The following is a 288358-nucleotide window of genomic DNA, read 5'->3' on the forward strand; positions in this document are numbered from 1 at the left end:
TGGGACTGGTTGGGGCTGAGGGAGAGAACCAGGAAAAAGACATGCTGTGGAGGGGAGCAGAGATCGATCACTAATGATTAAATGCAGAGTGTGCATACAGAGCAAAAAGAGAAAGAAACAGTGCATCATGGGAACCCCCAGCAGTCTACGTCTATAGCAGCATAACTAAGGGATGGTTCAGGGTCACCTGATCCAGCCCTAACTATAAGCTTTAGCAAAAAGGAAAGTTTTAAGCCTAATCTTAAAAGTAGAGAGGGTGTCTGTCTCCCTGATCTGAATTGGGCGCTGGTTCCACAGGAGAGGAGCCTGAAAGCTGAAGGCTCTGCCTCCCATTCTACTCTTACAAACCCTAGGAACTACAAGTAAGCCTGCAGTCTGAGAGCGAAGCGCTCTATTGGGGTGATATGGTACTACGAGGTCCCTAAGAGAAGATGGGACGTGATTATTCAAAACCTTATAAGTAAGAAGAAGAATTTTAAATTCTATTCTAGAATTAACAGGAAGCCAATGAAGAGAGGCCAATATGGGTGAGATAGCTCTCTCCTTCTAGTCCCCGTCAGTACTCTAGCTGCAGCATTTTGAATTAACTGAAGGCTTTTTAGGGAACTTTTAGGACAACCTGATAATAATGAATTACAATAGTCCAGCCTAGAGGAAATAAATGCATGAATTAGTTTTTCAGCATCACTCTGAGACAAGACCTTTCTGATTTTAGAGATATTGCGTAAATGCAAAAAAGCAGTCCTACATATTTGTTTAATATGCGCTTTGAATGACATATCCTGATCAAAAATGACTCCAAGATTTCTCACAGTATTACTAGAGGTCAGGGTAATGCCATCCACAGTAAGGATCTGGTTAGACACCATGTTTCTAAGATTGTGGGGCCAAGTACAATAACTTCAGTTTTATCTGAGTTTAAAAGCAGGAAATTAGAGGTCATCCATGTCTTTATGTCTGTAAGACAATCCTGCAGTTTAGCTAATTGGTGTGTAAAATGTGTGAAATACTAAGTGTTCCAATGCTTTTGGAGGGCACAGTATCCTAACCTTGTGATGAGTGTAAAATGAGTCTACCAGAGCAGAGAACAAAACATGCATGATAAAATAAAACAGTGTATCTACAGAATAACTCCAACATATTATTACTGTTTTGTTTTGGAATGTTGAATTTTCACTGTTGCTACAATTGTGTGAAATCATAGTCATATCATATATCATATTGATATGACAATATTGAGATATTTTGAGATAATTTGACCATATTGTACAGCCCTACTGTCAACTAACTGAAAACTTTGAATATTAATTTACATCTACATTAAAAAAAAATGCTTAAAATGACAGGGGGTTAAAAGGGCTGTAATTAGAGGAGTCTGGGGGGTTGAGCACCCCCAGAAGCCTAAAGGCAAAAAAGAAAAATGCTTAAAAAGGCAGAGGGTCTGGGGGCCGGAGCTCCCCCAGAAGCGGAAAGGTTTTAGCCATGCTAATGCTCCCCTGAAGCATTTACTCAAATAAAGTCTGAAGGACCTACAGTGAGGAAAATATTTCAACACCCTGTGGTTTTGCAAGTTCTCCCACTTAGAAATCATGGAGAGGTCTGAAATTTTCATCTTAGGTGCATGTCCACTGTGAGAGACATAATCTAAAAAACAAATAAAATAAAAAAATCCAGAAATCACAGTGTATGATTTTTTTTAATAATTTATTTGTATGTTACTGCTGCAAATAAGTATTTGAACACCTACCAACCAGCAAGAATTCTGGCTCACACATACTTGTTAATTTTTCTTTAAGAAACCCTCTTATTCTGCACTCTTTACCTGTATTAATTGCACCTGTTTGAACTTCTTACCTGTATAAAAGACACCTGTTCACACACTCAATCAATCACACTCCAACCTGTCCACCATAGCCAAGACCAAAGAGCTGTCGAAGGACACCAGGGACAAAACTGTAGACCTGCACAAGGCTGGGATGGACTACAGGACAACAGGCAAGCAGCTTGGTAGAAGACAACAACTGTTATGATTATTTATTAGAAAGTGGAAGAAACACAAGATGACTGTCAATCTCCTTCGGTCTGGGATTCCATGCAAGATCTCACTTTGTGGGGTAAGGATGATTCTTAGAAAGCTCAGAACTACACAGGAGGACCTGGTCAATGACCTGAAGAGAGCTGGGACCACAGTCAAAAAGATTACATTAGTAACACATGATGCTGTCATGGTTTAAAATCCTGCAGGGCAGCAAGGTCCCCCTGCTCAAGCCAGCACATGTCCAGGCCCGATAGAAGTTCACCAGTGACCATCTGGATGATCCAGAGGAGGCATGGGAGAAGGTCATGTGATCAGATGAGACCAAAATAGAGCTTTTTGAAATCAACTCCACGTACCATGTTTAGAGGATGAGAACAACCCCAAGAAACCATCCCAACCGTGAAGCATGGGGGTGGAAACATCATACTCTGGGGGTGCTCTTCTGCAAAGGGGACAGGACGACTGCACCGTGTTGAAGGGAGGATGGATGGGATCATGTATTGCGAGATTTTGGCAAACAACCTCCTTCCCTCAGTAAGAGCATTGAAGATGGGTCATGGCTGGGTCTTCCAGCATGACAATGACCCCAAACACACAGGCAGGGCAACTAAGGAGGGGCTCAATAAGAATCATTTCAAGTGCCTGGAGTGTCCTGGCCAGTCTCCAGACCTGAACTCAATGGAAAATCTTTGGAGGGAGCTGAAACTCCAAACCTGAAAGATCTAGAGAAGATCTGTATGGAGGAGTGGACCAAAATCCCTGCTGCAGTGTGTGAAAACCTGGTGAAAAACTACAGGAAACATTTGACCTCTGAAATTGCAAACAAAGGCTACTGTACCAAATATTAACATTGATTTTCACAGGTGTTCAAATACTTATTTGCAGCAGTAACATACAAATAAATTATTAAAAAATCATACATTGTGATTTCCGGATTTTTTTTTTTTTTTTTTTTTTATGTCTCTCACAGTGGACATGCACCTAAGATGAAAATTTCAGACCCCTCCATGATTTCTAAGTGGGAGAACTTGCAAAATCGCAGGGTGTTAAAATACTTATTTTCCTCACTGTAAATGACATGGTGAGATGCTGAAGAGCTTCACTTGTTCATGTCTGCGACGTATACATATTATCTTCTGTGTCACTGTTATTCTGAATATGAATTGAATATTGAAATTACTTTAACATATGTAAATGTGTCTGTTCAAATTACAACTTTATTCTTGCAGCAGTATGACTTTTTTATGTGTGTAAACCTTTTTCCAGACAGTGGCCCTGATATTGTGTCATACCAAAGCCAACATCAAGCAGTTTGCAGCAATAATAATAATAATAATAATAATAACTAGAAGCACTCAGAGAGTGCAAACCTCCGCCAAGGCCATGGGGTCACTGACGCCATAACATCTACACGCCGTGGAATCATTGAACCTAAAAAAGTCTAACAATGATGTTTGCTCAGTAGTAAAAAAAGTTTCATCTGCTGTGACTGGATAGCATGTATCCTTAGCGCTTGGCATCACAGTTTATTGCAACTTGCACCTTTCCCAGAAGCTACTGTCATCTGAGCACTGATATGTGCTTATAGACAAAAACAAATGAGACAAAATTCAATTTATTATTCAACTAAACTGCAAATATATGAATGTTTTAACATTTATGAAACACTTCTCTAAACAAGGCATAGGGTCACTGACCCTAAAGAGATTCCCTCCTTGGCACAGTGATCTATTTCTTTTTGTCTCTTTCTCTAAAATTGTATATAATAATTAGATTATTAATATATAAACAAAAATAAATTTAAGAAATATTACAGTTTGAAAACAAATGCACCAGAACGTGATGACAGCTGCAACTGCTTAATGCTAACTTTTAACATTGAAAATGCCATAGACATGCTAACGCGTTAGCATCGGGATCTGGATCGTGATCTGGATCACCATTAAAATTTAATCACTTGTTCCTCTTGTCATTTCCAACCACTCCACAAAATTTCAACAAAAAAAAATTTAAGAAATATTACAATTTGAAAACAAATGCACCCAAACGTGATGACACAGAGTGTTTCTTTCTTTTTTTGCTCTGTATGCACCACTCTGCATTTAATCATTAGTGATTGATCTCTTCTCTCTTCCACAGCATGTCTTTTTCCTGATTTTCTCCCCTCAACCCAATCAGTCCCAGCAGAAGACTCCCCCTCCCTGAGCCTGGTTCTGCTGGAGGTTTCTTCCTGTTAAAAGGGAGTTTTTCCTTCCCACGTGCTTGCTCACAGGGGGTCGTTTTGACCATTAGGGTTTTTCTGTAATTATTGTATGGCTTTTGCCTTACAATATAAAGCGCCTTGGGGCAACTGTTTGTTGTGATTTGGCGCTATATAAATAAAATTGATTTGATTTGACAGCTGCAACTGCTTAATGCTAACTTTTAACATTGAAAATGCCATAGACATGCTAACGCGTTAGCATCGGGATGCGGATCGTCATCCAGATCGCCACTAAAATTTAATCACTTGTTCCTCTTGCATTTCCAACCACTCCACAAAATTTCATCAAAATCCGTTCAAAACGTTTTGAGTTATCCTGCTGACAGACAAACAAACAAACGCGACCGAAAACATAACCTCCTTGGCGGAGGTAATAATAATAATAATATTAAATGTTTGCACAAAGAACAGACTGAAGATGTTCAGTCACTTACAGTGAGTTTGTGTTGCTCAAATTTGGTGTAAAGAGGCCTGGAACTGAAAAGCAAACAGTCCCTACGTGTCAAAAATTATATAAAACTAACAGGATTACTTAAAAAAAAAAAGGAAATTAAAACATTTTATTTTTCCCATTTAATAAGCACATCGGTAGGTATAAAATAAACTCTGTAGGTTCACATATGAAGATCCACAAAGAAACATCTGGACACAACAAATAAACAAATCTACATTTTGATCGAAACTTTTTTCAGAAATTACCTTAATATTCACATCCTCCCACAACTATGATTTAAAAAAAAAAAAAAAACCCTTTGGGGGAATTATTACAAGGTGACTATTTGACTTATTTCCCGTCTTATCCTGACACCTAGTGGCCATTTAGAGTAGTCGCGTGAAGACATTTATTTATTCAGTAACAAATACAACGGAGACGTAAAGAAAATAAAATTCAAAGGAAGAAAGAAAGCACATGCTGGTTTATGTATTTTAATGACTTTAAAAGGTGTTCAAAGGATGTTTAATCCATTCAAAGAGATTAATAAAAAAGTTTCTCATACCAAAAAAAAAAAAAGTTTCTGGTGAGAAATCTTCCTTGAATGAATGTGATTTAAAAAAAATTCACAAGTAGTTTTCTTTTTGGCTCAAATGTTTCAAAAATACCAGATGAAAAATTCTGCAGCGGTTCTGCTGTTGAAAGTTTTGATCAAAGCCACCTGTGCAAATGTTAATGTGTCCTGAAGGGTATCCGGTGTAAAAGATGTGCCAAATCAGCATGCAGATAAATGTCAAATTGGCTGGAGTGATAAAAAAAAAAACAAAAAAAAAACAAGCACCAAATAATCAGCTTCTAGTTTTTGGGGGTTTGTCACAGGAGATCCAGTACAGATCTGCATAACAAACTTTTATGAAGGCTGTCAGTTTCTGGAGTGTACCAGATTGCTTTTTTTTTTTTTTTTTTTGTCAAACCTATTTTTAGACGAGGGCTCCACCTCCCCTCGAAAATTATTCATTCATTTTCTATACCCGCTTAACCTTATGTGGGTTTAGAAAATGAATGAATTATTTTAGATGTTTCCTGGATGGAGGCAAAAAGCAAAGAAAACCACTTCAGAGAAAAGTGTGACAGAAAATTTTTATGCTGCTATAATACTCAGATTAAATATTTCACTGAGGCTCCTATAACATTATTAAATTGGAGAGTTAATTTTAATTTCACACAGAAAACAAACAAACAAACAAAAAAACAAGAGCAATCCGTGATTTCTGACGTCTCCAATCCAGATCTGGATCACTTCCAAAATGTAATGGAGTCTTCCTTGGCCTAATATCTATCTGTGGTGAAAATTTGGTGAGAATCCGTAGAGTAGTTTTGATGTAATCCTTCAAAAGCCGATATAAGTGAAATCTTGATCCAGAATCCAGATCTGGATCACCTCCAAAATGTAATGGAGTCTTCCATGGCCTAATATCTATCTGTGGTGAAAATTTGGTGAGAATCCGTAGAGTAGTTTTGATGTAATCCTTCAAAAGCCGATATAAAGTGAAATCTTGATCCAGAATCCAGATCTGGATCACCTCCAAAATGAAATGGAGTCTTCCATGGCCTAAAATCTATCTGTGGTGAAAATCTGGTGAGAATCCGTAGAGTAGTTTTGATGTAATCCTTCAAAAGCCGATATAAAGTGAAATCTTGATCCAGAATCCAGATCTGGATCACCTCCAAAATGAAATGGAGTCTTCCATGGCCTAATATCTATCTGTGGTGAAAATTTGGTGAGAATCCGTAGAGTAGTTTGATGTATCCTTCAAAAGCCGATATAAAGTGAAATCTTGATCCAGAATCCAGATCTGGATCACCTCCAAAATGTAATGGAGTCTTCCATGGCCTAAAATCTATCTGTGGTGAAAATTTGGTGAGAATCCGTAGAGTAGTTTTGATGTAATCCTTCAAAAGCCGATATAAAGTGAAATCTTGGTCCAGAATCCAGATCTGGATCACCTCCAAAATGTAATGGAGTCTTCCATGGCCTAATATCTATCTGTGGTGAAAATTTGGTGAGAATCCGTAGAGTAGTTTTGATGTAATCCTTCAAAAGCCGATATAAAGTGAAATCTTGATCCAGAATCCAGATCTGGATCACCTCCAAAATGTAATGGAGTTTTCCATGGCCTAATATCTATCTGTGGTGAAAATTTGGTGAGAATCCGTAGAGTAGTTTTGATGTAATCCCTCAAAAGCCGATATAAAGTGAAATCTTGATCCAGAATCCAGATTTGGATCACCTCCAAAATGAAATGGAGTCTTCCATGGCCTAATATCTATCTGTGGTGAAAATGTGGTGAGAATCCGTAGAGTAGTTTTGATGTAATCCTTCAAAAGCCGATATAAAGTGAAATCTTGATCCAGAATCCAGATCTGGATCACCTCCAAAATGAAATGGAGTCTTCCATGGCCTAATATCTATCTGTGGTGAAAATTTGGTGAGAATCCGTAGAGTAGTTTTGATGTAATCCTTCAAAAGCCGATATAAAGTGAAATCTTGATCCAGAATCCAGATCTGGATCACCTCCAAAATGTAATGGAGTCTTCCATGGCCTAATATCTATCTGTGGTGAAAATTTGGTGAGAATCCGTAGAGTAGTTTTGATGTAATCCTTCAAAAGCCGATATAAAGTGAAATCTTGATCCAGAATCCAGATCTGGATCACCTCCAAAATGTAATGGAGTCTTCCATGGCCTAATATCTATCTGTGGTGAAATTGGGTGAGAATCCGTAGAGTAGTTTTGATGTAATCCTTCAAAAGCCGATATAAAGTGAAATCTTGATCCAGAATCCAGATCTGGATCACCTCCAAAATGTAATGGAGTCTTCCATGGCCTAATATCTATCTGTGGTGAAAATTTGGTGAGAATCCGTAGAGTAGTTTTGATGTAATCCTTCAAAAGCCGATATAAAGTGAAATCTTGATCCAGAATCCAGATCTGGATCACCTCCAAAATGTAATGGAGTCTTCCATGGCCTAATATCTATCTGTGGTGAAAATTTGGTGAGAATCCGTAGAGTAGTTTTGATGTAATCCTTCAAAAGCCGATATAAAGTGAAATCTTGATCCAGAATCCAGATCTGGATCACCTCCAAAATGTAATGGAGTCTTCCATGGCCTAATATCTATCTGTGGTGAAAACTTTGTTGAAATCTGTGCAATAGTACTGAGGTAATCCTGCTAACAGACAGACAGACAAATAAATAAACACTGATTATTTTTATTATGTTCTTGGTGGATGCAATTAAGGGTCATTGAAGGTGTCATATTCTGGAACTGATTCTGAAGCTGAAATGGTTTTCTGGATGAAAACATAAAAAAAAAAAAAAAAAAAAACATAACTGAATGCATTCATTCAGCTTTTTGTTTTAAAGTAGAAATTCAGCACGTGAGATGATGAGTGTTGCACTTTTTGGTGCTCTCAGCACGGGCATCCATAACTGTTTGCACAATTTGTATTTACTTTTTGTTTTTCCCACAACAAGACATGCAGGAATAAATAAGATGGTGCAGGAAGCAGCCTGGCAGCAGCAGGTGTTTGGGTTCGAGCAGCAGTGACGACGACACTCATACTTATTCTAGTGGATAAAGAAGAAACACTGGCAGCTTCCAGTCGTTTGTGTTCGGCTTTTGTCTCTAAATTCATCAAAAACAGAGACGGAAAAAAGAGGGTTGGCAAAGCGAGGGACAGTCGAGCGTTAGAGGACACAGCAAAAGAAGAAACGGCAACATTTCTGCAAAACATCACTAATAAGTTTTCTTACAACATCTTGGTAACATCTTACCTTTCTTTGAAACATGATGGAAAGAAGTTAAAACTGAATGGAGCAGAACAAAGTGACACAGTGAAAAAAGAGAATGTTTGAACCAACTTAAAAAAGTGTTGCGATTTGTAAAAACCTGAATGAATTAAGTTGTTTGAACTTACAGTAGTGTTCAGAATAATAGTAGTGCTATGTGACTAAAAAGATTAATCCAGGTTTTGAGTATATTCTTATTGTTACATGGGAAACAAAGTACCAGTAGATTCAGTAGATTTTCACAAATCCAACAAGACCAAGCATTCATGATATGCACACTCTTAAGGCTATGAAATTGGGCTATTAGTAAAAAAAAAAAAAAAAAAGTAGAAAAGGGGGTGTTCACGATAACAGTAGCATCTGCTGTTGACGCTACAAACTCAAAACTATTATGTTCAACCTGCTTTTTTAGCAATCCTGTGAATCACTAAACTAGTATTTAGTTGTATAACCACAGTTTTTCATGATTTCTTCACATCTGCGAGGCATTAATTTTGTTGGTTTGGAACCAAGATTTTGCTCATTTACTAGTGTGCCTGGGGTCATTGTCTTGTTGAAACACCCATTTCAAGGGCATGTCCTCTTCAGCATAAGGCAACATGACCTCTTCAAGTATTTTGACATATCCAAACTGATCCATGATACCTGGTATGTGATATATAGGCCCAACACCATAGTAGGAGAAACATGCCCATATCATGATGCTTGCACCACCATGCTTCACTATCTTCACTGTGAACTGTGGCTTGAATTTAGAGTTTGGGGGTCGTCTCACAAACCCAAAAAGAAAAATTTTACTCTCATCAGTCCACAAAATATTCCTCCATTTCTCTTTAGGCCAGTTTAATGTGTTCTTTTCCCAAATTGTAACCTCTTCTGCACATGTCTTATTTAACAGAGGGACTTCGTGGGGGATTTGTGCAAATAATTAGCTTCACACAGGCGTCTTCTAACTGTCACAGCACTTACAGGTAACTCCAGACTGTCTTTCATCCTGGAGCTGATCAGTGGGTGAGCCTTTGCCATTCTGGTTATTTTTCTATCCATTTTGATGGTTGTTTTCCGTTTTCTTCCATGCGTCTCTGGTTTTTTGTCCATTTTAAAGCATTGGAGATCATTGTAGATGAACAGCCTATAATTTTTGCACTTGCGGTAAGTTTTCCCATCTCCAATCAACTTTTTAATCAAACTACACTGTTCTTCTGAACAATGTCTTGAACGTCCCATTTTCCTCAGGCTTTCAAAGAGAAAAGCATGTTCAACAGGTGCTGGTTTCATCCTTAAATAGGGGACACCTGATTCACACCTGTTTCAAACTGTGGTTATACAACTAAATACTAGTTTAGTGATTCACAGGATTGCTAAAAAAGCAGTTGAACATAATAGTTTTGAGTTTGTAGCGTCAACAGCAGATGCTACTATTATTGTGACACCCCCTTTTCTACTTTTTTTTTTTACTAATAGCCCAGTTTCATAGCCTTAAGAGTGTGCATATCATCAATGCTTGGTCTTGTTGGATTTGTGAGAATCTACTGATCTACTGGTACCTTGTTTCCCATGTAACAATAAGAAATATACTCAAAACCTGGATTAATCTTTTTAGTCACATAGCACTACTATTATTCTGAACACTACTGTACATTTGTAAGTTAGAGTTGATTTAACTTTCAAACTTAAGTTCAAACAACTTAAAATCATTCAGGTTTTTACAAACTGTAACACTTTTTAAGTTGGTTCAAACATTCTCTTTTTTCAGGTCACCTGCTGTGAGAAAATCGTAGAAGCACAAGACCTGCCTCAGAACAAGACCAAGAGGGACCACTTCAGATTTAAGAAGCTGCTTCAGAAGAAGCGGACACAGAACCAAGCCGGGGGGGATCACGGACTGAGCAGCAGGACGGGTTTAGTAAAGACAGGGACAAACTGGAGACGAGTGTGTTTTATTTAAAACCAGCAGATGTACAACTATTTGATCAAACAGTTTTCTAACTGAACTCATCCATCGAGCAAATGTAAAACAGAAACACGAAGGCTGAATGAGGTTTTCCTCTTCCTGCCCCGAAACTGATCCACAGTCTGCATCAAGGTGCGCCTCTGCGTCTTGGTGCCACGTCAGTTCTGCACTGACATTATTATTGTTTTTTTTTTATTATTATATTTAATGTAGAATGGGATTATGAGCACCACAATAACTGTATGTAGCTTTGAAAGTGAACTGGTTTTTTTCATGCATAAATGAGAATTAAGGGGGAATTTTAATTTGTATTCTTTTTTCTTAAGGTGTTATTTATCATTTTTGCCAGTTACATTAACATTTTTGTTCCTAATTTCATTGCTGAGATCTGGGAAAACAATGAGTTTTGTGGAACTAATCTGAAATTGTCATTTTAGGACCCAGTGGAATCTGGCTGCTATAAAACAAGTTTCAACCCCAGTTATTTTGATTTGTTTTTTTGTTTGTTTGTTTGTTTGTTTTTTAAATATCCAACATTCAAGTTTGCAGGTTTTATGGCTGGTGTTCCGTTTGTATGAAGAGAAGTTCTGAAAATCCGCAAGATCTAAAGTGACTAGAAATAAGTTAAGTTAGTTGTGTTTTTCTTAGATTTTTTTTTTTTTAACAGATGTCAAAGTTTCAGCCCGAAATGATGCCAAAGTGGCCAAACCGTAGGGTCAAAATCTACACACAATATTGGTAACCCTAAGTTGTGTTACACGCTCTGAACTTAAAGGTCACTGAGTATGTCATGACAAGACCAAAAAAACAAAAATGTTGAGACAACATTACAACTAGAGTGCCAAGGGCCCTGTGAGTGGCTCAATTAAAGACCAAGGCAAAATGGCCACTTTCAGAATAAAAATGGCCACCATTTCCAAACAAACAACTCTACAAGTATATTTTTTGATGTGAAATATGTCAACGACCAATTTTAACACCCTTGAGAAATTAGAAAAAAAAGTTAGACAGTTTTGAGAACATTACCTTGAAGTGCTCAAATGGCTATTTGCAGCATAAAAATGGCTGCCATTTCCAAAAAAACAAATCTATGACTATATTTTTTTGATGCAAAATGGTCACGACCCATTTTACACACTTGAGAAACTAGGAAAAAAGTTAGACACCTTTCGGGAAATTACGTTGAAGTGCTTCAAATAGCTATTTTCAACATATGGCCGCCATTTCCAATGAAGGAATCTACAAATATGATTTTTAGACTGGGAACAATGTCAATGACCCCATATTATATCCCTTGCCAAATTAGAAAAAAAGTTATCAGACAGTCTTTGAGATATCGCAATAAATGGACGACTACAACGGATGCCGCGCCACAACATAGGGTTAATCGCCTATTGTCGGGTAACCCAAAAAGATGATTTGGGCATCAGCTCAGTATGTTCTCTGAGTGCTGTTCTGGTTATTTTATTTCAACATGGTGATTGTCTCCTCACGATCTCAGCAATAAAAAAGTGAAGAAAGAAATGCAAATCACTTTAACCTCCTGAGACCTGCGTCCACATATCAGGTCATTGTTACAAACAAACCAACAAACAAACAAAATGTGTCTTCTTCAAAGACAACACAGAGAGAGGAGAAATTAAAAATGTTTTAAACCAAAGTTGGGCTTTTAGGAGGTTAATGTGAGAAGGTTGCAGGATTTAGTTGACCCCAATCAGCCTTTTCATGACCCTCAAACACGATAGCGTCCTTAATTTAAAGGCTGATATGGAAAGGTTTACAGTACGTTTGTTTACAGAAACACGGACGTTTTTACGCTGATAAGGTGCATCTGTTATAAAGTGAATCAGGTTAATCTACAATAAACATTCCCGGTATAATTTCAAACATTTACATTAGCGGCTCACTATCGTGATACGTGACCTCTAAACCTCAGAGGAATTATCAAAACCTCACAGCATGAAAAGATAAAGTTACACTGAAAGAACCAGTAGAAGTGTCATCTGTTTCTTTGTTTTTACAATACTAAAATCCTCCGTGGGATCAACATTTACAGCCTGGTTCAAATCAGGTCCACCTGCAGGAAATAAGATCCTGGTCGAAAAGAAATGAACATGCATCAAAGACAAGCAGAAAGAGACATTTTCTTCAGAGGAACTTCTGAGTCCGTCGTGTTCTGGTTCTGGTTAAAGGGGTGAGGGGGGGGGGGATGGGATGGGGCGGGGGGTAGAGGTGAGGCTCCTGACGGCATCATCGGCTCGAGGAGACGTTATGGCCAAAAGTAGGAGTGGGAGGGGGAGGGTTAAAGGGGGAGGAGCTTGCTTGTCTTATCGCATCGTCTGGCTGCATCTGTTTTTTTCTGTTCTCACACGGTTGAAATCAATTTGACGTCTGTGGAGCTGCGGACAAAGAGAAGGAGAAGCTTCCAGGTAAATTATACAGAGCTCCACCTCCTGACCTTTAAACCCGAAACCTGCAACGACTCCACAAGGTTCTACCATTTTAATAGTTACAAAGTTCCCACACCATTAGAAATTCATTGTGCAACATGTTTAGCTTTGACCCTGAAGTCAATGTGAGATGGAAGAAACGCTCGCCTTCACTTCCCTAGGCTTTGGAAAATGGAGCAGGCAGACAGACGAATGAGTCGAGCTCCATGTGATTGTTAAGACAGTAACTCAAAATGAATAAACGCTCTCATTCTGTACGTCTCCAAATCAAAAGGGTATATCATGAGGATAAACTGGTTACAATTTGGTTAACATTGAGTCACCAGATTATGACAAAAGTGCCTTTGTTTTGGTTATGTACTATCCTGTCTGCCACCTGGTGCATGGATAATGGAACTTCCGAGTGGGTGCGGTTAAAGTTACATGGAGATTGAAATTCGTTTGTCAGATTCTTTCATTTCCAAAGCGCTGGTCTTGGGGATCAACGCTGCTTGTTCTATTAGACTTGTGTAAATTAGGGAGTGACTTGAACACCATATCAGGTGTATATTCCCATGATGCTTCATGACTAGGATGGCCACTGAACCTTGAGCACACCGTATGCTAATAATCTCCTATGAGCCGAGCCACGCCCTCTTTAGGAGTCGTGACAAAGTTGAAAATATTTTCAATTTTGAGAAAGTGGTTAATTTAAAAAATGACGGCGATTCAGTCGGAATTCTCTTGTAGGACATTGAATCAACTTTTTGTTCGGCTGATTCACAGGAGTGGAGGGTGTAAAGTGGGAGGAGCTTATCAAGGAATGAGCAAGCGCACTGAAGCAGGCGGAAGCCATATTGGATGTGCATGTGTTGGGGCGGGGCTATGAGTATTTTCTTAAATAAATTTAAGAAAAAAACAAATCAAAGCAGTAATATGCACGTCCCATTTCTGATGTGTGATGCAACTTTAAGATTTCAGATGATATTTTTACAGAACTTCACTATATTCAAATGAAACCAAATAGATAAAAAAAAATCATGTCACTGTGAGCGCCCTCGCCCTCCTTACGATCACGTGAACGGCACTGTGATTGGCACCAGCGACGGCCATCGCATGCTTTTCTGTCATGTCAATCTAACATACCGTAAAATATGATCAGTTTGCTCATTTTACAAAATCTTGGAACAAAATCTATCAGAAGAAAGCATGTGGGGAAGCGAGGCGTACTCTTCAACTCCTTGCTGTAGAAAAAACAAAAAACAAAAACAGACTGAAATATTTCAAGACAGCTGGAAAACAGGAACATAAACAAAAATCCACATTCACGCCGACATTAATAGCACATTTTGTTTGTAGAAATATTGAGCTTTTACACTTGTGATTCTTTCAGTGTGGCCATGATGGAACTGCAGATGGGCCATGAGAAGTTATTAAAAATGAATTATAAAAAGTTTTGATTTTCAATTTTGACATACGTAAATAACAGTCAAGACCTTGCCACACATTTTCCCTTCTGGAAACCCAAAACCCCCCCCCCCCAAAAAAGCACTAATAAATGTCAGAAATTCAGAATTCTTTGGCACGCAGAGCTTTGACCTCCCCGTATTAATGTATACAATTTTCAATTTTTTTTTTACAGTTTTAAGATACGGAGTTTGCTGGAAGGATAACTTACAGTTGTGAATTAAGACTGTTAATACTGAATTGTTTGTATCATCCTCCACATGGACGTACACTCACAGAAATATTTAACCCTAACTTTTAAGATTTATGTAATTTTATGACATGACAAATTCCCATGTACTTTTTTAGATAATTTAAACAAACCTACCAAATAAACCTTACATGATCCATATTCATGACTGTAATAAATCTATTTATTTGAAATGCATAATCCTGAGCTTTATGTATTTAGTATTAATAAAATATAATTACTCTAAATCAATAATAATGACAGTATTTAAAATACATAAAGTTTATTGTTTGAATTGCATAATTATGTTACCTATACAAGATAAATGGCATAGGTAACATAATTATTATGCAATTCAAACAATAAACTTTATGTATTTTAAATAAATACTGTCATTATTATTGATTTAGAGTAATTATATTTTATTAATACTAAACATATAAAGCTGAGGATTATGCATTTCAAATGAATAGGATTTATTACAGTAATGAATATGCATCATGTAAGGTTTATTTGGTAGGTTTGTATTAAAATTATCTAAAAAAGTAAATGGGAATTTGTCATGTCTAAAATTACATAAATCTTAAAAGTTAGGTTTAAATATTTCTGTGAGTGTACACTGTTGTCTTACAGATGAACGCAACTTTCTCCGTTTAACTCTTAGATGCCGGTGAACCGTGAACGGGAAGCATTTACTCAGCGAGTCAATCAGGCAAACAAATGGAGCAACAGCTGCACGTAATTCTGCATTTTACTCTGTAACTGCAAACATTTTGGGATTTGACTGCACTCTTGGTTTATTATTTATAAAGTCCCAACAGACTTACTGAGCCTCTGCATAAAAAAAAATAATATAAAACTTCTCTTCGATGACGGAGGCATCAATGTAGATGACTACAATCTGTGCAATGCCGCCTCTCAAAACTCAATCGTGACTCAGAGGAGACATGATTGGAGCGTTTATATAATCTAATGAAGCATAAAGTTCTCGACAAGCCGGTGCACGAGAGATCTCCGTGTACTGTCACAAGACAAGCTGTCAAAGCAAAGCTATTTCTGTGTAGCATCTCAGGTCAGCAGCAACTCGGAGATCGCCAGCGAGCCGTGTTGGGAAAATCAGAGCGCTCGCTTCTGCCAGATTCTCTCCTCTGGGAAATTTCTATATGCAAACTGCAGGATTTATGCAGGCTGTCAATATTAGCAATGACACTGAGGGCTGGAGTAAGAAAATGTACTCACACTGAAACCAATGATTCAAAAGATGGAAAGAATGGACAACCCCATAGTGTTAAATCAATTCTCGTATAGTGTTAAATAGCTCTTACACAGTTTTATACCAACCCTGTCATAGGGTTAAATCAACTCTCATAGTGTTAAATTTCTCTCTCATAGTGTTAAAATAACCCTATCACAGTCTTATACCAGCTCTGCTAGTGGGATAAAACAACGCTCATAGTGTTAAATCAGTTCTCCTATAGTGCTAAATTAGCTCTATCACAGTCTTATACCAACCCTATCATAGAGTTAAATCAACTCATAGTGTTAAATCAATTCTCCTATTGTGCTAAATTAACTCTATCACAGTTTTATACCAACCCTATCATAGGGTTAAAGCAACTCTCAAAGTGTTAAATCTCTCTCTCTCATAGTGTTAAATTAGCTCTATCACAGTCTTATACCAACTCTGCTATTGGGATAAAACAACCCCCATAGTGTTAAATCAATTCTCGTATAGTGTTAAATTAGCTCTACCACAGTTTTATACCAACCCTGTCATAGGGTTAAATCAACTTCATAGTGTTACATTTTCTCTCTCATAGTGTTAAATCAGCTCTATCACAGTCTTATACCAACTCTGCTACTGGGATAAAACAACTCTCATAGTAAATCAATTTTCCATAGTGTTAAATGAGCTCTATCACAGTCTTATACCAACCTTGTCATCGGGTTAAATCAGCTCTCAAAGTGTTTAATCTACTCTCTCTCACAGTGTTAAAATAGCCCTATCACAGTCTTATACCAACTCTGCTAGTGGGACAAAACAACACTCATAGTGTTAAATCAATTCTCCTATAGTGCTAAATTAGCTCTATGACAGTTTTATCCCAATCCTATCATAGCGTTAAAGCAACTCATAGTGTTAAATCAGCTCTCACATCTTATACTAAGTCTGCTATTGGGATAAAACAACTCTCATAGTGTTAAATAAGCTCTATCGCAGTCTTATACCAACTCTGCTATTGGGATAAAACAACCCCATAGTGTTAAATCAATTCTCATATAGTGTTAAATTAGCTCTATCACAGTTTTATACCAACCCTGTCATAGGGTTAAATCAACTCATAGTGTTAAATTTTCTCTCCATAGTGTTAAATCAGCTCTATCACAGTCTTATACCAGCTCTGCTAGTGGGATAAAACAACCCCATAGTGTTAAATCAATTCTCGTATAGTGTTAAATTAGCTACCACAGTTTTATACCAACCCTGTCATAGGGTTAAATCAACTCTCATAGTGTTACATTTCTCTCTCATAGTGTTAAATCAGCTCTATCACAGTCATACCAACTCTGCTACTGGGATAAAACAACTCTCATAGTAAATCAATTCTTCCATAGTGTTAAATGAGCTCTATCACAGTCTTATACCAACCTTGTCATCGGGTTAAATCAGCTCTCAAAGTGTTTAATCTACTCTCTCTCACAGTGTTAAAATAGCCCTATCACAGTCTTATACCAACTCTGCTAGTGGGACAAAACAACACTCATAGTGTTAAATCAATTCTCCTATATTGCTAAATTAGCTCTATCACAGGCTTATACCAACCCTGTCATTGGGTTAAATCAACTCTCAAAGTGTTAAATCTACTCTCTCTCACAGTGTTAAAATAGCCCTATCACAGTCTTATACCAACCCTGTCATTGGGTTAAATCAACTCTCAAAGTTTTAAATCTACTCTCTCTCATAGTGTTAAAATAGCCCTATCACAGTCTTATACCAACTCTGTTAGTGGGATAAAACAACACTCATAGTGTTAAATCAGTCTCCTATAGTGCTAAATTAGCTCTATCACAGTCTTATACCAACCCTATCATAGGGTTAAAGCAACTCTCATAGTGTTAAATCAATTCTCCTATATTGCTAATTAGCTCTATCACAGGCTTATACCAATCCTATCATAGCGTTAAAGCAACTGTCATTGTGTTAAATCAGCTCTATCACATCTTATACTAAGTCTGCTATTGGGATAAAACAACTCTCATAGTGTTAAATCAGCTCTATCGCAGTCTTATACCAACTCTGCTATTGGGATAAAACAACCCCCATAGTGTTAAATCAATTCTCCTATAGTGTTAAATTAGCTCTATCACAGTTTTATACCAACCCTGTCATAGGGTTAAATCGACTCTCATAGTGTTAAATTTTCTCTCTCATAGTGTTAAATCAGCTCTATCACAGTCTTATACCAGCTCTGCTACTGGGATAAAACAACTCTCATAGTAAATCAATTCTTCCATAGTGTTAAATGAGCTCTATCACAGTCTTATACCAACCCTGTCATTGGGTTAAATCAACTCTCAAAGTGTTAAATCTACTCTCTCTCACAGTGTTAAAACAGCCCTATCAATCTTATACCAACTCTGCTATTGGGATAAAACAACCCCCATAGTGTTAAATCAATTCTCGTATAGTGTTAAATTAGCTCTATCACAGTTTTATACCAACCCTGTCATAGGGTTAAATCAACTCTCATAGTGTTAAATTTTCTCTTATAGTGTTAAAATAACCCTATCACAGTCTTATACCAACTCTGCTAGTGGGATAAAACAATTCTCATAGTGTTAAATCAATTCTCCTATAGTGTTAAATTAGCTCTATCACAATCTTATACTAACCCTGTCATAGGGTTAAATCAACTCTCATAGTGTTAAATCAATTCTCCTATAGTGTTAAATTAGCTCTATCACAGTCTTATAACAACCTTGTCATAGGGTTAAATAGTGTTAAATTTACTCTCTCTCATAGTGTTAAATCAGCTCTATCACAGTCTTATACTAACCCTGTCATAGGGTTAAATCAACTCTCATAGTGTTAAATCAATTCTCCTATAGTGTTAAATTAGCTCTATCACAGTCTTATACTAACCCTGTCACAGGGTTAAATCAACTCTCATAGTGTTAAATCAATTCTCCTATAGTGTTAAATTAGCTCTATCACAGTCTTATAACAACCTTGTCATAGGGTTAAATAGTGTTAAATTTACTCTCTCTCATAGTGTTAAATCAGCTCTATCACAGTCTTATACCAACCCTGTCATCGGGTTAAATCAACTCTCAAAGTGTTAAATCTACTCTCTCTCATATTGTTAAATTAGCTCTATCACAGTCTTATACTAACCCTGTCATAGGGTTAAATCAACTCTCATAGTGTTAAATCAATTCTCCTATAGTGTTAAATTAGCTCTATCACAGTCTTATACCAACTCTGTCATCGGGTTAAATCAACTGTCAAAGTGTTAAATCTACTCTCTCACATAGTGTTAAATGAGCTCTATCACAGTCTTATACCAACCCTGTCATTGGGTTAAATCAACTCTCAAAGTGTTAATTCTTCTCTCTCTCATAGTGTTAAATGAGCTCTATCACAGTCTTATACCAACCCTGTCATTGGGTTAAATCAGCTCTCAAAGTGTTAAATCTACTCTCTCTCACAGTGTTAAAATAGCCCTATCACAGTCTTATACTAACTCTGCTAGTGGGATAAAACAACTCTCATAGTGTTAAATCAATTCTCCTATAGTGTTAAATTAGCTCTATCACAGTCTTATACTAACCCTGTCATAGGGTTAAATCAACTCTCATAGTGTTAAATCAATTCTCCTATAGTGTTAAATTAGCTCTATCACAGTCTTATAACAACCTTGTCATAGGGTTAAATCAACTCTCATAGTGTTAAATTGACTCTCTTCATAGTATTACATCAGCTCTATCACAGTCTTATACTAACCCTGTCATTGGGATAAAACAGCTCTCCTTGTGTTAAATCAGCTCAATCGCAGTTTTCTAACAACTCTGTCATAGGGTCAAATCAATTCTCCTATAGTGTTAAATTAGCTCTATCACAGTCTTATACCAATCCTGTCATAGGGTTAAATCAACTCTCATAGTGTTAAATTGACTCTCTCATAGTATTACATCAGCTCTATCACAGTCTTATACCAGCTCTGTCACTGGGATAAAACAACTCTCCTTGTGTTAAATCAGATCTATCGCAGTTTTCTAACAACTCTGTCATAGGGTCAAATCAACTCTCATAGTGTTAAATCAGCTCTGTCATAGCTGATTAAACATTAAACAATGTTGATTTAACAGTGGGTGAGTCACAGACCTCATACTCTCACTGCACAGTATTTTATTCTACTCTGTGGAAAGTCTCAAATTTAAAAACATCCGTGAGGGAAACTCGCGCACAAAGCTGAAACGTCAGCAGGTGACCAATAACATCAGCAGAAAGCAAGTCACATGATAAAAGTGGAGCAAATTAAGTCCATGACAGAATATCAAGGCCACACAGCAAACAAAAACAAGAGTAAGTCCAATTTTGTGAAAAAAACTACTGCCTAAAAAGTGAAGAAAATTCAATATTACAATTATAAAGAATAAAGTAATTTGACAAGATGCCAGTTCTGAAAACTAAAAATCACCAATGACACTGATAACATATTGAGAAAAGTATTAGTGACAAAACTGTCAGTTATTTTTACAACTAGTCAGTTAATTGATCCAACTGTTTTTTGTTTTGTTTTGGGTTTTTTTTTTTTTTTACATTTATTTGATTAAGAAATTCTCTGTCAATCACATTAGCTCCTTTTCAAGAGTCCAGGTCAAAATGTCAGAAAATAATAATAATTTTGAAAAAATGTTCATGAGATATTTTCAGTTTCAACTGAATATTTCATATGATTTATTTTTGAAAACCTGTCAAAACTACTTTTTCTGAAAATTAGCTCATTTAAAACCTTTTTGTCCCCCACTTTCTACTGATTAAATCTTATTTTGTTTTTAAATTTACATCCATCTTAAACCAGCTGTTGCACAGTTATTTTAATGCTGTTGTAAAACCAAATTAAAACAACTAATATCTGGTGGAAAAAAGCTTAAGCTGTTGTTCTTTTTAAGATTCAGCATTATTTTAAGATTTGTTATTTTTGTTTCCTGTGAAGCAACTTCTATTAATAAACTTTATTATAAAACAGTTTTTCTGTTTAGAAATTGTAATATAATTCTTGTAAATATATTTAAACATAGTTACAGCAGGTTGTAAAAGTACTTTAATACAACTTTGTTGTTCTTTTGTATATAACTGTTAAAAATAATCTTTTTATTAAGAATGAATTTCTCAATTTATTCTCAAAAAATAAAAAAGAGCAAAATTAGCATTTGCAAAGCTGAACAAGTGATAATTGGACCCCCTCCAAAGTATATTTTCTATCCATTCATCCATCCATCCATTTTCTCCGCTTATCCGGAGTCGGGTCTCGGGGGCAGCAGCTCAAGCAAAGCCGCCCAGACCTCCCGATCCACACACACCTCCCCCAGCTCCTCCAGGGGAACCCCAAGGCGTTCCCAAGTCAGCCGAGAGATGTAATCCTTCCAGCGTGTCCTGGGTCTTCCCGGGGCCTCCTCCCAATGGGACCGTGCCCGGAACACCTCTCCAGCGAGGCGTCCAGGGGGCATCCGGAAAAGATGCCCGAGCCACCTCAACTGACTCCTTTCGACATGGAGGGGCAGCGGCTCGACTCCGAGCTCCTCCAGAGTGACCGAGCTCCTCACCCTATCTCTAAGGGAGCGCCCAGCCACCCTGCGGAGGAAACTCATCTCGGCCGTTTGTACTCGCGATCTCGTTCTTTCGGTCATGAGCCAAATCTCATGACCATAGGTGAGGATCGGAACGTTAGATCGATCGGTAAATCGAGAGCTTTGCCCCCTACTCAGCTCTCTCTTCACCACGACGGTCCGATACAGCGACCGCATCACTACAGATGCTGCACCGATCCATCTATCGATCTTACGCTCCATCCGTCCCTCACTCGTGAACAAGACCCCAAGATACTTAAACTCCTCCACTTGAGGCAAGGACACCTCACCGACCCGAAGAGGGCAAAGCACCTTTTTTCCGGTCGGGAACCATGGCCTCGGATTTGGAAGTGCTGATTTTCATCCCGGACGCTTCACACTCGGCTGCAAACCACCCCAGTGCACGCTGAAGGTCCTGATTTGATGAAGCCAACAGAACCACATCGTCCGCAAACAGCAGAGACGAGATTCTGTGGTTCCCAAACCAGACCCCCTCTACACCCTGGCTGCGCCTAGAAATTCTGTCCATAAAAATAATGAACAGAACCGGTGACAAAGGGCAGCCCTGGCGGAGGCCAACGTGCACTGGAAACAGGTTTGACTTACTACCGGCAATGCGAACCAAGCTCCTGCTGCGGTCGTACAGGGACCGGATAGCCCTTAGCAAAGGACCCCAGACCCCGTACTCCTGGAGCACTCCGCACAGGGTGCGCCGAGGGACCACGGTCGAATGCCTTCTCCAGATCCACAAAAACCATGTGGACTGGTTGGGCAAACTCCCATGAACCATCGAGCACCCGATGGAGCGTGTAGAGCTGGTCCAGTGTGCCGCGACCAGGACGAAAACCACACTGCTCCTCCTGAATCCAAGGTTCAACCATCGGTCGAATTCTCCTCTCCAGTACTCTGGAATAGACCTTACCGGGGAGGCTGAGGAGTGTGATCCCCCTATAGTTGGAACACACCCTCCGGTCCCCCTTCTTAAAGAGAGGGACCACTACCCGGTCTGCCAATCCAGAGGCACTGTCCCCCGATCGCCACGCGATGTTGCAGAGGCATGTCAGCCAAGACAGCCCCACAACATCAGAGACTTAAGGTACTCAGGATGGATTTCATCCACCCCAGGAGCCTTGCCACCGAGGAGCTTTCTAACTGCCTCGGTGACTTCGGCCTGGGTAATGGATGAGTCCCCCTCCGAGTCCCCAGTCTCTGCTTCCTCTTCGGAAGACGTGATGATGGGATGAGGAGATCCTCGAAGTACTCCTTTCCACCGCCCGACAACATCCCCAGTCAGGGTCAACAGCTCCCCACCCGCACCGTAAACAGTGCTGGTGGAGAGCTGCTTCCGCCTCCTGAGGCGTCGGACGGCTTGCCAGAATCTCTTCGAGGCCGACCGATAGTCCTCCTCCATAGCCTCCCCGAACTCCTCCCAGACCCAAGTTTTGCCTCTGCGACTGCACGGGCTGCGGCACACTTGGCCTGCGGTACCTGTCAGCTGCCTCTGGGGTCCCATCTACCAACAAAGATAAGTAGGACTCCTTCTTCAGCTTGATGGCATACTTACTTCCGGTGTCCACCACCGGGTTCGGGGAATTCTGCCACGACAGGCACCAGAGACCTTGCGACCACAGCTACGAGCAGCCACATCGACAATGGAGGTGGAGAATATGGTCCACTCGGGACTCCATGTCTCCAACCTCCCCCGGGATCTGGGAGAAGCTCTCCCGGAGGTGGGAGTTATAGACCTTGCTGACAGAGGGTTCCGCCAGTCGTTCCCAGCAGACCCTCACGACACGTTTGGGCCTGCCAGGTCTTACCGGCTTCCTACCCTCCCAGTGGATCCAACCCACCACCAGGTGGTGATCAGTCGACAGCTCTGCCCCTCTCTTCACTCGAGTGTCCAAGACACGTGGCCGAAGGTCAGATGATACGACTACAAAGTCGATCATGGACCTCCGGCTCAGGGTGTCCTGGTGCCACGTGCACTATGGACACCCTTGTGCTCGAACATGGTGTTCGTGATGGACAAACTGTGACTAGCACAGAAGTCCAACAACTAAACACCACTCGGGTTCAGATCATGCTGCCCGATCACCCCCTCCAGGTCTCACTGTTGCCGCCCACGTGGGCGTTGAAATCCCCCAGGAGAACAATGGAGTCCCCAGTCGGAGCGCTATCTAGTACCCCTCCAGGGACTCCAGGAAGGTCGGGTACTCTGCACTGCTGCTCGGCCCGTAGGCCGAGACAACGGTGAGAGACCTGTCCCCGACCCGAAGGCGTAGGGACGCGACCCTCTCGTTCACCAGAGTGAACTCCAACACTTGCCGACTGAGCTGGGGAGCAATAAGCAATGCGACCCCAGCTCTCCGCCTCTCCCTGTGGGTGACGCTAGAAAAATTAAGCGTCCAGCCCTCTCCAGGAGTTGGGTACCAGAGCCCAAGCTGTGCGTGGAGGTGAGCCCGACTATCTCTAGTCGGTATCTCTCAACCTCCCACACAAGCTCAGGCTCCTTCCCCCCTAGCAAGGTGACATTCCACGTCCCAACAGCCAGGGGCTGTGAGCATGGACCGGGCCGCCGGGCCACCCGCCCTCGACCGCCACCCAATCCTCTCTGCACCCGACCCCCATGCAGGTGGTGAACCCACAGGAGGGTGGGCCCACGTCACTCTTTTGGGCTGAGCTCGGCCGGGCCCCATGGGCTGAGGCCCAAGCACCAGGCGCGCTCGCGCGCGAGCCCCAACCCCAGGCCTGGCTCCAGGGTGGGACCCCGGCTTCACCATACTGGGCGACGTCACAGTCCTTGATCTTTTACTGGTCATGGAGGTTTCTGAACTGCCCTTAGTCTGACCCGTCACCTAGGACCTGTTTGCCTTGGGAGACCCCTACAGGGAGCACAAAGCCCCCGACAACATAGCTCCTAGGATCATCCGGGTACGCTAACTCCCCCACACGATAAGGTGGCAGCTAGAGGGGAGTATATTTTCTATTGATTTCTTAATCGCTAAATTGGAAAATGTCCCACCAATGTAAAGTTATTAAATCAAAATCAGCTGATGTCACAGTGATATAGGAGTATAACATCACATAAGAAATTTATTGATGCTCTCATTTGATGACATACAATTTTCAAAAGAGTTGGTCTTTTGGGGTTTTTTTTTAATTTTTTTATTTTTTTTAAATTGATGCTCTCATTTGATGACGTACAATTTTCAAAAGAGTTGGTCTTTTGGGTTTTTTTTTTTTTTTTTTTTAAATATCACTCAGAAAATTTATAAAAGCGAAGCGTCGCGCAGTGACGCTCATGGTACAGGGAGCCCCAAAGAGGAAGTGCCAAATTTTGAGTCCACAGTGAAACAGGAAATGTCAAATGTTGAACATTGCCCTGGCTCGACACTTCATGGATTGACAGAATAGATCTCATGGAATCTCACGGGAACCTGTAATATCCCACGAGATCTCGTCTCGTGGGATATTACAGGATATTACAACCCAACCTGTCTTATACTAACCCTATGACAGGGTTAGTATAAGACAGGTTGGGTTGCCTTATATATGTGTGTTTCTCTAGTGATTTGAAATGAGCAGGCAGCTGTTGATTCATTAGATATAACGTGAAGATGCTCAGGCTGATAAAAATACAGGTAATCTACTCCTCCTCTGTTCTGTATAAAACCTGTGTAACCTCTTAATTTTGATCTCTCCAAAGAACTCATTTTTAAATAACCTCTTAATTTTGCTGTCTGAGTGACACACCAGTGACAAAACTTTAGATAAATGCATCTAAAGTTATCTTCCTTAAGCTCAAACTGAAAGCAAATCTCTACAACTTGATATAAATTAATTAAATATATATAATCCAGCTTCCTGATGAAGTGGTGTAGAGGAGGATTTTCTTAGAAAGAAGACCCGATAGTTCAGCTACAATTTGCCAGAAAGTATATCTGAGATGAAAGCCTAGATTTGATGTTTTGTGAAAGAAGAATTTGTATTTCTTCACAACTGATGTAACTAAAGTCCAAGACATATTCAGTGACTTGGAAATGTTCATGTTTCCATCCCCTGACTTGTCTGAAGAAAACTGACAATAAAATTGATTATTATTTACAGGTTTTATCAAGTTTAAGAGATTTGCTTTCAGTTTGAGTTTGAGGAAGATCATTTTAGAAATTTTTATTCTTCATATTTTTTGTATTTCTTGTATATTGAAATGGCATAAACAAATTAAAATCAATCAATCAATTTTCAATCAATTTTTTTATATAGCGCCAAATCACAACAAACAGTTGCCCCAAGGCGCTTTATATTGTAAGGCAAGGCCATACAATAATTATGTAAAACCCCAACGGTCAAAACGACCCCCCTGTGAGCAAGCACTTGGCTACAGTGGGAAGGAAAAACTCCCTTTTAACAGGAAGAAACCTCCAGCAGAACCAGGCTCAGGGAGGGGCAGTCTTCTGCTGGGACTGGTTGGGGCTGAGGGAGAGAACCAGGAAAAAGACATGCTGTGGAGGGGAGCAGAGATCGATCACTAATGATTAAATGCAGAGTGGTGCATACAGAGCAAAAGAGAAAGAAACAGTGCATCATGGGAACCCCCCAGCAGTCTACGTCTATAGCAGCATAACTAAGGGATGGTTCAGGGTCACCTGATCCAGCCCTAACTATAAGCTTTAGCAAAAAGGAAAGTTTTAAGCCTAATCTTAAAAGTAGAGAGGGTGTCTGTCTCCCTGATCTGAATTGGGCGCTGGTTCCACAGGAGAGGAGCCTGAAAGCTGAAGGCTCTGCCTCCCATTCTACTCTTACAAACCCTAGGAACTACAAGTAAGCCTGCAGTCTGAGAGCGAAGCGCTCTATTGGGGTGATATGGTACTACGAGGTCCCTAAGAGAAGATGGGACGTGATTATTCAAAACCTTATAAGTAAGAAGAAGAATTTTAAATTCTATTCTAGAATTAACAGGAAGCCAATGAAGAGAGGCCAATATGGGTGAGATATGCTCTCTCCTTCTAGTCCCCGTCAGTACTCTAGCTGCAGCATTTTGAATTAACTGAAGGCTTTTTAGGGAACTTTTAGGACAACCTGATAATAATGAATTACAATAGTCCAGCCTAGAGGAAATAAATGCATGAATTAGTTTTTCAGCATCACTCTGAGACAAGACCTTTCTGATTTTAGAGATATTGCGTAAATGCAAAAAAGCAGTCCTACATATTTGTTTAATATGCGCTTTGAATGACATATCCTGATCAAAAATGACTCCAAGATTTCTCACAGTATTACTAGAGGTCAGGGTAATGCCATCCACAGTAAGGATCTGGTTAGACACCATGTTTCTAAGATTTGTGGGGCCAAGTACAATAACTTCAGTTTTATCTGAGTTTAAAAGCAGGAAATTAGAGGTCATCCATGTCTTTATGTCTGTAAGACAATCCTGCAGTTTAGCTAATTGGTGTGTAAAATGTGTGAAATACTAAGTGTTCCAATGCTTTTGGAGGGCACAGTATCCTAACCTTGTGATGAGTGTAAAATGAGTCTACCAGAGCAGAGAACAAAACATGCATGATAAAATAAAACAGTGTATCTACAGAATAACTCCAACATATTATTACTGTTTTGTTTTGGAATGTTGAATTTTCACTGTTGCTACAATTGTGTGAAATCATAGTCATATCATATATCATATTGATATGACAATATTGAGATATTTTGAGATAATTTGACCATATTGTACAGCCCTACTGTCAACTAACTGAAACTTTGAATATTAATTTACATCTACATTAAAAAAAAATGCTTAAAATGACAGGGGGTTAAAAGGGCTGTAATTAGAGGAGTCTGGGGGGTTGAGCACCCCCAGAAGCCTAAAGGCAAAAAAGAAAAATGCTTAAAAAGGCAGAGGGTCTGGGGGCCGGAGCTCCCCCAGAAGCGGAAAGGTTTTAGCCATGCTAATGCTCCCCTGAAGCATTTACTCAAATAAAGTCTGAAGGACCTACAGTGAGGAAAATATTTCAACACCCTGTGGTTTTGCAAGTTCTCCCACTTAGAAATCATGGAGAGGTCTGAAATTTTCATCTTAGGTGCATGTCCACTGTGAGAGACATAATCTAAAAAACAAATAAAATAAAAAAATCCAGAAATCACAGTGTATGATTTTTTTTTAATAATTTATTTGTATGTTACTGCTGCAAATAAGTATTTGAACACCTACCAACCAGCAAGAATTCTGGCTCACACATACTTGTTAATTTTTCTTTAAGAAACCCTCTTATTCTGCACTCTTTACCTGTATTAATTGCACCTGTTTGAACTTCTTACCTGTATAAAAGACACCTGTTCACACACTCAATCAATCACACTCCAACCTGTCCACCATAGCCAAGACCAAAGAGCTGTCGAAGGACACCAGGGACAAAACTGTAGACCTGCACAAGGCTGGGATGGACTACAGGACAACAGGCAAGCAGCTTGGTAGAAGACAACAACTGTTATGATTATTTATTAGAAAGTGGAAGAAACACAAGATGACTGTCAATCTCCTTCGGTCTGGGATTCCATGCAAGATCTCACTTTGTGGGGTAAGGATGATTCTTAGAAAGCTCAGAACTACACAGGAGGACCTGGTCAATGACCTGAAGAGAGCTGGGACCACAGTCAAAAAGATTACATTAGTAACACATGATGCTGTCATGGTTTAAAATCCTGCAGGGCAGCAAGGTCCCCCTGCTCAAGCCAGCACATGTCCAGGCCCGATAGAAGTTCACCAGTGACCATCTGGATGATCCAGAGGAGGCATGGGAGAAGGTCATGTGATCAGATGAGACCAAAATAGAGCTTTTTGAAATCAACTCCACGTACCATGTTTAGAGGATGAGAACAACCCCAAGAAAACCATCCCAACCGTGAAGCATGGGGGTGGAAACATCATACTCTGGGGGTGCTCTTCTGCAAAGGGGACAGGACGACTGCACCGTGTTGAAGGGAGGATGGATGGGATCATGTATTGCGAGATTTTGGCAAACAACCTCCTTCCCTCAGTAAGAGCATTGAAGATGGGTCATGGCTGGGTCTTCCAGCATGACAATGACCCCAAACACACAGGCAGGGCAACTAAGGAGGGGCTCAATAAGAATCATTTCAAGTGCCTGGAGTGTCCTGGCCAGTCTCCAGACCTGAACTCAATGGAAAATCTTTGGAGGGAGCTGAAACTCCAAACCTGAAAGATCTAGAGAAGATCTGTATGGAGGAGTGGACCAAAATCCCTGCTGCAGTGTGTGAAAACCTGGTGAAAAACTACAGGAAACATTTGACCTCTGAAATTGCAAACAAAGGCTACTGTACCAAATATTAACATTGATTTTCACAGGTGTTCAAATACTTATTTGCAGCAGTAACATACAAATAAATTATTAAAAAATCATACATTGTGATTTCCGGATTTTTTTTTTTTTTTTTTTTTTTATGTCTCTCACAGTGGACATGCACCTAAGATGAAAATTTCAGACCCCTCCATGATTTCTAAGTGGGAGAACTTGCAAAATCGCAGGGTGTTAAATACTTATTTTCCTCACTGTAAATGACATGGTGAGATGCTGAAGAGCTTCACTTGTTCATGTCTGCGACGTATACATATTATCTTCTGTGTCACTGTTATTCTGAATATGAATTGAATATTGAAATTACTTTAACATATGTAAATGTGTCTGTTCAAATTACAACTTTATTCTTGCAGCAGTATGACTTTTTTATGTGTGTAAACCTTTTTCCAGACAGTGGCCCTGATATTGTGTCATACCAAAGCCAACATCAAGCAGTTTGCAGCAATAATAATAATAATAATAATAATAACTAGAAGCACTCAGAGAGTGCAAACCTCCGCCAAGGCCATGGGGTCACTGACGCCATAACATCTACACGCCGTGGAATCATTGAACCTAAAAAAGTCTAACAATGATGTTTGCTCAGTAGTAAAAAAAGTTCATCTGCTGTGACTGGATAGCATGTATCCTTAGCGCTTGGCATCACAGTTTATTGCAACTTGCACCTTTCCCAGAAGCTACTGTCATCTGAGCACTGATATGTGCTTATAGACAAAAACAAATGAGACAAAATTCAATTTATTATTCAACTAAACTGCAAATATATGAATGTTTTAACATTTATGAAACACTTCTCTAAACAAGGCATAGGGTCACTGACCCTAAAGAGATTCCCTCCTTGGCACAGTGATCTATTTCTTTTTGTCTCTTTCTCTAAAATTGTATATAATAATTAGATTATTAATATATAAACAAAAATAAATTTAAGAAATATTACAGTTTGAAAACAAATGCACCAGAACGTGATGACAGCTGCAACTGCTTAATGCTAACTTTTAACATTGAAAATGCCATAGACATGCTAACGCGTTAGCATCGGGATCTGGATCGTGATCTGGATCACCATTAAAATTTAATCACTTGTTCCTCTTGTCATTTCCAACCACTCCACAAAATTTCAACAAAAAAAAATTTAAGAAATATTACAATTTGAAACAAATGCACCCAAACGTGATGACACAGAGTGTTTCTTTCTTTTTTGCTCTGTATGCACCACTCTGCATTTAATCATTAGTGATTGATCTCTTCTCTCTTCCACAGCATGTCTTTTTCCTGATTTTCTCCCCTCAACCCAATCAGTCCCAGCAGAAGACTCCCCCTCCCTGAGCCTGGTTCTGCTGGAGGTTTCTTCCTGTTAAAAGGGAGTTTTTCCTTCCCACGTGCTTGCTCACAGGGGGTCGTTTTGACCATTAGGGTTTTTCTGTAATTATTGTATGGCTTTTGCCTTACAATATAAAGCGCCTTGGGGCAACTGTTTGTTGTGATTTGGCGCTATATAAATAAAATTGATTTGATTTGACAGCTGCAACTGCTTAATGCTAACTTTTAACATTGAAAATGCCATAGACATGCTAACGCGTTAGCATCGGGATGCGGATCGTCATCCAGATCGCCACTAAAATTTAATCACTTGTTCCTCTTGCATTTCCAACCACTCCACAAAATTTCATCAAAATCCGTTCAAAACGTTTTGAGTTATCCTGCTGACAGACAAACAAACAAACGCGACCGAAAACATAACCTCCTTGGCGGAGGTAATAATAATAATAATATTAAATGTTTGCACAAAGAACAGACTGAAGATGTTCAGTCACTTACAGTGAGTTTGTGTTGCTCAAATTTGGTGTAAAGAGGCCTGGAACTGAAAAGCAAACAGTCCCTACGTGTCAAAAATTATATAAAACTAACAGGATTACTTAAAAAAAAAAGGAAATTAAAACATTTTATTTTTCCCATTTAATAAGCACATCGGTAGGTATAAAATAAACTCTGTAGGTTCACATATGAAGATCCACAAAGAAACATCTGGACACAACAAATAAACAAATCTACATTTTGATCGAAACTTTTTTCAGAAATTACCTTAATATTCACATCCTCCCACAACTATGATTTAAAAAAAAAAAAAAACCCTTTGGGGGAATTATTACAAGGTGACTATTGACTTATTTCCCGTCTTATCCTGACACCTAGTGGCCATTTAGAGTAGTCGCGTGAAGACATTTATTTATTCAGTAACAAATACAACGGAGACGTAAAGAAAATAAAATTCAAAGGAAGAAAGAAAGCACATGCTGGTTTATGTATTTTAATGACTTTAAAAGGTGTTCAAAGGATGTTTAATCCATTCAAAGAGATTAATAAAAAAGTTTCTCATACCAAAAAAAAAAAAAAGTTTCTGGTGAGAAATCTTCCTTGAATGAATGTGATTTAAAAAAATTCACAAGTAGTTTTCTTTTTGGCTCAAATGTTTCAAAAATACCAGATGAAAAATTCTGCAGCGGTTCTGCTGTTGAAAGTTTTGATCAAAGCCACCTGTGCAAATGTTAATGTGTCCTGAAGGGTATCCGGTGTAAAAGATGTGCCAAATCAGCATGCAGATAAATGTCAAATTGGCTGGAGTGATAAAAAAAAAACAAAAAAAAAACAAGCACCAAATAAATCAGCTTCTAGTTTTTGGGGGTTTGTCACAGGAGATCCAGTACAGATCTGCATAACAAACTTTTATGAAGGCTGTCAGTTTCTGGAGTGTACCAGATTGCTTTTTTTTTTTTTTTTTTTTGTCAAACCTATTTTTAGACGAGGGCTCCACCTCCCCTCGAAAATTATTCATTCATTTTCTATACCCGCTTAACCTTATGTGGGTTTAGAAAATGAATGAATTATTTTAGATGTTTCCTGGATGGAGGCAAAAAGCAAAGAAAACCACTTCAGAGAAAAGTGTGACAGAAAATTTTTATGCTGCTATAATACTCAGATTTAAATATTTCACTGAGGCTCCTATAACATTATTAAATTGGAGAGTTAATTTTAATTTCACACAGAAAACAAACAAACAAACAAAAAAACAAGAGCAATCCGTGATTTCTGACGTCTCCAATCCAGATCTGGATCACTTCCAAAATGTAATGGAGTCTTCCTTGGCCTAATATCTATCTGTGGTGAAAATTTGGTGAGAATCCGTAGAGTAGTTTTGATGTAATCCTTCAAAAGCCGATATAAAGTGAAATCTTGATCCAGAATCCAGATCTGGATCACCTCCAAAATGTAATGGAGTCTTCCATGGCCTAATATCTATCTGTGGTGAAAATTTGGTGAGAATCCGTAGAGTAGTTTTGATGTAATCCTTCAAAAGCCGATATAAAGTGAAATCTTGATCCAGAATCCAGATCTGGATCACCTCCAAAATGAAATGGAGTCTTCCATGGCCTAAAATCTATCTGTGGTGAAAATCTGGTGAGAATCCGTAGAGTAGTTTTGATGTAATCCTTCAAAAGCCGATATAAAGTGAAATCTTGATCCAGAATCCAGATCTGGATCACCTCCAAAATGAAATGGAGTCTTCCATGGCCTAATATCTATCTGTGGTGAAAATTTGGTGAGAATCCGTAGAGTAGTTTTGATGTAATCCTTCAAAAGCCGATATAAAGTGAAATCTTGATCCAGAATCCAGATCTGGATCACCTCCAAAATGTAATGGAGTCTTCCATGGCCTAAAATCTATCTGTGGTGAAATTTGGTGAGAATCCGTAGAGTAGTTTTGATGTAATCCTTCAAAAGCCGATATAAAGTGAAATCTTGGTCCAGAATCCAGATCTGGATCACCTCCAAAATGTAATGGAGTCTTCCATGGCCTAATATCTATCTGTGGTGAAAATTTGGTGAGAATCCGTAGAGTAGTTTTGATGTAATCCTTCAAAAGCCGATATAAAGTGAAATCTTGATCCAGAATCCAGATCTGGATCACCTCCAAAATGTAATGGAGTTTTCCATGGCCTAATATCTATCTGTGGTGAAAATTTGGTGAGAATCCGTAGAGTAGTTTTGATGTAATCCCTCAAAAGCCGATATAAAGTGAAATCTTGATCCAGAATCCAGATTTGGATCACCTCCAAAATGAAATGGAGTCTTCCATGGCCTAATATCTATCTGTGGTGAAAATGTGGTGAGAATCCGTAGAGTAGTTTTGATGTAATCCTTCAAAAGCCGATATAAAGTGAAATCTTGATCCAGAATCCAGATCTGGATCACCTCCAAAATGAAATGGAGTCTTCCATGGCCTAATATCTATCTGTGGTGAAAATTTGGTGAGAATCCGTAGAGTAGTTTTGATGTAATCCTTCAAAAGCCGATATAAAGTGAAATCTTGATCCAGAATCCAGATCTGGATCACCTCCAAAATGTAATGGAGTCTTCCATGGCCTAATATCTATCTGTGGTGAAAATTTGGTGAGAATCCGTAGAGTAGTTTTGATGTAATCCTTCAAAAGCCGATATAAAGTGAAATCTTGATCCAGAATCCAGATCTGGATCACCTCCAAAATGTAATGGAGTCTTCCATGGCCTAATATCTATCTGTGGTGAAAATTTGGTGAGAATCCGTAGAGTAGTTTTGATGTAATCCTTCAAAAGCCGATATAAAGTGAAATCTTGATCCAGAATCCAGATCTGGATCACCTCCAAAATGTAATGGAGTCTTCCATGGCCTAATATCTATCTGTGGTGAAAATTTGGTGAGAATCCGTAGAGTAGTTTTGATGTAATCCTTCAAAAGCCGATATAAAGTGAAATCTTGATCCAGAATCCAGATCTGGATCACCTCCAAAATGTAATGGAGTCTTCCATGGCCTAATATCTATCTGTGGTGAAAATTTGGTGAGAATCCGTAGAGTAGTTTTGATGTAATCCTTCAAAAGCCGATATAAAGTGAAATCTTGATCCAGAATCCAGATCTGGATCACCTCCAAAATGTAATGGAGTCTTCCATGGCCTAATATCTATCTGTGGTGAAAACTTTGTTGAAATCTGTGCAATAGTACTGAGGTAATCCTGCTAACAGACAGACAGACAAATAAATAAACACTGATTATTTTTATTATGTTCTTGGTGGATGCAATTAAGGGTCATTGAAGGTGTCATATTCTGGAACTGATTCTGAAGCTGAAATGGTTTTCTGGATGAAAACATAAAAAAAAAAAAAAAAAAACATAACTGAATGCATTCATTCAGCTTTTTGTTTTAAAGTAGAAATTCAGCACGTGAGATGATGAGTGTTGCACTTTTTGGTGCTCTCAGCACGGGCATCCATAAACTGTTTGCACAATTTGTATTTACTTTTTGTTTTTCCACAACAAGACATGCAGGAATAAATAAGATGGTGCAGGAAGCAGCCTGGCAGCAGCAGGTGTTTGGGTTCGAGCAGCAGTGACGACGACACTCATACTTATTCTAGTGGATAAAGAAGAAACACTGGCAGCTTCCAGTCGTTTGTGTTCGGCTTTTGTCTCTAAATTCATCAAAAACAGAGACGGAAAAAAGAGGGTTGGCAAAGCTGAGGGACAGTCGAGCGTTAGAGGACACAGCAAAGAAGAAACGGCAACATTTCTGCAAAACATCACTAATATAAGTTTTCTTACAACATCTTGGTAACATCTTACCTTTCTTTGAAACATGATGGAAAGAAGTTAAAACTGAATGGAGCAGAACAAAGTGACACAGTGAAAAAAGAGAATGTTTGAACCAACTTAAAAAAGTGTTGCGATTTGTAAAAACCTGAATGAATTAAGTTGTTTGAACTTACAGTAGTGTTCAGAATAATAGTAGTGCTATGTGACTAAAAAGATTAATCCAGGTTTTGAGTATATTTCTTATTGTTACATGGGAAACAAAGTACCAGTAGATTCAGTAGATTTTCACAAATCCAACAAGACCAAGCATTCATGATATGCACACTCTTAAGGCTATGAAATTGGGCTATTAGTAAAAAAAAAAAAAAAAAGTAGAAAAGGGGGTGTTCACGATAACAGTAGCATCTGCTGTTGACGCTACAAACTCAAAACTATTATGTTCAACCTGCTTTTTTAGCAATCCTGTGAATCACTAAACTAGTATTTAGTTGTATAACCACAGTTTTTCATGATTTCTTCACATCTGCGAGGCATTAATTTTGTTGGTTTGGAACCAAGATTTTGCTCATTTACTAGTGTGCCTGGGGTCATTGTCTTGTTGAAACACCCATTTCAAGGGCATGTCCTCTTCAGCATAAGGCAACATGACCTCTTCAAGTATTTTGACATATCCAAACTGATCCATGATACCTGGTATGTGATATATAGGCCCAACACCATAGTAGGAGAAACATGCCCATATCATGATGCTTGCACCACCATGCTTCACTATCTTCACTGTGAACTGTGGCTTGAATTTAGAGTTTGGGGGTCGTCTCACAAACCCAAAAAGAAAAATTTTACTCTCATCAGTCCACAAAATATTCCTCCATTTCTCTTTAGGCCAGTTAATGTGTTCTTTTCCCAAATTGTAACCTCTTCTGCACATGTCTTATTTAACAGAGGGACTTCGTGGGGGATTTGTGCAAATAAATTAGCTTCACACAGGCGTCTTCTAACTGTCACAGCACTTACAGGTAACTCCAGACTGTCTTTCATCCTGGAGCTGATCAGTGGGTGAGCCTTTGCCATTCTGGTTATTTTTCTATCCATTTTGATGGTTGTTTTCCGTTTTCTTCCATGCGTCTCTGGTTTTTTGTCCATTTTAAAGCATTGGAGATCATTGTAGATGAACAGCCTATAATTTTTTGCACTTGCGTAAGTTTTCCCATCTCCAATCAACTTTTTAATCAAACTACACTGTTCTTCTGAACAATGTCTTGAACGTCCCATTTTCCTCAGGCTTTCAAAGAGAAAAGCATGTTCAACAGGTGCTGGTTTCATCCTTAAATAGGGGACACCTGATTCACACCTGTTTCAAACTGTGGTTATACAACTAAATACTAGTTTAGTGATTCACAGGATTGCTAAAAAAGCAGTTTGAACATAATAGTTTTGAGTTTGTAGCGTCAACAGCAGATGCTACTATTATTGTGAACACCCCCTTTTCTACTTTTTTTTTTTACTAATAGCCCAGTTTCATAGCCTTAAGAGTGTGCATATCATCAATGCTTGGTCTTGTTGGATTTGTGAGAATCTACTGAATCTACTGGTACCTTGTTTCCCATGTAACAATAAGAAATATACTCAAAACCTGGATTAATCTTTTTAGTCACATAGCACTACTATTATTCTGAACACTACTGTACATTTGTAAGTTAGAGTTGATTTAACTTTCAAACTTAAGTTCAAACAACTTAAATCATTCAGGTTTTTACAAACTGTAACACTTTTTTAAGTTGGTTCAAACATTCTCTTTTTTCAGTTCACCTGCTGTGAGAAAATCGTAGAAGCACAAGACCTGCCTCAGAACAAAGACCAAAGAGGACCACTTCAGATTTTAAGAAGCTGCTTCAGAAGAAGCGGACACAGAACCAAGCCGGGGGGGATCACGGACTGAGCAGCAGGACGGGTTTAGTAAAGACAGGGACAAACTGGAGACGAGTGTGTTTATTTAAACCAGCAGATGTACAACTATTTGATCAAACAGTTTTCTAACTGAACTCATCCATCGAGCAAATGTAAAACAGAACACGAAGGCTGAATGAGGTTTTCCTCTTCCTGCCCCGAAACTGATCCACAGTCTGCATCAAGGTGCGCCTCTGCGTCTTGGTGCCACGTCAGTTCTGCACTGACATTATTATTGTTTTTTTTTATTATTATTATTTTAATGTAGAATGGGATTATGAGCACCACAATAACTGTATGTAGCTTTGAAAGTGAACTGGTTTTTTTCATGCATAAATGAGAATTAAGGGGGAATTTTAATTTGTATTCTTTTTTCTTAAGGTGTTATTTATCATTTTTGCCAGTTACATTAACATTTTTGTTCCTAATTTCATTGCTGAGATCTGGGAAAACAATGAGTTTGTGGAAATAATCTGAAATTTGTCATTTTAGGACCCAGTGGAATCTGGCTGCTATAAAACAAGTTTCAACCCCAGTTATTTTGATTTGTTTTTTTGTTTGTTTGTTTGTTTGTTTTTTAAATATCCAACATTCAAGTTTGCAGGTTTATGGCTGTGTTCCGTTTGTATGAAGAGAAGTTTCTGAAAATCCGCAAGATCTAAAGTGACTAAGAAATAAGTTAAGTTTAGTTGTGTTTTCTTAGATTTTTTTTTTTTTTAACAGATGTCAAAGTTTCAGCCCGAAATGATGCCAAAGTGGCCAAACCGTAGGGTCAAAATCTACACACAATATTGGTAACCCTAAGTTGTGTTACACGCTCTGACTTAAATGTCACTGAGATGTCATGACAAGACCAAAAAAACAAAAATGTTGAGACAACATTACAAACTAGAGTGCCAAGGGCCCTGTGAGTGGCTCAATTAAAGACCAAGGCAAAATGGCCACTTTCAGAATAAAAATGGCCACCATTTCCAAACAAACAACTCTACAAGTATAATTTTTTGATGTGAAATATGTCAACGACCAATTTTACACCCTTGAGAAATTAGAAAAAAAAGTTAGACAGTTTTTGAGAACATTACCTTGAAGTGCTCAAAATGGCTATTTGCAGCATAAAAATGGCTGCCATTTCCAAACAAACAAATCTATGACTATATTTTTTTGATGCAAAATGTCAACGACCCATTTTACACACTTGAGAAACTAGGAAAAAAGTTAGACACCTTTCGGGAAAATTACGTTGAAGTGCTCAAAATAGCTATTTTCAACATATGGCCGCCATTTCCAAATGAAGGAATCTACAAATATGATTTTTAGACGGGAACAATGTCAATGACCCCATATTATGCCCTTGCCAAATTAGAAAAAAAGTTATCAGACAGTCTTTGAGATATCGCAATAAATGGACGACTACAACGGATGCCGCGCCACAACATAGGGTTATCGACCTATTGGCGGGTAACCCAAAAAGATGATTTTGGGCATCAGCTCAGGTATGTTCTCTGAGTGCTGTTCTGGTTATTTTATTTCAAACATTGTGATTGTCTCCTCACGATCTCAGCAATAAAAAAGTGAATAAAAGAAATGCAAATCACTTTAACCTCCTGAGACCCTGCGTCCACATATCAGGTCATTGTTACAAACAAACCAACAAACAAACAAAATGTGTCTTCTTCAAAGACAACACAGAGAGAGGAGAAATTAAAAATGTTTTAAACCAAAGTTGGGCTTTTAGGAGGTTAATGTGAGAAGGTTGCAGGATTTAGTTGACCCCAATCAGCCTTTTCATGACCCTCAAACACGATAGCGTCCTTAATTTAAAGGCTGATATGGAAAGGTTTACAGTACGTTTGTTTACAGAAACACGGACGTTTTTACGCTGATAAGGTGCATCTGTTATAAAGTGAATCAGGTTAATCTACAATAAACATTCCCGGTATAATTTCAAACATTTACATTAGCGGCTCACTATCGTGATACGTGACCTCTAAACCTCAGAGGAATTATCAAAACCTCACAGCATGAAAAGATAAAGTTACACTGAAAGAACCAGTAGAAGTGTCATCTGTTTCTTTGTTTTTACAATACTAAAATCCTCCGTGGGATCAACATTTACAGCCTGGTTCAAATCAGGTCCACCTGCAGGAAATAAGATCCTGGTCGAAAAGAAATGAACATGCATCAAAGACAAGCAGAAAGAGACATTTTCTTCAGAGGAACTTCTGAGTCCGTCGTGTTCTGGTTCTGGTTAAAGGGGTGAGGGGGTGGGGGGATGGGATGGGGCGGGGGGTAGAGGTGAGGCTCCTGACGGCATCATCGGCTCGAGGAGACGTTATGGCCAAAAGTAGGAGTGGGAGGGGGAGGGTTAAAGGGGGAGGAGCTTGCTTGTCTTATCGCATCGTCTGGCTGCATCTGTTTTTTTCTGTTCTCACACGGTTGAAATCAATTTGACGTCTGTGGAGCTGCGGACAAAGAGAAGGAGAAGCTTCCAGGTAAATTATACAGAGCTCCACCTCCTGACCTTTAAACCCGAAACCTGCAACGACTCCACAAGGTTCTACCATTTTAATAGTTACAAAGTTCCCAAACCATTAGAAATTCATTGTGCAACATGTTTAGCTTTGACCCTGAAGTCAATGTGAGATGAAGAAACGCTCGCCTTCACTTCCCTAGGCTTTGGAAAATGGAGCAGGCAGACAGACGAATGAGTCGAGCTCCATGTGATTGTTAAGACAGTAACTCAAAATGAATAAACGCTCTCATTCTGTACGTCTCCAAATCAAAAGGGTATATCATGAGGATAAACTGGTTACAATTTGGTTAACATTGAGTCACCAGATTATGACAAAAGTGCCTTTGTTTTGGTTATGTACTATCCTGTCTGCCACCTGGTGCATGGATAATGGAACTTCCGAGTGGGTGCGGTTAAAGTTACATGGAGATTGAAATTCGTTTGTCAGATTCTTTCATTTCCAAAGCGCTGGTCTTGGGGATCAACGCTGCTTGTTCTATTAGACTTGTGTAAATTAGGGAGTGACTTGAACACCATATCAGGTGTATATTCCCATGATGCTTCATGACTAGGATGGCCACTGAACCTTGAGCACACCGTATGCTAATAATCTCCTATGAGCCGAGCCACGCCCTCTTTAGGAGTCGTGACAAAGTTGAAAATATTTTCAATTTTGAGAAAGTGGTTAATTTAAAAAAATGACGGCGATTCAGTCGGAATTCTCTTGTAGGACATTGAATCAACTTTTTGTTCGGCTGATTCACAGAGTGGAGGGGTGTAAAGTGGGAGGAGCTTATCAAGGAATGAGCAAGCGCACTGAAGCAGGCGGAAGCCATATTGGATGTGCATGTGTTGGGGCGGGGCTATGAGTATTTTCTTAAATAAATTTAAGAAAAAAACAAATCAAAGCAGTAATATGCACGTCCCATTTCTGATGTGTGATGCAACTTTAAGATTTCAGATGATATTTTTACAGAACTTCACTATATTCAAATGAAACCAAATAGATAAAAAAAAATCATGTCACTGTGAGCGCCTTCGCCCTCCTTACGATCACGTGAACGGCACTGTGATTGGCACCAGCGACGGCCATCGCATGCTTTTCTGTCATGTCAATCTAACATACCGTAAAATATGATCAGTTTGCTCATTTTACAAAATCTTGGAACAAAATCTATCAGAAGAAATGTCACCTAAAATAGTTCTTACCTTGTGGGGAAGCGAGGCTCGTACTCTTCAACTCCTTGCTGTAGAAAAAACAAAAAACAAAAACAGACTGAAATATTTCAAGACAGCTGGAAAACAGGAACATAAACAAAAATCCACATTCACGCCGACATTAATAGCACATTTTGTTTGTAGAAATATTGAGCTTTTACACTTGTGATTCTTTCAGTGTGGCCATGATGGAACTGCAGATGGGCCATGAGAAGTTATTAAAAATGAATTATAAAAAGTTTTGATTTTCAATTTTGACATACGTAAATAACAGTCAAGACCTTGCCACACATTTTCCCTTCTGGAAACCCAAAATCCCCCCCCCCAAAAAAGCACTAATAAATGTCAGAAATTCAGAATTCTTTGGCACGCAGAGCTTTGACCTCCCCGTATTAATGTATACAATTTTCAATTTTTTTTTTACAGTTTTAAGATACGGAGTTTGCTGGAAGGATAACTTACAGTTGTGAATTAAGACTAATACTGAATTGTTTGTATCATCCTCCACATGGACGTACACTCACAGAAATATTTAACCCTAACTTTTAAGATTTATGTAATTTTATGACATGACAAATTCCCATGTACTTTTTTAGATAATTTTAAAACAAACCTACCAAATAAACCTTACATGATCCATATTCATGACTGTAATAAATCTATTTATTTGAAATGCATAATCCTGAGCTTTATGTATTTAGTATTAATAAAATATAATTACTCTAAATCAATAATAATGACAGTATTTAAAATACATAAAGTTTATTGTTTGAATTGCATAATTATGTTACCTATACAAGATAAATGGCATAGGTAACATAATTATTATGCAATTCAAACAATAAACTTTATGTATTTTAAATAAATACTGTCATTATTATTGATTTAGAGTAATTATATTTTATTAATACTAAACATATAAAGCTGAGGATTATGCATTTCAAATGAATAGGATTTATTACAGTAATGAATATGCATCATGTAAGGTTTATTTGGTAGGTTTGTATTAAAATTATCTAAAAAAGTAAATGGGAATTTGTCATGTCATAAAATTACATAAATCTTAAAAGTTAGGTTTAAATATTTCTGTGAGTGTACACTGTTGTCTTACAGATGAACGCAACTTTCTCCGTTTAACTCTTAGATGCCGGTGAACCGTGAACGGGAAGCATTTACTCAGCGAGTCAATCAGGCAAACAAATGGAGCAACAGCTGCACGTAATTCTGCATTTTACTCTGTAACTGCAAACATTTTGGGATTTGACTGCACTCTTGGTTTATTATTTATAAAGTCCCAACAGACTTACTGAGCCTCTGCATAAAAAAATAAATAATATAAAACTTCTCTTCGATGACGGAGGCATCAATGTAGATGACTACAATCTGTGCAATGCCGCCTCTCAAAACTCAATCGTGACTCAGAGGAGACATGATTGGAGCGTTTATATAATCTAATGAAGCATAAAGTTCTCGACAAGCCGGTGCACGAGAGATCTCCGTGTACTGTCACAAGACAAGCTGTCAAAGCAAAGCTATTTCTGTGTAGCATCTCAGGTCAGCAGCAACTCGGAGATCGCCAGCGAGCCGTGTTGGGAAAATCAGAGCGCTCGCTTCTGCCAGATTCTCTCCTCTGGGAAATTTCTAATATGCAAACTGCAGGATTTATGCAGGCTGTCAAATATTAGCAATGACACTGAGGGCTGGAGTAAGAAAATGTACTCACACTGAAACCAATGATTCAAAAGATGGAAGAATGGTGATTCAGGAGAATTTTGCAGGGAGACTTGGAAAAGTACTTGCAGAAGAGCACAGATATTTCTTTTTGCATGTATGCATAAAAATACCTCCTGCAGGCTGAGCTTCTCAGAGAGGCATCTTCTCCAGCATCTTTGGCAGTATGTACAAATGAACATTCATTCATTCATTTTCTGTCACTTATCCGGGTCTGGGTCATATCTCTAAACAGCTCAGCCTATGCTATGTTTGCTCTGAGTGTCTTTTGGTGAGGTTATTTGTTTTATTTGAGCTTTTAAACCACAAAACCCATTGGCGGGTTTTAACCCTCAAGCAACCAAGCTATTTTAGCGACTAATACGACAGAGTGAGGTTATTTATGACTCTGTTGACTTTATATTGGAATACCTCCTATATAAATCATTGTTTTATGGTTCTTCATATTTATTTTACTCTCTAATATATTTGTCCTTCATCCTCATTCTGCACTGTTAAACCGAACACTCCATTTTAATACAATAATTAAGTTAATGTTGCTCAAACTTTGAAAAAAGTTAAAGTCACTCATTTCCATGAATTAAACTAACTCAAAAATTAATTGTTGTCATAACAACTCAGTTCCTTTAAGTGCATTTAAAGTTTTGTGGCATTTAAGTGTTGGTGATGTATTTCCAGTGCATTCATTCACTCATTTTAATTGAGTTTATATAACAGAGGCCAGCAGGTGTTGCTGTGCATATGTCCCAACAGCTCAAAAGAATTCTCTGGTCACAAGGCCAGAGCCCTGGGTTGTAGCCCTCTGGTTAGAGAGTCTGACTTCCATGCCGGAGATTGTGAGTTTGCGTCCCGAGGGGAGTGAATGCGCGGAGTCAATACAACACAACGCAAAGTCAACAAGTAACCCAAAGAATGCATCAAAAAAAATCTAATCCAAAATGTAATGCAATTTTTTTTAGGCAGAAATTTGTCACTTTTTTATTGAAAAACATAAACTAGATTTACATAAGTTTAATTAACTTAAATTTTAAATTTTAAGTTTAATTGTTAAGTTACTAAAACTTTAACAATTAAATTTTTGAAAATTATTTTATTTAAGTTGGCAAACTCAAGTGGTTTAAGGCAATCGGTTTCCTCAAATGGTTTGAATTCAACTAACTCATTGAGTTTTACAGTGTTGGCATCAATGCTTGTGTAAATCTTGCTGTTCTCGGTCTGTTGGCCATGCGTCCTTGCAAAACAGTAAAATATAATGATTAGAGTTGGCAAATTACAATATCATCAGAAGCTATAATGTTGAAAATCTCATGAATCTTTCTGGGGTCATAAGTGACCTCGCACAAGTTTGGATTATCTTTGCCACATGGATCAGCCAATCCTATTCTATGAACAAATGCAGGACAAATAGATTGACAAGTTTGTGGTAGGAAACTTTTTTCTGATTAAAATTAGAAAAATGGTGCGTAAAAATATACACTAGGTCGCTTGAGGGTTAAAAGCAGGTTTTCTTAAAAATCAAAAAAGCCTAAATGTCACCATTTGTTATTGTCACAAAGTGTAAAAACATTAATGAACAAAAAACTTTAGAGTCAGGTCCTCCTGAACAGGCACACCACTCGGTAAAAGTCTCGCCTGGAACTCGGTCAGACTCCTTGTGCATAAAGGCCCGAGCCAACTCAGAATAACTCCTAGCAAACCCTCGGCTCTTGAGAGTTTGGCTTAACTTTTTCCATGTTTGAAAACTGGATGCCGAGTTGCACTAAGCTTACACGGGTCTGCCTCCACCCAAGCGAGAGTTGACGAGCAGCGGCAGGGAATCAGTTTTGAAAATGCTTGAAACCAACATGAGTTTTACTGATATTTCCAAACAGTACAGCAAGCAGAATACTGCTCCCTCCTGAACCACTACGGACCATGCAGAGTCACCACTTAGAAGAATTAAATGCTGGAATTATTAGGGTTCCTCCAAATTCAGGTGGATCCAGGTGTAGTTCCATTTGCCGTCATTGTTTATCATTGATAGATTCTTAAGATTTGACATGACATAATAGTTGGCATGAAAATAGTGTGTTTGTGTGTCATTTTTCCACTAAGGTCATCCAGCTCCAACTCCAGAACCGGATTATGGAAATATTTTAAATTATGAGTAATACGAACTAAACTTAGACCATCTTTGGAATCCAGTCATAGGTCTGTGTCGTGAGTGTGAGTGTTGGTCTGCAGCCACCCACCTGTGAGAAGCCTGGCACCGCCACACTGTAGGGGTGTTGTTGCCGGCTTTGCAAAGTGGCAAAGCTCTGTGCAGGCATGTGGGAGTGGACGCCGTAATCAGGAGTGGGGAGCGGCAGGTCTTCTCTTTCTAAAAGGTTCCCTGTGCTGCTACTCTTCCCATGATGGAGGCTGGAAACACACCAATGCCACAAGAAGAAAATCAGGAAATGGTAAACATGTTGGTGCCTGTGCCAGCACGTTTCTGTGTCAATCACAAAGAAATGTGAGAAATGTTTGCAGGGGGCACCTGGAAGGGGTCTCAATCCATTTGAAGGTACTTTTGTAATCAGCTATTTTTAGATTTAACAAAACTTGAACTTCCAGGTCAAAGTGCAATTATACACCTACTTTAAAAAAAGCACTGAATCTAAACAAAACCATTTTTCTAATTAATATAAATTTATCTGTCAGATATTTTTTTCATTTTGAACAGAAGAACCAACTGACTTTATAAAATGTAACAAAAAAGTTGTACTATTAGTCTGTCTACCTAAGAAATTTAGCACAAGTGCTAATTTTAGCATTAACATGCTAACAGTGTGCTTTGTAAAGTGTTAGCAAGTTAGCATGTTATGGTGAGCCTAATATATATATATATATATATATATATATATATATATATATATATATATATATATATATATATATATATATACACTGCACAAAGCATGAAACAGGAAAATGACTACAAAAAGAGTAAAAAAAAAGAAGCACTATTCTGAAATTATTACTGTCAATCATCAAACATCTTGCACATTAGCATGCTAAAAAAGGGTGCTTTGCTTTGTTTAAACTGTTTGAAGGTTAGTATGCTATTGTTAGAAATTAAATATAAAATATATTATGCAAAGCATATAAAAGAAACACAAAAATATGTTTAAACGGAAAAGTTAACATTATTCTGTTTTTTTACTCAATCATCAACCTGATAAATCGCTATTTTGTAAATGCAAAATGTTAGCATGCTAACTGTAGTGTACTTCATAAAATGCTATTATATTAGCACATTAGCATCCTAATATGCAAAAAGTTAGCATTTTAATGATTAACTGGGAAATAATTTCAGAATTACTTTTTAAAACTATTTTTATGTCATGCTTCCTTTTATATGCTGTAAACATTATGTGTTTGTGGCTCATGTACAAGGCACTACATAGAAAACAAAAAGCTAAATGCTGGTGGATGCATTAGTGTTACAGAACTGCAAATTTGTCTGCAGATTCTTAATGTTGTTTAAAACACTGAACATTTAAACGGTTCTACACAGAAACCAAACGTACTTGTGTACTCGAAGGTGCCTCATGGAGTCATCACTGTCGACGATGACACGAGTGTACGAGAAGGGAAACCAGCCGCGCCTGGAAAATGTATCGGAAAAAATACGTGAGCAACAAGAACAACAACAAAAATCCTCCAATTTGGTTCATATATAGAACAGAACCTGTTCTTGGCTCATTCCTGAACTTCTCATACATTTAACTGACATTATTTTGTTGAAAATTATAAGTCATCCAGGTGTCAAAATCAACTGAACCTTGTGTTTTGGTCTTAAAGATATTTTCATTGAGGACAAAGCCAGACTTTCTTTATCAAACCCAAGTTGCACTCACATCCTGGTCTTCTCGCTTTCGCCGTAGTGCCACCCGTCACGGGCCTCAGGCACAAGCAGGGTGATCACATCACCCTCAGAGAAGCTAAGCAGGGTGCTGTTATCGCCAGCAGCATGGGAGAAGATCGCCTGGACCCGGGTTCGACCATTTCTCTCTAGACCTGCAGCCATGGAACTGGACCGTGGCAACGTGCGAGTCTCCGCTGGCAGAAGCAATGAAGAGAGAAAACGGATGGAAAATTAGAGCCAGAACCATGGAAGATCCAGTGAAGGCAAAAATCAAACATTTTCGTCCAATAACAGACTGCCCGACATCACGTCTGCTAACGTTTTGAAGGAGCGAATAAACAACTGAAGTACTGTGATGATACTGAACATGTAAAATATAATTACTACAATTTGTGGTTATTCAGTGTACAGATAGTTAAACTGTCCCAGTTTCTCGCTCTGTGTTTCTCTCATGAACAAATGCTAAATGGACTGCATTTATATAGCACTTTTCCATCTGAATCAGAAGCTCAAAGTGCTTTACAATGATGCCTCACATTCACACTGATGTCAGGGTGTTCCCATGCAAGGTACTCAGTACACATCGGGAGCAACTTGGGGATTAAGGACCTTGCCCAAGGGCCGCTTAGTGGTGGTCAAGCTGGGTTTGGATCCAAGGATCCTCTGGTTTCAACCCCCATGCTTAACCACTAGACCATCACCTCCCCAAGACCTCAGGATCAATCAATCAATCAATCAATTTTTTTATATAGCGCCAAATCACAACAAACAGTTGCCCCAAGGCGCTTTATATTGTAAGGCAAGGCCATACAATAATTATGTAAAACCCCAACGGTCAAAACGACCCCCTGTGAGCAAGCACTTGGCTACAGTGGGAAGGAAAAACTCCCTTTTAACAGGAAGAAACCTCCAGCAGAACCAGGCTCAGGGAGGGGCAGTCTTCTGCTGGGACAGGTTGGGGCTGAGGGAGAGAACCAGGAAAAAGACATGCTGTGGAGGGGAGCAGAGATCGATCACTAATGATTAAATGCAGAGTGGTGCATACAGAGCAAAAAGAGAAAGAAACAGTGCATCATGGGAACCCCCCAGCAGTCTACGTCTATAGCAGCATAACTAAGGGATGGTTCAGGGTCACCTGATCCAGCCCTAACTATAAGCTTTAGCAAAAAGGAAAGTTTTAAGCCTAATCTTAAAAGTAGAGAGGGTGTCTGTCTCCCTGATCTGAATTGGGAGCTGGTTCCACAGGAGAGGAGCCTGAAAGCTGAAGGCTCTGCCTCCCATTCTACTCTTACAAACCCTAGGAACTACAAGTAAGCCTGCAGTCTGAGAGCGAAGCGCTCTATTGGGGTGATATGGTACTACAAGGTCCCTAAGATAAGATGGGACCTGATTATTCAAAACCTTATAAGTAAGAAGAAGAATTTTAAATTCTATTCTAGAATTAACAGGAAGCCAATGAAGAGAGGCCAATATGGGTGAGATATGCTCTCTCCTTCCAGTCCCCGTCAGTACTCTAGCTGCAGCATTTTGAATTAACTGAAGGCTTTTTAGGGAACTTTTAGGACAACCTGATAATAATGAATTACAATAGTCCAGCCTAGAGGAAATAAATGCATGAATTAGTTTTTCAGCATCACTCTGAGACAAGACCTTTCTAATTTTAGAGATATTGCGTAAATGCAAAAAAGCAGTCCTACATATTTGTTTAATATGCGCTTTGAATGACATATCCTGATCAAAAATGACTCCAAGATTTCTCACAGTATTACTAGAGGTCAGGGTAATGCCATCCAGAGTAAGGATCTGGTTAGACACCATGTTTCTAAGATTTGTGGGGCCAAGTACAATAACTTCAGTTTTATCTGAGTTTAAAACCAGGAAATTAGAGGTCATCCATGTCTTTATGTCTGTAAGACAATCCTGCAGTTTAGCTAATTGGTGTGTGTCCTCTGGCTTCATGGATAGATAAAGCTGGGTATCATCTGCGTAACAATGAAAATTTAAGCAATACCGTCTAATAATACTGCCTAAGGGAAGCATATATAAAGTGAATAAAATTGGTCCTAGCACAGAACCTTGTGGAACTCCATAATTAACTTTAGTCTGTGAAGAAGATTCCCCATTTACATGAACAAATTGTAATCTATTAGACAAATATGATTCAAACCACCGCAGCGCAGTGCCTTTAATACCTATGGCATGCTCTAATCTCTGTAATAAAATTTTATGGTCAACAGTATCAAAAGCAGCACTGAGGTCTAACAGAACAAGCACAGAGATGAGTCCACTGTCCGAGGCCATAAGAAGATCATTTGTAACCTTCACTAATGCTGTTTCTGTACTATGATGAATTCTAAAACCTGACTGAAACTCTTCAAATAGACCATTCCTCTGCAGATGATCAGTTAGCTGTTTTACAACTACCCTTTCAAGAATTTTTGAGAGAAAAGGAAGGTTGGAGATTGGCCTATAATTAGCTAAGATAGCTGGGTCAAGTGATGGCTTTTTAAGTAATGGTTTAATTACTTCCACCTTAAAAGCCTGTGGTACATAGCCAACTAACAAAGATAGATTGATCATATTTAAGATCGAAGCATTAAATAATGGTAGGGCTTCCTTGAGCAGCCTGGTAGGAATGGGGTCTAATAAACATGTTGATGGTTTGGATGAAGTAACTAATGAAAATAACTCAGACAGAACAATCGGAGAGAAAGAGTCTAACCAAATACCGGCATCACTGAAAGCAGCCAAAGATAACGATATGTCTTTGGGATGGTTATGAGTAATTTTTTCTCTAATAGTTAAAATTTTGTTAGCAAAGAAAGTCATGAAGTCATTACTAGTTAAAGTTAATGGAATACTCAGCTCAATAGAGCTCTGACTCTTTGTCAGCCTGGCTACAGTGCTGAAAAGAAACCTGGGGTTGTTCTTATTTTCTTCAATTAGTGATGAGTAGAAAGATGTCCTAGCTTTACGGAGGGCTTTTTTATAGAGCAACAGACTCTTTTTCCAGGCTAAGTGAAAATCTTCTAAATTAGTGAGACGCCATTTCCCCTCCAACTTACGGGTTATCTGCTTTAAGCTACGAGTTTGTGAGTTATACCACGGAGTCAGACACTTCTGATTTAAAGCTCTCTTTTTCAGAGGAGCTACAGCATCCAAAGTTGTCTTCAATGAGGATGTAAAACTATTGACGAGGTACTCTATCTCCCTTACAGAGCTTAGGTAGCTACTCTGCACTGTGTTGGTATATGGCATTAGAGAACATAAAGAAGGAATCATATCCTTAAACCTAGTTACAGCGCTTTCTGAAAGACTTCTAGTGTAATGAAACTTATTCCCCACTGCTGGGTAGTCCATCAGAGTAAATGTAAATGTTATTAAGAAATGATCAGACAGAAGGGAGTTTTCAGGGAATACTGTTAAGTCTTCTATTTCCATACCATAAGTCAGAACAAGATCTAAGATATGATTAAAGTGGTGGGTGGACTCATTTACTTTTTGAGCAAAGCCAATAGAGTCTAATAATAGATTAAATGCAGTGTTGAGGCTGTCATTCTCAGCATCTGTGTGGATGTTAAAATCGCCCACTATAATTATCTTATCTGAGCTAAGCACTAACTCAGACAAAAGGTCTGAAAATTCACAGAGAAACTCACAGTAACGACCAGGTGGACGATAGATAATAACAAATAAAACTGGTTTTTGGGACTTCCAATTTGGATGGACAAGACTAAGAGTCAAGCTTTCAAATGAATTAAAGCTCTGTCTGGGTTTTTGATTAATTAATAAGCTGGAATGGAAGATTGCTGCTAATCCTCCGCCTCGGCCCGTGCTACGAGCATTCTGACAGTTAGTGTGACTCAGGGGTGTTGACTCATTTAAACTAACATATTCATCCTGCTGTAACCAGGTTTCTGTTAGGCAGAATAAATCAATATGTTGATCAATTATTATATCATTTACCAACAGGGACTTAGAAGAGAGAGACCTAATGTTTAATAGACCACATTTAACTGTTTTAGTCTGTGGTGCAGTTGAAGGTGCTATATTATTTTTTCTTTTTGAATTTTTATGCTTAAATAGATTTTTGCTGGTTATTGGTGGTCTGGGAGCAGGCACCGTCTCTACGGGGATGGGGTAATGAGGGGATGGCAGGGGGAGAGAAGCTGCAGAGAGGTGTGTAAGACTACAACTCTGCTTCCTGGTCCCAACCCTGGATAGTCACGGTTTGGAGGATTTAAGAAAATTGGCCAGATTTCTAGAAATGAGAGCTGCTCCATCCAAAGTGGGATGGATGCCGTCTCTCCTAACAAGACCAGGTTTTCCCCAGAAGCTTTGCCAATTATCTATGAAGCCCACCTCATTTTTTGGACACCACTCAGACAGCCAGCAATTCAAGGAGAACATGCGGCTAAACATGTCACTCCCGGTCCGATTGGGGAGGGGCCCAGAGAAAACTACAGAGTCCGACATTGTTTTTGCAAAGTTACACACCGATTTAATGTTAATTTTAGTGACCTCCGATTGGCGTAACCGGGTGTCATTACTGCCGACGTGAATTACAATCTTACCAAATTTACGCTTAGCCTTAGCCAGCAGTTTCAAATTTCCTTCAATGTTGCCTGCTCTGGCCCCCCGGAAGACAATTGACTATGGTTGCTGGTGTCGCTAACTTCACATTTCTCAAAACAGAGTCGCCAATAACCAGAGTTTGATCCTCGGCGGGTGTGTCGTCGAGTGGGGAAAAACGGTTAGAAATGTGAACGGGTTGGTGGTGTACACGGGGCTTCTGTTTAGGGCTACGCTTCCTCCTCACAGTCACCCAGTCATGCTTAAACACCTTCCAAACTTTTTCTAAGATAGATAACTTCAGACTAAAACACACTCGTGCTTACTCAGGGGGGTCTTGCTCTTGGCAGGTGCAATCTTGCGTACAGGCAGTGTGTTGGAGTAAACCTCGCCCGCATGCCGCTGGATCTGCGGCGATGTTTTCCCCTGTGCCATCCTGCTCTCCATCCACTGCTGATAGTCGTCTCCTCCGTGGGCGCCGTCTGTGCCGTTCATCACTGGCATCCCTCCGTCTACACCTCCCATCACCCTCTGCCAAAATTACAGAAAGACATTTGAAAAAGCGACTCTTCTTTTTAGTGCAGCAGATAACTGAAACAATCATGCAAATGGTGATACAAGCACCAAAGTTGGCACAAATACTCCTTAGACATTACTCTTTTGAAAAAAAAAAAAACACGACTGGCCGCTTGAATTTTCAATAGGCAATAGGTAGGGGTCAATTGAAGAATTACACAGGGGTCAAAATTACAAATGCTCAAATCATTTTGAAAACTACACCACATTATTTGTCTGATCGTAAAGATTCCAAAAAGGTATAGTTTGGACTGTCTATGACTGAATGATCAGGAGTTGAGGTAAAATCAGCAAAAATGGTGACAAAGGTCAGTTTCAGTTTGTACAGGGGTCAAAAGTTAAAGTTCCTTCAATTTTGGTAAAACGTGATGCAAATTATTGGTTGAGCTAAATAGGATTAATAAATGGAATAGTTTTGATTGTGTTGAATGTTTGGTCTCCAAAATAAAGGTCAAACAAGGTCAACGTCCATTGGATTCTATGACATGTGACATATGTTACCCTGTAACGTGATAACTAAGCATGATACATGGTCCAAACTATTCATTTTTAAAACCCTGTTAACCAGTAATTTGCATCACATTTTACAATATTTAGAGCAACTTTAACATCTGAACCCTGTACAAACTGAAACTGACCTTTGTCACCCTTTTTGCTGTTTTTACCCCATAACTCCTGATCATTCAGTCATAGATAGTCCAAACTATACCTTTTTGGAATATTTACAATCAGACAAATAATGTGGTGTAGTTTTCAAAATGATTTGAGCATTTTTTTAAAATTACATTTTATAAAGTCAGTTTTTTTCAAAAGAGTAATGTCTAAGGAGTATTTGTGCCAACTGTGGTGCTTGTATCACGATTTGCATGATTTTGCTCTAAATATTCTCTTAGCTGCTGCACTATTTCTCCAGTTACGCAACAAGCTGCAGCTCATCAATAATAAGGAACACGGCGGAGGAGCAGACGTGGGTCAGGAAGCGTTAATTTATTAAAAGCTATGCTTGAGGTCTATGTTCAAGATAAACACAGAGAGACTGTGAGGACGGAGTTTCACAGTGCGCCGCCAAATCCAGACGTTTTCACCAACAGATAACAACAAACTAAAAGTGCTTGTTTGTTTGTTTGCATTCAGATGCGGTGTGTCGAGATAAACAGTTGAGCTCTCAGTAACGATGAGTTCTCTGAGAAGGGGAACCAACCTGCTGCCCGATTCCCCCGCTGGCCCTGAGGGCTGCAAGCTCTGGAGGCACTGTCATTGGTTTAGCACCGGCGCTGGGTTCTGAGATACCAGGGTGATGAGCACCAGGAGCCATGCTGCCCGCTGCACCGCTCATCTGCTGCACCAAGAACATGGCACGATCTGGCAGTTTGTTGGGTTCGGCGCACGCCTGCTGCCACACTGGGACCTTCTGAGACAGAAGCTCCTTCCCCTGAAACAGAAACAGGACCAAAATGATGGATGCACAAACAAAAGCACGATGAAGGTATATTTAAAACGAGGAGAGCTGCTGGTGCACGGGATCCAGTCGTGACCACAGTTACAACTGGAAGGGCACTCAGTAGAGCGCATACCTCCACCACGCCACATATCAATATCGAAGGATGTGGATTCAGAAAAGGGCAAACTAATACATTATGATATACACCTGAATTTATTTACAACACCTGCTCTTGTCAGCATTTCAGAAAATGAGGTTAGTATGCTGACGTCAGCATTTAATACAATACCAACATGATCTGGATCACCTTAGACACCTTCAATAAATCTCTAAATGTATATAGTGAAATTAATATAAATGTGGTCTCAATCCACTCGATTTTTTAAATTTACTTTTCCTTCTGTATGAGCATGTTTAGTACATTTAAATTTCTTGTGGATCAAATTTTTGTTTGAATTATTTAATTCTAATGATATTAGCTGCTGTTCCATTTTAATTTTGATGTTAATATAGACCTATATAGGCAAATACCACATCACTGGTATTTAAACGCATATATTTAACAGTCTTCCAGATCTAGATTCCAGAGTTTAATCCGGATCATCATCAAATTTTAATCAATTGATCCTGGACATAGTTCCCATCATTCCACCAAATTTGGTTCAAATGCGTTCAAAACGTTTTGAGTTATCATGTTAAAAGTTAAACAGACAAACAGACAGACAAACGCTGGTGAAAACATAACCTCCTTGGCGGATGTAATAAAACACTTTTAAAAACCTGAACAACTGATTTCTAGATTTAAGAAAGGAATTAGAAAGCAAACAGAGACCACAAACCTCCACCAACAATGCAATCAATCAGTTAACACATATGAGCCATGTATCTAAAAACTACAGCACATACTAATCAGCAGAACCGGAATGATAATACAGTTGATGGAATGATTGACAGAACAGCACCTTACTATGTCCCCTACCCCCCCAAACTCAGTGTATTGATAACTAATCTAAAGATATTGATAACAATCTCAAAATGTTGTCATACAAAGCAGAACGTCCCCCAGTCATGTTCAAAGCACAAACATATCTGTTTTCAAATTGCTGGAATAGCACATCACCATATTGGAAAATTTACCATCACTAAACACTGGCAGCACACAAGCTCTGTTCTGCTGTTCCGTCGCTGTTCTGTCAAGAGTTTGGGGCTTCTAATGCCAACCTAAAGCTTTATATAGTGGCTAAATAACTTGATTATTTTAATGGTGAGACCTGATCATCTCATCAATACTTGTTTTGGGTGTAATATAAGCAAAAACGCCAATTGTCATCCATTCCGCCAATTACCAGTTGTTCTGGTTCCATTCCGGTTATAGTACTGACAATTAGTAGCTCGCAAAAACTACTGTATTTTCCGGAGTATAAGTCATAATATAACTATTTATTCTTTTATTATTGCAGTCTATTTTGTTTAGTGCTTTGATTCCCATGAAAATCCTATATAAATAGTAACTATAACTACTATTATGAAAAACAAACGCATATTGGTTGCAGGGCCTCCGAAACTCACAAAAAAACAAAAAACAAAACACAACTCTTATACTCCGGAACCAATAATTAGATCTAGAAGAGCAGTAGACTGGAATGGGACAGGACAGATTAATACAGTTTTGTGCAGAAAGAGGAATTTCTTTTTTTGTTGTTGTTGTTTTACTATATTATTTTTTAAAAAGTTAAAAAAATCTAACAACATACTAATGTAGCTCAAAATTGGTTATCAGACCAAGGTGAATAGTATGCAAATTTAATAACAAGGATCTATTTAGGTGTCATACAAAAAGTAATAAATATTATCCTTGCACTGAGTGGGCTTTGGCTAGTTTGTTTCTAGATGAGTTTGGTCAATACAATGATAATTATTATAATTTACACTGGTCCTATCCTACAACCAACAATGACCTCCATTAATATGTTTGTAGTTTTCTTTAGAATTTTGAAAAATAAATTAGTAAAAATTTCTAATGTCATATTTCTAGTTTGTCAGTCTGATGTGTACAAAAGCGTATTAATCTGTCCTGTTCTATTCTGTTATATTATTGATCTACTGCCGGCTTCACATCAACAAACACTGGCAGCTTTTAATAAAAGGTTGTTCCGATTGTACCTTCAAGTATTTCTTCATGACATATTCATAAAAATAAAATTACCTGTCACGCCTCGTCTCTCCTGTTGAAGACTATCTGTAATCTCTGAGCCTTTGTGGCCCCTTCATGTTAGCACCCCCTGCAGTTTGTGGTGCAGGACTGTCCTCATGGAATCCACAGAAACACATCAGCCGTGTGCTTTCTGTACTTCCTGCGTCAGTCCATCAATCACTCACTCCTTCAGACACCCACACAGCGAGTCTGAACTCAGTGTTCCTGCAGAAGTAGGTCATTCACTCTCCCGCTGCCTCCCCACTCCTCACCCTCTCAATCTTCTCCCACCACTTCAGATTTCCCCAGTGTGGCTGCTGTACTAAATGAAAGAAATTATTTCCACAGAAACTTTTTCTGGCTAATGTAACACTTCCTTAACATGACAAGCCACAGACTGAACCAAAAAAAAAAAAAAAAAGATAAGAAATCCATTTATGTGATCACGTAAGAACGTATGGCAGCAATGATATTTTTTTAAATTCAAGCAGAAAAATGCAGAAAATGACCAATGTGACAAACATAAAAATTGTTGGACTATTATGATTTATTTTCACTTTGTATATAATATAAAAACAGACCACAAGCTTCTGAGGAAATGCCTTCAGCGTTCTTATTTTAATATTCATCTTATTTCAGAGTCACAACTAACAAAAGTAAATACATAAATAAAAAATAGACAAAACTGAGTTATTTTTAAACAGCTAATAAATATGAGAAGAAATTAGTGAAAAAAATTAGAAGATGGACATTTCTTTTCATTATGGTGACTGGACTTGCATCTCTCTCTCTCTATATATATATATATTATATATATATATATATGTATATATATATATATATGAAAATTCTATTATATATACCAATTCTAAGGTAGAGCTCTACTAGTGCATACTAAAGTATATCTATATATATATATATATATATATATATATATATATATATATATATGTATATATATATATATATGAAAATTCTATTATATATACCAATTCTAAGGTAGAGCTCTACTAGTGCATACTAAAGTATATCTATATATATATATATATATATATATATATATATATATGTATATATATATATATATGAAAATTCTATTATATATACCAATTCTAAGGTAGAGCTCTACTAGTGCATACTAAAGTATATCTATATATATATATATATATATATATATATATATATATATATATATATATATATATATATATAATACACACACACACAGTGGTTAGCACTGTTGCCTCACAGCAAGAAGGGCATGGGATCGATTCCCACCTGTGGCCTAAAGATATGCAGGTTAGGTGGATTGGAAACTTTAGAATTGTCCAGGTAATAATAAAATAATTGTCCAGGTCTCCTTTGTAAAAGAGATCTGGATCTCAATGAGACTAACCTGATTAAATAAAGGTTAAATAAAGAAATATATATTTATTTTTCTCTAGGATTACTGGTGATGACGTTCTGGAGTTAACCTGCGTTGACAGCCTAAGCTTTTCTGGAAGGTTAAATGCTGCATTTCTCTTTAACTTTGAATTTAGTTACCAGGTTAAGTTGCTTGAGCACATTTCTGGAACAACCCTCTGATATATTTTATATTTTGTTTATTGATCAGCTGCACAAAATTCCAACTACATCCACCGAACATCTATTATCACTCAAGTGCAAAAGACATAAAGAGCGAAAGATATACGAGTGGTTGTTTTGATGTTGTAGAAGTGGGCGGGACTTGGTAAGGACAGAGGAAACCACTGTGGGTGGAGTTATTACCTGTATATGTGACAAAGAGTGCAGTGCAAAGTAAGAAGAGGGAGAATAAAAGTTTCATTTCAGTGGAAAGCTTTCTAAACTTTTCATAATCTTGCACCCTCTCATGGACTCGATGGCGTTCCGGCACCACAGGCGGCTCATTTTTGGATGTTAAAGCAGGAGATGAATTCCAGGCGTCTATTATTTGTAAATGTCACTTTGCAGGTGTTGGCTCTCACCTTGCTGTGGTAGATGCTGCTGTTCTTGGCCATGGTGCACTGACGGTCCACCAGGAAGCAGTACCGCCGTCGTTCCTCAGACAGGGCGTTCTTGTAGCCCTCGGCGATGTAGTTGTCCAGCTCGCCCTGCTTGCTGCTGATGGCCTCCACAAACTATGGGAGAAGAAGAAGAAGATGGTGGCATCAGGAAACATGGTGGCATCAGGTGGGATGCAACATCCTGACGGAGTCAATGTGACATGAAACATCTAACCTCAACGTCACGGAGCTGGAATCTTATTTATATCATGTTCAGATCATGACAACATTTTAATGACTTCAACTCAAAATTTTAACAAGTTAATAATTCTTTATGAAAAAACATTCAAAGATTCTCTTTAATCTCAACATGAACACAAACACAAAACTTAAAAGCTTCAGAATTATCTTCAGAATTCTTTTAAAAACATTTTTTCAGTTTCAACATGAATTCAGTTTTCAAAGGCTCAGGGTACTTTATACAATTTTTTATTATCATTCTCTGAGATCAAATCAAGCTTTTTACATTCAGGATTTTTTACACAAAAATTCTCTTTAATCCTAATGTGTGATAAAATAAAATAAAATAACTCAGCATTCTTTATGCAAAAAATTATTTTTTTTCTATAATCACAGCATAAACTTAAATGTCTTTTTTTAAATGATAGGTCTTACAAGTAACGGCGTCATCACTTTTACAGCCATGGTTGTGTGTAGTTGTGTAGTTTTACACAAACCATGCAAATACAAAAACACTTCTAAGCATTTGAATACTCTTTGATATTTATTTAATCACTAAAATAATGGAAAAGGTTTTGCACAGTATATTTTTTTATTCATTTAGATAATGCCATAGAGGTTTAGTTTCAGTTTAAAACAAAAACATTTGGTTGATGTTAAGTTATTTGAAACTTTAACAACTGAAGTTGTGAATGATGCTGACTTCAAACCAGCTGTCCAAAAAAACAAAAACAAAAACAAAACAAAAAAGACATAAATGCAGAACAGATTTTATAAGAGGTGCTTATTTAAAAGTCAAATTGCTGAACATTTTGGAAAATGTCACAGTAGCTCAGAACATGAACCTGCAAATTACAGTTAAAAGCAGAAGCCGGTGGGTCGTTATGTGATAATGATAAAATGCCTTTCTGGATTTCAGGTGCATTAAATGAGCTTATTTCATTTGTTTTCCGCGTGGAACTCGTTCACCTTCCTCCTGTCTCTGGTTTGAAACTCTTTCACCTTCTCTTCTTTTGCACCGATGGCTTCAGCTGGCTCACTATGACATCAAATTTACGTTTTATGCTTTAAATTAGCCTTGATATAATCATAAGGTTCCACGAGGCATCACTATGTGCTACCTGAGTCATCTTATTATTATTATTATTATTATTATTATTATTATATATAATAGTGAAGTGGTGTGTGTGTGTGTGTGTGTGTGTGTGTGTGTGTGTGTGTGTGTGTGTGTGCGTGTGTGTGTGTGTGTGTGTGTGCACTTGTGTTTGAGTCCTCAAATTTCCCTTTCATGGCAATATTTTTAACTTCGACCATGGATGAAACTGGGGAGAGCTGGCATTTGCCGTTTGGTATGTTTATGTATTTTGGGTCAAGGATGAACGCCGCCAAAACGGAAAAATGATAGGACTAACACGTTTGGCGAAATGAGGGATATTAGGTAACAAAAGTGAACAATGGATGTTGATTAAATTCTGACTCACACTCCATTCCAGCAGGAGGCGGTAAATCATTTATATAGTGAAAGCGAAGTGGACTGTGTGTGTGTGTGTGTGTGTGTGTGTGTGTGTGTGTGTGTGTGTGTGTGTGTGTGTGTGTGTGTGTGTGTGTGTGTGTGTGTGTGTGTGTGTGTGTGTGTGTGTGTGTGTGTGTGTGTGTGTGTGTGTGTGTGTGTGTGTGTGTGTGTGTGCACTTGTGTTTGAGTCCTCAAATTTCCCTTTCATGGCAATATTTTTAACTTCGACCATGGATGAAACTGGGGAGAGCTGGCATTTGCCGTTTGGTATGTTTATGTATTTTGGGTCAAGGATGAACGCCGCCAAAACGGAAAAATGATAGGACTAACACGTTTGGCGAAATGAGGGATATTAGGTAACAAAAGTGAACAATGGATGTTGATTAAATTCTGACTCACACTCCATTCCAGCAGGAGGCGGTAAATCATTTATATAGTGAAAGCGAAGTGGACTGTGTGTGTGTGTGTGTGTGTGTGTGTGTGTGTGTGTGTGTGTGTGTGTGTGTGTGTGTGTGTGTGTGTGTGTGTGTGTGTGTGTGTGTGTGTGTGTGTGTGTGTGTGTGTGTGTGTGTGCACTTGTGTTTGAGTCCTCAAATTTCCCTTTCATGGCAATATTTTTAACTTCGACCATGGATGAAACTGGGGAGAGCTGGCATTTGCCGTTTGGTATGTTTATGTATTTTGGGTCAAGGATGAACGCCGCCAAAACGGAAAAATGATAGGACTAACACGTTTGGCGAAATGAGGGATATTAGGTAACAAAAGTGAACAATGGATGTTGATTAAATTCTGACTCACACTCCATTCCAGCAGGAGGCGGTAAATCATTTATATAGTGAAAGCGAAGTGGACTGTGTGTGTGTGTGTGTGTGTGTGTGTGTGTGTGTGTGTGTGTGTGTGTGTGTGTGTGTGTGTGTGTGTGTGTGTGTGTGTGTGTGTGTGTGTGTGTGTGTGTGTGTGTGTGTGTGTGTGTGTAACTTCGATCACAGAGAAACTAGGGATAATTTGACCCATTTTCATAAAAAAAGATCTTCAAGGTTACAGTGACTGATTCAGTTTGGCATCGGGACTAAGTACAGTATTAAGTTTGTAAAACCCAGGTCATCATGGTGACGATGACAGATGGGGTTGTCACGGCAATGTGTGTGGTTTATTTTTCTGTTTTTTTCCTCTGAAAACATTTTTTTGTGTGTGCGTACAGAATTATGACTTTCATCTGTGGTCATTAGTGAGGGAAGCCACCAAGAAATAACTCTGGTGGAGTTACAAGCTGTGTTATTGTTGCTGATATGGAAAATTTTACAATGCAGAAAAACACTTTTACTGTTGGAAATGGTGTCATTATGTAGTTTGTCCAGCAGAGGGAGATCTGATGGCATTGATGCCATCTGATTGAAAAATTACCAGGGACTGATTGTTTACAATGGCTGGGACCCAGTCCTTCCTTTGGTCACATTAGCCACAAGAGACAGAGGCAAAGCGACCAGCTGCCATCCATATAACAAAAGGCAAGTGGCCTCTGTGTGTTTGTGTATCCGGAGCATCCACTGAAATCCAGAAAGAGCCGACTTTTGTACTTTGGCAAATGTATTTTTTCATGAAGTTTCAAGTCGTGAAAACAGCAAGGTTGATCAGACCAATATTTTTTGAGAAATCGGTCATTTTTGAAAACAACAATCCTGTATATGTCACACTTCCACAATAACAGCCAGGATTTCAACATAAAAGCCAGTGAGGTTGCTGCAGACCTGACAGAATTCATCCATCCTGTAAAATCCCAGACAGCAGATTCAAATCTGGACATTTTCTGTTTGCATGTGACCTCAAGACCAGAATTAACATGTTCACACTCTGGAGAGAACATCAGAATTGTGTCTCAATGGGGTCTCACACAAGCCAAAAAAAATAAAAAAAAAGAAGAAGAAGAAATTTGATCTAATGTGAACACTGTCACTGTGCAAATATAAAACTTCAGTTATTCCTAATTTCTTTACATGGAATATTGTTTTGGTTAAGCAGCTTGAGAAAAGCTTATCGACGACAAAAATTCATTTTAGAAAATTGAACAAAACTGAACTTCAATTAAGACTTTCATAAAAGCCAAGAAATTTTTCTATGTCAATACTTTAAAAAATGAAGCATAACTGCAAACAGATTTCCCCAAAAGTCAGCTGACCTCCATATGTAGTACAAATGACCACATCTAGAACCCGTGGTTCCTCATGGGTCAACGCCCTAGTTCATTTTCAATCAGAGTGGGTGTTCAACAGAGACAAGAGACAAGTGGTCACTATGTCGCCAGTTAGGTTGTGACAAAATATATGAGAAGTGTATTTTATGCAAATGCTGAGCGAAGTGACATGGCGAGTGCCAATCCATGTGACGGTAGTGTGATGTACACTGGTTGCTTGTTGATTATATTTATAATTATTTATAATACCGTTCGTGTTTAAGGGTTTGATAAAATGTTCGAAATATAGACATTTTTATGTATAGATCAGCAGATATAATCAATATCATCAATTTTGTATTCCCTAATATTGGTAGAGTAGGTTGCACTGATGCCTCACAGCAAGAAGGTTGTGGGGTCGCTTCCCACCCTTTCTGTGTGGAGTTTGCATGTCCTCCCCGTGTTTGGGTGCTCCGGCTTCCTCCCACACCCACAGACATGCAGGTTAGGGGAATTGGAAACTTTGAATTGTCTGTTTGTGTGCATGCAGGTGTCAATGCACACTCCCCCCCGTGACCCATAACTAGAGTAAGCGGGTATAGAAAATGGATGGATAACTTAAAATGTTTTGTGAGGCTTTACAATCCAAATGCCAGCCGAGGACAGAGGGAATGAAACTAAAACTAAAAATCATCAGCACCAACATAAACATGCATCACATCAACTATTTCCTCACAAAACGTATCGACATACCCCCTCGCCCCCACCCCACACCCACTGACAAAGGACATGTGGCGATGTCCTTGATATCTTTCCAGTGTATAATCATCAGGAAAAGAGCAGTTACTGAGAACTGAACGAGGCACTACATGTGGGCGCACAGAGGCAGGGAAAATGCACCAGTCACAGCCAGCGTTAATGCTAAGTGGTGACAAGCAGAGGTGGCAACAGCACAGGAAGAAGAAGGTCAGATATGAATCACAGAAACAGTGGAGGCGGAATAATGCGCCGCACCACCATGTGATCAGACCCAGACCGGCTGTCAGTCTGCACAGTGATTGACAGGCACACAGACCACACACACACACACACACACACACACACACACCAAACAGGAACTCACACATAAGCTACAGGCAGTCAGGTGTTAATTCCCAAGCTGCAAGTTCCTACAGCAAAAGAAAAAAATACCGGGAGCAGCCAAACTTGTTGCTTCCTGAAGTCTTCTTAAAAACGGAGGCATCAAGTTATGGAGCTTCATGCATTTGCGCACGAGCAGAGTTTCTCTCATTACGGAGCTGGAAAAAGCTGCTGTGTGCACAGTCTCTCCAGTCACAGCTACTGTTGTGATTGAAGTTTTGGTGGCTTCCCTCACTAGTCTTATTCATGCACACTCACTCAGTTTTTGAAGGCAACATGCTGTAGAGAGATTTAACATTTAACTGTGTCAAATCTTTCTTTTTACTATGCTTGATATAAAAAAACAGAATTAACTTTTTTTCACTATTCTGTTTCTTCATCTTCATGCAACAAAGAAAATCTGGAGGCAGAAATGCCCCCAACTCTGAACATTGAACACATGAAGGTCTAATGTGATGTAATTTTGGGTTTGCACCTCCCGTTTGTGACATTGATGAGGATCTAGATTTTGACTGACATTCATGAAAACCTCTTCATTATCTTGCAAAGTTAAACTAGAAAGAATACATCTTTATAAATGTCCTTCCATCAAATGCAAGATTCAGTCGTATAAAGTGTATCATCTCTGAATTAAAAGAAGTGTGACACCAACTGGCTGCACCCCCATTTTTTTTTCTTCTTCAAATTTGCAATCAAATGTCAGAGTTACAATCAAACTAACAACAATAATAAAGAAACGATGGCTAACACATGAACGTCCTCTGTGGAGCTAAAACCTCAAAACTACGAGGATGGACGAGCAATCTGTGTCCAAGCGAACAGATGCACTTCAGACACTGCTCGTTATTTACGGCAGCGGCTCGGTGTTGTTTACAGACGGTCTTCTCTGTCAACATGTGATTGAGTTAACGTCAATCTTGAGGAGCGAGTGCTGATTACTGCCCTGTGTTTGTGTGTCATTCTCAGAGAAACCAGTCAGCTGCTACATGACTTCATTAACAGCTGGACAGAATGGTGGACTGAATGCCTCATTATGAGGAGACAAACAAAAATCAAATACATTTTTGTCTATCTTACTTATTTTTGGAATTTGAAACCCCTTATTTTAAGTAACAGTATACGCTGTGGTGTGCACGTGCTACACTGTAATTCTATTCATTGTTAATCTAGGGAGGGGTGTTATTTCAAAAATATTTGAAATCTATAAAACCATAACAGTATAATTTTTGGGTCATTTGGTTCCAAAAACGCATATGGACGAAGCGTTTGAAAATTTCAAGTAACGCATGTGTTGTATATGTGCTGTTGACGTAGAAAACCACTCTGTTGCTTATAATTAGTTCATTGTGGCCATGTCATTCTTTACACATGATGATTATACTCAACTGATGTTCCCGAAATAAACACCAGATAGGCTTCTTGTTACTACAGAAGCTGTATTTAAACTTGGGGTCAAGCAACATTTGGAGCCAAATTTCAAGTCTCTAGGTGCAGCAGTTCTCAAGATATGACATTTTCGTCGATATTTTTGGCTATTTTTGAACCCGATATCTTCACTGGCTCCGTCCATATGGGTTTTTTCGAACCAAATGACCCAAAATTTATCCTGCTATGGTTTATTCCATGTATAATTACATATTCCATGCAAACATTTATAGATTTCCAAACTTTTTGAAATAACACCCCTCCCTAGTTAAACTCCCCACCAGGGAGCCATTATGTTAAAAAGTGACTTTCGCATAGAGGAAAAAAGCCGTAGACAAACAAAAAGCAAACTGTTTTGTTTGTCTACAACAGAACAACAAATCTTTTTAAAAGTGCACAAATAATTTCTCAAATTACAACTGGTATGAATAAACTAAAGTGAGGAAGAACATTGAGAGGGTTAAATTTCCTGAACTATAATATCGCAGACGATGAATTCCGCAACCTCTTTTTCCAAAAGGTTCAATCAGAACCGATCAGGTGCCATCCTGCTAATTGCAGAGCAAGTTATCTGGATCCATAACCTGACTCTGATAGTCTGATCAGGACTTTTCACTCCAGCTCAGCCATTAAAACCCTGTAGAATTGTAGGACTTTGGTGCAGAATATAATCCAGTGCTGCTGTTCCTCACACAAACACCCTCATATTGATTTCTGTGGCCTCTCACGCTACAGCAGCCGTCCACTGCTGCAACACCAACATTTACACATTACTTATGTCTCCTGGTGCAGGCACAGTACCTCAATTATGCTCCTCAATTAACCTTTAACCTCTGACACCATGTTTTCTGTGAGCGGCTCTGATGGATTAATACAATGTCTGTGACACGATCAATTACACTCTGGAATTTAATCACCAGCTTATCAATCACTGTACATGCAGCCTGGATGGGTTTTGGGTCATTCTCACCCAGAATCCAGAAAACCCCTCATTTCATGTGATGGATGTTATTTTCTGCATTTATTTATTTATTTTACTTTGTCCCTCAGACATAAATTTTATAGTTTTGTGATTCTTGGCATGTGTATTCTAATCCTCCTTAACTGTTTGTTTGTTTGTTTGTTTTTTAACTGGATTGGACTAAAATTTGTAGTAAACAACCAAACATGAAGAGCAAAACCTCAGGGTCATATGTAACATTTATTTATGTATTTTTTATATTTATTTATTAAGTGAGTTTTACTTGAATCTTCAGTTTCCAAACCTTAATATATTATCCTGTAGACACCTGATTAGATCGCTGTCCAGACATAAAGTAGACCAGGTCCTGATTAAGACTTGTCTGGGAGACCACTTGAAAAAATATTTGAAAAATGTAAAAATATATATTAATATTACACATATTAAAATTTTAATATTACACAAGACCAAAACACATTTACAGAACTTATTTGGACATGCAAAAAATTTAGTAGCCCAATTGATAATTTCAGATATGAAAACCCAATTTTTACAATTTGAGAGTATGTACCCCCCCCCCCCCCCCCCCCCAAAAAAGGACTTACATCATTCCACTGGGGAAGGGTATTAATATAAATTGTACACATATTTAAAAAAAAGAAAAAGAAAAAATGTAAGATGTTGTATTACTCCATTATTCGATTTTTTTCATACCTTTCTTTCGTTGAAAATTACACTTTACATGGTGTTATTTCATACAGAGACATTAAATAAAAAGGCTTAGATTACGATTATATTTAGTTGTAAGGGCCAAACTTCAAACATTCCTGCCTAAAAAAATACTTGGAATAGTGTTTTATGATTTTTCTAAATGACATGAATTTAAAATATGTTTTTACATGAATTGTTTTCATGAAAATCTATGACATGAAGTGGGAGACCCTTCGGGGAATAGAACAACCCTTTTAATTCTATAAAATGTGAAAAAATAAATTCAATAATTTACCATTTCAGAGCTCAAAGTCACATTAAATGTGTGGGGATTTTTTTGTTGTTGTTTTTGTTTGTTTGTTTTTTGGTTCACTGACATCTCAAAACTCAAGAAACAAAATGAAATAAATTAGAAAAAAGAAAACCTTGTGTTTCAGAAGGTAATGTTCCCTTAAAAATGAATTTAAAAACAAAGTCTTATTGATCTCTCATTTACATACTGCAGATGACCACGAGCCTTCAGATCAACCAATCAACTGATGAATCTTTTCAGCACTTCACTATTTCACACCACCTGAGCCACAGACAAGGTTGGACGAGCAGCCAAAACAGTGTGGATTTGTAGATAGGGCCCCTGTGGTTCTATATAATGAACCGCAGGCCCCTATAGAATCCGTGGCTCCTGATCTCAGGAGACCAAATCTCAGCCAAGATGAGCCTGAAATTCTGCACAAAGTGAATTATGGGAGACTTGTGTGTTCATGGTTTGCTGGGCTGAATCCAGCGGGGAGCTGGATTTCTTGGCTCTGGCTCCTGCAGCCATGTTGTCACGTGGTCCATGCAGCACTCCTCCAGCTGGCCACGAGCACTGATCCACATCGACTGAAGCAAAGAAGCTGCCAGGATCTATATTCAGCCACTTTCACCGCACGTGATCACGCATGAGCGTGCGCACACACGCCGACTGACCTGCATCTCCTTGTCCCCGTACTTGGAGGGATGCTTGCTGCCCTGGCTCTTTCGCCGCAGTTTCTTCAGCTCGGCCTGGCACTTCTCCAAACTCTCCCCTTTGCTCTTATGCTCCATCTGGTACTTCTTCAGTGCAGCCTGAGGGGGGCAGCACACAGTCAGCGGGGGCACAGCACTGTTTGCCATGTGCCAGCAACCACACAAGTCAAGTCCCTTCAAACTGAACCCAAGTCAGTTTTTCAAGCTCAGACCACAAACAATTACAAATAAATAAATAAATAAATAAATAAAGCAAAAAAACAAAAACTTAAGATCAACATTTTAATCTGAATGACCTCGTTTTTGCTCAGCTCCTTAAAATACAGAGCTTTCCATATTTATTTAGACTAGGTTAAAAAAAATACAGATTTCTTTAAAATGGTTATTTCTTGTAGCCCAAAAACTGCACACATTTTTACCAGCAATGTTTTGGTTTCTTTTTCTTTTGTCATCCTTGATCATTTTTAAATTGATCGTTGACTCATATCCTTATTTCACCCATGTTTAGACACCTTATTCTGAAAATTTATTTTTGTTTTGACTTTATTTGTCGCTAAAACTCTTTAAATGACTTTGGTCTCCATATAAAACCGACCCTGTGCAGCATTGCTTCTATATTAGAACATGACACCCGAGAAACTCTCCTCCTGAGTGTGTCTTGTGGATAAATTGGGGGGTTTTGCTGTTTTTGGACTTTGGGGATTTTCTTGCAACAGCTACAGACACTGACTCAGTAACGCAGCCTGTTTCATTGGGCTTCTTGTTGTTGTAGATTAAATATCACACATTTACAAATAATGACTCGTGTGTTTTTTTTTCTGCTGTTGTGCTTTTTGTTGTATTTGTCCCAAACCAGATGGTCGTCCCACTGAGTCTGTTCTGCTGGGGGTTTCATCCAGAAATCCTCCAGCATGAAGGCTGTTATACAAATAAAGCTTTATGACCATAATTATTATTAAGAATAAGAATAAGATCAACTTTATGTATCCCAAAGGAAATTATTTTGGCAGAGTACCGAAACAGTGTCAGTAAACAGTGAACAATGTTTTTTAAGACATTTGCACATAACTCTGAGCAAATGAAAACTCTGAATAGCTCTGTTCATTATGTAGTCATCCTGCAGAGGGGGAGGAATTATATAGTGCTGTCCCGGATGCTGAGCAGTTTCCTCAACATCCTCCTCTCTGACACCTCCACCACAGACTGTTTAATAGTAACTTTAATAGTAACTAGTAATAGATTAATAGTTCCTTTATTAATTACTAAACTGTTGTTTCACATTTAGCATTTTGCTTAATTGCCAAATATAATTAAATTGATCAAAATCTTAAAGTTAGAAGGCAAATTTCTCTAATTTTATGAAAAAAAATTAACTCACTCAAATTCCCAAATCTTCTAGAATGCCCCCAAAAAATATCTTGATGAAAAGCACAGACTGCACACAGTGGTCCAAGTCAAATACAGAATTCCCCAAATCAGATAACACAATATATTTCTATCAGTACACTGTTATAGTTCTCAAAAATCTAAAGTTTAATGTATCATCCAACAACTTAGGAGACTCTCTGTTTCATTTTTGTCAGCATTCCAGGGTACCCTGGATATTATGCTTAGATTTTTATTGCTTGTTTTAGACATTTCACCTAAAACGTGCTACTTTGTCACGTGTGCGAATTCAACCAAAATCAAAATTAAAAAGTTTAGTTGCACACAAAATGCATTTGATAAAAATCACAATTAAAGTAGGAACAGCACTCCCACAGGTACATTTCACATCCCTAAAATTAAAATAAAAAATATCCACCAAATTCAAGTATTTGTTACTCCAGCTTGTAACCACTTCAACATTTAATGATTTGTTTTTGTTTTAAATTTACTTTACTTTACTTTACTTCTGGAACTGGTTGATCTACATTCCTGTGGGTTTTATGAGAAGTCTGAAATGACTGCATACTAATGTTTATACGTTTGCATATCTATACATTACCACTTTAATTCCACACTATGACAATCAGAATCCACATTCCAAATATTCCAATAGAGCCAGAGAATGCTCTCAAATGCTAACAAATAAAAACTGCAAAATTTTCAAAAAATAAAATAGTAAGTTCTTTGGATTTCTCTCTTTTAGTTTTGCTCCTGGTCACCACAGCAAACCACAATCATAATCATAATAAGATGTTTTTTGATAGACTGCACCATGAATTCATAAATATTTTTTCCCTTTAGCAATACTCCCCATTTACATTGAATGAGTCAGACTTAAAAGGTTAACATGGGAAGTAATTTATGTAAGTTGCTGCAGTGGTTTGGAACAAAGCCAGCTGGGAAAAGTGAGGAACGCGCGTGAGATCTGTTCTATAAAATGATCATCTTTCTGTTCCCTCTGAATTAATCCCTAAAAATGTCAAACTGACAGGAAGTGGAAGTAAAAGCAGTGCTGCATTCAGGGACATATAGGGTCACGTGTGCAGTTTCATAACGAAGCAGAATGTGTGACTATCATGGGTGATAATTATTATTATTATTATTATTACACTGAATCATGGCGCTCATTTGGTTATGTTAACATGAAAGTGGAGATTTTATGAAAGACGAAGTCATCATGTCAACATAAGGAGGTGGAACTGCTGTGTGGTCAAACGTTTGCATACACTAACCGTGGACATGAATATCTTGAAAATATCAGGCTTTCAGTCATTTCTCTGAACTGTTCTTTTTCTGGGACAGAATGATTGTAAAATCATACATATTTAATAGTTTAAAGAAAGAATTTGAGATTCATTATTCTGAGTGAAAGCAGTTTCTGCTTCTTTATTAGACACACGATTAAAACAGTGTCAATAATGCCTTGTGCTAGCTTTCATTAAGGATTAAATACAGTTATTTTTACATATGAAGAGTTCAGATGCAAAACCTGTATCTCCAAAACCATAAATTTTTAGTTGACGCCACCATGTACTTGGCTGTCAAGGGGACCATCAGTGTGCAAAATATGAAAGAATTTGAACAAACTGTTTTCATGTTATTGATGAAAGTCTGCGCATTTCTGCATGGGGTTTCCTTTAAATCTCCATTTTCAACTGCATTTTTCTCCATTTGAAAAAAGAACTTTACTGGGTTTTGTATTTGAACTCTTCATTTATTCATTCATTAATTTTCAGTTGCTTATCTGGGTCTGAATAAAAAAGTGCTGAATAAATGAATGTTTGTCTCTAACTGAGCAAAAAGAAGAGAATCTCACATTCAGATAGCGCGCGTCCAGCTCCACCTTCTTCTCCAGTTCTGTGAGCAGCTCGTTATGGAAAGATTTCAGCTGAAAGACGCGAGAAAAACGAAACAGTTTGAAGACACACTCAATACAAATCGCACAGAGGGTTCACACATGCAACACAGCATCAGCGTCGTGGTGCAGAGTGACTTTGAGTGATGCATTTGTGTGTCCAGTGGAATTTCCACACTTTAATTAACCATTATCTGACAAAGTTCATTTGCTGTGGGTATTAACATTTAACATCTTTATGTGAAAGCATAAAGCAGAGAGTAACACAAATGATAAGTGAGTTCATCAACCGCCGGGGTAACACATTAATTACTGTATGTTCCAGAGTACAGTACATCAAAAAATGGCTCTTGAAGAGGTTATATATAACAGTCTGTGCTGTTACTTAATATAAACACTTTTTCATTCCAAAAATAATCAAGATGAACAAATAAATGTGCGATAACGAACATACTGGATGTTATTTAATCCACTTTGGACAAAACAAATCATCGGATAAAACAGATAGCGAAGTGACCAGTGGATTCATGCAAGAAGCTTTCAGCCGGTGGTGTGTACCATAAGGACTGTAAATTCCAAAAATAAGCAAGATGGAGAAACAATAAAACAGTAATGAGTTACTTGTGGCTTCATGTCCTTCATGAGTGAACTCCAGTTGTACAAGGAGAGTAGAACATAAGGGTCTTAAACCTGGAACCTTCTGCTTTGGAAGCAAGCACACTAACTGTGCTGCTCAGTATTGCCATTTTTGCGATTTGTTTCCAGTCAGCTGAATATTAAACATGAAATTCTTCTTGTGACTGTAAAGTAACAGGCCTGCAGTCTGTTTGGTCGGACTGAAAGCTTCAGGAGTGCTGAGTTTAGTGCCACATGCTCACCATCTCCTCAAGCTGGATCTGGATCTGTCTGTGCACCTCGGCCATCTGAAAGAGCACCTCCCCTGGAGAGAAACGAAAAAAAATAGACCACAGACAATGAAGAAAGAGAGAGAGAAGGTGATAATTACGGCTTCTTTGAAAGCTGTGCATGTCTGTGCAAAAAAGAGAGACCATGCAGCTGCACAGATAACAGTGAGATGGACAGATGAGGACGACAGAACATCTGTGAGGATGAAGCAGACCCAAACTCAATAAAACAGGACAGAAATATACAGCACAGAAAGAAAGAATGAAGGAAGCGAAGATTTGAGTCAAAAAGGCACTGGGGGTTTTCTAGAATGTTCTATGTTACAACACTGCTACTACTGCTTATAAACATACAGGGCGATCAAAGAAAATCTTTTCTAGGTTACATTAAGACACGTTGCACTGCAACATAATGGGAAAGAAAATAAAATAAATAAATAAAAAAAACTCCAAAAAAGCAGAACCCAAAAAGAATTCAAAGGGCATAAAAGAAAAGTCCAAATTAAAGGATGATTCATGCAGCCAGGGAGGAGCGTGTCGTTTAAAGATACCTACATGCTGCCTCTTCTGAATATGCAATGCATTGTAAAAAAAAAAGGAACAAAAGATCTAGTTTGAGCAAAGAACAGAGGGATAGAGACTTTGGAAAGACAGTGAAAGATCAAAGTACCGCAGAAGAATGAGACACATGACAGCTTTACACAGAAACACACAGGCAGGCAGACTCTAGAAATACTGCACTCTATCTACTCAGAGTACTACACTGTACTGCGATGTAATGGTAAGAACATACGTTGTTAATACACAACCAACATAACGCGTATCCTGCTTTGTGCATATCCTCCAAAATGAAAAGGATGCCATCACTAACCACAGGGGGCAGTGTAATCCTTGAGAGCAGTACAAAGAAGAAGAAAGTCACGCAAACAACCACAAAATAAATAAATAAGGAAGGAAAGCCTGGTGAGAAACTGTCTACTTTTGTCCACGTCTGTCACCGTGTGGTTGTTCTTTGAGAAGCGCTACAGTGACATTACCAAAATAAATAAAAATAATTAAAAAAATAATACAATTTTTTAAAAGCTGATAGCCAGAGATAAATCAGCACTTTTTAATCCACACAACAAGTACATGAAGAATAACGCGTTTTACATAATGATGCGACTGATAGTCATTAAAAGTCGACATGTGAAAATACAAAACAACAAATATTTTTAGCAGGAGTGGTGGCCAAGTGGTTAATGCGCTTGGTTTCAGTTTAGAAGGTTCCGGGTTCAAATCCCACCCCTGCCACATTTACACATGTAATGTGGAGTTGCGTCAGGAAGGGCATCCGGCGTAAAACTTGTGCCAATTCAACATGCAGATCCACCTTGGATTTGCTGTGGCGACCCCAAGTACAAACAAGGGAGCAGCCGAAGGGACTTACTTTCAACAAATATTTTTGATTAATTTTACTTTGTCAATGCTTTGATAAAACAACTCATTTCTGCAGAACAATAAATTGCCACTGTTCATAATATACTTTATAAACCTGAAACTATTTGAAGTATTTGTTCAAATTTGTGCAATTAACACTAATTTTTAAGATCAGTTATTCAATTAAAATTTGTCTGATTAATCAACTGTTCAGTCACTAAAATGTCAGGAGAAATACATGAAAATTCTGCCACTTTGTTAAATTACAAATAAAGCTAAAACTAAAAATCTTCAGTTTGTTTTTGATCAAATATTCTCTCAAATTTATACAACTCGGACCAGTTCAGTATTGGTTCTTAGTTCTTTAAAAAAAACATTTAAAATTGAAAAAACACAAAACTATTCTGTTAATAATATATTAGTATCATTAAATAATATCATGAAGAAATTGGAAAAACAGCTTCATATAATATCAGTTAAAAAATTTTACTGGTATTCTGGGTGGGTAATAAGAAAAAGAAACCTTATCTTCCTTCCTTCTTGTGTTCTTTTTTCTTCTCATATCCCTTCTTCTGTTATTCCTTATATTTCCTCTTTCCTTCCTTCCACTTTCACCTTTTCTGTCTCCTTCATCCCTTGTGTTATTTCTTCCTTCTGTCCATCCTTACTCATTTCTTTCTTTTATTATGATAAATCTTTCCTGATTTCTTCTGCTTGGTTTCTTCTGTCCTACATTCCCTTCATTGTGTTTTCATTTTTCATCTCCTTGTTATTTTTCCTACATCATTTCCCCTTTTTTCCATCCACTTCCCCCCTTCATTCCTACTGTCCTTATATATTTCCTTCATTTCCCCTTTTCCTTATTTTTTTCCTTTTATCCCCCCTAATGGTTCCTTTAGTCTTTTCTTCCTTCCTCCCTTAGGTGTTCCCTTCTTCCTTCTCATTCCTTGTTGGTTTATGTCTCTTCCTTCTGTCCTTTTCATTTTTCATTCCTACTTTCTCACCTTCTTTTTCCTCTTGTGTGCTTCTTCCCTTCCTTCTTACCTAATGTATGAACCTCTTGTGTTCTCGTCTTCATCACACAGTGGCTCCACTCGTCCACCGTCGGCACTTTTACTTTGACCACCCTGATCACACTTCACAGTCGGTAGATTCTGATTATTTCCTGCGTGTGCGCCGGGTGTCACACTCACACACACACACACACACACACACATATCCGGGTGGTTGCGGCCTCCAGCCTCCCTGTGACAGCTATAATTTGGTGTTCGACTTCTGTAGGAGTGAACATTAGGATCAAGGAGGCACATAAATGAGCCACTGTGTACTTTCAAATGCACTTTTCAGTCTTGGAGGTCGTCCAACACACACACGCCATCCCGTCCATTAAAAAACAGCTGCAGGACATCGACAGGCTGCAGCCAAACTCTGACTGCACACTTTAGTCTTCAAAGACCAAAAAAAAAAAGCAATCCAAAGATTGAAGCCCAAATAAAATAAAAAGAGATAAAATCACAAAATTTTAGTATAGACATGGCTTAGTTTTGAGCAGCGTTGAGCAGTTACACCTCACGTAAAATTTAAAATGAGAATCAGAAGCAATGAGACAGTGGCCTCCTCCAAAGGAGGAAATTTGTGAATTGGAGGATGGCTGATTGTTTAACACAAGAGAAGGTAAGATGAATTACTGGTGCCAAAGATGCAAAAACATGAGAGGAAATTAAATTGTGAGAACTAATAATATAATGCAATCTGCAACCTCACCACTAGATGGCACTAAATCTTGAACACGGTAGCTTTCAGCAAAATTTTCCAGTGTATTGAAATTTAATCAACAGTGACCTAGATAGATAGATAGATAGAAATAATTATTTAATTGCTATGAATCTGTTGAGTATGTTAACATTAAATTGTTTAATTGTGTTGAATTAAAAACCCGAAACAATCTGGTAGATTCACCAGACCCACAAACACTAACTGAATAAAAAAAAATATGAACACCGCACAAAGGTTAAGTCTGAGTCTGACCCTTTAATTGGATAAAGCCCTTAGATGTGTTATTGTAAAGGGGTGGGTCCAGAAATTTGCCAATCAATGTAGCCGATGGTGAAAAATGATGCTGTGGTATTAATGATCCGTAAACGATCGGCACCAGTTGAGGATAGTGTGACACTGAGGTAAAAAAAAATTTTTTTAATTTCTTCCAAGATGCACAAGCAGTATTAACGCTGTCTGAGTATATTATAAATTAACCTAAAAGAAAAAAGCCCTTAGTACACTTTTACACAGTGCAGATCAGTGTTCCTTCATCCTGATAAAATGAGATTCCCAAAGGAACTTCCCACTAGTCCTAGGCTGCACTAGTCCTACTCCTAGTATTAAGGAGAGCATGTTGAACTTGTTTTTAGATTTATGGTCGGCTTTATGTGGCACTAAAGTAGGTTAAATAATGTTACAAAAGTGTGACAGTTTAAAAAAAACATTTAATTACGATGAATTACCATTATTTGTTGATTTTCAATTCAACTGATTTATAGACAACAGTACAATTAAAGGTGATTAATGGTGTATGTCAACAGAATCCTAAGTTTTTATTTTTGTACTTTGAACAAAACTGGATTTGTTACATTTATTTATTTGTGAACTTTAAAATCAGTTTGGGGTTGTTACACTGTAAAAAATGTTTAGTTGCCTCAACTTAAAAAAATGAGTGAACGAACTAGTTGCACTAATTATTTTGAGTTCTACCTACTCTTCCATTAGTGGTGTCAACATAAAAACAGGTTTTTTTATGTTAGTTACACCAGTAATGGAAGAGTAGGTAGAACTCAAAATAATTAGTACAACTAGTTCACTGATTTTTTTTTTTAAGTTGAGGCAACTGAACATTTTTTACAGTGTATATACACCAACAAATAATATAAAGAGGTTAGGACCCGTGGACCAGTGGATCCTCCCCAGTTCCCAACACGTACAAAAGTCCCAGAATCCTGGAAATTCTTGTTTCACTGCACCCTTCTAATCCTGCTGCATTGTGAAGTCATGGACGTGAACCCGGCAGAACTAAGCTGCTTACTGATAATCAGAGCCGATCACAACATCCCGGGCTCAGCAAGCAGCAGAGCACATTGTTGTCCCTGAGTGAAACAGCCTGGATCAATTAAAACACACAATCAAGGCTTTTGTCCCACAACGGTCTTTGCTAATCGATGATGAGGTATCACCACAAGTGGCCCGTTTGTCAGAAGATCGTTTCTTTCCTGCTGCTGGCCAAAGCCCATCAGTCGTGAGGCTGCTGCTGCTTTAGAAGTAAAATCCAGAGTTTTAACTGAATGGACTTTTTTTTTTTTTTTTTTTTTTGTAATTCAGCAAAACGCCCCACCCACTGAGGTAAAACATGGATGCTATTGTTTGATTAACGCTCACGCGGCCCATTGTCCTGTGTGTGACTCAGAGGTTTACAGCCCATGTGGGCACAGATTAGTGCCCGAAAACAACGGCTCCCTGAACACAGCTCGTGGAATTCAGTTAGAGAATAACCACTTATTATCCAGAAGGCACAGAGGGAACGTTTCCGAAAGAAATATCAACTGGCTGCCTGAAGTGCAAAACATAAAGATAATTCCTTTTGTATGTGGAGAATAAAAGTTAAAAAAAAATAATAATAATAATAATTCAGAAAAGCTTAATATGCTATTTTGGGTTAATGTACTTTATGATATTTTAATACAAATATATATATATATATATATATATATATATATATATATATATATATAACCACCTAGGCAGACAACCAGTCCATCCATAACATGTCCATCTGTGGCAACCAGGTGAAAAGTGGGCATGTCCTTAGCCTTCTCCAGCCACTGGAGTCCTCCACAATGACGCACCTGCGTGCTGAGTGACCCACAGAAAAATGAGCCACGTGGCCAAAACGTCCGAGCTGATGCTCCTGTAAGTGATGATACTCCTCGCCTGGTTGTCCCCCGAACGAACTGCTCATTTGACAATGTTGGAAGCTGAACACGTGTTTTTCTGACCACAACTGAAAATTTATTCTGGTTCCATTTAATCTTACAGGTGATCGTCTTCATAATATTTATATGAGAATCGAACGTATGTGGCGCCGGCTGCAGGAGGCGGGTTCAGGCTCACCGCACAGTGACCTTGACCTCAAGGGCAGCGCTCACATCAGCGTTTATTACCCGAACACCGAGCGTTCAACAGTTAATGGCAGCGAGGACGGAGGTGTTTTCTGACTGCATTATGAAAGCGGCTCTAATCCTCACAAAGCTGCAGTGGGCTGTGTGTGTGTGTGTGTGTGTGTGGGGGGGGGGGGGGGGGGGCCTACAAGGTGTCGCAGGGAGATTTTTCTGCTTCACGCACAAATGATTGGCACCTTTGTTGTTGCATTTGCTCCCTTTTTTAATCTCTCGAAGTACCAGCTCTAACTGTATCCTTTTAATTCACCACACAGAGGCGAGATTTGGTACAAAAGTACTTCCTGGGGTGTGTAAAAGTTGAGGCATGTACCTTATAAAACGCAGCGGGTGAATGAATGAGTCCACTTTCATATAACTGATAAGGATTTGCTGAATCCTGATGCAGCAGATCAATATAAAGAGCACTTTTGTTGTGCTTGTGTCATGTCTCATAGATCCCTCTATCGCCTGCTAGATGGTGGGATGATGGAAATTAGGAGCAGGTGTGATTGAAGTTACTTGCGGTGTGAAATGTGTTTGTCGGTTTGTTTCACTTTCAAAGCATAAGTCTGCTCATAGTGTTCAATCAACTCTGTCATAGTGTTCAATCAACTCTGTCATAGTGTTCAATCGACTACCCCATGGTTTTAAATCAACTACCTCATAGTGTTACATCAACTAACTCACTCACTCACTCACTCACTCACTCACTCACTCACTCACTCACTCACTCACTCACTCCTCTTCAACCGCTTACTCCAATTAAGGGTCGCAGGGGGGCGGAGCCTATCCCAGCAGTCATAGAGCATGAGGCGGGATACATCAACTCTATTGTGTTAAATCAATTTTGTCATAGTGTTAAATCAGCTCTATTGTTCTATTAATTCAACTCTATCATAGTGTTAAATCAACTCCAGTACCTCATTGTGTTAAATCAGCTCTATTGTAGAGCGTTAAATCAATCGTAGTGTTAAATGAACTAGCTTGTATCTATCCTATGGTGTTAAATAAATATCTCAGTGTTAAATCAACACCTTCATCATATAAATGACTTATTAGAGTTTAGCCACTTGATTTAACAGGACGGCACGGTGGATTAGTGGTTAGCATTGTTGCCTCACAGCAAGAAGGTCTTGGGATTGATTCCCACCTGTGGCCTTTCTGTGTGGAGTTTGCATGTTCTCCCCGTGTTTGAGTGGGTTCCTTCCAGGTGCTCCGGCTTCCTCCCACCTCCAAAGACATGAGGGTTAGGTGAACTTGACCCCAGGTATGTGTGAATGTGTTTGTCTATATGTGGCCCTGTGACAGACTGGTGTCCTATCCAGGGTGTACCCCGCCCTCACGACCTATGACTGCTGGGATAGGCTCCAGCCCCCTATGACCCTTGACTGGAGTAAGAGGGTACAGAGAATGAATCAATGAATGAACTTGATTTAACACTATGACCGAGTCTCTTTAACTCTGGCCAAGACATTGCTATGCCTCCAAACAAGAACGTTCCCAGTCAGACATCATCCATGCCCCATATATCTGGAGATGCATCAGGAAAGTCACCCAGCACAAAAACCTGTGCCAAGTCAACAGACAGATCTAAACCGGATCCTCTAAGGTGACTTCAAGTAAATAAAGGAGGCATCAAAAGACATCCTGGAGTATTAGCGTGACCACGGCCAAAACCGTGCTAGTGCTATTTTTATTTATTTATTGTGTTTGTGTGCACAAACACGTTCGTGTGCACAGTGTGAGCGGTTTGTGTTTGGCTGCCATTTTAATCGTACTGTGCGTCGCTATTATCAGCATCATTAATTCATCATGTGGCTCAACACCCAATCAAGGACAATACAAACACATCAAGGACATTGATGGAGACTAACAAGCTGCTTAAAGTGCATTCTAACTACTTCCTGTTAACAAACAATAAACTATTTGACGCCTCCCTGATCTCATTTTTCATTTTTGACTCATTACTTCTACGCCAGAAACAAAAGCTTGATGAGACTGTTTGTTTGCTGATGATTATTTGTGATACATTATGAACGAAATATGAAAATACGACACAATAAAAGCAGACACTGAAGGTTGATGTAATAAACGTTGGGTGGCTGTGATCAAAGCACAGGGTCGGCTCTGCCTGCTCTGTTAGCAGGCCGGCTTTGATTTGACCGGCGTCTGTGTGACAGCTGCTAACGAGCTGGAAAACCCCACGACCCATCTGTCTTCTGTGTCTTTCTCTTCATTCTGCGCCTCTGATTCATGTTTTCCTCCCTCGTCTCCGGGGGGCAAGTCAAGGATGATGACTTTGCAAAAGGGCAAAGGCGGTTAAAGTGACCGCTGCTCTGATGACTGTTATGCCAACGCCGGATGGCACCGGCTCCAATTTGAGGTCGATCTCATAGGGCTTTGGTAATGAACCGGCAGCTGGTCGCAAACAGAAATTAAAATGCATGGCAGGTCAGAAGAGAAAAGGCCAAAAACTCATTCCAACCAGCCCACGTCATCGTCACACTATTTCTTGCACCTGTATCATGACTGACCTGGAGCCGATCTAATCACACACTTGGTAGAGGAAAGAAAAATTAACTTGCTCTAGTCCATCAGAGTGTTATGACACATGCCTCGTTTTTATCAAAGTGTCACTTATGAAATATTCATAGTCACAGCCCTTAATTATATATGTGTTTGGGATCAACAGTACTAACCCTTTACGTAGAAGGTCCAGGTACTTGTTTGATAAGGTCAATGACCATTTTCTTTATCTTATACCCCTTTGTTTGAATATAGAGCAATTTCTCTTCCTCTGGTTGGTCCACCTACTCTTCTATTTAGTCTAAATATCGTTTTGAGTGGCCCAAATTCTCAGCAGCTCAAGTAACCCTTTGGTTGCCTCTACCGAACCACTGGGTGGCCCAGTACCGCTTTGGATTGGTCACTGGTGACCTAAGTGTCTCTCAGATTAAACCTACTGCTCCCTCTGATTACCCAACTGTGCATTTCAGCGGCTTATCTGTGCACTTGTTGGGTCCAAATGACCCTCTGATAAGCCCAAGTGCCACTATGACGACCTTGTGCCCATTTCTTTGGTTCAGGTGCCCCTGGGATGGTCTTAAACGCTCTTCTAGTCGGTCCAAGTACATTGACAAATGGCCTTGCTTCCTCTGGCCCAAAATGTCTCTTTGGCTGGACCATCAGCTGTAGCAGATCTGGTATGGATCCATAGGTTAATTTATCATATATTTTATGCCAGATGTCATTCTAGATTGGTCCATGGACGGGTACTGAACTCTGGCGTGAGCTGATGTACACGACTACATGGATACATCATCTGCTTTCTTGCTCAGTGTCTAGAGATGAAAATACTCTAATATCTTGTATTATAACTACAGTTCACTGGCCTGTTCAACAACTCTGCAACCACAGCAACTTTCTACATCTACTGATGTTGTAAAACAGCGTATTTATTCTTTTTATCAGAATGTGCCCCCCATAGAATACAGCGACAGCCACGAGGGAGACATGTGCAATGGAGGTTTTGCTGCAGGGTGAACATGAGATGAATTCAGATTGGGGTTTGAAGTTGGAGAGAAACTTGGAGAGACGAGGGTCACGACAAGGTCGCCGGCGTTTCCCTCATACTGAACAATGTGAGACTTCGGGGTGAAACAGCGTCGGAGGGAAAACAGTATTGTGGAAATGTAATTTCCCAAAGATGCTGCTTCAACACCTTTGGTTATGAGTCTTTATTATTACTTTCATTTGGTTTTCTTTACTTCTGCCTCCCTGTGTAAAAGCAGTCGTATTTCTGCTTTTGCCATCCAGCTGAAGTGATTCACATCACTTCTCTCCTAGATGAAATCTAATTATTTAATATGAAGTGAAAATTATTCTAAAAAATTCACTAATGAACATCGAACAACAGGAAGGAAATTTTCTCTCTGTGACCCGCTAAAATTACATTCCCACCTGCTGGGGTCTAATCGACTCTGTAATATCGCCGGCTGTATCTGAGCTTTGTTCGTGGTCGTCTCATCTTGCTATCTCTTACCACACGTCTAATGAACATGCCTTCAGGTTAGCAGCACTATTCTACTCTGTGTTCAGAAGAATTAATTATCCAAAGGGTAATCGTTTTGTGGACCACCACAATTGGCCGTTTGCATTAACCTTAAACTGTTTTAATGATGTCGCGCTAAAGCGAGCTGAGTCGTTTGTGAATGTAAGAGGAGTGACGTCACTCAGAGGCAAAGCAAGAGAACAGCTGCTGAACAGTGCATGGAGCCTACGTTGATTGAGTGCCCACCCGTAAGGGAGTTGGTCTTAAAATGAGGCGCGTTCAGACGTAGTGTTGGTGTGTAGCCATCATGAGGCAACGGAAAGCGACTGTGGCATAAACTAAGCTGCTACACTCAACAAAAATATAAACGCAACACTTTTGGTTTTGCTCCCATTTTGTATGAGATGAACTCAAAGATCTAAAACTTTTTCCACATACACAATATCACCATTTCCCTCAAATATTGTTCACAAACTAGTTGAAATCTGTGATAGTGAGCACTTCTCCTTTACTGAGATAATCCATCCCACCTCACAGATGTGCCATTGTGCAGTTGGCATGCTGACAGCAGGAATGTCAACCAGAGCTGTTGCTTGTGTATTGAATGTTCATTTCTCTACCATAAGCCGTCTCCAAAGGCGTTTCAGGGAATTTGGCAGTACATCCAACCAGCCTCACAACCGCAGACCACGTGTAACCACACCAGCCCAGGACCTCCACATCCAGCATGTTCACCTCCAAGATCGTCTGAGACCAGCCACTCAGACAGCTGCTGGAACAATCGGTTTGCATAACCAAAGAATTTCTGTACAAACTGTCAGAAACCGTCTAAGGGAAGCTCATCTGCATGCTCGTAGTCCTCACCGGGGTCTCGACCTGACTCCAGTTCGTCGTCATAACCGACTTGAGTAAATGCTCACATTCGCTGGCGTTTGGCACGTTGGAGAGGTGTTCTCTTCACGGATGATGCAAAGGAGATGTGTTGCACTGCATGAGGCAAATGGTGGTCACACCAGATACTGACTGGTATCCCCCCCCAATAAAACAAAACTGCACCTTTCAGAGTGGCCTTTTATTGTGGGCAGTCTAAGGCACACCTGTGCACTAATCATGGTGTCTAATCAGCATCTTGGTATGGCACACCTGTGAGGTGGGATGGATTATCTCAGTAAAGGAGAAGTGCTCACTATCACAGATTTCAACTAGTTTGTGAACAATATTTGAGGGAAATGGTGATATTGTGTATGTGGAAAAAGTTTTAGATCTTTGAGTTCATCTCATACAAAATGGGAGCAAAACCAAAAGTGTTGCATTTATATTTTTGTTGAGTATATTTCTATGGTGCAGTACTCAGATACACTTTACAAAGGCGGATTCATGACACCCTACTTGTAGGAATGCACATAAATGTAAAATCACCTTAGTATTTCTATTGTTTTTCTTGTTGCTTAATGCTGACAAATTACACTGTATTTGTTGTCTTTCTGATGCGATTCTGTTTTTTCTTTTCTCTCTGTTTGAGGTGCAGCTCCATCCAGAGATGGGTGTGGTGTCTGTTTCTGTCCTGTGCACCGGCAGCATTTCCTGTATATTTGTTTTGTGAATTGTTTTGGAATTTCTGTATGTAGCATGGCCCAAGCAGAGGGTCACCCCTTTGAGTCTGGTCTGCTTGAGGTTTCTTCCTCAGAGGGAGTTTTTTTCTTACCGCTGTCGCCTGTGTGCTTGCTCTGGGGCTTGCTAAGGTTAGACCTTGCTTGTGTGAAGTGCCTTGAGGCAACTTTGTTGTGATTTGGCGCTATATAAATGAAAATAAATTGAAATTAAAATGGAAAAAATTTAAATGAAAATAAATAATGGAAAAATATACATTTGTATTATATCTGGTTTGTGCAATAGTTTTACCCTTTTTTTTAATGTTGTTGCCTTTTGTTCTCTCTGGGTTCACTGGTGGGGAGTACACAGGTGGTCCAAGGGGTGTGTGTGTGTGTGTGTTGGGGGGGGGTCTGTGTGGCATGATGGGATATGGCAGACATAAGGGGGATGGAGAAGAAGATGGAAGAAGTATTAAAGCAATGAGGTGAAAGACTCATGTATCTGTGGTCGCGACAGCACATAAACCATTTGCACACGTATCTGTTTTCTCACCAGAATGCCTCTCTTGAATTCCCTGTCTAAATAGCAACACACCAGGTTCCAGGGCACCCAGCACGTAAAGGTAATAGCAGATGACAAACTGATCTTTGTTTCACCAAAAATAGAGCCACACTTAATTAAGTGAGAAAACATTAGGTCTGTCACAATAATTACTATATCAGTTTATTGTCCAATATATGAACATAACATTGATAATTTCATTTCATAAGAATGTTGCCAAGATGATGTCAGAATAAACAACGTGGGGGGGGGTTCTTTTTTTGTTTATTACCGCATCAAAACCTAAGGAACAGAAAAAAAAATACTAAAACTTGTTTTGCCATCAATTTTTGGTCATTCTTCTGCTGTTTTGTATGTGAGATTTACCAGGAATGAGACCCAGATAGTTCAGCCACACACACACACACACACACACACACACACACACACACACACACACACACACACACACACACACACACACACACACACACACACACACACACACACACACACACACAGAGTGACAGTGAAGCAGGTGAAGTGAATGTAATGTGTTACTCTGTAGTAATAGATGGTTTTCTTGACGAATGCATCATCCAACCAGAAAGTTTGGAAGAAAAAGTTTGGAACAAAAAAAAACCTTTATTTTGAAACCACGTTCCACAGCTGTGCCACTGTGGGAACATTTTGGGAATGCATTAACGTGAATGAGCTGCTGTACTGACAGCTTAAAAAGTGCAATATTTTGTTAAAAGAGGCACTTATTTGTATTTATTTGTATTGGATTTGTTGAAAATTTCACATCATTTCTTATTTCTTTTCACATTCCAATTCCAGTGTTTTCACATTCTTAAGCATTAAATGTTTCTTATTCTTTGACAGGGTGTACTTGTATTATCAGTTGGATAAAATGGTTTTAAAATGATGACAATATATTAGAATTATTTTTCAGACAATACATCATCCAAGAAAAATAGTCATTGTGAGAGGCCTACTAAAGACAAGCCCTTTGCACCTTTGGTAGTGAAGGCAGACACGCCCCAAATGCTCCTGCACTTTGTACTTCAGATCTTCAAGACATGAGACATGCCATATTTTGGCTGTTTAATAACAAACCTCATGCAAAAACTTCATTCAGTTTTTGCTGGATTTCGGAGCCAGCATGTCTGAGCAGACATTTTTTGATCCACATTTTTAAATGATGATCATGTGACCTGTCAGTCACCCTGGACAAACAGGACAGAATGAATGGTCGTGTAAGATTAGCTCTGCAAATCTCAATATTTTGATTTTAATTTAACCAATTTTATTTCATAAACTGATCAATTTCATGAGCAGGATCTTCATATGATTTATGTTCAAAAACTGGAACAATAATATCTGCATTCTGCAAGCTACGGGTGAGGAAATGTGAATCTTTTGAGAAATTTTTCACAGCTTTTCTGATATACAGATGAGAACGTGCAGTCGAAGCCGATGGCATCTTCACCAGTCTGATGCTGCTTCAGCGGGAGCTGAAATTTGCATGTGAATGGCGAAGCCCTTATACAGTCAGAGAGGGGAACCGGAACTGCAGGAGCTCCCGATGCGTTTTTTCCTCCCAGGCATGTCCATATTTAGTAAGCGGAAGAAAACTGATGTCATTTTCAGCAGTGCTGACATCACTGACGAGCCATTTTTGGGCTGCGCATCGAGTATCATACTCCATCTCTCCTCCTCCTTCGGCCAATGCGTTTCTCTTCATCTATTTTTAGAAGCGTGTGTGGAATCGGCGTGTTCTCCCAGGGCTGCCTGTGCTCCCACATCAGTGCAGGGGCGTCTGCAGACAACGAGAGCGAGCGAGCACTCAGCATTCACCGAGCATCGTCTCTCTCTACACGGAGAGACAAACATTCCTTCAAAGTCTGATGGCATCCTGGAAATTTTACAAAACGACATAAACCAAGCGCAGCCAGACGTCCTGACAAACAGCACCGCTCTCTAAAAACAAAATCAGAGCCAATTTTTAATTATGCGTACTAATTACTGTGCTTCAGGCCCGAATCCTTAACGTCTGCTTCAGATGTGACCTTTGTCTACTTTTTTAATACTTGGCAGCCACAATTAAACTTCTGCCACTATTTCAAAAGTCATACATGTACTCAAAGTGCCAAAGTGAAGACATTGCAGTACAATTACTCAACGGAAGTATTTGCATAAATAGTACAATGCCAAGGCTGTCCGTATGCACGTACACATCTTTAGCTACCACACTGAGGATATGCACAAGGTTCTTGCAAAAAACAAGTGAGCCTCAACTAATTACCTAAAATAGACAAGAGAGGCTACAACACTCTGAACAAGACAGACATCAATACCTCGAAAACTAACCAGACATCCTCTGATCATCAAAGATCTTAATATCATGGACCGGGTATCAATATCAGAGGCGGTTCGAGAGTGTGTCCACGCCGGGTAGACCGAACCTAGACCTTCCCCTGATCATCAAAGATGACCTGAATCTGATGTAATCCTAACCCTGAACACTAACCCAACGCTAACTCCAACCTTAAAAACACCCTTCTTATGTGGAAAAAGTTATTTTCCATGAAGCTGCAAAAAGTTTTCACCTACACCCAAACACAGCTTTTCCAACACCAAGCCTCGTAATTTACCCACCACACTGCAGAGCCGCTGAGTCAACAGAAGCAAATGTAACCAAAGACATGATCACCGAGGTCAATGTTAGCCAGAATTTTTGATGCATCATGTGGCTTTCTGCAGTGTGGCGGACAAGTGGTTAGTGTACTTGGTTTCAGTGCAGAAGGTTCCCAGTTCAAACCCCACTCCTGCCACTTTTCTCCATGTAATGTGGAGTTGCATCAGGAAGGTGCAGATCCACCTCAGATCTGCTGTGGCGGCCGCGACCCCGAGTACAAAACAAGAGAGCAGCCAAAGGGTCTTACTATGTGACTTTCTCCATTCAGTCCAGATTTATGATAATTTTTATTGTCGGCCCTGGGTGAAGTTCCTCAGTTTCACGACTTGGCTGTGACTTTAGTGATGAAAAACGTAGAGGAGCATAAACATGTAGCATTAACAAAACCTCTGCTGGTGGTTTAACCTTGGTGGAGTTTGTTCCGTGTGAAGTACCATATTTTCTGGAATATGTTTCTACTAGTTTGGGCAGTGCTCAGTCCTGTGACTTATACTCTGAAGCGACCTATATGTCAATAAAACAGGGATGTGACGGTACACAAAAATCACAGTTTGGTACATTTTTAGTACAGTGTAAACAAGAAACACAAGATATTAGTTAAAATCCACCCCACGGGCAAGGCGTGTGTTTGGGTTTGCTGGATACATATAGACCTATGCTACAATCAATATATCAAGATTTAGCCAATGTTTTTTAGGTGTGTGACTGAATAGTCATTCAAAATTCTTATATATTGTTTTTTTTTCTTGATTTGTTTATGAAAAATGCTTCAAAAATAAATGTGATACAGGGTTATTTTTTTCCGTTCATGATCCATAATTTGCCTGGTATGACTTATAGTCCCAAAAACACGGTACTATGGCATTACGATAAATGGAAAATATGATTTGTCAACTGATTTCCAAACACAAAGTCCTAACAGACAAATGTCATCCTTATTTGGTGAACCAGTAAAGGCGAGTGATGGCGTCAGTGTGACACATCCACCTTTCTTCAAATTATTTTTGTTAAACCTCAGGGGTCCAGACACATAAAAGACGGCTGATTTGGACTCGACGGCGAGACCGTGGTCCGCTGAAGGTGAATCTATGAGTGTTGAAAAAAATTCAAAACTCCTCTAGTAGACCGAAAATAAAGAGTAAAATATATAGAAGCAACAAAACTGGAATAAAGCGGTTTTGTTCCCCAACAAATTTGGAGTAACTGAGATCACGGTGATTCCAGGCTAAACCACACTTCTTCTTCTTCTTCTTCTTCTTCTTTTAACACCATTTTGTGTAAATCACTTGTACTTTTTGGAATAATCTTTCAAACAATCCAACAACAGCTAGATGAAAACATAACTTACTCAGAGATGTTAATGGGTGTATTTCCTAAAATGTTGGCCCCCTTCCTTTAAGTTGAGGAACTGCACGTTCATAAAGCTGCAGTTCTGTTACAGCTTCAATACAGAAGATGAATGTTTGCATTTTAAATATTGAGAGTGATGGTTGATGCTCAACAGTGAACATACAAGACAAAAATAGGGTTTTTTTTTCTCCCATAACTGGTCCATGCACACAAAATCTATTTGAGGAACAGAGCCTAAAGCTCTAGAAGTGCAGAGATGCTCTAAAAAGGTTTCCCCTTAAATAATGAATGGAACGTTGACATCTGCTCACTCATCACTGGTATCTCGTACCTTCCTCCACAGTTTCACTCCACGTCTGCCACCATACGGGGTAACCCAGGCCCGTCACACTCCCCGAAACGAGACCGGTTCTGCAGCCATAACACAATTCCACAAAGACTTCCAACACTGGAGACACCGAGGTCTAGCTGAGCTTCTTACAGATGCTCCTGCCTGTGCACATGACCTGCTAGAAGCGGGACTAGGAGAGCAGAACCAGAGCTGATCCAACCTGAACCAGACAGAACGCTGTGTGAGAGATTATTTCCTTTCATCCCGCTTGGAAAGAGCACTCAGAAGACTTTTCTTTAGCACAGCATACAGAGCCAATCTGCTTCACCATGTTTCCTGCTGATTATGAAGTGGTGCACAAATTTGTGAATTAATTATTTGCTCATAGTGCAACAGAAAAACAACTGGAGGGACTTTATCTCTCCTTAATGTCAGGGGGGAAATGAGATTAACCAAATGGGCCAAGCAGTGACACAAACCAAGAATTAATTCTTTTCCAATCAGAATGCGTCTACAAACATGAGGTGTCACGCTGTTTAAATTAAGCTCTGAGGTGCCGCTAAAAACTAATGTGCTCTGAATGTAACAGTTTTAAGCAGATTAGTGGAAAAATCGACTGTCTGTGTGCATGTCCAGTTTCAGGTTGGTCATCAGCTGATTCTTCTCACACCCAGAACAATCCCTTCCACCACCTGCTTGTGCAATACCCCTCCAACCCTCAAGGGGAGCTACAGTCACTACAAGAACTCACCAAGATCCTTAGAGCCTTGACTTTCGCTGGCCATCTCGCCCATCCGCACCAGAGCGTCGAAGTAGCCCTTTGCAGCATGTGTGACACCTGGAAACACGGAAGCATTGGGCGTCAGATCAAGGGTGCAGAGTTGAAATGATGTCTTCTTCAGCTCTGCAACCCTCCCCTTACTGCTCCCCCAAGAGGTCAGATTGGGCATAGGAAGTAAAGAGCGACAAGCGAAAATGGAGCCAAGGCGGGGAAGGACAACAGCACTATAGAGAACTGCAAAAGGGAAGGTGGAGAGAGAAAGCTGAAGATGTTCAACTGCGAGAAGAACATAAAGTCTGTCCTCAAATCCTGCAACTAAAACTAGATCATTCACCATGTTACAAAACAGCTTTTTTCATTTATCTGTCAAGGGAATTTTATGGATGTAATGAGAACTATCGTATACATCATGAGGGAGCGTCAGCTGCAACACAATGGCAACACGTTTTTCCCAAGCATGGCCCAAGAGACCAGTCACTGGACCAGGCCGAGGGGTACCCACTTAAAGTCCTACTGCAGACAGTAGGCAGACAGGCTATTACTTTGCAATAGCAGACAGGCTATTACTTTGGGGCTAAACCCAAGGTACTACTCAAGGGAACTCCATGAAGTGTGCACACAATCCCAAACCTGAGCTAATGCTATCGAGACATGCACTCCATTTTGGTTTTATGTGCACCAGTATTTCTACAGAGAAAGACTGGTGCTTTAAAGATGGTAGCTGGTCTATTACCGATTGCCACTTTACAATTGGTATGTGGTGTATTGACCCCATTTTTCAAAAGGATACTTCCTCCAGCCTCCAATACACCACCACAAAAAAAAGGTTTCAATCAGACAAGGTGTTCTTTAGTTACTACACAGAAATGAAAATCAAGATGGCAACCATTGCCACCATATTTGGTGATGCACAACCCCTACCTTTGAAGGGAACCTTCTGCTTGCATTGTCCAGTACACCATCCAAAAAAAGGATTCAATTGGACAAGGTGTTCTTTAGTTATTGGACGTAAATGAAAATCCAGATGGCACCCATAGCCACCATATTTGGTGACGCACAACTTCAACTTTTGAAAGGAACCATACGCTTGTGATGTCCAGCAGAACATAAAAAAGGTTTCAATTGGACGAGGTGTTCTTTAAATATTGTGCAGAAACAAAAATCAAGATGGCATCCGTAGTGGCCATACTGCATAATGGATGACAGCCATTTTTTTAAAGGAGCCTTCGTCTAGCCAACCTCAATACACAACCACGAAAACGTTTCAATCAGACAAGGTGTTCTTTAGTTATTAGACGTAAATGAAAATCCAGATGGCACCCTTAGCCACCATATTTGGCAGTGTTGCCACAGTTACTTTGAAAAACTAATCCAATTACTGATTACTGATTACTCCTTGAAAAAGTAACTTAGTTACTTTCCTGATTACTCAATTGTAAAAGTAACTAAGTTAGATTGCTAGTTACTTTTTTAGTTACTTTCCCCAGCTGCCGACAACAACCCTCTGCCACCTCAACATGACATTGATACCTGTTTTGCCAAAACTCACTTTATAGTCACCCTTTCTTGACTTCAATGAAAATAAATACTTGTTTTATAAAAAAGTAAAATAAAGGCCTCTTTCTTGACCTCATATTTAACTGTTGACAGCACTGTAACAGTAAAACTTGCAATTTCGAACCTACATTGTTTATAAATGTAACTATTAAATTCTAAAATGTTTCTAACATTTAAATTCTCTCTAAACATTTTACTTGTCGAAATTATTATTATTTTAAGCAATATTAGTAGTTGTAATAAAAAACGGCTTCAAAACTGGACCTTTAATCTAGGGGTGTTGTGAGGGGGGCACATCCTTGCCCCACGCCCCCATTCCATCTAGATTCGCCCCTGCTTTGGCGTTTGAGCACAAAGAATGGATAACATTTATTTATGCAGGAAAACAGGACCAGATTTACAGGTAAGAAAGTTTTATTGCGTTTTCACATCATGTGGTCCTCAGAAAGAGAGTTTAGGTGCATTTGAGTGGAAAATAGTGTTAGTTGTTGACGCGTCGCGGAGGATCAGCTGTTTTTAACGAGACGATACGGAGCAGCTCAGCTCAGAATTCTAAATAAAGGAGGAAAAAAAGTATAAAAATGTCTTTGTAAAGCTCAGTGCAGGTGTGTTGATCACCGCGCTTTAAGAGGAGACGACGAGCTGCTACAGAAAACCGTGGATGAAAAGATCACAGCTCTGCTTAAAGTGGGCAGTTCAGTCGAACCCCGACCTCCTGCCCACAGACCAAGTTTAATGCTGCTATCGACCCACAATGTAAAAATAATAGTAACGCACAGTGACATGGAGAAGTAACTTTAATCTGATTATTGATTTGGAAAGATTAACGCGTTAGATTACTCGTTACTAAAAAAAGTGGTCAGATTAGAGTAACGCGTTACCGGCATCACTGATATTTGGTGACGCAAAACTTCAACTTTTAAAAGGAACCTTATGCTTGTGATGTCCAACAGACCACCAAAAAAAAAAAGGTTTCAATTCGATGAGGAGTTCTTTAGTTATTACATAGAAACAAAAATCAGGATGACGTCTGTAGTGGCAATATTGGCCAATGGATGAAAGGACGCTTAAACACCCTGAATAGACCACCAAGAAAAGGCTTCAATCAGATGAGGTGTTCTTTAATTATTGCATGGAAATGAAAATCAAGATGGTAGCAATACTGGATAACGGATGTATTGTGGCAGATTTTCCACAGCATCAACATGAAACTGCAGTTCAGTTCCAGCCTGGCAGCCGTTCTGCAGCCGAGCATCATACACACGCCAGCCAGCATGGAGTCAGGCGTCCTCACGAGGACGAGATAACCTCAGGCGGCATCTCCACGTCTGCTGCACGCTGACTGACAGAGGACACATGTCCATGGAGGAAATAAATATGGATGAGGGCCGAGTGTGTTACAGGGCCGTCATGTTGATGGCTGCCTTCGTGCACAATCCCCAAGAGGGAAACGCTGCCAAAGCATTTAAAACGTCGTGCACAAAACAAAGCTAATTTACTGTGTCGAGTCGACGTCTAGATGAAGACACATTTGCTTCTCGGCGGCTTTATCAAAACCGTGAGCTGAGAAGAAACCCAGTGACACGGCAGTGTCCCCGCCCCCGCCCCGCCTCCGTCCCCACCCCCATGGACACAGAGTTCAGCTGCGTGTGCAGCACTGCACATTTTAAAGCTACAGCATGTAGGATTTGCTTTTTCGTAGCTCCACCCACCAAGAGTCATGCTCTTTTTTTGCATGGGTCCGCCCCCAATCAGGAATGAACACAACATCATGTGACTGGTTGCAACACGGTTGCAAGAATTAGTTGATTATTTTGGCTGCTACAGAAACAGCATCTTTGGACGTTAATAAAACATCCAACATGTATAAAAACTGTGAACCAACAGGAGGTCTGACTGGCAGGTGAGGAAAAGGACTGAGTGAAAATTTCAGGGCATTCCGACGGACATCCACACACACTGAGGAGATCCATGGTGGCAAGTTGGGGATCTGTCACATCGCCACACGTTACATTCCATTTTGTATGAAGTAAACGGCAACTGTGAGATGAAGCGGCTGAGGAAGCTCGGACAGTTATGACGAGCTAACTTAATCCAAACCCGGAGAAATCCGAACCAGGTGGAGAGCAGATCCAGGCAAGGCGAGATTATGCTGAGGCGTGTTCATCGCCTGTCAGAATAAAAGCAGGCTGTGACAAATAAAGAGGGAGAGAGGAGGAGAGAGGAGGAGGAGGAGAAAAAAAGGAGGAGGAGGAAGACGGAGGAGGAAAAGAGAGGAGGAAAACAGGAGAAGAGAGGAAGATGAAGAAGAGAGAGGAAGAAGACAGAGGAGGAGGAGGAAGACGAAGAGGAGAGAGGAGGAAAACAGAGGAGGAAGACGAAGAGGAGAGAGGAGGAAAACAGAGGAGGAGGAGGAAGACGAAGAGGAGAGAGGAGGAAAACAGAGGAGGAAGACAAAGAGGAGAGAGGAGGAAAACAGAGGAGGAGGAGGAAAAGAGAGGAGGAAAACAGGAGGAGAAGAGAGGAAGATGAAGAAGAGAGAGGAGGAAGACAGAGGAGGAGGAGGAGGAAAAGAAGAAGAAAACAGGAGGAGAAGAGAGGAAGACAAAGACAGAGGAGGAAGAGGAAAACAGAAGAGGAGGAGGAAAGAGAGGAGGAAAACAGGAAGAAAAGAGAGGAGGAGGAGGAGGAAAAGAAGAGGAAAACAGGAGGAGAAGAGAGGAAGACAAAGAGAAGAGAGGAGGAAGACAGAGGATGAGGAGGAAAACAGAAGAGGAGGAAGACAAAGGAAGATAAAGTGGAGAGAGGAGGATGAGGAAAAGAGAGGAGGAAAAAAGGAAACAAAGAGGATGAGATAGGAGGAGTAAGAGGAGGAAAATAGAGGAACAGGCAAAGAAGAAGAAGAGAGAAAGAGAGGAGGAAAGGAGGAAGAAGAGGAAGACAGGAGAGGAGGATGAGAAGGAGGACCGAGGAAGAGAAGAGAGAGGAGGAGAGAAAGATCAGGACAGAGAAGAGAGGAGGATGAGGAGGAGGAAAAGAGGAGGACAGATGAGAGAGGAGTAAAGTCTTGCTGTAAAGAGGATTAGAAGAGAAAATGAAACTGGCAGAGAAGGAGGGCTGTCAACGTAAATGAAACAGAAGACAGGAGTCTAAACGATGTCCACGTCCTCTTTCACATCGTCGGTCTAAATTAAGTCGTCAACAACGTGGCTCAAATCCACTCAATCAGCCTTAATTTGGTGATGTCACAATCAAACTGCACGCAGAAGTCCAGGCAAAAGTTTGTCTTCCATCTTTCTGAAGCTTTCATTCCAATAGATTCCAAAGTATTGGCTGAAATCAGCATCACACAAACATTTCACTACAACACGGCAAAAGTATGTAAAAGAAAATCCCCAAAATTCTACAAAAAAAATCCAAAGTATCCAAATAAAATATGAGAACGTATCTGATCTGAACTATTAAAACCTGAATTCATGCGCTGCATCACTTTCAGTCCAAGCGTTCTTTGAACGGCAAAAACCAACAACACTTGCTATAACCGTGACGACAGGATTCCTACTGACATCACAAAGAAAACCGTGTAAACGTGGCGTGAGTTTATCCACATTTCTGTGAGTGTGTCTCTCCAAACAGGACAAAGGTGGTATTCCAAAGTTGTCCCAAGATGTCTAAGTTGTAATCTGACCCTGATGGACACACTGGAAACATGCACAGAAGCAACCAGTGGACCGGACGTCTCAGGTCTTTAGTTCCACACTACAGTTAAGCCTGTCTCCCATTACCGATTGTTGATACCCAACTGTCTACGATTTCAGAAAGAAAAAAAAAATCACAACCTGAAATCAGGTGGAATCAGTTGTAAAACTTGTGTTGTAGAACAATGTGACCAATGGGGAACATTTTAAACGTTTCAAACAATTTGATGCTGGAATAAATCGTGATATCAAAAAAGTGACTAATTGGATTTAAATGGTGCAAATTAGGGGTCATCTTGTGTAAACCTAGGCGAAAGTGGACAATCGGGTACATTAAGCAGTAATCGCGACCTACACTTCTCTGAGCAGAAACCTTCTGATCCTCCTCCACTACTTGAAACCCATGACGAATGTCACACTCTTCAGCAGAAGACACTTTTGAGATTTTCCCAGAAAATTTTTGCTTTTTGGAAAAGTCACATAATGGGAATCGTACACAGTCGGGTATAATCACAATAATCTTTACAGCTGGATTAATTGGTTATAAAAAGGTAAAAATAAGAAGTGCAACTACATATAAATTTCAGCTACAGTTTTAGTAAATCTGGCAAAATTTCCTCAGTTTTGCAATTAATGCCAAAAATTGGTAACGTTAATGGCCGTTTTGATTGTGGTTTTCAGACACAACTGCACAAACTGAGAATGTAAACTGATGTCATAAAAGGCGGTCAACAAAGCGATTGATATGGGGCCCGTATGAACTGGTGAAGGGGTGACACGGACTTGTGTGTGCTGGATTTTTTTTTAAATATGTACAGGTGTCCTATAATTTGTACAATAGCTCCACCTCCAAGTCAGAGGCCACTGCCAGAATTGGTGGATTGCTCTGTGCAAACTGGGAGTAACTTGATGCCCACGTGAAAGAGGTGTATTCTGGAGTCGAGATCCCTCGATAGACATCAGGACACTGCCATTACATCATTTTAGCCAATAGTTTTCTATTTAAACAAAATATATTTAGCCTTCATTTCTTGCCATCTTCCATCCATCCATCCATTTTCTTCACTTTATCGGAGTCGGGTCGCGGGGGCAGCAGCTTCAAGCACAAGCAGCCCAGACCTCCCGATCCACACACACCTCCCCCAGCTCCTCTGGGGGAGCCCCAAGGCGTTCCCAAGCCAGCTGAGAGATGTAGTCCCTCCAGCGTGTCCTGGGTCTTCCCCGGGGCCTCCTCCGGAAAAGATGCCTGAGCCACCTCAACTGACTCATTTCAATGTGGAGGAGCAGCGGCTCGACTCCGAGCTCCTCCTGGGTGACCGAGCTCCTCACCCTATCTCTAAGGGAGCGCCCAGCCACCCTGCGGAGGAAACTCATCTCGGCCGCTTGTACTCGCGATCTCGTTCTTTCGGTCATGAGCCAAATCTCATGACCATAGGTGAGGATCGGAACGTAGATCGATCGGTAAATCGAGAGCTTTGCCCCCCTACTCAGCTCTCTCTTCACCACGACGGCTCGATACAGGGACCGCATCACTGCAGATGCTGCACCGATCCATCTATCGATCTCACGCTCCATCCGTCCCTCACTCATGAACAAGACCCCAAGATACTTAAACTCCTCCACTTCAGGCAAGGACACTCCACCGACCTGTAGAGGGTAAAGCACCTTTTTCCGGTCAAGAACCATGGCCTCGGATTTGGAGGTGCTGATTTTCATCCCGGACGCTTCACACTCGGCTGCAAACTGCCCCAGTGCACGCTGAAGGTCCTGATTTGACGAAGCCAACAGAACCACATCATCCGCAAACAGCAGAGACGAGATTCTGTGGTTCCCAAACCAGACCCCCTCTACACCCTGGCTGCGCCTAGAATTTCTGTCCATAAAAATAATGAACAGAACCGGTGACAAAGGGCAGCCCTGGTGGAGGCCAACATGCACTGGAAACAGGTTTGACTTACTACCGGCAATGCGAACCAAGCTCTTGCTGCGGTCGTACAGGGACCAGATAGCCCTTAGCAAAGGACCCCGGACCCCGTACTCCCGGAGCACTCCCCACAGGGTGCCCCGAGGGACACGGTCGAACGCCTTCTCCAGATCCACAAAACACATGTGGACTGGTTGGGCGAACTCCCATGAACCCTCGAGCACCCGATGGAGCGTGTAGAGCTGGTCCAGTGTGCCGCGACCAGGATGAAAACCACACTGCTCCTCCTTAATCCGAGGTTCGACCATCGGTCGAATTCTCCTCTCCAGTACCCTGGAATAGACCTTACCGGGGAGGCTGACTTCTTGCCATCTTTTCATTGATAAATTACCAAATTAACTGCTCACTGTGCTCTCATTCCTCTCACACAGGTAACCTATTTCTGACATTCATGGCCAATTTAGATGTACAGAAAAAAAACCCACCTTAAGGAACCATCTGTATGTATGCAGCCTTCTGCTAAAACCCACATGGACTCAAACAAACACTCGTCTGCAAGTCTCTTCCCAAGAGACACTAAATTAGCTTCATCCCTACATCATGCCACTCCGTACTCTCCAGGGAGTAGACCTGCCACCCCAGATCTCATTAAGAAACCAGAGGCAGGAAAACATTGGCATTTTTCCAGCGGCTGCCCTGCACAGCTCTGCTTCAAATCCGGGCTGCGTTCTGCTGCCTGGCGTTGATGATGATGTAAACCTCACTGCAGGAATCGCAAAGCTGTTCTGGCCTCATCTGTCAGACATCTAAAGGTCTACTCTGCAATGGCTGGTCTCCAAGACATTCCATCACTCATCCAAGTCGTAAAGACAGACAAGAAGTTCAGTTGGTCGAACCTTCTGGACGTCTCCTACCTGGATTACACAGGACCATCAGTTCTCCATTGTGAGCATTTCAACCTAAACTGAATCAGTTCAGAGCCTAAAAATAAGTTGTTTCACAGCTGGAACCAAAAATCAGCTGGTTTTTCAGTGAGAACCATGACCCTGCTTTGATGATATCATGAATGCAGTGTTTTCACTGCAGGATTTCAGCAATTAATTCAACCCATATGGTTGAATTCTTTGGAGATGTTGAAGAAACAGAGCATGCTGATGCTGAGTTTGTGCTGGAAGTGTCCAGGTTAAGGTGATACTAAGCCAATCTAAGCTCACTCGTTTGATTGGTCATGACCAGATCAGGTTAGCAGCTGCTCAAAGAGAAACTACACGTGTGCTCCAAGTCGTTTCTGACAGCTGAATGTAAAATATCTGCTTTTCAAACAGTTAATACTCACACAACGACATGTGATGACATGTTACAGTATTTCATCCTGAGGGCAGCACAGTGACCACGTGGTCACTGCACTTGCTTGCAAAACAGAAGATTCCTGGTTCAAGACCACCTGTGACACATTTTTCATGCAACGTGCAGCTGTGCATGGAAAATCTGTGCCAAATCAACTTGCAGATCCACACTGGATCTGCTGTCGCAACCCCAAGTAAGAAGGAGAGAAGCTGAAAGGTTTTATTATTACAGTATTTCATCCTGAGGTGCTCATGTTTCTGAATCGACCTGCTTGCTGTCTTGTCCTGGATACCGGCCATGTCTGCTCTCCTTTTCCGAGCCTCAAGGGATCCGCAGTTATTCTCACAGCTGCTCCTGTTCCACTTCTCGTTGGCTCCTGCTCCATTTAGCTCCCCGAAAAAACCTCCCCAAAGACTCTGTGCTTGCTTTTGTCTTTAACCTTGAGGTGCTGCTGCAGGAACACCTCAGTCCCTGTCACATATGTATATATATATATATATATATATACATATATATACATATATATAATATATATATATACATATATACATATATATATATATATATATATATATATATATATATATATATATATATATATATACACACACTTGCCATAAAACAGGATGACAAAAAGATGCACAGCAGAGGTGGACATAAAAAAACAAGTGCAGACACGGACACTGGTACGGAGAAACAACACAATCAGGACATCAAAGCAAATGTGCTTTATCACATCAACGTTTGAAGGCTTCTTCATGTCAAATATTTAGTCGTCTTTGGAGATAAAATATTTAGTATTTGTCTCTGCTGTTGTCATCTCAGAGAAATACTTCAAATGAACCTGTGCAGGTGAATCGGCTGCAAACAAGGTTCACTTTGAGGATTCAGTTATCAGCAACATCACCACAACTCGTCTTAACCAAAAGAACCTGAGGTGAGATGGAAGCAGCTGTAGTTTTAGGTTTGGCCCCATTACTGGACTGGAAGAGGAAGAAGAGGACGACAGAAAGAGGAGGAGACACGTTTGGTGTACTCACTGGTCAGCGCCTTCTCGTAGCTTTTCCCCATGGCTATGAAGTTCCGCAGGCAGGGGTTGAACTGCTCCATGATGGACTGCAAGGAGGAAAAACCAGAACATTTGATTAGTTAAGAGACAGGAGAGTGAGATGAAACAGATAACAGCTGAACACGGCAGGTGAGTCAAGCAGCAGGAGGAGGAAGTGCAGCATCGTTCCAAGCTCGAAAGGTAAAAGTAACGGAGCGGTGGTGAAGGTCCAGGTTCCTCACACCTTCCCCGTTGTGTCAGCTAAAATCAAACCGAGCTTTAGCTGCTGACTCACTGAACTCAGCAGCAGACTTTGGACCGTCTTCCCTGATGTTGATAATTATCTGCCCTAAAACTCTAGGCGGGGAAAAAAAATACAAAAACTTTTCCAAAACAGTGACAACTTCGTCATCAGTTGACATCAGCCAACTGATGAGACTCATGGAAGGGCAGAGAGGTGGAGACTATGTGACTACTGCTGTTATAGTAGTTTTCCTAGGCTTTGGCAAAAGTCCAGGCATGTTCACCATGTAAAATGCAGTGAATGAATAGACAGATAAACAAGTTCACCCCTCCATTTTATTGTCGTGTTTCCAACACTGTGGGTCAGCAATCTGTGTCCCTCTGATTATTTCTTTTGTCTAAACTGTGTCAAATAACGTCCTACAGTAGTGTTCAGAATAATAGTAGTACTACTGAACAATGTCTTGAACGTCCCATTTTTCTTTGGCTTTCAAAGAGAAAAGCATGTTCAACAGGTGCTGGTTTCATCCTTAAATAGGGGACACCTGATTCACACCTGTTTGTTCCACAAAACTGACAAACTCACTGACTGAATGCCACACTACTATTAGTGTGAACACCCCCTTTTCTCCTTTTTTTTTTTTACTAATAGCCCAATTTCATAGCCTTAAGAGTGTGCATATCATGAATCCTTGGTCCTGTTGGATTTGTGAGAATCTACTGAATCTACTGGTACCTTGTTTCCCATGTAACAATAAGAAATATACTCAAAACCTAGATTAATTTTTTTAGTCACATAGCACTACTATTATTCTGAACACTATTGTATATGCTGTCCAACACACATTTATTTGTCCGTCTTGCTTACATTGGAATTTAAAAGGCCTTAGGGCCCTGTCCCACTGGCGTTTAGGAGAATTTGCGGATGAATGCGCACAAAAGTGGCCCACATCCGCCAAACAACCGCAATAACCGTGTAACATTCCTGTATGAGTCGGCCGCCATCCGAACACATCCGTGATCATCCGCAGAGGCACGCATGTCCACAGCCAGGATTTTGAGCGGCTCAAAATCCTGCTGCAGATGAGATCCACATCACTGCCTGAACACATACTGAAGACATACGCAGGACATACACAACCAACGCACCGCATATCCCCTGTCATCCGCTGATATCCGCAACCGACGGGTTGGCGCGGCTTGGCGGCGGACCAGGACAGCGTGCAAAACAGATATGATGCGTGCCCAGCACGGCCACATCATGGTCGCAAATAGTATGTCGCGCATGCAGACAGAGTGGGCACAGATGAAGCGAGTGCATCACGGCCGCTGTGCCCCTCATGGGGGCGCCTCCGCGGTCGCCTTCGCTTCTGTTCCCTGTTATATCCGCTTTTCTTCCTCATGTATTCGCTGATCCACCCCGGGACATTTGTCATTCCGCCCACCTTTGTTGCGGATGCTCAGCTTTTGTCTCCTCATTTCATGCGCAAATCCTCCTAAACGCCAGTGGGACAGGGCCCTTAGGTTAAGTAACAGCACAGGCTGTGATGTGCACAAGTGCTACAGTGAGTTCCTGTCCATGTTAAACACATCTCCAGAGAAATGCAAAGTGAGTTCCACATACAGGGGGGGAAAAAGGTGTGACTTATACTCTGGTGTGACTTTTCTATGTTTTCTTTTTTCCATCTTCAAGAGTCACAAGGTGGGACTTATATGTCAGAGTATGTGGTACATTGTGGAGGTGGGCACGGATGGGTTGTTTGGCTGGGTAATGTGTTTCCATGGTGGAGTAGATGCCATAACGTGTGGCATAAGTGCATGCCCCCAGATCTGGCTAGACTTGTAAATCACCACATTAAAAAGGCATATAATGAGGGCATAGTGGCTAAACTTTGATTAATTTTCAAAAGATTCAGGATACTCACTGCAAACCTGGTCAATCAACACACGAGACATCATGCATCCGTCAGGTTGTCCACCCTCGAGGTCCACCTTCTCTTTTTTTTCCAGCTGTAAATAGGTTATCTGTGTTTACACGTGGTTTTCTGAGGGCAACTAATAATTAACCTATTTATGCCGTGACTGCATTTTTTTTTTACATCTCTGGGTGTAATTAGCGTTACAGAAGGCGCCGGCTGCTGAATGCAGTGGAAACATTCCAGCTGCTGTAATCACTGCTGGGTGAAAGGATGAATGTAGAAACTGGCTTTCATGCACCAGTATACATGTTTGCTTGTGCACATGTGACCAGATGTGACTGCTAGTGTTAGTAAGTTATGCAGCGGCAGTCAGACGGGTCGAACCTCATGCGTCACATTTTTTCAGTGTTGATGCGTCTCTGCCCAGAAAACAAGTGCTGCACATGATTATACAGGTCAAGATACACTTTTAAAAAAAAATACATAAATAAAAACAATAATTCACAAGTAGTAAGACGTCCACACAACATCAACAAGTCACATTTACGCCCAAAGAGCTTTAGATCATTAAACTCTGCAATTCCTTGCAATTAAAAATTAAATCTTATATACAAATGAGACTAAAACTGAATAAAAAGTTCCTATTGTGTTTTTAATAACTAATCGCCATATCGGATTCACTTATGATGGCATCACTTTTAAATGATCACACAGTAATACTGTAAGAATTTTTTTGATTTCTAGAAAACAAAAATTTAAGAGTCTCCAAGTTGTACTCGAGTAATTAGCATAAGTAAAGTAATAGCAATAACCGAATAAAACAATTTCCTATGTGTTTTTAATAACTAATCACCATATCGGATTCACTTATGATGGCATCACTTTTAAATGATCACACAGTAATACTGTTAGAATTTCTTTGATTTCTAGAAAACAAAAATTTAAGAGTCTTCAAGTTCTACCCTAGTAAATAGCATAAGTAAAGTAATAGCAATAACCAAATAAAACAATTTCCTATTGTGTTTTTAATAACTAATCGCCATATCGGATTCACTTATGATGGCATCACTTTTAAATGATCACACAGTAATACTGTAAGAATTTCTTTGATTTCTAGAAAACAAAAATTTAAGAGTTTCCAAGTTCTACCATAGTAAATAGCATAAGTAAAGTAATAGCAATAATAGTAATAAGTAAAGTAAATAGCATCCAAAAATTTAAATATTCACATAAATTACACCTGAATCTTTCCATGAGTAAATATGTTTTTGTTGTTGTTGTTGTTGTTTTTTTTAAATCAGCCACACACATATGTGTGGGAACAAAATCAGAAAAACAAGTTATGCCAGAGAACACTGTGACCCAGCAGGAGGTACCACGTAGTCACGAGCATGTGGGCCCAGAACGAGTCGACATAAACACCAGCAGCTTCGTATCATGCTGGGCCATTAATTATGGTTGAGATTAATTAGTCATGTGCACCCCAGGAACCTGCTGCCCCCACACAAGGACCTGGATCCACACCAATGGAGCAGGACCAAAGACCTGACAACCCACTGCAGGGGGAGGAGCTTGCACCTATTTTAATAAATAAATAAAACATACCCACACCAAAGTGGATCCAAACAGAACTTTATGTTTCGTCTCCTCCTGTCATATTTATGTCAAACAACGCACCTCTGTTTAAATGCTCAAACGTGGCGCGGGTCGTCCAACTTGCTGTAATGGTCTTGTTGACTTTGAGATATAAGAAAATGGTGGAAAAGTGAAGCAGAGGTCACACGTCACTCGCTGGATATGAAGCCTTGATAAGGTAAGTTGACACTTCACGCTGCTGCTGTTTGGTCTTTTCGAGATATGAAGGTCAACCAGATTACATGCACAGGAAACGGCATGCTCGCTGGCTGGTCGCCACGGACAGCGGCAAGTATTTGTGCAGCACTGGGGGTGTGTTTGGCTTCTAGTCACCAATCAAGGTGATTAGAAGCCACCCCAACCACCGCCACCAGTTAGTGAATTCCATGTGTGCAAACAACAACGTCAACACATCTCCAGAAGCACGCCCCCCCCCCCCCCCCCCCCCCCCCCCGAACCACACCACCTCAGTGAACCATCACATCATAATGAGTTAAGGTGCAACGAGTTAAGGTGCCTTGACACTTGATCCCCACGGTGGTACACAATCTGGCGTGCCACTGAGTAAACTCGTAAACTGTGCGCGGCTGAGTGCAAAGAAAATTTTGAAATGTTCAAAACTGCTGATGTGAACATTGCACAACCTATTAGAAAACATTGTGTGTTACTGTGGGTCAATGCGTCCTATTGCCGCAGCGCATCTGAACAAGATGTTACATCAATATTTCACATACATCATACTTTTACAGATACATTGTCTAACACATAAGAAGGAATGACAATGCAACTGTTTTACCAATCAATTAAAAAATTATATGTTACAAATAATTACCTTTGAGATGATTCCAAATGCGTTCTCCACCGCATGACGGGCACGAGAGAAGCTGCAGCTGCCGATAATTTCTCTGTGATTCTGGGAGCGATGAGAGATGGTTTCATCAGCCAAGTTCTGAGAGCAAATGTGTCATCGGCTATGAAATGATTATTTTATATAACGTGGAGTAAAACGGGACAAAGTGCAGCATCCAGCGAGACAAAGCGGGTCGCATTGGCACGATGAATTGTGCAGCAGTGTGGGGATCAAATTTGTGTCAAGGTGGATTTAGAACAACTCTGGTTCGAGTGCATACCTCCATCTGGGACTAGTCCACAACACACAACACAGTCGGCCAAGTTTTAAAAATGTGTTGTCGTACTTGAATGTGGTCTTGGTGTCAATTCGGATGCGCCTCCAAAGACTCGGTCTTGAGTTGGACTCAACCACTCAAGGTATTCTGTAATTTCAGGTATTGATCAAATGCCAGGTTGAAAGCAGACACCACTGGACAGGATGTGGTCCAAAACCTGCAGTTTTGTGGACTCTGGCTAAAGACACGGATATGTACCCCTGGCAATAATTATGGAATCACCGGCCTCGGAGGATGTTCATTCAGTTGTTTAATTTTGTAGAAAAAAAAGCAGATCACAGATATGACACAAAACTAAAGTCATTTCAAATGACAACTTTCTGGCTTTAAGAAACACTATAAGAAATCAGGAAAAAAAAATTGTGGCAGTCAGTAATGGTTACTTTTTTAGACCAAGCAGAGGGAAAAAAATATGGAATCACTCAATTCTGAGGAAAAAATTATGGAATCATGAAAACAAAAGAACGCTCCAACACATCACTAGTGTTTTGTTGCACCACCTCTGGCTTTTATAACAGCTTGCAGTCTCTGAGGCATGGACTTAATGAGTGACAAACAGTACTCTTCATCAATCTGGCTCCAACTTTCTCTGATTGCTGTTGCCAGATCAGCTTTGCAGGTTGGAGCCTTGTCATGGACCATTTTCTTCAACTTCCACCAAAGATTTTCAATTGGATTAAGATCCGGACTATTTGCAGGCCATGACATTGACCCTATGTGTCTTTTTGCAAGGAATGTTTTCACAGTTTTTGCTCTATGGCAAGATGCATTATCATCTTGAAAAATGATTTCATCATCCACAAACATCCTTTCAATTGATGGGATAAGAAAAGTGTCCAAAATATCAACGTAAACTTGTGCATTTATTGATGATGTAATGACAGCCATCTCCCCAGTGCCTTTACCTGACATGCAGCCCCATATCATCAATGACTGTGGAAATTTACATGTTCTCTTCAGGCAGTCATCTTTATAAATCTCATTGGAACGGCACCAAACAAAAGTTCCAGCATCATCACCTTACCCAATGCAGATTCGAGATTCATCACTGAATATGACTTTCATCCAGTCATCCACAGCCCACGATTGCTTTTCCTTAGCCCATTGTAACCTTGTTTTTTTCTGTTTAGGTGTTAATGATGGCTTTCGTTTGGCTTTTCTGTATGTAAATCCCATTTCCTTTAAGTGGTTTCTTACAGTTTGGTCACAGACGTTGACTCCAGTTTCCTCCCATTCGTTCCTCATTTGTTTTGTTGTGCATTTTCGATTTTTGAGACATATTGCTTTAAGTTTTCTGTCTTGACGCTTTGATGTCTTCCTTGGTCTACCAGTATGTTTGCCTTTTTTTTCTTGATTTCTTATAGTGTTTCTTAAAGCCAGAAAGCTGCCATTTGAAATGACTTTAGTTTTGTGTCATGTCTGTGATCTGCTTTTTTTCTACAAAATTAAACAACTGAATGAACATCCTCCGAGGCCGGTGATTCCATAATTTTTGCCAGGGGTTGTATTAAATCCACACATGTAGTTGTGTTTTTTGCATGTTTTATATATATATATATATATATATATATATATATATATATATATATATATATATATATATATATATATATATATATATATATATATATATATTAGTCTGGTATTACTCCAACAGTGAGCTGGTAATTGTGCATGTACTTATGAATGAACTCATGCACATGGGAACATGCTCATTCCTGTGAGCGTTTGCACTGTTGTGCGTGTGCGATCGGAGGCGATGATGATGCACTTCGTTCTCGCGACGACAGAGGCTTCCCTCCTCTTTCCTGCCACTTCCTCGCTCTCACCTCGCCCACCACGCCGGCAGCCTTCCTGTGCTAGGAGCTGAACGTGAGGCGAATGACGATGGGCTGCCCTGTCACGGGGGGGAAATTCCACCACTTACATATATGGAAGCGGAAGTGCTCGCCCCCACCCAGCCCCCCACCCACCTTTTCTTGTTCCCCGATGCTGCATCAGCGGCGCTGGTTCTGCCTCTGCACTCAGATAAGAGCTCATGTGAAAGGGAAATTGGCCACATTCAGTGAAATTCACTCGCAGACAGCAGACAGACTGAATTTCGTCTCCTGAGGTGGAATCGAGCTGTGCAGCCTGTCACAGTGACTGAGCGCAAGCAAACAATGTCCATTTTTTCTCAGGGACAATGCTGCAACCACAATGGACATCATTCAAATTAATACTTTTTTTTTTTCTCATTGCACACTGACCGCAGTGTTTGCTGTGGCTCGTTACCAAAATTACTTGAAGGAATGTGAAGCAGTCTGCAGGCGTTCCCTGTTTAACCACAATGTGAGCCACGCCAGTGTTGTGTTTTGCACAGTTTTGCTTGTCCTAGGGGAAAAGACGCATATATTTTGAATTAAAATGATCAAATTATCAATGAATATGGAACAAAGAGGAGACTGCAATCAATGGAATCCATCAGCATATTTATAGATCTTATCAGTAATGATTATATTTTGATATTACGCTGTGTGTCTTCCAGTGTGGAACAACAGAGTAAATGTGCTAAAATTATTTGACCTGCAAATGTCAGTAAAGTCTGATGAGCTGTTAATTGAGACATGAAGTAATCAAGCTTTTGGTGAAGCAGTTGGCTGGGCCCAGTTATGTCAGTGATATGACGTGGCAACACATGCTAGTTCTGGGAAATGAGAAGTACCTCTTTTTCAAGGAGATTTACTGATATATGCACACTTTGTTCACCAAAACAAGGAGATTTTGCCCCCCCCCTCCAAAAATGAGGAGATTAGCACACATTTAAATGATAACAAAAGTCTAAATGTTGCTCTAAAGATAGCTGATTCACTTTTATACTTTTCACTTCAAATGCAGAAAATATTATAAACTCAGGACTCAGAACCCAGGATGGTACAGCACCCAGACCGTGCAGCAGGAAGCTGTCCCGCTAAATTGGCTCTGCATTAAAACACCCTTTTTGTAATTTTACTGTGGCAATTCTAGAAAAATCCCTTTCTTTCATTTTTACACACCTACAAAATCCTTACAAAATGCAGCTCTTTCTCCATGAAAAATCAGAATACCAAGGCGGAGCCGCAGCAGAGGCCACTAACATGACCAAGTGGCTGGGAAGCTCATTGGAGTGTTTATCATTCCATAATGTTCCTTAATCTGAAATTCTTAGGCTGAAATCCATCTTTCGAGAGAAGCTACAAGCACACACTTGATCAGCGTGTTCGTAATTACGGGACCGCGTGGTTTTTCCAACTCTGTCCACTGGGGGCGCATTCTTAAGATTCCTGAAGAAACGTGAGGCGTAAACATAAGACACATAAGAACGAAGATGGTCAAGTTCCATGTTAAGTCAATTCTGGGAGCATGCGCTGGTGCTGTGCTTTGCTACATCCACAACACTACGGAGCCACCTTGGCTCCTGGATGGCAACCACCCAGGCAGACAACCTGTCCATTCCCACATATCTAAAATAACCATCTATCTGCCGCAGCCAGGTGAAAAGTGGGCGTCCATGTGGTGGATGATGCACAATGTCCAAAATGTCTTAGGGGGCACTTCCTCACAATGCCGGTGATCATCCTCATCTGCGTCTCTCTGCGTACCTGCTTGTTTGATACAAAGTCATTCCAGCAGTACCTAAAGATCCTCTGAATACACCTGGTGCCAAAGACATCCTGACATCGCTGTAGCTTACTGGTTAGAGTCCAAGTCTCACAACCATACAGCAGGACCCTGAAGACTTGGACCTTCATTCTGCCCATATCTTTGCAGGAAAATAAAGCAGCATATTAACGATTGTGAGAAAATAAAGAATTTGAGCACTTTAAATGACAAATTTTGTATTTATCCGGTTTGAACATTAACATGGAGATCCCTGCTGTCTGAAAAGCTTTTGTACTGTTCTCAGACAATTGCACTTGTTCATGTTTGGGAAGGTGATGGTCTAGACATGAGAGGGGTAGACTTGTGACTAGAAGATCCTCAGTTTGATTCCTTACCTAAAGAGAGAATTCACGAAGGTCCCTTTTGTAAGATCTTTAATCTGAAGGTGTGCAGTGGAGCAACTTGGATGGAAGCATGCTGACATCAGTGTATGTGTGTGTGTGTGTGTGTGTGTGTGAAGCATCACTGTAAAGTGCTGAGCGTCTGCTTCAGATGGTAAAGCGCTGTAGAAATGCAGTTTACTATCGATCCCTGCATTCCTTTCCTTCGTGGGATCTGCACCGACATCTGGCTCGCAGATCAGTCGCCAATGTCGGCCATATTGGTATCCAGAGGTTACGTGACACAGTGTTCCTGCTGGTTGTTCACTTAAGACGCCGCCTGAGCTGCACCGCCAATTAAAGACACATTTTCACAGATACAACAGCAGAAGATTCCGACTGGCCTCCGAGGCCTTTATTTCACTCTAATTAGAAGCAGCATTGTGGAGTGGAGCCCCCACCCCCTCACTTCTCATCCATCTATTCATTTCTGTCCTTTCTCACTCTCTTTTTGGAAAAGCATCCCACTAACATTCTTTCATGTTCTGCCAACATCAACCTCTGCTCCCCGCGAGTCTGCAGCTCATGTCAAATAACGGCACGCTGTGCTAACAGCTGCAGACGTCCTGCAGATGCTGATGCTTATGGTGCATGACAGCAACAGTCCACGAGAACGAAACCACCTGCATATGAATCCAGGTCTGCCACACTTAGACACACATTCAACTCATATTGGGGAGGTGATGGTCTAGTGGTTAAGCATTGGGCTTCAGATCAGATGATCCTTGGTTCAAATCCCAGCCTGGCCGGAAAATCACTAAGGGCAAAATCACTTAGGCAAGGTCCTTAATCCTTAATTAAGTGAGCAGCTTGCATGGCAGCACCCTGACATCGGTGTGTGAGTGTGTCTGTGTGAATGGGTGAATGTGAGGCATAATTGTAAAGCACTTTGAGCATCTGATGCACAAGCTCAATATAAATGTGGTCCATTTACATTAAAAAGGCCTGCTTGGGGGGTAAAACCCTGCAACTTTAGCACTTTAATCTAGACAAGGACCTTCTGCATGTAAGTTAGAAATGGCAGAAAATGCACAAGAATTCAAAAAATATATGCATCCTTGCGTGTCTGCAGATACTGCCACATGCGTTTCTTCATATTCCATATATACAGTCAAAATTGTGGCGCCTCCTTGTAACAAATTTGTGGAGAGTTCACACAGCGAGAAATCCAGTGACTACACCCTGCTGTCCCCACTTTCTGTGGATGTTGAACTCCATCAAAGTTGTTCAAATAGTTTGGTCAAGATTGATGCTCAAATACAGTGCAGACCAGGTTAGTGTCTGCAGTAATGTGAGCACCGCTGTGGACCATCACCGAGAAGAAAGAGTTGCTAAGGCTGGTAGCAATAAAGGATTACACAGGTCAAAATTTAAAAATGCTCCAATCACATTGGAAAGTACACCACATTATTTGTCTGATCATAAAGATTCCAAAAAGGTATAGTTTGGACTATTTATGACTGCAAGTTTTGGAATTATGGGATAAAAACACCAAAAATAGGGACAAAAGCTCAATTTCAGTTTGTACAGAGGTCAAAAATTAAAGTTGCTCCAATTTTGTTTAAAGGTTGTGCAAACTATTATTTGAGCTAATGGGATTAATAAACTGAATAGTTTTGATTGTGCTGAATGTTTGGTTTCCAAAATAAAGGTTAAACAAGGTCATCGTCCATTGGATTCAAAGACTGTATGTTACCCTGAACATTACAACTAAGCATAACAGATTGAACAAACTATACCTCAGTAAAATCCTCGTACTTAGCCAATAATTTGCATAGCCTTTTACTAAAATTGTAGCACCTATCCATTTTTTTTTTTTTTTTTTTTTTTTTGCATTTTTGTATTTTTGCTGTTTTTACCCCATAACTCAAAAACGTTCAGTCAAACATAGTCCAAACTATACCTTTTTGGAATATTTATGATCAGACAAATAATGTGGTATACTTTACAATATGATTGGAGAATTTTTAAATTTTGACCCTGTGTAATCCTTAATTGACCCCTCCCTGACTACGGCTGCCACTCTCAAATGGCTATCATACGTACATAAATATTAATTATGGCTATGTACCTAATAATTTATGGGTGGGGAAGTCTTGCTAATCTAGGAAGACATGGCACACCCACTTTCAGATGTCTGGCCCGAGACTTAGTTCCAGTGTTCACTTGTGGACTCTGAAAAGTGACGAGAAGAATAAGATCACTGTCACGGTCAATCACAGTGGATTCAGTATGTTTCAATCTGGCACACGTTTTCCTCCAGATGCCCTTTATAATGCAGCTTTCAACCCCAGACCTTCTTTTTGGGATGGAAGAGCATCAACACTGCACAACAGCACCGCAACAAACAAAATCTTACCCTTCGGGCCAGTTGGGGAATTTTTTTTTAACATCTGAAACCAGCACAGGTTGCTACTCTTTTGTGTTAAGTCAGTTGAGGCGGTTTGGGCTTCTGATTTGAGTTATTTTAGAAAGCCTTCCTCTGGGGGTTTTCCAGACACATATAACTGGGTTGGCACTCCATGGTTGACCCAGAACACACTGGAATCTGGCCTGGAGCCTCTTGAGAAGAATTGGAGGATATGGCATATGGGGAACAAAACATTGGCGGCCATACTTATGCAAGTTGCTGCCACTCTGACCCCGAATAAGCGGCGTGGCATAAAGGTAGAAAATATTCCTGGGATGTCAATCTTGAAAAGTCCAGTGAATGAATATCACCAGTAAGTCTGAAATGGAAGGATGATCATTTGACAACTACTACAACCAACAAGGACTGTCCACAGAAAGTCAATGTGCATCAGAAAACCCAAAAACAAGGAGCTACAAGCTGAGTAGAGCTGCAGAGTTACTGTTAACTCTCAGCGGGATTTGACACAATGAGTCATTGGATTGAATGTGAACATCGCTGTTGCATAAACCTCCGTAACAAAACCCAAAGGAGGCAGCTTATTCTGCAGGAAGATACAAACGCACAACGGCGGTGATGTAGCGCACAACAGAGACGACAGAGGTGAAAGCAGTGTGACTAATCAGAAAGGAGGTGAAAATAAATTCACCAGCTGGAGACGATTCTGCCTTAAACGATTTAACGCGCTGGTCACCACACGAGTGCAGAAGGTCGGAGCTTCAATTCACCTTAAATGAACTCTAACGAGCAAACATACTTCAAAATGCATCAACTTGCAAAGGCATTAATGGTCCGGACTCATGGCCTCGCATCCCGGAAGGTCATGAGACAAACCGGCATGTGAAGATCACGTTTGGCCAAGAACGTGATCCAGCTTGCAGTTTGATGATGTAACACATCGGAATTTAACCATGTGACGCAGTATAATGTAAAAGGACTACATTTATATGGCACTTTTATGGCAAAGCACATTCATCCATTCATACACACACTGATGTCAAGGTGGTGACTACACACCACGAGCAATTTAAGGATTAAGGACCTCACCCAAGTCTAACAGGGACTTAAACCAAGGATTCTCTGGTCACAAACCCACCGCTTTAACCCCTTCACCATCAGCACCATCATACACCATGATGAAACTGCCAAGGTTGTCAGGCCCATAAAACCTCCTGATGGTTTTACGGTCCACAGCAACATTATGGGCTCCGTGGGAATGCAAGGACATCACATCAAAGTTAGCGATGGAAAAAAAGAAGGAATTTTGTAACATCTTGGAAATAGTGCCACCTTTAAAACAAGACCACGGCGGGATGATGGAAAATCCCGGATCAGTGCAGACACCCTCCCGGAACCTTGAAAGTTTTGCAAGGTATGGGCAAGATTTCAAACTGTGACCTTCCGACAAACTTTAAACAACCAGTAACTTTAACCTAAAACAATTTAACTATTATATTATATTAAAAGATGTAAATCTTCTCATTTGTGAAGCTGGAACTGGAAGATGGCTGACACTTCTGAATAATAAAGAATTTGCTACTTTGGGTGGGCGTGGCCTATTGAACTTAAAGAGGAACTCCAGACGTTTTCAGCCTGGGCTCTGTTTTCGAGATCTTTTGGGTCCATCTTTTCACTTGGTACAAAAATGACTTTAACTGGTGGAGTATTGATGTAGAACCCAAACATAATCTCAGGCTAACTGGCTACGTCAAGTAATTGTCCGGGGCTACAACCACTCAGCCTAAACCACTACTTGACACGACTAAACAGGTAAAGATTTTATTGAAAGTGTCTGGTGTCACAAAGAGGATCTTTATGGAGGTAAATATGAGCATTTTTACCTCAATAAATGTAAAGAAACATTTTAAAATGACAGAGTTACTGTATTTTCTATTCTATACGTCACTTTTTTTGATGTTGTTGTTTTTAGTACTTTGGGAGGTTCCCGCAGTGCGACATATATACCAAAAAAATCCCACAATTGTGTTTAATAATAATAATAATAATAATAATACCTAATGATAGAAGGCTTTCACAGGAAACACAGCACTAAACAGAATAAACACCAGTAAAAAAAAGTCCACTATGGGAATGCACAAAAAACCCAAATTAAACAGCTGATTAAAAAAATCAAATGGACTCACATTTTTGTTGTAGTTTTTCCAACGTTGTAGGCTGGAAATCTGTGTTCAAGGGACGATTTCTGTTGTCCAAACGGTGTCAAATAACATCCAGTATGTTGTCCATCACACATCTGTTTGTCCATTTTGCTTATTTTTGGAATTTATTTTTGGAAGTTGCTATGGTTAAGTAACAGCATAGGCTGTGGTGCGCACATGTGCTACAACAAGTTCTTGTCCGTTGATAAACTCACCACCGAGAAATGCGTTAAAATGTGAGTTTCACATACAGATAACAGGCTACAGATGAAGTCTTAAATATGGGTCGTTTTCCTTTCGATAATTGATTTTTAATGAAGTTGATTATGGATGAGGAGCTCCTTCCTGTTGTGACCAGGTCTGCTGTGTCTCTTGTTAATAGTAACCTGAGTTACAGTTCCAACATTTTTACTTGATTTGCCGAAACACATCAGTGGGGAGTTGAATGCATTAAATCCAATCGGAAATAAACTTCCAAGTTCATATGCGAATTCGCACAAAGTGAACTCAATATATCTGCCCCCAAATAAACACTTTACTAGCAATAAACATAGCTGTCATTTTGCAATATACCACAGAAATAAAGATACTTTATAGCAATGATATTTCAACAGAAAGTAAAGTTTATGGAAAATCTAAGGGGACGGTGCCTTTGAAGACACTCAAAGGATCCTTTAAGCACAACAATGATTTTGTGACATCTTGCAGGTGGCCAGTCTTGGTGGTGTTGATACCTCTGTGAATGCTTTGTAGCTGGCACTGTGTTGTGATATTTGTGCCATAATTGAAGGTCCTGATCCACATCTTAATGTCACTTTATTTACACGCTGACATTTGCCGTGTCTCCTCAGCACAGAAAGCACTTTGTGATTTATCTAATGGAAACTGGCACCTCTGGGTCTCTTAATCTATTACACCTTAAAGGACTTAATGAAGACCTGCACGTTCTCCTAAACTGAGGCTTTATATATATATATATATATATATATATATATATATACACACACACACACACACACACACACTGTACCACAGAACACCATCAGTCAGCAGCGGATCCAGAGTGATACAGCCTGCAGATGGAGGGAGAAACCACATCACTGCTCTTCTGCACCTTTTTTTACACTCAAATCTTCAGGATTGTTTCCTGTTGGACGATGTTACAATAGCCACACCTTCATCAGCAAAATGGGTGGAGCTACCTAATGTTGTGACTTCTTGAAAGACCTCATCTACTAATGTCAGTATATAAATACATAAATACCTAACGTCAAAATTATCCATGTAGTATAACACTCCAGACAAAGACGTTTTTGTACTTCCAGCACTAGCACCACTTCCAAAAGGGCACAACGCACTTCTGGAACTGGAACAAGGGTCTAAGCCAATATATCAGCTGTCTCGCAACCTTGCAAAACACTTCCTGGCACCTGGTTTAGGGTTTGGTTTGAGTTTATCTCAAATGCATAAATACTCTCAACATTTGAATAATATTTCTGAAATCGTGCACTAACTTTACACACTTCTAGAAGTCTTGCTTAGAAGCAGATTTCCCATATGGTCTGTGTCCCCTTCAAGAATTTTCCTCCCTCACATATTGCACATAGTAACTAGGTGAGTTACTTGGTGACCAGATTTTAGCTAAACAATTTATACCCTCAGGTTTTGTCTCATAACTGAGTATGAACTACATAACCTGTTTTCAGAACACTTAATTCTTCTGTAACACTACATTATATGATACACCTAGCTGCCACCTTGTTGTAAATAGTCTCTGGCGCTTTTACTTTGACATTTTGTCTGTAGTCTGTTCATGTAGCTTAACTTCCTGTTTTCTGCTGGTCCGGTTTCATGTGTTTTTGCACTTCTGGGTTTAACAGTTTCTTGTGTATTTACAGACTTTTGGCTGCTGTCCTGGAATCCTGATTTTTGCCTGATATTTCGGATTGATCACTTGATATGAAAACTTTGTGTTACAGAACTGTGCCTGTTTTTTGCAGAACCGTCTGTTGCCTCCCTCAGAAAAATTGTCGCAGACTGAACCGATCATCCACGTGCCAGAACTCTGCCTGTTTACAAGACCAAGCCTGTTTTGCCTGATGCTCTACTTGAGCTATTTTTGATTTGAATATGCCTTCAATCAATCCTATTTTTTCTTGCCTTTGGCTGTGGTTCTCTGTGTTGGGGTCCAAAGCTAATCCGTTCCAACGACCACTTAATGCTACTTTTTTAATTGATCAGTTTCAGTTTTGACACTCAACGAGGGTTCAAACACCAACATTGTGCTTTCATTCCTTTATCGATCCACCACAGACGTTCCTGGTAGAGGCGGGTGGATCGATCCTAATATCGATAATATCAATACCAACGCTGGTATTGATATTGGATGATCCTTGTGTAAAAAGATTGATACTCAAGCTTTTTTTTCTCTCCCTCACACACTCACTGCTGCACACGCAGATTCATCAAAGTCTACTCTCTGTCTGTCTGAGCAGCGCTGCACTATGTCACACAACATGGAGCAGCGCACCCTTGTATTGTGGTTTGTCAGCCCTCTACCTCAGGAGATTTTGTTTTAAGTTGTGTTGAGTGATTTTTTTTTTTTTAAACAAAAATGTTGATTGTGATAATAAAGTATTATGTTGTCCCGTATTATGTTTGGCGAAGCTCTATCCTAGGTCTTTGGATCTATGAAGCTTAAATATGAAAAAGTATCGTATCGATATCAGCGATACTGGGCCTGTATTTACTTGGTATTGGATCAATACCAAAATTCCCGTTATCTCCCACCTCTAGTTCCTGGCACACGTGCTGCTCATGACACCACACAGTGGTGGATGGCTGTAACTGAAAGTTGGTAATGGACGCTACACTGAAAAAAGAGAATATTTGAACCAACTTAAAAAAGTGTTACAATTTGTAAAAAAAAAAAAACTCAATGAATTAAGTTGTTTGAACTTAAGTTTGTAAGTTAGAGTTGATTTAACTTTCAAACTTAAGTTCAAACAATTTAATTCATTCAGGTTTTTACAAATTGTAATACTTTTTTAAGTTGGTTCAAACATTCTTTTTTCAGTGTACGCTAAAGAAGCGCCAGTTCACGGATGACTGTTTAAAAAAAGTGAATGATGCTTTTATGAAAACAGTTCTGGGAAACTATGTAAAAACATAAGTTACTAATTTCTTATCAAAATAGTTGATTTTCTGTCATTGATTTGGGAACCTGTTGATTGTTTATTCATTGTGCTGCAAAGGTCGGGAAGCGTTCCATTTTCATCCTCCTTCACAGAACCTTTCCAGCTCCAGCTAATGAGCCAAAACAAACCCCCTCAGGTCAAAGTGATCAGCGCCTCCTCCTGGTGAACTATTGATCCCTCATTAGAGCCTTCTGGGGAAGCGGGAGCATCTTTTCTCAGTTCTGAAGATCAGCAGATTTGCCTCAATCTGGAATGGTTCCCATTGTTTCACTGGACGTATCCTGACTGACACATTTACATCTTTGGCTCCGAAAATCTGCTCTTCTCCTGCAACTGGTCAGCCAATCGACTCAGGGGGATTTTTTTTTTTTTTTTTTTTTTTTTACGGAGGGAGGGTGTTCAGGTCATTTCCCCCCCAAACCACCACCACCAAAAAAACACCCAAACACTTGCTTTTTATTTTTTATCGAGTGTCGAGAGTTCGGGCTCATTATTATAAACTGTGGATGGATGCTGATGGGCTGATTTTCAGGTTGAATCTTCTCAAGTCAATTGTGAAAATGTGACTGAGAAAAAAAGTTCTGTGGTTTGACAGTTGGTTTAAAGTTTAAAGTTTTTGGCGGCTCTGTCTTTATCGAGGGGATCACACGATCTGAAACACAGAACACGTGTTCAACTTCCTATTGTTATCTCAGAGTCGTGTAAACCGAGCACAGAGATATAAGACTTGTAGGTTTGTCTGGTTCCTTATTCATGGGCGTGTTGTTGACCAATCAGAACATCAACCAATCAGAGTGTCGCCCGTCATTCTTTTTAAAAACCAATACAATGTGCACAAAACTAGAGAAAGTGCAGTTATTCACATCTAAAAGAAGCTACAAAGACAATTCTGATAAATCTCTTCTTAACCTAATTATGTACCTATTTTTTGCAGCCCTAGTGGACACAGAAAGTACTGCACACCCTGTAAGTCATTCAAAGAAAGAAATAAGTTCATTTGTCTTTTGTGACTGTTACAGTTACAGTGTTGCCAAAGTAACTTTGAAGTTACTTTATACAATTACTTTTTACAGTTACATTAAAACTTGTTGGCAGCTGCTGAATGTAACTAATAAAGTAATTAGTAATCTAACTTGGATATTTTTAAGATCAGTTACTCAGAAAAGTAACTAATAGTTACTTTTCTGAGTAGTTACTTTTCTGATTACTTAATCTTAAGAGTAACCAAGTTGGATTACTAGTTACATTACTTTTTAGCTGTAAAGTTGTCGGCAGCTCCTAATAAGTAACAGCATAAAGCTGCTAATGAAGTAACTGTATAAATTAACTGTATAAAATAAATAAAAAAGTAACTTTTCAAAGTAACTGGTTACAAAGGAGCTAATTTTGTTCAAATTCACAGCACTTTCTCACTCATTCACACACACACACACGCACACACGTCTGCAGATGCAGAAAGCTTAATTTGCTGCAGGTTTTCCTGCAGACAGTGAAATCCAAATTCAGGTCCAAAGAGAAACATAGTGCTAAAAGCCCTGCTGGCCGGGGCAGAGGCTTTCCTAAAAGGTCCACAATGCCACCAGGGATCATGTGGGGACACATTTTAGAGCCAAACTGAATGATGTGCTCTCTCACAAAGGGCAGTGTGCAGCGGCAACAGCGAGCAATCTGACCTGATGACCCTGAGGTCAAATATCAGTCTAAAGGCTTCAAAGTGACTTTATGACTCACAGAAATGAAGTTAGGTTTTGTAAGAGTCAGATCCCTTCAGGGCTCCAGAACATGAATTCTGTTACACACACACACTTTTCTGCCACGGTTTGAGTCCACTGATTCCTTTGGGGGCGACGAGTCACCGCAAATCAATACAAACTTGATCTGAGCGATCGCTTTTATTCTGTGATGAAACACTTCTGTCTGGATGGGAGTGGTCTCTTCCAGGACAATAATGCCCCCCCTGCAAAGGTCATAAGAGGTCACCAAATGATTCAGTAAGAATGAATGGAAGTGATGTGACTCAATCCTGCTCAGGTCTTCAGAGACTCCAGATCTGAACCGGGTTAAACAGCTGAGAGATTCTGGTCAATGCTGCTCTCCACTGCCACCAAAAAACCAAGTGAGGGAGTGAGATATATATATATATATATATATATATATATATATATATATATATATATATATATATATATATATATATATATCATTTATTCTTAATCATTTGTTCTTCTAAGTCACTTAAAGGAAAAGTGAAGCATTCTGATCTCATCTCTCTTTTTCTCCTTAGTGATCATTACAGATTAGTTTTGCACGTTTAATGATCCTGATGAATGATCTTAAACTTGGCCTTTATGTCGTCATAAAGCGATAAAGCAATGATGAAATGAGTCGTCGGCGGTGCGAAGCAGCAGGTGTCCCGCGTGCGCGCGCTCCGGTATTCGTACCTTGTACACGTTCTCCGTGATGCGGTGCACCTCGTCGGTCCGGGACATCCTGTTCGGAGCGTCACTCACAACCATAGACTGGAAAAATAAAAAAAAATAATAATAATAAAAAATGAGAAAAAGAAAAATCTTCTCCGTCGGACACACCGGCAGCGAGGAAATCACGGCTGTTGGCCGCAAACCGCAGCGTTCGTCTGTTAGCGAGACGCGGGATTCCTGCTTTTATAGGAAAGTCCTCCGCTGCGCCCACACCGGCTCCCCCGCAGCCCGTCAGCCCGTCACAGCGCGTCCTCGTCGGCTGGAGGCAGAGCGCTGCTACGGAGGGGCGGGACCACTTCACGGACCGTGGGAATTCCAGCCATTCCTCAACTACAACACCTTGTTGGTTTAAAATCTTCTACAACACGGCTTACAAATAAATTAAAATGTGTTACTAAAATAAAAATAAAAACAATTAAAAAGGAATCAGTCGTGGAAATACTTTGAAAACATTAAATATGAAAACGTATCAAAGTGCATAAATCAGCAATCAAGAATCAGGTCTGCTTCTTCCACCTGAGTCCTTCCTCACTACATCCTTAAGCCTCCCTCTTCTCCTCCTGCATCCTCAGCATCCTTCTTGCTAAAATTTGACCCCACTGACTTTGACCATCATCCAAATGATTGACCTCTGGCTGGCCTTGCCGGGGCAGTTATGGAATCCAAATTGGTTTTGAAAATCATCCTCCTTGACCTTTGGTAAAACAAACTTAAGGGCCATTTCAGGGCCAATCTTCATTGACATACTAAATTAGGTAGAAATCAGAAAAAAAAGACCTGGAAGGAGTTGGTCAACAAACAGGCAAACATGATCTAGGCACTAAAGAATGACCTTTGTCAAATTTGACCCTACTAGGCAATTCCAGAATCCACCACCACAGGAAAGCCATGTTTGGTACAAATTAGAGGGAACCATTTAAATTTTGACCTTTGAACTCAATTATCTTGACCCCAGTGATTGACAAAAGGGAAATTTGATGTCACCTGGGCAGAACGAGAACTCACCTCCATATGTGTGTCAAGTCAAGTTTGGTGGGCTTCGGACTAACCAAAAAAATTTAAATAAATAAAATAAAAATAAAAAAATTTACCTTTAACCCCACATGATCTTGAGCAAAACCAGTTCTTTAAGGACCATCAGCCAAAGGACCTGGGAGGATAAACGCTGCTCAGAATTTGTGATATATTTTGATAAAAAAGACTTCTGCACACACACATATCACAAAATTTTTCTGTCAAATGGGAATAATTTGAGATCTATTGTGTAAAGATAAGATAAGATCAACTTTATTTATCCCGAAGGAAATTATTTAATCTAAAGATTAAAGAACTAATAGTCAAACTTGATAAAATCTGGTTGTGTGTCACAGCTCGCTAATACGCCTCAGAAATAGTCTTTGGTCTAAAATTTTGCTGTTTAGCACAAACATATAGATATTTCTGTGCAGGTGTGCAAAAATAGCATTGGCGCCTGTGTTAGCTGAATGCACCTGCTGACAGCGGTGCATTTAGTACTATTTAACTAGGGCAGTCCGGGGGGGTGCAGGGGTGGCGTTAAGTACAAGAGCACAAACACTCAAATGCATCACACATCACTTACTTGATTCAAAACAAATCAAATCTGATGATCCCCAAGTTGATTAGAGTGATAATGAAATCAGATTTTTCCTAAACTGGCTAAATGCTACGATACTCAGGCTAGATAATCGAAATGACGCAACAACCGCTGCACCTCTCTGCAAACAACCGAGAAGTTTCTCCTCAATCGATTCACTCTACGTCCCACCTCTGAATGGCCAGACAGCCAATCATAGTTTACAGTCAGATCCCAGGGGTGGCCCGTGCCACCCAAGGCCACCTTCCAGATCCGCCCGTGGGCGCTGAAATCTGTAAGTGCTGCTTTGTTTTTCATGCTTCCCCAACAGACATGTGACTTTGACAGACTTAACCTTCATTTTGGGTCACTTCTACTCCTTCTGAGGACGGAGTGGTGCTGCTTATTTGTGTACACTGTTCTATATTTGTGTGGTTCCTCTGTGGTCTCAGCTGAGTGGGCTCCAGTTGGTGTGAGTGGGACGGAGCCACATTTTCTTGGATTTTAACGCCTTGTGGGTTGGGGAATCCCACACATCTCAACGCATCACGATCTGTAGTCCTCAGAGTGAAAACCAAGAATCATCAAACAGACGATCAGAAAGAACGGCGTGAAAGAGGAGTCATGTTTTTTCTCCTCACAACACGGTTTTATTTCTTTCTTTGGGATTAAAACAGATGGATGAATCCAGGGTCCTGGGATCAGGATTCTTTAAAGCTACAGTTTGTAGGATTTACAGGTGTTTATAGTGCAGCAGATAACTGAAATAATCCTTCAAATGGTGATACAAGCACCAAATTTGGCAATAATACTCCTTAGACATTACTCTTTTGGAAAAAAAAAAAACTGTCCATTTGAATTTTCAATCGGTGGTCAGGTAGGGGTCAGCTGAAGAATTGCAGGGGTCAAAATTTTTTAAATTCTGCAGTCAAATTGAAAACTACACCACTTTATTTGTCTGGTCATAAAGATTCCAAAAAGGTATAGTTTGAACTATCTATGATTTAATGTTATGGAGTTATGGGGTAAAACACAGCAAGAATGGTGGCAAAGGTCAATTTGTTTGTACAGGGGTCAAAAGTTAAAGTTGCTCCAGTTTTGGTAAAAAGTGATGCAAATTATTGGTTGAGCCAATAGGATTAATAAATGGAATAGCTTTGACAGTGTTGAATGCTTAGTCTCCAAAGTAAAGGTCAAAACAAGGTCAACGTCTATTGGATTCTATGACATGTGACATATGTTACCCCATAACATGATAACTAAGCATGACATATGGTCCCAAATATTCCTTTCAAAACCCTATTAACTCAACTAATAATTTCTATCACTTTTTGCTAAAATTGGAGCAATGTTAACGTTGACCCCTGTACAAACTGAAACTGACCTTTGTCACCATTCTTGTTGTTTTTGCCCCATAACTCCATAATATTCAGTCATACATAGTCCAAACTAACCTTTTTGGAATCTGTGTGATCAGGCAAATAATGTGGTGTAGTTTTCGATATAATTGGGGCATCTTTTAATTTTGACCCCGTGTAATTTTTCTACTGACTGGCTGCCTATTGAAAATGCAAGTGGCCAATCAGTTGTGTCAAAAGAGTTAATGTCTAAGTTAATGTCTGTGCTGCATTTAATGTTTGTATCACCATTTGAAGGAATCCACTCTAAATATACTCTTACCTGCTGCAATATTAGTAGCAGAAATGGAGTGTTTGTAACGCCAAAGAGACGAAAACATGAAGAGAAACTACATTGTGACCGGTGACAGCATAACGGAATATGCAGCCTCAGCACTAGATGGCACACAATCCTACACACTGTGGCTTTAAGCAGGACTGATGGACGACAGAGTGAAAATCAATCAGACTATGAAATCTTTACAGTGACCAAAACTAAAGATGAAAAATTAGTCCCTAAAGGTTGGATTATAAAGTCAGTAATTCTAGTTTCTAGTTATTTTCATGCCTCTAATATTTTGGACTTCATCCTTTTTTGTTTTTAATTGAAATGTCTTTTAAGGAAGACACAAACTCAAAGCTTGAGTTGTTCATGTGCCTTCTAGCAAACTGCATTTTAAGTTGTTTATGATTATTATTTATTCTTTTATTATTTGTGGGAGGTGGTGCATTTTTCTCTTCCTCTGGACCATGAAGCTATAACGGGTTGATCGGGCTGCTTCCTGGGACATCTTAAGAATTAGTAGGATCCCCAAGAAGTTGCTGGGCATCATATCCAGCCTACACACAGATACTCTGAGTGCTGTACAGAGTGGGAGCAGACACTCGACTTCTTCACAGTAAACTCTGGTGTTCCTCAGGGATGTGTTCTGGCTCCCACACCGTTCAATACTTGCATGTACTTGGTGTTGGGTTGGACTGGAGAAACCAGCCACTTAGGTGCTTTTCACAGTGGGGAGAGTTTTTCTGACCTTGACTTTGGACTGCATTTATATAGCACTTTTCCATCTGCATCAGACGCTCAAAGCACTTTACAATTATGCCTCACATTCACCCCGATGTCAGGGTGCTGCCATACAAGGTGTTCACTACAAACCGGGAGCAATAGGGGATTAAAGACCTTGCCCAAGGGCCCTTAGTGATTTTCTAGTCAGGTGGGGATATGAACCCAGGATCTTCTTGTCTCAAGCCAAACACCTTAACCACTAGACCATCACCTCCCCCCCACTAGACCTTGAATTAATGAAAGACACTGTGATCTTCGTGGAATCAACAGATGTCCTGACTCCAGCACTTGAGAAGCTGAGTGAAGAATCTGAGTGTCTGGGTTTGCAATTGTCCTGGATAAAGAGGCTTTAAATGACTTCCTGGATGTGGTCATCAGATGTGCACCTGTATATGGTGAAAGTGCTGAACTTGTAGAGACAGTCACTTATTTGAGCAGTGATGTTCTCATCTCTTGGTCCTCGACCTGAATAGAGGTGTTTGGTGATGCTGAGATCTTTGCAGAAGAATGGAGGTCCAAGTCTTTATGGTCCTGGTGGTTCTTGTCTTCAATCAGACCCCACAGTCTGTAAAAGGCCAAAGACACACCTGCTTTTAAGCTGGCTGTGGCAGATAGATGGTTACTTTGGAGTAGTGGGAATGGGCTGGTTGTCCACCTGAGTGGTTGCCATGAAGGACCAGGGGCGGTTTCGCTGTTTGGTGGATGCTAACACACAGCGTTAACATATTCTAATTAGTTTTATCCATTGTGCACTGTGAATTAACAGTGTTTAAAATACATAACCTACCACAAAACAGTCACGACCCCCAACTCACCCCCCTGACATTAAAACAGTGGAGCTGCCACTGAGACATCTAGTGACAAACAAGGTATTGAACAAGAACCTTGTCAAACAACAGTTGGAGTAGAAAAGAACTCTTCTTCATGCTGATCTTCCCCTCGCCTGTGGTGGTGTACTTAGAGGAGGTGGAGTTGGGTGGGCAGGACACCTCCACACACCTGGAGGCTGGACTGTGCCTCGTCTGAGCGGTGGCACACTCATCGGCGTGAGTTTCTCTCTTTTGTGCTTCAGGTCCCAGTCTGTGATTCATGAACGCCGCCCACTCCCGCGCTGCAGAGCCACTTCAATCAGCGTTGACTGAAAGTAGATTTCAGTAACTCAACAGAGACAGATCCAGGCCGTTCCAGCCTCACAAAGAGCCAACGCTTCTCATTCACCTATTTCCAGCCACAGACCTGCTGCTCTAACAAGAAAATGGCAAGGCCGCTGTGGTGTTTGCAAACCAGATAAATACAGAAATAAATCAGGCACAGGAAGGTTTATTCAGGGTGTTCCAGACTGTAAAACACCCATTTACATTCTCTGCAGAGCTTCACATCTCTTTGCGATCGAGAGATGCCTGAGATCTTGTGGTGTCATGAGGTGTTTGACGAACAAAGGTCCAAGTCTTCAGGGTTCTGTTGCTCCTCATCTTACTGAATCAGTCAGATTCACTATGTTCAGGTCCAAGCCTTTGTTAGAATTTTGTAGGGATTTGAAAAAATACATTGTTTTTGAATAGTACGTACATACAATCGCCAATGTGAAAATAGATTATTCCAGTTTCCTGGAAGCCACATTGGCATTCATCTTGGATTTGTAAAAACAGCAGCTTAAAAATGTGATTTTACCAATATCGCTGCTTCAAGATGATATGAGCTTGATTTCATTGGGTAAATACACATTTGCAAGGCCAATGAATTCAATAGTCTCAATTTAGGGGCCACATCATTTCAAAGGCTCCTTAGAATGCAGTTAATGAATGCAGACAAGTCTGTGAAAGACAGAAGCCATCAGAAGATGTGGCCCTGAATTGAGACAAAGCCATAGTCATCTGTGCTTAAAAAAAAAATCCAAGATTGCCACCAATAATTATGACTTTGACTACGTGCACATTTTTGTAATTAACCACCGTTGGATTCCTTTGCCCTGAAAGTGTGGTTGTAACCACTGCAACCAACATCCTATCGGCCATATAGAAGCAAAGATTTTGAAAAACAAAACAAAACAAATCCAAGATGGCTGCCATTGTGGTACCTGGGAAAAGTGGACTCATCTATTTTCTGATTGGCTATTTTATGCACCTTCCAAAATTGTACATTTAGTAATCCCCACAAAATTTCCAACAAGTTTGCATAACAAACCTGTCTATATATGCAAGACCCTAACCAGTTACCTAAAACAATGACCAGATGTCATTGGAACCAGGTCTCTTTAGAGGATCCTTGAGTACAGTGGAATGTGTCAAATTAACAGTTATTTAGTGAGACTCAGCTTGTATTGTGAGGGAAGAGCAGCTACAACATATTATCCACATGGTGCATTTTGTCTGAACATGATCAAGGACCTCAGGGTTCTCAACACTGGGGTCTTGTTAGAGAGACGCCCATGTTTCACCTGGCTGTGGCAGACAGATGGCTCCTTTGGAGAGGTGAAAATGAACCAGATGTCCATCAGTAAGATCAGCAGCCAGCGTTCAGGTGAGGGTGAATAAAGGTGTTTTAGAAATGAAAATCTCACTGCGACCTTCAGTGCATCATATGTAATGTTAACTCACATTTACAGATATAAATAAAAATTGAATTTAAAAAAAGGTTTACAGTGGACCGCTCAAATCTAAAATTCCAAATTTGGAAACCAAATCTTAAAAAAAATTAATAATGATCATAAATTGTTACTACTGTCTAGTGTCCTCAGCACACTACAATCTGTTCTCTGCTGCCACCTTGTGTTCACTCATGAAAAACCCTCAGATTTTACCTGTAAATTAATGATTTCCAGCCCAATAATACTGAACCTGTGTGACAGGAATCCTGATATTATTTATTTTGTTAAAATCGCAAGAACGACCGCTCTGCAAATCCCAGGAATCTTCAGATTATAAAAACTCACAATTTGAATTTCTTTTTCAGTGCAATAGTTATGAATCCATGAAGGTGAATCAGGATATCAAAATAAAAGTATTACAGGGCACTATGCTGGTTAAGCATAAAGGATGAAAATCCAAGTTCTGTCAAGTACAAGGTGTCTGGAACTAATCATAACACAGATGATATGATTAGCTCTTTCTCCAATGACACTGAACAAATCCACAAGGGAAGACCAGCATCAGGCTGGTTAAGCTGCTTAAAAAGAGGGTCAGAGGGAAAGGAAGCTTTAAGGCGCCGTTCCAGGAAGGGTCTGTAATTATCAACAAATATCTGACCATTTGAGGCAGATTACGCTAAAGACTTCACAGCTTCATGCTGATGTTGTTGACATAACTGTGGAGGCACCACTGAAGTTTCTTTTTCAGTTATATGTACACAATACCCTTGTGTATTTTATTACATGGTTTAGTAGTCTTTACATAATAAACTTGTGTATGACACCCTGTGCAATATTTACACTTGTGCAACTGAGTGTATTGGGAATTGTGCAATACAACCTAGTACTGTAATGTGCAATTACAACCAGGCACTGAAGCACTTCTGCACCTCAACACCCATCATGAAACTCTTGGTTCCTCCACCTGTCGGCTACTTATTATCTATCAATTATTGTTACTTTGAATTGTAAATATCTGTATGTGTATTTTCTTTTGTTTTTCTGTCATGATTAATTTACTTTGGTATGTTGTGTGGTCTGTTTTTATGTTACTGGGACTACAGATGGAAATTAGCATCTTACTATAATCCAGCATATTTACATGTAACTATGTCCATTAATAGGCGCTGTCCCATTTCAAACAAACATTATTATACAACTGTTGTGTTAATAAGTATATCAATTTGTGGTCCTCAATCATTCGTCGTCATTTAACACCAATAAAACCTTGAAAACACCAAACCATCAGTGACTGGAAAAGCCTCAATCCAGATCAGCTCTGCACACACACACTGCTCGATGTGTCGTACTAGTTGAGCTCGGTCGCACAGCATCAACAGACTGATTATTTCGTGCAGTTTGGTAGATGGTGTGGAGAAGGTAGTTCAGTGGCTACAGAGCTGGCCTACCAATATGTAGAGCTGGGTTTGAATCCCACTCACACTACGCGTCTGTGTCCTCAGACAAAAGGATCTGCATCATCTCAGTCCACCCAGCTGTAAACGGGTACCACGCTTCCCAGGGGAAGTTACATCAGACTGGCATCTCATCCAGGTGAAGTCTAACACACTCATCTGCGTCGAAGCTAAGAATCTAGAGATAAGCACCAATTGGCCACGGGGCCTGTAGCAGTAGATGCCAGAGGACGGGTTGCCCCGCCCAGTTACAGTATTTTGGGCATTTCTCTGGAGCTACACGCCAAAATATTAAGAACCCAGATCTGGGCGTGGATCTGACTGATCTATGAGAACTGAATAACTAATAAATGATCTTCTGGCTGAGAAGGACAGATGTTCAGTTGATGATGGACCTTTACCAACTAGTATGCAGAGTGCCTTGGGAAAAAAAAAAAAAGACTGAAGTGAAACCTGATAAAAAAACCCACTTTTAGCAGCAGAAACTGGTTTGTTTCCACTGTTAAAGATTCCTACTCAAATCAAACTTTTTTTTTTTAAATAAAAAATAATCTTGTGGGAAGCAGTCACCCAAACATATTTTATGTACAGTACATAAAATTTAATTGGGAATAATCTACAGGGTATATTTAAAATCATATTTAGTACATGAGCAGGAACAGAATACAAGACACTGATGTCTGGATCAGTTGATTTCAGCTTCTACCAAATTCATTTCTTATAAATTAACTTTCTGACTCGACAGTCCATCTGAAGTGCCTGTAGAAACTCTAGAGCCTCAAGTGCACCACTAGAGACTTTATTCAATGCACCATTTGAGTTTTCATTCATAGACCCATTTGGCAGTTCTACCGGTAGAGCTGAGAATCAAATTGGAGTCGACTGGGACTCCAGATGGAGGCTTTACTGGTGCAGTTGGAGCTCTAATTTGAGTCTACTAGTACTCCAACTGAAATCTTCAATTTCCAATGGGAAGCCCATTGCCATTCTTACTGGTACTTCCGATGGACTCTACTGTTACAACTGGGCTCTTTAAATATTGTTGCAGAATCAAACTGGAGTTTTTGCAAGCACAGATGGAACACCAACTGGAAACTGAAGTAGTGCATTAAATAAAGTCCAGAGTACTAGAGAACCCAAACGGAGTCCAAGTGTACCAGTAGAATTGCCAATCGGCACGCCAACTGTTGGAAAAGAGACTCATACTGTACACGCCAATTGGGGTAGTAGTAGAAAACCAAACTGGAGTCCCAAGTGTACCAGCAGATATGCCAACTGGAGTCCCAACTGTACCAGTACAGGCTCAAATTAATGTAATAACTGTACCAGTAGGCGTCACACAACACACCAGTGAAGATGCCAATCAGAGACCAAACTGTACAAGTAGAAACTGAAACTCCAAGACTAGTGTCAACTGCACCAATGAGATTTCAATCACAGTGCCAACAGATGTGCCAGTGTTGATCTGTTTTTCCCAGTGGAGCCTCTAACTGGAGCCCAAACTGATTAAGAAAAAGAAAAAAAAAAAAAAAAAAAAAAAAAAGATGATGAAAATCAAGTTTTCGGTCAGCAAAAATCTAGGGTTCTTACAGATTTCACTTTCTACCGTTACATACAAAACCAAAATTACATTGAAGTTATTGTAAAACAATCGATCTTTATCAATGGCAAATATAAAGTTCCGATCACAACAGTTAGGCACAGTTTTCATGTCACAGGTCAAGTCTTTTACATTTCCCCCCAAATGAAACTTGCAGTTTGCTGGCTGGACTCTGAACCAGTCCGGCTTCACCTGGGCTCAGAAAGGCCTCGGCAATGGATGGATGTGTTTGAGTGACAACCGTCACAGTTCTGCAGTAAATGTTTGTGAAACTCATCAGTATGTCAGAGAAGATGCAGGAGGCGCCACAGTGGCCGTCAGAGGACCAGCAGCCTCCTACGCAGCCAACAGCTCTCGCTCCGGCTTCTTTCTGGGACGTTCCCGCTCTGGGGAAGGAAGACGGAAAATTTAGAAATGGAGCTCAGAATATGAAAGCATTTGATGCCAAAACTTCACTGCTGTCCACTTTTATATAAATTGGGGATGTTTAATTTGTTGCAATCAGTGGCTAATTAAGATACAAACAAATTTTGATGCTGCAACAAAACTTCCTCGACATTTCTGAGAGGTGCAGGAGAGAACAAACCTGGTTTCTTTTCTGGGGCCTCTGGCAGCTCTTCTGAAGGAACCTCAGGAAGCTCAACATCACCCTGAGAGGCAGAGAACGGATCAAAACCTCAGTAAGAATTCCAAAATTTTACTCCGAAACTGAACCTGCAAAAACTCTGCAACGGATTATATTGATGAAGCTGTAAATACTAGCTGGACCCAAAATGAACATCTGATGCAACACTACCAGTCACGCCCACTAGATGTTGCAAATCTACCATGTTGCAAACTTATTGCTTCACATATTTTAATCTCCTTTGGGGATAATGCAGCAGTACAGAAGCACATTGCATTCACTGGATAAAAAAAAAACTAAACAAAAAAACAGACACCTTATCTCATAATTACGAGAAAAGATCTCAGGAGACCAGGAAAGGTGCCACATTGTCCACTGTCCCATGCACCTCCAGACAGGGGCACAGGGTACCCAGACTGACATGTGCCCAGCCGGGGCGAGACCCTCTACGTCCCTGAGTGGTTGGTGGGGCTGTGTGAGTGAAAGCTGGAAGTCTGGAGGGGGGCGAGAAGCAGGCTAAGATTACTGATGATAGCAAACTGTGACCATTCAGGGACGCAGAGGAGCTAACCCCCAGCCGGGCGCATGTCAGTCTGGGGGCCCCGTGCTACAGAAGCGCATTAGACGAAAGCTGGATAAAAAAATAAAACAGAGACCCCTGATGTAGTAATTTTTTTAATCCAGTGAATGCAATGCGCTTCCATACAATAGAGCCAAGAAAGACTTTTTTAAAATTAATATTAATTTGCAAAATAAAGCCATTTCTGCACTGGATGAGGTTTGCACTCATTTTTGTTAAGGGAATGAATTTGAATGATCTGTTTGTGAGAAGTACAGCAGGAACACGACAGATTGAGACAGAACATCTACACAGATTTACAAGACAACGTTGAGGACAACGTTGCATTCTGAGAAGTGCAGGGGGCCACCAGGGGGGATTATGGGAAACGTTAAAAGCACTGAATGGAGTCAAGTTCACCAACAACATACGTAAATTAAAAAATTTCCATTAAACTATCCATTTTCCTATACGAGTGCGGAGATAGAAATGTGACCTTGCTCTCGATTGTTGATTAACACCAACAAAATCAAATCATTCTTCCCATCCGTAGACCCAGTGTTCCTGCCAGTCAAAATCAGAAAAGCAGTTCTTAAACTATCTTGTTCACTAAATATTCCCTCCTACAGACAATCCACAGACTGCTGTTTATTTCACAAAAATATGGTAAGAAAGTTTGGACCAAAATGAGCAAAAAACCATAGGCTAAAACTTTTTGTTGTTGTTGTTTATCCAGCAGCCTTTTCCGTTTTGTATCAAGATGTTATGTGCATCATAACAGAGCTGCCAACTGTCCCGCATTCGGCAGGATTGACCCCCGCATCCCCTATGAGCGTGTATGGGATGCCCATTAGTCCCACAGTTGTGTGGGTACTGACATGCACCCAGACCCCCTAGTTACACTTTGCGCCGTTGCCACCACGCTTAGGTGTCCTACACTGGTAATGTCAACTGTTGGCAGGTATGTCATAATAGTTTTCATTCATGATCAGGATGTAGAAATGTAAGAGTAATTAACTTTTTACATTAAAACTGAACAATAAGACCTCTGTTAGCGCTTCCAGCTCCGCTAGAACAGCATCTTCGTCCTCTTGTGACAAAGAACCAGCCAGTATCTCATCTATTTGCTACAGAAAAACACAAAGACACACAATAAAAGAGACGGAGACGTTTCTATAGATGTATATCGTCTCCTCGGTTAGTTTGGCCGACTCACCCTTTGGTACTCCACAGCTTCCTGGGTTTCATCCATAATCCGTTCTACTTCTTCAATGGACATCATCTGACCGGAAAGGATGAACAGCAGCAGGTCAATAAATGGCGAGGGACACAGTGTGGAACAACAATAGTGATACTTGCTGTCTGACCCACCTCATTCATCTTTTTCAAACACTCATTTCCATTTTTCAACCCTTCAATTACTTTCAATTCAATCTGAGCAAACTCCAGGTCTTGAACCTGCAAAAACCAGAAAATGGGATATTTGTTTCATGATAATGCATTTGTTTTTGTAAAGAAGAGGACACCCGTCACTCACCATGCGTTCCAGGTTGCTGATCTGGCTCTCGGTCTTATCCAGGAGTTGGTCCTGGTAGCGTTTCTTCTTCAGCAAAACAAGAGCTTTCCTGTTTGAATACACAACGAAGCCTGACTCATTCACAGCACAATAGCTCCTTTATGGAAGAAAATTTATGTCCCAATTGTGTGTGTGGGTTTGTGTTTTGTTATCTTTTTTCATTCACACACACACACACACACACACACACACACACACACACACACACACACACACACACACACACACACACACACACACACACACACACACACACACACACACACACACACACACACACACACACACACTTTGGACTTAATTACATGAATCACATTAAGGATTATTTTTGTGTTTTTGTCAAATAATCATGTGAAAATATAATTTTTTTTAACTGTCTGTGCAATTTTTTTTTTTTGCCTTTCAAACATTCAGTTTAACCTTAAAAGTAGCTAATGGTGCATTCCAGGCAACACAGAACTTTATATTTTTCCAACTATTAAAAAATAAGATTGTGATGAAACGGCACTGGAAATCAAACAAGATTTTCTTATTGTTGTCTTCATTTCAGTGTGGTCATTCAAAGTTAAAGTGGGAATTAATATGCAGTCCAGTGTCAATTTTCTGTGTTGTTAATCCAAAATAACTTATACCTTAACGCAAACAGGACCTCTGACTGTTTACTTCTACCAAGGAGATTTTACAGTTCTACGTTGTTTTAGATACCATGATTATAATTGAGGCCTGTAGCTGTTAGCAGTTTAAGAGTTAACATTATTCAGTTTCTGTGAATATTATAATTTTACTCTTTTTTGCCATTCTTCAGCAGCTGCTTGGCTAAAAGTCGCTCCTTCTCCAGCTGCAGGTTGATCCTCTTCTGATACTGCCGAAGTTTATCTCTCTGCTGCTTCAGTTGCTGAAACAAGAAGTGCAGGAACACAAAACTACACAAAATTGAAATTCTTTGAGACACAACTAAAGAGAATTTCTATTATTTCATTTTAATTGTTGTTTGTGTTTCGGCTGCCCCTGCTGGACACCCATCCTGACGCAACTCCAGTTACAAAGAGAAACACACAGTCCAGAGTCTCCCAGCCAGGTATGAATCAGGACTGACTCTGCTTCACCGCTGATGGGATCAGCTGCACACAAAGCAGACTAGCTGCCATTATTACATTTTAGTGGTGATGGAAAGAAAACATGATCACCTTCTTCTGTTTGGGACAGAAATTTGCAAACAGCACGTAAACAGAGCCATGGTACAGTTACTTGCCCAGTTCCGGATCATTGCCGGTTCCGGATCACTGCTGTAGTATTTGAGCCGCCGTTTCTCGTAATCAGTGTGAATACTTGGTACAAATGGAAAGACTGATGTTTTGTCTACAAACGACCACAAGCTCGACCGGATCCAGCCATCCTTGTGATCAGCAGAGGAATCAAAACATCCTGGTGTCTGTGGTGTGCACGCTTTTTCACACTCACTCATTCCTGCAAGTTTGAAAGTAACGATCTCTAAGACATAGCAAAGCCGAGTTAGCCATTCAGTGTTTTTGGTTCTAGAGTGGGAAAACACTTATTTACTTGGGTAGGAAATGTCAGTGTGTTATGTCTTGCTGTTTAATTGCTGCACGCATTTATCTCTGGCGCGGAAATTTGCCGGTTGTGGATCACTGAAGCAGCAGCCTCGTGTCAGTACTTGTGAGTCATGTGTACTTTGGGGGTCATTTCAACATCACGAATGGGCATGAATGTGGGGGCTTTTATTTTTTAATTTGGGAGAAATCTCACCTCCACACTTCATTTTTTGCTTGTAAAAACATATAACAGTGCCTTTCGAAACTAAGTAAATTCTCATTTAATAAGTATAATTTATATCATTTTGTGTTCAAAACACGTTCTCAGGCACAGTGTGTATCATTCTGCATTAGAAGGGCTCCAGCCAGATGCCAGGAATGACCCCAAAGTGACACAGAGTGTCGTGATCCAGAACCGGGCAAAGTGATCCATTTCCGGCAAATATTTGCACATAATAATTTGCACATAATGTGGCTTCACACTTTAAGTAGAAGCGCTACTCCACCCAGACTTTTTCAGCGAGATAACATCTAAATGCCCAATACAACAATACACAATAAAGGACATTCAGTTGCATTATGGCTCTGTATAGCGGGCCTTTAAAAAAGGTGATCTGGAACTGGGCAACTGTCTGTACTAGTTCAGGAAGTCTCGATTTGTTGTGGATATGTAATTTTGATTCCTTCCACCAAGTCAAACTGCAGGTTTTCTGAGAATTTACATCCATTTCTTTTGGCACAAAGAGGCTGTCATACGAGAAGGAATCAGTTTAACAGTTTTAGATTGTATCACATCAACACAAATAATACAGAACATCTGCATAACGTTATCTTTAATTATTAAACATTAAAAATGCTCGATGAAAACAAAATTGCAAAAAGTACACAAAAATTGCAAAAGTTTGTTTTCAGTTTAATATAAGCAAACAAAAAATGCCTCCTAGAATACTGGTAGTAAATTCTAATTTATGCTGCATTATTTGTGTGTGCGTGTCTATATATATATATATATATGAGAGAGAGAGGAACAGTTTGGTTAGCAGGCTAATGCTAACGCTAGTTAGCCGGAACACTAACCAGAATAGCTCGGTCTTGTTCAGTCACTCGCGTTCGCTTCTTTCTTCCAAAAAGATTACCCATCCCGACACAGCATCACAGCCGACAGCTGCGCAGAGAAACATTAAAAACAGAAATGGATTTTAACAGGTCTGTCTGGGCTGACAGAGAGGAAGCTAAAGTGAGCTACACTCCATTATGTGTGTCATCAACTGCGACCACACCCACAACAGGAACAACGGCGTCCGTGAGCGGACAATATTAGTTATATTATTATTATTAATGCCTTTAATTTTTTTTAATAAAAATGCTGCAGTGAAATGAATTGCAAATCATTACACAAATACCCGAGACCATCTTGTGCAGTAATATGGAGTTACCTGATTAAAGTTCAAAATTTTTTAAATGGAATTTTTATTATCAATTGAGAGAGAACACAATGGGATTTTATTCTTTTTAATTTTAAAATCTAAAAAACGTTCCAGTAAAATGAGTTGGAAGTGATCACAGGGATAGATGAAACTATGTTGTGCAAGGATATGGTAGAAATATGTTAAGTTTTTTAATTATTACTATTCCTGTCCACCTAACTTAAATGGGTCAGTTTTGATTATACTTTATTTTTACAATTGAATCAGTAGAGCAAAGTATATCTTTAAAAGTTAATAAATATACTTTACTTTAGCTGCTTGTTTTACAAGCTACATTTGAATGCACCATGAAGTCTCTGGCACAAAACCACGCAGATCATTTAAAATAAATAAAAGTTATGCCAACCCATTTAAACCTGTTGGAAATGGTCTGTGGAATGATGGGAATTGTGTTTGAAAGATTTGATCCATTTGAAAGGGCAAGCTTCTCATTATGAGTAAAATGTGGCAGTTATTAAGTACTTTCTGACTCTAGTAAGAAATAAGTTTTGTCAGTGTTGTGTGACTGGCGTTGTGTGTTCGCCGCTCCTCCGCTGGAAATTATAAATCTCTCATTAACTTCTGGATCTGTTCCTAAATGTTTCAAGTCTGCAATGATTAAACCATTACTTAAGAAATCCAATCTCAACCCTAGTGTATTGAAAAATTATAGGCCGATATCAAATCTGTCATTTTATTCTAAAATCCTGGAAAAAGTGGTTTTGCGACAGCTCGTGGACTACCTCACTGAGAATAATCTTTTTGAGCCACTGCAGTCTGCTTTTAGAAAATATCACTCCACAGAGACAGCACTTACTAAAGTAGTGAATGACTTTTTGCGAGCAATGGACTGATACCACTACAGTCTTGGTGCTGTTGGATCTTAGTGCTGCGTTTGATACTGTGGATCATCATATTTTACTCAGTAGGCTGGAGAATCACTTTGGGATTACTGGAACTGCTCTTGCATGGTTGACATCATACCTGTCCAGTCCTTTTTACTGTGTATTGTGTAATGGCACCTCCTCTGATCGTAGGGACATGAAGTTTGGGGTTCTGCAGGGATCCGTTTAAGGCCCCCTGCTTTTTTCCCTTTACGTAGCACCCCTTGGGAATATACTGCGGCGCTTTGGGATTCCCTTTCATTGCTATGCTGATGCCACTCAATTGCACATGCCAATAACAACTGGTAATCTCATTCACATAAAGTCTTTGGAAGATTGCCTTGCATCAGTAAGAAGTTGGATGTCTAGTAACTTCCTCCTTTTAAATTCTGATAAGACTGAAGTTATTGTTCTTGGTCCAGCAAGGTATCGGCATCAATTTGATCAGCTAGCACGTAGCTTAGGTTCATGTGTTATACATCATACGGATAAAGTGAAGAACCTTGGAGTAATTTTTGATCCTACGTTGTCCTTTTATCTCCACATTAGAGACATTACGAGGACTGCTTTCTTCCATTTGCGAAATATAGCGAAGATTTGTCCCATCCTGTCTATGGCTGATGCTGAGACTTTGATTCATGCATTTGTCTCTTCTAGACTGGACTATTGTAATGCTCTATTTTATGGCTTACTGCAGTCCAGGATTAGGGGTCTTCAACTGGTTCAAAACGCTGGTGCCAGACTCTTGACACAAAGCAGAGTTTGACCACATTACGCCCGTTTTGGCGTCCCTGCACTGGCTTCCAGTTGCTGCAAGGTCGGATTTTAAAGTACTGTTATTACTTTATAAAATTGTTCATGGACTTGCACCTCCCTATCTGGCTGACCTGGTAAGCCCCTATGTACCAGCTCGGGCCCTGTGTTCTCAGGGTGCAGGACTTTTATGTATTCCCAGGGTGAATAAAAAGTCTGCCGGTCACAGAGCTTTCTCCTACCGTGCCCCAGCTCTGTGGAACGATCTCCCAGCACACATTCAGCAGTCTGATACTGTGGAGACTTTTAAGTCACTTTTAAAGACTCATTTGTTTTCCTTGTTTTATCATTAGTTTGTGTTTTTATTCTTGTATTCTTTTATGGTTGTCTTTTTATTGCGTTTTAAATTTTTAATTCAGTTTTTTTTGTCATGAATTGGCGCTATATAAATTAATAAACTTGAATTTGTCAGAACTATGAAAAGCTGGCACTATTTCTTTCAGTTATACAGTATGTAAAGACTTTTTTTTTTATTACAAAGTACCTTGACCTTGGTCTTAATATTTGACGTTTGTTGACAGTGACCTACGTTTGCATCAACATTATCCAAATATGCAAATGAATAAATAAATGTTTTGGGTTTTTTTTTTTCCCCGTGACCTTAAATCCCAGACCCGATAGGGTCATTATTGGAGTGCATGCTGTAGTGCAGCAGATAACAGAATATTTAGAGAGAAATCCTTTAAATGGTGATACAAGCACCAAATTTTGCAAAAGTACACCTTAGATATTACTCTTAAAAAACCGACAGGCCACTTGAATTTTCAATAGGTGGCCACGTAGGGGTCAAAATATAAAAATGCTCCAGTCATATTGAAAATTATACCACATTATTTGTCTGATTGTAAAGATTCCAAAAAGGTATAGTTTGGACTATCTATAACTGAATTCTATAGAGTTAAGGGGTAAAAACAAGAATGGTGACAAAGTTCAGTTTCAGTTTGTACAGGGGTCAAAAGTTAAAGCTGCGCCAATTTTGTTTAGTTATCACGTTACGGGGTAACATGTCATGTCATAGAATTCAGTGGACGTCAACATTATTTGACCTTTACTTTAGAGACCAAGCATTCAACAAAGTCAAAACTATTCCATTTATTAATCCAAATAGCTCAATCAACAAATTGCACCATTTTTTTTACTAAAATTGGAGCAACTTTAACTTTTGACTAGACTGAAATTGACCTTTGTCAACATTCTTAAGGTTTTTACCCCATAACATTCAGTCATAGATAGTTCAAACTATACCTTTATGGCATCTTTATGATCAGACAAATAATGTGGTGTAGTTTACAATATGATTGGAGCATTTTTACATTTTAACTCCTGTGTAATTCTTCCAATGACCCCTACGTGGGCGCCTATTGAAAATTCAAGTGGCCTGTCGTTTTTTTTCCACAAGCGTAATGTCTAAGGAGTATTTGTGCTGGATTTGGTGCTTGTATCACCATGTGAAGTATTGCTTCAGTTATTTGCTGCACTACTGAAAAATCAACTCGTTCAACTCGTTCAAAAACTTACTCCCCGCCACAAAAAACAACAACAAAAAAAACCTGGTTGTTACATAAAATCAGGAGATTCAAATATCAATTGGATTAACATTTATTCATGAAAAGGTCATGACCCCACATCAGTGACACTTGGCCTTTCAGACATGATACATAGTCCTTAAAAAGGAAAATCAGTGCACACAGAATCCGACACAGATTGCATAATACAAAGAATGGTTGTGAATTCCCCCAAATGTTGTGCACTTTTACAACCAGAACCCAGACCAAACTTGGATGCAAACTGCTTTTCTATTCAAAGTTTGGCTCTTCATGTAAAATAATGCAATGATTTCTGTTCTGGAAGCAGAATGACAGAAATGCAAAAAGACAAACAACAAGAACAACAAAAAAAATGCTACTTGGGCAGCTACATGAAACTGAACACACCCGAGTATGAAAAAAAATATTTATGTCAATGACACCGACAGGTATTGCACTTAGGAAGAACAAGAAAACTGTACGCAGTGTTTATACTTAAAATCCCTAAAAGTTCACCATCCTGTCACCAGTCTTTTATAGTGTACCCTGTTTGAGGACACAAGGCCAGATGTGTGCAAAGAGGAAATATAAAACATTAGGTAAAATTACATTTACATCCACCCAACAGTGTACGAACATCACAAAGACAGCCCGACCGATATGGATTTTTTTTTGAGTGCAGAAACAGATATTAGAGGTTAAACAAAAAATAAATTAATAATAAGATAGATATCTGCAGATATGTACACAAAAATGGCATAAATTCCATTTTGTCATCAAACCCTGATGACAATAATAATAAAAATATGGTTTCATAGTTTAAACATGAACTTTATTATAAATAACTATATTCAACCAACATTTATCACACTGCCTTTCCTAGACTTGGCAGTTGCAGTGTCATCACTCCACATTTGTATGAAATAGACTTCTCATTGATTTTTGCCACACCTAGCTGTCAGCATAGCGACCACTTGGCTCTAGTCGTAAAACAGCCACTGACTGAAAATGAACAGTAGCTGTTCGCTTTGCCTGTGGCCAAGGGATATTTGACAGCACTGCAAACAATGCCATGAGAGCATTGTCTGTTGAACAAACTATGTAATGACGCCATTTCCGACAGCCAAGGTGTTTTACTGCATCATTTATCCTGAAAAGTAAAAAGTTTTATATCGGCATACATAACTGTATATTCATAAAAAGACTCATATCGGCCGATATTATCTTCCCACCAGTATATCGGTCAGGCTATAATCGCAAACATGGCTCCTGCCCAAATTCAGCCAGATGTGTTTCTGAACATGACCTGTTTGGGGGGATCGCATAAATTTACTTTGATTGCTAAGGTTCGAGTTGCCAAACAGATGACGCACCAGCAGCATCGTTTGTGAAGCTAACACTGAGGCTTAATGTCAATCAACTTCTAACTCTGCCCACTTTCCTAGACAGCAAAACATTCATCTGGCCCTGGTTACACGATCTCACTGTCAAATCCAAAACCAATCCCATCGCTCACAATTCAAACAAAAGGTTGTATTGATAGCCAATCAGAAACCACCTGAGCAGGTGTCTAAGATCACCAAAAAAAAAAAAAACAGGGGGGGGGGGGCTGAAAGTCAGCAATAAAGGTCAAGACTTTGTTTTCACAACAAGGACCAAAGATATCACACGCTCCTCATTGCAAATCCATAAAATATAATACATTTATAATAATAAAGTCATTCTGAAAGCCTGAGAATGTTTACTTGTTTGTTTTTGCATCATGCTGTTGAGCACAAATCAAATTTGAATCGTGATTTCAGCAGTCACATGAGAAGTCGTGTGTAACCAAAGCCACAGTCTCCAAAATAACAAAAAAATATATACAGTATCACACTTTTCACCACCACCCCCCCCAAAAAAAACAGACAAAGCACCTCGAAATTAACACCAGTGAGCAACACAAAAAAAAACAAAACAAAAAAAACTAAAAATAGCTGGTTATACTTTATATATGTCAGATAAAATATCTGCATTTTATCTGCAGCTTCCATGACAAAGACCTTAAAGCTACAGTGTGCAGGATGTAAAGGCGTTTATTAGCAGAAGTAGAATACAGCATTCATAAGCATCTGTTCATTAGTGCGTAATTACCGGCAACGAGTCAATGCATTTTCATGACTCGCAGAATGAGTCTTTCACGTCTACTTGGGAGCAGGCCCCCTCATGGAGGCAGCCATGCTGCACTGCCATATTGATACAGGGGACATTTACTCCACTTTTCACATTTTGTATTGCACCCAGAAGACCACAGAAGAAAGTCGCGGAATCAGGGGTTGTTAACCTACACAATGCCTACCGGTCGCTAGTCCAGGCTAACAAGTTTGTGAAATAGAGGCTCATGCATAGTATTGCTTATCTCAAGAAAAGTAAAGTGAGGATGAAGCTGTGTCACCAAACAAACAAAAATTTTGAAGGGAAACAAAATCGCGACCGGCAATGGCATAATGCAATCTGCAACCTCACCACTAGATGACAATGAATCCTGCACACTGTTGCTTTAAAATAATTCAAAGATATATATATATATATATATATATATATATATATATATATATAAATAAATAAAAGATACAGAACAAAGTGCCATGAATCCCCAAACCTAAAATATTTATCAGGAATTAATAATAAAAGAGTGGAGAGAAACAGAAAATTCTAGAATCAGAACATTTCTGCCTTTTTTTGCGCTTGGTGAATGAATATTTGATTAACTGTAAAACTATTCACAACTTAAACTACTTCAACTGTTGCTGTTATTTTCTCTACAGAGGATTACTATAGTGTTAAAATATCCACCCAGGAAGCCGCTTGTGCAGGCAGAAAAGTAGCGTTTATATCTATTCTTACATCTTAAATGTTCTCTTTAATCCTCCTCACCTGAATATCACGAAGAAGATACAATTTTCTGACGGGTATCACACAAATACGTCAGTATAAATACATACCAAAACAGGCAGATCACCAGAGTGAGCTAAAAACCAGACACCCACATACATTCAAGATTAAGCAAGTCCTGATCTCAGTCCAAACACGTGTCACCTCTTCATGGGCTTTAAGCAGCATCTGTTGCCATGGAAATAAACCTGTTAGATAAAGACCATTAGACTCAGACTGTACAGATCAGACTCAGGATTAGTATTTTTAAGAGGACCAAAAGGTTATTAAATAAATCTGAGAAGCATTTCATCTTATGTCGCATTGAATTTTCTGCATCACTTCACAGATTAAAGATTCTTAAAGTTCCTGAAGTCACTAGAGGGCGTTGTGCTACATGTACTGATGTGCATATTAACCACTATGTTCCCAAAGTGTGTGTGTGTGTGTGTGTGTGTCAAAGCTAAACCTGGACAGAGGAAGGCCACAGGGCAAAGATCCAAATCCTTCATCACCACAATCAACCAAAAACCCACAAAGATAGCAATAAAAAAAAAAGTATAAAAATTCATGGTTTCATCTCCTTTTGGTTCTTCGCCTCAAAATTTCATATTTTACTTCCCAATTCAGATTCAAATGTCTGTGAAAACTCACTTGTTAGCTGCACAAAAACATAAGTTCCTTCATACATCCAAAAACTTTAAATGTATACACTGAAGAAAGTAAAACAAAACTGTTTCCAATTTCAGGCCAGATTTCACTTTTTCACCACATTTTGTGAATTTTGGCAAATTATATTTTGAATAATTATGGAAAAAACAAACAAACAAGTGGACTATCTGCTATTTCAGGTTCGATTCGAGCCTCTTCAACATGAGAAAGAGAGAGCAAGAGAGAGAGCGCGCGCTTTAACAGTTTCTATTCCAGCCAAGATTATGACTTTTGACTACATTTATTAAAAGTTTTTTCATTAGTTTGAGTCATTCTGCACGGCTGTGCAGACCACAAACAAATCTTGACTCCACCCCTTTATGAAGGACCCCCTACAAAACCATAAAAATTCAACCTCCGTAATCATTTAAAAATCATTAACATCGGTTCTTCTAGTTAGGGTAAATCTCAGTGGAAGCATGTAAAAATCAGAAGCTCCTCCTTACCATGCATGCTGAACATCAGGTGGGAAATAAGAAGCTAAATGTCTCCTAAAGTAGAGGTTTGTATAAACGTGGATCTAGAGGTTAGAATGTGCATGCTGGTGTAAAATATGAGGAAATGCAAGAGAAAGAAAACCACTGCTGTTTGAGTAAAAAAATGTAAAAAGGAGCGTGTCCTGCCTGTGCAGCCAGCAGGGGGACACGGACGTTCTTCCACCGCCGCACCTCCACGGCACAATGTTTACGCAAACATTTTCTACACATGCTACAACACTTAAAAAAAAAATAAATAAATAAATAAAAAGGTATATCTCAGTGTCCGTGGAGTTGTGCGGTTCAAAGATGTGCTGCTTTGGTACGATTGAAGATTCTGTTCTGCTCACAAACACAACGTGACAAAACGATGGAAAGGATAAATATCGTAGATATATTGAGATAGTTTCCACTTACTGACTTCCTGCCAAGGTTCAAAAGCGCAAACAAAAAAAGCTGAGTAGAATGAGGAGTGGGTGTGGGCAAAGCCTGCAGAGCACCAGTGGACGAGGTCACAGGCACACTGCTGCACGCCTCTGAACCAAAATCCAGAAGAGTCCTCACACCCAGAGTCCCCACCAGGAGCTGGACCGCCAAGCATGGCTGTCCAGTCCAGAACAGCGGGGTAAAGTGGTGGGGAAGTGGGCAAGCGCCAAAGAGCCCTAAGGAGGTGAGCATCCGTCAGTCTGGTTGAGTCTTCAGCTCGCTGAGTTTGATCTAAAGTTGGTGGACGATGCTGTCTGTGTGGTGGGCGGAGACTGGGCCCTCATGGTGCAAACGCTGCCACTGGAAAGTGGTGCTGAGGGAGCCCACCTCATCCTCCTCCTTGTCCTGCTCCTTGGTAAACTGGAGGAACACCTGGAGACGCACCAGGGAGATAAAAGTCAGCCTGAAGTTCTGACTCGAAAGGTTCAAGCTGGTAGTTCAACCTTTTGCAAAACTGCGTACCTGCTCTAAAGTACACTGGGAGAAGTTGTACTCTTCAAAGTTGAAGGTTTGCTTGGCTGAAGAAGAAGAACAAGTCATTCAGTGAGTCAGTAGATTTCATTCAAGGAGTCAGCAGATGTGAATGTTGTCAAAGGTGACTCACCGTTCTCCAGCTGAGAGAAGCACTTGGCCAGTGATGTCACATCCTCCATGGGGACTTTATAAACCATTAGAGTGGCAAAACTACAAACATCATCAGCAAACAATGAAACAGAGTCAAGAGACACTGAAGTCCTTTGGACAAAGAATCACTTTCACCAGATATGGGAAAAGTGGCATTAATAACTCAAGATCAGTGAAAATCTTGGACTTTCGTTTTGAGTCCACATGGATTCACTCAACTTGCCATGACCAGACAGTCCCACAAGGAATATTTATACCAAATTATTAAAAAAACAAACAAACAAACAAAAAAAACACAAATAAAATAACTGGACAGTGCAAGAGTCTCAATGCCATCAGTCCTTTGGATCTTGCTTCAAACAAGTAAAACAAAAAAAAAAAAAACAAAGCATGAAAAAACACATTCGCAAGGATCGGCCGGTCTCACCTTTCCTGCCGGACAGCGTGAGGAAATATTTGGAGGATCTGTTTGTGCAGCAGCGCCACCTGCTGGAGCCCCGTCAGTTCCTCTCTGAGCTTCACCTCTAAACTGTATCCTCGACCGTATTTTCCTTTTAAATGCTGGATGGAGCCGATACACCTGAACAGAGGACTGAATATTACCAACCACATGTTCACAAGTCTGTATTTACACAAAACACACCAATGAGCATGTGGGCAACTGGGTTTGGGAACACAACACACAATTGCTGAGCAACTCAGACAGTGCCAGCAATGCAAAAAATCAGCTGACGATCGGTGAAACAAAGTTGAGGAGGAGGAAGAGGGCGTGAAAATTCTCCAGCAAAAAAATAAATAAAAAAAATAAAAAAAATTCCCATCTTCTGAGCATTTATTTTTCTGTTTGTGAGGGCTTCAGTGCCAAATTGTTCGCAATATGGCACAAGAAAAAAAAAAAAGAAGCATACCCGATGCATATAGACAACACTGCTGTGCAGCTCGACAGCAGCACCTGCAGTCAGCTCTGAAAAATTGTTTTTTGGGGTTGTTCTTTTGGATAATTAGAACAGAAATTCATGCTGTTTGTGATGATGTAGCTGAGTGGATAAGGAGATGGCCTGCCAATATGTAGACCTGCGTTTGAATCCTGCCTGTCTGTGTGCACTTAGACAAGACACCCCATCTGTCATCTCAGTCCACCCAGCTGTAAATGAGTACTGGGAAGTCACCTGTTATAGATTGGTGTCCCTTTCAGAGAAAGTCATACGGAAACCTGAGGTAAACCTCGGACTACACAGCACTTACTCCTTCATTCTGACAATAACATTGCTCACACCATTTGATTATAAATGATTTACTGATTAATATCTGCATTAATTTTTCCATCACCTCTCTAGTCCTTTTGGCTCCAGAGATATTCAAGGAAAATGTGCTTTTCTGACAATTTTTGCCAACCTTAACTTTTGACCAATCTGCTCCAAAAGATAATCCTCTGGAGACACCCATACAATCCCAGGACAAAATAAATAAATAAATAAATAAATAATTTGATGACTCTCTCACACATAAAAATAGCTGCTATGCCCGTAATCAGAATGTCACTTGTAGTACTTAATGACAGCATCAGTGAGACCTTGCACTTTACTGCTCACAGGCAGACAATATGCAGCATCTGGAGACTAGACTGCAATTAGTTTATTATTCAACAAAAAACCTTTGAGTAATTACAGAACTGAGTGATAATCCTGAATCTGTCGTGATGTCACTATGATGTAGACGTTTACATGTGACTGGTGTTTTATGCAAAAAATTAATTTCTTCTTCTACTTACAGAAATGTTTTGCATTACAGCATTGAGATGTATGTTTCACGTGCAGTTGCCGTAGATCTAGAGTTGATGTGTGGATGCCATGACTGGTCGGGTGTCGCCGACTGAACGGTACCCCCTAAAAAAAAAAAATCGGTTCGCCCTGCCTTCACTGTGCATGCATCATTAGCCGCGGTTCACCGAGTTTCACCTCATTTTTACTTAAAACTGACTTTAGAATGATTTAAGAGGTTTTACCTTATCATCTGATGGTTAATAATCCCATTAATCTATTTGATCACTTTGGGTGAAGAGACTCTCTCTTAGACAAGCGGTTGAGCTCTGAAATGACGCATGCGCATTGGAGGCAGGGCGGACCAATTTTTAGGGGTGGACCGTTCGGTCTGCAACACCGGCACAGACCCAGCCCACGTGAAGTGAAAGCACACAACTGGAAGTACAAACCTCAGTTCACCAGAGACCATGATGGCAACGCGGTCGCACACGGCCTCAGCCTCCTCCATGTAGTGCGTGGTCAGCACGGCTCCCCGCTGACGGGTCTTGAAAGCAGCACGGATGGCCCTCCTACAGAGAAGATACTGAGGTCAGAAACTAACTGGTTTCTGTAACGGTGTAGTTCTCAAGTTATTCTCAGGCTTCCATATCTTGTCATTTTAAAACAAAATTATTTTAAGCAAAATGACTGTGAACTAAACATCATAAATTTGAGGTATTATATCCAGATGTTCCTCGCTGACAGGAAATCAAACAAGGACAAGGACATTCAGGGTGAAGAATTTTCCAACAATCTGGAAACCCTTCTTGCAATTTATTTTCCCATTTAAGAAGATTGAGTTTGTCAAAGAGGAACAGAAAAACAATGATGGCATTTCTCTGGGATCGTCCTACAGCGCCACCTATAGTACACCTGTTGAGAAGCCGCTTTCTCCAACTCTTTCGTTAAACTCTAACAAACTGCAAACACGACGAACGCCACAATGGAGTCTCACCACATGCGCTGTTTGGACTTGGGGTCCATCCCTGATGACGGTTCATCCAGTAGGATTATTTCAGGATTTCCAATCATACTCAAAGCGAAACACAACTGCAAACAAACAACAGTCAAAAAGGACTCTTACAAGAAGCAAAGAATTACTGATTCATCGCAAGTAAACGTCAATGAATCAGAAACAACTTTCACCTCAAAGAGTCACATTTCAAACATTCAGCAGAATCCCATTCATCACAAAATATATATATTATATAAAAAGACAAAAACATTTAGCAGAATCCTATTTGAAACTGAATTTAAAAAATCATCAATTTAGGGTTGAATAAGTTTAAAATTGTAATTTATTTTTAAAAATAATTTCCAGCCTATATTGATGTACTACACTCATCTGTCTTCTAACTACAATCTATCTTGTTGTTACATTTAAATAAATAAATACTTAAGTCCTATATAGGCCCTGAGGTCATTGGTCCCAGTGCTTATCCCAGGATACCAAATAAAACTCCACATAAAAATAAAATAAATTCACAAAATAAATAAATATCAAAATGATGTATACTGGAATATTTTGGAGAAAATTCACCTTTTAAATATTGCTCATTTTCTATTGACGTATGGACCAGTTTATTGACATTATGACATTTAAATATGAGTGATTTATTAAGAAAAAGAGCTTGTTACTTTAAGTCTGACAGTTTCGTTTCCCTTAAAAAAGTGACACTAACTGAATGACTGGTTGGACTTCAGTCTGTCGTCTGCACAGACTCTTCAGGGGCCGTTATTTACACTCAGCTCTCTGTGCAGAGGAGTGCTTTTAAAACGAGCGCTCTTTCATCAAAAATAAGTGACACTTCTTTCTTCAGCCCACTTATTCTAGATAAGGGTGACGAGGGGCTGGAGACTATCCCAGCGGAAACTGGCCGAGGGGCGGGGTACATCTTGGACAGACCGCCAGTCTATCACAGGGTCCCACACACATATATGCAAACTCCACACAGAAAGGACCAGGTGGCATTCAAAGCTTCTACCTGTGAGGGAGCAGTGTTAACCACCAAAGCCACCGTTCCGCCCTCAAAACAATCAATGTAATTAACGTAATTTTGTGCCCAATTAAAAACAACACAAAGCCGAAATCACATTGTTGGTTATAAAAAGTTTCATCGTTCAGTCTCATTTAAAACTCTGCAGTTCAGGTGGATTTTGTCTGCATTTCTTCAATCCGCTCAGCAAGTTTAGATGATATAAAGTCGTTTGTGGTGTTCTCACCTTCCTCTTGAGTCCAGCCGACAGGTTCTTGGCTTGTTTTCCCAAGTGTTCTTTCAACTCAAGAGCATTCGCCACGCTGGGGGGAGTAAATAAATTTATAAATGTACATGCTCTTGGTTACTACTATTAAACAATTTGTGAGTGTGTGTGTGTCTGGGGGGTGGCAGCGGCATAAGGAATTCATTTAATTCCAGAACACTTATGACACTGAAATGTTTTTCCATCTGTAGAAACTTTTAAAAAAAAAGCAAAAAAAAAAAAAAAAAAAAAAAACCCGGACTCATTTAAAAATAACTTTTTGTAATATAAATGTGTGTATATTAGGTGTTGAAAAATATTTGTAAATATCACACTGGATTCAGGATTAGCAGCTATTAAAAGGACTACGATAGGGACAGAAGATGATCAAGAAGAACATGCATCTATTCTTCACCCTGACCGAACGTCTGATGGTGGAACTAAGTGTCTGTTTGAGACGAGCATGTGAGCCTACCGTTTGATGATACCCGGCATGTCTTGTCCTCTCAGGCCCTTAATGGCGGCGTAGATCTCCAGGTGCTCCTGCAGAGTGATCCGGGGCCAGAGTGGGTTCACCTGTGGGCAGTAACCCACGTGCTCCAGTGTTTGGTCCACTGAATGGAACTCTGTACTGTAGTCCCCCATCAGCACCTGGACACAGTTCAACATTTTAGAGAATCCGCTAAATTAAAACAAAGCATCATGACAAATTAAAGCTCATGTTACTACATTATTATAATTCACAAATGAGCAATATTAACAAATGCAAAGCAAAGCGTGGGATACGCCCCCGCTCGTGTGTCAAGGGTTTTATAATAAAGGAGATAATGAAGTCTGGAAACTACTTCTATAGGGAAGTAGTAAAATGTTGCCACTGTGGTGTACTGACCCCCATTTTTCAAAAGGAACTAAGAAATGGTTTCAGATGAAGTGTTCTTTAGTTACTGCTCAGAAACGAAAAACAACATGATGTACACACTGGCCATAATGGATAACACACACTGGCCATTTTCAAAAGGAACCATCCTCTAATACACCCCCCAAGAAATGTTTTCAATCGGAACCTTTTCTGATTCTAAAAAGTAGCTTATTTAGTAAAACAGAAGCTGACACAATGGTAAAAATCCCAAATGTTAAAGGAAATCCAAACATACACACACACACACTTGAGTTTCTCTTCCATTTATGGGTAATCACTATTAACAAAGTGATTTCTGGTCCAGTTTTAAAGGACAATCCAAACAAGAAACCAGAGCAAGAAGAACAGCTTTAGTCCCGCCAAAGTTTGTACCATTGAAGGTACTGTGTGTATCTCAGGAACTGCATTTTGTTTTTTGTGTACCTGGCCTGCAGTGGGGTCCGTGTCACCAGCCAGCATGTGCATGACGGTGGTCTTCCCTGCACCGTTGGGGCCCAACAGTCCCAGAACGTCTCCTAATAAAGAGCAGTTAGAATGACAAGCAATATCCTTAAAAGAAGGCCACAACTAAAGTCCACTTCAACAATCAAAGTTTGGTGACCATGTAATAATGCCAGATAAGGACCTAATAATACCTTTGCGAACACAGAAAGAGATGTTCTTTGCCGCTAATTTCCGTGTCTTGTTGACAGGAAGACCTTCACTTTTGTCCTTGTACTGCTTCCTCAAGTTACTCACAACCACGAGTGGTTTCTAAGCGGACAAAATACAATGAAGAGCAACTGGATTAGCTTCAGATACACCATGACGGCTGCTGGAGGTCCTGAAGCTCACTATCACCTGCTGCTCCCTTAAAGTCTTATATTTTTAAACACATGGGTCATTTTTCAAATTTACATATATTAAAGTCAGTTGTGTGCGAGTGGGGCAGTATGGTAGCTCAGTGGTCTCACAGAAAGAAGGTCATAGGCTCAACTCCCACCTGTGGCCTATGTTTTCCCCATGTTTGCACAGGTTCCCTCCTGGTACTCCGGCTTAGTCCCACGTCCAAAGACATGCAGATAAGGTGAATTTGACTTTAAATTGTCTGTAGGTGTATGTGTGGGTGACTGTCTGTATGTGGCCCTATGACAGACTGGCGTCCTGTCCATGGTGAACCCCTGGGACGGGCTTCAGCTCCCCCGTGACCCCTGACTCCTTGACTGGAGTAAGCGGTTGAGGATGAGTGAGTGAGTGAGTGACTGAGTGAGGATATACGTCTGTCCACTTTTGACCAGCCTGTTCCTTACCAAGAGTAACCACTGCAACCAATCCGCTGGGACAGGGGATGTCCAAATATTTATGAACCTTTCAAATTCAAAGTTCCATTTCCTTCCACACTTCCTTCTTTCCTTGCTTGCTGTCTGAAATATCGAAATACTCAGCAAACAATTCCTAATTTTAAACAAATTTAATACCCCCATCATATATAGCCGGAATCACGCAGAATGGGGTCAGAATTATGAATTGGTGCACATCCGAAAAGTGTCGGATTTCAGTTCCAAAATGTTTTCACAGCAATCTGCGTAAGTCAACACAGTTGGTCAAAATCAGCCAGTCCATGTACAATTCGAGGACCATCTGACTGCAATTTACATATTCTGACGGCATCAAAACAGCATCTAAAATCGGATTATGGCAATATCTACTGTGTTGGGGCATGGTTCCTCCACATTCTTGCTATGTGTGACAGGGGCTTAAGTGTTAATTCAATACCAAAGCTCAGTGAGGAAGATAAAAGTTGTCTTTGAGGCTCTTGATGGCTTCAATCAAAGATAATTAAAGCATCGGTTGCCTAGCAAGCATACTGTCAGAGGCTAAGCAATCATAAATTGGCTATGATGTCGGTGTACCAGCAGCACTGACCTCTTCACAGGACTGGCAGGTGAGGGCCTCCTTCACCCTGGCTTTCTCCATCTGTACATCCTCATCCTCATTCTGCCCTTCCTGTACATTCCTCTCCACTTTGGGCTTTGGTTTGGATGTGATCCTTTGAGATTTAACAACAACATGAAAGCCTGGGTCACACGCTCATGTAAAAACGTTATTCTGTGAAGTCAGACAAGCAAACATCACTGAGTAGACATTTGCTCTGACAGGCAGAAGGAGAAAGTTATTCTGTGAAGTCAGACAAGCAAACATCACTGAGTAGACATTTGCTCTGACAGGCAGAAGGAGAAAGACAAATAAATCAATGGCGGAGGAAATAATGAGTGACTGGATGCAGCCGCCACCACTGATTTTTAATTTGATTTGTAGGCAATGTGTTGAGTTAAATAAATACGTAAATAAACAAATAAACTTTGGTCACCTGCAGAATTGATCTCTTTTCATGGTCACCCCTCCGTAACGGATCTCCAGCCAGCGGAGGAGCAAAAGCAGCAGGATGCAGTGGAGATAAGGCTGACCACAGCAACAAATACAGATTATCAGTTAACACTAAAAGTCTACGTTAGCCGTGCATTTAAATGTCAATGTTTAGACGATGTACCGCTATAACTGCAATGAGCAGACTTTTCCACAAGGAGTTCTCCTCGTAGGCCGAAGGGAAGAACGTTGCCTGTAAACAGAGAAAACCCATCAGTGAGTATATTCCTGCTCAAACTTTAATAAAGATATCTTACCTCAAAAGATCAAAACCCACCCTGAATCCTTCAATACCAAAAAGCCAGAGACACTCTCAATTTTAAGATTTTGAGTCGAGACATGAGAGAGTCTGAATCAATGGAACATAATGTGAAGACAGACAGAACAGCAGACTCTGTCAAAAGTTGTCACGGTTTTAATTTAGTCGATACATTATGTTGTACCTACGAGTGCAGGATGAAATCACCATTAAAACCTGGAGGTTTTCTTGGATAAAGTGACAATGTACTCAAGCTGACAAACAATAATAATAGCTGCAACAACAAATCGATTATTAAATTGATCACCATCGATTTTGGAGATACGGTGCTCAGAGTTTGTACCTTGGTGATGCATTTGAGGCAGCCTATGAGCGGGTAGAGTGGGTTGAACATGCACAAGATGTTGTTCAAGTTTCTGGACAAAGTCGGGATGTCGTGCAGAAGTTGTACTAGACAAGCTGAAACCACACACACCTGAAGCACAAAAATCACTCAGTCACCACATAAAATACTTTAAGTCACTCAAGCAGCACGGGATCAGACACTAAAGCAGACATATTCAACTGATTCCAGAAAGGGAAGAGAGGGTGCAGGTTTTCTTTGCAACCCCCCATTCCACCAGGTGATTTCAATGATTAACTGAGTCAAGAGTTATGTATGTAACTACGGTTCTATGAATTCTGGGTGACTGCCAGAGTTGGAATAATCCAGGTGCTAAGTACTGCCCTCTGGCGGTCAGGAGGAATGAAATAGAACCATCTGCTCAAAGTGATGTTATTCATTGAAATCACCTGGTGGAGTGAGTGGTTGCAAAGAAAACTTGCACCCTCTCGGCCCTTTCTGGAATCAGTTGAAAACCCCGGCACTAAAGTTACACTGATACACAAAATGTAATTGTTTTATATACTGTGAAAACTGTTACAATTACTTTATCCTAGATGTTACAGCTTTTTTTTTTTAAAGCCCATCTCACCATCATGGAGATGACAGAAAAGAAATCCCTGTTGCTCTGGACCCGAGTGAAACCAAAAGACACCACATAGGTGAACAGGATCATGGCTGCTCCAAAACCAACAAGACACAGAATCTGCAGCACAACAGACAAGAACACAGATGCACTTTAGTCTTGTTCTAATTTTACTTGCACGAAAGCTGTTGTGCAAATAAAAGGATCTTCAGCAGCACAGACCACAGCTGTGAGGTTGCTGGAGGCGAGCAGGTCACTGGTGTGGAAGGAGAACAAGATGATGGTCATGGAGGTCAGGATGAGGTAGTTAAAGGGGATGTCCACGGCTGCCTGGCCGCACCAGTAAGCAGACGGCACCAGTCCAGAGATTCTCAGCACGGAGCGACACTTGATCTGAGGACGACCGCAATGGTGTGAAAAATACACACTAAAAATCCATTTGTCTCAAAGTTACATTTCAAAATTGAGAAATGATGAGATTAAATGTTTTGAAGTTTTTTTTGTCAAAGAGAAACTCTGGTTTAAACTGTTTTATAGTGTTCTACAAAATGAGAGAGTTCATTCAAAGTGCTTTTAAGTAACCACACATGGTTTCTCATACAGAATCAGCTGTTTCTGAAGTAAGGATTAAACAACGAGAAGCCGTGCGTTATACGGTTTGAATGCACGACGTGAAGTCTAAAACACCACGACATGAAGCGGAGTGTATTCAAACGGTATAATGCACAGCTTCAAGTTGTTTAATCCGCTTATACCATACAGAGTGAGCTAACACACAAATATTTATTTAAGTTAACAGAACTTGATAAAAATGCACAAGTATTTGGGACTATTTTATGCCAGTCTCAAGATATTTTGCCTCCGATGCACTTACTGTGTCTGTGGGCACGCGCCACAGCGGGCCACTCACACCACCCCACTCTCTGCTGTGTGAAGCTGCACCAACTCTGGCAACAGGTCCAGAAACTACGCTCACTGTTTTGATGCGGAGCGCCCCGGCAGTCTGCAAAGGATAGCACCATTCTCTTCTTCTTTCCCGTCTTCAATCTTGTCCAGTTCGTACGATGTTAAATCTTTATGCCGTTGCTTTTGCTGTTCTTCTCGTTTGCTCTCCTCCTCTTTCCATTCCTCAAACGTTTTATTTTGGTCAAAAATATTAAAATTAACTTGGAAATCCATGTTTTATCACGTTTCTGTCATTCACCTGTCAAAACACAGTTGATCTGCGCCAACTGATTTATTTGCGTGTTGCTATGGTGACGACCAGAGCGGAGTGGTATCACAGTGACTTAACTCGCCGAACTACGTGTGCGTACACGAAATTTTGCACGCCAGTTAGACATGGAATTCTCACTGACCGTGGTATAACTGATTTTAAAGGATGTTTTATCATTGCGAATTCATTTGACATAGTAGCTTTAATAATAAATAAATAAAAACTTGCACTACATTTTTTTTTCCCCTGTATTGTTATTTCCAAATTGAAATGAGTCTATAAGGAATATGAGAATTTTAAATTGGGTCATTCCTGTAATTTGAACCTAAAATATGCATTTTTGATTTGTTCACATTTATACAGTTCAATTTTCTCAATATGGGCAGTAAGAACGTCCCAAGTCTTAATATGTTTACAACATAATTATTGTAAATGATTACAAAATTAAAATTGTTATTTTTTTGTATTATTTCAGTCAGGATCTGTTTATTTTTCATGATTGAAACAATGTTATTGATCCCTCAAAGGGCAATTCATTGATTTTCTTTTGCTAAAATCTTTATTTTTCTTGTCTGAATAATTTTCATTCATTCAGTCGTTGCAGCCAGAGTTAAAAGTCATCATTAGAGTAGAAGAAACTACCTCTCTGTCTTGAGCGTGATCCATTGCAAAATATGCCGGCATTCCAGCTGCTAGCATTCCCAGTATGATCGCCTCGATGTAGACCAGAGTGAAAGAGGTTTCATCTGAGATTTGCTGAGAAATTTAAATATTTGTAATATTCAAACATCATTGTGTGGGGGGCAAACATGCATTATATTTACATAAACAAATCAAATTAAATGTGACATCTTACATTATCGAAAGGTTTGGTCCAAGCCTGAATCTGTCCGGTGCCATTCAAACCTCGAAGAAGAGCATTGCTCAGGATATTCACGGCCATCGGCAAAGAGTGGACTGCAGTGCTGTTGAACACAACACTGTATCTGAAGCCCTGTTAACAGGCAGCGCACAAAGTGTTAAAGAACCATACATCAAGCTCTCAACCAGAACGTCAAGCAGCACGTCCCCATCCAATGCACCTGACCTTACTAGATCCGGTCACGTTGAAGGCAGCACTGTGGGGCGCCGCAGCCATGTAGTCACCGTGCTTCATCAACTCGACTTTGATGTCCTGAGACTCGAGGTTGTGGATGAAGTCGGAAATATCAGATTCTGTTGGGTAAAGATAAACAATGTCAACACCAGAGGGAGAAAAAGGCACTGAAAGGAATTTAAAAGCAAATGTGCCGAAATGCTCGTAGTATCGATGCTGGCGGGATCTCAGTGCACATAACGATAGTCTGAATCTGCTAAGAGTAGGATTAATCATTTTTTAAAAAGATTATATACGAGATGGCCTGCAGTTTGTTGTTTTCTTCCAGTGCACAAACTAGATCATTGGGAACGTTGGCAGTAGACTGACCTGAAGAGTTCTGAACCAAGAGGCTGGTGGCGTGCCGCCGGGATGCCTGGTGCCTTCGGAGAAGGTAGATGGGCAGGAACTGTCGCTCTGGAGGGTGGAACTGGATGTTGCCTGTGATCACAGACAGAACCAGCACAGTGACCACAAACACCAGGAACAAGGCCAGTCTGTGGGAGAGAGGACACGGTGAAGGAACTGTGACTCGAAAACTCAGAGGAAGAAATTCTTTAGAATTGAAAAAACCCCCAAAAAAAAACAAGCAAGCAAACAACAACAACAACAAAAAACAAACAAACAACCAAACAACTTTTTTGACAACAATGATCACAGCCATCGTCACTCATCATCCACTTCATTAAGTACGCCGGCTTGATAATGCAAACATCAGCAATGCATGACATACACACAACCACACAAAGCTGGGGGCGTGCCGAACAAAGTGGCACTGAGTGCACATCACTGATTGCTGGTACAGATAAACCCCATTAACTTGCATTATTGCTTAACTTGCGGTTGATTTGTGGACCCCAAATAGTTAAGAGAACTGTATTTAAAAAAATTAAAAAATTCAACATTTTTTGTCAAACTGTATTCTTTTTGGGGCAAGTGTGAGTATAAATTTGCGCCTGCTCCACGCACGGGGGCAGGCTTGTGTATAAATTCCGGCCCAATCTAAACCGAATCAGATCATTCTTTTATTGTCATAGCGTCCATGTTGTCTCCAGCAAGTTCTAAGAAGATCATGTTGATGATGTTGATGAATCTTATAATGCTTTTATTTCAACTGTCTCCAGGTTATATGACAAACATTGTCCTCTTGTTAACAAAAGGCACAGAAATCGAGATTGTCATAAACTATGGATAACTAAGGGACTTCAGAATGCATGTAAAAAGAAGAACTTGTTAACAAGTAAACAATTTATAAAATTAAGAACAAAGGAAGCTGAAACTAAATACAAAATATATAAGAATAAATTAATTAATATTATGAAATTTTCTAAGAAAATATATAGTGAGTTACTGGGTATAAATAGAAACAACATCAAAAACACATGGAATATTATAAATGATATAATAAATAAGAGTAAAAATGTTAGAGATTATCCTTCATTTTTTCATTTAAATAGTAACAATATGATTAATGACAACAAGTCTATTGCTAACCACTTTAATGAATATTTTGTTAATGTTGGGAAAAATCTTGCTAGTAGTATTGACTCATCGAATAACAACTTCTGGGTCAATAATACATCATTTAATAAATCTATGTCAATGTTTATTGGTGGCACTGATGAGAGAGAAATAATTGATTTGGTGTACGGTTCCAAAAGTAAGACTGACTGTAAGTAAGACTGATTTTAACAGTTTGGATATGGCTTTATTGAAAAAAAAATATTGATTGTGTAGTAAAACCTTTCAATTACATTTGCAATTTGTCACTGAGCACTGGTACATTTCCCTCTCAAATGAAAATAGCCAAAGTAATACCTCTGTTTAAATCCGGCAATAAACACACCTTTTCTAATTATAGACCCATTTCACTTTTGCCACAATTTTCCAAAATTTTAGAAAGAATTTTTGCTAAGAGACTGCAGGACTATTTATCAAAATACGACATACTCTGCGAAGAACAATACGGATTCAGAAAGTCTCGGACTACATCACTTGCTGTGATGGATTTGGTGGAAAATATAGCGACTGCAATTGATAATAATACACAGTAAGCATTTTCTTTGATTTAAAGAAAGCAATTGACACAGTTAATCATGGAATACTATTATCTAAACTGCAGCAATATGGAATCAGAGGTCTTGCATATGATTGGATTAATAGTTATTTACATTGTAGATTTCAGTATGTTCACTTTAACAATATCAATTCTGAACCCCGGAAATTACGTGCGGTGTGCCGCAGGGATCAGTATTGGGTCCATTGTTATTTTTACTGTATATTAATGATATAAGCTGGGTGTCGAGATCACTGAGGTGTGTCCTTTTTGCTGATGACACAACTGTGTTTTGCAGTGGTGATAATGTCGAACAGCTTCTGGACATGGTGGAGAACGAATTGGGAAAGTTCAAGGCTTGGTTTGATGCTAATAAATTGTCACTCCACCTTGGGAAAACTAAATGTATTATATTTGGAAATAAACAATTACCTAAATTTAAAAATTTGACTATAAACAATATGGAAATTGAGGTAGTAATAGAGAATAAATTCCTTGGTGTTATAATTGACAATAAACTAAGTTGGAAAGTACATATAAACTATATTAAATCAAAAATGTCCAAATCTATCGCCATCTTGTATAAAGCCAAAGACACACTATCAGGGGAAGGGTTACTTACTTTATACCATTCATTAATAGCACCATACATGACATATTGCATTGAGTTGTGGGGAAAAACTTATAAATCAAATCAAATCACTAATCAAATATTCCTTCTACAAAAACGAGCCATACGTATCATCTGCAATAAACATTTATGTGAACCAACTCATTCCCTATTTATTTCTTTGAACGTAATAAAATTTAGAGACATGGTGGAGTACACTACACTATAGATTTTGTTTAAAGCAAAAAACCAAGCCTTGCCGAGACATGTCCAGAGGCTGTTCGAAATTAGGGATTCTGAGTATAGTTTACGTGGCTGTGTATTATTTAAGAAACCATTAATTTGCACTAATATAAAAGGTTTTTGCGTATCCGTGACAGGGGTGAAGATGTGGAATGAGTCTCCTATTGAGATCAAAACGTGTGGTACTCTGGCATGTTTTAAGCGACTCTGCAAAAAAGTAATTGTTTCAAAATACTGTAGTTGGATTCGTTGTGAAGTGACTGTGTCAAGTATGTAATGTTAGCTTGTATGTAAGTATGCATGCTTAGGTATATGTGGGTAAGACCTGTAACATGACTGGGAAGCATATGTGATGGTATATGTACAAGCATTTGTGTGTGTGTGTGTGTGTGTGTGTGTGTGTATATATATATATATATATATATATATATATATATATATATATATATATATGTGTTTGCATACGTGTGTGTGTGTGTGTGTGTGAATCTAATTACTAGTGAGTGTATTTATTGATTTCGTGGAATAAGGGGTGGGTCTTGATAAGTTATGCTTCTACTCACCCCCTTTCGGTCACATGGGTTTTGATTTTGGTCAGTTTTGGATTATTGTATTTTGTTTTCTGTTTTGCTGTATTGTTGTTTTGTTTTGTGTTTGTAAATATTGTATTTCTTTTTTATTCAACCATGTGTGTCGAAATAAAATAATAAAATTCGAAATAAATAATTCAAAGATCATGTCCGGTCACGGGAAGGATCTAAAGAGGAAGATCACATCCAGATTAAAAAAAAAACAAAACTTTGAATCGTCCAGAATTGTCTGCACTGACAAAGCCCTCATCGCTGAAATACAAAAGCCCAAGGAGGAAGAAGATTCCAAACTCACTCCAGATGAAGAAATCATGCTTCAAATGGCTGAAACTATTGTAATATGGCAAGGTAAGCAGATTAACTTTTTTTGGGGTCATCTTCATTAACTCGCACTTTTGGCTAAGTAGCGGGTTGATTTTGTAGACCCCAACTTGAGCGGTTAACGGGGTTTACCTGTATTTGCAACAATCCCAAATCAGCAACAAGATACTCAGCTGTTTTAGCACTAATCTGTCCCCTGTTGGACAAACTCAAATCCTTAAACTTCAAGCACAGTTATTAATATGTATGAAAAGTGACACGTGATGTGCCACAGTGAAACTGACACTTATGACTTTGGGCTTCAGTAAAGGTTACCGCTTCTACTCACGTGTAAATAAAAGCCTTCCTCTCTCTGCGCATGTTGAGCATGTGCAGCCATGCCACGGTGCTGAACTGCTGCCGCCACAGCGCGTGACCAGAGACGGCGCCCGACCTGCTGTCCGAGAATGTCAGCAGCCGCTGGTCGGTATCATCCAGCGACGAGTTGTCGCACTCATCATCTGCTTGTTCCTGATTAAACACGCTGTAATCTGGAGATGGAAAACATTTAGACAAGTGGAAGGCAGTTTAACGTGTCGTTTCTTCTAACGACTCTCACGGCTTGCTCACCAGCTTGGTCCACTTCAGCCTCTGCCTCCAGTCGAAGGAAAACATCCTCTAGTGTTGTCATGGAGACGCCGTAGTTAGTAATTCCCAGACTAGTTTGAGTGTCCAGTTCCAAGAACAAACCTGTAGAAGACGAATCACCGCTTGTCTTCTGGGTGTTTTAATCAACCTGAAGGATCAATGATGTGTTCTGACCTGGAAACATGTCCATGCTCTCAAAAGGCAGCGTGAACGTCAACTCTGCGCCATGCTGCTGAGACAACTCCGCCTTCGGAACGTGCTGCTTCACCAGCGACGTGATCATTTCAGCTACACATGTGTCACTGACTGACATTCTGAAGGAGCATAAACAGAAAATTACTCACAGTAATATGCTTTTCTTACAGCTGCAGCAGCCTGGATATCTGATTTTAAATGGTAACGTCCTCCATAGGTTTGACCTCTGAGCTTCATGTGTAATTATGAGCTATGAGTGACTTGCCTGAGATGGTAACCGACACCACACTTGACCTTGAGGTACAGGGAGGAGCCGACACACTTCAGCTTCCCCTGAGAGATCACAGCTTTACGATCTGCAGACAAAAGCATCAAACGGTTACAAAGAACTCATTCTGTGCAAGTCAATGCTGAGACAGCTGGAAGCCAACCAGTCACATGACAGGAAGCGTTCATACCAGCCAGGATGTCGGCCTCGTCCATGTAGTGAGTGGTGAGGACGGTGACCTTGCCGGCTCTGCGGTTCTGCAAGAGAGACCACACCTGGTGTCTAGAGCACGGATCCATTCCTGCCGTCGGTTCATCCAACAGCAGAATCTGGAGAGAACAAAAGGAATGCACAGTGCAGAATCAGTAGATGCAAGTGTCTTCAAGAGTTTACAGTCAGTGAGGACAGAACATGAAATGTGGATGGATTTGTTTTTTGGAGGGGGATGTTTTAAAGCCAAGACGTTTATTTTAGTTTCTCCCATTGTTCTGGGGGTCACTATCAGAAAGTCTACTGGGGTTTGTTTCAATCATGTATTTGTTAGAGGCTATATATCATGAGAAGGATTTGTCTTAGTTTGGTCTTAGCACACTTGCCGTAGCTGATGATGTCATATCACATTTTCCACAAGTGAACCAGAGGGGATATGGAGTGTGTGTTCATGCACAAATGTGAGTCAAACCTTCATGCGTAGTACTAGACCACTGAATATTGTTGCTGTTCATTTATTCTGGTTCTTATTGTTGGAGTTATTCCTGGGGGATTTAAGTTTGTCCTTAATTTTCCAATGTGAATGCTCAGAGCACAAGGTCATAGTGGAATAATTGTTGCTAATATAACTTACTTACCTCAGGGTTTTTTGTGATAAGGGCCACATTTTTGGTTATTAATCAGTGGTTAAGTGGAGGGCGAGTGGGACATTTGTACAGAAGCACATCTGTATGACACGTTCACAGGGCTGCACCTTGTGGCCATTTTCAGCACTGCAGTCATGTTTGGCTTCAAATGGGCTCGGTTTGCCACACAGCATTCCAGATGATTTGCGGACGGTCATGCTGGATTACAGTGGCAAATATCCGTAAAACTCAATTTGCGACCATAAAATCCAGCATGAACGTCCGCAAATCAGACAACAGGGTTATTCCCATTCTAAACCAATTCCACTGTTTGCACGGTTTATTTTTGTTAATTCGGTTGGCGAATCGTTGTCAAAGGGTGTGGTCAGCTCGACAAAGCTTACTGTTGCAACAGCGTCGTCATGCCAAACTGGAAATTCTGTCAGCAGACCCACAGATTTCTCCATCTCGTCAAACCACTTAAATCCATGCATTTCGACATTGTCGTCGCTGGACTAGCTTCTGTTGTTCTTAGCTGACAGTGCCATAATTGACACCTGCGCAGCAACGTGGTCAGGGCATGGTGTTATACATCAAATGTGGAATGGTCAAATATTTTGCCACCGTCTACTCAATATTTCATGGTCTGAAATCTCACACGATTAATCAATCAATCAGATTTTTGGAAAAAAATGTAATTGGATTAGAATTGTCCTCTGAGCCTAATTCCTGTTACTGAAGACTAATTTGTATTATATTTCTGTTGCAGAACCACATACAACCCACCAGGGTTCTAGCTAGAACCATTTTAGTGGCACGTAAATTACATGACTTAGGATCATGGCCAGGGGTGCAGGGGATCCCGGAGGGAGTCAAGGGGGCAGAGCCCCCTGAAGCTATAGAGTTTTACACCTCTAAAATGTTATAGGCAAGCCCCATTTTAATCATATTTACTGATCCATTGACTTCAACAATGGATCAGTAAAGTTTCTATTGGCTTGATCTCTCTCTGCCCTACTCTCTGCCTGGAGTCCAGGGGCTATCAAACCAGTATTCCAAAGATTCACTAACAGTCACCAAAGAAGAACAGATATAAATCTGCATGTTGATCTGGCAAAAGATTTATGCCAATATATTGTTATTCCCCTTTTTTTGGTTGGCTATTCAATTTGTCTGTGTGCAGGAGTCGAAATACATTTTTTAACCTACTTGCACTGGTGCTAGTAACAAAAACAAACAAAACAAAAAAAAAAAATACTTGCACCAAAAAAAAGTTACTTGCACAACCAAAAGTCAGTCTTATATGAACCTTAAAACTCCTCCTCTGATGTGTCAGACTCTTCCTCTCTGGGGAGAGTTTGAGGGGAAAGCAGCAGCAGAAGACTTTTTTTTTTTTTTTTACGTGCGCGTGAGCGAATCGTTCGTGAAGATTATTTTATTTATTAACTACACAGATGTATAATAAAACAAATGGTGACTGGTTTATAACACAATTATGACAGGGTTTAAGGGGAGAGAGAGCGAGGAACTACGGAGCCCTGGAAGTGTCATTGCAAAATGTTTTGCATGTTTTATATTGTGCGCATGTTTTAAGCATCATTTAAGTAAAACAAGGGCACGATCTACTTAAACGTGGCCACAATTTGTAAAGCGTGCACTCAACATTGTCTTGACACATAAATGTTGGCTATTAGCCAACAAACCAGGAGACAGTGTAATACATTTCCCCATTAGAAATGGATCTGGTCAGGGTATATATCATGGTTTGGGCGCACAAGGACATACAGAGAACTCCAGCTGCCCAGCATGGCATCATCTGGAGTTTAAGCACATTAAAAAGGATGCTGATGGCGAAGCGTCTCCCCGTCGTGAGGATGATAATTTAGGTCATATTATGAAGTTCATTTTGAACGAAAGGAAAACGTGCCCACGTTTTATTAATTCGATGGCTCAATTAAAGGAAAACGTGTGCTCAATTAAAGGAAAACGTGCGCACAAATTATCATGGCCGGGGGGGGGGGGGGGGGGGGGGTCACTTTAAGTGACCTCTCCCGGGTTCTGTAAAGGAACTGCAGTGGCAGCCAGTTTTTTTTTCCACATGCGCTCGCGAACTAATCGTCCATGAAGATAATTTTATTAACTACACAGATGTATTATAAAAAAAAATGGTGACTGGTTTGTAACACAATGATGAGAGTTTGAGGGCAGAGAGGGAGAGGAACCGCAGCAGCAGCCAGTATTTTTTTTTCTTTTCTTTGTTTACATGTGTGCGCGCAAACACAACAAAGAGCACAGCAACTCGCTCTGTGTGTGAGAGTCATAAAACGCAGGGAAGACAAAGACAACACACTGGAAATTCTTTTTTTTCCTTATTTATTCCTTTACTGGTTCATTCTACTTGGACAAAGTTACTTGCACCAGTGCTAGTGCAGTATAAAATTACGTGCACCGCTCGAATAATACATGCACTAACTAGCACATGCACGTACTATTTCGACCCCTAGTGTGTGTGTTATCTGCTGTTGCTTGATTGTTTGTTCCCTTGTTTTTATATACAGGTGTTCAAAAACACACACACAAGACTAGATGCCCGTCCTGATGTAACTCCACATTGTGTTAAGAGCAGTCATCGCTGGTCTTGAACCAATTAACTTGTTTTGGAAGCAAGCACAATGACCACTCACACCACCACGCTAGCTTAAGATCAGGAGTTCAAACGGGAAACTCAACTGATTGCAGGTCTCTAAAGATGGGGGTTGTGCTCATTTAAAAGTTACAATACCTTTGGATCTCCCAGGATGGCAATGCCCACAGACAGTTTCCTCTTCTGGCCTCCACTCAGGTTCTTAGCCTGAGCAGTCATGATCTTCTCCAAGTCCAGATCCTTTAGTACTTTAGTCACCTAGAGGGGAACAAAAAGACTTAAGATTCCTGACTAAAAAAGGGAAAATTATTTTTTTTCATTCAAATATTTTTAGTCAAAATGGACATGAAATATAATTAAAAATAAATCTATAGTAGAGAAGCTTGAATCTTCGACTGGACTGGGTTGCTTGATGCGAGGACGTTTCGCTTCAAATCGCAGAAGCTTCCTCAGCTAAAATTCTTGTTCTGGTGGTCTGACTTCTGTCTTGACTCTTGTAGAGAAGAATAATCAAGAAGTCAGAAAAGCTGGAGTTTTAAACCTAACCAGACCCCTCCTACCGAGAGGCAGACTGCTATAGGCTGGTGACTAAACAATAGCTCTAATTAGCACCTATTGTGCTCTAGTTAACACCCTCCTAATGACAAGGCAGCTGTCCGTCTCCTGATGGCTCCCTTGACGACTCTGCTGATGACGTGAATGACTCATTACCATGAACAAAAGACTGAAACTGCTTTGACCTGAGTACCCCATTGTAAACAGGGTATAAAGCGTGTCTCAGACCCCCTCCCCGGTTAAGGCTAGGTTTCAAACGTTTCACAAAGAATGCCTCCTTGACCCCTCTCTCAAACCATTTCTTCTCTCTGGCTAATATTTTAACTTCCCTGTCCTCAAACGTGCGGTTAGTGTCTTTAAGGTGGAGATGAACTGCAGACTGAGGTCCAGTGGCGCCCTCTCTGCGGTGCTGGTATAGCCTTTTGTGTAAAGGTTGCTTAGTCTCACCTATGTAGTGTTCATTACAGTTTTCCTGACATCTGATAGAATACACTACATTGCTCTGTAACTAGGTATCCTGTCCTTAGGGTGAACTAATTTCTGTCTCAATGTGTTAACCGGTTTAAAGTAAACTGGGATTTTGTGCTGTCTGAAGATCCTCTGTAGTTTTTCCCCTACTCTTGCTAAATAAGGGAGAGACACTCTTCTTCTTGTCTCCGTCTCTTGTCTATCTGGTCAATGGGGTACTCGGGTCAAAGCAGTTTCAGTCTTTTGTTCATGGTAATGAGTCATTCACGTCATCAGCAGAGTCGTCAAGGGAGCCATCAGGAGAGGGACAGCTGCCCTGTCATTAGGAGGGTGTTAACTAGAGCACAATAGGTGCTAATTAGAGCTATTGTTTAGTCACCAGCCTATAGCAGTCTGCCTCTCGGTAGGAGGGGTCTGGTTAGGTTTAAAACTCCAGCTTTTGTGACTTCTTGATTATTCTTCTCTACAAGAGTCAAGACAGAAGTCAGATCACCAGAGCAAGAATTTTAGCTGAGGAAGCTTCTGCGATTTGAAGCGAAACGTCCTCGCGTCAAGCAACCCAGTCCAGTCGAAGATTCAAGCTTCTCTACTATGGAAACCACCTGGACAACTGAGAGCCTACACAGAAATAAAAATAAATATGTAAGAAACACCTCTTATGCTGTTAAGTCGTAGGAGAGGCCAGAAAGCACTGCAGTGTTTGATCAATTCCCTAAAATGTGCTGAATACGTCACTTGTGTAGGATAAATAATCCTCACTATTTCATTTCCTTTACTAGTACAGTATTTGGAGCACAGATGATGATGTTGCTTTCAGACAGACAGTACTGCATGTCACATGACATGGCCCTCTGACTGATGAATGCATTCATGAGGCAAAAGTTGCCGTCAGCAACACTCAGATTTTAAGGACTTCTGTGGTACTTTAGATTTACCCTCTTTGGTGATACTTGAGGTAAATCACATTATTTTCATACACAGCTAACTAAAGACATGTCTCATTGTGGAATTACTTCAGAAAAATACAAACTAGAGCCATTTGGAAAGTGATGACATCGCTAGCGCACCTCAGCATCAATGTCTGCAGGCAGTATCCCTTTGATGGCAGCAAATATCCTCAGGTGCTCCTCCACAGTGAGCACATCAAAGATGATATTGAACTGAGGGCAAATTCCCACCAGCTGCTTCATGTCTGGACCATCTGCGAGTTCTGCAACAGGGCAGCCGTAGATGGTAGCTGAGCCATCAGTGGGCGGACAGATGCCGCACAGGATATTCATGAGAGTGGACTTTCCAGCACCACTATGTCCGAGGAGAGCCGTAATCTGACCTTCATAGATGTCAAAAGTCAAACCTAAGAAGAAGCAGCATAAAGAAGACTTTAAGGCTGGAGAAGATGTTTCTGCACCCACATGCAACAACAGAAGTCCAGCAGTGCCACTGCATGATGACTCATAATTACAGTTTGGTTATTTTCTGTACATTATTCTGAATTGTAATTACTTCTGTGCCTGTATGGTAAATAAACAATTAAAATCCTCAGTTAAATGTTTAATTGTTAACTTAATTTTTTTTTAAAGAACTGGCACACTCCTATGTGTATTTTCTAAAACCCTGCGTACCTGCCGGTGTTCCGTCTTCTCAGGATTATAGCGTGTCCTCAAGATAAAGACAGTGTGTTGGCCACCGGGCTTTGTTTTACTATAAAATGCTTCTGTGGAATAGTTTGCTGATTGGGATACGCCCTACCAGGCATCAGATAGCCAGCTACGATAAGTTGGCCACAGGAGGAGATAGATGTCACTGATGCCAAGGCACGCAACCTCCTCACAATGCACAGAGGTTTCCACCCAAAATCCAGTGCCATGAGGCTCTGTGAGCAACGCAAGGAGGGAGGGCAAGGATAAGTGAGGGTCAGAGTCACAATACAGGATGGGGAGCATCCAAGGATACATCAGAAAGATGCTCCACACCCCCCATATTCACCTGCTACAGGAATCCCTCAGGCAGCTGAAGACAGGTGGTGATACCATGGAAGACCAAGCCCTTCCATGAGATGTACTGTTGATAGAAAGAGGAAGTGGCTGACATCAAGAAGACCTACCAGTGGCTACAGAAGGACACCATAGAGGCTCTGATCATGGCAGCACAAGAACAAGCCCTAAGCACCAGATCCATAGATGAAGGAGACAACCACAGCCAACAGGACCCAAGTTGCAGGCTGTGCAAATGTGCCCCAGAGACAGTCAAGCACATAGTAACAGGATGCAAGATGCAAGCTGGGACAGCGTACACTGAGAGGCACAGCCAACTGTCGGGAATCGTGTACAGGAACGTCTGTGCTGTATACGAATTAGAATTCTCCAAGTCCCAATGGGAGACGCCACCAGAGGTGGTTGAGAAAGAAAGAAATGTAGCAGATGTAGAAGGTAAAGTCCAAAGTGGTCTAGTGGTAATAGGCGCACAAGAGCTGTAACACCCAAGTTGGTAGAGCGACTCCAGCAGATTCCAGGCACAACATCCAAAAGCTAAGACACTGCACAGAATCCTCTCTCTCATATACATACACTATATATATATATATATATATATATATATATATATATATATATATATATATATATATATATATATATATATATATATATATATATATATACATATACATACACACACACATACATATATGCATCATGGGAAACCCCCCCAGCAGTCTAAGTCTATAGCAGCATAACTAAGAGATGGTTCAGGGTCACCTGATCCAGCCCTAACTATAAGCTTTTTCAAAAAGGAAAGTTTTAAGATTAATCTTAAATCAGAATCAGAATTTCTTTATTGTCCCGTAAAGGGAAATTAATGTTGCAGCAGGAGCACACAAAGGACAAGATACACAAAGATAACAATATCAACAGTGAAAATAAGACCCAATTAAAAGTCTAAAATCAAACAAGGAAGGAAACAAAGGAATAAACTTAATAATAATAACTAACTAAGTAACCTTTATCACTAAACTTAGTAATAAAAGTAAAACTTAATAATAATAATAATAGTAATAAAATAAAAACAATACCCATACAATGTTAAATATTCAATCCAGAGTCCATGCCAAAAACGCAATATGTGGATGTGCAAATAAGCAATAGTAGTGCAAAATAAACAACATCAAAGGCTAATTGCCATTGAGTAATAAAATTGCACTAGGAATAAACGAGACCTGAAATCTTTTAGTCCTCCTCATAGGAGCCCTAAAACGACGGCCTGAGGGCAGAAGCTCAAACTCTTTTTCAGTGGATGATTAGAACAATCCAGAACAGCATTAGCCTGTCTGTTATAGATGGACATTACCCCGGCCTGCTGACTGCCTGAGATTTTTCCAGCAGTTTTGACAAGACTGCCAAGATGACTCTTATTTAGACAATTCAAATTTCCAAACCAAGCAACAATACAAAAAGTCAAAACTGATTCAATAAAACTTCTATAAAAAAAGAGTCATCATCTCAGAAGAAACCTGGAAGGTTCTCATCTTCCTCAAAAAGAACAATCTTTGCTGAACCTTTTTGGAGATAACATCAACATGAGGTTCAAAGCAAAGTTTATTATCAAGGACCACACCCAGATATTTATAGCTCTCCACCATCTCAACATCAACATTTTTAAGAACAGTTGGTGATGGAAAACAGGTAGACTTCCTAAAATCAATAATCATATCTTTAGTTTTTGACACATTCAATTCTAGAAAAGACTCCTCACACCAAGAGACAAAGTCATCAACAGCAGGCCCGTGGTCCTGCTCATCTCCCTGAAGAAGACTGACAATAACTGTATCATCAGCAAACTTTAAGATGTGTCTATTACTGACACTGCTGCGGCACTCATTGGTGTACAAAATAAAGAGCAGGGGTGACAAGCAGCAACCCTGAGGAGAGCCAGTAGAAGAGGGGAGCACACGAGAAAGAACACCATTGACTCTCACACACTGTGACCTATGAGTTAAAAAGTCAGTTATCCAACTAATCAGGTGAGGATCAAGTTTAAAATTATGGAAGAGCCTATCAGCAAGCAAAAAGGGTTGGATGGTATTGAATGCTGAGGAAAAGTCTATAAATAAGAGTCTGGCATGTGTCTTCTGCCCCTCCAAATGCCTAAACAAAAAGTGCAGTAATGTTACCACTGCATCCTCGACACCTCTGCCAGCTCGGTATGCAAACTGCAGTGGGTCAAGCTGTTGTTCAACATGCAACAAAATTTCTGATCTGATAATCTTCTCAAAAGTTTTCATTACTAAAGAAGTCAAAGCTATGGGCCTGAAATCATTAAATACTTTGGGGGAGCCACTCTTTGCTATTGGAACAATAACCGAATGTTTCCAAAGTAGAGAGGGTGTCTGTCTCCCTAATCCGAATTAGCCCCAGCCCCAACAGAAGACTGCCCCTACCTGAGCCTGGTTCTGCTGGAGGTTTCTTCCTGTTAAAAGGGAGTTTTCCTTCCCACTGTGTCCAAGTGCTTGCTCATAGGGGGTCGTTTCGACCGTTGGGGTTTTTCTGTAATTATTGTATGGCTTTTGCCTTACAATATAAAGCGCCTTGGGATGACTGTTCGTTGTGATTTGGGGCTATATAAATAAAATTGATTTGATATACATATACACACATATACATACACACAAGTCACGGTTTGGTTCATATTTATGAAGGTGTGGATCATTCTATTTTTTCATATTTGTGGTTAGACATCAGGGTTCCGTACTTACATACAATAGCTTTAATCAGCAAGCAGCATGAGAGCTGCTGACTGCCACAAACACTGAGACAGTGTGAATGTAAACTTTCTTTTTTCATTAAACGTTAGATTCCATCTCCTATCATTTGTGTTTCACACTGCCTTTAGTTTTGGTTTGTTTTTATGTCGCCGGATGGTCTTCAAAATTTAGTCAATTCAAGTTTGTTTTACTTTAGCACAAATGACAGCACCGCAAAACTTCACTCTGCACAGATTTCAAGTCATTGCACACAGTGTGACTCTTCAATTAATTTATCTGTGAAATTTTACACCATTTCATAGAACACAACTTTTGTCATAAGTTGGTGGCGTTTTCTGTTTCAACTCGAAAGACTGACCTCATACGGGGACAGTGACTCAGCACAAATGCGTATCAGTACTCTTTCATGTTTACGTTGATATTTCTGAATAAAAAGGGAAATTAACCAATTTCATTAATGTGTCAAAGCATCTGGGTTAAACAATCCCATCACTGGCTTGATGATATGCCTGTGATTTATGGGAACAAATACACATGTATCAATAAACATATTGTGCAGCGTCGTACCATGTATTCTGTGTATGGTTCTGTGCACTTAACAGTTACGTGTGTACTGTATGATTCAATACAAATATATGTGTTGTGACACCCCTAATATATACATATACACACACACAGACAAGGGTATTATTTATTTAGTATATACACAGGAAAATACTTTTTGTATAATTTGGTACTAAAAAAGTGTAATACAAAGGAAATTCTAATTCTAATTATAACTGTAGTATGTATGTATATATATATATATATATATATATATATATATATATATATATATATACATACATACATATATATACACACATATACATACATACATATACACACACACACACACACACACATATACATACGAGGGTAGGCTGAAAAGTTCTAAGGCTCACTATAATGCAGTTAATATATAAATAAAATATTTGTGTAATTTGTAATTTTACAAATTGCTACATAACTAAAATTGTCATCCATTTAGCATATACAAGAATTATTTTTTTCTATGTCAGCACTAAAAAGAGCTATATAAATAAAATTATCATTACCACCATCATGTGTTATGTATATAGAATACAATATTTGTTACAACTTTAAACTGTTTATTTTTATTTGTCTTTTCAAAATAGTTCTATAATTTGGCTTTATTTTAATATCACTGTGTAAAATAATTTAGAAACAGAAGCACTCTTTTTAATATGATTCAGACCTAAGAGCAAATATTTTTAGTGACCTCTTTCTTTCTATTTGAGAGGTTTGAGGCTGATATGAAGCTTGAAGTGGTTGGGACTCACCTCTCAGAGCCTCCACAGTGGTGTCCTTCTCTTTGTAAACTTTACAGATGTTGCTGATGCTGCCAGAGTGGAGCAGACAAATGATTAAAAAAAGCATGAGACTCAGAAAACAGTGAAGCTGAGAGAACAGCCGTGTGGTTTTTAGCTGCTTTATTTATAAAAAAAAAAAAAAAAAAAAAGGACGACTGGGTTCTTTTGAGGCATTTTCTTTTTGTCCAAGTCTGGAGTACAAATAGTAACATTAGGAGGAAAAGCCTGTAGGTGAGTGGCCAAGGATGGACTTTTAAGAATTTAGTCAACTCAAAAGTCACACACCCATGACATATACCTTAAATGAAAGCTTGTCATCTCTACATCTGTTTGGCCCACGCTATCGACACAATAGACAATACAGGAAATTATGGGACATCATATTCATCCGCAAGTCGAACATCATCTGTACGAATTTGTGTTGCAGACTGCAAACTTTTAATGCCTTGTGACGACACTTTTGTCAATTTTGTTTTCATTAGCTCTTGACAAATTATGCATTTTGTTAAGTCTGTTCCTGACTTGAAATGTTTTGAAGGTGGCTCTAACTTTAATGGGCTGGCGCAGTCACCACAGTTACCTTCACCAGGATTGGACAGTTTCAGGTATTACCTAATTATAACTGCAAAGGTTTCAGGAATAAATGACTGCAAAAAGCAAATATTTTCAACAAGACAATATTAAGACATCAATGCATTATCAACAAAAGAAGATAGTCAACAGTCAAGGGGTGGGAGGGAGACACATCACACCAGCCAAAAAATATATACACAGAGAAAATAACGATATTATATGGAAAAACTAGCAGGGATATTGATTTTTTTACACTATCACTCGTGCATCTCGATGTAAAAATGAATCAATGATCACAACTCTCAAGTGCATGTGACATGCCAATTTAGAGTGTTTAATGTATCTCACCTAAAGAGGGTTTTGAATTTGGAGAAAGCTCTTTTATAATGTACAATTATAAAAGGAAGTATCAGGAAACATTTTCAGGAAGTATGTTGGATCACTTCCTCTGCAAAGAACTTGTATTTTTAGGGTGTATACATTTAAGGTACCTTAAAATAAATCAATAAATGGAATATTCCATCAGTTTCAGGTATCAACGGAAAGAATAAGGAGTCATCTTTCCAATTAAATCACTAAAAATATCAGCTAAGGAAATGGAAGCAAACTGTCAAAAAATACAGAAATATATTCCAAATTAAAGCTTGTGAAACATTAAACTTTTTTTTTTGCTAGTTACCATATTTATGGACAAATGCCACACAAAACACACCATCTGTGGCAACCACAACATGTGTTTTTGGATTCAGTATATAAATTGTATTTTAGGGCATTTTTCCAGATCTGCCGCTCAGCTTCTGAGCACTCAGTCAACATCAGACTATAAAAGTGAAACAAAGATTAGACTTTTACCGGATGGCCTCTTTCCCTCTGAACTCAGGTGAAACGGGTTCGGCACATTCATCACTGGCAGGAGCACCATTCACCTCAGTGTCATACACGGAGCTCACTTCCACATAACGCTTTCCGTGTTTGGACCAATAGGATGGCTTCAAGAAGTACAGCAAGGACCGCCTCATTCCAAATTCACCTGTGCATGAGGCAGCACACAACAGGCAGCAACACACACTAAATAATGGCAGTTTGACCAAACTTTAATGATCCTACAAAGCAGCAGTTAAATAAAATAAGACACTGAAAATTACAAACTAATCGGTATAAGAACATATTTCTTCGTGATTCTATGTTTGGTTCTGTGTGCTGGTCTTGACATTTGATAAATTTTGTCCAAAACTGAACTGCTTGATCTTTCAGTAAAACAACCAATCCATTCTAATCCATAATAGTTCCAGTTATGGTCTCAGGTTTAACCTTTTAAGCTCAAAGGCTATGCAACCAATAGAAAGATATGACTTCCTATTAGTGTTTAACCAAGGGTGTGTTTTTAAACCAATAGCAATTCTAAATATCCCCTGTACTATACATAAGCACTAGAACCAAATATTGGCCTTGACTTTTAATATAATTTTCTCTAAGTAAAATCCCTTTGTTCTTGGTCCAATTCAAATCAAAAGTGTTGTTCAAACAAACAGACACACAGGATTTAAAGAAATACATTAATGAATGAATACCTTCACATCTTTTAAAAGGTCTAAAGCTAAATCCATGACACTACCCATTAAATGATACTTCTTCCTGGTTGTGCAGCCAAATCTAGTAATCCTTTGCACTATACCATTCTTACTAAACCTACCATTTTGGCTCCTCTAGTGGGTAACTCAGACCACCATGTGGAGAACACACAAGATTTTGTGAACAAGATCAAGGACCTACAGCTGGAGGCAGATGAAACTATGGTGTCATTTGATGTGACATCGTTGTTCACCTGCATCCCCACTGCTGAGGCTGTCTCAGCTGTGAGGCAGAGACTGCTGGAGGATGTGTCTCTACTTGAAAGGACCAAACTCACACCAGCCAACTCTTGATCTGTCTCAACACCGCGTACTTCCTGTTTAGGGGGAATTACTGCAAACAGATTCATGGTTGTGCGATGGGGTCTCCGGTATCCCCCATTGTGGCCAATCTGTACATGGAGCGAGTGGAGAAGACAGCCTTGACATCTTTCACGGGCATCTCTCCCAGTCACTGGTTCAGATATGTTGATGACACATGGGTTAAAATCAAGCAACAGCAAGTTGAGGACTTTACAGAACACATCAACTTGGTGGACTCCAATATCAAGTTCACACGTGAGGATGCCAGAAACAACCATTTAGCCTTCTTGGACTGTGATGTTACGATTGGCGAGAACAGGCAGCTCCAGATAGAGGTTTACAGAAAACCAACTCACACTGACCAATATCTGCTCTTTGGCTCAAACCACCCCCTTGAACACAAGCTCGGGGTGATCAGGACGCTTCAACACAGAGCCCTACAAGTGCCCACAACTGCAGAGGGAAGGGCTAAAGAACAACAACGTGTTCGGAAAGCCCTCACAGTATGTGGGTACCCACGATGGTCCCTGGACAAAGTGCAGAAGTCCCAGAGAACAAAGAGACCAGATATACAGGAGACGGAGACAAGAAGAAGAGGAGTGTCTCTCCCTTATTTAGCAGGAGTAGGGGAAAAACTACAGAGGATCGTCAGACAGCACAAAATCCCAGTTTACTTTAAACCAGTTAACACCTTGAGACAGAAATTAGTTCACCCTAAGGACATGATCCCTAGTTACAAACAGAGCAATGTAGTGTATTCTATCAGATGTCAGGAAAACTGTAACGAACACTACATAGGTGAAACGAAGCAACCTTTACACAAAAGGCTATACCAGCAACGCAGAGAGGGCGCCAGTGGACCTCAGTCTGCGGTTCATCGCCACCTTAAAGACACTAACCACACGTTTGAGGACAAGAAAGTTAAAATATTAGCCAGAGAGAAGAAATGGTTTGAGAGAGGGGTCAAGGAGGCATTCTTTGTGAAACGTTTGAAACCCAGCTTTAACTGGGGAGGGGGTCTGAGACACACTTTATCCCCTGTTTACAATGGGGTACTCAGGTTAAAGGAGTTTCAGTCTTTTGTTCATGGTAATGAGTCATTCACGTCATCAAGGGAGCCATCAGAAAGGCATCCATCCCATCATTACAGGGACAGCTGTCCTGTCATTAGGTGTGCTAATTAGAGCACAATAGTTGCTAATTAGAGCTATTGTTTAGTCACTAGCCTATAGCAGTCTGCCTCTCAGTAGGAGGGGTCTGGATAGGTTTAAAACTCCAGCTTTTGTTGGCTTCTGTTTTATTCTTTTCTACAAGAGTCAGACAGAAGTCAGACTTCCAGAGCAAGAATTTTAGCTGAGGAAGCTTCTGCGATTTGAAGCGAAAAGTCCTCGCGTCAAGCAACCCAGTCCAGTCGAAGATTCAAGCTTCTCTACTATGGAAACCACCTGGACAACTGAGAGCCTACACAGAAACTACCACGGTGACTCGCACACCCACAGATCTCCAGTTACTGTAGAAACTGTTCTTACCTGGAAGCACTTGGTCAAGGTAGATGGCCAACAAAAGGTATAGGATACAGTCGACACAAAGCATGAGCATTGGCACGTAGAGAGGATGAGGGCCGTTGGCCAGAGAGGAAAACACAGCGCCGTCTCCCTGAGCCTCCAGGTACACCACCTAGCAAACAGGTAAATGAGATAACAGATCTACTGAATCCACAGCAATGACAATGTGATTAAATTCCAAAAGAAAAAAAAAATTGTATCAGGATGAAAAACTCTGTCAGATGGCCCAAAACATGCATCAGCAATAAAGTGCTTTATGGCCCTTCACTGGCATTTGTCAAAGCAAACATAATTAATAACAGTGCTGAATGCAGGCTTGTGTCACACACCATGCACCTCCCACTGAACAGCAGACAACTACTTTCAAGGTTCGGTAAAAGGTCACTAAATAAGATTTTTAGTTAAATGGGTTTGTCTTATTTTGTGCATACCAGTGAGTGGCTGATTGAATTTCATTTTGCACTTACAGTCATTAAAACCTACACAATCCTCAATTACATACTGCTGCATATGTTATGTTACCACCCACTGTCATTTGTGCCCTTATTCTTATTAAAACCCCTGCAAAACATTCACCAACCCAGCGTGCCAAATTTTAGAACACTCATGCAATTTATTAGTTGTTATATTGAATTTTAGTAAGTCAGGCCTCAAGTGCCTACCATGTAGCAGAGGTTACCTGTGCAATACCGATGGAGAAGGCGCTGGGCGACAGCAGGCAAAACAGCCAGACCAGCGGTTGTGGGAAATCATTCATCAGCACTGTAAAGAGTGACAGGCAGCCAAACACCAGCGTCAGCATGGAGCCCACTGTGCTGGCAAACTTTGGCTTCTTAAACAAAGGAGTCAGCATAAAGGAGAAAAAGATCTGAAGAAGAAAAGAGAAGAAACACCAGAGACACTCAAGGATTATTATGCAAACTGGAGATGTAACATTATGTTACAATAAGTTCAGTAAGAAACCAAATATATGACAACATGCATCATAGTGCTGGAAAAAAAGAGCTTTTAAATCATGTATGTAATTATTGATTACAATCTGCCATTAAAAGCTGAGAGATGTTCCAACCCCTGCAGGATAATCTGAATAGTCAGTTTTTCAAAAAGGGAATAAAGCAGAAAATTACAATCAGTTTGCATCTCTGTGTTTCAATTTGTGGTTTGTCTCTTTACGACTCCACTCACAGATGATATTCCATAGAGGAAGATGAGGAAGAAGATGACAAAGAAGTCACTGTTTGGGAAGAGCGCCGTGTACGTAGCGATGATGGACATCAGGATGGACATGGTTGTTACCAGAGCAGCGTACAGAAGTCCCCATGACAACCTGGTGCACCACACACAAACCGAGGAAACTAAATTTTATACTATTTGTTAATAGAAACAAAAACACAAATATATGATACAAAACCACTAATCTCATAGCAAGTTCTTTCAGCTTCTCCCCCCGAGAGGCCACAGTAGAGCCGACACAGATCTAACCTCATTAAGACAAGGAAATTTCACAGAGATCACCAATTTCTAAAATAAAATTTTACACAGCTTTCCTGCAAACCAGTCTTTTCTAATCATTTGTGTAATTGTAATAATAATAAATACATACCGGTAATAACGTTTTAACAGTGTAACTAAACTGTCCCAATGATGCCTCAAGAACATTTAGAGATAGTTTTTCCTACAGTTTTCACATATTGGTATGAAGCTCTTGAAGAGAGAAAAACACACTTTTCAGCCATTAGCAGCACTTCTGATTAACAAGATGTAATCAAAGTCTCAGTTTCTCCTCACCAGAAGGCGGTGTTGTACAGCCCCATCATGGTCATGGTGTCTTTGAGACGGCGTTCTTTCTCAGCTGCCACATTAACGATGAGGAAGGTAACAAAGGGTGTGAAGGCCAACACCAGGTAGATGGAGATAAGAGCATGGGGGAACTTCTGTACCTCCACAGAACCTTGTTGGCCCATAAGTACCACCTCCACATCCATCTCGCTCCACACTGAGCGCTTCGTCTGCATCTGTGCAAAATAAACCAAACCACATCACCACCAGATCAGACAAAAATCAAACCTGCTTCCAAAGACTCTGACCCACATCTCTGCAGAGTAAGCAACAACAAAAAAACCTTTGACTTTGTACAGCCTGAAGTGGACGTTTTAGTCAAAGTTTTAAAGATAAGATAAAGATAAACTTTACTGATCTCACAGTGGAGAAATTCACATGTTACGTCAGCTCTTAAAAAACACACAAAATGGGTGCAAGTAGAGAAAAATGTTCAAACAGCGTGTGCAAGGATAAGCAATAATAATACTTTTAATAGTACAAGACATAAGAAATGAGGTAGAAATAGTATATATATATATATATATATACACACACATACCTATACACACACATACATATACACACACACATACCTATACACACACACATACCTATACACATACGCATATATATAAACATGATTTGGATTGAAAAGGAGATGGAAGCATCTTCTTTACAATATGTGAAATGGAGTTTAGATGTGGTAAGGTGACATTACTGCAGGGATTTGTAAATGAGTTGTTATTGCACATGATTTGTGGACATATTAATATTGCACGTGATTTGTGGACATATTATTGCATGTGGTTATTTCACAGTGTTATTGTACAGCCTGACAGCAGCAGGGAGGAACGACCTGCGGTATCGTTCCTTCTTGCACTGAGGGTGCCTCAGTCTGTCACTGAACGAGCTGCTCAGCTCCACTACCGTCCAGTGCAGAGGGTGAGAGGAGTTGTTCATGATGGATTTGAACTTGGTTAACACCCTCCTCTCAGCCACCTCCTCCAGAGAGTCCAGAGGACAGCCCAGGACAGAGCTGGACTTCCTGACCAGCTTGTTCAGTCTCTTTCTCTCCCGCTCTGTGCTGCCCGGGGCCCAACAGACGACAGCATAGAGGAGAGCTGAGGCTACAACAGAGTCATAGAAGGTCTTTAAGTGTCTGCACTCTAAAGCCTACCAGCAGGTTCAAAAGGAGGGTTTTCTTTAAATAAATACAATTAACATGTAAAAGTCCCACCATTTACCATAGAAATTATAATCCGAATTTATCATCAGGTTTTCAATTTTCCAATAGTCCTTGACCTAACCATGCACCAAATACTTTAGTTATGAAAAACAATCAAATCTCAGCTACATAGTCATTTCTCATCTATTTTACTCTACATTTCCCTGAAAAAATTGCCAAAAACTAAACTGTTTGCATGATCCAGAGCCTCTAAAAAGAAAAAGAAAAATCTGCACCCCTGTGCACAACTGGCAAGCCTTGAATGGCACAGCTGTGACCAACATTTAGCAAATCTTTGACTGAACTGCAAGTAAATAAAGAAAACATAATTTCTCTCAACTTGTAATTATGTAGCCATTAGCCATGGGCCGGTATGAGATTTGAACAGTATGATAACCGTGGGCAAAAATATCACAGTTTCACAGTATTATGTATAGCTTTAAAATGTGCTTTAACAACATTATGGGTATTTGCATATGAAGCACGCATGATTCAGGTGCACTAATTGACGCAATGTCTACCACTACGAGCACTATACCACTGATAACTTTAGAGAAAATACCAAAAAATACCAAGATATGTAGCATCTGTCCCGTGGGAAACATGACTTACTTGCTTAGGGAGAAACGTGGCTGGAATAAGGTCCTGAACTCTGGATGCTCAATACTTGGCCCAGCTTCACCAACAAAATGCTTGGAATAGATGCATTTATCCTTCTTGACATGTTTGTGGGAGAAATTCTGTTGACCACAAACACGACTCGAGTCCACCGCTTGTACTTCTCAGTGGTTTCAAAGATGGGATGAAGTTTACTCCGTCCAAGTAATCCTTTGTGGGGCCAACACAGGCCATAGCTATGGTGCTTTGTTGCCACCATTTTTGGTTTGAAGAGCTGTTCCACGGAAAATAAAACGAAAAAGCTGGTAACGTTTTACTTTTAGACGGAGGGAAAAGTTCACTGCAGGCTTCGCCTCCTTCAGCCATGATGCAGTGGCAGCTAACGTTAGCTGCCTGTTTGCAAACAGAGACAGAGGTGCGTGCCAGGGGGAAGGGTGGCAGCGGCTGTCTCCGCTCTGCCTGTCAAGAATTCTCATAACCTGCTCATACCGTAGGGACGGTATAATGGAAAATTTTAGTGGTTTTCATACCGTGGCCCATGTCTAGTAGCCATGACAGAAAAATTAGCCCAGAACGAGTCAATACAGTGACAATTCAAATATTTGTCACCAAGAGGAAAAAAAGAAAACAAATCAAATACAGTAATAAAAAAAAGAAAGAAAAACACCCAATATTATGTCACTGGGACACTAAATGTATTTGCTGTCATGAGTGCAATTTGTAATTCAATTCAATTTATTTAGTTTATATAGCACCAAATCACAACAAAGCTGCCTCAAGGCCCTTCACACAAGTAAGGTCTAACCTTACCAACCCCTAGAGCAAACATACAGGTGACTAGGGATGGGTATTGATAAGATTTTATCGATATCGATGCCATTATCGATTCTGCTTATCGATCTGATTCCTTATCGATTCCCTTATCGATACCTCGTGAATTTTGTACTAAAAGTAGGCTTTACAGGTTTTCTATGTATTTCCTTGAGTCTTAAAGTAAATAAATATGAAATTAGTCACTGCATCCTTGATCTCTGGACATAAATAAAAATAAACAAAACTGTGTTTCGCTTTGAAGTTATTAATTCAGACTGGATTCTATCGTTCTATCTTGACTTGTCAGAGAGCCGCGCAACGTTTGGAGCTGTGTGAACACAACGGAGGACGATTCTCCTTTCTTTCTCGCAACGAGACAGGAGTCCCAGTTAGTAACTTTAATCCGCACAAAAGTGAATCACAACTCATATTCAGGGATGAAAGTGGTGAAAAACAAAAAAAGCTGAAACCCAAAATTACCCCCCAACACCACCTGCACGAAAATGTTTCAATTCTAGAAGCTCTGAAATGCAATCTGGGACTATTCTAGATGATAAACTGGAGTATCCATTTAGGTGAGAAAAAAACAAAAATACAACTTTCCTTATTCAAATTCATTCCAGTAGTATTCTGCTTTTACTAGGATGCAGCAGTTTTCTAGTTTGGCAGATAGTTCTGGAGGAAATCACTGAAGAAATGAACAAACTGAAAATATGGTTTGACCAAAACAAACTGTCATTAAACTTAAATAAGACAGGGATGAAATGGAGGTGTGAGAGTCACTAGGTGTTAACAGGAAACATTTATTTCTGTATGTATTTATTTATGTTCATTGTTAGTCATCCTCATTGAAGACAACTTTGGATGCTGTAGCTCCTCTGAAAAAGAGAGCTTTAAATCAGAAGTGTCTGACTCCGTGGTATAACTCACAAACTCGTAGCTTAAAGCAGATAACCCGTAAGTTGGAGAGGAAATGGCGTCTCACTAATTTAGAAGATCTTCACTTAGCCTGGAAAAAGAGTTTGTTGCTCTATAAGAAAGCCCTTCGTGAAGCTAGGACATCTTTCTACTCATCACTAATTGAAGAAAATAAGAACAACCCCAGGTTTCTTTTCAGCACTGTAGCCAGGCTGACAAAGAGTCAGAGCTCTATTGAGCTGAGTATTCCATTAACTTTAACTAGTAATGACTTCATGACTTTCTTTGCTAACAAAATTTTGACTATTAGAGAAAAAATTACTCATAACCATCCCAAAGATGTATCGTTATCTTTGGCTGCTTTCAGTGATGCCGGTATTTGGTTAGACTCTTTCTCTCCGATTGTTCTGTCTGAGTTATTTTCATTAGTTACTTCATCCAAACCATCAACATGCTTATTAGACCCCATTCCTGCCAGGCTGCTCAAGGAAGTCCTACCATTATTTAATGCTTCAATCTTAAATATGATCAATCTATCTTTGTTAGTTGGTTATGTACCACAGGCCTTTAAGGTGGCAGTAATTAAACCATTACTTAAAAAGCCATCACTTGACCCAGCTATCTTAGCTAATTATAGGCCAATCTCCAACCTTCCTTTTCTCTCAAAGATTCTTGAGAGGGTAGTTGTAAAACAGCTAACTGATCACCTGCAGAGGAATGGTCTATTTGAAGAGTTTCAGTCAGGTTTTAGAATTCATCATAGTACAGAAACAGCATTAGTGAAGGTTACAAATGATCTTCTTATGGCTTCGGACAGTGGACTTATCTCTGTGCTTGTTCTGTTGGACCTCAGTGCTGCTTTTGATACTGTTGACCATAAAATTTTATTACAGAGATTAGAGCATGTCATAGGTATTAAAGGCATTGCGCTGCGGTGGTTTGAATCATATTTGTCTAATAGATTACAGTTTGTTCATGTAAATGGGGAATCTTCTTCACAGACTAAAGTTAATTATGGAGTTCCACAAGGTTCTGTGCTAGGACCAATTTTATTCACTTTATACATGCTTCCCTTGGGCAGTATTATTAGACGGTATTGCTTAAATTTTCATTGTTACGCAGATGATACCCAGCTTTATCTATCCATGAAGCCAGAGGATACGCACCAATTAGCTAAACTGCAGGATTGTCTTACAGACATAAAGACATGGATGACCTCTAATTTCCTGCTTTTAAACTCAGATAAAACTGAAGTTATTGTACTTGGCCCCACAAATCTTAGAAGCATGGTGTCTAACCAGATCGTTACTCTGGATGGCATTTCCCTGATCTCTAGTAATACTGTGAGAAATCTTGGAGTTATTTTTGATCAGGATATGTCATTCAAAGCGCATATTAAACAAATATGTAGGACTGCCTTTTTGCATTTACGCAATATCTCTAAAATCAGAAAGGTCTTGTCTCAGAGTGATGCTGAAAAACTAATTCATGCATTTGTTTCCTCTAGGCTGGACTATTGTAATTCATTATTATCAGGTTGTCCTAAAAGTTCCCTAAAAAGCCTTCAGTTGGTTCAGAATGCTGCAGCTAGAGTACTGACGGGGACTAGCAGGAGAGAGCATATCTCACCCGTGTTGGCCTCCCTTCATTGGCTTCCTGTTAATGCTAGAATAGAATTTAAAATTCTTCTTCTTACTTATAAGGTTTTGAATAATCAGGTCCCATCTTATCTTAGGGACCTCGTAGTACCATATTACCCCATTAGAGCGCTTCGCTCTCAGACTGCGGGCTTACTTGTAGTTCCTAGGGTTTGTAAGAGTAGAATGGGAGGCAGAGCCTTCAGCTTTCAGGCTCCTCTCCTGTGGAACCAGCTCCCAATTCAGATCAGGGAGACAGATACCCTCTCTACTTTTAAGATTAGGCTTAAAACTTTCCTTTTCGCTAAGGCTTATAGTTAGGGCTGGATCGGGTGACCCTGGACCATCCCTTGGTTATGTTGCTTTAGACGTAGACTGTGTTTCATAATTATTGTATGGCCTTGCCTTGCAATGTGGAGCGCCTTGGGGCAACTGTTTGTGATTTGGCGCTATACAAGAAAAAAGTTGATTGATTGATTGATTGATTGGTTAGTTGCTATATTTTCTGTTGTGTTTCTATTCAGGTTCTTTTTGTCTCTTTTTCTAAAACTGTATATAATAATTAGATTATTAATATATAAGCAAAAATAAATTTAAGGAATATTACAATTTGAAAACAAATGCACCCGAACGCGATGACGGCTGCAATTGCTAAATGCTAACTTTTAACATTGAAAATGCCATAGACATGCTAACGCGTTAGCATCGCTCCCGTTTTTAAGTTATAAAATACATCAACTGTTTCAGAAGACCATAACAGATCGGTTTAACATAGAAAAGGTAAATAATACTCACAGCCCGTATGCTCTTTAAGGTTTTAGCGAGGGACAATTAAGCGAAAGAAAGAAATAAACGAAGCAATCGACCGAAGCATTGCTTCAATCTGCGAACCACTGCTTCGATTGGTTCAAGGTTCAAAGCAAAGCCGCGCTGCAGAAAAGTTGATTAAGGACCTGCTGCAGGGTCTGTAATCAATGTAGAGAAATCATCATTTTCCTGACAAACACCGCCAAAACAACAGCCACTCTGAAGGACCGATAACAGAATCGTTAAGCACAAAGCTTATTGACGTTGGTGGATCGAATAATTTCTTAACGATACCCGAAAGGAACCGGTTCTCGATACCCATCCCTACAGGTGACAGTGGTAAGGAAGAACTCCCTCTGATGATATTGTGGAATAAACCTCAAGCAGACCAGATTCAAACAGGTGACCCACTGTTGCTACCCATTCGTAAGGCTTTTAGACAACCTGGGCCATGTAATGTTATATTTCACTGGCCCAGTGGGCCAACAAAAAACTCAATCGGTCAATCAAGTTTTACAATGTAGCTACAATCGGTGAAGACCGAAAACCTTCAGGTCCAGAACTCAGCACTATAAATGGCTCAGCCTTCTGTCAGACAAGTAGGAACTCATTATCCTTTTTCACATTACAGTTATACAGCCCACACATTTTAAAAAAGTTTCTGAAGAATAGTATGACCTAAAAGTACAACAAAAGTTTGATGAAATAGTGTTTTGTTTTTTACATGATGGGATGCAGAGAAGTTATTACTCATTTTCCTCAAAACAGCTACTCGGGATTCTAAAAAGAAATGAACTACTTTTCAATACATCAAACCCTGTGCAGAATCACATGGTTTACCGTAAAGAACCCTGTGGTGATCTGCTGCGGCCCTCACCTGGATGATGGCAGCGTCGATCAGAGACTGGAGTCGGACAAACCCAGTGTACCAGTAATTAGCAGCTCTGCAGTTCACTGAACTGGAAAAACATCTGGCTGGAGGTGAAACAGCAAAGACAAAATGTTAATTCTTTTGGACCTGAAAGACCTTCATACAGATGACAAATAGTAATCTTGCTGCCATTTGTATAAATCTCTTTGCAAGAGTTTTAAATTACAAATAGAAGTGTCTCAACATTGTCCAAATAAGACTTTAAAATATTTACTTTATATTCAAAAGACAACAAACAAAAACGATCAAATTTTACCAATAGATTCTGTGTTATCACTGGGTGGAGGCAGCCGGCTGTACGGGAAGCGGAGCCTGTAAGAGGTGGCAGAGCTGTCCATGAACACTACACCCACGTAATTTGATGGCTCGTACAAGCTGGCATTCTCAAGGTCCTCCTCACTGGCGAACATCTCCAGACGATCCTGCATGTCTGTAAGCAACACAACAATGAGAAAAATAAGTGTGGAAAAACCCAAGCAGATCTTGGAACAGCTCTAGAGCACAGGTGGCCAAGTTCGGTCCTCGAGAGCAACATTCCTGACACTCTTAGTTGTCTCCCTGCTCCAACACACCTGAATCCAATGAAAGACTCGTTAGCAGACTTTTAATGAGCCTTTCATTGGATTGAGGTGTGTTGGAGCAGGGAGACATCTAAGAGTATCAGGAATGTGGCTCTCGAGGACCGAACTTGGCCACCCCTGCTCTACAGACTGCATGAAAAGAAAGATGTCTCATACTTTGTTGTCAAGTGGTAAACAGTGACACCTACTGACAGCTCAGGAATGTGCACTCATATCAACAATCTTCCAGTGTAATCAAAATAGACACACCACTTTCAATTAGCAAAAAACATTCCATGCACTCAATGCTTCGAGATATACCCGTTCCACAAGTAAAAGGACTCAGAGGAACAAAACCTACGTATTGTTCAATGATTATTCAAATTCATCAGATTAAGCAGCTCACCCACCCTGCCCCAAAACCAACTAGTTAGCTGAATTTGACAAAAATTAGCGATACTGGTCCTGGTCTACAGCAGAAATTTTATACATTTTGGGGAGGAGCCACATAAGTTGATACTGGACAGTTTGAAATATGTTTTTTGTTTTATTTTTAAACATTGCTAAACATGGGTTTGGGTAGATGCATTTATGGCATTAGTCCTAATTAATTAGTTCTTATGTCAGATTATGTCATACAGTGCTCAGTTCTAAATTTTGCTTCCTTCACTTTCAAAGCTGAAAGAACAGGTAGCTCAGCAGATAAGGCGCTGGCTTACCAGTATGTAAATCTGGGTTTGATTCCCGCTCATGCTCTGTCTGTGTCCTTCGACAAGAGACTTCATCTGCAATGTCCCAGTCGAATCAACTGTAAATGGGTACTACCCTTGGCCTTGGGGAGAAACCAGAGTTGGACTGGCATCGCATCCAGCTTGAGTCATATCTCATCTGCTTCATGCCATGGAATTCAGAAATAAGCACTGAAACCTAAGCATTGGTACCACTAGTTGTTAAGGTTAGAACTTACCCATGTGAAGCACCTTGAGGTGACTTTGTTGTGATCTGGCAATAATAACCCTCAGGACCTATATTGGAGTTACTTTGAAATCTGTTGCTCAATACAATTAAATTTAGTTATAATATTTTGTTTGTTTGTTCTAAGAGTAGTTTGTTTTTTGCAGTAAGTCAATCTGTTCCAATAACTGTGAAAGTAAACTTGTGTTAATGCGTATTGCATTCAGACAGCCATACAAGACCTTGATTAAATTAAGATTTGAAGTAAATATGTGATTCAGTAATATACAACATTGATTACTGACAGTTTAATACTTTTATTGGGCAACGCAGTCTCGTTTGAGGGCGGGCACTCAAGGGGCAAAATATGACACATATGATGTAATGTCTCTACTTCCGGGGGACGAACCACGACATTTTCAATGGGTTGTTGGGCAAATTACATGCAAACAAAGTAAAAATGAAAGGGAAAAAGTGACAGTGCTATGGGAAAGCGGACATGTGTTGCGGGCTGTTTATGACCCGGAGCACAAATGTGTCAAGGCGATTTTGCAGGTGAGAGAACGGAGCTACTCTGATTAGCTGTGTAGGCTAACACTTACCGACACGACGTCTCCCATCTGCCTTGCCTTTTCTTCTCCACTGGGAACCGAAAAAAATAAAATAAAATAAACTTTTCACGACTACTTCGGTGATTGCAGCCGAAGACAAAACGACACACAATTTATCCATGTGAAGTTATGCTGTGTATATATTGCGCAACGGAGTGGAGGTCCCCTTAAGTGGTCAAATCATGCAGGGCTCAAATGAGATTGCGGTGCCTTATTAGCAATATTTTTAACATGCTAGGTATGTGTATGAGGGAGTTCTTAAGTACTCACGCATTCCCTGGGCCACCTCTTCCATGATGTGGCTGGTGGCATTAGTAATCGGTGTGTAGCCCAAACCCTTTAAGAACTGGTCGTTATACTCCAGCACACCAGTGCTGAAGCCCCCATAATAAAGGTGAGGATTCAGGGTGCTGATGGATATCAGGAGACCCAACAGCACCAGAGGCAGGATTATTTCCTGGACAGACAGTCACAAAAACCACATGAGGTTCAGGCATAAAAAGACCCCAATCACACTTATGTGGCATATTTTACTTTGACCACACAAATATTACATGCAAATATATAAACAAAATGTCAAAGCTGATGTTCCCTCACAATGCAGGTGTCATTCAGAGGGATGTCTGTGTCTCACCTCAGACTGCTTTCCTTTTATGTTGAATATCTGCTGGTAACAAGCCTCCACCCACACACACTAATCTAACAAACATCCATTAATTGATATACAAATAATGAAGCGCCTCATTGAATGGTATGTTCCAGCTTTCACCGAATTAAATATTCGTACCACTGAATGAATGTAAAAACAGTCATTATTTGTTTTATATAAGGCTAGAATAAATCTTTGTCATTTGATATTATATCAATTTATAAACAACAGAAAAGAGACTTACATTTTGGGGCATCACTGCTGCTTTGACATCAACAATCCAACATGAACTTTAAAAAGAAGTCCAAAAATAAAAAAAAGAAGACTATTTCCTCAGTGCAGCGGGAAAAAAAAAATATCACATCAGAAATTAGTCCAGCTTTTCATTCTAACTTTCTCCTAACAGCTCTTCATGCCTCCAGATGGCTTACGGCATAGTGGATTTGTTTTTTGTATTAGCACCGTTAATTACCTCCTTCAAATCATCATCCGTCAGCAAAACAAACTCTGCATGTTTAGCTAAACGCCGCCCCCACTAGTGGACAGGGTTCGCAGTGTGCAATGGTACAAAACGTATGGAACCAAATTACACAATAAATGCAACACAAATGGGACGAATAATCCATGTCACGTGACATAAAAAGGACCCATGAAATGACAAGGATCCACTCAGCCGTTATATAAAGATATTTACAAGACACTTGAGATCACCTAAAAAATCATGTCTTTTGTGATTTCTTACCAATTTTGCATAATTCCAACGTACAGTGATTTTGCAGTGGACCAACTCAAATTAAACTGAAGATACTTTGAGTTACTTATGTTACTCTGGCTCCCAAACAGCTTGTCTCACTACGAGACATTCTCGGTTCACAAACTTTGTTGTGAACTATCAAGAAAAGTTTTAAATGAAGACAAATAAAACACAACAGACTGAACAGAATGGCATGGCTGAAATCTAAACACCTGTAGACTCTGCTGCTTGGTCCTCCATTTCATGAGGAGATTCTTGTAGAGGAGACTTTTTGTTTGGTGCCAGACACCAGCATCCCTCCTGTATGAGGGCTGCGTACTTCCAGCATTCCTCATCTGGATGATGTACGGACGAGAGGACGTCTCAATAATTCTGCCTTCAGCTGCAAGTCAAAAAACCCCAGATGAAAACTTCCATTCATATCACACTTTTTAGCAACATGGGAAGGTCAAATTGTTCAAATAAAATTGCTTGTGACAGCACCTGCTCTCACTGTACATCCAAATAACCAACCTGACTGTTCTAAATAACATAGTCTATCTGATCATTTTGATCCAGGTCATCTAAGAGATACCTCTGGAGCACTTCATTGCATGGGTGGTGCCTTCACCACTGAATTCATCAAACAGCCAGAGACAGAATGGTGAGGCTTGGTCTGCAGCTCAACTGTGCCAAACATTGTGAGGATCAAATAAAAACTCTGAACACAGCCAAAAAAAATTGCTGCTTCAGAACATGAAATTATTTGACGTGAGCGCCTGTTGGTAAGACTACATGCTATGAAAACATCGAATTTTTTTTTAGGTAATTATTGTTTTTGGCAGTGCATAACAAGTGATTAAAAAAGGACTACTTAATTCCGTCATTAAAGAAAAAAATATTCCGCCATAAATGAAGCTAACAGCAGCTTTCTGAAGCTAGCAAGCTACAACAACACACCGTGTAAGATGACACAAATCCATCGAGACATTATATCAAACATACTCACGGATGAAATACATCAAGGCATATCTTCATGAAAATTCTGAATCAATAACCGTGCATTGTAAACATTTTTTTATGCAAAATAAACCCCTAAAAAAAAAAAATAACTCGCTTTCCTTCGTCACTACTTCCTGCCAAGCCCAAAACCAGACACCGACCAATCAGATTTAGTCTAGTTGTTATTGACAACAATTTGCTCCAATCAGAAGGCGAGCAAATGTATCGTGCGCAAATAGAAACGGCCCAACATGCAAAACATTGAATGATAAATTCATTTCACGTTTGCTAGCTCACAGGCTCTTTATTTTATTATTTACAAAATACACTTGAAACACAAATCTGCACGGTACATTTTATCAAAACAAATAGAAGAATGCATAACAACATACAGCTCACATACAGATGTTTTTTAATCTCATCAATTTTGCTTGAGGATTTTGCAGCATGTACAAAAACAATCTGCTTTAAATTCCCCCACCACAATTAAATAGTGTTGAGATTTTTTTTATTTTTATTCAAGACTTTGTCATTCCAAATCTGTGCTGAGACACAACCAGAACAGAACAATGTGTGCCAAGTATCAGATATAATTTATAACATTTAACGGATCAATCCAACAAACAGCTGATGAGATATTAAAGAAACTCTGCTTGAGCAACGCATATCTTTATAAATACACACGCATATGATCAGATTAAGTGATTTCAGACTGTGACAGCAGATCACACACCCACCAGCTCATCACTTCTGCCCAGTTATTTCCACCACACCTTGAAAATGTGATTAAAACACTGGAGCTATCACCATAAAATTCAGCAGAGACAAACTGTGCAGAAATGATGCACTTGTATGCATCCTCGCACATGGAATTTGTAATCCATATATGTGTGTGTGTGTGTATTGAAAATGTATGAGGTTTTTTTTAACAATGCAAAACAGCTTTGAGGACATTTTAAGCTCCAGTTCCACACAGCTTGGTGTGAAACTGGATTGAGATCAAGATCTAGTGTAATTTTAAAACATTTAAGTCTTTATGAGTTCTGTAGAATGCTGATCAGTAGGTATACACTCTATATTCTTTATAGACCATGTCTGTGTTACTGAGGTCTGAGGTGTTCTTCTATTTGATCAGAAACTGGCTGCACATCTGAGCGTTCATGTGAAGGCTCCTGGATGTCACTGAACCGGAGGTAGCTATGAAGCAGGGAGGGCACAGGAAGCTGCCGGACGACGTCGGTCCTCATCAATACATCTGATCCCAACACGGCCCTAACCTGCAGCCGGCAGAGGTGGGAAAGACAGGGAACATGGTCTAAAGGGAGGACAGGATAATGGAAATCACTCAGTATGTCCAAAATAAATTAAATACACACACACTACAGTTTTTGTTACTGTACCAAAATGTGAATACGGCTCCCAGGTTTTCTCTACCCGCCTGCGATCCAGAATAAGCTGTAAAGGTGGCGACAGAGTCGACCAGTTTACAAACTCCAGCAGGTAATTCAACACTGTGCTGACCGCCTTCTCAAACCTACAAAGTATTTAGCACACAGAGAGAGACTACAATCAACATTAACCACCTAATGATAAGACAAGCAGTCAACTTAAGGACAAGACAAGGCACTGCAATGCTGGACAACTCAAGACCAGGCTTGGAAGAGCAAGGGAGCCAATCCAAACAGGGCAAAACATCCAATGAAAGACAAGGAAACATAAGACATCACAAGCTAAGGCATCACCAGGCGAGCCAGTACAAGACAAGGGTGGGAAAAGCAAGAACAAAACAAAGTTAGCCAAAACAAGTCAACCCAAATTAACCCCTTAAGCCCTAGAGCCTATTTCACCAAAATCACATACCCATACATTATGATTTATTTCTCAGCTTGTACAAGGTAAAAAATACAAAGGTTTGGATCTGTTAAAAGACAGATCGATCCTAGGGGATGTTGTGGATGCAAAAAAATTGAAAGTAAATAATACTTGGTAGGAGTAAATTAGGTTTTTTCCCCCAAAAAATGAATTCCGATTTATGTTTTAATTTGCTTGGCATTTCAGCTGTGGTTAGTTGGTATGTGACTGAAGTGGATACTTTTGTAGAGGAGACTTCACTTGACATGTTGATGTATAATAAGTGTATGTTGGTGTCAGCATTGGTTAGTTATGAGTGATCAAACACTAGGCTTGATAAAGGAAAACAGACAATTTGTCAAAAGCCTTTAAATCTGATGCATATGAAAAACAAGACTGCTGATTTCTGGAATTTAAGACACATGAGATTACATTACAAATATATGAAATGCCTAATGACCACAATGCAAATTAAAAATAACTAAATAAAGTCATGAACCAGGCAAATTCTCTCACTCCTCAGCTCTGGGCAAAATTGTGCACTGGATGTTATAATCAGGGCTGCCTTTAAATTCAGGCTAATGCATTCTGTATTTTAAACTGTCCTCCTTATTCCCTTTATTTTAAAAATGTGTTTGTTTTGCACTTTGTTTGCATGTGGAGCTGTCTCATAGTGTTTGGTTTATATGATATCTTATGTTTCATATTATTTTAATGAAAGAATACTTAAATAATCTACCATTTTAACTTAATTGACAGCAGCTACTGTATGTAAACTTGTTCACCTGCTTAAAAAAAAAAACCTCACATGTAGGGGTGCAGAAGTAAGGACGGTTCTAATCCAGCTTTCAAAAGCAGCGGCATCCAGCAGGCACCAAACTGCACCTGACCGAGTGCCGCACAAATCAACGTCTCCCGTTCCTGCGGCGTTAACAGCATTTTGCCCTGACGATTTGGTGACGGTGTCTCTGGATGAGGGATCCATCTGTGCTGCAGAATCAGCTGCAGGAGGTCTGTTTTGTCCGTGGCCAAGGCGGAGGTCCACTCCTCCTCTTTCAAAGTTGCTCCTGCACCTACCAGCAACCTCACCATGTCACTGAAAACAATTTTAGTTATTAATGAGGAGTAGACACAGGATTTAATTGATAATTAATCAATCAATCATTTCATTAATAACAGAGAACTAATCTGCTATTCCAGACATTTATTATCAGGTAATAAATCCATAATTTATAAAATGTTAGCGATGTCAGAGTCAGAGATTACAGTTTCTGAGAACTAAATAAAAGAAAATTAATTTTGGCAACAATGAAATAAATAAATAAAAAATATTCAGATGTTTAACAAAAACAGCTGACAATGAACTAGCCTGACTCTTAGTCAAATCGAGATGTTTCACAATTTAACAAGCCAATTAAAAAGGTTACCATTGGATGTGATCCCTTTAAAAAGATATTCAAAAGTAATAAAAACACAATTCAAGCAGTTTTAAAGTAGATGCTTAGTGTAAATCCAGTCAGAATCAAACCAAAAAAGAAGTCAATCCTCACGCTTTCCTTGATAAATGACTTCAGTGATGAATAGATCATCTGTGTAATGTGTTTCTGTACTAATGGCTTCAGGACCAACGGCTCTGCAGGATGTTGCTGGAGGCAGTAAAATGATTTTTCTCACAAACCTGACTCCTTCAGATGACAAATCCAGGGCAAAGGACAGTGGTGACAGGGGGCCCACCAGGTTTGAGCAGTCTTGTGCATCCGGACTGTAGCCTTCCCTCAAGAGGAGCTCCATGCTCTGCCTCTGACAGCTCTCGATGGCCACATATATTGGACTCACCATGCCGTCACCGCTGTCACACGCACGATCCGTAAGAGCGATCAGCTTCCTGAGGATGCTGGGCAAAGACATCAGAATGAGTGCATCCAAACAGCTAATAGATGACCTTACAATGACAGAGTGACTGATGACAAACTCTCTGAATGTAGGCAATTTCAAACAGAATTTATTATCAAAGAGGCTCAACAACAATAACAACAAAAGAGAGCAGGGACCTAAATTTTCAGCTCTAACCAAACTGTATTAACTATTTCTATGTAGTGAAAAGACTTTTTTAAAATACATATTTATCTTTTGAGATTTTAAATATATGAATATTGCACATCAATCAGTGTATTCCCCCCCCCGTGAGCCCCAAACGCTTGGGATCCTGACAGCAGAGCCAGTACATATTCTCACTGGGAATTGGGGGGAGTCCAATTCCGTGACAGTGTGACATGTCATGGCTGTTAAAGCTTTCAATGGCACTAATGTGTTCTAGTCATCCCAGAGACCTTTCATTCACAATTGTAAGTTGTGCTTGTCAGGAGAAATTCCTTCCTTCCATTCTGTCAAACATTCGTATCTTAAAATTCGAGAACCATAAAACTCTCAAACTCAAAATTTTTATACATTAATACTGGAAGGTCAAAGCTCTGCATGCAAACAAAAACAAAAATCATGCATTTTTGACATTTATAAATGCTTTTTATTTTTTTTTACTGAATTTTTGGTTTCAAGTAGGAAATGTACCAGAAGCCCTGAAATGCTCACAACGCCTGCTAGATGGTGACAAAAGTTGCTTAAATGTGCCAAAAAAAAAAAAAAAAAAAAAAATCACCTTACAGTTGTGTCCCTGCCCTTGTGGGCAACTGACTTGTTCTCATTAAGATGAAGAAATAATGGACATAATTCTCGGCAGTGGCTAGATCACACCAGGACCACAGAAAGCTTTAACGGACGGGACAGTGTCGTGGAACTGCCCACTGGCAAAAGTTTTACACCTGGTATGCTTCCTTACACAACTCAAGTTCTACATGGAGAAACCTGCTCACTGCTCCTGGTGGTCACAAGTGGACTTACTCTGCTTCTCTTCTGAGATCCTACAGGATGAGGTGTGCACAAGCAGCTTCTATACATAACTAAAAATCTATTCACGGTGGAGTATTAATGAGTCAGTACTTGTTGTGGCCAAACTGAGCGGCGGCATGAATGGGAAACTGGGGCCAGTCCCGGCTGCAGACGAGGTTTGGGTTAGCCCCATGGTCCAGGAGAAAATTCACACAACCCTCATGACCCTCCTGAGAGGCGATCAGCAGCGGCGTGGCCAAGTCCTCTGCCTGACTGTTCACATCAGCACCTTAAATAAATACGGAAAATAAGATTTTATTTGACCTAATTTTTAATTTAAGAACAATGGAAAAACACAAAACAACAGGTGAAACACAATTGAAATAATTTATCACCCAATGAAAAGAAAATCAATGTATTAATCAGATTAATATCTATTATTTTATCTTTTATCCTAATTTATAACCATAATCTTTGAGTTTTCAGATGAAATAATGCATTAGAACATGTCACTTTTGGATACTGGAACTACTGATATATTTTCACAGAGTTAATCAACAGTTTCTATTTTTGTGCGTGTTGGTTTGTTGGAACAGATTCCAATAAATTTAGGGCACAACTGCTGCTGTGAACTGCTGAATCTCAGTAAGACTGCAAAGGCTGTGAAACGGCTGCAGGTGGGTAAAGCTACAAGGAACCTGTGGTATTGGATTTTGTTCTCCTTTAAACAATCTTTACTTTAATTTGGGAGACAGCTATCATCCCAACAAACTGCAAGAAAAAGATTTCTTGTTTCACTTTGTAAAAAAACAGGTGAGTGGCTGGAATATAACAATTTCAGTGGTATTAATCTGCTCTCTGTGTCATTGTCAGCAGGATTCAGTCCAGTTGACTTGCCGCTCAGCCATCAGAAGAGTCTGGCTTCAGAGCCAGGAAGTCAACCACCAACCAGCTCTGTGAGTATTCAATGAACACATCACTTCTTTGCAGCTTTTGATTTGGCTGATCAGGCTGCTCTCTGGGACATCCTGAAAATTTGCACAGGCACTGTGAGTGCTATGTGGAACAGGAGCTTCGCCACAATGAATTCTGGCATTCATCAGGGATCTGTTCTGGCTCCTAGTCTATTAAATCCTTGCAAACTGGCAACTTGGGTGCTTTTGCAATGAAGAAAGGTTCACTATGCTATGATTTTTGTGGAATCAATGGGTGTCTTGTTTGCAGCACTCAAGAAGCTGAGTGAGGAGTTGGGAGTGTCCTGGATTAAGACTAAAACCCAGACTCTCAATGACTTCCTGCACTCAGCCATCAGCAGTGAATCTGTCTGTGGTGAAAGCATTGAATTTATCAAGAGGCTCACTTATCTATTTCCTTCTTCTCGCTTCCCTGAGGATGATCCTACAAACAGGTACATCAATGTTAAGGACCTGAGGAATAACTGGGAATAGCCAAGGGTGGTCACTAATCAGGAAACAGGGTGGTTCCGGAGTACGATGGATGCAGTGAGCCATGGCACCAGCGCATCCTCGTGGATCTGGTCCAATATTATTTATAATCCAGTTTATCTACATTTGGCAGTTAAATAAGTTTGGGTTTTCAGATACCCCACACGCGGGGAGACAGGAAACAGGCTGTCCTTGTGGAAATTATGATAATACACAAAGGGTTTTGACTTTGACAATCTGAACCCTATTCTGGATGAATTACAGTATGTAGCCAGTTTTCTTTTAGTTTATTTTCAGGCATTTTAAAGACTCGATAAATTATCCCCACTCCAAGAATTGTAAAAAAAAAAAAAAAAAAAAAAAAGGATCAATTATGTTCTTGTTGTTTGCAGCTCAAACAATCCCAGAAGCCACCTACAATGTACAGTTACAAAAATGAGTACAGGCATATAAACAAGCACCATTTTACCAGCGTTAACAAGGATTTCCAGGCAGTCCTGACGGTCGTATTGAGCAGCCAGAAAGAGAGGAGTGATCTTGTGGTCGTCTCGTGCCTCAAGGTTGCACACATTAGCCAGCATGCGCACAATTTCACTGTGACCCTTACAGGAGGGGTGGAAATATATTAGCATGCAGTTTACACATCAGAGATATATATTTCTTTCATTATTACTTCATAAACAGCTTGATGAAGGCATGTCCAGCAGGAGGCAGTATGTGGTCTGTCCAGCTCTGCACCTTTACTGATCAGCAGTTCCACAACCTCCTTATGGCCGCCATTTACAGCTGTGTAAAAACAGAAAGAAGTCAGTTATTCATAAAAATCAAAGACTTGATTGCTTCATGTTTTACTGTACATTATTCATGAAATCTTGGCAGAGGAAATTAATTTAAAGAGAAGTTTAACATTTTTATTGTGTTTCAATTAATTCTTTCATCAATGTGCACTGGGCATTGATCTTGAAAATTTTCTAACACCTGGTAAGGAAGCAGTCCAAAACCAGGTCTAATCCAAAACCTGAACACCTGGGAGCAGCCTTTTGAGGCCGCTGCTCAATTGGGAGTCAAGTTCTAATCATAAACCACTTTTTTTTGGACTAAAATGTTACTGTTAGATAATATCTGTGTTAATTCTTCATTTTATGTTAGCTATCAAGTACTTGTGTTATTTGTTTGGAAGTTCTGAGAAATATAAGTTAAGTTTTACTTCATCATGTGTCCAAGTTTCAGACATATGGAGATCTTCCCCTGTTGGTGGGAGCCAGTAACATTAAAAATGTGAGACTAAACCACACCCATTGTTAACACCCACAAGGTATAAAAAGTGTTGTATGACTCATTTTAGGGGCCTTTCACAAGATAGACACTGTCTGTGAGGGTCCCAGGCCTGGTGACCTTTAATAAACTCAAAGTGAGGAATACAATGGTTTGGTTTTTGGTAAGGGGCAGAATCTTACATAAAAGAACATTACCTGACAAAATACAAATACTGCAATTTTTAAAAATTCAAGGTCACCAGACGCCAACCTAAATGTTTAGGTGGACGAACACTTTCCTCTAAAGTGACCTTTATTTCAGCAAGAAACAAGAATGGATGGTTTGGTTTGTGAGATGCGTGGACGGACCGACAAGCAGTAACTTCGATACGGATCCGCATGTTGATTTGGTACCAGTTTTACGCTGGACACCCTTCCTGAAACAACTCAACATCACATGGAGAATGAGCACAGGTGGTCTTGAAACAGGAACCTTCGGCTTTGAAATAGAGTGTGCTAACCACTTGGCCACCATGCTGCCAGACGGGCAGCATAGTTACCTACAGTGACTGTTTTCTACAACCCCTGGCAAAAATTATGGAATCACCGGCCTCAGAGGATGTTCATTCAGTTGTTTAATTTTGTAGAAAAAAAGCAGATCACAGACATGACACAAAACTAAAGTCATTTCAAATGACAACTTTCTGGCTTTAAGAAACACTATAAGAAATCAGGAAAAAAAAATTGTGGCAGTCAGTAACGGTTACTTTTTTAGACCAAGCAGAGGGAAAAAAATATGGAATCACTCAATTCTGGAATCATGAAAAACAAAAGAATGCTCCAACACATCACTAGTATTTTGTTGCACCACCTCTGGCTTTTATAACAGCTTGCAGTCTCTGAGGCATGGACTTAATGAGTGACAAACAGTACTCTTCATCAATATGGCTCCAACTTTCTCTGATTGCTGTTGCCAGATCAGCTTTGCAGGTTGGAGCCTTGTCATGGACCATTTTCTTCAACTTCCACCAAAGATTTTCAATTGGATTAAGATCCGGACTATTTGCAGGCCATGACATTGACCCTATGTGTCTTTTTGCAAGGAATGTTTTCACAGTTTTTGCTCTATGGCAAGATGCATTATCATCTTGAAAAATGATATCATCCCCAAACATCCTTTCAATTGATGGGATAAGAAAAGTGTCCAAAATATCAACGTAAACTTGTGCATTTATTGATGATGTAAGGACAGCCATCTCCCCAGTGCCTTTACCTGACATGCAACCCCATATCATCAATGACTGTGGAAATTTACATGTTCTCTTCAGGCAGTCATCTTTATAAATCTCATTGGAACGGCACCAAACAAAAGTCCCAGCATCATCACCTTGCCCAATGCAGATTTGAGATTCATCACTGAATATGACTTTCATCCAGTCATCCACAGCCCACGATTGCTTTTCCTTAGCCCATTGTAACCTTGTTTTTTTCTGTTTAGGTGTTAATGATGGCTTTCGTTTAGCTTTTCTGTATGTAAATCCCATTTCCTTTAGGCGGTTTCTTACAGTTCGGTCACAGACGTTGACTCCAGTTTCCTCCCATTCGTTCCTCATTTGTTTTGTTGTGCATTTTCGATTTTTGGGATATATTGCTTTAAGTTTTCTGTCTTGACGCTTTGATGTCTTCCTTGGTCTACCAGTATGTTTCCCTTTAACTACCTTCCCATGTTGTTTGTATTTGGTCCAGAGTTTAGACACAGCTGACTGTGAACAACCAACATCTTTTGCAACATTGCGTGATGATTTACTCTCTTTTAAGAGTTTGATAATCCTCTCCTTTGTTTCAATTGACATCTCTCGTGTTGGAGCCATGATTCATGTCAGTCCACTTGATGCAACAGCTCTCCAAGGTGTGATCACTCCTTTTTAGATGCAGACTAACGAGCAGATCTGATTTGATGCAGGTGTTAGTTTTGGGGATGAAAATTTACAGGGTGATTCCATAGTTTATTCCTCAGAACTGAGTGAGTCCATATTTTTTTCCTCTGCTTGGTCTAAAAAGTAACCGTTACTGACTGCCACAATTTTTTTTCTTGATTTCTTATAGTGTTTCTTAAAGCCAGAACGTTGCCATTTGAAATTACTTTAGTTTTGTGTCATGTCTGTGATCTGCTTTTTTTCTACAAAATTAAACAACTGAATGAACATCCTCCGAGGCCGGTGATTCCATAATTTTTGCCAGGGGTTGTAGATGGGGCAGTAATAAGTGAATAGAACAGAATAGAAACTTTGTCATTGCACATATACAACAAAACCCGTCCTCTGCATTTACTCCATCCTAATTACAGTTAGACACAATCCAACCACTATGAGCAGCGGGTAGCCACAGTCCAGCGCCTGGAAACTAACTCCAGAAGTAGAGATGCTGCCTTGGGCAGGGGCAGCGAAAGGAGCAGACCCTAAATAAGCATGTTTTTTATTGTGGGAGGAAACCGGAGTGCCCGGAGGAAACCCACCCAGACACGGACAGAACATGCAAACTCCACACAAAAAGGCCGGGAATCAATCCCATGACCTTCTCGCTGTGAGGCACCAGTGCTAACCACTAATCCACCGTGCCGCCCAAGTAAGTATGTTACTATACCTGCATAGAGAGAACAGGACAGGTCATTGGTGAGCTGGTTGATGTCAGCGTCTGCGTTCAGCAGGAGTCGGACCACAGCCACGTGTCCGTGCTGCGCTGCCAGGTAACACGCAGATTCCCCCTCAAACGTCAAAGAGTTCACATAGGCTTGGATGCCACGGGAAGAGCGTGTTGCTTACAAAAACAAATACAAAGGAAAGCAGATAAAGTTAGGAGAGCCAGTGGCGGTCCTGGACAGAATCAGGAACATCACTGATTGGTAGTTTGTCACCAGAAAAACTAAATAAACTGATGTACAAGAAGTGTTTGTTTGATTTTGACAGAATAAACTCCGGAAGCTCATGTTATCAGATTATCTTCTTGAAATACAAAATCTTGAGCATTCTATTAATTATACCTGCAACAGTTAGACCTGAGCATAGATGTTTTACCTTTGATAAGCTTTACCTCGCATTAATTTATTTAAATTGGTTATTCATGTCTGTTTAATTTTTTGCATTGTTGTTATTTTGAAATTACTTTTAAATATTGTCTGTAGTCAGAGATAAAGGTTGTATATTATACATTATACTAGTTCAAGCTTCCTTCTGTCGACTTTCTGCCACTTTAAAGACTGACTTCTGAAGAGAGAAACCAAATCACTGCACATTTACAAAAAGCAGATCAAAAAACACTTTCTTTAGAATTTTGTTATCTCATAATTTAATACTTTTGGTTTGATTTGCTCTAATTTTTAATACAGTGGCATCAAAAATTCAGGCAACCATTGAGCTTTTATTGACATTTTAATTTTTTTTTTTTTTAATTTTCATCATGTCATCAAATGCATAATTATTGCAGCACCACTAACACCACTGTATAACATCACTAAAACATCTGTTTTACATTGTTTGTTTGTTTTGACTAGTCGGGCGATAATACATGAGTAATTTCATGTCACTGAATATATCTTGGAGTAAATGTCCATCAATCATCCAGATATACAAATAATGTGATACTGTAGGAAGAGGCAGTTCAGAGTGACCATGCAAGAAGGAGACGAGTGAGGGAAGCCACCAAGACACCCAGGCAACTCTGAAAGGGGCACAGGCTCCTGTGAGAAACTGTGCATAGTGCAATTTTTGTCTGTTGCATCACCAGTTATACAACTTCACGGTGGAACAGAGAAAGATTTTCTTAAAACATTGTATAATTATACAGACTGACTGAAGGGTGTCCACATTTATGCATTCTACTGTAATTGTATTGTATTGGAAAGGGAAGTCTGGGGTCCCCTGCTGGAGCTGATGCCCCCGTGACCCGATCCCGGATAAGCGGTTGAAGATGAGTGGTGAGTAAGTGTGTTTAAGTTTTGGAATTTTTATTTAAGTTAAGTTATGTTGTCTGGATTTGCTTTCACTGTGAGATTAAAGGGTATAATTTTAGAAATTTTAATACAGAGAAACCTAAATTCCTTTTTGAAATTTGACGTCATAAAAAATTTAAATGCATAGAAGCCCAAGGGCCCAAAGGTTTTCATGACACTGTATACTCGTATTACACTGCTTGTTTCTTTTCTGCCTCTTCTTGTCTCCTTTGTAACTCCTGTTTCAAAGTGTGCTGAATAAAACCAGACTTTTTTCTTGCATAAACAGAGGTGATACATCTCTAACTGGGCCGCTCTGTGTAGATAAAAGTGAATGATAATCATTAAAAAGCAGTTAGGCCGTGTTATTTAAGACAGTTTCTTACCAGCAGCAGAAAGAATTTCCCGCACACATTCCTTGTTACCAGCAGATGCCGCCTCGTGCAGAGCATTCCAGCCACGGTTGTCCTGACAGTCCACGCTGAGGCCTTGTCTTATCAGATGTCGCATGAGCTTCACAGAACCCGAGCGAGCTGCTGCAGCAACACTGGAGACGGTGTCAGAGTAACACTCTGTGAAGTCCATCCCTGCTCCCAAACAACATGCAGTCATTAAAGAAGCTATTTTTTATTTAGTCCACCTGAAATGAGTAAAGATCTATCAATTAAAGAAAAACAGTAACAACTTCATTTGTGTCAAGATGTTGAGCAGTAGAACTAATAAACGATTAGAGCCGCAACTAACAATTATGTGAAAATACTAAAATCATGATGAATGGAAGTGGCTAGTCAAACGTAGCCATATTAATTACAAATTTTATTCGTATGTAGCACAGCCTTGTTATGGTTAGGGGTTATGGTCATGATCATGTGACGTACACTGACCAATGAAACAGACCCTATGTACCAATATAACTTTACTATACGAATATGGCTACGTACAGAGAGAGGCACTGAAAAAGGGAGAACAAAGAGAATAATTCTAGGGGCCCATGATTGACAGGGGCCCAGAGAGGCCCCTAATACAATTCTAATACTGACAAAATAATATGACACTCAGTTATAAACTTACAATCACACATATTATTTATTTACAATCCATTGGTAACACTAAGTTTATTTGTTTTGGAAAAATTTCTCAATGCTCATCCACCCCCCCCCCCCATATTTTACGAAAAATGGTTCAGTCCACCTGCTGCTCGGTCAGACTGCTGCAAAAACTTTACATACAGCGAGTGCAGGAGCAGACTGCATAACATCTCAGAGAGCAAAAACAGAAAAAAAAAAAAAAAGCTTTTAGACAGGAAGAGAAAGAAGTGAAGGGTTGCCAGAATATCACCCAGTTCTTTCATAAGTGAGGTGGATCTGTAATGGAATGTTCTGGAATGTTAGCCTGTCGTCTGTTCCTAACTTTGTCCAAAAACTAGCTAACTTTTCTCCCCATATTAGCTCATATTTCTGAAGAAAACTGAATTTATGCATTTCACTGTTATTTTAGTTAAATAATTAATGCAGGTAAACGTTTAGCAAGCATGATCAAAAAAGCACTCATGTTCTGCACAAAAATTTCTGAAAAATTTTAAAGAATAAAAAAAATCGTTCTGACTGGACCTGGCGCCACGAGGGGGCGTTTGGGGGCAACGTCCCCTCACGTCATCAACCTTGCCCCCTCGGATGCTAGAGTTATCAAAAAATAAAAAGAAAAAAGAAAGAAAAAGAAATACTGGAAAATACAGCAAAATATTAGTTATTCAATAATATCACGTATTTAACAAATAAACCAAATTCATTAACTAAAGTAATTAATTTTAAAACAAAGGACATGGTGTGTGTCTGTGTTCAAGCGATTTGATAGGTTGAGGGTTGCGCTTGTCAGTGCGGCAGAGGGCAAGCTCGATTTATTCAAGTAGTGTCAAGGGCCTTTCACACTGCAAGCTTCAGCGTGACACTTTAACGCTTCCCAACGCGTCGTAACGCCAGGCCGGTGTGTTTCCAATGCGTCGTGACGTCAGACGCGTCGCTTCAGAATTGGCAAGGGGGCAGAGATTGCGGCCACGTCACACTCTGGCTGTTTCCACAACCTAAAAAAAAGTTCAGCGATCGCCATCTTGAATTTGCGTCGCCTGAACCACAAAAAAAACAGCAGTAGAATGATTCTCCCATCACCCTGCTGGGAGAAGCTTTTTTTCAGCTACTTTTCGGAGTGACGCCGACCGAGGGAGGACATCGATCGAACCGCGACAGCGGGCCGACCCGCACAGAGAAGCCGGCCTTCAGGCATCATTCCTGGGCAGACTGAGGCAGGCAGCTGGGGCGATGGAGCAAACCCACTCAGTCCGAAATCTCCCACTTTTTGAATATATGCAAAGTCCCAGTTTACCCAACGGAGGTTAGTTCTGCAGCTTTATCGAGGTGAGGATAAAATAAAAGTAAAACGTGACATTTCTGCACTGCTGTGAAGGTTTATTGATCAGCTAACGTTAGCTTAGCTTTTTAGCACAGTTGATCTGAGTGAATGCTTTAATTTGTAGATGGTTCAGTCTCTTATTTTTACCAAATAAAGCTACAGCTTTTTTCAGACACCACAAAAGCTAAACTTTAACTTGTTTTTTTGGGCGGTTTTTTTTTCCATCGTTTTTTTGCCCTTTTTTTTTTGCCTTTTTTATATATAAACTGTTTAGTGTTTCTTTATATTTAAAGAAATATTTTTATTTGTCCCAGTCAGGAACATTTGCTGTGCAGACAACCAAACTTCCATTGATGAGCTGAACACCACGAAATCCAGTCGAAAGAAAACATCTCTGCTCTTCAAAATAGGACAAAAGTGTCTTCAGCAACACCACCAGAGGTCAAATCTGCAGAAGAGACCGTCATCTGGTCCCGAGAATCCAACAGAACATCACCTGCTTCTAAATAAAAGGCTCTTTCAACAGCAACTATTTTATTATTTTTAAAAAAGCTGTTTCATTTTATATTTTACCAATAAATGAACGGATCATTAAAAATGTCCACGAATCAAAGTCAAAAGACATTTTCACTGGTAGAAGCTCTCCACTTATTGTGCTCAAATTCATATTTTAGAAATGACTCTGTCCTGATAACATTAAATGCAATTACATATTTTGACAAAATTACAAGTTTAAATGACTATATATAAAAAAAACATGAGGTTTATGTCACAGAAATCCTACTTTACAATCACACTGCAGTCATTGTTAAATTATTTCCTGATGCATTTATAATAAACATTTGTATTTATTTAGTGTTTGTTTTTCTGCTTGAAATGAGATATAATCTACCAGACTTAAAAAATGTACAAGTTTCCATGTTATTTGTCTAAAAATAAATGTCCAAGGTTCCTTATGTTAAACAAGAAATGATCTAATCTGAAAAAACAGGTGGTTTTAATTTACAGATGAAAGGTTCCTAAAGAACCATTTATTAATTTATTTAGCTATTTTAATTACAAGTGTTCTAAACTTTTAACAGTAATCAGAAATTTTGAGGTAACAAACAACAACAACAAAAAACATTTCCAATGATTTTTCTTCAGAAAACTGCTCTATAAATGAGCAATCCTGTCACACGTTAATGTTTTGACGCACCTCCGCTCGACAGACTTATCTGTCCGGCTCTGTGTGGTATGCAGGAGATCACTTGACCGAGGGTCTATACGTTCAAATAATAATTAAAAAAAAATACTGTCATCACTCTTATCACATTTACTCTTGCTCAGTCAGTCTCTTACAACGGTGTTGCCTAAATACACAAGCTTTCCTTTCCAGGAGCTTTTCTGGCGCCGGGTCTGGTTCTGGCATGAAAATGCCTATAGTCTGTTTATTTCAGAATTATTTTAATGGTTTAAAAAACCATCAGGCATCACTGAAAATAATGTTTGGTCAGTAGTGTGTGCAGACTGGATGATTGCTTTCAATCCATTTTAGAGAAATACGAGGTCTGTGAGAAAAGTAACAGACCTTTTTATTTTTTTAAAAACTATATGGATTTGATTCATATGTTTTTACGTCAGCCAAGCTTGAACCTTCGTGCGCATGCGTGAGTTTTTCCACGCCTGTCGGTTGCGTCATTCGCCTGTGGGCAGGCTTTGAGTGAGCACTGGTCCACCCCTCTCGTCGTCGTTTCATTGCGAGGAAATGGCGGAATGATTTGGGCTTTTTTTCCATCAGAATTTTTTCGGAAACTGTTAGAGACAGGCTGCTGGAAACCATTCGAAAAATTTATCTGGCTTTCAGTAAAAATTTTACGGGCTTCACAGAGAATAAGGAGTGTTACTACAGCTTTAAGGACGCCCCACAATGGTGCACGGCGCGGCACGCTCCGAGCTGCCATCGAGAGGCAGAAATCACCACATCATTTCTAAACGGATGGCTGTGTGGAGCCGGGACCGTCGTGTGCAATTACTCTGGTTATCACAAGAGCTGGACATCAGCCATTTTCCGGCAGATTTCACTTGATTTTGTCATGGAAAGCCACGCGGAGGCTTCACGCGTCACGACCGATTTGCTGATGAAGCGAGACAAAGGAACACCTCCGTTTCGGAGTATTAGAGGACATGTCTATCTCGGCTTTCAGTGCTTACCAGTTGAGTGAGTATAAGAGAAATTGTGGAGAGCTGGGCATGTCCCAACTTGTCCTCTAAATTTTTCGAATGGTTTCCAGCTGCCTGTCTCTAACAGTTTCTGAAAAAATTCTGATGGAAAAAAAGCCCAAATCATTCCGCCATTTCCTCGCAATGAAACAACGACGAGAGGGGTGGACCAGTGCTCACTCAAGGCCTGCCCACAGGCGAATGACGTAACCGACAGGCGTGGAAAAACTCACGCATGTGCACGAAGGTTCAAGCTTGTCTGATGTAAAAACATATGAATCAAATCCACATATACACTCAACAAAAATATAAACACAACACTTTTGGTTTTGCTCCCATTTTGTATGAGATGAACTCAAAGATCTAAAACCTTTTCCACATACACAATATCACCATTTCCCTCAAATATTGTTCACAAACCAGTCTAAATCTGTGATAGTGAGCACTTCTCCTTTGCTGAGATAATCCATCCCACCTCACAGGTGTGCCATATCAAGATGCTGATTAGACACCATGATTAGTGCACAGGTGTGCCTTAGACTGCCCACAATAAAAGGCCACTCTGAAAGGTGCATTTTTGTATTATTGTGGAGGGATACCATACCAGTCAGTATCTGGTGTGACCACCATTTGCCTCATGCAGTGCAACATCTCTCCTTCGCATAGAGTTGATCAGGCTGTCAATTGTGGCCTGTGGAATGTTGGTCCACTCCTTCAATGACTGTGTGAAGTTGCTGGATATTGGCAGGAACTGGTACACGTTGTCGTATACGCCGGTCCAGAGCATCCCAAACATGCTCAATGGGTGACATGTCTGGTGAGTATGCCAGCCATGCAAGAACTGGGACATTTTCAGCTTCCAAGAATTGTGTACAGATCCTTGCAACATGAGGTGATGTTCTTGGATGTATGGCACAACAATGGGCCTCAGGATCTCTTCACGGTATCTCTCTGCATTCAAAATGCCATCAATAAAATGCACCTGTGTTCTTCCATAACCCCACCGCCACCATGGGCCACTCAATCCACAACATTGACATCAGAAAACCGCTCACCCACACGACGCCACACACGCTGTCTGCCATCTGCCCTGGACAGTGTGAACCGGGATTCATCCATGAAGAGAACACCTCTCCAACGTGCCAAACGCCAGCGAATGTGAGCATTTGCCCACTCAAGTCGGTTACGACGACGAACTGGAGTCAGGTCGAGACCCCGATGAGGATGACGAGCATGCAGATGAGCTTCCCTGAGACGGTTTCTGACAGTTTGTGCAGAAATTCTTTGGTTATGCAAACCGATTGTTTCAGCAGCTGTCCGAGTGGCTGGTCTCAGACGATCTTGGAGGTGAACATGCTTGATGTGGAGGTCCTGGGCTGGTGCGGTTACACGTGGTACACGAGCAACAGCTCTGGTTGACATTCCTGCTGTCAGCAGGCCAATTGTACGCTCCCTCAAATCTTGCGACATCTGTGGCATTGTGCTGTGTGATAAAACTGCACCTTTCAGAGTGGCCTTTTATTGTGGGCAGTCTAAGGCACACCTGTGCACTAATCATGGTGTCTAATCAGCATCTTGATATGGCACACCTGTGAGGTGGGATGGATTATCTCAGCAAAGGAGAAGTGCTCACTATCACAGATTTAGACTGGTTTGTGAACAATATTTGAGGGAAATGGTGATATTGTGTATGTGGAAAAAGTTTTACATCTTTGAGTTCATCTCATACAAAATGGGAGCAAAACCAAAAGTGTTGCGTTTATATTTTTGTTGAGTGTAGTTTTTGAAAAAAAATAAAAAGGTACAATACTTTTCTGACAGACCTCGTATTTACGTTTTCTGGAAATCAGAAGATTAAATAGCAACAACCAGCCTCATATATGTATTTTTGTCAGTCTAGAACAGGGGTATTCAACTCGTTCCAGAAAGGGAGGGTGAAGGTTTTCTTTGCAACCAGCCAATCCACCAGGTGATTTCACAGATTAACTGATTCCATCTGCCTCAGAGTGATGTTAGTCAGTGAAACCACCCGGTCTAGAATATCGAATTTTCAGTGCTTCCCCTATCAAGTATCACGTTTTTCTCTTTCACAAATATGGGAATGATAGTCAAAAACTAACATTAAAATGCATCCCAAATCCCTCCTGCGTACAGGTAGCCATCCGAAACTATCTGGACATTGTTGGATTTGAACAAAAATATCAAGTTTTTGTTACTGTCACTTTTTCTATTTTCTAAATGAAAAGCTTGTTCTTGAAAACTCGATAAGGAAGCAGTCCAAAACCACCAAAATAATCTTGGAGGCTGCAGATAGTTTGCTACCTAACCACAGTTCACTGCATATTTAACACCACTCGATATTTTTTTTTTTTTTTTTACAAAACCCTGTCACAATGAAGTGATTAAAATAGGTAAAAAAAAAAAATACAAACCGATGTCATCTGCTGACTTTCTCCTCGGTCGCAGTTTAATGACGTCATTTTAAAAACACCCAGTTGAGGTTTAGCATCGTGATGATCACAAGATATAAATCGGGGTAAATACTCGGATTTTATCTTGTTTCTGGCTGCAAATCAACTTCAGTCTGTTTTACAAACACGTTTAAACATGAAAGCCCAGAAACGTGAAGAAAACGAGCTGGTTAACGGTTGCAGCTGAAGGTAAACGTGCGCTAGTTGTTAGCATTTGGTGTGATGTTTTGTCAGGTAAAATATCTTCAATATAAAAAATCGGCATATGTTTTGAGTCAGCAAAATCAGACTGTTTGATAACTCCATTAATTTACCTGCAGAAGTCCCTAGCGCGGACTGTATTTTAATGCTCGTCTACTTCTTTCCCCTAATTAATCATGTAAAACAAAAAACTAAGAATTCCTTCTTCTTAGTGTACGTAAGTAAATATCAAGATCCCTCTAGTGGCATCTGGTGGAAAAAAAAAACATAGCTGACTTCTTAATTAAATAGCCGACACGTTACTAAACGTATGTTTACTTGGTCATCCTGTGTTTACATTATTATCTTTACATTTGACAATTTTGCTCTCACAATAATAAAACTAAATCTTTTTATGTCACACTGAGGTGCCAGTATGGATTCCAGCTTTACTGGGATGTAATTTAAGATCCATCTCATGTCTTTCATTTGCATCCTTTACTTGCATCATAGTCACTCGCACTAAAGGCTCGAAAGGACACAAGGATAAGATTCATTCTGTGAGTCTTGCCTCAGAACTTAAATGAAAACCTCTGCTGTCATTTGGTATGACATTAAGGCACCTTGACACTTGCACAAATTTGATCCCTGTACTGTCACGCAATTCGTTGTGCCAATGCGTCCCGCTTTGTCCCACTTGATGCCACGCTATATAAAATAAAACCTGTGCCATATTTCGTATCCAATGACGCATTTGCTCTCAGAACTTAGCTGATGAAACCATTCTCTCATCACTCCCAGAATCACAGAGAAAATTATCTACAGGGTGTTACATCATGGGTGTTAAATGCATTTGGAATCTTGTCTCAAAGGTAATTATTTATGATATATATATATAGAGAGAGAGAGAAAGAGAGAGAGAGATAGTAATGGATTGGTACAACAGTTGCATTTTCATTCCTTCTTATGAGTTAGATAATGTATCTGTAAAGTTGTGTTTATTATAGATGTAACATCTGATCATAATATAATTGCAGGTTCAGATGCCCTGCACGCAGTGACACACAGTGTTTTCTGAATAGGTTGCGCAACGTACATGACTACTTCACGCAAGTGGCACAAAGTTTATGCATGCCAGAAATTTTGAACATTTCAAAATTTTCTTTGTGCGCTGGCACGCAGCCATGCAGTTTATAACAGTTTATGACAAGCTTACTCATTGGCACGCAAGATTGCGTTCCAGTGCGCAGATCAAATTCGTGCAAGTGTCAAGATACCTTTAGTCATGCTTGTCTCCTATGTTGTGTCCTACCTCATCTCCTAGTTAGCTGCAGTCTGTGCATTCTCATCATGGTGGACATCGCTGTGCAGTATGGTGCTGCGTGGGTCTGTCAGAGTCAAGGATGCCACCTGGCTGATGTCCTGCTTCCCGTTCATGCCAGTAACAAAGATGATGACAAGGAGCTCGCTTGGACAGACGGAGATGCCACAAACTGGTATGAAATGTTATAACAAATTATAGCCATAGCTGTTCAAGGCTCTGCCCACTCAGGAAGGAGATGAGTGAATTTTCTCCTTTTTTGTATCTTTAATCTGTTATTATCAGCTGGGTTCCAGTGCTGCTGGAGCAGACAGAAGAAGGCTCACCATGTGTGCTGACAGTCTGCTGTAGCTCCACCCCTTCTGATAGCACCCCCTCTGCCATCAGCCGCTTACTGGTTGTGAGTGAAGCTCGAACCATGGAGGTGTATGACCAAACCGGCAACTACTGCGGGACCGTACGGGGGGTAAGAGATGACAGCATCCAGATGGAGAGGTGCGAACAGTCTTCACTAGTCAGTAGGTTTTTGTTTTGTTTGTTTTTTTTCCCTTGTGATGATTAATTGTAAGCAAATACAGTCATGTTTTTACATATTTGGATATTGATAAAAGTTTTGTTACTTCATTTGTCTATTTCAGCACATTGCTCTTGAAAGGAAATAAGTGATCTCAAAGGGAAGATTTTCTGCTTTATTTGGAATGTAACTGTATAAGATAATGGATGAATAGTGGAGAAATTAGAGCACTTTTTGTGTTTTAGCTTAGACCTTACCCATGTGAAGCGCCTTGAGGTAGTGTTGTTGTGATTTGCCGCCATAAAAATAAAATATATTGTGCTGTTCCCTCGTTTTTGAGGGATTACATGTAATCCAGTGTTTGTTTGTTGTAGTGCCTTTGATAAATTGTTCATTTTGTTTTCTGGCTCTTAGTACAGATAGAGGCCCCTTCTACAGAAAACAGCTGATCCTCGAGCATCCGTCCACATCCTGTGACCTGAAGGTGAGCGAAAATCATTGCCAGAGGTCAGACCCACACAAAGAGCACAAGCTGCTGTATCAGCGGGGTGTGTCAACCTAAAATTCATACAACTGCATTTCAGTATTTGAAATTATATGCCGAATGTACTAATGTGAAGGTACAAAAAGAAATGGGACAGTTTTTAGTTGTACTCCAGTTTTGTCACAATTTGACAAAAAATAATCCAGAATTTGTTGGGGTTTTTTTGTTTGTTTTTTTTAATCTTCTGCTGAATCTGAAGTTTCTGTCAGCAGGTTGGGTGTATTTAAGGTGGTCCCCTTTTGTAGATTTTAATGGGGTTGTTTGGTATCTCAGCTCCTCTCTCTGGCTGGTAGAAGCAGTGTTGTGGTTGGTCGGGTCGTTGTGGGTCTTCAGACACTGCAGCCACGTCCGGTCTGTGGTGCCAGCATCAACATGCAGCAGGTGCAGAGTCTGGTTGATGAGATGGGAACCAGCCTGTCACCAGGAGCCCAGAACCTCATGGACATGGTGCACTTCCAACAGAAGGTGGGAATTAACACACACAGAGTTATTGATGCCTTCTAATTACCTCTGCATGGGGATTATCAGAATTATAGATAAATTATATTCATAATGTAAATTTTACTGTTGGTGTTTCCAGTGTGTCTGAAGAACTGTGGGTGTAAAATAAACTGATCACAAAGTGCAACACCTTTTAATGACTTTAGTACTTCTTTACATGACCACAGTAAATCTGTACATTGCCGATGCCAACCACAAATGTTTCCAAAGTCTTCGCAAAGTACAAGGTCCATGAGCAACTATCATAATCCAGGAAGACCTTCTGGAGTTTTTGCATACGCTAGGTTTGACTCTGCCCTCAGGAGGCCACAATTAGAATTGAAACACACCTTGTCAAATGTGTTGAAGGTTTTAGTGTAATCTTGTATACCAGGTAGTGTTTAGTACAGGAGTCTGGTCTCAGTCTCCAGACCACTTTTTCACTTACTGTGCCTCATTCTTGACTATGTGTAAGAGTAAGTGTACACTTCAATTAAGTTATATTAACAAAGCCATCAAAAGTATGTCATTCTACAGCGTATTCACTTTAGGTATCATTTATTTTAAAGGTCTCTGTCTTGTCTCTTCCAAAGACTCCCAAAATCTTGGTCTTGCCTCACACTCGACCCTTTAAGGCCTTGGTGTGGACCCGGACTCTGTATAGGTGGTCTTGCCCCCATTTGTACTGTTGGGTTTTATAAAATGTGAAGTCTTTGTCAGGTTGTCATTTACACAAGTTTCTGAGACTCTAGCCCCCTGGTGGCCACTATTCAAATCGAAACCCACCAAGTGTTGAACTTCTCTGAGGTCTTTCTAGTGAGGTGACCTTGTGTTCCATGTTCACCTTGAAGTACATTGACCACACACACACACACACACACACACACACACACACACACACACACACACACACACACACACACACACACACACACACACACACAGTTGTCAGTTCCTCAACCCGCTGTAATAAAAACATGCTGAGACAGACTTCAGTCCAACCACCGCCCTCCATCAGGTTAAGTGGGAATTGATGAAGGATGGATGGAGATTTGGTTGTTTTGTTTTTGTGGTTCACTCCTTTGTGAGTGATGTTTAAAAGGACAAATTGTTCTTACTACTTATCATTTGAAAACTCTCCTGGACTGAAGACTGATAATTATAGCTAATCTCTCAAAATCCCTCCACAACTTTCTAAGAATCACTGTGCATACAGTACCAAGCACATGATGTAATCTGTTGATGTTTTTCCCCAGAACCAGACCGGATCTCTGGGCAACTTTTTGCCACTCCTGGTGGGAGGTGGACCTTTCTGTGCACGGACTCAAGGAGTCGGTGTTTCCCCATCAGACATACAGAACGATGTGCACGCTGCAGACTCCAGGGTATCAGCCCATCCCTATTATGCTTTTCTTCAGCGGTGTCTGTATTTCATGAAAATGAGTGTTTTAAGAAGCCTGAGGAACATTTAAATATTAAATAAAATATATATATATTTCCATTTTTCTGTGTATGTCTGTGAGAAGTTCAATTTTATACTTAAGAAAGCAATTTGTGGGAACTGATACAGGTTACTCATAAAATGACAAATACACGTCTTGTAACAAATACAGGAAGCTGAAATAGCAGGGCAAATGTGTAAAATATCAATACAGTTGTCCACTTTATGGTAAAACAAATTCTGCACAGGCATCATTTGATTATATATATATATATATATATATATATATATATATATATATATATATATATATATATATATATATATATATATATATATATATATAATATATATATATATATATAATATATATATATATATATATATATATATATAATATATATATATATATATATATATATATATATATATATATATATATATATATATATATATATATATATATATATATATATATATATATATATATATATATATATATATATATAATGTGTGTATGTGATTTTGATTTTAAAAAATATAGCTTGTTGTGATATCTAGTTCATTATTATTATATCTTAAGCAATGTCTGTGGAACAATTGGTGATTTTACCATCAAACACACAATGGTGTCATATCTGTCCCACTAAAATTCCTAGAATATTGTCATAAAATTAAATCAGCTGTTGTTTCACGATGTCTTGTTTCCATCTTGTTGGCCTCAGCTCGGGTCAGGCACGCCTACAAATGGTGCTCAGCCAGCACAGACCGGAGTGACACCAGATGGGTCCAACCATACAGGTAAGGGGTGAGGGGGAGTTTATAATAATGTGTCCTTTTAATAAAGTGAACAGTTACCTGTTGTAACTTTGTCAGGAGCCTTTGCTGTAGTTTTTGATGTTACTGTGTGCAGCAAGCTGCAAGAGTGGCGACCCAATGAGCCACGCCCACTTGGTAGAGATGATTTCACACCTTCTGAAAGGGCAAGGGCGTGACCAGGCACTATGCCCCTCTCCCGAAATTCTGCCTATGCTTCAGAGCGTCTGCGGTCAGGTGACAAAGCTGAGAATTGATGACGCTGCAACGGCAAATGGCACATGGTGAGTGGAGATCACTGTGTCTCAACCAGATCTTTACTTCTGGTAGAAAACTGGCAGCAGGAGGGTTCAGTGTACTTAAAGCTTAGGATTGAAGTAAGTTAGACGAGCCACAGTCGCCAGCAGGGAATAGCAAGCCACTTGCTCACCCTGTCTGTCTTTATTTTGTCTTTATTTTATCTTACGGTCAAGTTGCCTCTTAAAAGATGTCCACAATCCAAATTTGGAGGTTCACTGGTCGTCACTCACATCCATCAGAACTCAAAATTTAACTCCATGCTTCCCTGCTGACATCAGTGAAACATTCTGTAACGTCCTTGCGTCTTTTTGGCCTTGACAGACAGACAACAAGGCTAACTGCATGCTTGCGTGTTTTTCCTGTCCGTCTGGCTCTTTGTTTCTTTGTCTGCTGCATTAGTTTCAAAATGCAAAGAGCAATTTTAAGCTTGGTGGGCTACCCTCTCACAACACAGGTCATGTCAAGGTCGTAGGTCTAAGGTCAAATCAGAGGTCATTGTCTTAAATACATTAATGGCCATATCTCAAGAACGATATGAAATATTGAAATGGAGTTTTCTATGTAGACTTCTCTCTTTGGGCTAATAATCAGATGTGTGTCAGATTTAATGATGTCAAGTATATTTGAAACATTAGCTGACAGGGAGAGACACTGCAGCCTGTTCAATTTTGTAGTAAACTGCAACCCTGCATTTTGTGAGGTAATGAATGTAAGTCCTGGACAGGCGAGAGCAGTACAGGCCTGACTCCTTTACTACCTTCACTGACTGATGAAGGGGCAGGAGCTCCATTCGCATTAAGTGGCTCCACCAAGTGTCAGAAAGTTGATACTGCAGCTGGACACAAAGTTGAAGACGTGGTAGTGTTTTCGAAAACACTTAAATTAAATTTACTCTGCTGTATTTTGAATACTGCATTACTTTTATTATGGGATATTTTTCATATTCAACACTCATCATTTAAACAATATTTGATTGACATGGGTAACTTGATGAAATGATTTATCCTAATTTTAGTGGGGGGCGGTGCGACTCACCTTTGTGATTAGGATGACTTACAACTGAAACATTAATGAGCTTTTTATATATATATATATATATATATATATATATATATATATATATATATATATATATATATATATATATATATATATATATATATATATATATATATATATATATATATATATATATAAATTTTATTTAAATGTCATTTAAAGTTGTAGCAGAACATCCTGACTGGATCATTTACTGAAATAGATAGAAATCCCCAATAGATTAAAACAAAATCTGTATTTTTGACTATTGTGTTGCTTGTTGTTGTCAGGCAGTCACATTGTTCTTGACCATGTGGCTGAAACAAAGACGTGCTTATTTAACAGAACAATAGTTTCTGTTGTGTGACGTCAGCCAAAGTAATTTCTGTGGATGCCGAAACATTTCTCCCTTCTTCACCGTAAATAAGTTATATACAAGATGAATTCTTGTAATTTTTTTTTCCTTTCAGTTAATCAGTTAGCTGTGTAGTCCATAAAATATCAGCTAGTACAAAAAAATGTTTGACACTCTCTCGGAATGTGTGTGCCTAAAACTGTTGCACAGCTGTATGTATATCAGAGCGTGGTGATGGTACACGTATGACACGTGAAAATAAGATCAGTTTCACTAAAAAGCTGCTCATAAACGCTGACTGTAGAGTTGACAGCCGACACAAGGGTCACATGAAAAATGTTTGAGCTGTTTGATAAATGAGGCTTTTGTTTGAGCGAAGCTCCACTTGTGGGCTGAGAGCTGATGTCATTGAGGCGCGACTGCAGATCGAGGACGTGACGGTAGGTCAGTGTTTACATCCTCAGACTCATATTATTTAATGATCAATTCATATTCAGTCCAACAGACAAAAATTTTTCATAAACAAGAGTTTGTGTTTGATTGTCAAAGTTAGACTTTTGCTACTCTTGCAGGTAATTTGATATTTTAAAGATAAAATGTTAGAACAGTTTATTTTATTGGCCAAAAACTCAGCCACATGGGGTGTGCAGCCAGTACATTCTGAGTGCCGGTCCCAAGCCCGGATAAATGAGGAGGGTTGTGTCAGGAAGGGCATCCGGCGTAAAACAAGCCAACCCAACTATGCAGACTCAGAATCGAATTCCCATACCGGATCGGTCGCAGCCCGGGTTAACAACGTCCGCCACCGGTGCTATTGCCCAACAGGGTGCCGGTGGAAATTGGGCTACTGCTGGGCAAAGACGACGAAGAAGAGGAGGAAAACGCTGCCACGAACAGCAGGAGAAGAAGAAAACTAGAAGGGTGGAAATGAGAGTGGGGACTTTGAATGTTGGTAGTATGACTGGTAAAGGGAGAGAGCTGGCTGATATGATGGAGAGGAGAAAGGTAGACATATTGTGTGTGCAAGAGACCAAGTGGAAGGGAAGTAAGAGCAGGAGCATCGGCGGTGGGTACAAGTTGTTGTACCATGGTGAGGACAGGAAGAGAAATGGTGTTGGGGTCATTTTAAAGGAAGAGTATGTTAAAAGTGTGTTGGAGGTTAAGCGAGTGTCTGACAGGGTGATGAGTGTGAAGTTGGAAATTGAAGGGGTGATGATGAATATCATCAGTGCATATGCCCCACAGGTAGGTTGTGAGATGAAGGAGAAAGAAGATTTCTGGAGTGTGTTAGATGAGGTGGTGGAGAGTGTGCCCAAGCATGAAAGAGTGGTGATAGGAGCAGACTTCAATGGGCATGTTGGTGAAGGGAACAGAGGTGATGAGGAAGTAATGGGTAGATATGGTATCAAGGATAGGAATGGGGAAGGACAGATGGTAGTTGATTTTGCAAAAAGGATGGAAATGGCTGTGGTGAATACCTACTTTAAGAAAAGGGAGGAGCACAGGGTAACATATAAGAGTGGAGGAAGGTGCACACAGGTGGACTACATTCTTTATAGGAGATGCAAGCTAAAAGAAATCACAGACTGTAAGGTGGTAGCAGGAGAGTGTCACTAGACAGCATAGGATGGTTGTTTGTAGGATGACTTTAGAGGTAAAGAAGAAGAAGAGAGTGAGAGCTCAACAAAGGATCAGACGGTGGAAGCTGAAGGAGGAAGACTGTTATGTGAAATTTAGCGAGCAGGTGACAGAAGCACTAGTTGGAGAGGAAGCAATTTTGGACAACTGGAAAAGTACTGCAGATGTGGTGAGGGAGACAGCTAGGGCAGTACTGGGTATGACATCTGGACAGTGGAAGGAAGACAAGGAGACTTGGTGGTGGAATGAAGAGGTCCAGGAAAGCATAAGGAGAAAGAGGTTGGCGAAAAAGTTTTGGGATAGTCGGAGAGATGAAGAAAGTAGGCAGGAGTACAAGGAGATGCGGCGTAAGGTGAGAAGAGAAGTGGCAAAAGCAAAGGAAAAGGCATATTGCGAGCTGTACAAGAAGTTGAATAGTAAGGAAGGAGAAAAGGACTTGTACCGATTGGCCAGACAAAGGGACAGAGCTGGAAAGGATGTGCAGCAGGTTAGGGTGGTAAAAGATGCACATGGTAATGTGCTGACAAGTGAGGAGTGTGTGCTGAGAAGGTGGAGGGAATATTTTGAAGAGTTGATGAATAAAGAAAATGAGCGAGAGAAAAGGCTGGATGATGTGGTGAGAGTAAATCAGGAAGTAAAAGAGATTAGCAAGGAAGAACTGAGGGCTGCTATGAAGAGGATGAAGAGTGGAAAGGCACTTGGTCCAGATGACATTCCAATGGAGGCATGGAAATGTCTAGGAGAGATGGCAGTAGAGTTTCTAACCAGATTGTTTAATAAAATCTTGGAAAGTGAGAGGATGCCTGAGGAGTGGAGACGAAGTGTGCTGGTTCCTATTTTCAAGAACAAGGGTGATGTACAGAGCTGCAGTAACTACAGAGGCATAAAGCTGATCAGCCACAGCATGAAGTTATGGGAAAGAGTAGTAGAAGCTAGGCTTAGAAAACAGGTGAAGATCTGTGAGCAGCAATATGGTTTCATGCCGAGAAAGAGCACTACAGATGCAATGTTTGCTCTGAGAATACTGTTGGAAAAGTATAGAGGACAGAAAGAGTTACATTGTGTATTTGTGGACTTAGAAAAAGCTTATGATAGGGTGCCAAGAGAAGAGTTGTGGCATTGTATGAGGAAGTCTGGAGTGGCAGAGAAGTATGTTAGGGTAGTGCAGGACATGTACAAAAATAGTGTGACAGCGGTGAGATGCGCAGTCGCAATGACAGACTCATTCAAGGTGGAGGTGGGATTACACCAAGGATCAGTTCTGAGTCCTTTCTTGTTTGCAGTGGTGATGGACAGGTTGACAGATGAGATCAGACAGGAGTCCCCATGGACTATGATGTTTGCAGATGACATTGTGATCTGTAGTGAGAGTAGAGAGCAAGTTGAGTCTAGTCTGGAGAAGTGGAGATATGCTTTGGAGAGAAGGGGAATGAAAGTCAGTAGAAGCAAGACTGAGTACATGTGTGTGAATGAGAGGGAGCCCAGTGGAATAGTGCAGTTACAAGGAGTAGAAGTGGTGAAAGTAGATGAGTTTAAATATTTGGGGTTAACTGTTCAAAGTAATGGAGAGTGTGGTAGAGAGGTGAAGAAGAGAGTGCAGGCAGGGTGGAGTGGGTGGAGAAAGGTGGCAGGAGTGATTTGTGACCGAAGAATATCAGCAAGAGTGAAGGGGAAAGTTTACAAAACAGTAGTGAGACCAGCTATGTTGTATGGTTTAGAGACAGTGGCACTAACAAAAAGACAGGAGGCAGAGCTGGAGGTGGCAGAGCTGAAGATGTTGAGATTCTCTTTGGGAGTGACAAGAATGGACAAGATTAGGAATGAACATAGAGGGACAGCTCAGGTGGGACGGTTTGGAGACAAAGTCAGAGAGGCGAGATTGAGATGGTTTGGACATGTGCAGAGGAAGGACCCAGGGTATATAAGGAGAAGGATGCTGAGGATGGAGCCACCAGGCAGGAGGAGAAGAGGGAGACCAAAGAGGAGGTTCATGGATGTGCTGAGAGAGGACATGCAGGTGGTTGGTGTGACAGAGGAAGATACAGAGGACAGGGTGAGATGGAAACGATTGATCTGCTGTGGCGACCCCTAACGGGAACAGCCGAAAGACAAAGAAGAATTTTATTGGCCAAATGCAGAAAAAGTAACGATACTTTCTGACTGCCTCATTTTTTTCCCCAGCAAGTTCATTTTACTAAAATTAGCAGAGATTCTTTTCGTCCCCAAGCCTAGTTTAATAAAACCGAATGAAACATTTGGGTTTAACCCAGAATGAGCGTCTGATGCAGATGGAAAAGTGCTATATAAATGCAGTTCATTTATCGACAAAAACACATTGTCAGTTAATTTAAAATGTGCTTTGGGGAAAACAAAACAAGCAACATCTATGGCATTAATGCAACAATGGATATGGGTCCATCTGGGAACTGATTCCATCAAATATGAGTGGTTCTAGATAAAGGGCTGAAGCTAGCGCATTAACATTTGTTTGGTATTGCAAAATGTGATAGCTGATGTTCCCACACGATGCAAGTAGTATGCCTTACCTGATTCTAGGTAACGGTTCATTTGATACAAAGTCATTCCAGTAGTACCCAAGGATCCTCCAATGAGACAAAGTACCAAAGACAACCAGTCCTCATCTTAGGCCACTGGTTATAGTCTAAGTCTGACAACCATATGATAAGCGAGGAAGCACCAGGACCCTCAAGATTTGGATCTTCAAATCAGCATCAACAAACAGCTCTGTCCAGCAACCTCATGACTCCATAAGCTCTTCGCAGGTGCCTCTCGAGCTCACAGGCCAAATTCCACAAAGCTCACAGCATTGTCCAAAGTAAAGGTGAGTAAACCTTTCCTTGCCAAAGGAGGAGTCTTAAGTCGGCGGAGTCCGCAACCCAATCAATCAATCAATCAATTTTTTTATATAGCGCCAAATCACAACAAACAGTTGCCCCAAGGCGCTTTATATTGTAAGGCAAGGCCATACAATAATTATGTAAAACCCCAACGGTCAAAACGACCCCCTGTGAGCAAGCACTTGGCTACAGTGGGAAGGAAAAACTCCCTTTTAACAGGAAGAAACCTCCAGCAGAACCAGGCTCAGGGAGGGGCAGTCTTCTGCTGGGACTGGTTGGGGCTGAGGGAGAGAACCAGGAAAAAGACATGCTGTGGAGGGGAGCAGAGATCGATCACTAATGATTAAATGCAGAGTGGTGCATACAGAGCAAAAAGAGAAAGAAACAGTGCATCATGGGAACCCCCCAGCAGTCTACGTCTATAGCAGCATAACTAAGGGATGGTTCAGGGTCACCTGATCCAGCCCTAACTATAAGCTTTAGCAAAAAGGAAAGTTTTAAGCCTAATCTTAAAAGTAGAGAGGGTGTCTGTCTCCCTGATCTGAATTGGGAGCTGGTTCCACAGGAGAGGAGCCTGAAAGCTGAAGGCTCTGCCTCCCATTCTACTCTTACAAACCCTAGGAACTACAAGTAAGCCTGCAGTCTGAGAGCGAAGCGCTCTATTGGGGTGATATGGTACTACGAGGTCCCTAAGATAAGATGGGACCTGATTATTCAAAACCTTATAAGTAAGAAGAAGAATTTTAAATTCTATTCTAGAATTAACAGGAAGCCAATGAAGAGAGGCCAATATGGGTGAGATATGCGCTCTCCTTCTAGTCCCCGTCAGTACTCTAGCTGCAGCATTTTGAATTAACTGAAGGCTTTTTAGGGAACTTTTAGGACAACCTGATAATAATGAATTACAATAGTCCAGCCTAGAGGAAATAAATGCATGAATTAGTTTTTCAGCATCACTCTGAGACAAGACCTTTCTGATTTTAGAGATATTGCGTAAATGCCAAAAAGCAGTCCTACATATTTGTTTAATATGCACTTTGAATGACATATCCTGATCAAAAATGACTCCAAGATTTCTCACAGTATTACTAGAGGTCAGGGTAATGCCATCCAGAGTAAGGATCTGGTTAGACACCATGTTTCTAAGATTTGTGGGGCCAAGTACAATAACTTCAGTTTTATCTGAGTTTAAAAGCAGGAAATTAGAGGTCATCCATGTCTTTATGTCTGTAAGACAATCCTGCAGTTTAGCTAATTGGTGTGTGTCCTCTGGCTTCATGGATAGATAAAGCTGGGTATCATCTGCGTAACAATGAAAATTTAAGCAATACCGTCTAATAATACTGCCTAAGGGAAGCATGTATAAAGTGAATAAAATTGGTCCTAGCACAGAACCTTGTGGAACTCCATAATTAACTTTAGTCTGTGAAGAAGATTCCCCATTTACATGAACAAATTGTAATCTATTAGACAAATATGATTCAAACCACCGCAGCGCAGTGCCTTTAATACCTATGGCATGCTCTAATCTCTGTAATAAAATTTTATGGTCAACAGTATCAAAGGCAGCACTGAGGTCTAACAGAACAAGCACAGAGATGAGTCCACTGTCCGAGGCCATAAGAAGATCATTTGTAACCTTCACTAATGCTGTTTCTGTACTATGATGAATTCTAAAACCTGACTGAAACTCTTCAAATAGACCATTCCTCTGCAGATGATCAGTTAGCTGTTTTACAACTACCCTTTCAAGAATTTTTGAGAGAAAAGGAAGGTTGGAGATTGGCCTATAATTAGCTAAGATAGCTGGGTCAAGTGATGGCTTTTTAAGTAATGGTTTAATTACTGCCACCTTAAAAGCCTGTGGTACATAGCCAACTAACAAAGATAGATTGATCATATTTAAGATCGAAGCATTAAATAATGGTAGGGCTTCCTTGAGCAGCCTGGTAGGAATGGGGTCTAATAAACATGTTGATGGTTTGGATGAAGTAACTAATGAAAATAACTCAGACAGAACAATCGGAGAGAAAGAGTCTAACCAAATACCGGCATCACTGAAAGCAGCCAAAGATAACGATACGTCTTTGGGATGGTTATGAGTAATTTTTTCTCTAATAGTTAAAATTTTGTTAGCAAAGAAAGTCATGAAGTCATTACTAGTTAAAGTTAATGGAATACTCAGCTCAATAGAGCTCTGACTCTTTGTCAGCCTGGCTACAGTGCTGAAAAGAAACCTGGGGTTGTTCTTATTTTCTTCAATTAGTGATGAGTAGAAAGATGTCCTAGCTTTACGGAGGGCTTTTTTATAGAGCAACAGACTCTTTTTCCAGGCTAAGTGAAGATCTTCTAAATTAGTGAGACGCCATTTCCTCTCCAACTTACGGGTTATCTGCTTTAAGCTACGAGTTTGTGAGTTATACCACGGAGTCAGACACTTCTGATTTAAAGCTCTCTTTTTCAGAGGAGCTACAGCATCCAAAGTTGTCTTCAATGAGGATGTAAAACTATTGACGAGATACTCTATCTCCCTTACAGAGTTTAGGTAGCTACTCTGCACTGTGTTGGTATATGGCATTAGAGAACATAAAGAAGGAATCATATCCTTAAACCTAGTTACAGCGCTTTCTGAAAGACTTCTAGTGTAATGAAACTTATTCCCCACTGCTGGGTAGTCCATCAGAGTAAATGTAAATGTTATTAAGAAATGATCAGACAGAAGGGAGTTTTCAGGGAATACTGTTAAGTCTTCTATTTCCATACCATAAGTCAGAACAAGATCTAAGATATGATTAAAGTGGTGGGTGGACTCATTTACTTTTTGAGCAAAGCCAATAGAGTCTAATAATAGATTAAATGCAGTGTTGAGGCTGTCATTCTCAGCATCTGTGTGGATGTTAAAATCGCCCACTATAATTATCTTATCTGAGCTAAGCACTAAGTCAGACAAAAGGTCTGAAAATTCACAGAGAAACTCACAGTAACGACCAGGTGGACGATAGATAATAACAAACAAAACTGGTTTTTGGGACTTCCAATTTGGATGGACGAGACTAAGAGACAAGCTTTCAAATGAATTAAAGCTCTGTCTGGGTTTTTGATTAATTAATAAGCTGGAATGGAAGATTGCTGCTAATCCTCCGCCCCGGCCCGTGCTACGAGCATTCTGACAGTTAGTGTGACTCGGGGGTGTTGACTCATTTAAACTAACATATTCATCCTGCTGTAACCAGGTTTCTGTTAGGCAGAATAAATCAATATGTTGATCAATTATTATATCATTTACCAACAGGGACTTAGAAGAGAGAGACCTAATGTTTAATAGACCACATTTAACTGTTTTAGTCTGTGGTGCAGTTGAAGGTGCTATATTATTTTTTCTTTTTGAATTTTTATGCTTAAATAGATTTTTGCTGGTTATTGGTAGTCTGGGAGCAGGCACCGTCTCTACGGGGATGGGGTAATGAGGGGATTACCAAACACACAGTCCATGCAGGCATGAAAGAAATAGAAGCCTGAATTGACCATGAAGACCTCAGACCTCCACATACCACTCACAGTACCTGTGTGTATGCCGGCTGTGAGTTTAGGCCAGATCGGAACTAAAAGAAAATTTGAAAATTCATTTTCAGTTTTGTCAGATGTAGCATTTTGCTAATATATCCCCAATTCCAATGAAGTTGGGACATTGTGCAACATGTAAATAAAAACAGAATACAATGATTTGCAAATCCTCTTCATCTTATATTCAATTGAATACACCACAAAGACAAGATATTTAATGCTCAAACTGATAAACTTTATTTTTGTGCAAATATTTGCTCATTTTGAAATGGATGCCTGCAACACGTTTCAAAAAAGCTGGGACAGTGGTATGTTTACCACTGTGTTACATCACCTTTCCTTCTAACAACACTCAATAAGCGTTTGGGAACTGAGGACACTAATTGTTGAAGCTTTGTAGGTGGAATTCTTTCCCATTCTTGCTTGATGTACGACTTCAGTTGTTCAACAGTCCGGGGTCTCCGTTGTCGTATTTTGCACTTCGTAATGCCCCACACATTTTCAGTGGGCAACAGGTCTGGACTGCAGGCAGGCCAGTCTAGTACCCGCATTCTTTTACTACGAAGCCACGCTGTTGTAACACGTGTAGAATGTGGCTTGACATTGTCTTGCTGAAATAAGCAGGGACGTCCCTGAAAAAGACGTTGCTTGGATGACAGCATGTGTTGCTCCAAAACCTGGATGTACCTTTCAGAATTGATGGTGCCATCACAGATGTGTAAGTTGCCCATGGCATGGGCAACTTACACAATTACACAACAACACACCTTTTGAACTTTGCGCTGGTAACAATCTGGATGGTCTTTTTCCTGTTTTTTTCCGGAGGACACAACGTCCATGATTTCCAAAAACAATTTGAAATGTGGACTCATCAGACTACAGCACACTTTTCCACTTTGCGTCTGTCCATTTCAAATGAGCTTGAGGCCCAGAGAAGGCGGCGGCGTTTCTGGATGATGTTGATGTATGGGTTTTGCTTTGCATGGTAGAGTTTTAACTTGCATTTGTAGATGTAGCGATGAATTGTTTTAACCGACAATGATTTTCTGAAGTGTTCCTGAGCCCACACTGTAAGATCCTTTACACAATGATGTCAGTTTTTAATGCAGTGCTGCCTGAGGGATCGAAGATGACTGGCATTCAATGTTGGTTTTCGGTCTTGTGTAGAAAGTTCTCCAGATTCTCTGAATCTTCTGATTATATTATGGACTGTAGATGATGGAATCCTTAAAGTCCTTGCAATTGAATGTTGAGAAACATTGTTCTTAAACTGTTGGACTATTTTTTCACGCAGTTGTTCACAAAGTGATGATCCTCACCCCATTTTTGCTTGTGAACGGCTGAGCCTTTAGGGGATGCTCCTTTTATATCCAATCATGACACTCACCTGTTTGCAATTAACCTGTTCACCTGTGGAATGTTCCAAACAGGTGTTCTTTGAGCATTCATCAATTTCCCAGTCTTTAGTTGCCACTGTCCCAGCTTTTTTGAAATGTGTTACAGGCATCCATTTCAAAATGAGCAAATATTTGCACAAAAACAAAAAAGTGTATCAGTTTGAACATTAAATATCTTGTCTTTGTAGTGTATTCAATTGAATATAGGTTAAAAAGGATTTGCAAATCATTGTATTCTGTTTTAATTTATATTTCACACAATGTCCCAACTTCATTGGAGTTGGGGTTGTAAAGTGATTTTTTTTTTTTTTTTTTAACACAAGTAGTAAGTCTAACCAGGTAAAGAACATCTTACATGAGGCTCATAGCGTGTCAGAAGATACTAAAAAGGATTTATGGATAATGTTGGAAGTAAAGATAAACTGCTGAGCAGACACACAGCGATGGAGATGAATCACAGTGGGGAGAAGTCCTGGATTCCTGCAGCCCTTTAGGGAAGCTGCTAAAGTCGTGGGATTGGCTTATGAAACACTGAAAGTGGTTTGAGGATTCTTCAAGAGCCTTGAGGGCAAAAACTTATCCTGCTGGAATCCTGATGCGTGCATGAAGCTGGAAAAAGTGTTACTCAGATGGACCGGCCTAGATGAATCACAGTCTTGTGTGCCTGATCAGGATTTTGAGGTCTGGATGAACTGACACACTGGACTAACTCTGAGTGCTTCAGGTTTGGATTTGTGTTTTTCAAGGTGAATCAGACACAATGTTTTTCCAAATACAACTGATGCTCGTTTTATTGTTTTATGCAGCCGTGTCTCTACTGTTTAATGGCTTTAACCGTTATAAGATTGGACCTGCGTCTGTAAAATGCAGTGAGTGGATAAAGAGATAAAACTCAAAATAATTAAATCTCATCATCATATACATCTCAAAATTAAAAAGAACTAATGATGAGCACAAACTAATTACACTTAAGTCAGTCAGATCAGTCCACTCATTATCATCTTCACCATCATCACTCATCTTTACCGCTTATCTGTGATCAGGTCATGAGGGCAACAGCTCCAGCAGGGGACCCCAGACTTCCCTTTCTCTGGCCACATTGACCACCTCTGACTGGGGGATCCCGAGATGTTCCCAGGCCAGTGTGGAGATATACAGTAGTGTTCAGAATACTAGTGCTATGTGACTAAAAAGACTAATCCAGGTTTTGAGTATATTTCTTATTGTTACATGGGAAACAAGGTACCAGTAGATTCTCACAAATCCAACAAGACCAAGCATTCATGATATGCACACTCTTAAGGCTATGAAATCAGCTCCAGGATGATCAAAGACAGTCTGGAGTTACCTGTAAGTGCTGTGACAGTTAGAAGACGCCTGTGTGAAGCTAATTTATTTGCAAGAATCCCCCGCAAAGTCCCTCTGTTAAATAAAAGACGTGCACAAGAGGTTACAATTTTCCAAAGAACACATCAACTGGCCTAAAGAGAAATGGAGGAATATTTTGTGGACTGATGAGAGTAAAATTGTTCTTTTTGGGTCCAAGGGCTGCAGACAGTTTGTGAGACGACCCCCAAACTCTGAATTCAAGCCACAGTTCACAGTGAAGACAGTGAAGCATGGTGGTGTAAGCATCATGATATGGGCATGTTTCTCCTACTATGGTGTTGGGCCTATATATCGCATACCAGATATCATGGATCAGTTTGGATATGTCAGAATACTTGAAGAGGTCATGTTGCCTTATGCTGAAGAGGACATGCCCTTGAAATGGGTGTTTCAACAAGACAATGACCCCAAGCACACTAGTAAACGGGCAAAATCTTGGTTCCAAACCAACAAAATTAATGCCTGGCAGATATGAAGAAATCATGAAAAACTGTGGTTATACAACTAAATACTAGTTTAGTGATTCACAGGATTGCTAAAAAAGCAGTTTGAACATAATAGTTTTGAGTTTGTAGCGTCAACAGCAGATGCTACTATTATTGTGAACACCCCCTTTTCTACTTTTTTTTTTTACTAATAGCCCAATTTCATAGCCTTAAGAGTGTGCATATCATGAATGCTTGGTCTTGTTGGATTTGTGAGAATCTACTGAATCTACTGGTACCTTGTTTCCCATGTAACAAGAAATATACTCAAAACCTGGATTAGTCTTTTTAGTCACATAGCACTACTATTATTCTGAACATTACTGTAATCTCTCCACCTAGTCCTGGGTCTTCCCTGGGATCTCCTTCCAGATGGACGTGCTTGGAACACCTCCCTAGGGAGGCGCCCAGGAGGCATCCTTACCAGATGCCCGAACCACCTCAGCTGGCTCCTTTCAACACAAAGGAGCAGCGGCTCTACTCTGAGCTCCTCACGGATGACCGAGCTTCTCACCTTATCTCTAAGGGAGACACCAGCCACCCTCCTAAGGAAGCCCATTTCAGCCACTTGTACTCACAATCTAGTTCTTTCGGTCATGACCCAAACCTCATGACCATAGGTGAGAGTAAAAACGAAAATTGATCAGTAGATCGAGAGCTTCACCTTTTGGCTTGGCTCCCTTTTCATCACAACAGTACAGTAGAGTGAATGCAATACCGCCCCTGCTGTGCCGATTCTTTGGCCAATCTCACGCTCCATTGTCGCCTCACTCATGAATAAGAGCCAGAGGTACTTGAACTCCTACACTTGGGGCAAGACCTCATTCCCTATCTGGAGTAGGCAATCCATCGGTTTCCTTCTGAGAACCATGGCCTCAGATTTAGTGGTTCTGATCCTCATCCCAGCTGCTTCACACTCTGCTGCGAACTGATGCAGTGAGTGTTGGAGATCACAGGCCGATGAAGCCAACAGGACCACATCTTCTGCAAAAAGCAGTGATGAGACCCTGAGCCCACCAGATCAGTCCAAAAAACAATTTTTTTCTTGCAGGTCTAATACACCCCCCCTACCTGCCTACCACCTTCAAATCACTGCCACCTGCTGGAGGGTTGGTGTATTCTGCATGGATGTTTGAAATTAAGAACAGGTGTACTTGAAGTTGCATGTTGGTTGAAATGAGTTTGTTTGTTGGTTTCTTTTCTTACAAAAGTTTTGGCCTGATGCTGGTGAAGAAGATTCAAATAAATGTGCTGCCATGAAGGGCGCTCAGCTGCACACCGCGAGTAACCTGGACCTTGCTCAGCAACATCTGTATGAGTTGCCCATCGGACAGAGAATCAAACCAAGGACCCTCATCACAAATGCAACCCTAACCTCAAACACTGCAGTTAGTCTTCTTATGGACCAAGTTGGCCTCTTCATCCTTCTTCAGGCACGTGATGGTTTCCAACAGGCTGTGGAGGATTAAATTGTGCTCGTCTTCTAGGGCCTCCAGACCCCGGATCATCAGTTTCATGTTGGAGTGGTTAAAGCAGTGGGATCAAGACCAGAGTGTTGCTTTGTTCAAATCCCCATCAGACTGGAAATATCACGAAATTGGCACAAGTTTTACGCCGGATGCCCTTCCTGACGCAACTCCACATTACGTGGAGAAATGTGGCAGGGGTGGGATGTGAACCCGGAGCCTTCTGAACTGAAACCAAGCGCATTAACCACTTGGCCACCATCATTGTCAAGTGCTTTGCGTAAATGCAGAATCATTTAGCTTTACTTTCTACTTTCAACTTTCTACTTTCAACTTTCTACTTTGGTGGATGACAAAGATTTAGTCTGTTCTATTCTGAATTCAGTTCTGATTTTTATGTGTTCCCATGTCCTGCATTATCTGGATTTCAGACTTTTGAGACACGTGTTCCATATGGTCAGCTTTCCGGTTTACCACCTGGAAACAGAAACCTTGCAACTGTTGCCGTTAGTAACGGAGCCTGCCACTCTAAAGCTTCTGCTCCCCTGCAGGGAGCTTGATGCAGCCATGGAGCGGCATCTGGACGAGATGGAGAGGAGGCTGAAGGAGCACATCGACCGCCGGCTGGACGCTCTGGAGCAGCATTTGGAGAAAGCGTTGCTCAGAGTCCTGCTGGCTTCGCCCCACCAGGAAACCACCAGCAGCTTGGCAGTCAGAGTAGCACCCAAAGAACCCGCAGAGCAGATCCAGATGGGACCGGCAGAGACCCTCAACAGCTCTGAACCGCGAACAGACTAACGTGTTACCCAGAGGCCCTGTCAGACTGGAGGCGGAGCAAAAAGAGGTGTGGACAAAATTAACATCACAGTAATCTGTGTCACACTGGTGTATCGTGATTAGCGTAGCAGCACTCACTGATGTTCTAAATCCTGCAGTACTGACGGTCGTGCGTTGCTTTAGGTTGTTTTTTCTCAGTGTTACTGATCACATGACTGTGACTTTTAGTGTCCAAGTCTGACTTTAACAGCTGCAGCAGAAAGAAGCAGGTTGCAGTAAATGTTTGAGCAGGTGAACGGTTCCAGAAACGGTTGAACTTGCAGTTCTCATTAATTAGGGTCTGGTTTGAGAGCGTGCACTGCTGCTGTATGGTGCCGCATGCAACAGGTAAACCAGAGATAGTCATCATGGTGACTGCTCTGCTTTCACAAATCATTTTGTGCATCATGCTTACAGTGTGAGTGCAATTTTTTTTAATCGTGCTAATTTAAAAATATTGATACAGTCAAACACTCGTCAAGCAGTGAAAAGGAAAAATAACTGAACTTGTGTCACTGAGTCGGTGACTTTTTGGTGTTTGTGTGATTTGTGTATTTATGAGCGGTTAATAGTAATAAATGATCCTTGTCTCACCCCTTTGGGCACAAACTGTATAAATCCAAACCCCTGGATAAACACGAACAAGCTCTAAGCTTCTGGGAGTTTGGGAAGTCCACTCATTTGTTTTACACTTCATTAATTAACTGTTCCCTCGAACGACGAGCCAACAAGCTCACGTGTCTACGTCTTAACATTTTAATGAATGAGCTGGATCTGGACCAGAAGCAGAAGTATTTTACAAGTTTCCAAACTTTTCATCCTATTTCAGAAAAATGAAACCCTCCTCACCCTAAACCATTTGAGATAAAGTGACTTGCGAAGTTGCTAAACAGATGAGATGTCAAAATATTTCATAATTCAAATACCTTTCTATCAACATAAGCAGAAATGCCTGTTGGTTTGAAGGCATAATGCAAAGTATTTAAAAACTAATAAATGCAGTGACCATCTTATATTAGTCAGAGAATGAACGGGTTGAAAAACACACTGTAAATACTGGCCATGGCTGCTTTTTTTTTTGGTGGGAAAACAACGGTTATTGTCATCATCTCTGAACACACTGTTGCTCAATACTCTACTGAAACAAGTGAAGCAATTAAAATGTGATATACAAATTAGAGCCCGACCGATATGGATTTTTTGATGCCGATAACGATATTTGGATGAAAAAAATGCCGATCGATAAATCGGCTGATTTGCCGATAGCCGATAAATCAGCCGATATTATTATTATTTTTTTAAATGAATAAAATGTTCTTTTTTGGACCGTTAACAAAAAAGATATGAGCTAAAAGCTGAAGCTTTGTCCTCATATTGATTAACTTTATAACAGAGAAGAATTTTCAAGTTCAAAAAAATGCGATCAAGAATTAAACCTTTGTGAAATTAGCAAATACATATCCTTAAAAAGAGTTGTGAAATACATCTGATCTTGTACCTCTTGTTGCTGCAACTTAGATATAGGTTCAGGATAAGGATATAGATCCTTATAAACTTACTTGTATGCTTTTGTCAGCCGATCAGTGCAGTGTGACGGCGAACTACGGGGGGTGATGATGAACACATTTAAGCAGGGTGTAAGTAGCTCTCAGTTGAATGGAGTCAGAGCTCCATCTACTGGGCAAAAGGTGAAAGGACATTTTACATTGCTGACACAAACATTATTTCAGTAACTTCTGTTTATGAGAAATTATCGGCGTTCTGTCGGCAAAATTGCGGCCGATAGTGAGTACTTTGAAAAGGGCTTATATCGGCCGATATATCGGTCGGGCTCTAATACAAATACATGGAAACTCAAAGCCAGTGGTATAATTTCAGTGTCTGTCATTCAAGTGTCATCATCATGTTTAACAAGTTCATTGTGCAGTAAAGCCTAGTTATCCTAACATCTTATGGGTGTGCCCACTTTGGCTGGCAGCCCCTGGTTTGACACTTTTTTATTTTTTGTTTTGCTTGTTTCTGTGTTTGAGCATTTTATTACAAATATCTGTTATACAGCTTGTTGTGTGGTTAATTCTACAAACAAATGATATAAGACGTGTGTGTGTGCGCGTGTGTGAAATTGCTGTGTGATGTAATTTTGAATGCTAACTCTGTTAGCATCTTTTGCAGTTAGTAGTAGCTTCATGGCATTAGTTCGTTAAGCCAGGATTACTGAGAAAATAAGCGGGTCATAATATTTTATGCCCACAAAAAAGCCAAATCATTATGAGAACCTCCGCCCAAAATATGCTATCATAAACACCCAAATCGCAGTTAGCCTGTAAGCTAAGCTTGTCTGTGTTCGAGCTTCATTTGTCGATGTAATTGTGGTTGAAATGGAATCAACATGTAAGAAAACAACACTTCATTTGTGTCCGTTTGACAAATAATGGGGCAAATATGTAGCAACAAATTTTGGACAGTGTTTGAGATACACTTTATAAAATACATAAATAAGATACCAAGCTAAACTTTGTTTTTCTCTCGGGATAGTAAATAGCAAAGTCCAAGCTGGCCAAATGACATTTGCAGTCACTTTTCAAATCTGTCACCCCCCCCGGTGTTTAACGGTGTGTTCAGAATATGGGAATATCTTCATTTTAATTTCACTGTCATGACCAAATACAGGACTGTATGTAAGACAGCAGCTAACATTAACAGTAAAATTTAATATACTTCAATATTTTCCTGCAGCACACTGATGGTTGTTATAATGATGTTGTACCAAAGCTAAATAAAAATATATTTATACAGATGCATGAACTCAGGCTGTTTAAATTATTCTTTGTTTATTCTATTATTCTGAAGTTTTCAGGCGACGACCGGATGCTGATACCTGTGTGGGATTTATAGGTTCAATTCATGTTCCAAACAGGCGGCGTTGGTCTGTATGAAGGTAGTAACAGTAACGATAACAGTGCAACATTTTGGCATGCAGTTTGACATCTCTGGGCTCCATTGCAGATTTTTTTTTGATCTACGTTCAAACAAGTGAGTCAGAAATCACTAAAACAAAAACAGATCTGACTTTACGGATGCAGAATTAAAAAGAAAGTTTCCCAGAAGGTAAAATCTGCTCAGCTGATGTTTCCTTCCAGTAATGCCGACTCAGATGTGGGTCAGAACTAAACCGCCAAAGTCACTCAGATTATTTTGTGGAAAACCGCAGTGTCTTCCCAGTTCAGGAGAACATAGTGGTGCTGGATGAAAATGTAAAAGCCAGCGAACACATGCGAGGTGAGTCATGTGAAAAACTGGGTCAGCGCTTATAGAACAAGGACACCAAATGATAAAAATCTCTTGAGATGTTTTAGTTGGAGCTGTGAAAGTCAGGCACTGAGTCAGCAACGACTTCTGGACAAAAATCTGCTCCGTCGATTCATATCACAGGATTCCTCCAAGTCTCCCCTGAGAAGACTGGAATATAAGAAACTTTTCATCATGTCAGGATGCGTGCCGACATTCCACAAGCTTTTCACAGATAGTCTTACTTACTGATTTGTTGGTTTTAAGAGCTGTGAGGAAGGCAGGCCAGGTTGTTCTCCAGGTCTCTGTTTTTAACAGGACAATGAAAAGAGAAGATTTTTCCCCAAACTGAAAGTTGAGCTGGAATAGAAACAGGTTCTGCAGAAGGTGTCAGGTCAGGGAGCATGCATGGTAACATTAGTACCATGCATCCATCCCAGCATGGTAGATCCTGCGCATCACCACATCCACCACGCTATGGAACCACCTTGTTTCCTGGATGGGATCCATGCAGGCAAGCATCCAGTCCATCCTCCACTTCTCCAAAGTGACCATTTACACTCATTGGCCACTTTATTAGGCACACCTATTAACACAATAGCTAATCAGTCAATCACACGGCAACAACTTAATGCATTTAAGCATCAAAACATGGTGAAGATGACTTGCTGAAGTTCAAACACAGCATCAGAATGGGGAAGAAAGGAGATTTATGTAACTTGCTTGCTTGAGCTGGTCTGAGTATTTCAGAAACTGCTGATCTACTGGCATTTACCATCTCTAGGGTTTACAGAGAATGGTCTGAAAAAAGAGAAGCTATCCAGTGAGCAGGAGTTGGGACGAAAATGCCTGGTTGTCAGAGGAGAATGGACAGACTGGTTGAATGAGTGACTGAGTGACACCATCATGTCACTATGGGCCAACATCTCAGGCATGTTTCCAACACCTTGTTGAATCTATTGCTACAAAGAATCCAGGCAGTTCTGAAGGCAAAAGGGGGTCCAACTCGGTACTAGCGTGCATCTACTGAGTTGAGTGTCATACGGTCTCCATCAGTGTGAACTTTGTCCCGAGGAGGTGGAGAGACACGTTGTGGGCCCTTTTGGAAAGAGGTTTAAAGCTTTTGTTGATACCACCATTAAAACAAAGATCTTTGCCAATTACCTCCTGGACAGGTTTGACTCCACGATGTCAATCACCCCATGTGGAGCTGTGGACTTCCCGCTGTTTGTGGCTGTTTTAGGTACAGTTACATTAAAATGCAGGGGTACCACTTTCACATATTATGCAAGTTCAATTATTCAGTTAGATCATCAACCCTGTTTACAATATAATGGCAACTGGTAAATCGTAATTACTTTGAAATAAAGCCAAATCTGACCTGTGTAGGATAACAAGTTCCATAATGTAAAGCATAAAGGGACTCAACTTCCTCATCTGCTCTGATCACTCACTGCTCATAATGTTTTGGCCTCAAAGAGAATAAAGATCTGATTCCTGTTGCTTCGTGTAAATTAGTGGAATAATTGCAATATTTGAGTTGAATTGGAATTGCTTGCAAATCGGTTGGAATTGAATTAAGAAAATGTATTTGCACCTGAGGCCAAACTTTAAAACATGTCCCTTTCGGGCTTTCGTGCCCTTAGGGACAAAACTTTATGCTGTCAGAATATTTTGTTCAGGGTTTCTAAATTTTGTCTCATTTTCCCACACAAAGTTTGTTTAGTCTGCTAGATGACTAAAAAAATCAAAATGTGTGTGTGCGCGCGGCCCATACAGCTTGAAATCCAGTTCCCCTTGTTAATTTACAAATATGTGACAATATATTACATGCACACAAATTTATACATATAAATTCGATTTTTCAATACTGTGCCTGTTAAAATAAATAAATACAGCCCCTCCCCCAATCAAATAATAAAAAAAATTTCCTCCCTGCCTTATCAACACTTTTCTCGAATGTTCTACAACCCCAATTCCAGTGAAGTTGGGACGTTGTGTGAAATGCAAATAAAAACAATACAATGATTTGCAAATCCTCTTCTACCTATATTCAATTGAATACACCACAAATAAAATATATTTAATGTTCAAACTGAGAGACTTTTTTGGTTTTGTGCAAATATTTGCTCATTTTGACATGGATGTCTGCAACACGTTTCAAACAAGCTGGGACAGGGGCAACTAAAGACTGGGAAAGTTGATGAATGCTCAAAGAACACCTGTTTGGAACATTCCAAACAAGTGCATGAAAAAATAGTCCAACAGTTTAAGAACAATGTTTCTCAATGTTCAATTGCAAGGAATTTAGGGATTCCATCATCTACAGTCCATAATATAATCAGAAGATTCAGAGAATCTGGAGAACTTTCTACACATAAGCGGCAAGGCCGAAAACCAACATTGAATGCCAGTCATCTTCGATCCCCCAGGCAGCACTGCATTAAAAACCATCATCACTGTGTAAAGGATCTTACTGCATGGGCTCAGGAACAGTTCAGAAAACCATTGTCAGTTAGCACAGTTCGTCGCTACATCTACAAGTGCAAGTTAAAACTCTACCATGCAAAGTGAAAGCTATACATCAACAACATCCAGAAACACTGCCGCCTTCTCTGGGCCCGAGCTCATTTGGAATGGACAGACACAAAGTGGAAAAGTGTGCTGTGGTCTGAGTCCACATTTCAAATTGTTTTTGGAAATCATGGACGCCATGACAAAAGAGGAAGAAGACCATCCAGATTGTTACCAGTGAAAATTTCAAAAGCCAGCATCTGTGATGGTATGGGGGTGTGTTAGTGCTCATGGCATGGACAACTTACACATCTGTGATGGCACCATCAATTCTGAAAGGTACATCCAGGTTTTGGAGCAACACATGCTGCCATCCAAGCAACGTCTTTTTCAGGGACGTCCCTGCTTATTTCAGCAAGACAATGCCAAGCCACATTCTGCACGTGTTACAACAGCGTGGCTTCGTAGTAAAAGAGTGCAGGTACTAGACTGGCCTGCCTGCAGTCCAGACCTGTCGTCCATTGAAAATGCATGGCGCATTATGAAGACAACGGAGACCCCAGACTGTTGAACAACTGAAGTCGTACATCAAGCAAGAATGGGAAAGAATTCCACCTACAGATTGTCATGGACTTTACACTGAGCGGCCTCTGGTGGCCATTTCTGGCCAATAAAAACATTGCCGATCTCAATACAAATACATGTAATTTGGTCACTTTTCAAAGTGAGCAATCAGCTAACTTTGAGTCGCTAACTCACCAGAAACACTCAACAGAGCTCATCTCCTGATGTCAACTTCTCCTCCACTCTCTCACACACACTTATCATCACTGTCCACGTCTGAGAACAATGTTGGAAATACTTTTATTTCACTATTGGGCCGAGCCCGTATTTAAAAACACCTGTCTGCGTGTGCACCAGAAAAAGTAAAGGCTAGAGGTGGGCGGCTCGATCCGAATATCGATACCAACGCTGGTATTGATACTGAATGATCCTCGTGTAAAAAGATCGATATTCAAGCTTTTTTCTCTCCCGCACGCACTGACTGCTGCGCACACACATTCATCAAAGTCTGTAAGAGCAGCGCTGCACTGTGTCACACAACACGGAGCAGCGCACCCTTGTATTATCACTTATCAAGTTGTTCACTTATCAAGGGTGTAAAAAGCCATATTCATTGGTGAACAACTTGATAACGATTTTATCATATACAGTGGTCCCTCGTTTATCGCGGGAGTTACGTTCTAAAAATAACCCGCGATAGGCGAAATCCGCGAAGTAGTCAGCGTTATTTTTTTACAATTATTATAGATGTTTTAAGGCTGTAAAACCCCTCACTCCGCACTTTATACACTTTTCTCAAACAGGCATTAACATTTTCTCACTTTTCTCTCCTCTGTAAACACTCAAAGTTCAAACATTAGTAGAAAGAAATAGTGCGTTTTCCTATAAATAATTATGATGGCTTTTAGAACTAACAAATTTAATTTTAACGATCAACCTACGAGGTTGGACACGTAAGACACGTAAGAAATTATTAAAAGTGACTCACCATTATTTCACAGCCTCTTCATCGTGGCGGTGCTCCGCTGTCCGGATTGGCTGATTACTCGGGTGGTTTGAAAAATATTACCCGTCCGCAAAAAGGGTGTATTGCTATTTATTCTTTAGTGTTTTATCCAATCATATTGGCATATCATTTATAGGTATATAATAATGTGCTTTGTCAGCCGCAGGAGATTTTGTTTTAAGTTGTGTTGAGTGATATTTTTTTAAACAAAAATGTTGATTGTGATAAAGTATGTTGTCATGTACAATGTTTGGCAAAATTCTGTCCTAGGTCTTTTGGATACTTTGGATCTATGAAGCTTAAATATGAAAAAGTATTGGTACTTGGTATCGGATCAATACCAAAATTCCCGGTATCTCTACCACCTCTAGTAAAGGGTGCGTGTGAGGCCAATTCAGGGGCCGGGGTGGATCCATAAATTTTGGTGGGGGTCTGATTCATGCAACTGGGCAAGCTGCTCATTCCTGGAATGTCAGCATAATATCGCCACTGATAGAAAATATAATAGTTTTTATACTAGTAATAAGCACCTAATAGTATTGTGAATACTAACATCAAAAGTGAAAAGTGAAATATGCAAAGTAATTTTTTTTTTTATGAAAACCATATCTTTCATGACTCTGTACAAGGCAATATTATACAATGTGATATTGTTAATTTTTGCAACTGTTAATGAGTTAAGTCAACAGATACATTTTTATCAAACATGAACATTTTCAAAAAGTCAGAAACATTGTCTTAATTTGAGTATTTTTCAACATCTAACATGAAGGCTAAGTATAGCTTGCTTTATTTTTCTTTCTTTCAATTTCTTTTATTTCCTTTTTCCTGTCTTCAGATATTTTTTCTTCCCATCGTTTCTTTTTGGCTGGCGAGGGGGATTTTTACCCTGCCCCAGATCATCCTTGCTGCTATCGATGAGGCAATATTATTACAAGTATACGCTGCTACCAAAGTTGATCAATGTGTAGGAAAGAGGTGCACATGGCCATGTAAATTTCAAAATAAAGGCCTCATAAATGCTATAACTACATGTGAGTTCAACACTTGTACTTTGTCTGATTTACAACAGAACAGTGAACTAAAACCAGTGTCGCCGACCAAACAGTCCCCCCTAAAAATCTGTCCACACTGCCTTCACTGCACATGCGTCATTAGCCGCGGTTCACCGATTATTACCTCTTTTCTGCTTAAAACTGCACTCCAGTCATCATCTACTCAGCGATAGATATCTGAAGCTTTTGTACAACAATCATTTTCACATAAATTCAGCATTATTTCATCATAAAAGACGGAGGAAGCGATGAGAACGCCGCGGCTGCACAAGCTGCTAGCTGATGCGTTCACTGCGCGTCTGTCATTTCAAAGCCTCGTATCGCCTCGTTTCTACTTAAAACTGACTTTAGAACGATTTAAGACAGGGGTTTTCAAAATGTGGGAGAGTGAGTCCCCCCCTCAGAGAACAAATGAATAGCTGCCCCCCCCCTTCCGACACACACACGCACAATTTCATTCTTTAACACATCTTAAACACATTTTAAAAGTATTTGTGTTTTTTTAAGGAACTGTCTATGCATTTACACATTTTACAGGCTTTGTAAACATTTTAAACATGTTTTTAAAGAACTTTCTATTCTTCTATTTTTTATCTTTTGTCATATTTTAAAAATAGTTTTTTAAAAATTTAAACATCTGTGTGTGTTTTTAAACATCTTTGGCATAACTAGCACATTTTAACATAAATAATAAGGGATGGGTATTGATAAGATTTTATTGATATCGATGCCATTATCGATTCCGCTTATCGATCCAATTCCTTATCGATTGGATGCTTGATCTCTGGACATAAATAAAAATAAACAAAATCTGTAGTTTTTCTCAAAAGCATTTCCTTTCAGACATTAATGGCATGAATGTCACTCCATACCTCTGAGCTGAACTCTGACATCTGGCTGTGCTGCAAGTCAGCATCAATGTAATTCATAAAGAACGCAGAACGTCTCAATTTGGGAGGAAAAAACATTTTAGTCTGTTGTAGTTTATTATTTGTATTACAATGTTTGAAAAGAGGTATCATTTGATTTAAAATGGTGGTTCACTTTGAAATGATTAATTCTGACCAGACTCTAACTTGACTCAGCAGAGAGCGGCGCAGCATTTGGAGCTGTGCTCGCAACAAGACAAGAGTCCCAGTTAGTGACTTTAATCCACACAAAAGTGACTCACAATTGACATTTTTAAGTGGCTTTGAGAGGGGTTAAGAACTTGTCACTTTTGAAAAGCAACGAAGCAATGAACCAACGAAGCAGCGGATCAGAGCACTGCTTCGTTGTTTCAGGCTTCAAAGCAAAGCCTTTACAGAAGCAGGTGATTGCAGACCCACCGCAGAGTCTGTAATCAACGTAAAGAAATGACCATTTTCCCAATAAATCAACGGCTGCTCTGAAGGACCGATAAGGGAATCATTAAGCAAAAAGGCTATTGATGACGGTGGATCAAATAATTTCTTAATGATTCTCGAAAAGAACCAGTTTATGACACCCATCCCCCGTGCCCAACCTGAAGAACTCTGCCCCCCCCCCCCCCCCCCCCCACACAGTTTGAAAACCACTGATTTAAGAGGTTTTACGTTGTCATCTGATGATTGATAATCCCATTAATCCATTTGATCGCTTTGGGTGAAAAGACTGTCTCAGACAAGCGGCTGAGCTCCTAAATGACGCATGCGTAGTGGACACAGGGCGGACCAAATTTTAGGGGTGGACCATTCAGTTTGTGACACCGGATTTAAAAAATAGATAGAACGTGTGGCCGGGGATGGTGCCAAACGTTTTTGTTGCCACTGTGATGGCTAATTCACAACTCTGCGCCGCAAATTTTGAAACCTGTTTTGGATATTGTTCCAGAGTCTGAAAAAGACCACAAGCTGTGCTAAGTGTAACCTGAATATGTCACCAACTGATTCAAAACTCCAGCTGATTTGTTATTGAAACATTGCACTGTTTTTTTTTTTATTTCATATTTAAAGGCTTCAGTCAGCTTGCGGTCTCTGTCCGTGCTAGTGCACGTACATTACTTGCAGCTCTCTGTGTTAAGGTGAATACACTTTTTTCAAAATGATTTTATTTCATCTTTGAAATTTTTCAACAAACACAGAAAAAACACTATTTAAAAAATTCCATTAAAAACAATTAAGAAAACAGAACTATAGTAACCTGCAATATCAGCTACACAAAGACAGATGGAGCCAGAATACAAAATGTGCAAGATTAATTAAAAGTAAATTAGAAGAAATATAAAAGTATGACAACAACATTGAAGCTTTGGTTCTGGAATAAAGTTGGACTGCTGAGGTTTGGGTTTTTGTTGTTGTTTGTTTTTGAGTGTAACAGCATATAAGTAGTACTAATTACGTACGTGTTTTTAAAAACAGTAGGTGTGGCCTCACAAACATTCTCCTATTAGTTGCTTGGTTTTTCAAAGTGTTCATGATTGATTGAAAAACACTGAGAGGCAGCTCCTGATTGGTTGACTGCAAAGAGTGGCTGCATGGTCAACTGAAAGGTCAAGGGTCAATCACCTCAGGAACGATGGTGAGGATGATGTCCTCGTTTCCTCGCCTCACCACCGTCCGCAAAGTGTCGTCCCGCTTTATTGCCGCGCTGACGTCACTGGCTGAGGTGATTCGCTCGCCGTTGATGCTGATGATGACATCACCTTCCTGGAGGCCGGCGCTATAATGTAGAGCATAGAAAAAAGTTATTATTTGCAAAAATCTAACAAAGTACAAAATTATGCTTCTTTTCTGCTCACTATATGGAAGTTTTAAAAAGCCAAGATTTAAAGAAACTCAGTTTTTATGTGCAGTTTACATGCATCCAGGTTGACTACGCAATGACTCAAAACCTATAAACACTATCGTCATAATGTGCCAAAATAAAAAGAGCGCATAATGAGGAAAAACTGATTTGAATCTGGTTATCTTTGATGAGCCAGATCAACCTAGATGGCAACTTTTGTTTTACATGTGTAAAATCCCAGAGACCTGCAGCACACTGCCATCTGCTGGCTGGTTGGTGGAAGTTGGATGGATGATGGAAATCAGTAGCAGGTGTGGTTGAAATTAGATCTAGTTTGAAATTATTTGTTGTTGGGTTGTTTATTATTATCATTATTATTATTATTCCAGCAGGAAGGTTTTCTGCTCCATCTGTTGGATTTCTAGCAGCATTACTGAAAAACTAATGAACTGATGTTCACCAGACTTGGTGAAAACGTGAAGTCTGACCTAGAATTATCACCACTAAAGTTCAGGATGAAGATTAAAAAAGAGGTGGAGCCAGGAAAATTTAAATGTATTTATTCAACAGCTGGGAAATGTAGCACATTAATGCAAATTATTTCCATGAACCAAAGATCAAATGTAACCTGGTAAAAATTCCAGTAAAGTCTAACATACTTTTTCTAGAATAATTTACATCCACGTTAGATTTTTTTTTTTCGAAGGCGGTAAGAATGTTAAGCTCATGTTTGAGTCACGCGGCGCACAGTCATGGAGGCAGACACCAGTGGACTGTTGAAATATATGAAAAAGGGGCGGAGCCTAGACATTCTGAAAAAATGATTTCAAACTAAATAAAGTGTGTTGACATTTTACCAAAAGTTGTAAGGTGTAAAGGTTACACATGAAGAGATTTACACATGAAGAGATTTGTTCCAAGAACTTTGATGTTTGAACATTTCAAGTGAATACACAGATGGGATTAATTTTGCAAACGGACTGGGATTAAAGGGTTACTCACGCCTCAGCAGGAGTCCGACTGATGACCTCCATGATGTACGCTCCAGAGGTGACATCTGGGAAATCAGACTGCTTCTCCTTCAGGTCCTTAGCCAAGCTGAGGAGGAAGAAATACATCACAGAATTTCTGAATCATGTTTGATAATTTGATTATTTACATTAGCAAGGAGGTGTACCTAATAAAGTGGCAAGGAGTTGATTTAGAACCGTGTTCTTTTCTGACTATGACGTGCTGGCGGTTACGACGAGCCGGTTAATTGTTTGAATAAAAGAAATAAATGCCAGTTGTGTGTGTGTGTGTGTGTGTGTGTGTGTGTGTGTGTGTGTGTGTGTGTGTGTGTGTGTGTGTGTGTGTGTGTGTGTGTGTGTGTGTGTGTGTGTGTGTGTTTGTTTTAATGCTGGTAACAGGACTCACGCTGGTGTGAGGCTCATCATTCTGACACCCATGTATTTCTTCTTTGGTGTCGTTTTACCTGCAGAACAAAAGCAAATGTGCAGTTTGAACTTGTGCAAGTGTCAACGCTCGTTTCTACCTGACGCGGATGTCGTTTTTATATCTTTTAAACCACAATACCACTTAAATTATGTGTGCGTGTCAGCGTATGACACGTCGGGTGCAGAGCTGGTGCGATGATATCGTCAGTTACAAGAAAGCATTTCACCCTGAGAAAACCAAAAATCAGGTTGAAAGTCCAGCACTGTATTCAAAGGGCTCAGTCGTCAGATTCGCCTTATCCCGATTTTCCACATACAACTATTGCGTTGCGTCACCTACGCGTTACATCTTACTGTGTTTTTGATCTGTCCTACACAAGTGTTTGTTGCAGTGTGTTTGTGAAATCAGTGGATGTGTGAGAGAGAGAGAGATTTAATTCCACTTCCATGCTTCACCTCAGGGAGCTTTGGTGGCTGCTGCGCACTCTAACAGGTTGGTGGAAATCTGTTAGCTTTTCTGAAATTTTTTCACTTGCATCTGTGTGCTAGATATCACAGTGCTGTGCACCTGGCACACTCCGATTTAAAGAGAAGGACAAAGTGTCACTCTGGTTAGTTGGTATCATGTTCAGACTACAAAATGACCATAAAAAAATGAACATGGTGAATCTAACTGTTTTGCACCGGTGTTTCCTGGCATTTAAATAGCAATATGTGCCAAGACGCCCCAAATGAATATGCACCTTTTGTGCAGCTTGTTTTTGCACGTGCCATCAAGATAGAGCTCAGAGGATTTGAGAGCTTTTGGGATGTTTATCACGTTGTCACCCTGATGTCAATTCTTAAGAAAACAACAGGAAAAAAAACAAAAACAACAGGGAAGTCTCAAACCTTTGGCCTGCCGGTCATGTGACTCTGCCAGAAACTCTCTGATCTTGTCTGAGGGGATGGCAAAGGAGATTCCGGCTGTGACCTTCAGGGTGTTGATGCCGATCACCTCGCCATCCTGCAGCAAACACACACACACGTCCCTTGAACACGATGTGCCTGACCTTCTCATCATCCCTTCACAATAAAAGGCAGCATGAGTCTCATTAAAGTTTTTGGAGCAACATCTCGGTTTGATTTAAAACAGATTTCTAATCACACTCAGCCGTGCACGGCGACCGCCAAGCATGACCTCAGATCTTTATTTACCTTTGCATAATAAGGACTTTGGAGGACTCTGGATTTGTTTGTACAGGATTATGTATCTCTGCCTCACACTAATGAGGAACTCTGTTTTATTTTCAGCTGGTTTATTATTATTAATGTTGAATTTCTCATTATAAATAATGTGGTTTCATTTTAAAAAAATTTACATCTGCGAAGGAGTCAAAAAGTTACATGTACCTTAACCCTCTGGGGTCCGAGGGTATTTTTTGGACAGTTCACTCGCCTGGCATAAATGTATTATTATTGCTGTTAACAGCTCTCCCTGCATCCCACAATCAAGTTTTATGTCTCTTTTTTTTCAGGACAACCTGTGCTTTCAGAATATATATGTTTTTGTTGTGTTTTACAAGTGTAATAAAGGTTTACAATCAAAAATAGGCAAGGAAAAAAATAAAGCGAAAAATAATTTTCCACACACATTTATTCAAAACACACAGCAAACTCTAATAAACAACTGTTTTGACCTCAAAAGGTAATTTGAGGTCTTGTGTGAAAGACTGCACAACAAAAAGGTTCAAACAATAAACACAAATGCACATTTTGAACAATATATACAAAATGGTCTATGCGTTTTGTTATTTTGATATGATAAACAGTGCTTTACGCCGAGAAAGCAACAGAGTTACGAGTATGTATGTCAGAGTCACATGCAAACTAGAGCAATCCTGATAGTTACACACTCTTTGTTTGAGCATGTGAGATTGTCATCAGAGGCTGCTCCGTCTGCTTTCACTTTCGCTGTGCGTAATGGCACAGGGCGCACTGGAATAGTATGTACTCATTGGAGCACCCAGGGGGCTATTCAAACGTGCCAACTAGTAACATATCACTCCTGAAAATGAGCTTTGGCTTTTCATGTGAGGTAAATCTGCACTATGATTGGATTTTGGAAAACCATGTGACGATGAACCAATTCCGACTGGACACTCACATTGCGCACGTCATCACACATCTTCTATGAGGAGTACAAAGATGGCTGATGGCTGGCTCGGAAGTCCGTGGAGTTAACTTTTCAGCAAGAAAAAAGTAAGTTTCTATCTCATATCATTAAAAAGTTATTTAGAATTTAGTAAAGCTTGGTCTTAGCCGTTGTATACGGCCCCAGAGGGTTAAAATGAGCTGTGTGTTCAGGTTCTTTAGTTCTGAACGCTGGTTAAACTGTGAGGTCCAAATATATATATATTTACACCAGGGACCCAAACAAGCACTTTGATTTTCTGTTCTTTTTTTATGATCTTCTGCAGTTTTTGAGACATTCTTGTGGACTGATGAAGAGAACCTTGAAATGGACTCACACTTTGGACTGAAAGAAACCCTGGACGGAGAGAAGACCAAAACAGTCTCTAATCCTTAATCTGATTTATGACCAACATTTTTGGAAGATGTAACTGAATTGCCTGAAGATTTTTTTTTTTTTTTACCTCCAGTTTAAAAAAACAGCAACACTTAAAAAGTAGAAACTAACAGACTGTTGGGTATTTTATTTGTGTGCAGGAACAGAATTTCAACCAGAAAAATTAGTCATTTTTACGAGTCCAGGTCAAAAGTCGAATATGTGTTTTTTGCACAATAAAGCCAATTGACCACACAGGCATGTTGTTTCTTGTTAATATCTTTTAACAGTTTTGAGATTTGGAAGGACAAAGAAGCAACCTCCATCTCATAAATTTCAAATCACTTGACTTTGAACATTTAAGTTGATGTTTATGGAAGGTTTGTCTCTTGCAGGTTTAACTTTACTCACCAGATTGACTAGTGGTCCTCCTGAGTTTCCGTACTGCAAGAAAACAAAAAGACAGTTCTTTGGTTTGCAATTTAACTTTCATTTTTCAAAGCAGTTTTGACTTCATTCATTGACAAACTTATCCTGCTAAAACAGACAGACAAATGTCGGAGAAAACAGCACCTATTTCTTGGAGGTAATTAAAGTACGAGATCTTCTCCCAGGTCTGGTCATCACAGCGTTGTGGAACAATCACAGTGGTTGAACATTTGTAGAAGTCCAAATAGTTTTTATTATCAAAGTGCCTATTGATACAGTAACATATTTATTCCGCTACTTTGTAGAGCATCCAATAAGAACCTGCCATGACGCTGCGTAGTTTAAATAACAGTGGGTGCCATATAAATAGCAATTTGTAGTTTGTGTACAGTACCGTATCAATATTTGTTTTCGATCTTTTCTTTGCTAATTAACGTTTAGCAAATACGTAGCAAACAGTATCTCTTTCCATAAAGTGTAACCGTCCCTGTTCATCTACATTAGTAAATATGTGTAGTTGCTTTTTTTTTTTTATCTTTTTTCCTGAACCGCATGAAAGGTGAACCAAATCTGAGGGTTTTTTTTTTTCTTCTGATACGGTCAACCACTTCTGGAACTGTTACAGGGCCCTAAGATCTCTCAGCTGCTGAGCAAACCTGCAAATCACTTTCTCTTAGGTAAGGGTTTGGAAATTTTAATAATACTTCCAAAATCATGCAGTCAAAGCCAGAAACTTTATGCAGGAGGGGAAGCCGGGGCACAGTGGATCAGAAATGTTGTTTTGTGGCAGCATAAACACATTATGCATAGGATGAGGTCATTCTATTGTGGATTTAATACAGCAAGTTATTGTTTATAAGGCTGTGTTATTTATTTCTCCCCAAGTGTAATTTACAGGTGTTTAAAATCGATTTTAAAATTTTTGATTCACTGTGCCCTGGACACTAATTCACGGGCACAGAGAATCAACTTAGAATATAATGAAACAACACATGATTATGATTATATACAAACTATAATCAAGGAAACCAGCTATGTGTGTGAGTGTCTTATATAGTGGTACAAGTCCTTTAGAAACTATTATAAATACAACTGTCATTATTTCTGTTCAAATGTGAAAACAGTTGTTTATATACACAAATTATAGAAATAATTCATGGAAAAATAAATGTATAAATTTCAACAAGTAATATTTGTCATCCACTTGATGCTGGGGCTTAGTAAATCACTTTCTAGACTGATTCACTGTGCCCAGGGTGCATGTGGCACACATGAGTCATGTTATCAACTAGCTGATAGTCTGGAGAAGACATAACACATACTCAGTTGGACGGGGTAGTCTTCTAACTAAGAACAATTTTTTGGGCCACCTTTCCTCTGTTGTGAGAAATAAATACAAAGACACTGACATCCACAAAATTTACTTTTGATAGAAAAAAACTGACTTCACTTGCCACTTAGTTTTACCCTTAATGTATCCAAAAACAAAACACTAATTTATAAGGGGGTGTCTTTATGCATAAAAATATGGCATAACTGCTGCAAATATACATGTAGTTTTGCAGATATAGCTACTGATTCACTGTGCCCCGTGATTCACCATGCCCTGGTTTCCCCTACTAGAATTCCAATATGGACCGGGTGCTATTCCTGAAAGATTCTACAGTCCCTTTGTAAATACCAGATCTGTTCTGCAAATATGCACGATTACACACGCAAATAGAAATCGATGGTACTGACAAACAAACTGCACACAACTACAGTATGTTTTTGTCTGGTGCTGTAAATTGTTGTTGATTCATGCAGCCATTTAGCACCCCCTCTAGGCATGGAGTCTGTGTTCACAGACTTATTTCATCTATTTTTCATGGATTTGAAGTGTAATACCCTTAGATTTATTCATTTTTTAATATTCTTCCCACAGTGTGTTGAGGCACAGCAGACTGTGATCTTCTCTTTTGGCAATTCCCTTTTGCTTTTTGTCATAGTATCACTTGATATGGATTGGCAAGCATGTTGCTCATTTGGAAGTTTTACGCAACTCCAGATGTACATAGAGAATGGCATACAGACGTTCTTGAACCATGCCACATTACATGACACAACAGTTTGAATTTGTACTCACGTTGATGATGGCATCAGTTTGGATGTAGTCCATGTCGGAGTTTCGCAGACCCAGTTCCTTCCCTCCCCTCTGAGTGGTGCTGACGATGCCGGTGGTGACTGTGTTCTGCAGGGAGAACGGGCTGCCGATGGCCACAACAAACTCACCGGGTCGCAGGTCAGCCGATCGTCCCAGGAGCAGCACGGGAAGCTTCACCTGCTCGGGCAAACATTTAAAGACACATGATTAAAGAAAAAAAGGCGGTTTTAGAAACAACCTGAAAAAAATCAGGGATGGATTGTGTTTCCTGCAGGTTATTACCCCCCCACCCACTCCAGTTGTATCCAGTGGGCCTAAAAATAAACGTGCCAGAGTTGTTTGAAAGCATTCACACTGACTGTAGTGTGATTTCTGTGGTCTGATAAGAGGAGACATAAAATAAAATTTGCAACAAGTCCAGCTGGATGCATTCGTGGAAATCAGATTTTTGTTGTTCTGTCTGCCAAACGCATTATGTTTCAGGTAGTAGGATTAAACCTGCTTGCGTCTTTGTAAATTTACAGATGTTTTCCATCTTAAATGTACCGTACACGTCTGAGCCATCATGGTTCCTGTGTGGTAGAATTCTTTACACCGCATCCTAAAACTACTGAACTCATGATAAAAACTCTGGCTCTGCACAAACCTCTGCAGGTATGAACTTATATCAGGAAGGATTTTTTTTAAATCTTTGCTTATTTTCTTTTATGCATTCAGATTTACTCAGGTGCAGGACCTAGTGGCCATTAGTGGAATTGCAGCTTACAGCTATGTTTGGTTGACTGTGAAACTGACTGATTCATGTCGTCCAACCACAAGCTGAGACACGAAGAAGCCGTGATGTTCAGCACAAACGTCCATTCACACCACATGCCAGTGAGCATGACGAGCACATGTGGACCCGTGTGTGTATGTGTACGTATCTCGTTCCACCATCACATGGGTTACACATTTCTCCTCTTATGTAACATGCATAAAGACTTTGACCCACTTTTGGTAAGTTTTAGGAGAGCAAGCAGGCAAAGGAGAAAGAAGGTGAAGAAGAAGGTACAGCACTTTAAAATCCGACATTTATGCCGTCAGTTTGTCCATGGTGTCATTTTTTCTTATTGTTGCACTGGGAACAGTAAGTGGGGAAAAAAGTGTGTTTTATTACTTTCTTAAACACAGTCAGATTGCCAGTAAAAGCAAGATAAAAAGATTTTGATCTCACTGAAATTACTTTAAGTCTGCACAAGCATGCACGGCTAATTACACATAACAACTTTAATCTTTAAATCGGAATGACACCTGGGTCAAACAAGTTTTCAGTACCACTTAAGGTGCCCAAGCAACACAAATTCTGCCTTCAGCCTCAGTACACCCTGACCTAGACAAAAATGTATTATGGCCATCCCAAAATACTCCAGTCACATTTTAAATGTATACCACATTATATAGTGATTACAAAACAAGTACAGCTTGGACTATCTATGACTGAATGTTATGGAGATATGCAGCAAAACAGAAAAGTAGTGACAACAGTCAATTTAGTCTGTACTGTCAAAAGATGCAATTGCTCCAGTTTTGGTAAAAAGTCATGACAATTATTGGTTGAGCTAATAGAGTTTTTAAAAGGACTAGGTTGCACCATCCAACCATGTTTGTGTGTGCTTGGAGCCTGGAGTTAATGCTTAGTTATTAGGTTTACAGGGTAAGTAGAGAAGATTGAATCTTCGACTGAACTGGGTTGCTTGACACGAGGACATTTCGCTTCTAATCGCAGAAGCTTCCTTAGCTAAATTTCTTGCTCTGGTAGTCTGACTTCTGTCTTGACTCTTGTAGAGAAGAATAACAGAAGCCCAGAAAAGAAATGGTTTGAAGGGGGAGTGAAGGAAGCATTGTATGTGAAATAGTTGAAATCCAGCCTTAACCAGGGAGGGGGTCTGAGACACGCTTTGTCCCCTGTTTACAATGGGGTACTCAGGTCAAAGCAGTTTCAGTCATTTGTTCATGGTAATGAGTCATTCACGTCATCAGGAGAGGCGTCACTCCCATCATTAGGAGAGACAGCTGCCCTGTCATTAGGAGGGTGCTAACTAGAGCACAATAAGTGCTAATTAGAGCAATCGTTAGTCACTAGCCAATGGCAGTCTGCCTCTCGGTAGGAGGGGTCTGGATAGGTTTAAAACTGCAGCTTTGCTGGCTTGTTATTCTTTCCTACAAAAGTCAAGACAAAAGTCAGACTACCAGAGCAAGAAATTTAGCTGAGGAAGCTTCTGCGATTAGAAGTGAAACGTCCTCACGTCAAGCAAGCCAGTCCAGTCGAAGATTCAAGCTCCTCTACTATGGAAACCACCTGGACAACTGAGAGCCTTCACAGAAACTTTACAGGGTAACGTATGTCACAGAATCCAGTGGCTGCCGACCATGTTTGACCTTTACTTTAAAGGCCAAGTATTCAACACAGTCAAAACCATTCAATTTATCAGTCCTATTATCCTATAATCCTTACATTTAGTTTGTCCAGTTACTTATGAGCTTGGAAGAAGGTGAGACTGTATATAAAAATGGCTGTAATTCATAAATGGTTAATGTTATATTTTTGTGAAACGCCCTTGAATTAAAGCTAAAAGTCAACACCACAAGTACATCTTGTTTCACTTCATCAACATTGTGTTGGTGCACAGCCTCACTGTCCAAATACTTAAGGACCTTATTATCTAATGTCATATCTAACTGCCAACTCTCTTTCTATGAACATAGCCATGACAGAAATAACTCCATGAATTCAGCTTTCAAGGACTTAAAACAGGAATAAAGTGCTGATGTTACAGATGTGAAGCTGTTCCCTTCGTTCCAGACAACTAATAAAGACCAAATTAATTTAAACGTCCGCCAAATCCTGCAAACAACAGAGACAAACATGATGAATGCATCTAAAACCACAGGCACGCTCAGCACGTGTGTACACGACTAACAGCCGGGCCTGAGGATTTGATGTTCGTCAGAAAACGTTGATCTGGCGGTCGGGATGACTCAGAGCCGGTGAGAAAGTCAAATAAAATGCAGAGACAGCGAAAACCAATGACGATGTTGATGTTTCCCCGAATTAAAGGTTTAAGGCTGCAGTGATTCATCTTCTTTTCTTTTGCTTTTTCCACTTAAGGGCTGAAGTTTTCTGCTGTGGGACAAACACATTTTTAACAGGTTAGCGCTAGCATTCGCGAACCAGAAACATGCAAATGTTCCTGCAGTTAAACACAGATTTATAAAATGATTCAGTAGGATTAAAGTGTTATATACACCTAATTTCTAAATCACTCAAGGATGCTACTGTTAACTTGTTTGCGGCAGCTTTTATCGTTAGCAGCTGTGGATAGCGGCGCTAGTCCTGGTATCCTGTCAACAATCGAGTGATTTACTGTCAATTTATCAAAGTATGCAACACTAAAACTCTTACTAAATATACTGATTCCTGAATATACTGACCAGGACTGTGCATTGTCTTAGAAAACTCACTCATTTGAATGCTAGCTGCTAGTGAGCACGTTCAGTGCTAATTGGTGATTGAAGCAACACAACCAAAGATAATGAGAAGGAGAGAAAGAAGCAAATAAAAGTGGAGGTTTGGGGGAAACACTAGCACTTTGTTCCTTGTTGTGGGAGGACAGCAGACTGGATGTACTTAGGACCATAACTCACGTTGTTTATCATAGTATATGCATAATGAAGATGAGTCTATACCAGCAGGTGGCACTGACGCCATTAGAAATTACACTACACTTATTAAAGGACCCCATAAAATCTATGAATTGAACACAGTCAAAATTCACTTCCATTGATAGCAACTAATCCAAAAAGTCCTATATAGGCCCTGTGACCCATTGGTGCCTTTCACTGGCTTCCATAGCATCAAGCCTATAAGAGTCTTGGATGCCATCTTTAATAACTGGATTTAGGCCAGTTTTTATTTTTGGGAGCATCCTGATGGTGCTTTGGGGTCATCTAAGAAATCTAAAAAAGTTGGTTTGGTTTAGCCCTGGGTGGGGGGGTGGGGTGGGGGTGCAAAGGTAGTGGTCGTAGCTTCCCTAGTACTTCAATCAATCAATCAATCAATCAACTTGTTTCTTATATAGCGCCAAATCACAACAAACAGTTGCCCCAAGGCGCTCCACATTGCAAGGCAAGGCCATACAATAATTATGAAAAATACTTGAGCGGGATTCCAGCCTAAGTCTGTATATTGGCAGGGCAGCTCCTTATCCACTCGTCCATCTTCTCCATGCTCTAATCTAGTGACTGATGTTTTCCAGGAATTACCAATAAAATGTATCATATCGTATCGTATCGTACCAGCATTACGGATTCAGTGTGTAGAGCCTGACCAATATACCAGCTGACTGGTAATATAAACCGAAATGAGCCTTTCATGAACATATCAGTATCTGCATTATTTTTGCTGACATGAAAACATTTATTTTACAGAATAAACAATGTAGAAAACAACTTTGGCTGTGGGAAATTGTGTCATAACACAGTTTGTCCAGCAGAGAGCACTCTGACTGCATTATTTACACTGCTGTTAGGCAGGGTTGGGACCCCATCTCCCCTTGGTCACATTAGCTTCAGGAGACAAAAGCAAAGCGATCAGCTGCCATTCATGATATCAATCTAGGACTAGTGTATACCGCTACTGGACTGGACATTATTACGTCAACATGGTTCTGTTTACTACCGTTGGGCCAATTTAAAGAGAACACAAACCACAGGTCATGTTAAAATACGTTGTCATGCATTTGAGGTTAAATGCAGCCCTTGATGTCAACTGTGAATTTGGAATTTCTGATTTCTGACATAACAAAATGTCATCAGAAGTCAGATTTCCTGTTAGTCAACTTGGAAAAGGATTCTCAGATCCGACTACCAGATCTGAAGTATCCCAACAACTTCGGATAATTGTGGATTAAAATAGTTATTTCGGTGACAATACGCATTATCCAGCACACCACTTTCAAAATAATCAAATCTTTCTTTTGCCACTTTTGATTAATTAAAGTTTTTGAATCTTGTTTGACTTATACTTAAAACATACAGTATATAAAACATCTAAAATATAAACATATAACATATAAAAGATGATGTTTGAGAGTCGGCACGTCACTGTCACTTTCACTCAACGTCTCTTTATGACTTCACTCCTCTGCATAAACAAATATTACGCAAAGTTGGCGAGTCTACGAGGAATTCACTGTTGGGATAAAAGCCGTGAAATGAAAAATAAATTTGCTCCTCCTGCAGACAGAAGTAACTGCTTCAAAGCAGCGGATATTTATAAAGCTCAACGTGCAGCTTTGTAATAAAGTCTCTTTGTGAGCTCATACATGGTGTCACCACTCCTGTGGATCTGACTAACTGCAGCTTTATATCAGATGCCGCTGATGACCGTCAGACGACCTCTGCCCTGATGAATCTGCTGAGCTGATTAGATCACCTGACGGCGCTATAAGCTGCTCACAAATGCATGTGTTGGAAAATGATGGAATATCGCTGTGAGGCTGCAGCGGACAAATCAAAACAACACTTGTCTGCACATGCGCCGATGACGCCTGCCTCAGCAACAACGCCACTGCTGGGAGCTGAAACACAAACGTCAAAACGTCCTACAAATGTTTTTGGCTTCACTTTTCCAAACGTGTCCTGCTGTTATTCACGGCCTCGAGGTCGTGTGATAGGTGGATTCCTGGCTGCACGTCACCGACACAGTGCTCCAGTTTGCAGAGTCAAAGAGAAAAACAAGCTCGTGTTCAGAGCGAAGCACAAAGGCCAACAATGTCTCTGATCCAAAAATTAAACGTGCAGCCACACGCCTGCGAGCGCTTTAGTGTTCCCGTCTGCGCTGACCCGCCCACCTGTAGCTTTAACTTAGTGTCTTGTTAGTCTGATTTACGGTGCAGATTAAATGATTTTTACTTTTTACAGATTTTATTTGGGCAGTGTGCTTGTTCTGCACACTTAGTCATGGCAACAAACTAAACTAGTGTTATGTAACCAGGATACAAAATATATACATATATTTTGTTACAGAAAAAATATGACAGCCAATACAGGTTATGGGTTTTTTGCAAAAAGGCAATTAGTAAATATATCGGATTATATTTTCATCTTCTAACTCCATGGAGCCCGTGTGCAGAACATGATGTCACCGTGTGTGTGTGGGCACACGCGGAATAACAACACAGAGTACACACTTGATACTTACACGATATGTATGCTTGGGGCATGAGGTGAGATGATTAGATTTTTTAGGAATTCTCTGCATAAATTTGAATATTAATGAGCCATCCTGTACGCTATTATCCATCCAGGGTTTTCACGTATCCCATAATCCCTTGCGCGCCAGAGTCGCTGCAGTCAAAACAACATAGAGAATCCACATGATGACAATTGTAAATGAATATTATACTACAAAAATGTAATTTTTTTTATGCTTTTTGTCACGTTAATAAGAGACTGCTGCATGATACCCTGAAAACTTGCTAAAACAATTATAACAAATAATCCATGTCTGCTACGTTTAATCCGCGTGGAATTTAATAAACGGAAACTGAATTTCAGACATATTATACATATTAGTCTGGAACAAGGAGGACAAACAATGTTGTAAAGAACAATAACCAAGACGTTAAAGAGCAAACTTCACTTTCCCCCAGAACGACATGATCAGGAAGCGAGTGTAGCTCACAGCAGCTCCCATTGAAAATAACAGAGAGACAGACTGTGATTCTCCCATGTTTACATAAAACAAACGCAATAACAATGTCTATAAACCCAGAGAATATATTCCCGAGAGTTTTAGGCACAATATAAAAATAGTTTTATGTTACGATGTTAAAGGTGTTGTCCATGTGCAGCGGTTAAAGTGCAGCATGATCAGAGCGTCTCAATGCAGTTCTCAATGTTACTGAGATCTCGCAGCGCGGTGACCTTTCCGAAGTTTTGCGGGATTTGAAACCTGAAAAGGGTGGATGCAGTACAGTGGCTCAGCAAAGCCTTGATCCCACCAGGTGCTGCTTTATGACATCATGTGCACATTGTTGTGTGGGCCGCCAGAAGAGGAGGTACTGCTGGCCCACCACCAGAGGGTGCCCTGCCTGAAATGCGGGCTTCAGGCACGAGAGGGCGCTGCCGCCACGGACACTGCCGGGGGTGACAGCTGTCACTCATTATCTCATGACAACTGTCACCCATCATCACTTCATCATACTACTCCATAAAACCCGGAGGTCATCTCCACCTCGTTGCCGAGATATCTTTGTACGCGTCTGACGCCAGTAAGGTGGCTTATGTAATTAACTTGCTTCGTGGTGAGGCATGCGCTTGGGCTACAGCGCTTTGGGAGCAAAATTCACAACTCCTTACCACTTATACTGGGTTTGTGAGGGAGTTCAGAACGGTTTTTGATCACCCTAACAGAGGAGAGACCACTTCAACAGTGCTGCTGTCAATGAGAGAGGGGCGCCGGAGCGCAGCCAAGTATGCAGTCGACTTCCGCATCGCGGCTGCGAGGTCCGGCTGGAATAACGTTGCGCTCCGCGCCGTCTTCATAAACGGACTGTCGTCTGTCCTGAAGGAGCACCTGGTAGTGAAGGAAGAACCGCGGGATTTAGATGGGCTTGTTGATCTCGTTATAAGGTTAGACAATCGGTTGGAGGAACGCCGTCGGGAGCGAGACGAAGGACGTGGCCGGGCACGTGCCGTCCCTCTCCCTTCTGGGTCCGAAAAGGAACCGCCCTCCCCACACTCCACAGCCTCAACGCTCCGTGTGGCCACAGCTCCCCCTGCTGACGAAGCTATGGACACGAGCAGGGCCACATTTTACAGACAGAGGAGGCTGGCCCGCGGGGAGTGCCTTGTCTGCAGCTCGAGTGAGCACCAGCAGAGAGACTGCCCCAAGCGGTTTAAACACCAACGCCCGCCCCTAGAAACTGGGCTTAGGGTGGGCCAAGACATTCACGTGGGACACACACATATTTCCACACGACTCCCAGTTACAATCCTGAGCGGGGATTTAACCCTTCAAGCCCCAGCACTGGTGGACACGGGGTCAGAAGGGAATCTGCTAGACAGCAGATGGGCTAGGGAGGTAGGGCTCCCTCTGGTGGCGCTCCCTTTGCCATTGCAGGTGCGGGCACTAGATGGCACCCTTCTCCCTTTAATCACGCACAAGACACAACCTGTAACTCTGGTGGTATCTGGAAATCATCGGGAGGAGATCGAGTTTTTTTATGACTCCTTCTACCTCCAGAGTGATTTTGGGCTTCCTGTGGATGTTGAAACACAATCCCCGGATTGATTGGCCGTCTGGGGTGGTGGTTCAGTGGAGCGAAACCTGCCATCGGAGGTGTTTAGGTTCCTCGGTTCCTCCCGGTTTACAGGCTAAAGAGGAGGTCAAAGTCCCTCCCAATCTGACGGCGGTGCCGGTTGAATACCACGATCTTGCTGACGTCTTCAGCAAGGATCTGGCACTCACCCTTCCCCCGCACCGTCCGTACGATTGTGCCATTGATTTGATTCCAGGCGTGGAGTTCCCGTCCAGCAGGCTGTACAACCTCTCACGACCTGAGTGCGAATCAATGGAGACCTACATCCGGGACTCATTAGCTGCCGGGCTGATCCGGAATTCCACCTCCCCGATGGGTGCAGGTTTCTTTTTTGTGGGCAAGAAAGATGGCGGACTCCATCCATGCATTGATTACAGGGGGCTGAATGAGATTACGGTTCGCAATTGATACCCGTTGCCCATGTTAGATTCCGTGTTCACCCCCCTGCATGGAGCCAAAATTTTTACGAAGTTGGATCTTAGGAATGCGTATCACCTGGTTCGGGTCCAGAAGGGAGACGAGTGGAAGATGGCATTTAACACCCCATTAGGTCATTTTGAGTACCTGGTCATGCTGTTCTGCCTCACTAACGCCCCCGCGACGTTCCAAGCTTTGGTTAATGACGTCTTGCGGGACTTCCTGCACCGATTCGTCTTCGTATATCTGGACGATATACTCATCTTTTCTCCGGACCCTGAGACTCATGTCCAGCATGTACGTCAGGTCCTGCAGCGGTTGTTGGAGAACCAGCTGTTTGTGAAGGGCGAGAAGTGCGAGTTCCACCGCACTTCTTTGTCCTTCCTGGGGTTTATCATCTCCTCCAACTCCGTCGGCCCTAATCCGGCCAAGGTTGCGGCGGTGAAAGACTGGCCCCAACCAACAAGCCGTAGGAAGCTGCAACAGTTCCTCGGCTTTGCAAATTTCTACAGGAGGTTCATTAAGGGCTACAGTCAGGTAGTTAGCCCCCTGACAGCCCTGACCTCTCCAAAAGTCCCCTTCACCTGGTCGGATCGGTGCAAAACCGCGTTCAAGGAGTTGAAACAACGGTTCTCAACTGCACCAGTTCTGGTGCAACCCGACTCTAGCCGCCAGTTTGTGGTTGAAGTGGACGCCTCTGACTCAGGGATAGGAGCCGTGCTATCCCAGAGCGGAGAGACGGATAAGGTTCTTCACCCGTGTGCCTACTTTTCTCGCAGGTTGACCCCGGCTGAACGGAACTATGACGTCTGCAACCGAGAACTCCTTGCGGTGAAAGAGGCTCTTGAGGAGTGGAGACACCTGTTGGAGGAAGCATCTGTGCCGTTCACGGTTTTCACTGACCATCGGAACCTGGAGTATATCAGGACCGCCAAGCGGCTGAACCCCAGGCAAGCCCGCTGGTCACTGTTCTTTGGACGTTTTGACTTCCGGATCACCTATCGCCCTGGGACCAAGAACCAGAGATCGGATGCCTTGTCCCGGGTACACGAAGACTGGTCACACTCTTTCATTGATTACATGCTGTTACTGCCGTGGTCATATTAGAATTGCGTTGCACTTGAAATGTTTTTATCCTGAAAGTTCTATCTAAATAAAGTTGGTAGTCGTAGTAGAAGTATTGCTCCACTGGATCTGCTGTGGTGAGGCTGAGAAAAATGGGAGGAGCCAAAAGCATCGCTTCAACACACTTTTCTTTACTGTTCAGTCATATTTTCACTTTCTTCCTTCATTTCTGAACTGTTCTTTGTATATTTGCACTTTGTAAATAAGTATTTATTCTGTGTTCTTTTTCTTTTTTGTGACGGGGGCAGAATCAGACTTCCACAGTTCTGCTCATGTCTGCACTTTAGCAATGAATCTGTTTTACCTGTAAACTTCCCCTTTAAGTGGCTGAGACTTTTTTATGAATGAGACACACCGACCACATTATGCTAATTCTCTTTTTTTTTTATTCCATTACATAAACGTTGTGGAAAACCTCACATCCTGCAGCGAACCGGGTGATCCGGTCATCTCAAAACAACTGGAAGAGAATTCAAACCCAAATGAGGCCACATGAGACGTTTCTGTCCAAGTCCTGATCTGCTCCAAAGAGTCCTGATATTATTTTGCTGCCTCTAAAATTATAACCAGACTGTCTGTTTAATGGAATCATTCACGGAGAGTGACAATCGCTCACTTTTTCCAAAAAGGAATGAATACCAGCAAAAGAGATGGACAGTGAAACAGAAGGAGGACGTGTCTTTCTTTGATGACTTTTTAAGACTTTCTTACACTTTTTAAATTACCGTGTCATCATTTAAGCTTTTCAAAGTTCTGTAAACAGTGTCACTTCTGGATGCTGAGCTTCAAATACCGTCTCTCACACAAAAATGACTGAAAAATGGAAAAGTTTGAAGACAATAATCATGTATGAGCACTCAAAATATCCTGTGGACACAAAGATCCAGGCTGACGTGACAGAATTCATAATGTGCAATAAAAATAAAGACATTTGGAAGTCCGAGGAAAATGGAAAAAGTCCAACAAAGATGATGAGAGGTCTGTCCTGAAGGACCAGTTACTCCCGTCAAACTGGAATGTAGAGTCGAGGGACAGGCCTGTCGGATTCGACCCAGAAAAACCAGATCAAGGTCGGCAACCTCTGAACATACAATATGTGAGAGAGCTGTGAGATGAACTTATCACCCAAATATCTTGGCTGTGCAGCAATCTGACATCAATTAATCATGTAATGAAGGCCATGGAGGCGTGGACATCTTGGAAATACATTTGTCGTCATCGTCATAACCTATGATACCTATGGGTACTGAGCTGCAACGGTCAAGATGGAACTCCAAGCTTAGAGCAGACACAAACATGGTTGGAGCCCATTTCTATGGTTCCTGCACTACAACGGTGGGAACTACTCAAAAAGATAAACCAGAAGAGCCCCCAAAGTGCACACAATCGGCAAGTGTCACACTGAGGGCAAAGTTTGCCCCAAGCATAGGATTCTTACGGTGAGGCATGAGGATTTAAAAAAACAGCAACCAAAAAAAAAAAACCTTTAATTAGTCAGACCTTTAGCATGTGAACCAACCAGACACCACTAATTAGAAGTGGAACAGTAAAGAGCGAGTTCCCCTCCATTTTCTTAACCCAATTATTTCAGTTAAAGGTCACAGGGGGCGAGATGTTGGAGGCAGGGTTCACCCTGGACACAGGGCTGACACATGTAGACACACCTACGTGCAATTTAAAGTTCCCAATTCACCAAACCTGCATGTCTTTGGAAGTGGGAGGAAGCCGGAGCACCTTGATGGAACCCGCATGAACATGGAGAGAACATTCAAATACCACACAGAAAGGACCAGGTGGGAAGAGAACCTGGGATCGTCTTGGTGTGCCGCCAACAGTGACAACTGCAGTGTTAATTTGGTGCATTATGGTCTTATTCAAAACAGAGTTTGATCTACTCTGTCACAGTGTAAAATCACTCTATTGGTGTTAATCAGTTACATTTAACACTCTAATAGTGTTCCTTTAACACTATCTTGAATGGGGACCATATTCCCTCACTATCGCGATAAATTAACAGCAAATTTTGCTGTGTAGGTGCAATGGTGCAAAATAATGGTGCAATGAACAGAACAGACTTTAGAACATGCTGACAAGAAATACAAGGAAACAGACTCAAGCCACATCATGTGACGCATTGAAAAAAGCGAATAATTGAACTAATTTAAAAAGCGTTACAACTGGTAAAACCTGAATGAATTAAGTTGCTTGAACTTAAGTTTGTAAGTTAGAGTTGATCTAACTTGCTAACCTAAGTTCAAACAACTTAATTCATTCAGGTTTTACCAACTGTAACGGTTTTTCAAGTTGGTTTTCAGTGCAGAGCAAGTAAACGAACGGTGGGTGTGGCCAAGCTGAATGACCAGCCAAATATCAGTTGAATATTCAAGGGCAGACCTGACATTTCACCATGTTTTAGACTCTTCCTGCTAACAATCTTATGCCGCGTTCACACCGGGTGCGACGCGAGCGACAGCAGCGACAGGTTGCCATGTAATCCCTATGTAAGGACGCGTTTTGGCGCCAAGCCATGCAGGGCGACACAAATGAAGCGACGCAATTGAAGCGATTTTGAGCGATTGGCGTGTTTGTGGCACGATATTGCGTCGCATCGCGTCACGTCGCGTTGCCCTCCTCCCCAAGTACAAAAATCTGAACTTTTTTGTCTTGTCGTGCCGCGATGACCAATTAGGGACTGAATATGTAGTGACGTGGAGATGTCTGGAGTTTGACTGAAGATGTGAACATGTCCTGTCTCTGGTAGCAGCCTGTGAGCAGGACTTATGTCTCTTTTGTCCTTTATTTCACAATAATGACAGAGTTTTTGGAGCGAGCAGCAGCCCCGCAGCAGGGGGAGCGGAGTTTTTTTTTTTTCTTACGTGCACGCAAGCGAATCGTCCATGGAGATTATTTTACTTATTAACTACACAGATGTACGAGGTCTGTGATGAAAAAGCGGTCCTTTTAATTTTTTTCAAAAAATAAATGGATTTGATTCATATGTTTTTACGTCAGACATGCTTGAACCCTCGTGCGCATGCGTGAGTTTTTTCACGCATGTCAGTGACGTCATTCGCCTGTGGGCAGGCCTTGAGTGAGGAGTGCTCCACCTCGCCCGTCGGAATCTCTTTGTCTGAATAGCCGCTGCGGACGGCGCGCGTTGCTTTATCAACCTTTTTTCTGGACCTGTGAGGAATATCCGAGTGGACACTATTCGAGAAATTAAGCTGGTTTTCGGTGAAAAGTTTAACGGCTGATGAGAGATTATGGGGTGTTTCTGTCGCTGTAAGGACTTCCCACGGAGCTGGACGTCGCGCAGCGCTTCCAGGCGCCGTCGTCGGCCTGTTTCGACCTGAAAACATCCTAATTTAAGGCTTAATTCACCCAGGATGTCGTGAGAGAACAGAGAAGATTCAGAAGAGGCCGGCATGAGGACTTTATGTGGACATTCCACTGTTTAAGGACATTTTGTAATGAAAGACGTGCGCGCAAATTCGCCGAGTCGTTTCCGTGACGACTCAACGAATTTGTGAGCACCGCGACAGGAAAAACACCTCCGTGTTGAAAACCATTTGTAAAATTCAGGCGGCTTTTGATGGCTTTCAACAAGTGAGTAACTGAGAAATTGTTTAACAGCTTGGGCATGTTCCACCTTGCCCGTTAAGGTTTCCAACACGGAAGTGTTTTTCCTGTCGCGACCCCCGCGGTCGGGTCTGGCCTGACATGCGACTCTGCCCGCACGTTCTTTCATTACAAAATGTCCGTTAACAATGGAATGTCCGAATAAACTCCTCATGCCGACTTCTTCTGAAAGTTCTCTGTTCTCTGACGACTTACTGGGTCAACAGAGCCTGAAATGTGGAAGTTTTCAACTTGAAATGGCGAGACGCTGCCACCTCGAAGCGCAGATCGCCGTCAGGCGCCGTGGGCCGTCCTTAAAGCGACACTACCAGACCAAAATCTCTCATCAGCCGTTAAAATTTTTACCGAAAACCAGCTGAATTTATCGAATGGTGTCCACTCAGTTGTGCCTTACAGTTTTTGAACAAATTTTTATCAAACAAAGCAGCAGTCTCTGAGCCATTCCTAAACAATGAAAAAACGACGAAAGGGTGGGCGACTCCTCACTCAAAGACTGCCCACAGACGAATGACGTAACCGACAGGCGTGAAAAAACTCTCGCATGCCCACGAGGGTTCAAGCATGTCTGATGTAATCACACGTGATTCAAATCCATATGGTTTTTGAAAAAAATAATAAGGTCCGTTACTTTTATCACAGACCTCGTATAATAAAAAAAATGGTGACTGGTTTCTAAACACAATTATGACAGTTTTTTGGGGAAGAGCGAGCAGCAGCCCCACAGCAAGCAGCGGAGTTTTTTTTTTTTTTTTTTAATTGTTTACATGTGCGCGCGTGAACGGGACAGGAGGTCTTCAAACTGGGTCCTGCAGAGGCGGAAGGACCACTGAAAGCAGCCATCATCCAGACACAGCTCCTGCAGCAAATAATGATACTCCCCGAATTGGGAGCTTTCCACAACAACTTGCTCCGTGTCATCAAGGTCCGTCATGTTACCTTGACTGACAACCATAGCTGGCGAGCAGAATGGAAGGTCCTCCTATTTGATGATGCACTGGGGCGAATTTTCGCAGCGAAAGCAGAGCGACACACCGGGCGATGGTGGCACGTCCGTCGCCACGTGACCCCCGTGAATTTGTGGCGTCTGGTCGCACCCGGTGTGAACGCGGCATAAACCAAATGTAGCTGAAAACAAAATCGACCTGTCAGTTTAAAGAAGAACTAGTCTTCTTAAACTCAGCCATCTATCAAACTGCTCACCGGTGTGTCGATCTTGATCAAAGCGATATCGGCCTTCTCGTCGACATCTTTGATCTTGGCGTCATATGTGGCTCCGCTCTTCAGCTCCACCTAGAGCAGTAGAAGAAACTAATCACACTTCGGTAACAATCTCACTAAACCTGAAATTTACTTTGATATTCTTGTTGTGTGGGCAGCTGAAGAGGAGGTACTGCTGGCCCACCACCACCAGAGGGCGCCCTGCCTGGAGTGCGGGCTCCAGGCACCAGAGGGCGCCGCCGCCTCACGGGAGCAGCCTCGGTGACAGCTGTCACCCATCACCTGAGACAGCTGACGGCAATCATCAGTGGGGTATATCAGCAGGACGGCATCTCCACCTCATTGCCGAGATATCGTTCTACCTGGAAGGTAATATTCTCAGCTGACTGCTTGACAGTAACCTTTTGTGACTTTTGTGAGTGATAACAGACCTTTTTTTCCAACGAGAGGTGGAGGTAGCTTTCCTGCCGTGTGGATTACTGGGTGCAAACGCGCCCACCTTTAATTGTGTTTTTGTTCCTCGCCAGCAGTACCAGGTCCGACACGCGGAGGCAGTGGCCACCTGGGAGTTCGGGACTTGGCGGCTCCAGTATACCCGGGGTCCTGTGGCGGAGGAAGCCGTGTGGTACCGGTCTTACCTTGGAGAGGCGTCTCCTATCTTCGAGCCTGCCCACACGACACTTTTGTAAATTGACTGTTGTCCATTTCTGTGATTGGTTGTATTCGTTGTGCACATTCACAACAGTAAAGCGTTGTTATTTGACTTACTCCATTGTCCGTTCATTTGCGCCCCCTGTTGTGGGTCCGTGTTCCTACACTTTCCCAACAATTCTGGCATTATTTGTGAATTATAGATAAAATGTAGAACATAGCTAAAATTCATCACCACTTTTGATTGGTGAATAAGAACCATCACCTCCATGTGTTTAAACAGCAAATAACTAAACATAATGTAAGCAATCACTAAACTCATGGGTATGTTTGTTTTTTTACCTTAACTCTGTGTTTGTTGGCCACAACATGAGCATTGGTGACAATCAGGCCATCCTCAGACACAACAAACCCAGAACCACTGGCAACTGCTACCTCCCGCTTAGAAAATACCATCCTGAGAAGACAGACGGAAACAATTTCATCATCATACAACACAGTGAACTTACCGATTCAGACAAGTGGCTTCAAAAAGGCAAAGAAACAAACAACAACAAAAAAAAAAAAATCACATATCACTACTGTTGTTGTATTGCTACAAATAGTGTGGTAAGTTAAAGTTAAGTGAGGTAAATTAATATCACAATGCAAACTTTAAGCCCATGGTGATAAATGCAGAGTCATCAAACAACTCTCAAGGAGCCAAGAAGATGGCGAGCCCAAAAAGGCTACTCTAAAAATGTTAACAGTCAGAAAAGCTTATCATCATAAAAGCAACAGTGTGTCAGGCTGAGAAAAAAGTCATGAGGAGCTGCCTATAAATGTGCTTTTATTTGCATTATTTTCCAATAAAAGCATTTTCTTTATATAAAAAAGGTCTTCAGTTCAATCTATGAGTTGCTCATAAAAATCATTACGAGCATCATTATTAAAAATTACAACAGTTCATTCACCAAATTAATAATTACTCACTGGAGTTCATGTTTTTATGTTTTTTGAGTTATTTTAAATTTTATACCAATGTTGTGATATATTTTGATTAAGTTGTGATAACATTTTGCAAAACACACTGCAGCTAGAGGGTGACACTTCTGTTTATACTCGTATCCTGTCTTACTTGCGATAGAGTTCAATATGAACAACAGCAGGTGCGATCTTCTCCACCACGTCTGCGATGAAGTTGTATTTGTAACGAAGACTGTCTGGGTTCTGCTGACCTGAGGAGGACAAACACAGTCAGTGGACTTTGTTTACACACAAAGCTTTTTTGTTTTAATCCATGTTGTGCTTAATTTTATTGTTTTGAAGAAATAAAATGTAAAATGTACAATTGCAAAGTCCCAGTAATATATGTTCTTGTCAAACAGGACAAGGTTTTTTGTGTGTTTGAAATTAAGAAAAAAATATTAAAAATGTATAAAATCACAAAGAATTTTACAACAGAAAAAAAAAATCAAAAGAGGAGTAACATAAAACTGTATAAATATTTATTTTATTTATTTAACCTTTATTTAACCAGGTAAGTTATTAAGAAAAAAAATCTTATTTACAATAACGACCTGGTGATAGAAATAATAAATAATAGAAGTCGTAACTCCTTTATAGGTCCTGAGGCCCGTTGGTGCCAGTGCTTATCCTTGGATTCCATAGCATGACGCAGATGAGAGGCTCCAACTCCCCCTGGATGGGACTCCAGTCCATTACAGGTTACATCCCCAAGGACTGACAGCCGTTCACAGCTGAGTGGACTGAGATAATACAGGTGAAGTGTCTTGTCCAAGGACACAGACGGACAGGGTGACTAAGTATTGAGTCCAGGTCTACATTAAGGGACATTATGGTTTAAAGGTTAAAGAGGTTGGGTTTGTGATCAGAGGACATTTGGCTTGATTCCGTGTCAGATGTGTGAGAGGCATCACTGTAAACTGCTTTGACTGTTTGATGGAAAAGTGCCACACAAATACAGTCTGTTTACATCTCAGTCTCTTTATCCCACTGAGCTACTGTAATTGTATTAAAATTGTTTCTTTGGGATTTTGAATGACAGCTTGACTTCATCTAGCTAATGTCAGGCGTGTTCACGCTGCCCCTGGTGTCGAGACGAGTTGTCAGTCATCTACTGTGTGGTCGAAAACCAGCCCACCCTTTGCCAGACCACAATAAGAGGACACAAAATTGAGGGTTTTGCATAAAAAACATAAACGTCTGAATGTCTGTCGCTTGTAAAAGAGTCGTCGCCCCTGTGGAGCGTGCCGTCCTGTCATCCAGATGGACTGTGTAAATGTTTCAGCCCAAGCGTGATGACTGCGTGCAGCGCCCGGTGGAATAACGGGACTCAAACTGACTGCAGCGAAAAACTGAATCCAGATGTGGACTTTATGCAAGCTGTCAGACAGCTTGCATAACCAGCTGCACACGCTCTCAGTAACGAATGGCTCTGAAACTACGGAAGTGACTCAGAACCAATAGCTGCACAACAGGCGGCGCCGTTCTGGGACGTGTTGTATAACGGTCCAAATGTAACTGTAGAGCTCACCTTACATAACCTCATCCAGTTGCATTCCAGCTACAGTCACTCATGTCACAGCTGAAGATCTTTCTTATTTTACGACTTCTTTGTAACTTGGATCCGCCCACTATGACTTCACCAATCAAAAGACAACTCCCCCCCCCCCCCACCGCGTTGTTGTTGCAAAATCAGATTGCACAAACGCAGCATGCAGAACAAACAAGACAGTATGATATGAGGAGCCGTATGTTGACAATCTGTAGCGCATGGTCGATAGTGCAAAACAAGCGCATTAGGGCATGTCCAGCACATTAGGGCGTGTCCGGTGCATTATGGTGTGTCTAGCGCATTAGGACGTGTCCGACGCATTAAGGCCTGTCCAGCACTTTAGGGCTTGTCCGGCGCACTAGGGCGTGTCCAGCACATTATGGAGTGTCCGGCGCATTAGGGCGTGTCCGGTGCATTAGGACATGTCCAGAGCATTAGGGCGTGTTTGGTGCATTAGGACATGTCCAGAGCATTAGGGCGTGTCCGGTGGATTATGGTGTGTCTAGCGCATTAGGGCCTGTCCAGCGCACTAGGGCATGTCCGGCACATTATGGAGTGTCCGGCGCATTCGGGCGTGTCCGGTGCATTAGGACATGTCCAGAGCATTAGGGCGTGTTCGGTGCATTAGGACATGTCCAGAGCATTAGGGCGTGTCCGGTGGATTATGGTGTGTCTAGCGCATTAGGGTGTGTCCGGCGCATTAGGGCCTGTCCAGCACTATAGGGCTTGTCCAGCGCACTAGGGCATGTCCGGCACATTAGGGCGTGTATGTGTGGACTTCATGTGTCCAGTCGGTCCAGGTCACACCGGACCGGCAGTCTTAGGTGTTCTTCAGAAAACGTCATGGACAGTTTTGTCCAGCCTTTCTCAAAGAGTGGCCCATGGACCACTGGTGGTATGTAAGTGCCACCTAGTGGTCTGTGAGTATATTGGTAAAATATCACATTTTAAATTAATATCATATTCTAACTTTAAAATGATTCTCAACTTTGTAAAGCTGTCATGATTGGGTTATAATTTGAAATACAGTGTTGGAATGGTAGGTGGACCTAATGTTAATGTTTGTAGAGAGTTGTAGAGTCAGGGAGTTTTATTATTATTATTATTATTATTATTATTATTGCGTAAGTGGTCCTTGGTCTGAAAGGGTTTGAGAAACACCGGTGCAGGATGTATACATACTGTGTGTGTGTTGTGAAGCCGCCTGTGGAAGGTTACCTGAACACTATGTGTCAGTGTCAGTGGATGATAAAAAGGCGTCACTGTTCAAATAAAAAAGGTCTAATTTTCGTGCTCAGTGGAGACACGTCTGTGTGTCTGTCCTCGGCTCACAGATCTGCATCAGAAACATATTTCAGCTGTTTTCAGGTCTTATCACAGAGTCCTGGCAGCACCATTCAGTCTGTGAAGTTTCATATCACCTCTTTAAGTTCAGCAGCTCGAACCGTGGAGCCGCCGCAGCCGATAAAACTTTTTTTGGCTCAAATACAGTCGTGGGGCAGAAGGAAAAGCACGTACCTTTACCTTGAAGATAAAATAAAAGGACATTTTTTTGAAAACGCATGTTCTTTTTTGGCAGTTTCATGTTGGTTTTCAGTCCATATCCTTGTAATTCCAATCTGCATATCTGCTGTGAGTTTGATTCAGATCAAAGTACAGATCTGCCATAAAAGACACTCAACTTACACAGATGAAGAACCTTGCTCAAGGGCACCCATTCAGTCTGGGGACATCAATCTTACAACTCCCTGCTCCCAAGGCTACGTCTCTATCCTTCAAGATGCCACTTCCTAAATAAAACTTTGAATGTTATTCCTAGGATTTGGCAAGCGGCCTGTAAAATGCAGTGAGTGAATGAATAGATGAATTAGTTCATCCTTCCAGGTTGTTAACTCGATAACTCACAAACAATAAATGATATCATCATATAAGTCTGCAGATTAAAAAGGCATATAATGAGAATACCCGCGACCTGATGCCGGATAAGCGGTTGTAGATGTAAGTATGTATAATGAGAATACACAGATTAATGGCCCAGTCACACGGCACTTAACAAAGGGTAACGAAGCCCTAACGAAACAAGAAATCTGGACTTTCGTTGACTTTCATTAGCATCGTTTAACCTTCACTCAGCTTCGTTCCTGCAGCTGTCGCTTTGTATGGATTTTTAAATTGTTGAAAAATTTGAACAAAGGGCAATGAAAACCTCAATTCGTCTGTATTTTGTTTTGCTGTTGTTCTTGACGGTTTCTTATCGTTTGCATAGTTTTTGTAACGTTACCCTTTCATTTGACTTCGTTCAACCAACTGCAGCTCCGTCCCAGCGCCGAGTCCTAGAACGCAGAGATGCAGACACACACACAGCTCCAGCTGTGGCTTTAGGCGTGTTTTGTTTAACCCTCTGGGGTCCAAGGGCATTTTTTGGACAGTTCACTTGCCTGGCATAAATGTTTTATTATTGCTGTTAACAGCTCTCCCTGCATCCCACAATCAAGTTTTATGTCTCTTTTTTTCAGGACAACCTGTGCTTTCAGAATATATATGTTTTTGTTGTGTTTTATAAGTGTAATAAAGGTTTACAATCAGAAATAGGCAAGGAAAAAAAATAAAGCGAAAAATAATTTTCCACACACATTTATTCAAAACACACAGCAAACTATAATAAACAACTGTTTTGACACTTTATAAAGGTAATTTGAGGTCTTGTGTGAAAGACTGAACAACAAAAAGGTTCAAACAATAAACACAAATGCACATTTTGAACAGTATATACAAAACGGTCTATGCGTTTTGTTGTCTACTGATATGGTAAACAGTGCTTTATGCCAAGAAAGCAACAGAGTTATCCAGTAACATTCACATGCAAACTAGTGGAGCAATCCTGATAGTTACACACTCTTTTTTTGAGCATGTGAGATTGTCATCAGAAGCTCTCCTTCTGCTCCGGCTTTCACTTATCGCTGTGTGTAATGGCGCAGGGCGCACTGAGTATGTACTAATAGTATGTACTCATTGGAGAACCCAGGGGGCTATTCAAACGGGCCAACTAGTAACATATCACTCCTGAAAACGATCTTTGGCTTTTCACGTGAGGTAAATCTGCCCTGCAATTGGATTTTGGAAAAACCATGTGATGGTGAACCAATTCCGATTGGACAATAACATTGCGCACGTCACACGGTTTCTATGAGGAGTACAAAGATGGCCGATGGCTGGCTCGAAAGTCCGCAGAGTTAACTTTTCAGCAAAAAAAAAGGAAGTTTCTATCTCATATCATTAAAAAGTTATTTATAATTTAGTAAAGCTTGGTCTTAGCCGTCCTATACGACGGCGTCATCCACAGAAGGTTAAAGCGTCAAGATCAACATTAGCTTCGGTTTCGTATCATTCCTCTTTCGTCCCTTTTGCCCTCTTGATTCGCAGGCTAATCGGTGATAAAGCTTGTTCGTCCACCGATTCGTTTTCTCAACGAATCGTTCAGAAATGGTTGTATGCCATGTGACTGGGCCATAAAACTTGATTCATTTTGATGCAGATTAACACAAAAAGCAAATATGTTTTCCTTATGTAATCTCCCGTAGGACTGTCTGTCACCTGTTGATCGTGTCTGCCAATAATCCGTTCATTGGCATGAAGGAAATTAGGAGCAGGTGTTAGTGAGTTTCTCTCATCTAGGCCACTGCTGCTTGTTTATTTTAGGCCTTTATTTGGTCTTTTTAAATGGATTCATGTCATTTAAATATAGTTTTCAGATGTTCAGCTGTGGCTGAATATCTAGAAGGCGTGTGTGTGTGTGTGTGTGTCTGCGGGGGGGGGGGGTTCTGGGATTAGCGGTGAGACGCCTGCTGCAGCTTTGATGTCAGCTGAATGAATCCAGTCAGAAACTCCGCGACCTGCAGAGAGCAGCGCTCCAACTTCAAACTGGCTGCAGGTGGCAGCGACAGCACCACAATTACTGAAGTCCAGCAGGTCCGATCTGTACTGACTGATTAAATACACCATTTAATGGACATTAATGCTGCATTCAAGGGAACTTAGAATATTGTCTGTCCACCTACTTCGACAATGCAACAGTGTTGCAAAGTCAAACTGGATTTTTGTTACCGTCACTCTTATTTTTCAATCCTGGCACTTTCCTCTGTGATATACATGTTCGACATATTACAACAAATACAGATTTTTTTTTCCAATTCTCCACGTATCATGATACATAATTACATGCAAGATATTTTTTGCACGCGATAGTTGACTTTTCATGACATCACAATATTAATTTTAAAATATATATGATTCTATACAGATTATCATGATGTGATTATCATGATACATGATGTATCGTCAGACATTTATTTGCATCTTTATCACAAGTCAGAGTAGAAAGATTAGATTAGACAGAACCTTGTTAACCCCTTGGGAAGACTTCCTCAGGGAAATTGAGGCTTCAGTTGAGGTAAATACCAGAAATACTGCTTGGAACTGGTTTACTGGCTACTACTGTTCCTCTCATTCCCGTCCCCTGTCTTCCTGTTACTCCTCCCCCTGAGTGAGGAATTGTACAGTGTGATAGCCTGAGGGACAAATGAGTTTTTCAGGAACAAACCCAGGGTGGGCAGAGTTAAGGTTTTTCTGGATCCTACAGTCACACTAGGAACTTGCTGATATCCTAGATTTGGTTTTGTGATTCTGGTGTTCAACAAAAGTCTTGAATGAAGACGACTTAAAATCTGTTAGCGCCGTTTGTTGTCATTCACGCAGCTTAATGTTTTCCTGCCGACACGGCAGCGTTAACAGATGGGATCACGATAATGGGAGGGATGTGGGACGGAGGAAGAGAAGAGAAGAAAGAGGAGAAAATGGGAGTGTGTGAGATGTGATAAGAGGAAAGAAGGAGGAGAAGATGGAAGGATAAGAAAGAGTAAAACAGAAAAACTAGAAACTAAGGAAAGGGGAGAAACACTGTGAACTTGGTGAACTACGAGCCTGAATTAGGCCGCAGTCAGCAGATTAATGGTGCTGTGTTCACAGCTGCAGTCAAAGAGGAAAAATGTTTATGGAGCACAGAGAGGAAATGCTGCTTTCACAGAATCATGACCGCAGAGAGAGAGAGAGAGCGAGAGAGACAGAGAGAAAGAGTCCATGCTGACTCCTATAGGACAGTGCACTGCAGATTCCCTTTGTGATGTCATCACTTGCACCTTTCAAAGAAAATCTTGTTTTCTTTCCAGATTATAACTTTTATAACCCAGAAATATGAAGTCAGGTTTAAAAAGCTCCTGAATAAAAACTTGGTCTTAACTCTAAAAACTATAAAGAAATGTTTTTATCGGTGACAACACTAGATTTGTGTCCCCACAGAGTGAGAAATACACGATCACAAACATATGCACACATGCATTTTTGTCCATTCTTGAGAGGACTCTACAGGTTTGGGACCCACTCAGTAGCGCCCTCTACTGTAAGGCGAATGTTTCAGCTCCCCCTCCCATTTCACCATACAACTGATAAAAAATTAAAAAATAATAACTGTAATAAAGACCACAATTTTTCATCAATCTATAAAGAAAAAGAACCCAAGAACAATGTGACTGACATAATCAAATTGTTTTATTTTCACTTTTGCTCAAACCGTGACACCATGACAGGATCCATCTAGATTTGATTTGGACTTTTCTTTTTTTGTTCAGATGAGACTCACCAGTTTTAATTTTATTGCAATTATACCTATCATATATTACGAACAAACAGTGCCATAGTCAAGGGGAGGGAGGGAGGGCTGCAGCCCCACAGCTCTCCCTCCCCTCCAAAAAAATGAAAGAAAAATAGAAAGAAAGGAGGAAAAAAGAAAGAGGGAAAGGATGGAAGGATATGACCTAGAAAGAAGGATATGTCATGGTGGTAACATAAAATATGTTTTAGTAAAATTTAGAACTAAAAGTTGTTTTGCACAATTCTTCAGAGGTCAGGTGCAGCATATCCGTAAAGTATTCACAGCGCTTCACTTATTACACATTTTGTTATGTTACAGCCTTATTCCAAAATGGATGAAATTAATTTTTTTCCTCAAAATTCTACACACAATACCCCATAATGACAACATGAAAAAGTTTGTTTTTGGATTTTTGCAAATTTATTAAAAATTAAAAAACTAAGAAATCACAGATACATAAGTATTCACAGCCTTTGCCATGAAGCTCAAAATCGAGCTCAAGTGCCTCCCCTTTCCACTGATCATCCTTGAGATGTTTCTACAGCTTAACTGGATTCCACCTGGGTTAAATTCAGATGATTGAACATGATTTGGAAAGGCACACACCTGTCTACATACACGGTCTCACAGTTGACAGTGCATGTCAGAGCACAAACCAAGAATGAAGTCAAAGGAATTGTCTCGAGGCACAAATCTGGAGAAAGCTACAGAAACATTTCTGCTGCTTTGAAGGTCCCAAGGAGCAAAATGGCCTCCATCATCCATAAATGGAAGAAGTTCAGATCCATCAGGACTCTAACTGGAGCTGACCGCCCCTCGAAACTGAGCAACTGGGCAAGAAGTGACCAAGAACCCAACGATCACTCTGTCAGAGCTCCAGCACTCCTCTGTGGAGAGAGGAGAACCTTCCAGAAGGACAACCATCTCTGCAGCAATCCACCAATCAGGCCCATATGGTAGAGTGGCCAGACGGAAGCCACTCCTTAAAAGGCCCATGGCAGCCCAACTGGAGCTTGCCAAAAGGCACCTGAAGGACTCTCAGACCAGGAGAAACAAAATTCTCTGGTCTGATGAGACAAAGATTGAACTCTTTGGCGTGAATGCCAGGTGTCATGTTTGGAGGAGACCAGGCACCATCCCTACAGTGAAGCATGGTGGTGGCAGCATCATGAAAAGAGGAATGAGCAAAACTGCCCAAAGATAGGTGTGCTAAGCTTGTGGCATGATATTCAAGAAGACTTGAGGCTGTAATTACTCTAAAAGGTGCATCAACAAATTACATAAGTGAATACTTATGTACATGTGATTTATTAGTTTTTTTATTTTTAATAATTTGCAAAAATTTGCAAAAAATGTGCAAAAATTAAAATTTAAAAAACAACCTTTTTCATGTTGTTATTATGGGGTGTTGTGAGTACAATTTTCAGGGAAAAAATGAATTTCATCCATTTTGGAATAAGGTGGGAGGCTACTAACTGTGTGTGTGTGTGTGTGTGTGTGTGTGTGTGTGTGTGTGTGTGTGTGTGTGTGTGTGTGTGTGTGTGTGTGTGTGTGTGTGTGTGTGTGTGTGGAGGAGTCGGGTCTCAAAGCCAAAAATTCTGCGCGCACCCCCCCCCCCAAAAAAAAAAAAATCTGGATACGGCCCTGACAAATACATACAAACCGGATTGTAGCTCCACAAAAGCAGAACTTTGTCATCAACAGAACTACTTCATTTGCACAAAATATTCAGAACTCACGCACACACTCACACACGTGCTCACCTTTCCCGCACGCGCCTCTCTGGATGAAGATGACGGGCGGCTGCTGCAGCTTCACAGCGCGGTTGCTGACGCGCTTCAGTTCGCAAATGTTCCGGTAGGAGACGGCGTCGCTGCCGCACACGGGCTCGGAGCTGGTGCACGCGCACACGCCGGCCTTGCCCCTCCGCCTGACGGTAACGGACACCTCGACACCGTCGGTCACCACGCACTCCATCCCTTCGGCGCACTCCTGGTCGGCGCTGCCGCCGCATGCCTCTCCCTCGCCGGACGCGCACACCGGGCAGCAGTCGCACCGGTCCAGCACGTCACCGGCCAGACAGTCTGCGGGGATCGGCGCGCACTGGGACTTGTCGCACTTCTCCGGACAGCCGATGGCGAAGCGTTTGGTTCTGCGCGCGTCGGTGAGCAGACACGGGGACGCGAACGCGACCATTACGCACAGGACAAACCGGAGGCGCATGGCGGGGAAAGTTGTTCCAAAGTGCTTTAAAAAAATAAAATAAAATGTAAAGTGCTTGTTGTTGGAGTGCGGATATCAGGGTTCGGTTACCGGTCGAGGGCTGAGGTGGAGCTGCTCGGTTCCGGTCCGTTTTTATAAAAGATGCAGGATAAACACGGGAGGAGATTGGAGGGTGTGTGTGACGTCACTCAGCGGGAGGAAAAGGAGGAGGGTGTCCGTGTTTGACCCTTTATACCCAAATAAAGGTAAAGAGTCCATGAGTCATCTGATTCAACCATATAAATGTAACAAATTAAAGGCACATACAGCACGAATTAATACAGTTATACGTAAATAATATGTAGATTTCTTCCACAAAGCTTATTAAACTGCTGGAAAAACGGCCTCTTCTTTGAAATATACACCAATTAGACATTTCTGTTTTAAAAATGCAGTAGTCCAAACAGAATTAAGTCGAAACTTACAGTTAATTCAACATAAACTGTACTGAATGATTTTCTCAGTTTTTATGAGACTCTGCAAACAGCAGATGAGCTGCTTGTTTTCGTAAACTAACACGGTTAAGTTGAAATTTCTTGTGCATTTTACTAATAAAATTAAGATTATAATTTCTGAAGTGTTTGCAGGCGCTTGCTTTGAAGAGAAAGTCAGATGACCTGTGGTTTCTTAGTGCTGCCACCTGCTGTTTGGGCCTGACCGAACAGGACCAAGTCAAGAGGACTTTTGTTCTCCTTTTTGGAGCAAATACTGAACATTGATAATGTCATGAAACTAAAATGACAAATAAAGCTCTGTCATCTTTTAGTGCAGCAGGTAAAAAAAAAAAAAAGTACAGATTTGCTGGTTTTATAAAGTTTGGAAATCCAGAAATAATTTTACCTAAAAATTACATCTATAACACACAAGAGGAGGAAACAGAGACAAAAAGTTTCCTTATGAGATACTTTTAACCCAAATATTGACATGGGAGTCAGCTGGAAACCAGCTCTTGCTTGCACAGGTGTTTCAAAAACAAAAATGGTATCATTTGTAATTTAATAACTTGACCAATCTTCACTCAAATGATCTCAAATTTTAACAGCATGTGTAGAAACAACTCAAAGTTCTATGTTTAATGTCTTAAGTTTTTTTATGTTCAGAGACAAAAATGCTATTCGCTGGAAAAGAAAAGGCATTTTGTGTGTTAGAATACGCTTGAACACAGCCACACAAGACTGTGCAATGCGCATTTGTGAGAGAATTCACTAAAAATGCAGCAACTGTAACAGTTTTGGACATGGCACGAAAAAGTTCAAAGAGGGAGGCTGTCTGTGCAGGGCAAAAGGATTTGAACCACCACCGGTATCGGGAGAGATGGTCGAGCAGGTTTGGGACACACTGTAGCGAAGCCCCACAAAGTCCATAAGAAGAGCAAGTGTGGAAACTTAGATTCCTTCAACAACATTTTGGTGTGTCGACCGACTTGACGTGCTGTGTCACAAAAGGTGCACATATTAAAAATGTGAAATCATTCATGAAATCCACATATCTTTGAATTTCTCATTCAAATTTTGATGAATACATCTTATTTTGCTCAACATTAAGCCTTTTTAGTTTCATCTAGCTAGACAATGTAATTAATAAGATATTTGCATCTCAAATGATGTCAAATTTTTTGAAAAACCCTGTAATTTTCTGAAACAAGAGTCAGATCTTCTCTAACTTCTCCTGTGATGGATCCCAAAGTGAGATTTTGAAAATGTCTCCTCTAGTTTGATTGGACAGCTTGAAAGTGGATGGATGTGCTGCCGTAGACTCATAGTCACTTGCAGCCTCCTTCATGGAAACATATTCAGAGACTTTAGACCAGGTCAGGTCTTGGAACCATCAGTTTAAGGAACTGCTCAGGACAATAACTGTCAATCATCTACACCTCTTAGAAGTATCGACGTTCCACAGGCATGTTGAACGCCAACATTCCGTGGACATCCCTTTGGCCTGATGCACACTGTGCTGGATTCTCCAGAGGAACCTTGTAGCAAAGATCTCCAGTCTCACAATAAATTTTGCAGAGTAAAATTTACTCTGCTGGGATAACATTTGGTCCCAGTCCAAATAGAGTTAAATATACTCTATCACAGTGTAAAATCAACTCTTACTGGAGTAGAAACACTCTGAAGATTTGAACCTTCACATTCCTGCAGTGAGTTCACTTCTTCTACACACTGACCTCCTGAGTCCATAAACAAAAACAAATCCTTTGCACAAAAAAACTGTATTCTCCAGCAGAAAAAGGATGCATGTCCTCTGAGCAGCTGTATGACTCAAGTTGGCTGCTTGAACTAGCTCGGACTAATGGACTTAGCTGAACAGAACATAACAAAATCAAACAAATCCAGCGCAGTTGTCACCTGACAGCAGCCTGCCGGCATCTTTCTGGCTTATCATTTAGGTTTACCATGTGGAGACTGCTGGAGGCCGGTCAGACTCTGTTTCTGTCTTCCTGGAAGCTGCGAGTGTTTGTGTGAATCTCATTCTAATTCCCCTGTAAGCCAGTCCATGATAATGTCTTGATTTATGTGTGTGTTTGTGAGTGAGTGCATAAAAGCAAAAATATAGGGATCAACAAAGTCAGAGCTGGCGCACGTTACAGTCCAGCTGTGAAGTCTGTACAAAGTGTCCAATGACATGCTGGTGTTGGAGCAGCGTTTGGGTTTCTCCCTGCATCACGTCCTCCCGCCAGAACGATGATCATGTCATTCCAATTCTAATCTCAAAGTCAGACACGATTCAGATCTGACTCGTGAACACACCGGACAGTAAAATGCGCCTGTTGTAGTTTGAACGCTATCAGATTTCATTATCTTGAATTAACAGAATCGGACTGGAGGGTAGTAAAGCTAGCATTACCACAGCAACTTTTAGTGGCAAATTTCAGTTTATTTCACACAAAGAGGCAAAAAATACTCAAGTCTAAGAACCGGTGGTGAGATTTGACAAATGATTTTGAGCCGATACCCAAACAGAGGCCATCGTGTTACTGTCCAAAAAGGAGGCAGCCAGTGATCACATCAGCTAGCCACGCCGGCATCACACTCCAACCGTCCAACTCTGTCTCATTTATAAGTGTTCCAAGAGCGGATTTCACAAGCTAACCAAACTATTCCAGACATTCCTCACCTTTGGAAAGTGGGATGTTCCCACAGAGCTGTATATGAGCTCTAGATGTTCCCCACCAACACAGCTAGCTTAGTTAGTTAGCGTGTAGTTAGCTTGAAAACATGCTCAACTAGCTGTGGAACTAACTCTTTTCAAGCTTGCTAATTTGGTGCTAGAAAAGAATGTATTCTTAGATAATCTTACATAGTTAGTAATATTCAATTCACAGTTGTGATGCTATAATTATTAGCATGCAGTGATTAGCCACACTTTAGCATTTAGGCCATAAATGTGCTAGCTGTTTAATTTTGGGTCTGTCTTTGATTTTAACATTCATTTAAAGAGAAATGCCCTATTTTTTATTTTTTATTATCTTTTTCTCCAAATAAATGTCAACTTAGTTTTATTTCTGATATATGTAGAAACAGAAACACAATAAGCAGAACTTTTTCCCTCATCAATTTCATCTGATGATCGCAATTTATTTCTTCATTCTTTTTTGTGACTGTTTTATTTACACTCCCATCCCTGTCAAAATGCATAAATTTCACTACAGGTCCTTTTTAAATACATTTATTTCCCAAGTTGGCCATTACAGAGCATTTCCCCCCAAAATAACCTGTATACGCGTACGTCAACTTAAATTATTTCTGTTTGTCTGTGAACATACAGCAGATTTATTAATGTATGTTTAAAAATACAGAGAAAATGAAGAAATGTGCTTTTTGAGTGGAAACTTGAATAGGATTAAACTTCATTATTAATATTTCCTGCTTGTGTAGAGTTTGGAGAGCGAAATGTAGATGAGTGGATGAGTGAGTGAGTGAGTGAGTGATTCTGAGTCCATCCCAGCCAGCTACTGTAGGCAGTAATTCAAAAACAACAAATTCTGTCATCTTGCAACACCACATTAAAAGAGCATATAATGAGGACAATACCTCATCTTACATTGAGTGAACTGTGGAGCATCAGATTGATTGAAAGTGCAATTTTTATTTGCCTATGTAATATCCATAGACTGTATTTATAATGGACGCGGAGCCTGTGTGATGTCATCCATTGGTTTTGGCGCAGAAGAGCCAAAATGAAGCCCTTGTCTGGGCTATGTTCTATGTCAAATCAAATCAAATCAATTTTATTTATATAGCGCCAAATCACAACAAACAGTTGCCCCAAGGCGCTTTATATTGTAAGGCGAGGCCATACAATAATTACGGAAAAACCCCAACAGTCAAAACGACCCCCTGTGAGCAAGCACTTGGCGACAGTGGGAAGGAAAAACTCCCTTTTAACAGGAAGAAACCTCCAGCAGAACCAGGCTCAGGGAGGGGCAGTCTTCTGCTGGGACTGGTTGGGGCTGAGGGAGGAGAACCAGGAAAAAGACATGCTGTGGAGGGGAGCAGAGATCAATCACTAATGATTAAATGCAGAGTGGTGCATACAGAGCAAAAGAGAAAGAAACACTCAGTGCATCATGGGAACCCCCCAGCAGTCTAAGTCTATAGCAGCATAACTAAGGGATGGTTCAGGGTCACCTGATCCAGCCCTAACTATAAGCTTTAGCAAAAGGAAAGTTTTAAGCCTAATCTTAAAAGTAGAGAGGGTGTCTGTCTCCCTGATCTGAATTGGGAGCTGGTTCCACAGGAGAGGAGCCTGAAAGCTGAAGGCTCTGCCTCCATTCTACTCTTACAAACCCTAGGAACTACAAGTAAGCCTGCAGTCTGAGAACGAAGCGCTCTATTGGGGTGATATGGTACTATGAGGTCCCTAAGATAAGATGGGTCCTGATTATTCAAAACCTTATAAATAAGAAGAAGAATTTTTAAATTCTATTCTAGAATTAACAGGAAGCCAATGAAGAGAGGCCAATATGGGTGAGATATGCTCTCTCCTTCTAGTCCCTGTCAGTACTCTAGCTGCAGCATTTTGAATTAACTGAAGGCTTTTCAGGGAACTTTTAGGACAACCTGATAATAATGAATTACAATAGTCCAGCCTAGAGGAAATAAATGCATGAATTAGTTTTTCAGCATCACTCTGAGACAAGACCTTTCTAATTTTTAGAGATATTGCGCAAATGCAAAAAAGCAGTCCTACATATTTGTTTAATATGCGCATTTGAATGACATATCCTGATCAAAATGACTCCCAGATTTCTCACAGTATTACTAGAGGTCAGGGTAATGCCATCCAGAGTAAGGATCTGGTTAGACACCATGTTTCTAAGATTTGTGGGGCCAAGTACAATAACTTCAGTTTTATCTGAGTTTAAAAGCAGGAAATTAGAGGTTATCCATGTCTTTATGTGTGTAAGACAATCCTGCAGTTTAGCTAATTGGTGTGTGTCCTCTGGCTTCATGGATAGATAAAGCTGGGTATCACTGCGTAACAATGAAATTTAAGCAATGCCGTCTAATAATACTGCCTAAGGGAAACATGTATAAAATTAATAAATTGGTCCTAGCACAGAACCTTGTGGAACTCCATAATTAACCTTAGTCTGTGAAGAAGATTCCCCATTTACATGAACAAATTGTAATCTATTAGATAAATGTAATTCAAACCACCAGAGCGCAGTGCCTTTAATACCTATGGCATGCTCTAATCTCTGTAATAAAATTTTATGGTCAGCAGTATCAAAAGCAGCACTGAGGTCTAACAGAACAAGCACAGAGATGAGTCCACCTGTCTGAGGCCATAAAAAGATCATTTGTAACCTTCACTAATGCTGTTTCTGTACTATGATGAATTCTAAAACCTGACTGAAACTCTTCAAATAGACCATTCCTCTGCAGATGATCAGTTAGCTGTTTTACAACTACCCTTTCAAGAATTTTTTGAGAGAAAAGGAAGGTTGGAGATTGGCTTATAATTAGCTAAGATAGCTAGGTTAAGTGATGGCTTTTTAAGTAATGGTTTAATTACTGTCACCTTAAAAGCCCTGTGGTACATAGCCAACTAATAAAGATAGATTGATCTTATTTAGCATTAATTAATGGTAGGGCTTCCTTGAGCAGCCTGGTAGGAATGGGGTCTAATAGACATGTTGATGGTTTGGAGGAAGTAACTAATGAAAATAACTCCGGACAGAACAATCGGAGAGGAAAGAGCCTAACCAAATACCGGCATCACTGAAAGCAGCCAAAGATACGATATGTCTTGGATGGTTATGAGTAATTTTTACTCTAATAGTTAAAATTTTATTAGCAAAGAAAGTCATGAAGTCATTACTAGTTAAAGTTAAAGGAATACCGGCTCAATAGAGCTCTGACTCTTGTCGGCCTGGCTACAGTCTGAAAAGAAAACCTGGGGTTGTTCTTATTTTCTTCAATTAGTGATTAGTAGTAAGATGTCCTAGCTTTACGGAGGGCTTTTTTTATAGAGCAACAGACTCTTTTTCCAGGCTAAGTGAGATCTTCTAAATTAGTGAGACGCCATTTCCTCTCCAACTTACGGGTTATCTGCTTTAAGCTGCGAGTTTGTGAGTTATACCACGGAGGTCAGGCACTTCTGATTTAAGGCTCTCTTTTTCAGAGGAGCTACAGCATCCAAAGTTGTCTTCAATGAGGATGTAAACCTATTGACAAGATACTCTATCTCACTCACAGAGTTTAGGTAGCTACTCTGCACTGTGTTGGTATATGGCATTAGAGAACATAAAGAAGGAATCATATCCTTAAACCTAGTTACAGCACTTTCTGAAAGACCTCTAGTGTAAAGAAACTTATTCCCTACTGCTGGGTAGTCCATCACGAGTAAATGTAAATGTTATAAGAAATGATCAGACAGAAGGGAGTTTTCAGGGAATACTGTTAAGTCTTCAATTTCCATACCATAAGTCAGAACAGATCTAAGATATGATTAAAGTGGTGGTGGACTCATTTACATTTTGAGCAAAGCCAGTTGAGTCTAATAATAGATTAATGCAGTGTGAGGCTGTCATTCTCAGCATCTCTGTGGCTGTTAAATCGCCCACTATAATTATCTTATCTGAGCTAAGCACTAAGTCAGACAAAAGGTCTGAAAATTCACAGAGAAACTCACAGTAACGACCAGGTGGACGATAGATAACAACAAATAAAACTGGTTTTTGGGACTTCCAATTTGGAATGGACAAGACTAAGAGTCATGCTTTCAAATGAATTAAAGCGCTGTCTGGGTTTTGGATTAATTAATAAGCTGGAATGGAAGATTGCTGCTAATCCTCCGCCTCGGCCCGTGCTACGAGCGTTCTGACAGTTAGTGTGACTCGGGGGCGTTTGACTCATTTAAACTAACATATTCATCCTGCTGTAACCAGGTTTCTGTAAGGCAGAATAAATCAATATGTTGATCAATTATATATCATTTACTAACAGGGACTTAGAAGAGAGAGACCTAATGTTTAATAGACCACATTTAACGTTTAGTCTGTGGTGCAGTTGAAGGTGCTATATTATTTTTTCTTTTGAATTTTATGCTTAACTAGATTTTTTTATGGTATTGGTGGTCTGGGAGCATGGCACGTCTCTACGGGGAGTGGGTGGTAATGAGGGGATGCAGGGGTAGAGAAGCTGCGAGGAGGGTGTAAGGCTACAACCCTCTGCTTCCTGGTTCCCAACCCTGGATAGTCACGGTTTGGAGGATTTAAGAAAATGGCCAGACTTTCTAGAAATGAGAGCTGCTCCATCCAAAGTGGACGGATAGCCGTTCTCTCCTAACAAGACCAGGTTTTCCCCAGAAGCTTTTGCCATTATCTATGAAGCCACCTCATTTTTTTGGACACCAACTCAGACAAGCCAGCAATTCAAGGAGAACATGCGGCTAACATGTCCACTCCCGGTCTGATTGGGGAGGGGCCCAGGGAAAACTACAGAGTCCGACATTGTTTTTGCAAGTTACACACCGATTCAATGTTCATTTTAGTGAACCTCCGATTGGCGTAACCGGGTGTCATTACTGCCGACTGTGAATTACAATCTTACGAAATTTACGCTTAGCCTTAGCCAGCAGTTTCAAATTTTCCTTCAAATGTCGCTGCTCTGGCCCCCGGAAGACAATTGACTATGGTTGTGGTGTCGATAACTTCACATTTCTCAAAACAGAGTCGCCAATAATCAGAGTTTGATCCTCGGCGGGTGTGTCGCCGAGGGGGAAAAACGGTTAGAAATGTGAAGGGTTGGTGGTGTACACGGGGCTTCTGTTTAGGGCTACGTTTCCTCCTCACAGTCACCCAGTCGGCCTGCTTTCCCGGCTGCTCGGGATCTGCTGGAAGGGAACTAATGGCGGTTAATCTACCTTGGTCCACACCGACTACAGGAGCCTGGCTAGCTGTAGAATTTTCCACGGTGCGGAGCCGAGTCTCCAATTCGCCCAGCCTGGCCTCCAAAGCTACGAATAAGCTACACTTATTACAAGTACCATTACTGCTAAAGGAGGCCGAGGAATAACTAAACATTTCACACCCAGAGCAGAAAAGTGTGGGAGAGACATGAGAAGCCGCCATGCTAAACCGGCTAAGAGCTAGTAGCTGCGCTAAGCTAGCGGATTCCTAAAAACACACAAAGTGAATAATGTGTAAATAATTTAGAGGTGATTCAGAAGAGGGAGTGCTTTAGTTAAGGCACGTGAAGATTACACTGTGAAACAAATCGTTATCTAGTTATCTAGATCAATCTAACTGCACAGATTAAACAGCTAACAGATACAGCAAAACACCGCTGTGCTCCAGAACAGGAAGTGATACAATACCGCAGTGAGAGCCAACCACCAGTCGGCACCATGGCTATATGGCACCATGTTCACAGGAGCCAAACAACAAACTCTGTCAACTCGGTCTGAGCCACATAATCTCTGTTTGGGTGTTTATTAAATCATATTTTTGGGGACTGCACAGTGGTCCTCCTACTTTTTTTGGCCATTAAGAGTTATGAACCATGGATTTTCTCAGTAATCGTACATTAAGTGTATCTAACGGATGAAGCTACCGACAGCCGCTAAAAGTGCTAACAGCATTAGCATACAACATTAAATCTAACGAGAGTTTCACTCAGGGTGAATGGGTTGCCGCAGAGCCATGTCACTTCCGGCGAAGTGGCGAATCCGAAGGCGAGAATTCGTACTTCCGCGACTGGCTGCCCGATGAAAACTCGCTCGGGCTGCATTGATTGTCTGTTGAAATCAGGTGGTTTTGTTTTCTCTCTAATTTGCTTCTAACAGCCAGCTGACAGCTCTCACTGCCTGGAACATGAGATTTATACACCAAGATGACCTGAAATGAACCATTGTACATTAAATTGACTTTATTGACGACGTTTGACCCCTTTGAAAAGTGACCAAATTGCATGTATTTGTATTGAGCTCAGTGATGTTTTCATTGGCCACAAACGACCACCAGAGGGCGCTTGGGAAAGTCCGCCGCAACCCATATTGCAACAGCGATGTCTGACCCATTACACCCCTATTCTGCAGGGCGCCGTTTTATTACGAACCCCCTCGATCCAGAAAACGGGCAAAAACCGGAGGACATGGCTTACTCCAGCATGAGGCTGGCTTATAAAGTGCCTGCCTGGCAATCCGCACAAAAACGAAAGTAAAGCTGCACCCATCTGCTTTCTCAGAACTGTAAGAAAGGCTTTTTCTTCAAATTTTTACCCAGACTGCAACACAATCAAACAAATTTCAAGCTGTACTCACTAGGACTATCCCGTTTAAAGATGTTTGAACATGATTGAAGCTGTTAAGACTATGAACATCCGTAACCCGTAAGTGACCGTGTGACAGCAATTTGGCGAATTGGGATGAAATTTTTGAACAGCTCAAAAATTTCACCCTGACTTCAAAAATGGTGCAGATGATGGCCGTCACTACTGCGTATACCACGTTTGTGCAAGATTGACAAATGATGTTTCTAAACGAGCCCTGATTTGCTATTCGGGATGAAGTGGGAAGAAACGGGGGGTTTTTCCCAGGGTGTTATAATAAAATACTCCAAACGCGAGTCTCCATGACCAGCCGCATTGAACAGACACTGTGCTAAAGACAAGACGCTGCACTCAGCAGCTTCCCGCTGTCACTCAAAGCGACCACACCCTCAATTATACAGAAATAGGCTTAAAACATCCTAAACCAATACATTAGAAAAAATTCACACCCTACCCCCATACAGTTGGAGGAGGAAACTGTAGAAAGAGAACAAAATTGTTTGTGTATCAGGCTGTAAAGATGTTTATTTCTGCTCTAAAGTTGGGCATTTAGCACAGAATATATAGGAAAGTGCACTGTTTTGGAACTAGCCTCAAGTGGCCAGTCAAGGTACTACACTTCCGTGTCTGCTTCATTTTCAATAATACCCATTACATTAGCAAATCCAAGACAAATACCCAATGGAATGGAAAACTAAAACCTGAATTAAAAAATAGATAGAATGTGTGGCTGGGGATGGTACCAAAAATTTTCATCTGTACTACAAATTAGTGACAGATAACTTAAAATGCTGCTCCGGAATACTTCAAAACCTGTTTCAAACATTCCTCCTGAGCAAGACATCACTAGCAGTGCTAAATGTGCCCCCATTCTGTCACCAAACAAATGCTTCAAGACATTCCAACTGACTTAGAGTTGAAAGGAACTGAAACACAAGTTGAATGAACTAAGACCGCACAGTTTGAATTTCATATTTAAGGCTTAAATCAGACTTTATGTGACTGTCTAAATCATAAATGGTTTTAACAATTTACTTTTACAACTATGTTTTTGCATTTATTTGCAAACTAGCTGGCCTTCAAAAGCTTGTAGAGCCTCATAGGTAGAATGTTGTCACTGGCAGCATGCCGCTCTTTGTTCAACTGGCAGCAGGCCTGCCTGGTTTCCGTCCGTTTGTCTGAAGCACCCATTTAAAGTATAAGGTCACATTATGCTCCTCCCTCCCATGTGTCCTCTTAGGTTCTGCGATAAAGCTGCTGAATGGAAATCGCAGGGTGGAGACAGCCGCTAACGTCAGAAGAAAACAGCAGCTCTGTTTGAAGTGTACAGAACACGTAAAATATCTCAGTACAGGTTTGAGTGATACGTTAATAAAATATGAGTCACCTGTATTTAATCCAGTCATAAATTATTTGAGTTCTCTGCATTAGTACATTAAGTGTCTCGGGGTCTTGTTCACAAGTGTGTGTGTGTGTGTGTGTGTGGTGTGTGTGGTGTGTGTGGTGTGTGTGTGTGTGTTGGGGGGGTGGTGTTGGGGGGGTGGGGGTGGGGTGGGAGGTGGAACGGGAGATTGATAGATGGATTGGGGCGGCGTCTGATGTTTTAGAGACGTTGTACCGGACTGTCGTGGTGAAGAAGGAGCTGAGCCGGAAGATGAGACTCTCAATTTACCCGTTGATTTACGCTCCCATCCTCGCCCATGGTCATGAACTTTGGGTAAGGCCCAAAAGAACAAGGTCATGAAATGAGATTCCTCCGCCAGGTTTTTGAGCTTACACTCCTGGACAGGGTGAGAAGTTCAACTATCTGGGAAGGATTCTGAGTAGAGCCGCTTCTTCTTCGCATCGAAAGGAGCCAGCTGAGGTGGTTCGGGCACCTGATGAGGATGCCCCCTGGTCATCTCCCTAGGAAGGTCTTCCAGGCACATCCAACTGGAAGGAAGCCCCAGGACACATTAGAAGGATTATATTTCCAAGCTGGCTTGGGAAAACCTCAGGATCAGCCGAGAAGAGTTACAGGACTTGGCTGAAGATATCACATATAACTATTATTGCACAAACAAAAATGCACTCTTGTGCATCGAGCCGGTAATTTGTGCCTTGACATTTATTCCGTGAGCCAAGCATCAATAAACTGATTTTAAGTGGGTACTAAAATAAGCATGATTTAAAAGAAAAGAGAAAAAAATGTACCATTTGAAATTCACTGTTCCATTTGTATGTTTGGAAAATGTCAGTAAGATAACTGGTATGTGGATTCTGAGTAGAGCCGCTGCTTCTTCACATCGAAAGGAGCCAGCTGAGGTGATTCGGGTATCTGCTGAGGATGCCCCTGGCCCTTGGCTGAGGCTATCACATATAACTATTACTGCACAAACAAAAATCCACTCTTGTGCATCGAGCCGGTAATATGTGCTGTAACATTTGTTCCATGACAGTTATCTTAGAGTTTCTCATTGTCGTAGATAAATTAGGAGATATTCATTGAAACATGTAGTTTGTGTCCTGATACTGTATTTGCAAATTAAAAATAACCAAAGTTGTGCGACCACCACGCTACCACACTGGGATCTGTCGAAGCACAATACTGGCAGTTATGCTTTTAAAATGTAAAGCTGGAAGGTTTACAATTCATGTAGACCAAAAACTGGTGTGGACTTTGTGGGTTCAGGTAGGAGCACAAAAAAAAAAAAAAAGTCAGTTGATACTAACAAAAAAGGGGATAATAAATTGCAATAATCAGTCCTCAGTTTTGGTGAAACCCGACCATGCTCTGATTGGAAATGGTTTGACCTACAGTCATTTTAGATTTCCAGTTCAAATTTGGTGAAATCCAATAAATTTTGTAGAAGTTATCATGGGCACAAGAAAGTGTGTCTGACAGAGTGCATTGCTTTGTTCCCCATTTCATCAGGAAGAGCATCCGGTTTAAAACTAAATCAACAGCAAAAACAATAGAAACCAAACAGACTTCATACTTTCTTTAATGTCTAAGACATAACATTTTTGCAAAACTGGTTTCCAGTTGTAACTTGGCAAACTGAACTAGAACCTCTGAAAAAGTCTGTCTTAACACATTTAGGATTTAGAGCTGGTTTCAGATGATTTCACTTTTAGCCAGGCTGAACTTTGTTACATTCACAATTTAATGAGAAATAAACAATTGAAGGCCTGGCCCCGCCCCCCTCCAGTCACACCTCCCTTCAAGGCCACAACTCCAGAGATGAGTGGGTTTGTATTAAAGGTGAAAATGATGAGCTGAGTCTGTGAGACAGAACAGAATAAAAGCCTAAAAATATCTGAAACACGTTTATAAATTATGTGTGTTTTTTCCAAACTAATTATGTTATTTTATTTTTACAAAAGTGGATTTGGCATCATTTTTTGTTCACATGTTGATTGTTGGTTATCCACAGGAACAAATACTTGAGGGTCCCTTTCAGGGGACTTTAAAAACAGCTCCATCTGAAACCACCATTACGTCTGAATAGTTATTATAGAGGAACAAGTTACGTAACGAACTGAAGCATTTGGATGTAAACGTCATGGACAGAGGAACAATAACAGAGCAGAAATGTTTTCATTTCATTGTCCCCGAGTTAGGGGTGGGCTTTAGCTCGTTGGGATAAAAAAAATGATGTAATGAGAAGTTTATTGGGAGAGACTCAAACTGTGCCTATAAGGACCATAAGGACGAACCCTGTGACGTCACCCACGGGTTTTCTGAGGAACCTTTGAAGCTGACGTGGGGTTTCCACACGTTTGGAAACAGTGACACCCAGTGGACAAACAGGTGAATACTGTTAAAAGACCACGAGAGGGCAGCAGAAACAAAAATCACACAATCAGATTTTTTTTTTTCACTGATCCAGAAAAAGCTGTTTTTTTAATTGTTCCAAATTAGAATTTGTGAATTTACTTATTTTCGCTTCACTTTGTGTCAAAGTAATTTTAACACTCAGACAGACAACCTAAAACTGTTTTAAGTCATTCAAGCTGTTTTTATGATGTAATCACACGTGATTCAAATCCATATGGTTTTTGAAAAAAATAATAAGGTCCGTTACTTTTATCACAGACCTCGTAATAAAAAAAATGGTGACTGGTTTCTAAACACAATTATGACAGTTTTTGGGGAAGAGCGAGCAGCAGCCCCACAGCAAGCAGCGGAGTTTTTTTTTTTTTTTTAATTGTTTACATGTGCGCGGTGAACGGGACAGGAGGTCTTCAAACTGGGTCCTGCAGAGGCGGAAGGACCACTGAAAGCAGCCATCATCCAGACACAGCTCCTGCAGCAAATAATGATACTCCCCGAATTGGGAGCTTTCCACAACAACTTGCTCCGTGTCATCAAGGTCCGTCATGTTACCTTGACTGACAACCATAGCTGGCGAGCAGAATGGAAGGTCCTCCTATTTGATGATGCACTGGGGCGAATTTTCGCAGCGAAAGCAGAGCGACACACCGGGCGATGGTGGCACGTCCGTCGCCACGTGACCCCCGTGAATTTGTGGCGTCTGGTCGCACCCGGTGTGAACGCGGCATAAACCAAATGTAGCTGAAAACAAAATCGACCTGTCAGTTTAAAGAAGAACTAGTCTTCTTAAACTCAGCCATCTATCAAACTGCTCACCGGTGTGTCGATCTTGATCAAAGCGATATCGGCCTTCTCGTCGACATCTTTGATCTTGGCGTCATATGTGGCTCCGCTCTTCAGCTCCACCTAGAGCAGTAGAAGAAACTAATCACACTTCGGTAACAATCTCACTAAACCTGAAATTTACTTTGATATTCTTGTTGTGTGGGCAGCTGAAGAGGAGGTACTGCTGGCCCACCACCACCAGAGGGCGCCCTGCCTGGAGTGCGGGCTCCAGGCACCAGAGGGCGCCGCCGCCTCACGGGAGCAGCCTCGGTGACAGCTGTCACCCATCACCTGAGACAGCTGACGGCAATCATCAGTGGGGTATATCAGCAGGACGGCATCTCCACCTCATTGCCGAGATATCGTTCTACCTGGAAGGTAATATTCTCAGCTGACTGCTTGACAGTAACCTTTTGTGACTTTTGTGAGTGATAACAGACCTTTTTTTCCAACGAGAGGTGGAGGTAGCTTTCCTGCCGTGTGGATTACTGGGTGCAAACGCGCCCACCTTTAATTGTGTTTTTGTTCCTCGCCAGCAGTACCAGGTCCGACACGCGGAGGCAGTGGCCACCTGGGAGTTCGGGACTTGGCGGCTCCAGTATACCCGGGGTCCTGTGGCGGAGGAAGCCGTGTGGTACCGGTCTTACCTTGGAGAGGCGTCTCCTATCTTCGAGCCTGCCCACACGACACTTTTGTAAATTGACTGTTGTCCATTTCTGTGATTGGTTGTATTCGTTGTGCACATTCACAACAGTAAAGCGTTGTTATTTGACTTACTCCATTGTCCGTTCATTTGCGCCCCCTGTTGTGGGTCCGTGTTCCTACACTTTCCCAACAATTCTGGCATTATTTGTGAATTATAGATAAAATGTAGAACATAGCTAAAATTCATCACCACTTTTGATTGTGATAAGAACCATCACCTCCATGTGTTTAAACAGCAAATAACTAAACATAATGTAAGCAATCACTAAACTCATGGGTATGTTTTTTTTTTTTACCTTAACTCTGTGTTTGTTGGCCACAACATGAGCATTGGTGACAATCAGGCCATCCTCAGACACAACAAACCCAGAACCACTGGCAACTGCTACCTCCCGCTTAGAAAATACCATCCTGAGAAGACAGACGGAAACAATTTCATCATCATACAACACAGTGAACTTACCGATTCAGACAAGTGGCTTCAAAAAGGCAAAGAAACAAACAACAACAAAAAAAAAAAATCACATATCACTACTGTTGTTGTATTGCTACAAATAGTGTGGTAAGTTAAAGTTAAGTGAGGTAAATTAATATCACAATGCAAACTTTAAGCCCATGGTGATAAATGCAGAGTCATCAAACAACTCTCAAGGAGCCAAGAAGATGGCGAGCCCAAAAAGGCTACTCTAAAAATGTTAACAGTCAGAAAAGCTTATCATCATAAAAGCAACAGTGTGTCAGGCTGAGAAAAAAGTCATGAGGAGCTGCCTATAAATGTGCTTTTATTTGCATTATTTTCCAATAAAAGCATTTTCTTTATATAAAAAAGGTCTTCAGTTCAATCTATGAGTTGCTCATAAAAATCATTACGAGCATCATTATTAAAAATTACAACAGTTCATTCACCAAATTAATAATTACTCACTGGAGTTCATGTTTTTATTTTTTTGAGTTATTTTAAATTTTATACCAATGTTGTGATATATTTTGATTAAGTTGTGATAACATTTTGCAAACACACTGCAGCTAGAGGGTGACACTTCTGTTTATACTCGTATCCTGTCTTACTTGCGATAGAGTTCAATATGAACAACAGCAGGTGCGATCTTCTCCACCACGTCTGCGATGAAGTTGTTTGTAACGAAGACTGTCTGGGTTCTGCTGACCTGAGGAGGACAAACACAGTCAGTGGACTTTGTTTACACACAAAGCTTTTTTGTTTTAATCCATGTTGTGCTTAATTTTATTGTTTTGAAGAAATAAAATGTAAAATGTACAATTGCAAAGTCCCAGTAATATATGTTCTTGTCAAACAGGACAAGGTTTTTTGTGTGTTTGAAATTAAGAAAAAATATTAAAAATGTATAAAATCACAAAGAATTTTACAACAGAAAAAAAAAATCAAAAGAGGAGTAACATAAAACTGTATAAATATTTATTTTATTTATTTAACCTTTATTTAACCAGGTAAGTTATTAAGAAAAAAAATCTTATTTACAATAACGACCTGGTGATAGAAATAATAAATAATAGAAGTCGTAACTCCTTTATAGGTCCTGAGGCCCGTTGGTGCCAGTGCTTATCCTTGGATTCCATAGCATGACGCAGATGAGAGGCTCCAACTCCCCCTGGATGGGACTCCAGTCCATTACAGGTTACATCCCCAAGGACTGACAGCCGTTCACAGCTGAGTGGACTGAGATAATACAGGTGAAGTGTCTTGTCCAAGGACACAGACGGACAGGGTGACTAAGTATTGAGTCCAGGTCTACATTAAGGGACATTATGGTTTAAAGGTTAAAGAGGTTGGGTTTGTGATCAGAGGACATTTGGCTTGATTCCGTGTCAGATGTGTGAGAGGCATCACTGTAAACTGCTTTGACTGTTTGATGGAAAAGTGCCACACAAATACAGTCTGTTTACATCTCAGTCTCTTTATCCCACTGAGCTACTGTAATTGTATTAAAATTGTTTCTTTGGGATTTTGAATGACAGCTTGACTTCATCTAGCTAATGTCAGGCGTGTTCACGCTGCCCCTGGTGTCGAGACGAGTTGTCAGTCATCTACTGTGTGGTCGAAAACCAGCCCACCCTTTGCCAGACCACAATAAGAGGACACAAAATTGAGGGTTTTGCATAAAAAACATAAACGTCTGAATGTCTGTCGCTTGTAAAAGAGTCGTCGCCCCTGTGGAGCGTGCCGTCCTGTCATCCAGATGGACTGTGTAAATGTTTCAGCCCAAGCGTGATGTGCGTGCAGCGCCCGGTGGAATAACGGGACTCAAACTGACTGCAGCGAAAAACTGAATCCAGATGTGGACTTTATGCAAGCTGTCAGACAGCTTGCATAACCAGCTGCACACGCTCTCAGTAACGAATGGCTCTGAAACTACGGAAGTGACTCAGAACCAATAGCTGCACATACGGCGGCGCCGTTCTGGGACGTGTTGTATAAGGTCCAAATGTAAACTGTAGAGCTCACCCTACATAACCTCATCCAGTTGCATTCCAGCACAGTCACCTCATGTCACAGTGAAGATCTTTTCTGTATTTTACGACTTCTTGTTTGTAACTTGGATCCGCCCACTATGACTTCACCAATCAAAAGGACAACCTCCCCCCCCCCCCCCACCGCGTTGTTGTTGCAAACTCAGATTGCACAAACGCAGCATGCAGAAACAAACAAGACAGTATGATATGAGGAGCGTTTATGTTGACAATCTGTAGCGCATGGTCGATAGTGCAAAACAAGCGCATTAGGGCATGTCAGCACATTAGGGCTGTGTCCGGTGCATTATGGTGTGTCTAGCGAATTAGGACGTGTCCGACGCATTAAGGCCTGTCCAGCACTTTAGGGCTTGTCCGGCGCACTAGGGCGTGTCCAGCACATTATGGAGTGTCCGGCGCATTAGGGCGTGTCCGGTGCATTAGGACATGTCCAGAGCATTAGGGCGTGTTTGGTGCATTAGGACATGTCCAGAGCATTAGGGCGTGTCCGGTGGATTATGGTGTGTCTAGCGCATTAGGGCCTGTCCAGCGCACTAGGGCATGTCCGGCACATTATGGAGTGTCCGGCGCATTCGGGCGTGTCCGGTGCATTAGGACATGTCCAGAGCATTAGGGCGTGTTCGGTGCATTAGGACATGTCCAGAGCATTAGGGCGTGTCCGGTGGATTATGGTGTGTCTAGCGCATTAGGGTGTGTCCGGCGCATTAGGGCCTGTCCAGCACTATAGGGCTTGTCCAGCGCACTAGGGCATGTCCGGCACATTAGGGCGTGTATGTGTGGACTTCATGTGTCCAGTCGGTCCAGGTCACACCGGACCGGCAGTCTTAGGTGTTTCTTCAGAAAACGTCATGGACAGTTTTGTCCAGCCTTCTCAAAGAGTGGCCCATGGACCACTGGTGGTATGTAAGTGCCACCTAGTGGTCTGTGAGTATATTGGTAAAATATCACATTTTAAATTAATATCATATTCTAACTTTAAATGATTCTCAACTTTGTAAAGCTGTCATGATTGGGTTATAATTTGAAATACAGTGTTGGAATGGTAGGTGGACCTAATGTTAATGTTTGTAGAGAGTTGTAGAGTCAGGGAGTTTTATTATTATTATTATATTATTATTATTATTGCGTAAGTGGTCCTTGGTCTGAAAGGGTTTGAGAAACACCGGTGCAGGATGTATACATACTGTGTGTGTGTTGTGAAGCCGCCTGTGGAAGGTTACCTGAACACTATGTGTCAGTGTCAGTGGATGATAAAAAGGCGTCACTGTTCAAATAAAAAGGTCTAATTTTCGTGCTCAGTGGAGACACGTCTGTGTGTCTGTCCTCGGCTCACAGATCTGCATCAGAACATATTTCAGCTGTTTTCAGGTCTTATCACAGAGTCCTGGCAGCACCATTCAGTCTGTGAAGTTTCATATCACCTCTTTAAGTTCAGCAGCTCGAACCGTGGAGCCGCCGCAGCCGATAAAACTTTTTTTGGCTCAAATACAGTCGTGGGGCAGAAGGAAAAGCACGTACCTTTACCTTGAAGATAAAATAAAAGGACATTTTTTTGAAAACGCATGTTCTTTTTTGGCAGTTTCATGTTGGTTTTTCAGTCCATATCCTTGTAATTCCAATCTGCATATCTGCTGTGAGTTTGATTCAGATCAAAGTACAGATCTGCCATAAAAGACACTCAACTTACACAGATGAAGAACCTTGCTCAAGGGCACCCATTCAGTCTGGGGACATCAATCTTACAACTCCCTGCTCCCAAGGCTACGTCTCTATCCTTCAAGATGCCACTTCCTAAATAAAACTTTGAATGTTATTCCTAGGATTTGGCAAGCGGCCTGTAAAATGCAGTGAGTGAATGAATAGATGAATTAGTTCATCCTTCCAGGTTGTTAACTCGATAACTCACAAACAATAAATGATATCATCATATAAGTCTGCAGATTAAAAAGGCATATAATGAGAATACCCGCGACCTGATGCCGGATAAGCGGTTGTAGATGTAAGTATGTATAATGAGAATACACAGATTAATGGCCCAGTCACACGGCACTTAACAAAGGGTAACGAAGCCCTAACGAAACAAGAAATCTGGACTTTCGTTGACTTTCATTAGCATCGTTTAACCTTCACTCAGCTTCGTTCCTGCAGCTGTCGCTTTGTATGGATTTTTAAATTGTTGAAAAATTTGAACAAGGGCAATGAAAACCTCAATTCGTCTGTATTTGTTTTGCTGTTGTTCTTGACGGTTTCTTATCGTTTGCATAGTTTTTGTAACGTTACCCTTTCATTTGACTTCGTTCAACCAACTGCAGCTCCGTCCCAGCGCCGAGTCCTAGAACGCAGAGATGCAGACACACACACAGCTCCAGCTGTGGCTTTAGGCGTGTTTTGTTTAACCCTCTGGGGTCCAAGGGCATTTTTTGGACAGTTCACTTGCCTGGCATAATGTTTTATTATTGCTGTTAACAGCTCTCCCTGCATCCCACAATCAAGTTTTATGTCTCTTTTTTTCAGGACAACCTGTGCTTTCAGAATATATATGTTTTTGTGTGTTTTATAAGTGTAATAAAGGTTTACAATCAGAAATAGGCAAGGAAAAAAAAATAAAGCGAAAAATAATTTTCCACACACATTTATCAAAACACACAGCAAACTATAATAAACAACTGTTTTGACACTTTATAAAGGTAATTTGAGGTCTTGTGTGAAAGACTGACAACAAAAAGGTTCAAACAATAAACACAAATGCACATTTTGAACAGTATATACAAAACGGTCTATGCGTTTTGTTGTCTACTGATATGGTAAACAGTGCTTTATGCCAAGAAAGCAACAGAGTTACCAGGTAACATTTCACATGCAAACTAGTGGAGCAATCCTGATAGTTACACACTCTTTTTTTGAGCATGTGAGATTGTCATCAGAAGCTCTCCTTCTGCTCCGGCTTTCACTTATCGCTGTGTGTAATGGCGCAGGGCGCACTGAGTATGTACTAATAGTATGTACTCATTGGAGAACCCAGGGGGCTATTCAAACGGGCCAACTAGTAACATATCACTCCTGAAAACGATCTTTGGCTTTTCACGTGAGGTAAATCTGCCTGCAATTGGATTTTGGAAAAACCATGTGATGGTGAACCAATTCCGATTGGACAATAACATTGCGCACGTCACACGGTTTCTATGAGGAGTACAAAGATGGCCGATGGCTGGCTCGAAAGTCCGCAGAGTTAACTTTTCAGCAAAAAAAAGGAAGTTTCTATCTCATATCATTAAAAAGTTATTTATAATTTAGTAAAGCTTGGTCTTAGCCGTCCTATACGACGGCGTCATCCACAGAAGGTTAAAGCGTCAAGATCAACATTAGCTTCGGTTCTGTATCATTCCTCTTTCGTCCCTTTTGCCCTCTTGATTCGCAGGCTAATCGGTGATAAAGCTTGTTCGTCCACCGATTCGTTTTCTCAACGAATCGTTCAGAAATGGTTGTATGCCATGTGACTGGGCCATAAAACTTGATTCATTTTGATGCAGATTAACACAAAAAGCAAATATGTTTTCCTATGTAATCTCCCGTAGGACTGTCTGTCACCTGTTGATCGTGTCTGCCAATAATCCGTTCATTGGCATGAAGGAAATTAGGAGCAGGTGTTAGTGAGTTTCTCTCATCTAGGCCACTGCTGCTTGTTTATTTTAGGCCTTTATTGGTCTTTTTAAATGGATTCATGTCATTTAAATATAGTTTTCAGATGTTCAGCTGTGGCTGAATATCTAGAAGGCGTGTGTGTGTGTGTGTGTGTCTGCGGGGGGGGGGGTTCTGGGATTAGCGGTGAGACGCCTGCTGCAGCTTTGATGTCAGCTGAATGAATCCAGTCAGAAACTCCGCGACCTGCAGAGAGCAGCGCTCCAACTTCAAACTGGCTGCAGGTGGCAGCGACAGCACCACAATTACTGAAGTCCAGCAGGTCCGATCTGTACTGACTGATTAAATACACCATTTAATGGACATTAATGCTGCATCAAGGGAACTTAGAATATTGTCTGTCCACCTACTTCGACAATGCAACAGTGTTGCAAAGTCAAACTGGATTTTTGTTACCGTCACTCTTATTTTTCAATCCTGGCACTTTCCTCTGTGATATACATGTTCGACATATTTACAACAAATACAGATTTTTTTTTTCCAATTCTCCACGTATCATGATACATAATTACATGCAAGATATTTTTTGCACGCGATAGTTGACTTTTCATGACATCACAATATTAATTTTAAAATATATATGATTCTATACAGATATCATGATGTGATTATCATGATACATGATGTATCGTCAGACATTTATTTGCATCTTTATCACAAGTCAGAGTAGAAAGATTAGATTAGACAGAACCTT

The 288358-nt window shown here is 40.4% G+C and overlaps 6 protein-coding genes, 3 long non-coding RNA genes and 1 pseudogene across 18 annotated transcripts; 3 read left to right on the forward strand and 7 right to left on the reverse strand.

The window, feature by feature from the left end:
- Positions 1 to 12213: 12213 nt before the first annotated feature.
- On the reverse strand, positions 12214 to 13003 carry LOC117530913. The gene is made up of 2 exons (XR_004566480.1): positions 12350 to 13003; positions 12214 to 12303 (listed from the first exon to the last, which is right to left on the reverse strand). It is a non-coding gene; the product is annotated as an uncharacterized LOC117530913 (long non-coding RNA).
- Positions 13004 to 37787: 24784 nt separating this feature from the next.
- On the reverse strand, positions 37788 to 142742 carry baiap2b (BAR/IMD domain containing adaptor protein 2b). 6 transcript variants are annotated; one of them, XM_034194483.1, is made up of 20 exons: positions 142707 to 142742; positions 131433 to 131441; positions 122544 to 122558; positions 119511 to 119517; positions 115764 to 115845; positions 96504 to 96579; positions 86908 to 86994; positions 70522 to 70533; positions 69940 to 70001; positions 69023 to 69094; positions 65740 to 65877; positions 56593 to 56745; positions 52171 to 52401; positions 50720 to 50924; positions 45814 to 46015; positions 45484 to 45561; positions 44164 to 44332; positions 40193 to 40230; positions 38342 to 38933; positions 37788 to 38295 (listed from the first exon to the last, which is right to left on the reverse strand). In XM_034194483.1, the coding sequence occupies exons 5-19, from the start codon at positions 115836 to 115838 to the stop codon at positions 38900 to 38902; spliced, it is 1632 nt and encodes a 543-aa protein (XP_034050374.1). In that variant the 5' UTR covers positions 115839 to 115845; positions 119511 to 119517; positions 122544 to 122558; positions 131433 to 131441; positions 142707 to 142742; the 3' UTR covers positions 37788 to 38295; positions 38342 to 38899. The 6 variants fall into 6 exon arrangements, with proteins under 6 accessions (XP_034050374.1, XP_034050375.1, XP_034050373.1 ...); XM_034194484.1 differs by lacking the exons at positions 119511 to 119517; positions 122544 to 122558; positions 131433 to 131441; positions 142707 to 142742 and adding an exon at positions 115911 to 116084 and having other exon boundaries at positions 70522 to 70530; positions 115764 to 115841; XM_034194482.1 differs by lacking the exons at positions 119511 to 119517; positions 122544 to 122558; positions 131433 to 131441; positions 142707 to 142742 and adding an exon at positions 115911 to 116084 and having other exon boundaries at positions 115764 to 115841.
- On the reverse strand, positions 124480 to 131115 carry chmp6b (charged multivesicular body protein 6b). The gene is made up of 8 exons (XM_034194488.1): positions 130891 to 131115; positions 129046 to 129155; positions 128222 to 128309; positions 128056 to 128142; positions 127901 to 127966; positions 127731 to 127811; positions 126087 to 126150; positions 124480 to 125886 (listed from the first exon to the last, which is right to left on the reverse strand). Exons 1-8 carry the CDS (start codon positions 130951 to 130953, stop codon positions 125837 to 125839), a joined length of 609 nt encoding a protein of 202 aa, XP_034050379.1. The 5' UTR covers positions 130954 to 131115; the 3' UTR covers positions 124480 to 125836.
- On the forward strand, positions 134752 to 136097 carry LOC117531394. Its single transcript, XR_004566620.1, has 2 exons — positions 134752 to 135012; positions 135043 to 136097. It is a non-coding gene; the product is annotated as an uncharacterized LOC117531394 (long non-coding RNA).
- Positions 137385 to 183717, reverse strand: abca5 (ATP-binding cassette, sub-family A (ABC1), member 5). The gene is made up of 38 exons (XM_034194481.1): positions 183562 to 183717; positions 182786 to 182955; positions 181441 to 181627; positions 179302 to 179475; positions 178992 to 179089; positions 172064 to 172290; positions 171461 to 171602; positions 170955 to 171143; positions 170240 to 170387; positions 167629 to 167806; positions 166174 to 166232; positions 161139 to 161425; positions 159187 to 159306; positions 155759 to 155897; positions 155566 to 155656; positions 155280 to 155419; positions 155088 to 155207; positions 154807 to 155008; positions 150989 to 151155; positions 150611 to 150738; positions 150380 to 150517; positions 150166 to 150279; positions 148530 to 148700; positions 148314 to 148427; positions 147683 to 147814; positions 147205 to 147273; positions 147025 to 147116; positions 146580 to 146703; positions 145310 to 145427; positions 145098 to 145189; positions 144231 to 144406; positions 143738 to 143813; positions 142470 to 142564; positions 141925 to 142044; positions 140140 to 140292; positions 139693 to 139772; positions 139551 to 139606; positions 137385 to 139460 (listed from the first exon to the last, which is right to left on the reverse strand). Exons 1-38 carry the CDS (start codon positions 183572 to 183574, stop codon positions 139320 to 139322), a joined length of 5040 nt encoding a protein of 1679 aa, XP_034050372.1. The 5' UTR covers positions 183575 to 183717; the 3' UTR covers positions 137385 to 139319.
- Positions 183718 to 183889: 172 nt separating this feature from the next.
- Positions 183890 to 202397, reverse strand: asb3 (ankyrin repeat and SOCS box containing 3). 4 transcript variants are annotated; one of them, XM_034193661.1, is made up of 10 exons: positions 202374 to 202397; positions 195367 to 195567; positions 193636 to 193809; positions 190410 to 190522; positions 190206 to 190338; positions 188403 to 188580; positions 187084 to 187299; positions 186214 to 186501; positions 184955 to 185088; positions 183890 to 184869 (listed from the first exon to the last, which is right to left on the reverse strand). In XM_034193661.1, exons 2-10 carry the CDS (start codon positions 195563 to 195565, stop codon positions 184655 to 184657), a joined length of 1650 nt encoding a protein of 549 aa, XP_034049552.1. In that variant the 5' UTR covers positions 195566 to 195567; positions 202374 to 202397; the 3' UTR covers positions 183890 to 184654. The 4 variants fall into 4 exon arrangements, with proteins under 4 accessions (XP_034049552.1, XP_034049551.1, XP_034049550.1 ...); XM_034193660.1 differs by lacking the exon at positions 202374 to 202397 and adding an exon at positions 202021 to 202108; XM_034193659.1 differs by lacking the exon at positions 202374 to 202397 and adding an exon at positions 202017 to 202106 and having other exon boundaries at positions 193636 to 193806.
- c18h10orf88 (chromosome 18 C10orf88 homolog) lies at positions 202122 to 222701 on the forward strand. 2 transcript variants are annotated; one of them, XM_034193662.1, is made up of 9 exons: positions 202122 to 202248; positions 203564 to 203735; positions 203846 to 204055; positions 204489 to 204558; positions 204892 to 205083; positions 206355 to 206483; positions 207265 to 207340; positions 207453 to 207639; positions 222397 to 222701. In XM_034193662.1, exons 2-9 carry the CDS (start codon positions 203590 to 203592, stop codon positions 222641 to 222643), a joined length of 1257 nt encoding a protein of 418 aa, XP_034049553.1. In that variant the 5' UTR covers positions 202122 to 202248; positions 203564 to 203589; the 3' UTR covers positions 222644 to 222701. The 2 variants fall into 2 exon arrangements, with proteins under 2 accessions (XP_034049553.1, XP_034049554.1); XM_034193663.1 differs by having other exon boundaries at positions 202229 to 202248; positions 203568 to 203735.
- A 215-nt stretch (positions 222702 to 222916) lies between these two features.
- Positions 222917 to 223698, forward strand: LOC117530746. Its single transcript, XR_004566443.1, has 2 exons — positions 222917 to 222975; positions 223010 to 223698. It is a non-coding gene; the product is annotated as an uncharacterized LOC117530746 (long non-coding RNA).
- A 9578-nt stretch (positions 223699 to 233276) lies between these two features.
- LOC117530722 (serine protease HTRA1B-like) lies at positions 233277 to 266289 on the reverse strand. Its single transcript, XM_034193621.1, has 10 exons — positions 265830 to 266289; positions 256920 to 257019; positions 256145 to 256259; positions 255134 to 255223; positions 240372 to 240566; positions 238229 to 238261; positions 236161 to 236275; positions 235250 to 235307; positions 234836 to 234931; positions 233277 to 233767 (listed from the first exon to the last, which is right to left on the reverse strand). The coding sequence occupies exons 1-10, from the start codon at positions 266287 to 266289 to the stop codon at positions 233599 to 233601; spliced, it is 1431 nt and encodes a 476-aa protein (XP_034049512.1). The 3' UTR covers positions 233277 to 233598.
- A 10889-nt stretch (positions 266290 to 277178) lies between these two features.
- The window catches only part of LOC117530629, a 14924-nt pseudogene continuing 3744 nt past the window's right edge, over positions 277179 to 288358 (reverse strand).

Source organism: Thalassophryne amazonica, chromosome 18 (genome assembly GCF_902500255.1).
Source record: "Thalassophryne amazonica chromosome 18, fThaAma1.1, whole genome shotgun sequence".
Taxonomy (NCBI): Eukaryota; Metazoa; Chordata; class Actinopteri; order Batrachoidiformes; family Batrachoididae; genus Thalassophryne; species Thalassophryne amazonica.

Bases quoted from the DNA above. Each gene is read 5' to 3' on its own strand.
- baiap2b (XM_034194483.1), bottom strand. From the start codon at position 115,838: ATGGTTGTGAGTGACGCTCCGAACAGGATGTCCCGGACCGACGAGGTG. The intron at 86,995-96,503 runs GTGAGTACACCA...CCGTGTTTCCAG, and splicing joins CTACGAGAAGGCGCTGACCA to GTGTCACACATGCTGCAAAG. The intron at 45,562-45,813 runs GTGAGTGCAACT...TACATTTTCCAG, and splicing joins GAAAGCGAGAAGACCAGGAT to GCGCGGCTGGTTTCCCTTCT.
- chmp6b (XM_034194488.1), bottom strand. From the start codon at position 130,953: ATGGGTAATCTTTTTGGAAGAAAGAAGCGAACGCGAGTGACTGAACAA. The intron at 129,156-130,890 runs GTTAGTGTTCCG...TTCTTGTTTCAG, and splicing joins AACAAGACCGAGCTATTCTG to CAACTGAAGCAGCAGAGAGA. The intron at 127,967-128,055 runs GTGGGTCAGACA...CTTTCCGGTCAG, and splicing joins GTTTGAAAAAGATGAATGAG to ATGATGTCCATTGAAGAAGT.
- abca5 (XM_034194481.1), bottom strand. The intron at 167,807-170,239 runs GTAAGAACAGTT...CCTCATGCACAG, and splicing joins CCTTGACCAAGTGCTTCCAG to GTGAATTTGGAATGAGGCGG. The intron at 144,407-145,097 runs GTACACAAAAAA...AACTGTGTCCAG, and splicing joins CGGACCCCACTGCAGGCCAG to GTGCTGATGGGGGACTACAG.
- asb3 (XM_034193658.1), bottom strand. From the start codon at position 202,068: ATGACGTCATTAAACTGCGACCGAGGAGAAAGTCAGCAGATGACATCG. The intron at 193,810-195,366 runs GTAAGAAACTGT...TGTTTTTGTAAG, and splicing joins GGAAATTCTTTCTGCTGCTG to CAACACGCTCTTCCCGTGGC. The intron at 185,089-186,213 runs GTGAGGTTTTTT...AATACTTTGTAG, and splicing joins TTACTTCTGCACCCCTACAT to GTTTGAGAAGGCGGTCAGCA.
- LOC117530722 (XM_034193621.1), bottom strand. From the start codon at position 266,289: ATGCGCCTCCGGTTTGTCCTGTGCGTAATGGTCGCGTTCGCGTCCCCG. The intron at 240,567-255,133 runs GTGAGCAGTTTG...TTGCCCGAGCAG, and splicing joins TGATCAAGATCGACACACCG to GTGAAGCTTCCCGTGCTGCT. The intron at 238,262-240,371 runs GTGAGTACAAAT...GTTTTCTTGCAG, and splicing joins AAACTGATGCCATCATCAAC to TACGGAAACTCAGGAGGACC.
- c18h10orf88 (XM_034193662.1), top strand. From the start codon at position 203,590: ATGGTGGACATCGCTGTGCAGTATGGTGCTGCGTGGGTCTGTCAGAGT. The intron at 204,559-204,891 runs GTGAGCGAAAAT...TTGGTATCTCAG, and splicing joins CCACATCCTGTGACCTGAAG to CTCCTCTCTCTGGCTGGTAG. The intron at 206,484-207,264 runs GTATCAGCCCAT...TGTTGGCCTCAG, and splicing joins TGCACGCTGCAGACTCCAGG to CTCGGGTCAGGCACGCCTAC.